This window comes from Neovison vison, chromosome 3 (assembly GCF_020171115.1).
Source record: "Neovison vison isolate M4711 chromosome 3, ASM_NN_V1, whole genome shotgun sequence".
Taxonomy (NCBI): domain Eukaryota; kingdom Metazoa; phylum Chordata; class Mammalia; order Carnivora; family Mustelidae; genus Neogale; species Neogale vison.
The window spans coordinates 203,463,221-203,729,688 of NC_058093.1; the positions used below are offsets into that span (position 1 = coordinate 203,463,221).

A 266,468-nucleotide genomic window follows, 5' to 3' on the forward strand; every position below is an offset into this window, starting at 1 on the left:
TGGGAAGGCAGCATCTGCACACCAAGCGGAGAGGCCCCAGGTCATGAGGAGGGGTTTAGGGCGCCCCCATGGAGGATGGGCGGCCCCAGCGCGTCCTGCTATGCAATGTTCCTGGTGACTGCTCTGTTACGGCCCTCCAGAGAGACCGGACCACGTGCACCCGCTCACGTGGCCTCCGTTCACACAGCCTCACCCGCATGCTCAACACGGGTCACCCACATGTATGGCCTTCGCCCGTGTGGCCTTGGGTCATGGGACCCCCAGCTCAGGGGGTGGCGTTGGTCCCTGTGGTGCCCACACACGTGGCCTTGGTCCACGTGGCACCGGCTCACGTGGCCTCCGTTGACACGGCCACCCTCACGTGTGGAGGACACATCACTTCTGAGTTCTGTGCGTGGGGGAGGCATTTGTCCTTCTCCAGGTTCAGCCATGGGGACCACGTCTTTGGCCCTGGACTGCCGGGCCTAGGGACCGAGTACCTCTCCCTGGCGTCCAGGTGTGGGGCTGAGCTCCTCCTCCCCAGGGTCCAGGCACGGGGATGGGCCGGGCCTGGTGGCTCACAGTCCCCATCGCCATGTTCTGCCATCTTCCTGGGACCTGGGGCCTCATCGCTCTGACAAGGCTCGTCTATCTGTCCGTGCTGATGGAACAGGCCGCTTCTCTCATCAGCATCCCGAGTCCCTGCAGCTGGGGAGGGTGGTGGGGCCTGAGGACAGGGCCGGGCACCAAGGCCAGCATCGCTAACACAGGGGACCACTGTCCCAGGTTCTTGCCAACTCTGGGGGACCTCCTGGGCTCTGTCGTAGGGATCGTGGGCCCAGAAGGTGATAGACTCTGCAATCCGGAAGGGATCCACCTGTGGGAGCTTTGAAGTTCTCTTCTGGGTGTGCTCTGCTGAGGGGAGTCCCTAAGGCCTGAGACTGAGGTTGAGGAAAGGCCCTGTCTCCATAGACTACAGTGCCCCCTGCAGCCCGAGACTGGCTCCCGGGGTGTGGACTGCACAAGGGCAGATGCAGGTCAGAGGAGCCCAGGATCTGGAGTAGGGCAGGGTTGGCCAACAAGACTGGGCAACAGGAGGCGGTTTCAGGGGTACTCGGCGTCCACCTTAACCCGCACAACAGGTCTGTTCTGCCCAGGGCAGCAGGACTGGGATCGCCCTGCCAGGTCAGGGCACACACCGGTATGGGGAGCAATGAGCGCGGAAGCCTGGCAGCTCCTGGGGCCCCCTGCGGGAATGCTGCATGGCCTGGGCAGGTGAAGGTTCCTTCTCAGAAAGACTGTGGGCGGGGGGCTCCCTCCTCCCTGGGCCCCGCGTAGGCGGGTGTGGCCCGCCCGGGACAGCCCCACGGGGAGGAAGCTGACCTGCAGAGGCAGGTGACCTGGGGCCCCACCAGGCCCGGCGGGAGGTGGGAACAGGGATTGTGCAGGGAGAGTCCAGGACCTTGAGCAGGGGAGCCTTGGCCGGGGAAGCCTGGGAACCCTCAGGCCCCCAGCTCAGAGATGGCTGCCCCTGAGCAAGTGCACACGGCCACATTTGAAGGAATTTCAGGATGGGCCACATTTGAAGGAATTTCAGGAGGGACGCCATCATCCCCGGGGGTGCCCCTGTGCGGGAGCGGGAGCTCCAGGCCAGAGAGAACTGTCCAGAAGAGGCGAGTACAGATGGGGGGTAGCACCCACAGGCAGCCCAGGCTGTCTGGGCTGGGGAGGGGGGAGGGGAGGAGGAAAGCGGGGTCTGAGGGCCCAGCTGACCCTGCACCGACCTCCCAGAGTCCCAGTTATTCCAGACCCCAGCGCCCGCCAGCATCCGGAGGGAGAAGGCACTGCCTGGCCCCAGCTTCCAGAGGCTGCTCCTGAATGTGGGGGCCTGAGTCCTCGACAGCCCCGGGGTTCCCTCTGGGGAGCAGTCTGAGCCCTAGAAGCCGCGAGGGAGGACAACTGGAGCCCTGGCCGCTCAGCAGGCAGCGGATCACAGTGGACTCCCTGCCGCCCCGAAACCTTCTCTGGGGGAGGAGCTCCGATGAGGCTCTGCGGCTGCGTCTGGAAGGGCGGAGGCCCACGTGCCGGCGCGCCCGCTTCCCCGCACAGGTGGGCGCGTGCCTAGCGCGCATGCGTGACCGCGCAGGTGCGGGGAGCCCGGGACTCCACAGAGGGCGAGCGCCAGGGAGGCTGGGGGAGGCGAGCGGCCGCCGGTCCGGGCCTCCGCTGATTCCCGGCCCCGGGCGAACAGTCCTGCGCCTGCTTGTCCCCCGGAGGTAAGGCTGGAGGAGCCCGGTCTGCCCTGGTCCCCGGGGCGGGGGCGGGGGCGGGGGTCGGGGGGGGGGCGGCCGGCGGGATGTGTCCCAGCAGCGACACCTAGGAGCCTGGACGCCGGGTCGCCCCGGAGCCCTCCGGGCAGGCAGCCAGTTGCAGGCGCACGGACTGCGCCGGCGCGAGCTGTCCCCCGACCAAGGGCTGGGGGTGCCCGTTTTATCCCGGAGGCCGCTGGGGTGAGCCCGGCGACCACGAATCCCCACGGGCTCCCAGGCCCTCGGCGGGCTGGCGCAGGGCTCCCTGGGCGAGCTCGGGTAGCCCGGGGCCTGGAGCCCAGGATCTGGTGCTGGCGGGGGGCGGGGGCGGGGGCCGCCTGGCGGGAGTGGCCTGGGGGGGTCGGTGGCATCGGCTGTTCCCGCACACAAAGGCGTGTGTCCCCCTGCAGGCAGAGTGGACGGGTCTGGAGGCCTCGCGAGGACGGACTCCGGCGGTGGCGACCTCGGCGGCGGCAGGAGAGGCCCCTGGAGCCTTGTTTGCGGCGGAAGCCCGGGCCTTGCGCACAGTGAGTGCACCTGGGCCGGACTGGCCCGTGGCGGGGGCTGCCTCCAGGGGAATTTCAGGGCTGGGCTCCCTCCACGGTGGACACAAGGCAGAGGGGCTGGAGACAGGCCAGGGCTCCCAGGACGGTGACGGGGTGAGTGCTGGGCCAGCGTGAGTCCCCCAGGTCAGGGGAGTCCGGGGCCTGGAACGGGTGGTAGCAGACCCGTGTGACCCCGCGTCTGCCCAAGTCCGAGCCCAAACCCATATAGACGCCCGTGTGTCCCCCTGAGGCCTGTGGGGTTTCGGGGCCGCGAATGCTCACAAATGGTCTGTGTCCTCCTGGCTTTCATATTATTGATATACTGAGCAGGTATCTCCCACGAACAATGGTTTTTAGTTTATCATTAAATAACACACCCAGTCTTGTGCTATATTATTGTGCGGGTGTGGGGAGAAGAAAGGAAAAAGCTCAGACATCGCAGAGGGGTGATTTTATTGGAATCAGAGTGCGACCTCCGCTAGCCGAGGTCTGACCTCCAGTGGCCAGAGTGAGATTTCGGTGATGTGGAGCTGGTGTCCGGGGAAGCTGGTGTCCCGGGGAGCCCAGGGCCTGGAACAGGGGCCATCGGGCGAGGTCGGGACAAGGAGCAGACCCATGTGCCCCCGCGTCTGCCCAAGTCCAAGCCCCAACCCACACAGATGCACGTGTGTCCCCCCGAGGTCTGTGGGGTTTCGGGGCTGGGAACGCTCCAACGATGGTCTGTGTCCTCCTGGCTTTTGTGGCTGCCGCCCTGTGCCTGATCCGCTTTTTTAGGATCGGATTCCAGCGTGGCCGCCCCGCAGCATAGTGCCAGTTTCGGTGCGGGACTCAGCCCTTCCACACACGGCCCCGTGCTCCTGAGGGGAGGTGCTCGCCTGATCCCCTGGTTCCCTCCCCACCCCCCACCCCTGCTGAGCACCCCTTCGCTCTGGCCGAGTCTGTTCTTGGTTGTCTCTCTTCTTCCTTCGCGTTTGTCCTGCAGCTCCGCAGGTGCGGGAGGGCCTGTGGCGTTCGTGTTTCTCTGACTGACTTCACTCCGCGCAACACCCTCTAGGTCCATCCACATTGTCACCGATGCCAAGACGCCCTCCTCTCTGGGGCTGGCACGTCCCCTCGCTCGTGCACACTGCGCCTCTGTCCGCTCGTCCATCTGTGGGCGCGCGGGCCGCATCCCTGTCCTGGCTGCTGCCGATAACGCGGCTGTAACAGGGCTGCGTGTGTCCCTTCGAGTTACCGATTCGTATCTTTGGGTCAATACCCGGCAGTGCAGTTGCCGGGTCGTAGGGTAGCTCTATTTTCAACTTTCTGAGGAACCTCCGTGCTGGTTTCCAGAGCGGCCGCAGCAGCGTGCATTCCCACCAGCAGTGGAGGAGGCTCCCCTTTCTCAGCGTCTTGCCAGCGTCCCTCGTTCCCTGTGTTGCTGGTTGTAGCCATGCTGACCGGCGTGCGGTGGGACCGGCTGTGCGGTGGGACCTCACTGTGGCTCTGATTTGTATTTCCTGATGGTGAGTGATGTTGAGATCCTCTCGTGAGTCTGGTGGCCAGCTGGATGTCTTCTCTGCGAAAGTGTCTGTTCATGTCTTCCGCCCATTTTTATACTAGATTATTTGTTTTGGGGTGTGTCAGCTCTTTATATGTTTTAGACACTGAGCCTTTGTCAGATCTGTCACTTGCAATATCTTCTCTCATTCCTTAGGTTGCCTTTTAGCTTCACTGACTGTTTCTTTTACTGTCCAGAAGTTTTTATTTTCATGGAATCCCAGTAGTTCATTTTGCTTTTGTTTCCCTAGCCTCGGGAGACTTATCTAGAAAGAAGCTGCTGCAGCCAGTGTGAAAGAAAATACTGCCTGTGTTCTCCTCTGGGATTTGGATGGCTTCCTGCCTCGCATTGTGGTCTTTTCATGCATCTTGAGTCTATTTTCGCGTGTGGTGTAAGGACATGGTCCAGTTTCATTCTTCTGCACGTGGCTGTCCCAGCACCATTTGTTGAAGAGACTGTCCCTTTTCCATTGGACGTTCTTTCCTGCTTCATCAGAGATTAGTTGACCACAGAGTTGAGGGTCCATTTTTCAGCTCTCTGTTCTGTTCCATGGATCTAGGTGTCTGTTTTTGTGCCAGGACCATACTGTCTTGATGATGACAGCTTTGTAATGGAGCTAGACATCTGGAATTGTGATGCTGCCAGGTTTGGTTTTCTTTTTCAACATTCCTTTGCCTATTCAAGGTCTTTCGTGGTTCCATACAAATATTAGGATTGCGCATTCTAGCTCTGTGGAAAATGCTGCTGGTATTTTGATAGGGTTTGCATTAAATGTATAAACAGTCTTGGGTACTAGAGACATTTGATCCATATTTGTTCTTCCAACTTAAGAGCATGGAAGGTCTTTCCACTTGGTTGTGTTCTCTTGAATTTCTTTCGTCAGTGTTTTATGGTTTTCACAGTACAGGTCTTTCAACTCTTTGGTTTAACTTACTCTTGGATATTTTGTTGTTTTTTGTGTGATTATAAATGGTGGTGTTTCTTAATTTATTTTCTGCTCCTTCGTTATTGGTCTATAGGAAAGCAACAGGTTTCTCCATATTGATTTTGTATCCTGCAGCTTCTCTGAACTCTTGTGTCAGTTCTAGTCACTTTTTGGTGGAGTCTAAGGTGTCCCCTTTCTGTCAAAGTCTGGACATAGCGTCTGTGATTGATGGTTAATGATCTAATCAGTGGCCATTGGTCTGCAAGCTCCTTGGGAGCCTCCCAGATGTGATGTGAACCTCCCAGAGGTGATGTGAACCTCCCAGAGGTGATGTGAACCTCCCAGATGTGATGTGAACCTCCCAGAGGTGATGTGAACCTCCCAGAGGTGATGTGAACTTACCAGAAGTGATGTGAGCCGGGCCTCTGCTCTGAGGACAGGGAGAGACCAAGGAAAGGGACAGGCCACTGCACATTGGTGGGCAGCAGTTTCAGAAGCAGGGGAACTCCCATCCATGGCTTGTCTTGGGCAGCAGCGAGAGGAGAAGACCCCCCACCGGCCTGCCCCTCTCAGACGCTTGTACCGAGGTCGTACCTGGGCTCACTCACGAGACTGTCCAGACGGTCTCAACGCCACGTCACTGTCTCATGGCCACGTCCTGGGAGCAGCCTCTGGGAGCGGGGACAGCAGGGGAAGCCCACGTTCCAACCACGGGGCAGAGGTGTGGAGCTTCTGAGTTGGGGTCACGGCAAGGGGTGGTCATGGCCTCTCCTTGACCTTTCCCGGCACCCACTTCTCGTGACGGCTCTTACTACCTCCCGTGAACCTCCGTTCTGCCGTGTCCCGAGGGGTCAGGAAGGGGTTTCCCGAGCCCGGAGGTGGCCCTATGGCAGCCGTCCCACTGTGCTGGAGGCAGAGGCCACAGCAACAACACCGGTGCAGACCACACAAAGCCCAGAATAAGACAAACGTTCCCCAGATGAGCAGCAACCTTCCCCACCAAGACGGCCATGATCCCAACCACTGATTTCTGAAGTCCCCGAGGCTGGACCAGGGTCGGACCGCTCAGGGCGCTCCCCGCGTCCACATGAGACCCGAGAAACGTGACACAGCAGCAGGCGTGTCAGGGACGAACACACCACGTTCTGCCTGGATCATGACACAGGTGCCTCCTTGTGAGGCAGCAGGTGTCCGAGGCCACCATGGTCTGGGGGACAGCTGTTCTCAGTGAAGACACACGGGAGTTCAGTAGGACAGACTGTTGGGCCATCGCTCAAGGCTCACGGGGTGAGTCCAGTCAGGGCCGCGAGGTCTGCAAACCGATGGAGGGAACGGAGTCCGCAGCCAGCTGGCCGCGCCGTCACAGCCGAGCGTGTCCACCCGGCCTTCAGGAGAGGGAGCTTGTCGGCTGCCGTTCCCACGGGGCCGGTTCTCTCCCGGGGCCCAGGGGAACCCCAGGGCACAGCGACCCAACCACCCACCTGGGAGCCACGACCAGAAGTTTGTGCCACAAAACCTGGATTCCCACGGGAGCCGCCCACTAAAGACCGGGGTGGTGAGACCAGTCCCTGCCAACCAGTGACTGTCCCTGCATGTGACAGGACGGCTGCAGTCCCCGTGGTGTTCGTCCCACGTTGCTGGTATAACTGGGCTGGTTTTGTTCAGAGTGACCTTTCTGTTCCCAGCATAGGGGTGACTGGGTGTGCAAATGCCCTTAACCCAGAGTAAGCCTCATACACCCTTCCAAGTCTGAGCATAGCCACCAGGACTCTGATGGAGTTCCTTCTAGAACCTTCCAGTGAGCGACTTGAGGGGCTGCCTTTAGGGTGTGTTTGACAGAAAAACAATGCCCATGGCCGGTGTTAGGGACAGGCTGTTGGTCATATCAGATGAACAGGGAGCTGTCCTCACTGAATGCCTTCCCCTCTCCCCCCTCTCCCTGGGGGGCGAGACCCTCCATCACCAGCCTGAGCGGCTCAAGGGCAGCTGCCCACATACCCAGCAGTAGGACTGGTTTCCTCGCTGGGCATGGGATGGGGCCCCCGTGGGAAGGTACGACCTCCGGGTGCCCGTGCTGCGACTGGACACCACAGGACCGGCAGAGGCTCAGGTCAGGCGGACAGACAGGAGGAGGAACTCTCATGGGGAGGTTGTCCCCTCCTATGGGAATGACCCTCGAAACCCGAACTCTAGAAGGAAGTGTGGCTGCATCTTTAGGGATCTGACCGCGCTGTGCACACCAACCATGTTGGCCCAGGAGGCAGCCCCGACAGGCGTGAGGGGGGACCGTGGTGGGAGATGGCGGGTCGGGACCCCCACCCGCTCCCTCTTTCCCCGGTACGTGTTCCATGCGGGTGTGGCGTGTGTCACAGGTCTGTGGGCCGCAGGATGGTGGGATCCCAGGGCAGACTGTGTAATTTCCCGTCACCTGGGGCTGGGAAGTGACTCGTGTACCCCAGCGGGACTCCCCAGTGCCAATTCCGGTCCCTCGCTCCTGTCCCGGGTATGTTGGGGCTCGCTGTCCTCAGCAGCAGAGCACGGTGACCCTCGGTGGGAGTCAGGGTGTCGACTGTGTCCTGCAACTTCCATGGGTTACAGACCCGGGAGCCTCAAAGGGGGTCCCGTCTGGCTTACAGGCCCCGGGCCCCACAGCTGAGCGTTCAGACGCATCCAAGCCCGGACAGGACTGCGGTCACCCGGCCAAGGTGGTTGGACCTGTGCGTGATGGGGTCTGCTGCCTCGTGTCCACTGTGCCTGTCTCCCAGCCCTGCTGCCGTGGGTCTAGGCGAGCGGATGCTGGTCGCACCCACGTCCCTGCCCACCCTCGCCCGGGATGGTCTTTGGGGTGTGCACCCCGAGACAGTGTGAGAAGGGGGGTCCCCATCCGTGGTCCTCAGCTGCCCTAGCGGTGGCTGCCTGGCTTGCACGGTGACAGGGAGCGCTGTGTCAGGCCAGCCGCAGGGTCCACACAAACCAAGGCACACTTAGAGCCCTGACCCCGAGGGAGGGGGCCGGGAGCATCCGTGTGCCGATCCCGCCCAGGGTGGGAACCTTGTGGAGGGGCCCGGATTCCGCTGGCCCCGGCTTGGGGCCTGCTGGGAACACACAGGATGTGGCGATACTGCCCTAGCCCCGTCACTGTGCTTGTCCCCAGGCCGCCTGCCGCTGTGGCTCTAGGCCACCCCATCTGTCCGTGCAGCCGATCTGCTGTCCCCCTGAAGAATGCACAGCCAGGGCTGAGCCTCAGTGGGGCGCCTGCTGCCGGATGGCCAGGAGTGCCCCAGCCTTCCCAGGCGGGATATGACAAGCAGTGACGACCACCTCCGGCTCCTGTCGATGGACTAAAATGTCCTTGCACATGTCCTGGCCCCACGAGGGCTTATCAGTGATGATTCTCCCTTCGGCTTCTTGTTGTCCAAACTGCAGGGTTCATCCCTCTAGACTAGTGGGCACCGGCCAGGGACACGAGTGACCAGCGCCCCAGGAGCCCCGGGTCTAGCCCGGGCTGAGCGGACCGTGGTGACCTGTTCCTGTTTCCATCCAGCTGGGGCCCTTCCTGGTGAGCGGTGACCGCCGTCCCGGTGCTGGCTCGCACGGACTACATCCATTTACAGGTGGAAGAAAGGGGCGCCCGGGTGGCTCCGTGGGTTGAGCCTCTGCCTTCGGCTCGGGTCATGATCTCAGGGTCCTGGGATCGAGCCCCGCATCAGGCTCTCTGCTTGGTGGGGAACCTGCTTCCCCCCCTTCTCTGCCTGCCTCTCTGCCTGTGATCTCTCTGTCAAATAAATAAAATCTTTAAAAAAAAAAAAAAAAAAAAGAACAGGGACACCTTCCTTGTCAGGTGCAGAGAGGACACATGGAAACGTAGCCCACAGCACCCATCTCCACCCTGTCGGGGTGCCTCGGGCTTCAGTCTCACGCCCCAGATTTCTATCCCAAGAACAAGGGATCCTATGTTAATAAAGCCCTACAGACATACTGGAACCTACAACACAGGCCATGCCTCAGAATTTAACACACGGGATTTCAGCCCTGATCTAGGTCCCTGGGTGGTGGTCAGTGTGACCATCTTTCTCTGTGCCGAACTTAAGACCTGTATCAAAAATGGGTCTGCAGGGGCACTTGCATCATTCAGGCAGTGAAGCGTCTGCCCAGGGTCCTGGATTCCAGCCCCGTATCGGGCTCCCTGCTCAATGGAATGGGCTTCTCCCCCTGCCTCTGCACGCCAGCCCCCTCTTTCTGCTCTCTCTCCCTCTGTCAAATAAAGAAATACATCTTAAAAAAAAATCCTGGGGAGCCTGGGTGGCTCAGTGGGTTAAGCCTCTGCCTTTGGGTCAGGTCATGGTCTCAGGACCCTGGGATCGAGCCCCGCTTCAGGCTCTCTTCTCAGCGGGAGTCTGCTTCCCCTCTCTCTGGCTGCCTCTCTGTCTACTTGTGATCTCTGTCAAATAAACAAATAAAATCTTTTTTAAAAAATCCCTATGAGGGGCACCTGGGTGGCTCAGTGGGTTAAAGCCTCTGCCTTCAGCTCAGGTCATGATCCCAGGGTCCTGGGATCGAGCCCCATATCGGGCTCTCTGCTAGGCAGGGAGCCTGCTTCCCTTCCTCTCTCTGCCTCTCTCTGCCTACTTGTGATCTCTCTCTGTCAAATAAATAAATAAAATCTTTAAAAAAAAATCCCTATGAAAATACCAGTAGAATTTTTCACAGACCTAGAACAATTAATAAGCCTAAAACGTGTGTGGAACCACGGAGACCCCCCCAGAGCCAAAGGGATCCTGAGAAGGAAGCACGAAGCTGGAGGCTTCACTGTCCCAGATCTCGACACACACCACAAAGCTGTGGTGATCGTCGCAGCACGGGGCTGGCACGGAAACAGACCCGGATCAGCGGAGCAGGACCGACAACCCCAAAAATACACCCGTGACTTTATGTCACTTTCTCTACGACAGGGGAGACAAGCATACGCAGTGGGGCGAAGGCAGTGTCTTCGATACATGGTCTGGGAGAAGGGCACAGCCACGTGCGAAAGACTGAAAGTGCAACACTGTCTCACGCTGTCCGCCGAAATAGGTCTTCAGTCCGCTGGAGTCGGAGTGTGAGCCCGACACCGCCCAACTCTCAGAGAAAACACGGCAGTAATTTCTTAGACACCAACCCCGGCACTATTTCTCAGAGACGTATCTTCAAACAAGGGAAACACGGAAAACTAAGCTCTCGGGACCGCACCAGGTAACAAGCTTCTGCCGAGGAAGGAAACCGTCGACAAAATGAAAGGACAGCCTGAGGAGATATTTGCAAATGACAGAGCCAGTAGAGGGCCAGGATCCCAAATACATACGGAACTTCTAAAACTCAACACCCAAAAACCAAGTAGTCCAATTTAAAAGTGGGCAGATGCCAGGAACAGACAGCTCCCCAGAGAAGACGCCCAGACGGCCAGCAACACCGGAGAAGACGGTCAGCATCGCTCAGCATCAGGAAATGTACATCAGAACCACAGTGGGGTCCCTACGCACCTGCCAGAGTGGCTGGTATCAAAAAGACAAGAAACAACCAATGCTGGAGAGAATGTGGAGAGAGCGGAGCCTCGTGTGCTGTCGCTGGGAATGCAAACCGGTGGAGACACTATGGAGGTTCCTCCAAAAAACAAAACACAATTACCGTGCGACCCAGAAGCTGTGCTGCCGGGTTCTTCCTGAAGAAAATGAAAACAGGAATTTGAGGAGATCCATGTCCCCCCGTGTTTATTACATTATGTACAATAAGCCAGTCATTGAAGCAGCCCACGTGTCCCCTGACAGAGGAGCTGAAGATGATGTGGGGCGTGTACACACACACACACACACACACACACACAATGGAGTATTACACGGTCTTAATGATGAACGAAATCTTGTCATTTGTTACAAGGTTGGAACTGGAAGGTGTTAACTGAAGGAAGTCAGAGAGGGAAAGACAAATGTCACATGACTCCACTTATTCTGGAATCAAACAAAAAACCAGAAACAAACTCGTGAATACAGACAGGAAACTTGTGGCAGCCAAAGGAGGGGGAATTGGAGGGACGGGAACACTAGGGGGAAGGGCTAAGAGGTACAAACGTCCAGTTACAAACAAGTCACAAGCATGAAAAGGACAGCAGAGGGACTAGAGCTGCCGATACTGTAGTGTCCCTTTTGTTGGCTGATGAGAACTACAGTTGCCATGGTGGGCACCAAGGAACGTACAGAACTGCGAATCACTACATTGCACACCCAAATGTGAGATAACATTGTAGGTCAACTACAACAAATAATTTTTAAATATTAAAAACTTGTTTTAATTTAAAAATTTAAAAAGAGACAATTTGTGAAAAGTTCCTCCAAAGCAAATTTAACAGAGTCTATACGACCAATCACTTCTCTTGCTGTGCTGACATAAATAATGAAGCAAAGTTTATTGAAACTTGATCTAATTTGCAAACAAACTAATCTCACTGTAGTTCATAGAAATGGGGGTAGTTGTTGAGAGAAAAATTATACTGCCACTGTAACTGTAGTACAGAATTTTGGGTGTTAGATTCTAGTTCTGTTGTTTCGAGGTTTTGATTTCTATCTGAGCAGCTCTGGATCCTGAATCCTTCCAGGCTCCTCCAATGTCACACTCCAACCCTCCAAACTAACATTTCCCATTTTCTTCCATCTTTCAGACTTGAAATCATGGGACACTGAAACTGCAAGGTCCTGAAGTCTCGCCAACTGACTATGAAGTGCTCGATGGAAACGTCAGAAAACCCACTTCATAGCTCACACGCGGACCATCTCCGAGCCTGTTGCCGTGTGGGCCGCTCGCAGGATCACCGGAGACATTCCAGCTGCAAAGCGAGAAAACTCTCCAACTGCCGCCGCCTGCCTTCCCTCCACCTGCAGACGCTCCAACCGACCCCGACGGCTAGAAATCCTCCCCACGGCCGCCCTCAGAGCTAGCTAAGAAGCCGGTGTATCGTTTGCTTCACTGTTTTTCTTTGTTTCCATAGAAATATCTCATATTTAATGCCTGGTCACGTGACAAATTGTGCTGCAAATTCCTCACAGATTTATGCTTGTCTAAAATGTACAAAAGCTGGGGCGCCTGGGTGGCTCAGTGGGTCAGGCTGCTGCCTTCAGGTCATGATCCTAGGGTCCTGAGATCGAGCCCCACATCAGGCTCCTTGCTCAGCAGGGAGCCTGCTTCTCTCTCTGCCTGCCACTTTGCCTGCTTGTGTGCGTTCTCTCTGTGGCAAATAAAATCTTAAAGTTTTTAAATGTACAAAAGCTGCCTGCCTTGGTCATTCTTTGTGTCTCAATTTCATCACTGGATCTCCATGTACATGCTATAAAACTCGTTTTTTCTCGTGTGAATCCTGTCAAGTTAACTCTTCAACCAGCCAGAAGAACCTTGAAAGAGAGAAAACGTTTTCCACCCCTGAACCAGTAGCCAAGGCTCCTAGGCATCACCCGACGAAGAGACCCCGCACGACCGCAGATCCCGCCAGCTGTGCCTCTGGGAGGAACACGCACGTGTATGTTGCTAAGGGCTCACATTTCATGGATGCCAGGGACCCCTGAAAGCCCACCGTGACACCTGGACTCTAGACACGTGCCCTGTTGCAGATGCCCGGCTTCCCAGCCCGCACACACAGCGCACAGCCTTTCAGCGGCTCCGGAGCACCTGGGACACCCAGGCCTGGAGAACACGGGCCAGTCCCCAGCCGCGCTGATCCCCCGGGAAGCACGGAGCCCACTCACATGTCTCACTGAGACAACAGCTTTAAAGTAGTGACATTAGGGGCACAGCATGGCTCAGTCAGGGAAGCATCTGCCTTTGCCTCAGGTCCTGATCCTGGGGTCCTGGGATTGAGCCCCACACTGGGCTCCCTGATGAGTGGGGAGTCTGCTTGTCCCTCTCCCTCCGCCCCTGCCTCCACTCATGCTCTCTCTCACTCTCTCCAATAAATAAATGCTTAAAGAAATAGAATTGGAAAACAACAATGACATCAGTTTCCATGTGGAGTGGCTGCCCGACGGTTGCCAGTGTTCCCCAGCCACCAGGGCTCCCGGTGTCCCCTCTAGGAGGATACCCAGGACAGCCTGTCTACACCCAGTCTTGCCATACCACGGCTAGGCTCGGTACTTTGCCCAGCTCAGGCTTCACGTCGATCATGCACAGAGTGTACGTTCAAGCTTGGAATTAGGATTCTTGTGCCCCCAAGAGCCCATTCCCTGGACCAGCTTCTCCGACACTCTCCCTGTACCTGTCACTGGCTACAATGACCAGTGTGGCCCAATACGAGCCCGATAATAAAACATCAGCAGCCGCATCACAAAACATTTTCCAAAAAGGGCTGTGAAAGGCAGGAGGAGAGCAGCAGGTAATGTCACAAAGATTACTCGGGGTGAGCTTTGGGGTGGTGTCTCAGGAGACATGGAGACCTCCTGAACACGGGCCAGAGCAAACTTAAAATGTGGGTAATTCGCAACCGACGAATATCACCGATCACTCGACTCAGCGGGTTTTAACCTACACTCAACGGAGCCCCTGAGGAGGACAGGCCGCCGTCATCCGCATCGGCTCACATCAGCACTGACAGGCACAGAGAAAAAGTGCTGGGGAGGAGCGTCAGCTCCAGAGGAGGAGGAGACCATGCCGGACGCACCAGGGGCACCAGGGCCCTCAGCACGAGGATTATTTCCCACCGCAGACCCTGGAAACACGAACTCACTGGAATTTACGCCCATGAAAGAACCAGAGCTACAACAGATGACGATGTGGGGCCAGAGTCATGGAGCACAGGGCTTCCACCAGACCCGGACAGAAGAGAATGGAATTGTAACAAACAGGAACAGGTCACCACAGTCCGCCCAGCCCAGGCTAGACCCCGGGCTGCTGGGGCGCTGGACACTCGTGTCCCTGGCCGGTGCCCACTAGTCTAGAGGGATGAACCCTGCAGTGTGGACAACAGGAAGCCGAGGGGAGAATCATCACTGATAAGCCCTCGTGGGGCCAGGACACGTGCAAGGACATTTCAGTCCGTCGGCAGGAGCTGGAGGTGGTCGTCACTGCTTATCATGTCCCACCTGGGAAGGCTGGGGCACTCCTGGCCATCCGGCAGCAGGCGCCCCACTGAGGCTCAGCCCTGGCTGTGCATTCTTCAGGGGGACAGCAGATCGGCTGCACGGACAGATGGGGTGGCCTAGAGCCACAGCGGCAGGCGGCCTGGGGACAAGCACAGTGACGGGGCTAGGGCAGTATCGCCACATCCTGTGTGTTCCCAGCAGGCCCCAAGCCGGGGCCAGCGGAATCCGGGCCCCTCCACAAGGTTCCCACCCTGGGCGGGATCGGCACACGGATGCTCCCGGCCCCCTCCCTCGGGGTCAGGGCTCTAAGTGTGCCTTGGTTTGTGTGGACCCTGCGGCTGGCCTGACACAGCGCTCCCTGTCACCGTGCAAGCCAGGCAGCCACCGCTAGGGCAGCTGAGGACCACGGATGGGGACCCCCCTTCTCACACTGTCTCGGGGTGCACACCCCAAAGACCATCCCGGGCGAGGGTGGGCAGGGACGTGGGTGCGACCAGCATCCGCTCGCCTAGACCCACGGCAGCAGGGCTGGGAGACAGGCACAGTGGACACGAGGCAGCAGACCCCATCACGCACAGGTCCAACCACCTTGGCCGGGTGACCGCAGTCCTGTCCGGGCTTGGATGCATCTGAACGCTCAGCTGTGGGGCCCGGGGCCTGTAAGCCAGACGGGACACCCTTTGAGGCTCCCGGGTCTGTAACCCATGGAAGTTGCAGGACACAGTCGACACCCTGACTCCCACCAAGGGTCACCGTGCTCTGCTGCTGAGGACAGCAAGCCCCAACATACCCGGGACAGGAGCGAGGGACCGGAATTGGCACTGGGGAGTCCCGCTGGGGTACACGAGTCACTTCCCAGCCCCAGGTGACGGGAAATTACACAGTCTGCCCTGGGATCCCACGATCCTGCGGCCCTCGGACCTGTGAAACACGCCACACCCGCATGGAACACACACCGGGGAAAGAGGGAGCGGGTGGGGGTCCCGACCCGCCATCTCCCACCACGGTCCCCCCTCACGCCTGTCGGGGCTGCCTCCTGGGCCAACATGGTTGGTGTGCACAGCGCGGTCAGATTCCTAAAGATGCGGCCACACTCCCTTCTAGAGTTCGGGTTTCGAGGGTCATTCCCATAGGAGGGGACAACCTCCCCATGAGAGTTCCTCCTCCTGTCTGTCCGCCTGACCTGAGCCTCTGCCGGTCCTGTGGTGTCCAGTCGCAGCACGGGCACCCGGAGGTCGTACCTTCCCATGGGGGCCGCATCCCGTGCCCAGCGAGGAAACCAGTCCTACTGCTCGGTATGTGGGCAGCTGCCCTCGAGCCGCTCAGGCTGGTGATGGAGGGTCTCGCCCCCCAGGGGCAAGGGGAAGGCATTCAGTGAGGACAGCTCCCTGTTCATCTGATATGACCAACAGCCTGTCCCTAACACCGGCCATGGGCATTGTTTTTCTGTCAAACACACCCTAAAGGCAGCCCCTCAAGTCGCTCACTGGAAGGTTCTAGAAGGAACTCCATCAGAGTCCTGGTGGCTATGCTCAGACTTGGAAGGGTGTATGAGGCTTACTCTGGGTTAAGGGCATTTGCACACCCAGTCACCCCTATGCTGGGAACAGAAAGGTCACTCTGAACAAAACCAGCCCAGTTATACCAGCAACGTGGGACGAACACCACGGGGACTGCAGCCGTCCTGTCACATGCAGGGACAGTCACTGGTTGGCAGGGACTGGTCTCACCACCCCGGTCTTTAGTGGGCGGCTCCCGTGGGAATCCAGGTTTTGTGGCACAAACTTCTGGTCGTGGCTCCCAGGTGGGTGGTTGGGTCGCTGTGCCCTGGGGTTCCCCTGGGCCCCGGGAGAGAACCGGCCCCGTGGGAACGGCAGCCGACAAGCTCCCTCTCCTGAAGGCCGGGTGGACACGCTCGGCTGTGACGGCGCGGCCAGCTGGCTGCGGACTCCGTTCCCTCCATCGGTTTGCAGACCTCGCGGCCCTGACTGGACTCACCCCGTGAGCCTTGAGCGATGGCCCAACAGTCTGTCCTACTGAACTCCCGTGTGTCTTCACTGAGAACAGCTGTCCCCCAGACCACGGTGGCCTCGGACACCTGCTGCCTCACAAGGAGGCACCTGTGTCATGATCCAGGCAGAACGTGGTGTGTTCGTCCCTGACGCGCCTGCTGCTGTGTCACGTTTCTCAGGTCTCACGTGGACGCGGGGAGTGCCCTGAGTGGTCCAACCCCGGCCCAGCCTCGGGGACTTCAGAAATCAGTGGTTGGGATCATGGCCGTCTTGGTGGGGAAGGTTGCTGCTCATCTGGGGAACGTTTGTCTTATTCTGGGCTTTGTGTGGTCTGCACCGGTGTCGTTGCTGTGGCCTCTGCCTCCAGCACTCGGGACAGCTGCCACAGGGCCACCTCTGGGCTCTAGAGACCCCTTCCTGACCCCTCAGGACACGGCAAAACGGAGGTTCACGGGAGGTAGTAAGAGCCGGCACGAGGGGTGGGTGCCGGGAAAGGTCAAGGAGAGGCCGTGACCACCACTTGCCGTGACCTGGACTCAGAGGCTCCACACCCCTGCCCTGTCCTTGGAATGTGCATTTCCTTTGCTATCCCCGCTCCCAGAGGCTGCTCCCAGGACGTGGCCATGAGACAGTGACGTGGCGTTGAGACCATCTGGACAGTCTCGTGACTGAGCCCAGGTACAACCTCGGTACAAGCTAAGAGGGGGCAGGCGGGTGGGGGAGTCTTCTCCTCTCACTGCTGCCCAGGACAAGCCATGGACAGGAGTTCCCCTGCTTCTGAAACTGCCGCCCACCGATGTGCAGTGGCCTGTCCCTTTCCTTGGTTTCTCCCTATCCTCAGAGCAGTGGCCCGGTTCACATCACATCTGGGAGGTTCATGTCACCTCTGAGAGGCTCCGAAGGAGCTTATTGACCAACGGCCACTGATTAAATCATTAACCATCAATCACAGACGGTATGTCCAGACTTTGACAAAAAGGGGACACATTAGACTCCACCAAAAAGTGACTAGAACTGACCAGGAATTCAGAAAAGCTGCAGGATACAAAATCAATATAGAGAAACCTGTTGCTTTCCTATAGACCAATAATGAAGGAGCAGAAAATGAAATTAAGAAACACACCATTGGGGTGCCTGGGTGGCTCAGTGGGTTAAGCCTCTGCCTTCGGCTCAGGTCATGATCTCAGGGTCCTGGGATCGAGCCTGCTTTCGCTGTCTCCCTGCCTGTCTCTCTGCTTACACGTGATCTCTGTCTGTCAAATAAATAAATAAAATCTTTAAAAAAAAAAAAAGAAACACCACCATTTTGTATAACACAAAAAGCAATAAAATGTCCACAAATAAGTTTAACCAAAGAGATGAAAGACCTGTACTGTGAAAACCATAAAACACTGATGAAAGAAACTCAAGACAACACAATCAAGTAGAAAAACTTACCAGGCTCATGAGTTAGAAGAAAAAATATTGTTAAAATGTCCTTCCTAGAGGTCTGTAACCTACAATGATAAAGAAAAAAAAAATAGATTGGCAGCACACCTATCACGGTCAGCTGGTGGGCCAGAAAGGACTGACATGACATATTCAGGGCCCTAAACAAATAAAATGAGGAGCTAAGAACTTTACCCAACTAGGCTGTCACTGAAAATAGAAGGAATGATAAAAAGTTTTCAGGGCAAAGAGAAACAAAAAGATTTTGATTACCAAGCATCCCTACAAGAAATATTGAAAAGGGTTCTGTAAGCAAAGAGAGAGCCCAAAAGTAACACAGACCAGAAAGGAGCAGGGACAATATATAGGAACAGTCACCTTCCAGGCAATACAATGGCACTAAATTCGTATCTTTTAAAAGTTACCCTGAATGTATATAGGCTAAATGCCCCAATCAAAAGACACAGCATATCAGAATGGATAAAAAAAGCAAGACCCATTGATATGCTGTCTGCAGGAGACTCATTTGAGACCCAAGACACCTCCAGATTTAAAGTGATATGTGGAAAATCATTTACCAGATTTTAAACCAAAGACTATTATTATTATTAAGAGATAAGGAAGGACACTATATCATAATGAAAGGGTCTGTCCAACAAGAAGATCTAACAATTGTAAATATTTATACTCCTAACATGGGAGCAGCCAGTTGTACAAGCCAGTTAATAATAAAAAAAAATAAAGAAACACATCAACAATAATACAATAATCGTAGGAGACTTTAATTCCACCCTCACCGAAATGGACAGATCATTTAAGCAAAGGATCAGCAAGGATATAAGGACTTTAAATGTCCCACTGGACCAGATGCACATCACAGATATATATAGAACATTCTATCCCAAAGCAACAGAATACACATTCTTCTCGAGGGCATATGGAACATTCTCCAGAATAGATCACATCCTGGGTCACAGATCACGCATCAACCAGTACCAAAAGATGGGATCATTCCCTGCATATTGTCAGACCACAATGAGGAACCCAATCACAAGAGGAAATTTGGAAAGAACCCAAATACATGGAGGCTAAAGAGCATCCTACTAAAGAATGAATGGGTCAACCAGGAAATTAAAGAAAAATTAACAAATTCATGAAAATGAAAAAGCTTTGAGACACAGCAAAGGCGGTCTTGAGAGGAAAATATATAGCGATACAAGCCTTTCTCAAGAACCAAGAAAGGTCTCAAGTACACAACCTAAGCCTACACCTAAAGGAGCTGGAGAAAGAACAGCAAAGAAAGCCTAAACCCATTAGGAGAAGATAAATAATTAAGATCAGAGCAGAAATCAATGAAATAGAAACCAACAGAGCAGTAGAACAGATCAACAAAACTAGGAACTGGTTCTTCAAAAGAATTAATAAGATTGATAAACTCCTGGCCAGACTTATCAAAAAGAAAAGAGAATGGATGCATTCCCAGAAACATAGAAATGATCAAAACTGAACCAAGAAGAAGTAGAAAATCTGAGCAGACCCAAAACCAGTAAGGAGATTAAAGCCGTCATCAAAAATCTCCCAACAAACAAGAGCCCAGGGCCAGGCGGCTTGGATTCTACCAAACATTTAAAGAATTAACACCTATTCTCCTGAAAATTTTCCAAAAAATAGACATTGAAGGAAAACTTCCAAAGTCATTTTATGAGGCCAGTTTTTATCCCCAAACCAGACAAAGACCCCATTAAAAGAATTACAGACCAATATCTCTGATGAACATGGATGCAAAACTTCTCAACAACATACTAGCCAACAGGATCCAACAGTACATTAAAAGCATTATTCACCATGACCAAGTGGGATTTATTCCTGGGCTGCAAGGTTGGTTTAGCGTCTGCAAATGAGTCAATGTGATACAATATATTAATAAAAGAAAGAACAAGAACCCTATGATACTCTAGATGCTAAAAAAGCATTTGACAAAGTACAGCATCCTTCCTTGATCAAAACTCTTCAAAGTGTAGGGATAGAGGGCACATACCTCAATATCATCAAAGCCATCTATGAAAACCCCATAGCAAATATCATTCTCAATGGGGAAAAACTGACAGCTTTTCCCCTAAGGTCAGGAACACGGCAGGGCTGTCCACTGTCACCACTGCTATTCAACATAGTACTAGAAGTCCCAGCCTCAGTAACAGACAACAAAAAGAAATTAAAGGCATCCAAATCAGCAAAGAAGAAGTCAAACCATCACTCTTTGCAGATGATATGATACTTTATGTGGAAAACCCAAAAGACTCCACTCCAAAACTGGTAGAACTCATACAGGAATTCAGTAAAGTGTCAGGATATAAAATCAATGCACAGAAATCAGTTGCATTTCTCTACACCAACAACAAGACAGAAGAAAGAGAAATTAAGGAGTCAATTCCATTTACAATTGCACCCAAAACCATAAGATACCTGTGAATAAATCCAGCCAAAGAGGCAAAGAATCTGTACTCAGAAAACTATAAAGTACTCATGAAAGACAGTGAGGAAGAAACAAAGAAATGGGAAAACATTCCATGCTCATGGATTGGAAGAACAAATATTGTGAAAATGTCTGTGCTACCTAGAGCAATCTACACATTCAGTGCAATCCCTACTTAATACCAATAATCTTTTTCACAGAACTGGAACAAATAATCCCAAAATTTGTATGGAATCAGAAAAGACTCCAAATAGCCAGAGGAATGTTGAAAAAGAAAACCAAAGTCGGCGGCATCACAAGTCCAGACTTCAAGCTCTACTACAAAGCTGTCATCATCAAGACAGCATGGTCCTGGCACAAAAACAGACACATAGATCCATGGAACAGAATAGAGAGCCCAGAAATGGACCCTCCACTCTGTGGTCAACTAATCTCCGACAAAGCAGGAATGAATATTCAATGGAAAAAGACAGTCTCTTCCACAAATGGTGCTGGGAAAATGGTGTTGGGACAGCCACGTGCAGAAGAATAAAACTGGACCATGTCCTTAACACCACACGTGAAAATAGACTCAAGATGCATGAAGAGACCACAATGTGAGACAGGAGCCTGGACGCCGGGTCGCCCCGGAGCCCTCCCGGCAGGCGGCCGGTTGCAGGCGCACGGACTGCGCCGGCGCAAGCTGTCCCCTGACCAAGGGCTAGGGGTGCCCGTTTTATCCCGGAGGCTGCTGGGGTGAGACCGGCGACCCCGAATCCCCACGGGCTCCCAGGCCCTCAGCGGGCTGGCGCGGAGCTCCCTGGGTGAGCTCGGGCACCCCGGGGCCTGGAGACCAGGATCTGGTGCTGGCGGGGGGCGGGGGCGGGGGCCGCCTGGTGGGAGTGGCCTGGGGGGGTCGGTGGCATCGGCTGTTCCCGCACACAAACGCATGTGTCCCCCTGCAGGCAGAGTGGACGGGTCTGGAGGCCTCGCGAGGACGGACTCCGGCGGTGGCGACCTCGGCGGCGGCAGGAGAGGCCCCGGAGCCTTGTTTGCGGCGGAAGCCCGGGCCTTGCGCACAGTGAGTGCACCTGAGTCGGACTGGCCCGTGGCCGGGGCTGCCTCCAGGGGAACTTCAGGACTGGGCTCCCTCCACGGTGGACACAAGGCAGAGGGGCTGGAGACGGCCCGGGCTCCCGGGACGGTGACGGGGTGAGTGCCGGGCAGGCGTGAGTCCCCCAGGTCAGGGGAGCCCGCGGCCTGGAACAGGGGCGGTCCGGCGAGGTCGGGACAAGGAGCAGACCCATGTGCCCCCGCGTCTGCCCAGGTACAAGCCCAAACCCACACAGACGCACGCGTGTCCCCCTGAGGTCTGTGGGGTTTCGGGGCTGGGAACGCTCTGACCATGGTCTGTGTCCTCCTGGCTCTTGTGGCTGCGGCGGTGTGCCTGATCCACTTTTTTTAGGTTCGGATTCCAGCATGGCCGCCCCACAACATGGTGCATTTCAGGCGTGCGGTGCCGGGACTCAGCCCTTCCACACACGGCCCCGTGCTCCTGGGGGGAGGTGCTCGCCTGATCCCCTGGTTCCCTCCCCACCCCCCACCCCTGCTGAGCACCCCTTCGCTCTGGCCGAGTCTGTTCTTGGTTGTCTCTCTTCTTCCTTCGCATTTGTCCTGCAGCTCCGCAGGCGCAGGAGGGCCTGTGGCGTTCGTCTTTCTCTGACTGACTTCACTCCGTGCAACACCCTCTAGGTCCATCCACATCGTCACCGATGCCAAGACGCCCTCGTCTCTGGGGCTGGCACGTCCCGTCGCTCGTGCACACTGCGCCTCTGTCCGCTCGTCCGTCTGCGGGCGCGCGGGCCGCGTCCCTGTCCTGGCTGCTGCCGATAACGCGGCTGTAGCAGGGCTGCTTGTGTCCCTTCGAGTTACCGATTCGTATCTTTGGGTCAATACCCGGCAGTGCACTTGCTGGGTCGTAGGGTAGCTCTAAGTTCAGCTTAAAAATATATATATATATTGTATTTATTTATTTGACAGAGACACAGCGAGAGAGGGAACACAAGCAGGGGGAGTGGGAGAGGGAAAAGCGGGTTTCCGGCAGATCGGGGAGGGATCTGTCTCTCCTGATGTCGGAGGGACTTGATCCGAGGACCCTGGGATCATGACCTGAGCTGAAGGCAGATGCTTAACGGCTGAGCCACCCAGGTGCCCTATTTTCACCTTTGTGAAGACCCTCCACGCTGTTTTCCAGAGTGCAAGCTGGTGCAGCCATTCCCACCAGCAGTGTGTGGGAGGTCCCCTTTCTCCACATCCTCGCCAACACCTGTTGTTTGCTGTGTTGTTGATTTTAGCCATTCCGACCGGACCAGCAGGAGATGGTACCTCATTGTGGTTCTGATTTGCATTTCCTGATGGTGAGCCACGTTGAGCAATTTCTCATGTGTCTATTGGCCAGCTGGAGATCTTCTCTGGAAAAGTGTCTATTCATGTCTTCCGCCCATTTTTTAAATGGATTATTTGCTTTTTTGGGGTGTTGAGTTGGATCAGTTCTTAGTGTATACTTTGGATAATAAGCTTCTATCGGATATGTCATTTGCAAATTTCCCACCAATTATGTATGTTGTCTGCTAGTTTTGCTGACTGTTTCTTTCTCTGTGCAGAAGCTTTTTATTTTGATGAGGTCCCAATAGTTCATCTTTGCTTTTGTTTCTCTCCCCTTTAGAGATGTGTCTTGAGAGAATTTGCTGTCGCAGTATAGAGGAGGGAACTGCCTGTGTTCTCCTCTAGGATTTTGATAGCTTCCTGTCTCACATTGTGGTCTCTTCATGCATCTTGAGTCGAGCCCCACCTTGGGTGCAGAGATTACATAACAATTAAAAAATAAAATATTTTTTATGGGGTGCCTGGGTGGCTCAGTGGGTTGAGGCCTCTGCCTTCGGCTTGGGTCATGGTCCCGGGGTCCTGGGATCAAGCCCCATGTCGGGCTCTCTGCTCAGCAGGGAGCCTGCTTCCTCCTCTCTCTCTCTGCTTGCCTCTCTCCCTACTTGTGATCTGTCTGTCAAATAGATAAATAAATAAATAAAATCTTTTTAAAAAATATTAAAAAAATAAAATCTTTTTTTAAAAAAGTGTCTGTCATAGAACAAATTCTTATGTTAGCAGTTTATCTACTTTTTCTCTTATGAGGGACATGTGGCCACATCAAAGAACTCTGTTGAATCCAAGGTCAAGAAAATAGCCTATTTTTTTTTTAAGATTTATTTTTTTGTTTTAGAGAGAGAGAGAGGAGGGGCAGAGGGAGAGAATCTCTAGCAGATTCCCTAGTGAGTGCAAAGCAAGAGGAATCTTGGGGGATCCTCCCACAATCACGAGATCATGACCTGAGCAGAAACTAAGAGTCAGGGCGCCTGGGTGGCTCAGTGGGTTAAGCCGCTGCCTTCGGCTCAGGTCATGATCTCAGGGTCCTGGGATCGAGTCCCTCATCGGGCTCTCAGCTCAGCAGGGAGCCTGCTTCCCTTCCTCTCTCTCTCTGCCTGCCTCTCTGCCTACTTGTGATTTCTCTCTGTCAAATAAAGAAAGAAAGAAAGAAAGAAACTAAGAGTCAGACACTCAATGGACTGGGCCACCCACGCACTATACCCTATTTTTCTTCTAAATGCTTTAGATCTTATGTTTTACATTCAGATCTGTTCCTTTTGGTTTTTTGTTTGTTTTGTTTTGTTTTTAAACTATGATTTGTGGCTTACCTGAGCTGTTCTTACTGGGATAGAAGCAAGGCTTTTCCTTTCTCTGCAAGGATCATCGTAGCTCAAGATAAGGAGGAGAAGGAGGGGGAAGGAGAAAGGGAGAGGAAGAGGAGGGAGGAGGGAGGGGAGGACGGAGAGGAGGAGGAAATGATTTTTCATGAAGCCCAGAAAAGAAGCCTAGTGTCAGCAGGTGTGGGTGATGGAGACTAGTCAGAAGATCGTCATCCGGGTGGCTAAGGTGCTGAGCTCTGGGAACAGCAAGCAGCCGCCGGTGCAGATGGGCTCGAATTAGCCAGGGCACCTGTTCCGAGAGATGCTCCCGGACCTGGGGCCAGAGCAGGAAGGACGGAAGGACGAGTGACCCAAGGAAGTGGGAGCCCCTCCAGGGCGACCTCAGCTCCCACCTGCTCCTGGCGGCCCCTTTTCAGTTTGGACCGACTGACCGACTGTCTCTACTTGCAAGGACAAGAGGCGTTTGTGCATGGGGAGGGGCTCCGCCTCGTGTCTTAAACGCTCCAGCTCTGGCTCTTTCCCTTCGCAGTGAGACTTGATCTCTGACTAGTCTCGCATCCTCAGGAAGGCAGCCTTGTACGTGACCCAAGCAGGTGCCACTACGCCACGGCTCCACATTGTTTTTCCCTTTGTTGTCTGAAAACAAAAATGGATGCGACAAAACACACCGGGTGAGTCAGCAGGTGTTTATTGGTGGGAAGGTTCTGGGAGCCGCAGTTTGTCCCCGGACACGTGCACCGTCAACCTCAGGAGCTCCCCGCTGGGAGAAGGGACAGATGCGTCGGCCGCCTCCAGGTCCTCACAGCCGGGAGAGAACAGCGTAGACTGGAGAGCCAAGCTCCCCTGTCACTGAAGGACCAAGTGAGAGAAAGTGCCACATGCACGGGGGGAGACAGGTGCCTCACAGCTCTCCGCCCCCCTCGGCCAACAGCTGGCCTGCGGCCAGGGCAGCCGTGGGAGCCCAGCAGGGAACACGTTTCTGTGAGCACCCGCTGTGCCCGGGGCTCCTCGAGGAGCCGATGGCACTGCACCTGGTGAGATGGGGTTACATGCTCAAGAATTTGGTCCTTACCTGGGAGACAGAGACCCCTTTACGATCAGAAAAAAGTTACCGATCCCAGCCTCAAGCCAGGTCCTGAATACCCACACCACACTGCACCCCGTGTTCTCTCCCCAACCCCCGAGCCCGACTCCAGTTGCTGTGGCCCCCACCCTTCTCCAAACTCCCACTCCCTGGTCTCCGGCACCCACCCCTCAGGCCTTCACGGTCTCTGACACCCCCACCTCCGTCCCCATCTCCGTCCCCCCATCTTCGTCTCCACGCCCACCACTCTGCCACCCCCACCCTGGTCTCCGTCTGTCCAGGTCCCGTGTGCGCCCCCCGCCACGACCCATCTGCAGGGCAGGGGCACAGGTCTTGTGCCCTAGGAGGCAGACCTCTGTCCTTGCGGTTTTAGGGTTACTATTCCGATATCACAAGGGTCCAAAAGGAGCGGAGGGAAGGAGAGCGCGGCTCCGGAGTCCTCCTCCCGTGGGCGGCCCTTCCTCAGTCCCACGGTTGTGAATCCTGGTGCTGCCCCCGCTCGGGGCTCACCCCGCAGCCCCGCATCTAACGGCCCTTCACCAGGCGCGCGACACCGGCTTCCCGCTGGGACCCTGACCGCGGGGTCCCGTCCTCCCCAGGACCTCTTTCCTTTCCGGTTAAGGAAAACGGACCCGAAGGCCGCCAGCGTCAGCCCCTCCCGGAAGGGGGCGCCCCGCGGGTGTGGAGATCCAGCCCCCCTCGCGGGCAGCCGGCCTCGGGCGCCGCGGGAAGCCCCTCCCAGGGGCGGGCGCTCACCAAGGGCAGGCACTGCGCCAGGAGGCCGCTCCGGCGGACGCAGCGGGGGCAGCCGACCTCGCTGAGCGTGATGCAGCACTGGCTCCGGCACTCCCTGTGGTGGCCGCAGCGGGCGCCGTTGGGCTGCGGACGCAGAGCGGGCTAGGCTCCGGCCCCCTGCCGCGCCCCCCGCCGCGCCCCCTGCCGCGCCCCGCCGCGCCCCTCACCCTGCGCCAAGGCGTGCACTGCAGGAAGATGCCCCGGGGCCTGCAGAACGTCTGCGAGCTGGCGCTGTTGGTGACGCAGCAGCGGCTGCGGCACTCGGCGTGGTCCGAGCACGCGTCCCTGTTGGGCTGCGGGGACACCGAGCGCCGGCGCTCCCCACCGGCCCCTCCCCCGCCGCCGGCGGCCCTGCCCGCCCCGCCCCTCGCGCCGCCCCCCTGCCCGCTCGCACCTTCCGCCAGGGCACGCACTGGAGGAAGAGGGTCTTGGCGGCGCAGAAGGCCTGCGGGTTCGGGCTGTTGGGGACGCAGCAGCGGCTCTGGCACTCGGAGTGGTCATTGCACGCTTCTCCCGTCCTCTGCAAAGCCGGGCACCGTCTCGCGGCCGCCCGCCAGGGCTTCCCCGTCTCCAAACACCCACCCCTTCTTTCTGCGTCCCTTCAGGTTTCCTGGAATATTCCAGACCTGGCGGGTTCGGTGGCCGATGGGGTGAGAGGGAGCCAGAGGACGGGGGAGGAAGGGAGCTGACGTCGTCCGTGCCTGTCGTGAGCCACGTGGACAGGAGGGTAAACCGAGGCACAGGCTCAGAGAGGGCAGGTGCCTCCTCGGGGGTCACAGAGTCCGCCCGGAGCTGTGGCCAGCGTCCCATCCACCCCCTGAAGGCCACCTGCTCCCCAGGACTTTGATCCAAGTTTTCAAACTTCAGGTCTCAAAATTCCTCTGCAAACTCAAAAACTTACTAAGGCGCCCAAAGCTGGTGTCAGTGTGGGTTCCTGCTAATGACTTTAGAAGTTTCACATGTTTATGCGGAAACCTATTTTAAAATAGGCTCCCTGTCCCATGTTAACATAAATAGCAACTTTTTATGAAAAATAGGTATATTTTCCAAACTAAAGGAAACACGCTGACTCCCGCCTACCTTCCGGAGGCCGGGGGCTGTTGGGTGTGAGATTCCCCCCCACCCCCGTCTCCCGGGAGACCCCAGCCGCGCCCCCGCCCCGGGGGAGGGAGGGGCAGGGCAGAGCCTCACACACAGCTAGTCGGAGCTGCTGAGTGCGGGGCGCCCCCCCAGCAGGGCCTGTGGACCAGAGCACAGGGCGGCTGATGCCTCCACGCTAGAGACTCGCTCCCTGGCGTTCACACACTGAGAACTTCTGCTTGGTTTGGTTTTGAAGATCTTAGTAAAACGGAAGCTTGGAAGGCACTTGGGGACCAGGGCCTGGAGCCCAGCGAGGTGGCTTTTCAGGTGAGAAGCGGCCAGATGGGGAAGCTCACTCCTGGCCTGGGGCACTGAGGTTGCTCCTGGGCCATGGCCCAGCGCCAGGCTCCAGGACCCAAGCTCCTCTGCCTCACGTGGGGCCCCGAAGCCCCGGCCTCCCGCGGGCTGCCCGCCATGCAGTGGGTGCTGTGGCCGTGGAGGGACTGGTGCCTTAGGGGGGTGAAGAGGCAGCGCAGGCACTCTCGCGTTGCCCACCCCTCCCAGCAGAGACGCTTTCTCGGCCCCCAACCCACCCCCACCGTGCTGCCATCTGGCCTGAATTTGGTGTTGGGGTCCTGGGCACCAGAATCAGCCATCCTGGGGGCTCCAGGGCTGGGGAGGAGGATGTGCTCCCAGGCACTCTCCTTTCCAGCTCCCAGACCAGACTTGTGGGGGCAGACACTGCAAGGAAGGAGCCGGGATTCCCAGAGAGCCCGCATGAGGCCGCGTCCACGGGCGCAGTGCCACGGGGTGTCTGCTGACCTTATTGAACAGGAACAAGCTCTTGGGCTTCCAGGCCATGCTCATGGGTAGCAGCGAGAGCAGCAGCAGCAGACGCCCAGCGCACGCCATTGGGCTTGTGGTTTGTGGACGCCCCAGATGGCCATCCCTGCCCCAACGGCACCCGCGTGGGCACCTGCTTCCTGCCCTCCATCCCAATCTTGCCTTTGCAAAGTAGAATTTTTTTAATTAATAACTAATAATTATTCTCTAGAGCAGCTTTAGGTTTCCAGAAAAATCGTGCATCAAGTACAGAGAGTTCCTCTACAGCCCAGCTTCCCCCGCCTGTCTTCTCTTATTAACCAGTGTGGGCAGCGTTGCCAGGGAGAGTCAGCCAATGGTGATACATTGTTACAACTACAGGCACAGCTTCCCCAAGGGGAAGCTGCTTGTGCTGGAAATTCTGGGGTTGGACATATGCCACCAGATTAGCACAACAGTGTTTCCACTGCCCTAAAACCCCTGGGCTCCAGGAGTTCCTCCTTGTCCAGGAAACCCTGGCAGACACAGATCTTTGAGGGGATCTTTTTTGGGCCTGTCCTTGTGCTTTTCCCCCAGTGTCCTGAGTTGGAACCCTACAAAGCAGCCCTTCCAGACCTGCTTCCTTCACTCCCTAAAACTCATTTAAGGTTCCTCCAAGTATCTCCTACAGCTTGATGGCAAATCTCTGTTTATCACTGAGTGGAAAATGAATTCTCAACACCCCTTTCTCTGGGGAACACTTGTGCCTCTCTGAGTTAAACAGGAGCCTCTCTGCTGCTAGAGAGCTCCCGTGGGTCCCTCACTGCTCAGCCCGTGCCCGTCCAGCTTCTGTCTCCCTGGGCCGGGCAGGACACCCGGGGCCCAGCCGTCCCTGTCCCCACGCTGGCGTGGAGCGCCTGCAGCAGCCGCGGGGCACAGGTGACTCTCCCGGCCTGGATCCAGGAGGGATGGCCAGGAGGTCCAGGTCAGCCTCGGATCTAGCCTGAGCTGCCACCACCCTAAAGGGGTTATTTGGCTCGCTATTCATAAAGCTGACAGCTTGGCCTCCAATTTTGCCCCTTTGCTCTTGGGGTGCCTCGGTGGCTCAATTTGTTGGGCATCTGCCTTCGGTTCAGGTCATGATCTCAGTGTTCTGGGATCGAGTCCTGTGTCAGGTTCCGGCTCAACAGGGAGTCTGCTACTCCCTCTGGCTCTGCCTGCCGCTGCCCCACTTGTGTTCTCTTGCTCTCTCTCAAATAAATACGTTCTTTTTTAAAAAATTAAATAATAAAGTAAACAATTCAGTGGTCTTTAGCACACTTTTAAAAAAGATTTATCTTAAAAATTTTATTTATTTGACAGAGATCAGAAGTAGGCAGAGAGGGGCACCTGGGTGGTGCAGGAAACAGCTGAAGCCTCTGCCTTCAGCTCGGGTCATGATCCCAGGGTCCTGGGATGGAGCCCCACTTCGGGCTCTTTGCTTGGCAGGGGGCCTGCTTCTCTTCCTCTCTCTCTGCCTGCCTCTCTGCCTACTTGTGATCTCTCTGTCAAATAAATAAATAAAATATTTTTTTAAAAAAGAAGAAGAAGAAGAAGTAGGCAGAGAGACAGTCCCCTGAGATCATGCCCAGGACCCTGAGATCATGACCTGAGACAAAGGCAGAGACTTAACCCACTGAGCCACCCAGGCGCCCCTAAAATATTTATTTTAGAGGGAGCGGCCACAGGAGCCCATGTGGGGGAAGGAGCAGAGGGAGAGAAACTCCCCAGCAGACCGCCCGCTGAGCTGGGCTCCATCTCACGACCCTAAGACCATGACCGGAGCCAAAACTAAGAGTTGGGCGCTCAACCGACTGAGCCCCCCAGGCACCCCGATCTAGTACGTCCTTAATGTTGTGCGACCATGTCCTGTATCTAGTTCCAGAATATTCCATCATCCATAGCACCACCCGGAGTCCATCAGTTCTTTCTGGTGTCTTCCAGAGGTCAGAGCCTCTGGGGAGCATTCTGACACCGAGGCCTCAAATTCCAACCCGGTGTGTCCCAAAGCTCCACGGGTGCAGGAGCCCCACAGGTGCAGGAGTAGGTGCCCCACCAACCCCAAACCTCTGGCCTCAGGCCTGTTTCCTGCTCACTCTCCCCACCTCCCACCCCGTCCATGTTCTAGAACCTCTCCTCGAATTTGTCTTCCTGCACCCTTGACAGTGCTCCCCTCAGGACGGCCGGCTCCCAACCCAGGGCCCACGAGCCTCAAACTCAGACCTGCCTTGAGTTCCCATCCCAGGTTCCCTCTATTCGCTGCAGGGCCTTGGGGGGACGCTGAGCGTTTCTGGGACCTTGTTTCCCCGTGTGTGAGGTGAAGGGTGGGCTCCCACCATCCCATTGGTGTCCCCTGAGCCTCTGGTTTCCGGGTGATTTGGGGAAGCCGTGCTCTTCTCACCTTTTGTTCCTTCCCGGGGTCACTTGTGCTGCAAAGCACGTGGAATCCTGTTTGCTAAGCTTCCCAGACCGTTCGGGTCCTGGGAACATTCCAGACTGCGAAACAAGTCCTCCCTGGGGGGCTGGTCTGGCCGGGCACCAGGAATTCAGAAGCACAGAATCCCCCCAGGGAGAAAGGCAGACGCACAGTGGCCTGTGTGCCTGGAGGGGACGCAGAGGGCCCAGTAGGCGAGCAGGATGGTGGAGGACAGCGGAGCAGCATGGGGCTGCCCCGGGACGCCTGGTTGGGGGCGGGCGGCCAGTCAGGAAGGTCATGAGGAGCCAGAGCCAGGCAGGGGTGCTGGGCAGGGAAGGGGCCTCAATGGCGCTTCCCTCCCACTCAGCAGGAGCGCGGACGCCGGTGTTTCCCCAGAGCACTGGCAGCGCGAGTCCTCTCAGCACCCGCTCAGCTTCACAGAAACACCCAGAAACGACCTGCTGCTAACGTGAAATGCAAGTCCCCCTGAGGGCGAACTCAGCAACAGGAGACATCTCGGAAACGCCAGGGGAGGCGGGCACCGCTCACCGTTTGCATCACAAAACTGCCAGTGGCGGGGGACTTGGCCAGAGTCTGCGTTTTGGCTTTCGTCCTCTTGTACTCACTTTCTCTGGGGCGGACCGGAGCTCACACAGCGGCACGGCTGGACCCTCTCACTCACAGGGGATCTCCTCTCCTACTGTAAGTATTGCAAGTACATAAAAGCTAAATTAGCAAACTGGTTTCAGAAGAGACATACACGGGGAGCCTGTCTGATCTGCGGTCGCCGGACCCTGCCAGCCTGGGAGGCAGAGCGCCGGAAAGCCGCACATGCCTCGCTCTTCTACTTTTTACCCCCCAAAAAGCACTTCACAGTCTGTTTCAGTGCGTGGTACTGGTGGTTACATATCTTCCCCTCCAGAGACGCAGCGGTGACGTCTGCACGGGGGTCCACCCGCTGGCGGACGGCGAGGTATGGGGGGAGGAGGGGGAGGGTCCCGCACGTTCCCAGCACAGTGCATGGCGGCCTTGAGCACGGCCTTCCAGGGCGCCCTCCGCACGGCTGCTCTGGGGCCACTGAAGCCGCCCACCCGGAGGCTCCTGCCACCACTTCGCAGACCCCCAGGTGCCCGAGGTCAGACCATACAGAAATAGCCCTTATGAGGTAGCCAAGTGTCTCCACGGTTCAAGGCCAGACCCACCTTTTTGGGCCAGACTGTCCATGAGAGAGGAACCCAGGCACCCAGACTGCAATGGCCAACTGCAGTCTGTCAGCTGGCCCTGGATGACCAGCCCTGGGCTGGCGATGGGGCTTCCCCAACTCAGGACCAGCCTGAGACGCCAACTGTGCCCCCCAACCACTCATGTGGGATGTCTACACCAGTCCCTAGGGCTTCACAACACATCAACACGGTGGGCGGGCTGACCACAGACATTGGTCCCTTGCCATCCTGGAAGGCTGGATGTTCAGACCCAGTTGTGGGCAGGGCCATCCCCTCCAAGGCCCCTCTCGTGGGGCGCAGACGCATGGGCTCCCTGAGCTGAGCTGAATCCTACTCTGCTGACCACGGCCCCAGTGTTTTCCGGGGGCTCCAGGCACAGTGGGAGGGGTGCAGGAGCCCATTCCGCCTCCTACCTGCTGGTCAAAGCTCTCAGATGCCCTGAAGCAAAAGTCCTGGAGAAATGACACCAATGATGGGTGGGATAAACATCTTTGAAGATAAACGTCAAATCCATAATCATTATGTGAATTCTGAAAGTCCTGCTTCCATATCCTATCAACTTACTTGCTGTAAGTATTGCAAGTACATAAAAGCTAAATTTGAATCACAACTTGAACATTTTATTTCATTATTTTTTTAAAGACTTCTATTTATTTATTTGCCAGAAAGAGACACAGCGAGAGAAGGAACACAAGCAGGGCAGTGGAAGAGGGAGAGGCAAACTCCCGGCCGAATAGAGAGTCCAATGTGGGGCTCGAACCCAGGACCCTGGATCATGACCTGAGCTGAAGGCAGAGGCTTAACGACGGAGCCACCCAGGTGCCCCACAACTTGAACTTTTAGAACGTCAAACTTGCTGTGTTCTTTTTGCTGCTTAAACAGAGGTAAAAACCTTATGGTCTCAGACCTTCTTGTGGGCCCTTGAGAAGTTCAGAGCCTGGCTTAGAAAACTGGGCCTGATGTGTCCAATCCATCCAACAATCCACACCCCACGGACACACTGTCCACACGGAGCAGCTCCAGCCCTCCGCCGTCCACAGAAGCCAAGAGGGGAGCAACCCCAGGGTGCAGGATGAAGGGTCCATCCATACAATGAAAAAGAATCCACCTGCAAAAGGAAGGGACTTCCGACACCGGCCGCCCATGGAAGGACGCAGAGGACCCAGTGCCGAGGGAAAGGGCCAGAACCAGAAGGACAAACATGGAGGAGGATCCCGGTTACCCGAGGCCCCAGAGCCGCCGGGCTCCGAGAGACGGAGTGGATGGTGGGCGCCAGGGGCTGGCTGGGGTCCGTGTTTAGTGGGGACAGAGCGTCAGTTTGGGAAGACGAGAGAGTCCCAGATCCGGATCGGGTGGCAGCTGACAACACTGTGAATGTGCTTAATACCCGCAAACTGCACCATTACAAAGACTATGATGGTAAAATGTTTACGTGAAGTGAAACTTACCACGGGAATCAAAGGCCACAGGTCCCCACCTCACCAGCCCTGGAGGAAGAGTAGTTCCTGAACTTGAAGAATTGGCATTTTTTTTTTCTTTTTTTCCGAAGATTCTATTTATTTATGTGACAGAGAGAGATCACAAGCAGGCAGAGAGGCAGGCAGAGGGGGAAGGGGAAGCAGGCTCCCCACTGCGCAGGGAGCCCGATGCAGGGCTCCATCCCAGGACCCCGAGATCATGACCCGAGTGGAAGGCAGAGGCTTGACCCTCTGAGCCACCCGGGCGCCCCTACAACCAGCATTCCTGACCCCCACTTCTGTTAAAATACTCCTTTATGGGGCGCCTGGATGGCTCAGTCAAGCGAACATCTGCCTTCAGCTCAGGTCATGATCTCAGGGTGCCAGGATCAAGTCTCACATCCGGCTCCCTGCTGGGCAGGGCATCTGCTCCTCCCTCTCCCTCTGCCCCTCCCCCACCGGTGCATGCTCTCTCTCCCTCAAATAAATAAATTCTTTTAAATATATATATATTCTTTTATTTTTTAAATAAACATTTATAGATTTTATTTATTTATTTGAGGGAGAGAGAGATCACAAGTAGGCAGAGAGGCAGGCAGAGAGAGAGGAAGAAGCAGGCTCCCCACTGAGCAGAGAGCCCCGTGAGGGACTCCATCCCAGGACCCCGGGATCTTGACCCGAGCTGAAGGCAGATGACTAACGACTGAGCCACCAGGCGCCCCTTTATATTCTTTTATAGAAGGAGTCTCTTTTCTTGGATGTTTGTTTATGGATGTCTCAGACCAGACATCTGTCCACAGGCTTTCCTTCCAACCCTAACATCAGGTGTGATGTTGTAGTATCTCAGTAGTATCTCTATAGTATCTCATTCTGGCAAGTAAAACTTGATGCAAACCTCACCAAAGAGTACGGATCCCATTATATTATTCCCAGAACCATGACTGCCATAAACCCCTTACGCGGGAGCCTTATCTTCCGTGTGGCTTTTGCTGTCTCTGAGCAAAGGCGGCGTGCCCCGGACCAGGACCACTCGGCACTCCTCCATGCAGAGGAGCAGGCCACAGGGGGAAATGCGCCAGACGGCACAGTCCTTGCAGAAAATATCTCCCAGGAAGTTGATAATTGCCCAAGCATTCCATGGTCCTGCCTTTTTATCCTAGGCCCTGACGGCTCCTCCGTGGAAAAGTGGGACCAGCCAAGCCATGATTCCAGAAAAGACTCTAACTGGCGAGGGAGAATCAGGAGGACGGAGGCCAAGAGAGCCCAGGGCAAAGTCAGGGCATCTCCTCTCCTACTGCGCCTGTCCCCCCCTTCCACCCCACGGGGAGACTTTCACCACTCTGCAGGAGAGACTGCATGTAAGCGGGCATGGCAGGGCCACACGGGAGTGGGAGCCAGCCAGGGATCCTGGCCAAGCCACCGCAGCAACCCCAGCTTCCCCTGCTCTCCCCACTTCCAATTCAGGACCAGCCATATCATGTCCCCCAACCAATCAGGTGGGATGCCCCCTCTCCCCTCAGGGAACCTCCACCACCTTCTCGACCTCCAGCATCTTGCCCTGTGGGTCTGCGGGTCCCACCTGGGGGCTGACTCCCAAGCCTGGATAAAGGGCCTGTGTGTCCTACTGGCTGGTGTGTGTGGGGGTCTTCATCTATTTCTGCAGACACCATTCATTCCATAACCGTTTGCGGACGTACTCACTGTCGACTAGCCGCCAGGCTCTGAGCCGCGAGGGCTGAACACTCCCTCCCCACCCCCCATCCAGCTGAGCGCCTAGTCTAGTTGACCCAAAGGTCATGTCAACCAACAGATGGTGCAGAAAGAGGCAGAGCGCTGCAGGGCGAGCTGGGGCTGCCGGAGCCAGGAAGGGGGGAGTGGGGCGAGCGGAGGTCGTGTGGGTGGGAGGCTCAGGCTGGAAAAGTGGGCACCGCAGCGGCTCCGGAGGGGCACTCTGGGCAGGGGCAGGGCTGGAGCAGGGACACACAGGGACTGGTGCTTACCACCCTCTCTCAGGCCCTGTGGGGGGGCAGCGCAGAGGAAGCGGTTTTCTCTCCATCCAAGTCCCCGCAGGGTCAGTCAGCCGGGCGTGCGCGGGCCGCACGTCCCTGGAGATGCAGGAGTGCACGGGGTCTGGGGGTCCGGGGGTCCAGACGCAGCAGCGGGGGGGGGGGGCTGTGATGCCATGGGGCTTCCATTAGGGGCGGTCGGCTTTCTAAACTCCGACTGTGATGTTTGCACAACCCTGTGAAGATACTAGAAACAGTGAGTGCCGCACTCCAAATGGGTAAATCGTTTGGCATGTAAATTTGATCTCCATAAAGCTGTTTAGAAAAGGAAATCTAGGGGCACCTGGGTGGCTCAGTAGGTTGAGGCCTCTGCCTTTGGCTCAGGTCACGATCTCAGGGTCCTGGGATCGAGCCCCATATTGGGCTCTCTGCTCAACAGGGAGCCTGCTTCCCCCTTTCTCTCTGCCGGCCTTTCTGCCTACTTGTGCTCTCTCTCTCTGTCAAATAAATTAAAAAAAAAAAAATTAAAAAAAAAAAAAGAAAAGGAAATCTATTCTTGCTTTTATTCTGAACTTTTAACTTGGTTGTTACATTGTTATACTTTTATTCTATTCTTGCCTAGAGTAGTATTTCCTGCTAACCAAAGTTTTAGAATTCAATTGAATAACAATTTTCTCACTTGTAAACTTTTTCACTTGAAAAACTATTAGGAAACTCAGTCCTCCTGACACTAATTTCTTTAACTTATTTAAAAATATTATGTGGGCGCCTGAGTGGCTCAGTCTTTAAGCGTCTGCCTTTGGCTCAGGTCATGATCCCAGGGTTCTGGGATCGGGCCGTGCACTGGGCTCCCTGCTCAGCAGAAAACCTGCTTCTCCCTGTCCCTCTGCCATTCCCCACCTTGCATGCATGCTCTCTCTCTCAAATAAATAACGTAATTAATAATAAATGTAAAGTCTTATGCAAATTATAAATGTTAATGGACACTGTGGCTGTCCTTACAAGGTCCGCAACTAGGGTCCCCAGGGTTTTTTCCCAGCCTGGGGAGTTTGCATTAAGTGTTTTTATTTTGTTTATTTTTTTCAGTAAACAGGTTTTTTTTTTCTTTCTTTCGTTCCTTCTTCTTTGCCCAACGTGGGGCTTGAACTTACGATCAAGAGTCACATGTTCTGGGCGCCTGGGTGGCTCAGTGGGTTAAGCCGCTGCCTTTGGCTCAGGTCATGATCTCAGGGTCCTGGGATCGAGTCCCGCATCGGGCTCTCTGCTCAGCAGGGAGCCTGCTTCCTCCTCTCTCTCTCTGCCTGCCTCTCTGCCTACTTGTAATCTCTCTCTGTCAAATAAATAAATAAAATCTTAAAAAAAAAAAAAAGAGTCACATGTTCTACCAACCAAGCCTGCCAGCAGCTCCCATTTGATTTCTTCATTTTCTTCCCAGCAGATTTCCGGACACCCCGCATGAACGTCCCGGTAAGCACTCGGAGTCTCCCAAACCCAGTCAAACAGACTCCACGTGGAATGCGTTCTAGTAACCGGAATCTTCCCAGGGGCCTGGCGCCCTCCTTTCGGCTCGCCCTACAGCCCTGATGACACAGGGCAGGCGACTCATCTCTAGAACGGAAATCAATACATCCTGGGACCAATGCGAGATTGTGTAACACCTTTTTCTTCCGAGAAAAGACGAGGAAGACCCACCGCATGCAGAAGACAAAATGCCCGAGCTTCTCCAGCGGCGAGGCGAGCCGCAGAGCCGAGATGCTCTTTCTGTCGGTCTGTCTGTCGGTCTGTCCTCATCACTGGAATTCAGCGGTTTCCCCCAGACTGTTCAGGCACCTCCCCCAAAAAGTCATTGTGCCTGGGACCCCACAAGCCACACCCACCTGCAGACACAAGCCTTTGCTCAAATCAGATCATTTTCTTCAGTTACTGATCACTTTGTGTCTTTCTTTCTGGAGCCCCGTGCCCCAGGCTCCCGACAGTCCTCTTGCTCTGGAGAACCCCCCTGGGTGCTCCACTGGGAGTCGGTGGTGCTCCCTCCACTTGGCCTCCTGGACGAGCTGTTCTCTTTCGGCTCACCTGCCTGAACCACGATGGGATGGAGAAGAGTCTGTAATCCTCTCTGCACACCGCTTTGCTCTGGCTGAAGCTGCTGGTCGGGGGGCAGATGTTGAGTGAGGACGTGTGCCCCTCCCGCTGGGTGGGATCAGGCAGGTCACTGCACCAGACACATGTAGTGACCAGCCCCCCCGGCCAGCAGTAAAGCCATGTCCCCTATGCTCCTGTAACCCATGGTGGACAGAGTGACCAGCTCCTCCCCTTCAAGGCATGGAGACCCTCTCTGCCAACTCCAGCAGCTTGGGCCCAGGGACAGGCCAACACCCCAGGGCAAGGTCTCTGTCATCCCCAGGCCACAGGCAATGGGGAGCAGTGGTCCATCCCATGCAGGACCCAGGCAGCACCACGACCCGCCCCCTGCACCCAGCCCCCAGCCTCACCCATCTGCTTTCCTCTCTGTGGACAGTCCCGTTTGGGAGACTGTGTATAAATGGGCTCATCCAACAGCTCTCTTCACGGACGAACTCCTTTCCCTTAGCGTAGTGTTTTCTAGGCTCAGCTATGCTGTAAAGCTGTAACGTATGAAACATAGAAGGTGCTTGTTTCCATTTCTTGTAGAATTCTATTCCATTGTATGGATAATACCACATTTTATTCATTCATTCATCAGTTGCTAGGCATTTAGGCTGCTTCCAGTCTTAGCCATTATGTATCATGCTATGCGTGTACATGTTTCTGTGTGGAAACATGTTTTCATTTCCTCCAGGTATTCCATCTAGAGGTGGAATTGTGGACCCTGAGGTAAGTCTAAGTTTAAACCCTTTGCTGCACAGCCCACATGGTTTTCCAAATTGGCTGCTACATTTTGACAGTCCCACAAACTGTAAGAAAGATGGGATTTTCCCACGTTCTTGCCAACATTCGTCCTGTCTTTTCTGGTGGGGTGAAGTGATAGCTTCCCTCTGACTGATGATACTGAGTTTCTCCATGTACTTACTGGCCGTTTGTGTCTCTTCTTTGGAAAAATCTCTATTTGGATACTTTGCTCATTTTTAAAATCGTTATTTGTCATCTTGTTATAAATTGTGATTTTTTTTTTTTTTTTTAGATACAAATCCTTATCACTTACGTGATTTGTAAATGTTTTCTCCCATTCTGGGGGTATCTTTCACTTTCTTGATGGCGTCCTTCGGAGCATAGAAGTTTTTGATTTTGGCGAAGTCCAGTCATCTTTTCCTTTTTTGCTTTTAACTTAGTTGTGATTTATAAGAATCCATTGCCGAATCCAAGGCCACAAATGTTTATTCCCATGTTTTCTTCTAAGAATTTTAAGATTTTGGGTTTGTTTGTTTAAGATTTTATTTATTTATTTGCCAGAGAGAGAGAAAGCGGCATGCACAAGCAGGGGCAGTGGCAGGCAGAGCAAGCAGGGGAGAAGGCTCCCGGCTGAGCAAGGAGGATCCCAGGACCCCAGGATCATGACCTGAGCTGAAGACAGGCACTTAACAGACTGAGCCACCCAGACGTCCCAAGGTTTTGGTTTTTACATATGGTCCTTGATGCATTTTGAGTTAGTTTCCATGTATGATGTGAGATACAGGGTCTAACTTCATTCTTTTGCATGTGGATGCCCAGTTTCCCAGGACCAGTTATTGAAAGACTACTCCTTCCCATTAAATTATTTTGGTACTTGTCAAAAGTCAATTATTTTTTCTATTTTACATATTTATGTTTTACTTCCTGGTTCTCAGTTCAATTCCTTAAATCTGCATTTCTAGCCTTACATTAGTAAGGGAGAATGGCATTGCTGGGTCCTACAGGAACTTGTCTTCATTACTATAGCTTTGTGGTAAGGTTTGACCTTGGAGAGTACGAGTCCTCCAATCTGGTCTTCTTTTTTCTTTATGCTTGAGTTTTATTTTTATTTTATTTTAATTTTTTATTTTTATCAACATACAATGTATTATTAGCCCCAGGGGTACAGGTCTGTGAATCATCAGGCTTACACCCTTCACAGCACTCACCCTAGCACATACCCTCCCCAGTGCCCATCAGCCAACCACCTTGCTCTTCTTCATCAAGATTATTTCAGCAGCTCTGGGTCCCTTGCACTGCCATAAGAATTTTAGGATCAGCTCATCCTTTTCTGCACCTGGGAATCCAGTAGGGATTGTGGTGAAGCTGTAGATACATTTGGATTTAGTAACAAAAGAAAAAAAATAGACAAACTGATTTCATTGAAATTAAAGACTTCTGTGCATCAAAGAACATTACCAAGACAGTGAAAAGATCACCTGCAATGGGGGAAAAACTTGCAAATTGTGTATCTGACAAGGGCCTGGTGTTCAGAATATATAGAGAATTGCTACAAACCAGCAACAAAAAGGCAAACTAATTCTAAAGTCGGCACAAAATTAAATAGACATTTAGCTGAACAAGTTATACCATTTCCCCACTAGAATGACCAGTAAATGAGCTGAAACTAGCAAATGTTGACGAGGATGTGCAGAGACTAGAACCCTCATACATGCTGACTCCCACAAAGGTGGTGCAGCTGCTCGGAAGACGGTACAGGGATTCCTCAAAAAGTAAAACACAGAAGTACCATGTGACCTGGAAACCCTATACACCCAAAGAATTTAAAATAGCTGTTCAAACGCGTACTTGGACACAAATGTTCCTAACAGCACGAGTTACAAGAGCCAAACAGTGGAAACACCCAAATGTCTGTGAAAGGATGAGCAGATAAATTGTGGGACAATCCCTCACTGGAATATTATTCTCCCATACAGAGGAATTAAGCACTGGTACGTGCTACCACCTGGATGGACCTTGGAGACATGCCCTGGGAAAGAAAGCAGACACAATGTGGACAATATTGTATGATTCCACTATACAAAATCTCCTAAAGAGACAAATCCACAGGGAGGAGGAAAACAGGGAGTTTACTTGGGGATGGTAAGAATGTTTCCACAGTAGGTAACAGTGGTTGCACAGTTAATTGAAATAGTTAATTAGGGGCGCCTAGGTGGCTCAGTGGGTTGAAGCCTTTGCCTTTGGCTCAGGTCATGATCCCAGAGTCCGCATGGGGCTCTGTGCTCAGCAGGGAGCCTGCTTCCCCCTCTCTCTCTGTCTGCCTCTCTGCCTCTTTGTGACCTCCGTCTGTCAAATAAATAAGTAAAATCTTTTTAAGAAATGGTTAATTAGATGCTAAGTGAACTTCACTTAAATAAAGTGTAAAAAATTTATCATTTTGTGACTATGATGTCTGGGATTTGCTCCCAAATTATGAAATGGGGTGAAGGTATAAAACATTTCAAGAAAAAGACAACTTTGGTTTGCAAAGATAACAGAAAAGAATTGGAAGTGGATAAAAGCAGAGCGGGCAGCCAAAGCGCACACGTGAGGACTGGACTCTGGAACCGAGGAGGGGGCTGGAGCTGAACGGCTCCTAGCGCATCCTAGATCCCGCAAAGGGGCTGTTCGGCAAAGCAAGGGCCCAACCCTGCCGGGCAGGGAAGGTGTTCTTGCTGAGCAGCGGGGACGCGGTGGGAGGGGGAGGGCGGGAATCCAGGCCTGCCTTCGGAAATCACCTCCTCCCACACCTTGAACTCACACCCTGTACACCGCGGTGTCAGTCACCTGCATCTCGACCAAGCTGGGGAAACTGTATCAAACACGGACGGCCCTTCACATTGGGCGCGCGCCGCCGTGACACGCGGCTGGAGACTCGAGGAGACGCCGGGGCCGAGCCGCCGCCTCCGCCGCCTCTCCACCGAGTCCCCCGAGGGCTCTGCGTCCTCCCCAGGGACGTGCGGGCCCCGGTGCGTCCTCGGGCCCTCGCCGAGCGCGGTGGGGTGCAGGCTGCCGGCTCGGCTCTGCCTGCTCCGGGCCCACCTGCCGGCACCTGCCAGGTGCGCCCCCGCGCGCTCCGAGCCTGGGCCCCGCCGGGGTGGGGTGGGGTAGGGCGGGGTGGGGCGGGGCGCCACAGGCCACGCCCCCAGGGCGGTGCCGCGGGGCTCCCCTGCCCGCGCCCCTAGCCCGCAGGGTGCGCGCCGTGCCGCGCCCCTGGCGGAGCTGCGGGACATGGAGGCCGCGGAGCCCAAGCCCCCAGCTGGGGCGGACGCGGCCCGGCGCCTGGCCCGCGGCTGCTGGTCGGCGTTCTGGGACTATGAGACGCCCAAGGTGATCGTGGTAAAGAACCGGCGCCTGGGCGTCGTGTACCGCGCGGTGCAGCTGCTCATCCTGCTCTACTTCGTGTGGTGGGTGCGGCTGGGCCGGGGGCGCGGGGGCGCCGGGGCCCGAAGCCGCGGGGAGCGGCGGGGGAGGGTCCCGGGTCGCCTCCAGAGCGGCGGTGCCCGTCTCGCAGGTACGTGTTCATCGTGCAGAAGAGCTACCAGGACAGCGAGACGGGCCCCGAGAGCTCCGTCATCACCAAGGTCAAGGGCATCACCTTCTCCGAACACAAAGTGTGGGACGTGGAGGAGTACGTGAAGCCCCCCGAGGTGCGCCTGCCCGCCCCGCACGCGCCCCCCGGGAAGGGGCGAGGGGTGCCTGCGTCGCCCGCCTCGGCCAACCGTCCCCTCTTTCTGAGCCCAGGGAGGCAGCGTGTTCAGCATCATCACCAGGATTGAGGTCACACCCTCCCAGACCCTCGGAACCTGCCCAGAGGTGAGGCCAGGTGGAGGGCAGAGCTGGGGCTGAGGGAGGGGAGCCGGCTGTGCCTGCCCCAGAAGCTGTGGGGATCCTCACCAAGCTGTCTCCTCCCTAGAGTATGAGGGTCAGCAACGCCACCTGTGACTCGGACGTGGACTGCGTGGCTGGGCAGCTGGACATGCTGGGAAACGGTCAGTGCACGTGGGACGGGGGTGGGATGGGTTGGCGCCCCTTGTACCCTGAGCACATATCTGCCCGCAGGCCTGCGGACTGGGCGCTGCGTACCCTACTACCAAGGCTCAGCCAAGACCTGCGAGGTGTCCGGCTGGTGCCCGGTGGAAGACGGGGCCTCTGTCAGGTGTGCACCCGGTGACCCCTCCTGCCCGAGGCCCAGCTGACAGCCCAGCACTACTCTATTCCACTCCTTTCTCTCCTCACTGAGCAGAGCCATGGCGTGCTGGGTGGGGGGCTGGGGTGGGAGACTAAACACATCCAGTCTGTGTCTCCTCAGCCAGTTTCTCGGCAAGATGGCCCCAAATTTCACCATCCTCATCAAGAACAGCATCCACTACCCTAAATTCCAGTTCTCCAAGTAAGAGCCACGAGGGTATGGTGACAATGGGCTGAGGATGGGCACTGCCTCCCGGGGGCGCGGGGTTTGTGGGTGCAGGGCACCTCCCATTGCTGGGCCCTGTCCGCAGGGGCAACATAGAGCACAGGAAGGACGGCTACCTGAAGCGCTGCACGTTCGATGAGGTCTCTGATCTCTACTGTCCCATCTTCAAGCTGGGCTTCATTGTGGAACGGGCAGGGGAGAACTTCACGGAGCTGGCTCATACGGTGAGGGGGGCAGCCGAGGCACAGTGGGGGGCCAGCTCTCCTTCCAGATGCTGACCCCTATTGCAGATGAAGGGTCTGCCCACTCCCTTTGCAGTCTTGGCCAGCCCTGGCCCTGTTCAAGCAGATGAAGGAGAAACGTGATCAGCCAACCCATCTGGGCATGCATGGCTCCTGCTAAATTATTGACTCCTGGTCACATAGCTGGCCACTGCTGTCCCCTCATGCTTCAGCAATGGGGCCCACCCAAGCACCCCAGCTCTCAGCCCTGAGCTGCCCCAGGTACCCCAAGATGAGCACCCCATATGCAGTCTCAGGGTAGGACCCCATGGCCCTCGAGGGTCCTCTGTGTACGCTCCCTGACACCCATCTCTGTGCCCACTTCTGGGCAGGGTGGCGTCATTGGGGTCATTATCAACTGGGACTGTGACCTGGACCTGTCAGCGTCAAAGTGCAACCCCAAGTACTCCTTCCGGAGGCTTGACCCCAAGCACGTCCCAGCCTCTTCTGGCTACAACTTCAGGTACCTTGGTCTTGGGATGCCTGGTTCCTCGTCTGCCCTGGCTGCGGTGGCTCGGAGATGACAGGGCAGGTGCTTGAAGATTTAGGGCCTCAGAGGTTGGTGGGGTCTTAGAGCGTCCCGTGTTGGGCGACGGGTGAGCACCCACCACCGTGCTCCTCAGAGTCATTCTTTCCCAGGTTCGCCAAATATTACAAGGTAAACGGCAGCGCCACCCGCACACTCATCAAGGCCTATGGGATCCGCATTGACGTCATCGTGCATGGACAGGTGAACCAGCCCGCTCTGCCTACTAGGGACTCGGGCAGGCCCCGGGACTGAGCTGGCACAGCCCCATCTCCCCTACCCTCCCTTAAGCCCCACTTGCCCCAGACCTCACAATCATCTAAGGCATACTCCCCTCCCAAGGCAGGGAAGTTCAGCCTGATTCCCACCATCATTAATCTGGCCACAGCACTGACCTCCATCGGGGTGGTAAGGAAATGCATGCTGGGTATGTGGGGGCTTGGTGGCAGGGTGGAGGGGGGCGTCTCTTGGGCCCTCACATGTGGGTCTCGGCCCAGGGCTCCTTCCTGTGTGACTGGATCTTGCTGACGTTTATGAACAAGAACAAGGTGTACAGCCATAAGAAATTCGACAAGGTGTGCACACCGAGACGCTTCCCTGGTAGCTGGCCTGTGACTCTGGCGCTTGTGTTGGGCCAGGCCCCTCCCCCACCCCATCCCTGCTCTGCAGACCCCTGCCAGGCTGGCCAAGCTCTGGCTGCCCCGTCCCCATGGCTTTGCCCCTCCTCCGCCCCATCCGAGCAGATGGCGGACCCTCCCCAGCAGACGGCGGGACCAGAGCTGTGCACCTCCGGACCTTCCCAGCAGAACTCCACACTCTCAGACCCCCGAGGTCTGGCCCAGCTCTGAGCCCACCACATACCTTCCATGATGCTGTGTCGAAGGCTCTGCCTGGCGGGGCCCTGAAGCCTGTGGTCCCAAGAGACCCAGGCCCTGCGCCCCCGGCAGCCCACGGAGACCTGCACACTGTGCCTGGGGGCCCTGCTCTCACACCTCAACACTGTGACTGGGAACCACAAGACCCCTGTGCAATGGGGCAGTGGGCCAACACCATGTGCCTGGCCCCCCGACTTCCCCAGGGCCAGGGTGGAGTGGGTCAAACTGCCTCTTTGTCCCCAGCTGACCTCTCTCCCAGGCTTCTCAGCCCTCCCCGCCCAGACCCTTTGCTTGCTTCGTAGCCAAGAAACCACACATCCAGAATCCAATAAACCTGTGAGCAGACCCTTGGGCCTTGTTTTTCAGGAAAAGTATCTTGAGGCCCTGAAGAGAAGCACTTAGGAGAGGGTCCTTGCGTGTGGGAACTGTGGGCGCCCTTGGTCCTGACTCCCCTCTAACCAGCCTGGGTGCAGAGTGCATGGGCGCATCTACCCCCACATCCAGCCAAGTCACGGTGACATCCGACCGTGGCGGGGTGGTGTGGGCAGAGGGAACCCAACTGCACTCAGCACCCACTCGGCAGTCAGCTTGCCTACCAGCTTTCTGAGGGTGGGCGTGTCACCCCAGACCCAGACCTCAAAATACAGGACACGATGGGGACTCTGGAGGTGGAGGGGAGTCAGGGAGTAGGTGATGAGAGTCCCACTAAGGAAAACACTGGTTCTTGCTCTAAATAACTGTGCAAGTGCCCCGGGACCCGCTTACAAGAGGGCTGCGGGAAGGGCAGGAATGAATGCTTCGAGGGGGACGGACAAGGCAGGGCCAGGTTGAGGGGACGCACAGGCCGGCAGCAGCGGATCTGGCTTGCAGATAATTGGTTAGCACGCCCGGAGATGCCACAGCGGTCATTACATTCAGCGACTCTGCCTGGTGCCTGTCTGGCCAAGGCCCCCCCTTGAGGGGCTGCCAGAACTTGGCTGGACAGTGGTTTCCCTAGCAACGGGGATGGCAAACAGGTCTGAGGCAGCACGGGCACGCTTCCCACAGATCACCTCGGCTGGGATTCCATCGCTCCCAAGGTCCAGTGAGAGCTCAGACCCCGCCCAGGCCCCCAGACCCCCAAGTCCAAGTGACACTGGCAGGTGGCCTGAGCCAGCCCTCCCACCTGCCCACATCCACCTGGGCCAGCAGTCACACACACCCGAGAAGCCCCCACCTAGCCCCGTCTGGACCCTTCTAATCCTCAGGGTAGGAGCCCAGTTCCCAGTGCCTGCAACATCCTGGGTCTGGCTTACTGACATTCAGCTCTAGTTTTGGAGAAACTGGCTTTTCGAGTTGGGGCTGGACTACAGCTCAAGGACCATGGCCAGGGGTTCAGGTTTCTCATTCTCAAGCAGGAGAGTCACCCTTGGGCCCTCAGCCGCCCCAAATGCCCCAGGCCCCAAGCTGGCCTCTGCAGGAGCCGCCCTGCTGCAGAAGGGGGGGCAGTGTGCAGGCCCTCCACCCCACCCCCACCCCGCGCTGGGGCTTCTCTGGCTCTGCTTCCAGGAAGCCTAGTTAGCCCCCTCCTCCCCCACCCAGCCCTAATTTGATTTAATCTCCATCTGGGGGCTGATGCAGGCTCTGTCCACCTTCCAGCCAGTATCGGGTTTCTCATGACCGTGGGGCCTAGACACACCCAAAGTGCAGTACCCAGGGGCCAACGCACTTGGCTGGACCCATGTCCACTGCTCCTCCTCCCATCCCTATACAGACGGAGACACCTTGTACGTGTACCCATAAAAACTTCAAGAAATGTAAAACTCAAAGAATAAAATGAAGTTCACAGTGTAATACTGAGAAGTTTGGCAAAAAGGATGAATTTAAGCCAGGCTCCAGAGCCCGCAGTGGCCCAGAGTTCCCCCGAGGCTGTCCATTTGGGGTCTGCGCATACGATTCAGCGAGCCTGCCTGTCGCCTCCCTGACTCGGCCGTTCCTTTTCTGCTTCCAGTCTCATTTAGTCAGAAGCCAAGTGTGGGGACGGTCCTCCGGGGCCACCGAGAGAGGAGTGGAAGCAGCAGCCCAGCGGTCTTCCCGAGGTCACTGGAAGGCAGGCCCCATAGCCTGGGGCTCTCCTTTGCCCAGCCCCACCTGTACAGAGCGCTGAGTGTTGGAGCTCACATCTGCGGCCTCGCTCAGCTCTGAACACGCCGGCAGCAAACGTCCAGTGTTGAGGAGGCCACAGCCCTGACCCAGCCACTCTGCTGCAGGCAGGTCAGGGCAGCAGGCCCAGGGCTGGCGTGCCCCGTTTGGCCTGGGGAAGTCGGGCAGGCACCAGGGTGATGGCGGAGCAGGACCACGCAACCCCAACAATGCTGCTGCGGCTGCTTTCTCCAATCTCCCAAGACGTGGACCCCTCAGAGCTTAAGGGAAAAACCTAAAATCTTGCACATGAAGAAATGATTTCCCCAAACCCGGGCCCTAAAGCGCGATGTGGAAGTCTGATAGATGGTGCGCACCGACCCTCCCCTGGGCCCTCAGGCTCCCTGCTTCTGTGGGACCCTCCTCATCGCACGGGCGCGTCGGAGTGCAGGAGCCCCACAGCCCAGATTCCAGTCTCACTGCTGCACACAAGGGGTCTGTTGTCACATGTGCCCCGGCCCCTGTAGACCCTACTGTGACCAGGAAGTCTCCAGGAACTCATTGTGTGTAAGACGCCCAGGTCCCCATGGGGTTCGGCACTGGGATTCCTGGGAACGGCCCAAATCCTGCTGGCATCGAGCTATCGGGCATGTTCTCTGCAGTAACAAGTGATCAAAATCTGGGGCCGCAAACTCCCACCAGGCGACCCGCAGGGACTCTGCCCAGACAGGAGACCACCCTGGACAGCAAAGGAAAGACAGGACAGCCGGGAGGCTGCTCAGTCAGCAAGATACAGTCCTAGGGCCCCGCCCTGCAAACACTGCTCAGGCCCAGAGTAGGCTGCCCTGACCACAGCGGGGGCCCAAGGAACCCAGAGGTGGCGACGCTTCTTGCTCCGGCTGGTTCAGGCCTCGCTGGGCCCCGTGACCTGCTCCCCGAAGCTCCCTGCGGCTGGTGTTCCTTGGTGCTCTGTCCTGGACATGGTCACAAGCTTGGGAGGTCAGGGCCGGAATGGGGACGCGGCTCGAGTCGCTACTGGCCCAGCTCAGGGTTCTTCTGTAGCAACCACTCCAGGGTCTCCATGAGGTATGACATGCCATAATGCTGGGCAATGTTCTGGAAGATTCCAATCTGCTCCATGAAGACCTGCAGAAACGAGCAGTCACAGTGAGGCCTGGCTGCAGAGCAGGTCCGGGCGCGTTGGTGGAGAAGCGGGTGTGGGCAGATGGGAAAGGCAGCAGGGTTGGCTGGCCGTGGGAGCCCCACCTTGGTGCGGATGGTGAGGGCGAAGGCCCCCGCGCAGCTGCAGTACACAGGCATGTTGGCCTCCTTCACGCCCCGGCACTTCGAGCAGATCTGCAACGAGGAGCAGCCCTGGTGAGGAGGCCCCCGGCCCAGGCCAGTCACCGTCAGCAGTGGCCAGTCGTTCGGCACATGCACTGGACAGGACCTCCCTGCCCTCCACAACCCTGGCCTTCACCTCAACCATGCATAAAACGCGAGACTTTGGGAGAGAGAGTATTTATCCAAATGTGACAGCTGCTTCCTAACCCCCTCAGTGTGCGCACTGCACCCTTGACTCTGCGTCCTGGGGGCTCCTCACCCCTGCTCCGTCCTCGGGTCTCCGCATTCCAGGACGCCCCCTCAGATCGCTGCTCAGATGTCCCCGGTCGGCGGGAATATCCCTCCATCCAACACTGAAAACTTCCCTGTTTCTTTCTCTTCCCCGTCCATTCTCCTTACACTCACCGTGACTTACACACGCTCATCTTGCTTACTGTCTATCCCCTCTTGCGACAACGAAAGGTCCATGGGGCCAGCCCTGCCCCTGTAGGAACCCCAGAGACGTATAAGAAGTCAAAAGGTCGCTGCCTGACCAGGGGGTGGTCACCTCAGAGGACCAGGTTGTGATTTGAGAAGTGTGCACAGCCGTAGCCTCTCCTGGGTGCAAACAGCTTATCCAGAAGGCCTCTTTTCCTCAGGGCCAGGCCCACTGCTCACCAGGTCCTGCAGAGTGAAGGCCATCAGCTTCTTCTGCAGAGCTTCCACCAGAGCCATCTCGATGACGGAGGTGTCGTAGGCAACCTGACAGTTGGAGCAGAGCCACTGCGGCAGTATAGCCCCGTCCTAGGCAGAGGAGGAGAGGGCCAGGTCACTTCTCTGTGCAGCCTTCTGCTCAGCCTTCCCCAGGGCCGGGGAGGGATCACATGGTACACGCAGGGGTGCTGTGGGCCCAGAGCACCGCCACCGCCAGGTGTGCTTACAAGGACACTGTTCTGGTACGTGGCAGCGAGGGCCTTTTACATCAGAACTCACATGGGCGCTTGTGGGGGGGTGCCAGAGCATCTCCCGTCCTGACCGATGGCAAGGACGCGGCCGCTGCCCACCTGAGAGAAGGAGGACTCCTTGCACAGGTCCAGGTCCCGGCAGAAGTTACAGCTGCGGCAGATGACCTCGGGGAGCACGTAGGAGCGGCAGGGGTCTCGGAACTGGGCCTCCTCCGAGAACTCGCCCACGTCCACGAGACGAAGCAGGTCTCGGTTCAGCTTGTTCACCTGGTTTGTGATGTTCGTGTCCAGAGACAGCACCTTCAGAGAAGGAGCCCGAGTCAGGGATGGCCCCCTGGGCCTCCCGGCTGTCAGGACTGGGAAAGCGTGCGGGGGACTCTTGGAGCTGCAGTTTCTCGGCACCCCCTTGCCCCTCCTTTTTCCTGCGGGGAGCTTCAGAGGAGGGGAGTTGCGGCAGCCACACCACTGGATCCTCAGTGTGGGGCCCTGCGTGCAGAGGCCCTGCCCCAATCCCAAGGCTCACGGTTTCTGTCAGCTCCAGGGGACTCTGGGGCACACTGACATGCCCTCCCATCCGCCTTACTGACTCCTTCCTCCTCACTGACTGTCATCCTAAACTGACGAGACTTCACGGTCTCACTCGCAGAGTGGGGGATTTCAAGCCCTGCTGCTGGGGGGGCTCCCACGCCTGCCTAGAGAAGCCTCTTCAGTCTCCCACTAGAGCTGATGCTGGGAAGCCTACAGACCACGGAGGAAGCATGTAAAGCCCTATCCTGGTAAGAGAGGAAAGGGCAGGACCGACATCTCTGGAGACCTCTCCCACATCACAAAACCAAAAACCACTTGGAAGACATTTTTGAGAGAACGAGCTATAGTCAAACTTGAAGCCCACCACCCTATCCGGCAAGACAAGTAGACTACAGCAAGGAGGTAAATTTGCAAGTGCGTACAACGAGGATCCATAACCTGTTAGGCTCAAAAAACCTACGGATTATAAAGTTCTGATGAAAAAATTGGATTGAATTAAAGAGAAAAAAATTGAAGAGATTTCACTAGTGAATTCCCAAACATTTAGGCAAGAATATTCTACGTAGTATCTTCTGGGAAACATAAAAGGGAAAACACATTAAAACTCATTTTATGAGGCTAACATCACCCTGAAACCAAAGACAGTAAAGAAAACAGCAGACCAACAGCCTTCACGTGCACTCAAAATCTCCAATAGAACACTAATAAACCGTACTCACTGATCCACACAAAGGAGAGCTCATCCTGACCAAGAGGGACTTACTGGTCAGGCGTGCTCTCTGCGGTAACTCCGGATCTCAGGAATGCAAGGCTGGATCAATATTTAAAAATCAGTGCCGTCGGGGCGCCTGGGTTGCTCAGTGAGTTAAAGCCTCTGCCTTCGGCTCAGGTCAATGATCTCAGGGTCCTGGGATCGAGGCCCGCATCGGGCTCTCTGCTTGGCAGGGAGCCTGCCTCTCCTCTCTCTGTGCCTGACTCTCTACCTACTTGTGATCTCTCTCTGTCAAACAAATAAATAAAAACCTTAAAAATAATAATAATAATAATAGCTTCCTGGGTGCCTGGGTGGCTCAGTGGGTTAAGCTGCTGCCTTCGGCTCCGGTCATGATCTCAGGGTCCTGGGATCGAGTCCCGCATTGGGCTCGCAGTGGGGAGTCTGCTTCCCTCTCTCTCTCTGCCTGTCTGTCTGCCTACTTGTGATCTCTGGCTGTCAAATAAATAAATAAAATCTTAAAAATAAATAATAGCTTCCTTTTCTTCAGTAAGCTATTTTTATCAGCATTATTATTATTTATTATTGAACTATAGCTGATCTACATAGGCACTTTTTAATGACCCAGATTTTATAGGTCTTTGCTAGAAGGAGATCTTGCTGAGTCCTTCTGAAACATACGTTCAGTTTTCTGTTGCAGAGGCTGGAGCTGAGGTGCTGAAGACAAGCGCCACACACCCATGGGGGCGCCCCCCCATGCGGTGAGAGCTCCCCCCGCTCGCTCGCCGGGCCCCCCGCTGCCGCCCTCTGCCCTCCTGCGGCACCCCCACCTGAGTCCCATGGGGAGTCTGCATTTATTTATCTGCAGTGTTTTTTTTTTTTTAAAGATTTTATTTATTTATTTGACAGAGAGAGATCACAAGTAGGCAGAGAGACAGACAGAAAGAGATGAGGAGAAGCAGGCTCCCCGCTGAGCAGAGAACCCGATGCGGGACTCGATCCCAGGCCCCTGGGATCATGACCTGAGCCGAAGGCAAAGGCTTAACCCACTGAGCCACTTAGGCGCCCTTATCTGCAGTCTTGATGCTGGTGCCCTTGAGAGGAAGGGGGATGACTGAGCCTGGGAGTGACCATAAACACACACCCAAAGCACGAACACCCTACCTCATGCCATCACTCTTCAAAAACACTAGCATCGGGACGCCTGGGTGGCTCAGTGGGTTGAGCTACTACCTTCGGCTCAGGTCGTGATCTCAGGGTCCTGGGATCAAGCCCCGCATCAGGCTCTCTGCTTGGCAGGGAGCCTGCTTCTTTCTCCCTCTCTCTGCCTGCCTCTCTGCCTACTTGTGATCTCTGTCTGTGTCAAGTAAATAAATAAAATCTTTTAAAAAAATGAAAATAAAAATAAAAATCAATGCCGTATCTAGACGGCCAACAGACACACAAGAAGACACGCAACATCACTCGTGATCAGGGAAATGTGAAGCGAAACCACAATGAGGGGCCATCTCACACCTGGCAGAACGGCTAAAATAAGAAACACAAGAAACAGCAGGTGTTGGGGAGGAGACAGAGAAAAGAGAGCCCTCGTGCACTGCTGGTGGGAATGCACGCTGGTGCAGCCACTGTGCAAACAGTGCGGAGGGTCCTCAGTGAGTTAGAAATAGAGCTGCCCTAAGATTCAGGACTTCTGCTACTGGGTATTTGCTTTAAAAAAAGAAAAGAAAAGAAAACACTAAAAAAACATAAAAGAAAAAGAAAACACTAATTGAAAAAGATCTGTGTACCCCTACATTTACTACGGCATCATCACTACATTTACCACGGCATCGTCACTACATTTACCACGGCGTCGTCACTACATTTATTACGGCATTATTTAGAGTCACCAATTACGGCAGCAGCCCAAGTGTCCCCTGAAAAGTGAATGCATAAAAAAGATGTGATAGAGGAGATAAGTCTGTATACAAATACTGTGTGTGTCTACACAGTAGCACTGAAGAAACGGAAACTGAAGTTTAAAGAGTCAGCACCATCACAACAGCACCAAACGACCTGAAAACCTTAGGTGCGAACGTGTGCGATATTTATATGCCAAAAACCCCACACACTGCTGGAGAAATGGAACATGACCCAGAGAAACAGGAAGATACAGGGGTTCACGAGCTAAGACTCTAAGCACTCAGATGTTAATCCTCCCTAAAATTATCTAGATGAAAATGACTCCAACCAACATTCTAAAAGGATTTTTTTCCTCTGGGTAGGGAACCGATAAACAAACATTATATGGAAAGCAAAGGAACTAGATGGACTAGCCAGAGCGATTTGGAAAAAAAAAATATAAAGTCGAAGCAGTCCCACTGTCTGGTTTCCAAGACTTACTGATAAAGTTACATAATTCAAGACGACATGGGTTAGAAAACAGTGAGGTGGATGGGGATCCAGAAGACCGTACGTGTACATGGACACGTAAGCTTTGACACGGACACCAAGACTATCCAACACAGAGAGGCCAGTCTTTTCAGATCAGTAGTACTGGGATCATTAGACACACTGACAGAGAAATACCAACCTCGGTCTAAAACATGCACCCTGCATAAAAATTAACTCAAGGGTAGCTCAGTCCGTGAAGCCTCCGACCCTTGCTTTTGGCCCAGGTCGTGATCTCATGGTTCGGGGGATCCGGCTGCTCCCTCTTACCCGCCCAAATCGGGCTCTGTGCTCTGCTTGAAGACCCTCCCTCTAACCCTCCGCCCACTCTTATATAGGACAGTAAGAGCTCACCCTATTAAAAAAATTCAATACACTAAGGGGTGTCTGGGTGGCTCAGTCAGTTAACCTTCCGACTCTTGATTTTGGCTCAGGTCATGATCTCAGGGTTGTGAAGTCCAGCCCCGTGTTCGGCTCCAGGCCCTGCTTAAGATTCTCTCTCTCTTCACCTCCCTCTGCCCCACCCCTCTAAGAAAAAAAAATTTCTTTTCAAAATTTTATTTATTTACTTAGAGAGAGTGAGTGAGAGAGCGCACAAGCCAGGAGAGGGGCAGAGAAGCAGACTTCCCGCTGAGCAGGAAGCTGATGCAGGACTCAATCCCAGGGCTCTGGGATCATGACCTAAGCTGAAGGCAGATGCTTAACCCACTGAGCTACCCAGGAGCCCGAGAAAAACAAATTTTTTTTTTTTTTTAAAGATTTTATTTATTTACTTGACAGAGATCACAAGTAGGCAGAGAGGCAGAGAGAGAGGAGGAAGCAGGCTCCCTGCTGAGCAGAAAGCCCAATGTGGGGCTCGATCCCAGGACCCTGGGATCAAGACCTGAGCCGAAAGCAGAGGCTTTAACCCACTGAGCCACCCAGGTGCCCCAAAAACAAATTTTTGATGAATTAAAGTTAAGATCCACTCACCGAAAAAATACTATTAGGAGAATTCTGAAAAAGTAAACCAACATCTGGAAAAAAATATATGAAGAACTCTTAAAACTAAAAAATAACGGGGCATCTGTGTGGCTCAGTCAGTTAAATGTCTCCTTTGGCTCAGGTCATGGTCCCAAGGTCCTGGGATCAAGTCCTGCATCAGGCTACCTGCTCAGCGGGGAGTCTGCTTCTCCCTCTCCCCCTACCTAGCCCTGCTCATATCCACCCCACCCCACTCTCAAATAATCTTTTGTTTACAAAAACCCTCAAAAATAAGAAACACGACCTCAAAAAAAAAACAAAAACAAACAAAACACCTCATTTTTAATAATGGGCAAAACATTTAGACATTTCACCAAAGACGTATGGACAAAAAACCACCATGTGAAAAAACACTCAGCATCATTAGTACTGGGGAAATCCAAATTTAAAAATGAGATACCACCACACACCTATCCGCAAAGCTCAACTTCTGAGAATGCCCAGGAGCTGGGAGGCACGTGGAGCAGCCGGCCTCTGTTCATAGGCCGCCGGCAGGAACGCAAACCGGACCGGCCGCTTGAGGAGTCCGCACTAGGACAAGACCCAGACAATCCCACTCCTCCATCTTTACCCCATAAAATGAAAGTTCCAATAAAATGAAACGTATGCTCACACAAAAACCTGTATGAGAATGAGAGAGCAGGGGCGCCTGGGTGGCTCAGTGGGTGAAGCGTCCGCCTCTGGCTCAGGCTGTGGTCCTGGGATTGAGTCCCATGCGGAGCTCCCCGCTCGCAAGGAAACTGCTCCTCCCTCTCCTCCCTGCTCTCTCTAGCTAGCTCGCTCTCAAATAAAATCTTTCAAGAACAAAGAAATGAATGTTTATAGCAACCCCAGTCTTTAAAAATCCAACAATAAAATCCCAGATGTACTTCAGCCACTGCAAGACCAACCCCGGCTCTTGCGCACGACAGGCCTCTCAGTCGCAGAGCGGGACAGAGAGCACCGGAACGGGCAGCAACGGGGAAGGAGCAAGGACCCCTTCCACCGAGTCAAAGAAGCCAGACAGAAAGGGACATGACCGTGCAGGGCCAGACGGGCGGATCCAAGTCAGGACAGGGCAGGCGTGGCTGACCCCCACGGTGCCTATTTGAACCGTCAGCAGCTTCAGCACTCTGTGGGCTCCCACAGCCACACCCCCCAGAGTGACTTGTGCGTGCCTGTCAGGAAGCACAGGGACACGGGACAGATGGAACAGACAGTTCAGTGCGTGCCAAGACAGGTGCCCTGTTCGCAGGATGGTAAAACGTTCTGCATTCCAACTGTGCTGGAGACGTGGCACTGTGAGTCTTTGCCAAAACTCATACGCCACATGGTGAGATCTCACTGTAGGGAAGTTATCCAGATGTTGAAAATTGTGCAGTCCACGACAGTGGCCAGACGGCATGCTAAGCTACTCCTTCGGCGGCGGCAGCAGTCACCTGAGCCCGGCCCCGAAAGGCAGTTTGCGGGAAGGTAACCTGACCCGCAGCAAAGCCTCTCTCCGGCAGAGGTGACGCCTGCGCAGGAGCCATCCGGTAATACAATCCCATGGCGGGCTCGGCCTGCCTTTCCCAGAGAGGCATGGAGCTGCCAGCAAGCTCTCCCCCACCGCCATGCACATCACGGCGTGTTCCGGCTCCCACCAGCCACCAGATCACGCATAACCACCATTTCACCACTCCACACGTGCCTCTCGCCAGCACCCCCAGATCCTCCTACCCCACGGCCTTTGCATGGACCTTCTCCCTGGGGTGCACCTGGCCAGGCCCTGCAAGTCAATGGGGTCTCACCACGGTCCCCATCTTCCTCACCGGCCCTGCCCCGTTCCTCTGAGCCCACCTACCCCTCATTGACGCACAGGCTCCTTGAGGATAGGGGTCTCTCCTGTCTAATCCCCTTCCCACCCCCAATGCCTCCCATAGCAGCTGCACAGAAGGGGCAGCAAGTGATGATGGAGTCACCTGAGTATGTCCTTCAGGCAACTCTGCCTCCCCTGCACACGAGCACATGCCCCCCCACCACGAAGTCGCCCTCCCACCCCCACCCTGCGCACATGGATGACCCCTCCCCACACAGATGACCCCCCACCCCCACCCCACACATGAGGCCGCTCTCCAGCCCCAGCCACCTCCCCACCCAGCCCTGCACACCATGACGACCCCGTGCCCTCAGAGCCACCTGTGCACGAGGTTGCCTCCCCACCACCACCCCATGCATGAAGTTGCCCTCTTGCCCCGCCCCATGGACCCCTTGGGCCCCAGCCCCACAGGTGGGGGTTGCAGCCTCACCTTGCACACATACTTGACGAACTCGAGCGCGGGGTTGTTGAGCAGCAGGTGGGAGCCCGGGAGCCGCGGGAACATGCTGGACAGCTCAACGGAGTTCCGTGAGCCCGTGACCTTCTTCTGAATCTTCTGAGTGATGCTGAAGAAGCTCTGCGTGAGCTCGTTGGCCACGTAGTCTTGAGAGAAGGTGATCATTCCTAGGAGGGCAGGGAGGCGGCTGTGTCCCCTGTGCTGCGACGGGGCGCAGAGGGCAGGAGTGGGGGGGCCCCAGGACCCCGGGACACGGCCGGGGCGTGCTCACCGGGCAGGGCGCCGGCCGCCGGGGCGTCCTGGGACAGCTGGCTGGGCCCCCGGCGTCTGAGGGGCGTGCTTCCCGGGGCGCTGCGCCGCAGCTCCTCCTTCATGCTGTGGTACACCGCCACGATGTACGCTGCGTGGAGAGCGCGGCCTTGGTCAGGCTGCTGTCGCGGCGGACCCTCACTGCCCCAGTGAACTCCCGCTGCCCTGGCGGACCCGCGCTCGGCTGGGGAGGCTGGAGAACTGCCTGCCACACACCCAGAGCCAGACCCCTGCATGCGCGCCCCTTCTGGACGGCGCCAGCAGCCGCCTCTGCTCCGGAGGGGAAGGGAAGACCTTGGGGCACACACAGACGCACAGCGGCAAGGCCGAGGCCGTGGGGCAAACAGGGCCTCTCTCGGGAGCCCTGCGGCCGGGGCGCGGCTGACCATCCGCACTGCCGGGGCACAGGTTCCCCCACGCACACCGGGGCCGCGGCCGGCGGGCGGCTCACCTGACACGATCATGAGGAAGTAGCTCTGGCACGAGGCTGCCTGCGGCAGGAACTGCACGATGTTCCAGTTGTTTTCCAGCTTGTCCTCCACGTCAGGCTCTGGTGCACTGTCCCCCTCCTCCTCTTCCGCCTCGGCCTCCTCTTCCTCCTCCTCCTCCTCCTCTCTGCCCTCTTCTGGGGACCCCCGCTGTGACGCAGCCCCAGCCCCAGCTGTGTCCTGGCCCCAGCAGCAGGAAGCCAGGTCATTCACCACCTGGCTCTCCCGACCCTTCTGTCCCATGAGGCTCACCCAGTCCCCCGCATCCCTGGGCCTGACAGGATTCCCGCAGGACAGCTCTGAGGAGGGGGTCCCCTAGGGCAGAAGCATGCCACCCAGGGTGACGGGGACTCTCACTTTGTTCCTCCAGATAATTCGCTTCAAGATTCTTCAACTCCCCCCCTCAGGGCAGGAAGATCACAAGCGGTGACCTCGGGTGGCTAGTTCTCTTGTGTGAATCCCAGATCTCCTGGGCCAGAGACCCCAGTCCACAAGGCACTACTACAGCTCTCTCCCACGTGACCGGATGCCCCTCTAGAGGGGGCCCTTCTCCCCAGCGTGTGCAGGCTGACGGCCCCCGCATCCCTAGAGCAGCAACCACTGCTACCTTCTGTCAGTCCAGCTATGATGTCTCCGCACACCTCCTGCCACAGGCCCTGCTTCCCCAGCCACACTCAGTCCGGAGGGCAGGCGGAACTCGTGCCCATCACACACCCGGCCAAGCACGGCCCCTCACCCGCACTTGCCGTCCTCCCCATCTACCTGCCGACAGACACCTGGCTTTACACGCCTGGGTGCCGCCCACACCCATCCCACTGGCCTATTCCCTCCACCTTCAAAACACTCCCAAGTCTGTCTCGCTGACTGCATCCTGCCCTTCTACAGCGCTGCCCACAACATGGCGCCCTCGTGGAAGTGAGGCCGACACGTCCCCGCTCAGAATCGCTCTATCACTAAAAGCCAAATCTCCAACTCGGTGTTTGGTCCCAAGTGGCCTGGTCCTAGCTGCTCTGTGCTGCACCTGTGGGGGCCGCCCCAGGCCTGCCCTGGTGTCACGGCTTTGCCTGACACTAGCCCCTGGCCTAGCTCTTCCAACCCAGGGTGCCTGTCCCCTCCTTACAGCTCCACAACCTTCCCATCTGAACCAGCCCCTGCCCCACGGCTGCTCTCAGCCCTTACCCTGCTTTGTGTTCATCTGAGTCTTTCCTGCGGCTGGGCTGTGTGTTCTCCACCTGCCTACCTGCTCCTCCCTTCTCCCCCAGGCCCCGCAGAAGCAGCGTGCTCTGTTGTATGCTGCTGCGAGATGCAGTCTGGGACCACACCAGGCCCTCCGCCCACAATCACCAAATGTGTGCAAAGGGACAAATACGGACCCGAGGCATTTCAGATGCCCAGCCTCAGTGCTCCAAGATGGTCGGGTCTTACCTGTCCGCAGTGAATACGAGGCAGAACGCTGCCTTTGATTCCACCGTAGTTGGAGGGATCCATCCAGAGAAGAAATTCCCAGGACCGGGAGAAAGAAATTGTCAGGGAATGGAAGAGCTCTTTGGAATGGATGCTAAAAAGGAGCAAAACAGAAACTGCTTCAGTGCAATCTATAGTTTCTCTCTTTTTCTCCACTTTCCTTTTCATTTTCATACACGCTTATCCTCCACCTGACAACGAACTTAAGGTGGATTCAGACCGTGTGACCCCTCACGCTTCTAGGGAACAGCACAAACACGCCGCTGATGAGACTTCTGCACCGAGCAGCAGGGACTGGCAGGAACTGGTGCTCGAGGGAGCAGAGACACGAGAGCTGCGGAAGACGCCGGGGCCTCCCCGGGCGAACCTGAAGCACACGGAGCAGAGCGTGCTGCACGTGTGTGTAAGACAACACGAAGCTGGGGCGAGGACGACCGAGTGCCGGCTGCCACCACTGTCTGAGAGCCATAAGTCACGAGGCACCGGGGCTGTGCTCGCAACAGTCCTGCCTCCATGAGGAGTAACGAGTGCTCGACTAAACACAGCTCTGACCCTGCCTCCAAATCTCCAGAAGTGCCTGGAAGGTTCGGTTTGTTTCCTAGTAACAAAGCTCTGGAGTATTCACAGAAGAAGGAAACACAAGAGCACCCAACAGACAGGGCGTCCGCACGGATTCGCAGAAGCTGGCGTCCAATCGCTGTCAGCAGCTCTGCCAAGGAGCAGAGAAACACGACATGGGATCGGGAGAAAAACCTACCCAGCGAACACAAATCAGAGCGGACACGAGTGTGACCAGAACAGGCCACATAAAAGGTTATTAAACCTGAGCTCAATGTAGTCACAGACTAGAACAAACACATGCTGCACAGGCCCTAGGAATGCGTAAGACCCCACAGGGCCTTTCGCCGCGAGAAGGCCGCGGGATGGGACCAGGGGCAGGCCAAACCCTGTGGGAGATGATGAGTGAGTCTAAGGACACGACGAAGGAAATTACCCAAAAAGAAATAGAGAAATTTTAAAAACTTTCAAAACAGATGCACCTGTAATTTTATACTAGCACAAATATCTTTCAAAAAAGAAAGTAAATTAAAGGCTTCTTGAGGCTGTGCCACGGTAGGAAGCATTCATTACGAACAGATCCGAGCTGCGAGCCCCGACAGGAACGTCCCTCAGCGGAAGCTAAACGTCTCAGAGAAGAACGGCGCTGCCAACACCTGTTGGTGACGTACTCCACGTAGGCCAGGGCGTCTTCAACCCGCCGCTTCTTCGTGCAGAGGATGATGCGGTTGAAGTTGGCGTAGACGACAGATGACCCCAAGCGCTTGAACTCCGCGATGAGCCTGCAGATGAAGGTTGGAACCACCGGTCACAGCCGCAGAGAAACCACGAGACCCCACGAGCAACACGCTGATTCCCGAACTAAAAAGCTATCCTAAATATGCTTGAAATCCAGAAGCAAAAGTGAATGAAGATTTCTGCAGGGCAAAACCCACCACGAACAAAACCACAGATAATCAAAGACAAGAGAAAACATACAACTTAGATCACACAAAAATGGCTAACTTTTATGTAGAAAGACCCCTAGAGATGAGGAAAAAGTCAACAGAACCATAGAGAAATGGAAAAAGGACCTGAAAAGAAAGTTCAGAACCATTTATAATGAGGACTGCAGGCGACGAGTATATCCCGATAGCACTTTCCCGCGTCAGTGGGCTGGGGACACGCGTCCCGTCACCACCAGAGTACGGTCAGCTGTACAACTGTCACCGGCCACCAGATCAGCATCTTCCTGGCTAGTCATAGACTATCGACCTTGCATCAGTTCTGCTTGCTGAAGGTCATTCTGCAGATTCATTCGCATGACCTTGGTACAAAGCCGTTCTTCTTGGTGCTCTCTAGCGGCCTGAGTCTGAGCGCCCATTAGGATGACACACACACATGTGGATCTCCAAGTTCCACTGGTAACGAGAGGTGCAGCACAGCACACACAAGGCATGACGACTTGTGCCAGAAGGAGACAGACAGGCCATGACGCACAGCACAGCTTGGAAGGACGCCGCACAGAGGGTGACGGCACTAAGCTCCCCAGGACCTTTACCACCCCGGCCTATCAGCCCAGAAATGAGCTCCAGATTGCAGCCGTGCTGGCTGAGCGCCTCTCTGGTTTGAGGGACGAAGGGCTCGGCCTGGCCGGGAGCGGGCCCGGCAACACTCACTGCAGAAAGAGCTTCTTCATCATGCTGTGGAGCGTGCGGTGCAGAGCCGGGTCGTGGAGCAGCGAGGACGGGGCCCGCAGCCAGCGGTAGAAGTGCATCACCTGGTTGTCAGCGTAGACGTTGCGGTACTGCGTGATCTCCTTCACCCAGCCCACCACCATGCTCTTCAGGATCCTGGAAGAAGGCGCAAATGTCCCCACGGTTGCCAGCACCAGCTCGCCCCATTCTGTCACCTTTGCCTCCTCCCTCCTCACTGTCCAAACTCACTGCCGGGCCCTCCTCTGCACCCTCAGGCCTCCCTCTGCACTCAGCGCCTACGGCAAGCTTCCCGGCACAGGAGGGAGGCCAGAGCACAGTGCCCTGAGGGCAGCAAAGCCCAGCAAACGGAGGAGAGAGCCGGGATCCATGTGGGGTTCTGGCTCTGCCGCCCACGGCGGAAAAAAGCCCCAGTGACAGTGTGTTAGCTTTTAGGTTTCCAAAACAAGGGCAGAGGATACAACAGGTTCTCATGTTTCTTCTGGACTCCAGACTCAGCTCTTCTGCTTAGGGAGAGGACGGGACAAAAACGGTCAAGGCGAGGCTCTCGGGGCCGCAGGCTCCCGGGTACCTGAAGGTGCTGGAGCAGAGCGCGGTCTCGTCGTAGCTGGCCAGGGCGCTGGCGGCCTGATTGCCAGTGATCATGTCCTCCAGGGAGGCCTGCTGCAGCACGTCGAAGCTGATGCCCACGCTGTCAGCCCCTTCCATGTCGTTAATGTGGTGGGACTGCAGGATGGTGTTGACGGCCAGGTTCTGCAGGTCCAGCTCCACGCACACTGCACACAGAGAAACCGCCCCCTGTGCATCCCCGCTCTGGAGCGGCAGCCCGGCCACAGCAAGTGCGGGCTCAGACAACGCACTGCTCCCCGTGGCAGCCAGGGCCGGCCGGCAAGACGGCCACCGAGCAGATGGCGGAGCCCACCCTCACTCGTCCCACAGCCACGGAAGCTCCCGCAGACTTCGTTCCCACACCGGTACAGCCAAGCGTGAAGAACCCACCGCTCGGCGTTCCCGCCACCACAGAATGGCAAGAAATGGCAGAAGCACCAGCAGGCAGGGACCCCGTGGGCCTCAAGCACCCACCCGTGGAGTAGCAGCCTGGGCAGTTGATCTCCACGCTGGCCTGGTCATCAAACTCCATGATGAGGCGATTGTCGTCGGCCTCCTTGCCACCCAGGTCAGGGCGTGACGTAGGGGACAGCCAGAGCAAGTGGCTGTGGCGCTGGAGGTGGCGGGCAAAGAAGAGGTCGGAGCCGAAGGTAGAGATGTCCTCAGGCAGATTACCAATGGGGATGTGGAAGTACCTGCATGGGGGGCATGGGGTCAGCCCCAGGAAGTGGACAAGCAAATGGGGAGAGGCCAGAGCACGAAAGCACAGAGAAAGCACCTGCGCTCCGCTCACCTGCTCATCTCGAAGGCCTGCGATAGACAGGTGTCCAGGTTGAGGTAGTGGCGGATCATGCGCCGGGCCCCAAGGCGCTGCCAGTCCAGGACGCCGTAGCTGATCCTATCGGCCACGTGGACAGGCACCAGCGGGAACTCCTCCAGGACGGGAACCTCACCAGCCAGCCTCTTCAGCTCCCAGTTGGACTGAACGGCGATGAGGGTGGGCCCACGGCGCTCCTCCTGGAAGTTGGGGAAGAAAGCGCCTGGGGGGAGGGTCCCAGGTTGGGGGAGGGGTGCGCACACACAGACCCAGCCGCGCTCACCTTGTAGGCCAGCAGGAAGCGCTGGATGGCCCTGCAGATGGTCTTCATGTCGGTTTCAGCCCGAACTTCGAAAGTGTGTTTGGGGGGAGGCAGGAGCTCGGGACCCACTTTCTCTACCATGAGGCTGTGCTCGGCTGAGTACAGAGCGCCGAGGCTGGGCATCTGGTTGCTTCGCACCTAGACCGACCGAGGCCACGTGAGGCCTCTCAGCAGGTGTGGGTGGCAGGGCCCCCTCCGCCACAGGCACGGGCGGCAAAGGCTTGACCTCCCCTTGCCAGGAACTTACGGTGTCCAACACGAACACAGACGCTCTGCGCTGGGAGGGCACGAACAAGCCGAAGAGGGCTTTGTGGCCCTGTGCGTGGTGGTACAGGAAGAGGTGGCGGATGCTGCCTGCAGGGAGGATGCGGCCGTCAGCCCGAGGCGCCCTGGGGGACGGGCCAGGCCGGGGCAGCCAGCACGCGTCATACCTGGCTCCAGGTAGCTGAACTGGGCCAGAGAGCGCATCTCCAAGTGCTCAAGAGCAAAGGTTTCGGCCTCCCAGCCTGACAGGTGCCTCACCAGCTGTTTATTGACCACACACACACAGCCCAGCTGCACTAGGGCCCGGAACAGTAACGGGACCTAGAAGGGGTGGGGCGGGGGGGGGCGGGAAACAGGCAGCGTGAGGGCCGCCGTGTGTCTTCGGCAGACGCGCTGCTGAAGTTCACGGTCTCGGAGGAGGCCCACGGTTGTGCTTGCTAGCCTGTGCATCCCACACGCGTCTGCCCCCTCCACCCCACCCAGCTGGACCCTTGCTCGGCTGAGCCGGGAGGACAGCCACCTGAGTCTCATACACGCCCTCAATGTCTGGGGCCGACAGCTCGGTGTTGATCTCGTTGATGTGCTCCTGGTACATGTCCTCGGGCACCGAGTACTCATAGAGGTTGTAGACCACATTGGAGCGCGGGAGAGCACGGCTGACCTGGTGACAACAGGGCGATGAGCTCACCACGCAGCTAACTGGTGCTGTCCGTTCCGACACGACACGCATCCTTGGAAAAGTGCCGCTGCCACTGAGTGAACCTGCTAGAGCCCATCTCTCCTCGTCAGGAAAACTGAAAGCTAGGGGGTGACTTCGAGCAGCAGCTGGGGCTCCTGAGCAGCTGAGGAGCTCTCCGACGGCAAGGGCCGCAGATGCACCTGGTTTACCGTCTTGCTGTCTTCTGGGTTTAACCTGAGAGGAACCACCTCCTCCTGATCAGAGCACTGGTCTGGGGGAGCCATAGAGTGTGGGGAAACCCTGCAGAGGGGAGCAGGAGATGGCACCAAACAGGAAACGATCCCCAGAAGATGTCCTCCTTCGAAGCTACCATGCCCACCAAATGCAAGGAAGCGACAGGAATTCCGGATCACCTGCTGTCTGCTGCCCTCGCTGGGTCCATACCCTGCTGACTCCTCCTCAGAGCCGAGCCGAGCCTCCTCCAGGAAGCCTCTGCAATCTAGTTCCCAGTCAAATACACACATCTCATCTCCTCAACTACACATCAGCTTGTGGGCGCCCAATCGAGAGATGACACGGACAGCCTCCATAAAGGAGCTCTGGGTGGAAGGAAGTCATGCGGCTGCCGTTCACAGGAAGCGTCCGCAACAGGCTGACGCGGGGCAGAACAGCCACCAGCGGTTACCGAGGGCCGAGGGAGGGGAGACGCAGCTATAGGTCTGGGAGTCTTCCGAGGGTCATAAAAACATTCAAGGCAGACTGTAGCAGAGGCTGCGTGACTGATACACACGAAAGCCACTGAAACGTACATTTTAAATGAGTGACTCATGCGGCACGTGAGGTCTATCCCAGCAAAGCTGTTTCCGTCAGAAGAGCCCCGGATCGGTGTCCACCTAGTCCCTCCCCTACGCCATGGATGTGAGACATAAGAGGAGGGCGCACCAGGACAGTACAGCAGCTCTGCTCATGGAGCAGTCCACAGACACTGTTCCGATTCTTACAGCAGCCCAAGAGGGTTCTTGGGAGACTGAGGCCCCAGCACACCTCGCTGATGGTCACCTAGCTCATTTGGCTGTATATCTGCGGAGCCCCTTCTTAATGGGGCCCCTCCATCAGGGTGGAGACCACGTGAGAGGCCGAGCGGGCAGCAGACCACCAACTCCTGCAGCCCCGTACCTTGCGATAGGAAGGCCCCTCCTCGGCTTTAGCCACCCGCTGGTTGACGTAGAACACGCGGGGGATGTTCAGCCTGATGCAGTACAAATCGCTGCCAATGACTGCCCACAGCCTGAACAGGCCCGCCTGGCTGGTTTCACTGATCTGAAAGGCAGGGAGCATGGAGCAGCGTGCGTCGCCTTATCGCAGGAAGCGCTCGCCAGCAAAGGCCCATCCTCTCCCTCCATGCCAGACCATCGGAGGAGCCCCAGGACCTTCCCACTGGCTGCGTTGCTGCCCTTGGAGGCAAACCACTCCCACCGATCACGGTCCACACCTGCACGATCTGCCACGGAAGGTCCAAGATGCTGCGGGCGGTCCTGCGCAAGAAGATCCCCAAGCCAGTGGCGGGCCTGTCCCGGATGGCCCCGGGCACAGGTTCGCCCTCCGCCACCTCCAGACGCCGCCTCTTCTTACGAGCCAGGCGCTGCCGGGCCTGCAGCTGCCACTTCTTCTTGTGGAAGCGGAGCCAGACCAGCCACTCTTCCTAGGACAGACGGTGCGACAGGTCAGGAAAAGGACAGAAGAAACCCAACCGAGGAGCATGCGGTAAAACAGAAACCACCCTCCTCGGCGACTATGTCACGTGGCTTCCAAGCTCGCGTTATCTCTTCTAGGGACTGGACAACCCCTGACCCCCTCAGAGATCAAGACCCATCCTGGGGTCCCCAAGCTGCTTAGCAGACTCCACAGGACACAGCGAGCCATAGCGCGGGCCCACCTGCTGTCCTTGCCCGCTCCTCCACCGGCCACTCCGGGCTCCGAAGCTTCCTACCTGGGTGGTTCCGAGGGCCGGGGGCTGCCCCAAGATTTCCTGCCAGGGCACCGTCAGCTCCAGGTCCTGTGACTCCTCCTGGCTCTCCCAGAGGACACGCTTCCTCTTAGTGGCAACAGGAACCGCCGAGTGTGGTGGCTTCACCAGACCAAAGTCCTCCATATCGGGAGCACCAAGGCTCTGCGTGCCTTGTGGAGCCTGTGCCGTGCCCACCTGCCAAGACCCAAAGGAGACTTAAAATGCCACGAACTCGGGGCACCTGGGTGGCTCAGTGGGTTAAGCCGCTGCCTTCGGCTCAGGTCATGATCTCGGGGTCCTGGGATCGAGTCCCGCATCGGGCTCTCTGCTCAGCGGGGAGCCTGCTTCCTCCTCCTTCTCTCTCTACCTGCCTCTCTGCCTACTTGTAATCTCTCTCTGTCAAATAAATAAATAAAATCTTTAAAAAAAAAAAAAATGCCACGATCTCTCAGATAATTCCACCTTGAGAATTATACTGTATGTCAACTGAACGGTGTCAACTGAACGGGATAAAACACTTGTACACCACAGTGTGCACCGACCAATCTACGTCCAATGTCAAAGAGTGAAGACAGAGGGGCGCCTGGGTGGCTCAGTGGTTAAGCCGCTGCCTTCGGCTCAGGTCATGATCTCAGGGTCCTGGGATGGAGCCCCGCATCGGGCTCTCTGCTCGGCGGGGAGCCTGCTTCCTCCTCTCTCTCTGCCTGCCTCTCTGCCTGCTTGTGATCTCTCTCTGTCAAATAAATAAATAAAATCTTTAAAAATAAATAAATAAACAAAGAGTGAAGACAGAACAGAACATCACTCAAGCATGACTACGAAGCAAACACATCTTTTCACATTGGCTCCAAGGCTCTCCCCTTTTTGTAAGAAATAAAATATTGTGAAGCACAGGTCCCTTCCGTCTCCCTCTGGCCCCCAGTTCCCAGCACAGCGCCTGTCACTCCCCCTACACTGTGTGCTTCCGCGGCACACCCTCAAACGCACACCTCCCGTAAGCTGCCGCGCTGGAGTCCCACGGCACACATCCCACGACAACCTGCTCTTCCCACGCATTAAAATCTCAAAAATTAAAAAATAAAAAAATAAATAAATAAAATCTCAAAAATAAAGTAAAATAAAATAAAGCCAGAAGATTCATCTAACTTGACAAAGATTTGTCCATTTCCTAAGTCTTTTCAAAGCCTAAGGTTTGGGATTTACTGTTTATTTCCCTCATTCCTGCTCTTCCTTCATAACTTCTGTCTTTCTCCCTCCGCAGCTCAGTATGCTGCTAAGACTCTTCAGTTGAAAGCTTATTCGATCTCCTACTTGTTTTTCTTTGCTAACATCTTTGCAAACAGACACCATGCATGTAAGTGTTCTTTCGCTGCATACCACAAATTTTGATAGGATCAGTACTTTCTTTTCTTTTCTTTTCTTTTTTTAAGATTTTATTTATTTGAAAGACAAAGATCACAAGTAAGCAGGGAGGCAGGCAGAGAGAGAGAAAGGGAAGCAGACTCCCTGCTTGAGCAGAAAGCCTGATGTGGGGCTTGATCCAAGGACTCTGGGATCATGACCTGAGCCAAAGGCAGAGGCTTTAACCCACTGCCTTTGGCTTGGGTCATGATCCCAGGGTCCTGGGATGGAGTCCCGCATCGGGCTCCCACCGTCCCCTGCTTGTGCTCCCTCTCTCGTGGTCTCTCTGACAAATAAATAGATAAAATCTTTAAAAATATTTTCAGCACTGGAGAATTTTCTTTTGGCTCTTCTGATTTTAGCTAAGCCCTTCATTACACCCTTCAGTATTTTTACGGTTTCTACAGGTTTTTATTTTCTGGTTTAGAAAACCAAAGTCTCTGGCACAGTGATTCACAGAGTGCCTGAGTTCAATTACCACCGTCACACAGAAGACAGTCCGTCTCCGTAATGGACGGCTCAGTGCATCCGATCCCAGAAGACCCCCCAGCGGAAAAATAGAGAGTCGAATGCCAGGCGCACCTTTTCACAAAGAAAAGAAACATCCGAGACCCGTGAATAGCAGCAGCAGGGCCCCCACCGTCCCGGGGCACTACCTGTCTCCTGCCTTCCAGGACGAAGAGCTCACTGATCTTCTTCTGCTTGCAGACATCGTTCTTCTCCAGAAGTTTCTTGTGCAGCCAGTCGGGGTGCTTGACGCGTGGTACTGGGTTCTTCACCTACACAGAGGGGCACGGATCACCCGTCCGACTGGCTAGCACAGGCCAGGCCCAGGGTTCCTGGGCCACGGAGCCCCTGGGGCCCTGTCTGTGCCGGTAGGCCTCACCTGCTGCAGAGCCGCAGGGATTGTGATGATCTTCTGGATGGCACTGCCCAGACGCTCGATGTAGTAGTCCCAGTCCAGGATCTGGGCGGCAGGAAGGGGACGGCGACAGGGTGTGAGAGAGGAGCAGCAGCAGCGCTGTGTTCACTCTACACCGAGCACTGAGCTGAACGCTTCCTGCGACCGCTTTACCCACCTCGGAATTCTGGGACGAAACGTACCCATTTCACAGAGAGGGAAACCCATTCCACAGAGCACTTAAATGACTCCCAGGATCCTAGACTTAGCAGGGCTGAGCCAGCCCAAGAACGCTGCACCTGGGTCCAGGCCCTCCCCGGCACTGAGCTTTCCTAAAGAGTAACAAGCTCCTCGCTCCTTACGTGTCAGGGGAGGAGGACACGACCAGAGACCGCAGACAGAACGCTGACCCGAGTCAGGGACGCTCTGCTGTTGGCACATCCTTCCAAACATCTCAGAGGAACAAAGTCGGTACTCACCGTCCGAATGTCGAAGTCTTGGAGGGAAGAGCTCTTGAGCCACTTCCGGAGGAAGTGCTTCCTCACCGTGGGCTCTGCCTGGAAGATGGCAAGCGGGATGGCCCTGGGTGAAGAGAGGCACAGAAGTCACCAACACCAGAATCTCGACTCCTGTCGCAGTGCTCGCCAACGTACACGCATTCCACATGGAAATAAGGGCCGAGAACCTCGTCTGTAACCGTGCTTTTACTGCAGGATGTCCCTTCGTATAAAGTACAGCTAATATGTGATGTTCATCAGGTGAGCTACACGATGCATCGCTGTGTTAAAATGTCATGGGCAAACACACACTCCCCCCACCAGGCACCATTTGGTCTGTGTGGTTTGGCCATGGTTTACAGATTACGTAAATCACATATTCACGTGTGTACACGCACTGAGACATTTCGAAGATGTCACTCATTGAGTGAGATACAGAAGACTCCTGCTCTCCCGAAAGAACGAGCCGGCTTCACATCACTACCAAGCAGCAGGGCAACCATCAACATCCTTTCACTGGAGGAAGTATTTGTGAACGTGAATATCAGGAACGTGAAGACACTTAGAAAGAACACTGCCAACTCCAGTGCACACACCACCTAGTCCTCTCCCCCCTCACACCCTGCCATTTTCTGTGACAGACCAGAAGGAGGAAGTCCCATGCAGCTCTCCTGACCATCCTCATATAGATGCACGAGATCCCTATTTGGGCGTTTACTGAGCCCACGCAGGCGTCTCTACTACTCCAGCCCGATACGTATCAGGAACGAGAAGAGCGGCGCCCGGGCTTGTCGGTGTGGTACAGGCGGGAGCGTCCTGCCGTGCAGGAGCAGCAGGCCGCTGCCGTCCTATCACTCCCACGCCTGCATCGCCTTTCACCGCATAAAACACGTGTGCCCGTCTTCTGACTGAAGGACACGAGGGCCTTCCCGACATCCGCTCTTAAACCCAAGGTGAACGCGGGGGCAGGGAGGCAGGGCACGTCCCCAAACGTGCTCCCCCGTGAGGGGAATCAGCACTGCTCTGCTCGGGCTCTGAAGTGACGGTCCCCCACGTGCCTGTCTACAGGCATGACAACTGCTATCGCCGCTCTTTCTTTCCAACCAGCAGACGCTTCTAAAACCCGCACTTCCTGATTGCGGTGAGGTTAAACGTTCTTCCGCGCACTGGCCATCATGCTCCTCACCTGCAAGCCGCCCGTTCTTACTGTTGCCTGCTTTTCCTGTCCTCTTTCTCTTACTGCTATAGAAGAATTCTTTACTTTACTCTGTACGTAATTTGTTTCATTTTTTTAAAAGATTTTTTCATTTATTTATTTGACAGAGAGAGAGGGAGAGCACAAGCAGGCGGAACAGCAGAGACAGAGGGAGGAGACTCCCCACCGACCAGGGAGCCCAATGTGGGGCTCGATCCTAGGACCCTGGGGTCATGACCTGAGCCGAAGGCAGACGCTTCACTGACTGAGCCCCCAGGTGCCCCATCCTGCCCTTTCCAAGGAAGCTCAGCTTGCTACGAAGGGACAGACATTCCACAACAGACTCGAGCTTCCGAGCCGAGCATCTGAGGCCTTAAGCTCAGGAACCCTCACCTCTCTGTGACGGGAGAGCCCTCGGGCTTCCGGGAGATGATGTAGCGGCAGCTCAGGCCCGCGTCCCTCACCATCTGGTCTCCCAGGAACTCAGCCAGGCGTCTGGCTGTGCTGATGGACGTGGACTTCTGCTCTCCATAGTCTTCCAGCTTCCGAGACATGGAGCGGTTCTCCGAGATCAGCTCGAACAGCTCAGAGTCGGGCATGTTAGCCGCCTGAAGAGAGGCAATGGGCACAACGTGGCGCAGAAGGCCAGCAGCGCTCCCCCAGGCTCACCGGCAACAGTCCTCCCAGTCACTTGGCTTTCTCCAGCCGTGCGACAGGGCTGCGTCACACCAGCAAACAGGAACGCTTACAAATCCAAACGCAAAACCCTAACTGCCATGTCATTAAACTACGTAGAGGACATTAAGAAATGTTTGAGATATTAGTACCAAAGCTGGAGAAAAAGGGAAAAGACGGAACTGGCGATTTTTCTCCTGAAAGTTAGAGAAAATCAGGGAAAGGAGGAGTGAGGAGAGAGACCACGCAAGCTGGAGAGCCACAGACCGAGTGCGGAGCCGAGGCATTCCTCAGCAATGAGAAGTCAGGGAGCAAACAGCCCTACGGGCTCCCACGCACATGCCCCTGACCTCGTGCCCCCGACATCCTGTAAGATTTGCTTGGCTCCTGTTTTGTGTGTTTTTCTCTCTTGGTGCTTACTCTCATGTGTGGGTCAACACTATAGAACAAGACAACACGCCAAGCTACCGCAGCCCACAGAGCCAAGGAAGGCAGAATAATGTTCCAGAATATTCCAGTATTCCTTAGACTCAGAAAGCCTCCTCTTAGCAAATACCACAATAGAGGAGGGAAGAGCACCCGTACAAAAGTGTTCGAGGAGACATTACAGCTGCGGAAACCACACACCTAACGGATACCCGACAGCAGCAGACAGTCCTGTGAGCTACGTAGTGCAAACACGACAAGATACAGGCCGAGCGGCAACAGCCAGAGAATGATGCTGTCCGTGAGAAGGCACTGCTGAAGGGAAGCCGGCACTGCTGTTTCAACCACGGAAACCCCACGCTCACTTACAGGGACTACAGGGATTGCGAGAAGCAAGGCTGCTGTGACCACTAGTACGCTGTCCTACAGCTGCTTTTACTACGCGGTTTGTTTTCTTCAAAGCCTTCCATCACTGGCCACGGGGGCTCCCACTGACAGGGACTCCGGGAGGCACCGGAGCCAGGGACATGAGGGCCATCTGCAGCCCAGGGAAGAGGAGGGTGGCCTTACCTTACTGTACAGCACGTCCAGCCAGTAATCGGCCACCTTGGCGACAGAGCTGTACACTTCCTCTAGCGTGCTGCCCTTGAGGAAGGCCTCGAACACCGAGGACTGGAAGATCTTAATTAGCTGCAGCTCCCCTCGGCGTTTGATCTCGAAGCCCTTTAGCTCAGCCAAGGAGCCGTCCTCATTGAAGACCGCATACCTGGAATCACGGGCAAGCACGGCAGTGAACGGGAGCCCGGGAGGCTGGTTGCGTGCCACTGGCCCTCCGTCCAACCCTCCCCTCTGGCCTCCGTCAGGTGGCAAATATCTCTCCACCCCAAGGCTCCTGCTTCTGACAGAATGACCAAAGGGCCTGCAACCTATGGAACCAGAATCTAGCAGGTGGGGAGCAGAGGGGGCAGTATTATATTTCCAAACTGAATCAAGAAGGTTAAAAAACTACTATTCCCATCTGGCCTCCTGGTCCACTTCCAAGATGGGTTAAGTCTTGTCCGTTCATTCTCTTCCCAAACACGAAGGCTACAGGATTCCTACCTCTTCTTCAGTTTCTTGCCTTCTTCCTTGGAGGCTGGAAGGATCATGGCAAGGTAGGGTCCGTCAACCTCAAAAAAGATGCTGTTCTCTGAGCGGGTGACATAGCTGAGTGAGGACGGCTCGGTCAGCTCCTGGTACTGGTCATTGGTGAAGCCTTCCTGCGAAGCGAGGGCAAGAGAGGGCTGCCTCACTCCCCACCATTCTGGAAATGACAGCTGCCCTCTGCGGACCGGCTGCACCAGCGAACGGGGGCTCTTCTGTACAACAGACACCGCTCAGCCAGAGAAAGAGGTTAAGTTCTGACACCCGTCAGGCAGGGATGAACCAGAACACATTCTGCTAAGTCTAGAAGCTTATACAGCTTGTTTCCATTCACAGAATATTCTGGAAAAGGCAGAATTATCACTGCAGAGAGAACAGACTGGGTGGCCAGAGTCTGGGGCTGACGATAAAGCAGCAGCTCTCGGGAACTGTTCTGTGCTGCTCTGTGGCAGTGGAAACACGACTCTGTGTGGGTCAAAACCCACAGAACTGCACTCCACAACGACTGAATTTCCAGCCAGGATGCTGGGCAATCCCAAGAGGGACCGCAGCCTGGAAGACACAAGCCCAGCTGCATTCTGTGCAGAATCCCGCCGACGGGCCGACTCGTCACTCTGGCAAACCCTGTCCCGACGGAGTAGTACAGACCGAAGACAGAAACACTACACACACACGCTGTGCTGTAGCCACAAGTTCACTGCACATGATGGCACAATCCCGAAGGCACTGTGCACACACACACTAGGGCCCAACGAATAAACACACCAGAGTGAGGGACAGGCTTCTCACCACAGGAAGACGTTACCAACAAGGAAAGGGGACTAGCCTGGGGCTGGACAGGTGAGCGTGGACTCACATTCTAGGTTTTAAAGCGCACACGTAGAGAAATCAATCCAGATGTGTGTGTGGGCAAGGAGGGTGTCAGGCATACACTTCCTCCTGGCTCAGCCACCACGAGAGCTAGAAGCACTAACACCCAGCAGCAAGGAGCATCTGTACCTGACCGTGGTTTCTAACACTCTCCCCAGTAAAAGGAACCTGGCTCCTTAGAGAAACGGTTAACTCCAGGGCTGGGACTGGGGAAACTCAAGATGAGGCTACAGCACCTTACAGGACCAAGAAGTATGAAAGTGTTTGCTAAAGAAAAAAAAAAGCCCCAAACCACAGAACAGAGGCATGCATCAAGAATACGTGGACAAAGGGCGCCTGGGTGGCTCAGTGGGTTAAGCCTCTGCCTTCGGCTCAGGTCATGATCTCAGGGTCCTGGTATTGAGTCCCGCATCGGCTCTCTGCTCAGCGGGGAGCCTGCTTCCCTCTCTCTCTCTCTGCCTGCCTCTCCATCTACTTGTGATTTCTCTCTGTCAAATGAATAAATAAAATCTAAAGAAAAAAAAAAAAAGAATGAATACGTGGGCAAACGTGAAGGAGCCCCCAGCAGCCAGAGGAAGAAGTGCAGACCAGAACCCAGCAGGACTCAACCAAGTGCGCCACTAAGCACGGGTAAGTGGTCAAGGGTGATGGTGCTTCCCTATAGAAGGATTCCAAGTAGTCCACGCACCAGGAATGTGGGAGAGCCACACAGAACCAGCAACAGACACTCAAACCAGGGAAGATCAGGGAGAGTCAGGACAGCTGCGTCCCCTCAGCGATCTCCCCAGCGTGCACGCGCGGCTCTGGTAGTTTGAGCACGAGCCAGACCGCCAGACCGCGCGACACCACCGCGGGGGTGTGGGCTGCAGGACCCCATGAGACGCTTCCGCAGCAGCAGGAAGGTGGTGGGGGAGTGGGCGGGACGGGGGAGGGGAGGCCAGCAGGGCAAATCCTGACGCTGTGCAGCAACAGGAGGAAACACAGGCCACACCACCTCTGGGAGGCCTCATTCTAACGACAGAAACAAGACACGAATCTGAAGGAGAGGCAGGCCAGGACTCCTTGAAGACAGGGAGCTGCCAGTCTGGAGGGGCCTGAGCAGACGGACTGGCACGTCGGCACGGGGCCCAGGCCCAGGCCCAGGAGATGCAGGAGACGCAAAGACTCCAGCTTGGTCATGGTGTGGTGTGAGCATGGACGCCTTAGCTGCGAGCCACAGCGTACACAAACCTCTGTAAGTCCGACACTACTTCAAAATAAAAAGCTACAAGCATTAGAGGAAGACTCACTCCAGCGTGAGCACGGCACTGTCTGTACGGACCCTCGGGCTCTAGGGAAGCTTGAACGGCACAAGCAGGACGGTCTCATGTTCAGAAGGGAACACACAAGCCTGAGAACCAATGCAGTCCCCCTCCCAATCCCCCTCAGAGTTGGGGGTGGTGCCAGGAATCCAGGCCCAGGAAAGCAGGCCCTCCCTGGAGACCCAGGCTCACCTTGACCATGATGTTTAACATGGCCCCAGGGTAGGAAATGGTCAGCTTGGGCTTTTTTACACTGGTCGTCTTGATGACAAAGTTTTCAGGGAAGCTGTTGGGCAGGACGCACCATATTCCATCTGTGTCCAGCTCCAAGGGCCTCCTTTGGAGAAACAGAGAAATAAGGCCACATGGAGACCGGACCATGGCCTTCACGTAGGGAGAACCCAGTGTGAAGGTCCTTCCTGGCCGTGGACCCAGGAAACACAGTGCCCACCTGCTCACTTCCCAAGCCGCCTGCCCGCCTTCCCCTCCAGGCTATCTGCTCCTGGCGGCTGACCCGAGTGCGGCACTCACCCAATCTGCTCGATCAGCTCCCGCGCCTGCGTGATGATGTTGGCTCCCGTGAAACAGACGATGCCTGCCATCTCCATGGAGTACCAGCGAGCCCTAAGAAAGACAGTCATAGCCTGGGGAACCGATGGGGCTCCCTGAAAGGGTCACTGGAGGATGTCAGGAGAAGGAAACCAAGAAGGGGACATCGAAGCAGGGCCGGAGAACCACTGAGGAACTGAACTCAGGACTAGGGACAGTCCTCTGCCCTCCTGGGCACAGGGCTGGGAGAGGCAGCAGACTGCCAGGGCAGCAGCTCCTTCATCACCAGCCCAGGTGGCCACACATGAGCCCTCTTCCATAGTCCCCTGCGCCATCTTATGCCCTTGCCATCTCCCAGACCCCACGCTCATCCTAACTCCTCAGGGAAAACACAAGCCCTCGGACGGCCTCGGCTTCCTACCAGGCATCTGCCTTATTGCCTCCAAACCAGGTCTCAGCGGAAGGCGTCAGGCGACCCGAAGCCGGACACTCCTGCCCCTAGGACTCCACTCTAGCCTGGCTTCCCACTCCTCCTTCTCTGCCATCAAAAAAACACACAATAGGGGCCCCTGAGTGGCTCAGTCAGTTAAATGTCCGATGCTTGGTTTTGGCTCAGGTCATGATCTCAGGATTGTGGGATCAAGGCCCACGTTGGGCTCCACGCTCAGCGGGAAGCTGGCTTGGGAATCTCTCTCTCTCCCTCCCTCTGCCCCTTCCCCTCCCTCCCACTGCACACACACGTGAGCACATGTACTCGCTCTCTGGAATAAATAAATAAATCTTAAAAAAAAAAAAAGTAACAATAAATAAAATGACTATCACTCAAACCTAATCCCCAGTGCCCCATGTTTCTCCTTCTCCCAAGTTGCCATGCTGACCCTCCCCACAGGGACCCCTCCCCACAGTGCCCAGGCCTACATAACCCACTCCCCCCAAGGCTCTCACCCACCATTCAGATCCCACCTCGTCCCATGTGCATCAGAAACAGTCGACCTTGGCTTTAAGGACCCCCCCACTAACACTAGGCCTTCCTGACTGCTCAGACAGCTTCACACCCTGTATCAGTCACGCGGTGTGGCCCGGGGGCTGCCCAGACCCTCTCCATGGCCTCCATCCCAGAAACCCACTGGAAACTGCCAAGTCACCGTGCGCAGCCCAGGACAGGGAGATGACGCGTCTGTGGCTGCCCCCTCCCCTCCCACCCCAACCCCTCCCCGGCCGCGCCGCGGGAGCGCACCCTCTGCGCATGACGTAGCCGTAGAAGGAGTTGAGGATGCACTTGTGCGCCAGCTGCAGAGAGTCGTACAGGACCTCCATGTTCCTGCAGCGCTTCACCTCGGCCGCGTCGCCCAGCTCCATGGCCGCGGAGAGCTTCTTTTTCCACACCTGGGGACCACACAGACACCGGTCACCTTCTCGGCTCTGCCAGCTCACGCTCCATGCAGTCAGTGGCCCAACGGTTTAACAGTTTGAAAATTTCAAATCTATAGAAAACTTCAAAATCCAATACAACGGAAGACCATAGCCATGGGCAGAGAAACCACTGCTGACTCTTGGCCCCATTTCCTTTTTTTTTTAAGATTTTTTATTTATTTATTTGACACATAGAGAGTGTGTAGGCAGAGAGGCAGGCAGAGAGAGAGAGTGGGGGGAAGCAGGCTCCCTGCTGAGCAGAGAGCCTGACGCGGGGCTTACTTAGTCCCTGGCCCCTGAGATCATGACCTAAGCTGAAGGCAGAAGCTTAACCCACTGAGCCACCCAGGCGCCCCTTGGCCACGTTTCCTTATTCTGTTCCCTGTACGGGCACAGCCAGCAGAAAGGCACAGACATCAGGACCCAGCCCCCATGGAGAGTCCAGCACACAATTCCTAGGAATAAAGACATTTTACACACCACAGGGCTATTACGGCCCCCGAGAAACCTAACAAGGGTGTGGGACCCACACATCCCTCCCAGGTCTGCCAAACCGGCAACCCAGCAGCCAGGCCAGAACCACACCCTGGGCTCCCAGGTGTCCCGACAAGCTGGTAACCCAGCACTGCCTGGTACAAGGCAGATGTCCTGAAAAGAGTTCTGGACACAAAGGAGCTTTTATTTCTTGTGAAATCAACAAGAAGACACGACAGCAACCCACTTGGACAACTCAGACTTGGGGCAACGTCAGCCTCCTGGGACGAAAGCCGGAAAGCAGCAATGAGCAAGAAAAACAAATGAACCCCAAGTCTGAGACCAGCAACAGAGGAAGGGGCGTTGCGCCACCCAAGAAGCCCAGGGGCTCCCATTATCATCCTGTTATTCAGTGCGACCCTGACTTAACGCCATGGACAAGCTGAGTTACAGGTCTTCTCCAACAGAACTCAGAAGCCGCTGACGAGAGAGCAAAGTGCACCAATAAAGACAACATCTCAGCATTACAACTGACTCACAAGCCTATTGACGGACCAACACCTGCTTATTGGATCCCCTAGCACGTGTTCGGAGAAGATAAACTTGATAAAGCGAACCAAAGACCTTACACTATTCTAAATGGTTGCAACGGAAATGTTGTCTTCGCCGTGATGGTCATTACACAGGATTTTGTCAAAATCCACAGAACCGCCACATGGAGGGTGACCAGCATGGATACTAGGGGCACCTGCCCTCGCCCCCGCCCAGGCTGCACATCTGCCCCTGCTCGCTAACGTGGATGCTGTCACAGTGGCCAAACAGCTGACGCTTTCCTTCCTGCTTGAGAACGTCTCACCTTCACCCCCCTGGCTGGTCAAACAGACAATAAACACCTGGAATGAGTGAAAGGCTCTCCAGATTTTGAATGAGAAGAGAAGCCACGGATCATGAATGCTGGGTCTGGGGGTGCCAGACCCCAGTCCCACCCAGGGCCAGCCCAGAGGGGCACATGGTGACACCCGGCCTTCACACCCACAGGCCGCACCTCCTGAGATGCTGAAGCCGGAAAGACACGGCTGGAGGACATCTGCCCCAGGACGTGGGGGAGATTACACGGGTGGATTTGCTCTCCCTGCTTCACTGCAATGGAGCAAGTCTTCACCAGCAGGAGCTGCAGGGTGGGTTTCGTGATGGGACTGGCTGTGCCGAGGCCGAGATGCCCCAGGATGAGGGGCCAGGCCTGTCTGTGTTAACCGGACTGAGGGTAACGGGAGCTACTCAAGAGGCCCCTAGTAAGAGCAACCGACAAAGAATCACAGAGGAGGCTGTAAATAGTCCACTCAACTCCCCATCCCATGCAGAACAACTGAGATATTCACTGAATGCCTACTGTGCAGCAGCTATTGTGTCAGCCTCCAAAGAACAAAGAATGAGACAGACGCACTCACCACACTCTGAGTCCCTGTCCCATGAGAGACACGTAACCACGGAACTTCAGTTACTTAACTGAAACAAAATGAGACGCTGCTGCAGCTCCTCCAAACACTGAAAATGGAATGCCCGTAAGACCCAGCAATGCCACGGGGCACACACTCTGAGGACCTGAAAGCAGGGACCTAAGGAGGTATTTGTACCTCTACATTCACAGCAGCCAAAATGTGGATGCGGCCTAGCACCGGGGCCGGCGAAGAATGAGCAGAATGTGGGGCGTACACGCAGCGGGCTACCGCTCAGCCTCAGAAGGAAGGGACTTCGGACCCCGGCCTCAGCATGGATAAAGCTTCGGGACTTGATGCTGAGGGCAATGAGCCGGTCATCGTCAGACGCTGCGTGATCCCACCTCCCAGGGGGCTATAGAGGTTAAACCCCGAGACAGAAAGTAGGACAGGGGGGTTACTGTTCCATGCGTGCAATGTTAGTCCTGTCAGATGAAGAGTTCTGGAGAGCGATGGGAAGGCCACACAGCTGTGGGAATGTCCCCAGTGCCGCAGAACTGGGTTGGGTTCTAGATTATGTCTATCTCACCACAAAAAAAAGAAAAAAAAACCCACCAGGGGCACCTCGGTGGCTCGGTGGGTTAAGCCACTGCCTTCGGCTCAGGTCATGATCCCAGGTCCTGGGATCAAGCCCCGCATTGGGCTCTCTGCTCTGCAGGGAGCCTGCATCTCCCTCTCTCTCTGCCTGCCTTTCTGCCTACTTGTGATCTCTGTCAAATAAATCAATAAAATCGTTTCAAAAAAAAGAAAGAAACCACCAAAAAAGGTAGTAACAGTAAAATGTGATAACAAGAGTCTATCCAAGCGGGGGCCTTACTGAGTCTGGGGGTGAAAGAAGGACTTTCAGAAGAAAGAACCCCATTCGCTCAAGTGTGAAACTACTGTTTGTTATGATCACTGAGGTGTGGCCGTGGAGCCTCCCAGAGCCTCCCGGATTAAGCCATCTAGAAATCCTAGAAACTGCGCTCCCAGCCCTCACGTCAGAGGCGGGAAACTAAAAGCCACATCGTGCAGCCGGTTTCTGCCCCAGCTGCTCACCAGCCCCAGCAGGGGGATGCAGCTTGGTCCCAGTAAAATTTTATTTATAAGAGGCCCGTCCAGCCATAGTGTGCTGACCTCTACTCTAAATAAATCCTTCGAAAGCAATCATTGGGAAAATTTTCGAGGCCTCAGCCTTCAGTCCTTCAAAGCAAGAACAAATGTGCTCTCATTACTTTGCACACGCAGGAGCACCCCAAAGATGGGAGCCCCACATCCTCGGTGGGGCGGTCACCACTGTCCAGACAGCACCAGCAAGGATTCTCATCTCAGAATCTAGACTCCGTTCGGACCTCGCAAAGGGCGGACTCACCTTGTGGAGACCCTTGAACTCATAGCGCCTGTCTCGGAAGGCACGCACCGTGTCCACGTAGAAGGAGTTCTCCCGCTGGCAGATGGTGGTGAGGCGCTCCTCCACCCGGGTCACGTGGATCTTCTTGTACGCCTTCCGGCAGTAATCTGAGCACCGGCGAGCGCAGGGGAGTGTGAGAGACTGCACAGTGGGTACCAGCCCTCCTGGGCAGAGCCTGAGAAAGCCAGGAAGCAACAGACGCCAACGAGCGCAGCTTTCTAGCATGGCACAAAGGAGCAGAGGCATCCAGAAGATGCATGCTGGTTTATCCTATTATGGGACAGCCCCAGGGTGACCGGGCTGAACTCCCCAAGAGCACAGGAAGGAGAGATCATCTTCTGAAGGAGAAATAAAGAAAGGCTGCAGGAAGAAGCGGTTCACAGTGATCCCTCCTAGTGCAACATCCAGTCTAACGGACCCCAGGCTGGGACGTCCCCGCACGGCCCAACAGAGGCCCACATCGGGGGAGGAGCCGTGTCCGGCAGCCGCTCACCTGCGAGCCTCCGCTTCTCATATTTGGCCTGCTCCTCGCGGGACAGCTCGTGAAAGGCCCGCGCTGGACCGTCTGCACTCAGGGGAGGGAACTTCTCTGACTCCAGCTGGTGCTGGATCCGATGGTACTCACTGCGGCTGGCTGGCACTGGGAGGGTGACAGAAGGGAGTCTGTGCCTGGGACCTGCGCGCCTGCTGGCCGCCCGGCCACCCTGCCGCTGCTCTGGGGCCACACTCACTGAACTCGCCCCTCCACTGCCAGGCCATCTTCCGCTGGCAGTCTGCTCCCGGCTTGTTGAAGTCACAGGCAGCGCAGGTGGCCTCGTCCACCACGGCAGAGGGCTGCGGCGGGACAAGAGGGGATCGGTTAGGGCCTGTGCAGAAAGAGCTTGACTCTGATGGGGGAATCGGTCTCACCTGCAGGCGGTTTGTCAGGATGATGTTGGGGTACATGGCCCCCACGTCCAGGTGATAGATAAGGGGACACTCTATTCTGTTTGGAACATCTTTCAGGGAGGTGAGCTTGGTCTTAATCTGATCACACACCTAGGAGAAAGGACAAAATAGTGACAGCCAAGATGAAAACTCTAGAGTGTTTGGACGGTCACAAAACGAGCACCATGGATCCCAGAAGGATGGCAGATGATGGTCACCAACACGTGGGGGTACAGGAGCCTTGTAAGACAGAGCCCTGAGGAAGACAGCATATCGGGGCGCAGCAGCCGCTACCCCGGGGGACCTGTTGGGGTGGGGAGCACTGTGGAAGACCATCTGCGACCTTGCACGACAGGGCCGCGTGCAGCAAGTGAGGGTCTGGGCTGGAGTATCAACAGCCCTCTTCCTGGGGGCCGTCTGCAGCTGCACGGTGAGGGCATGGTGCACCCCAGCCTCAGCAACAGATGACAAGACTCAAGAGATTAGCGGGGCTCTAGAAGAGGTCCCCACAGCCCAAGTGCTATGCTCTGAGCCCCCATGCTAGACGGTCTCCAGCATTACTCCACGGGCTGGTCCCTCCAGTCTATAGCCCAGGAGCCCTCCAGCCAAGGAACCACATGACAAGGGACCCCAGGCCAGAAACCGCATCAAAGTACTGATAGCACTGACAGGCCACCTGAGAGTCCCGGCTGAGCATAAGTTCATGTTCTAAACTGCAGAGCACGGAAGGAGTACCCCCGTGACCCCCATGACCGAGAGCAGACTCCGGAGGAGGAGGCCCCGAGAGACGAGAGAACACATCTCCTAGAGAAAACACGGAAAAACGAGCATGAATAAAAACACTGGAGACCAAAACTCTAAAACAAAAGAGACCAGTTAAAAAAAAAAAAAACAAGCAACACATCAGAAAAAAACCCCAACAGAGTATTCAGAAATGGAAATATGGTCCTAAAAGAAGTCACTGCAGGGGCGCCTGGGCAGCTCAGTGGGTTAAAGCCTCTGCCTTCGGCTCAGGTCATGATCCCAGGGTCCTGGGATCGAGCCCCGCATCGGGCTCTCTGCTCAGCAGGGAACCTGCTTCCTCCTCTCTCCCTGCCTGTCTCTCTGCCTACTTGTGATCTCTGTCAAATAAATAAATAAAATCTTCAAAAAAAAAAAAAAGAAGTCACTGCAATGATGTAAGGCTAACGCGAACTGGCTCCTGATGGGCACGTATTCTCATCCACTCCCCAAAATGTAACACGAGTTAAATCAGAGCACAGACAGGGACTTAACTGAAAAGTTCATTCTGCACAAAACATACACAACACCAAGGAACACAACCCCCAAATTTGAGAATGAGCATATCCACAAGTTAATCTAATAACTCAGCAAACCTCTGTGAAGGACCAGGTAACAAATACTTCAGGTTTTGTGGCGACACATTCTGTCACATGTTCTTGTGTGTGTGTATGTGTGCGTGCGTGTATACACAGCATCTTAAAAACCGTAAAAAGCGTTCTTGGGCTGCTGGCTGCATGGGTGTCGTGGGCCACAGTTTGCCCACTGCTGCTTTAGTCCGTCAGGAGTGAACGGAAACACAGCTAAACAAACACAAGACTAGCCAGGAGAGTAGCCCCCTTTTTTATGAAATATGTTAAATTCGATAGTCATATGAGAAAAATCACTCGAATGCAAAATTGCCCTTAGTATTAAAAAGCTCTTTAAAGCCCTCCAAAGGGGCACCTGGGTGGCTCAGTTGGTTAAGCAACTGCATTATCTGCAGTTGGTGGACGAAGCCACCTGCTTGGGGCACGAAACTGGAGTCCCAGGATTGAGTCCTGCATCGGACTCCCTGCTTGGCAGAAAGTCTGCTTCTCCCTCCAACCTCTCCCCTCCCATGCTCGCTTGCTCTCAAATAAATAAATAAAATCTTTAAAAAAAATAATAACAAAAATATAAAAATAAAACTAAAACCCTCCAAAGAAGCCAAGACAAAAAACACACCAGAAACTGTAAGAAGCCATGACTAAAAGGAGCATTACCTATTGTACAGAATAGGATGTACTAGAAGCATTAATACTTTCTGTTCCTAACTAAATTCTAGGCAAATGAATCATGAGAACAGTCCCTCCGTCTTCCATTCTGAAATGCTAATAGTGAGGGAGAAGGGAAGGAGGCAGAGTTCCCAGAGGACACGCTCCACACCACCATGACCCCAGCTGGAACCTCCCGTCAGCATCACGGGGACAGGATGGTCCCTTAGAAACAAAGTGATAAGACTGTTACCCTTTTCCTAAGGACCCCGGGCTGCCCTTTAGAACATTCTGGAGATAGCGCGTGAGCCACACTCCCCATCCTCCAGGAGCCCGGAGTCTGGAGGCCTCTGCTCAGCACACCTTGGTTTCATTCACATTGCCCCTTCTCCAACTTCAAAGTGGTGTCCGTTCCTTCTGAGGCGCTAACTCACTTCGGGTTTCGGGCCTGGATGCGCCTCACAGGTCGTCCTCTGAGAGCTCCCGAGGCATACGGCAGCCGGAGCGGACAACAGCTACACGGCACTTCCCAGCTGGCAGACGACGCAAACACATTCTCATCTGAATTCTGCCTAGTGAGTCTGTTACAAGATGTTTCTTGAAATCAATCCTAAAACTGGTAGAAACTCCAAACCACGAGTCACTCAACAAGCCACAATGCTGAGCAGGGCCAAACAGCCACGCCTGAGAAGGGCCCCGCCCGAAGACCGGGACCTGCAGGCCTGGGGCACACCGATGGTGGTGCTTTCTAGCCCTTATGTGACGGGAGTTACGTTTGCTGTGTTCTACTCTGTCCCTGTAGGAACGGACTCAGCACTTTGAAAGTGTCCTCAACAACAAAACATAAAAACCAATGGCTCCCCGCTGCCTACAAAGTAAAGTCCAAACGATCTGGGCTCCCGACCCAGCCCTGCCCCCTGGCCCAAACCCGCCCAGCACAATGTTCCAAGAATCAGGTCGCGAGCTCTTTGCCTCCTGGTGACACTCTCTTACCTCCCTGGGTTGGAGACCACTGGCGACCACCACACTGTCCTGTCCCTCCCCCAAGCAGACCAACACCTGTGTCCTCCCTCTCAGGGATCAAGTACCAGCACCCAGCAGGGACGCACCAAACACACTACAGAAAGAAGCCAGTCTCCAAGGCAGAGCACGTGATGACGGCTTCTCCCGGCCCCGTGGAGCGTTACCTCTTGGAAGTTGGTGACCTCCTCCATGGGCACCTTTTCCTCTTCCTCGATGGCATGACGCATGGTCTTCTCCACCCGCTGCAGCAGGAAGTCAAAGGCAGCAGGATTCTAGCACAAACGACCGAAAGGACACGAGTGAGACGGGAAATGCTGTCGCACCAACCAGTCTACCTCAGGCAGGATGGGACACCACAGGGAACACCCCAGAGTTCCCACAGCGCCTTCGTCAAGGGCAGGCCAAACAGAGGAGGTCTGATGAGGGGCCACAGAGGAGGAGAGCAGTCAGGGTTGACTGCAGCCCTCGCCACTTCTGGGTCCCACCAAGCATTCGGCAGGAAGAGCAGGGAGGGGCTCACCATCCTGAACCGGCAGGGGATGTCACTGCGAAACACGCCAGACTCGAGGGCCTCCACGTGGCCACCCACATAGGTCTCTGCGTCTAGCACGTGACCGTCATCCGTCAGCTTGTTGAACTCCTGCTCCTGCTTGTTGGGGAAGATGATGTTGGCGTGGAAGGCTTGCACCATCAATAAGGCCTCACACAGCGTCCCGGAGCCCTTCCGCAGCACCTACGGGGAGAACCAGGCTTCAGACCACAGCCGTATCCACACCAGCGGCTGGGCACCAGCGGCCTCGGGCAGCGTGCGGAGAACGGCTCACGGGGCCATGAGAGGCACTGACCTCGTCGGGCTCCATAGGGATAATGGTGCAGAGGGCGAATATAAAGGGATGGACGTACTTCATGTACAGGTAGTACGTGGCCACCGCGTCTGACACGGAGTACGTGGCCAGAGTCTGAGGAGAGAACATCAGAGAGTAAGAGCCACGAGGAGCCCCGCAGGCACCGCGGCAAGCACAAGGGGGCACAGTGAGGAGACACACGTGCCTGGGGCTGCTCGGTGGCCATTCGGCACATGTCCTCGGGGTCCAGCTCCACGGGGTCATAGCCCAGCTTGGCTTTGGCAGCCGCCTTGAGGTTGTGGCTGCCCACAGGAAGGTAACTGTCCCTCTTCACCCACCTGAGAACGAGAACGAGAGCAAAGTCAGAGAGGACTCGGAGACGAAGCCCAAGAGCCAGGAGGGGGGCAAAGCTGGACGCACTCCACACAGTCCTAACGGCGCCCCAAAGATCTCCTCTGAGACCCCACAGGGAGCAGACCCCCACGAAGCCTTTCACCCGGACCTGGTCAACCTCGCAGATGAGCCCACAAACGTGAGGAAAGGCGAGCGCTGTCCTTCAAGCCCCACGGCCTTCCCCTCCTCCCTGACGGAGAAAGACAAAGGTGAGCGGGTGGGAACCCGCACCCACCGCCTCCCTCCGGCCCTCCAGCTCGTCCTGCAGGTGCTTCTACTTTGCGCTGCTCTCCCCCTCCCTCAGACCCTATTTCTGAGCTCCTATTCTCTCCTTCCACGGTCCCTTCCACGTGGAAACTAGCACCCTGTGCCCCTCGCCCCGTGCCCGTCTCCATGTCTGCCCGTCAGCTCAGTCCCATGCCAACACAGTGTCCCTGGCAGCCACAGCCCCTCAGGACTGCGACTAGCCTCAGCTCCCTCAGCCTCTGCTCTCTTCACTCCTGCCACCTCCTCCCCAGAATGCCCCCTGTCACCTTGCAGTACTGCCACCTCCTCTGAGAGCCCCCACCTGTCCTTTTACCTCTGCCGCCCTGCCCCATGTGAAGGGGTTCCCAGGCCTGCTGCTACCTGGAAGCTGAGCCCTGCTCCCCCAGAGGCCCACCCCAAACCCTGTGCCTCATGTGCCCCTGCCCCCCATTCATGGATCTCCCAATCCACCCCTCTCCAATCCTGTCCTCATTACGACTCGGCCTACCCACTGCAACCCATGCACCATGACGCCAGGACTGCAGAGAAAACAGACCAAGTGTGTCAATGGCTCCCCAGAACTCACCTCCCCACAGGGTACAGGAGCCCCACAAGACCGCCTTTCTCTCCAGCCTTCCCTCTCAGCACTCGGAGCCCCCTTGAATGCCTCTCTCCAGGCTGAACACCCCTGGTGCAGCACCCCCACCTTTGTGGAGGGCTCCCACAGCACCAAGGCCTCACCCACCTGGCCTTTCTGCTCTGGCTTCCCCACCAGGTCTGACGCTAATGTGGTTGTTGGTAGAAGGAATAACGAGCCCATGTAAAAGACAGCACATCCCCAGACCCAGCCAGAGCCGCCCACCGTCCTGAAGGCAATGGGAGGGGGACAGGACCAGTACGTGCAAAAAGGAGCTCCGGACCCCCGTCCCAGAAAGCCCTCCTGCAGCAGCACAGTGAACTGCCAGGCCTACCTGAGACAGTCCATGTGGATGCACTGGGACGCCTTGTACTCCCCCTGGCTGTCCTTCTGGAACCCGATCTCCTGGTACATGTTCAGTCCGTGGACCGCTGCTCTGGCCTCCACAAACGGCCTAGGGATGAGGGCAGACAGACGGGCACGTGGGCAGTCATCCATTAGTTCCCTCAGAGACAGGAGACTGCCCCCAGCAGACCCCAAGCAGACCCAGGAACCCCCACACCCACTTCTCAAACAGTGCAAGGTGCTTCTCAGGCCACCAAGCAGGCCCTCCTACCCCTCCCTCCTCTCCCACTTTCCTCCCATCTCAGCCATTTTAACTGAGCACATTTACACCGCCGTGCAACACCCCCTCCCAAACACATTTTAGTGACCCACAAGCAAGACGTCACACTTACCAGTCAAAAAAGTCCCCGTTGTAGGTGACCATGATGGTGGGTTTGGTCTCCTGGACATGTTCAAACCATCTCTGGAGTAGGTGAACCTAAATCCAGTGATTCTCGGCTGTCAGAGGATTGCTGCTTCTCTGTGCCGTTACCTAACACCCCTCCTGAAGGTCAGGAGGCTGTCACCGTGTCATTCCCGCAGCCGCCCCTGCCTCCAGTGTGGATGGGGACCCCACTAAACACCCTGTGCGGGCGCCACCACGCTGGCTACGTGCGCGCCGAGTCTGCCTCCTCCTGTTTCGCCTCAGATACCAGCAGTTTCCCGAAGGACACCTCTTTTTTCCCTTGAAAGATTTTATTTTCACACAAAATAAAACAGAGAACTAGAGAGCGAACACAAATGGGGGAGACAGAGGGAGAGGGAGAAGCAGGCTCCCCACCTCACTGGGAGCCTGACGCAGGGCTCAACCCCCAGACCCTGGAATCATGATCTGAGCCGAAGGCAGACGCGTAACGACTGAGCCCCCCGGGTGACCCACCAAGGGCACCTCTTTACCTCATCGGGTTCATTGAAGACACAAAAAGGTCCCTCATACTCTGGCTTGGGGGTGAACTCGAAATCTTCCACATCTTCTGAAACGATCTCCCTGTTGGTGATGAGGTAGCCCTGGGAAGCGCGTGAGCCATCGGCACGAGTTAGGACACATAAAGCCAAAACACACCTCTTCACTCTGGGCCCAGAAGCTCCTGCTGCAGGAATCTGCAGCAACGGGAAGTCACCCCGGCTCCCCCAAGAAGAGCCCTGAGTGCCTCAAGCTTCTACTGGAAGGACCACGGCTTCTTTGTTCACTTTCCAGGACTCGACTCACTAATTTTTCACCCAAAATATACGAAGCAAAGGGGGATGCTGCTCTGATTTAGGGACTAGACAAGGTTCCTGCTCCTGTGAAACGTACATCCCGAAAGGTACCACTTACCTGACCATCAATCATATAGGAAATCATCATAATCTGGTCAGTCTCTGCATCGGGAAACTTGAGGGGCAGTTTGGTGGTCTCAATGTCAAATGCCAAAACCACAGGGTCCTGCAGGGACACAATGTCTCATTAAATTGGACAGGAAGCAAGCCAAGCTCTAGAGATCCCAAATGTCTTCCCAACACCTGCCACCTCCACCCCTGCCTCCTCCAGCTGCTAAAGGAGTCGAGCTGCCACAGGGAGAGGTTCCAGAAGAAGTGAGACCAGCATTCTGGGGTTGACTGAGCTGTATCAAGAATGCCACAATTCACTGGTGGTACAAAAACTTAAACACATACCAGTGGTTAGAGCATGAGAGGAAAATCCTAGGATTATAGAACACCTGAGTCTCGACGTGCGTGAAAATGCATGACCTTATTTTGACCTTTGTGACAACCCGGAGAGGGCTTCGTGGTACAGAGATGACATCTCTGTTTTGGATATGAGAAAAGAGCAATACAGAATTGCCAAAGAACACAGAGCCATCCCTGAATCAAGGCCTTCTGCTCGTGAATCCATTTTCAACCCACCACTTTGCTCTCAGCAGCCTAAAATGGAAGTCAGCACTTTCCCTCAAATGTTCAGATCCATGCCAGCTCAAACACGGACATCACATGGTGATACATAAGCACAGGGTGAAAATTATGCTTGGTCAGAAACAGGTGTCTGTGGGGCTCAGTCGTTAAGCGTCTGCCTTTGGCTCAGGTCCTGGTCCCAGGGTAACCGGGATGGAGCCCCGCATCGGGCTCCCTGTTCCACGAGAAGTCTGCTTCTTCCTCTCCCTCTCCCCCTGCTTGTGTTCCCTCTCTCACTGTGTCTCTCTCTGTTAAGTAAGTAAATAAAATCTTAAAAAAAAAAAAAAAAGAAAAAGACCAAAAAAAATTTTTATTTTCTCCATTTTTAAGAAAGTATCTAAGGGAAAAGAAGAAAACAAATCTCTGAATCAAATTCATCCTTCAGCACTGAATGAAATCTCTCCAGAAACAAGTGGAAAACCAGGACGGAGGAAATGCAAGCAGTACTCACGGGTCGTTCAACAAGGTCATCTCGTCGGGTGATTTCCACGGGAAAGGCACTTCCTCGGTATCTGACATCGTACCAGTGAGCCTGCGGGATGGGGAGCACGTTAAGAAAAAGCTCTGCATCTGTCCCGGGAGGTGTATCTGTATGTACAGTAAATCTGTATGGATTTATCCTTTCAGGGTCACTGCCCGACTGTCCGGCTGCCCAAAAGGCACGGCCCACTCACCACGTGGATCTTCAGGTCAATGGAGAGGCGGATGTGGTAGGGCACGTCATACTCTCGCATGTCTACAATGTTGTCCCACTGGTCGGTGACCTTCTTGGAGGCTTCCTCTTCATCAATAACCACACTGCTCCCTTGCAGGACACTGCAAAACAGAGAAGGCCAGCTTACTCAACTATACTCTGCTTGGGGGTAGAACAGAAGCGAAGACCACAGCCCACGTGGAGTAAACACAGAAGGTAAATCGAGGTGGCAGCGTGCCCGGACAGGCTCTTCTTAAGAGAATGACCTCGGATGACACCTTCCTATAAGCAGCACACCAGATAGGAAATTTCATGCACACTTGGGACATGTATTTCATAGGATATAAGATAAAAATTTTAAAAATTGGGGTGCCTGGGTGGCTCAGTGGGTTAAAGCCTCTGCCTTTGGCTCAGGTCTTGATCCCCGTATCCTGGAATCGAGTCCCGCATCGGGCTCTCTGCTCAGCAGGGAGCCTGCTTCCCTCTATCTCTCTCTCTGCCTGCCTCTCCGTCTACTTGTGATCTTTCTCTGTCAAATAAATAAATAAAATCTTTTTAAAAATAAGTAAATAAATAAAATACAACCCAGGAGACCACCTTTTATTGAACACAAATGCACCACGTAAGAAATTCTACCCAGGCTGGGACACCTGGGTGGCTTGGCTGAGGGTTCGCCTCTTGATTTTGGCTCAGGCGATGATCTCAAGATGGTGAGACTGATCCCCAGGCTGGGCCCTGTGTTGGGTGTGGAGTCTCCTTAGAATTCTCTCTCCTCTTCACCCTCTGTCCCTTCCCTCCCCTCACACTCTCTTGCTCTCTCTCCAAAGAATAAAATAGATAAATAAATATAAATAAACTAAAAATTTTTAAAAAGAAATTCTACCTAATTGCTTGCAAGTGTTTCTACAAAGAACAGAGCCAATCCTCAAGGTAACTTCGTTGCTATTTTTCCTGCTTCCCATCCATCTTGTCAACTTAGCAGGAATGGGCAACAGTCCTAAGGGCCGCTTGGCTGCCCTGCTTGCGAGAAGGCCCACCTGGAGAGCATGGCTGTGTAGGCGTCACTGGCGTGGCCCTGCTCCTGGTTCTTCTTCACAGCAGGGGAGATGTCCTTCCTCACTCTGACGAGATCCTCCACGGTGTTGAAGGACAGCTTAACGTAATTCCGCTTCAAACCGACCAAGTGATTTGGCTACAAAGTGTAAGATTGTGCTCATGAGTTCAAGAGGAAAAGGACTTTATTGGGTTAAGAAAATATATGTGCTGCCGAAGCGAGCACTTGGGTTAAGAAAATAAAAGGACAACAACTCAAAGGCTGAGCAGAAAAGTTGGCAAGTCCAAAGCATCTTGCCCAATTCTGCATGTGCACAACTAAACCACTAACATTCTCCAAGAGGACATATGGACAGTCACCAAACCCCATCATCCGTATACCACTCCACAGGTGCTAAACTTGACCTCTTCCCAGCTCTACCCCAGAGGCAGGACAGACCAGCCTCATTCACCCTGAAGCGTCCAGGTGATACTCACCAAGTCCAGGTCCTCCTTGGGAACAGTCTCTATTTTAGCAATTTTTCCCTGAAACTTCTTGGAGAGAAAAGATGAAACTTCTCGTTCACAACCCTAAATCGAGAACAGAATGAAAGGACTTCCTATCAGTAAGATCTATTGTCTTCCTCGCACGTTTCTCCAGAGCCCTCTCTACTTTCAGTCCTGAAATCCCCCCCATAAAATGAAGCACCGGCCGTGTGACCTGATTCTACGCAGCGGGCTTACCTTCCTGGTCGCAATGTAGAAATACGGCTTGTAGGGCAAGGCCACCTGTAAGAGCCACCAACCCATGTGGGGGTGATGAGAAAGAAGAAAGGAGAAAAGTGAGACCGGCTGTTTGCCGCTACACCCACAAGTCTCTTACAAGATGACACAGTCCAGAATCAGCAGCTGCACGGACGGCAAGGGCAGAGTCTGAGACACAAAACCACCCCTCTTTCAGTCCTTCCGAGCTGGTTCTCTTATGACATCTCAAAGGGTGACCCATGTGGCTCCAAGGGGCCCATGTCTCCAGAGGCTTCAGGCAGCTGCACACCAGAAGCCTCTCAACCCCTCTCCTCCTAGAACACCTGCCATTCTGGACCAGCTACATCTCATCACTGAGTGCGTCTTAGGTTCTTGGGGTTCAAGCCCTTACCTTAAATCTGCTCCCGTCGTCTTGAATAAAGTAGTAATCCACTGCACTGACTAAGCGTTTGTCTTCATCTAAAATCTCAGTCTACGAGAGAAATCAGTCAACACGGACACAAAGTCATCCTCGAGGCAGTACAAGAACCCTCTTGCTCCTACTCTTCGGGAACCTGAGCACAGAAACAAACTCCTTCTCCATCTGCACATAAACATTCCCCGTCCACTAGAGCCGCATCACAGCACCTGCCAAGCGAGGATTTCTCGCAATCTCTCCCTCATTCTTGAAAACTTTTTATGGGTTAACAGGGAACCCCTCAGCCTTGTTTGCCCAGTAGCCTCTTTACAGGCCGGTGATGCTGAAGAAGAAAGGAGGCAAGCTCCCCTCCATCCCACCACCACCTGCGCTGCCCACTCTTCCAAGGCCTAAGCCACGAGGAGGGCGCCGCTGCCCAGGGGCTTACAGGGTGCATGTTGATAAGCCAGCCTGTCTTCTCACTGGGCTCCTTGAGTCTCTCAAAGCCAAACCGCAAATCCATCTTATCCGTCCACTGGCTGCGCTCCAGGCGCTTAAGTGCTGAGACGGAGGAAGAGGGGCCATCGTCCCTGAATGAAAGGAGGAGGGAAATTCTGTCTTCACGGATCATGACTCTACTCCTGCAACCTCAGTGCACCCGGTGTAAGCACTCTGGATGCAACAGTCGATGCACCCCTGAAAAACCTCGTATCTGACAACACCGGTTCATCAAAGTAACAAGAGTCACTGGAAACATGACTGGAGCAGGAACCTCAAAACCGCTCAACTCTGTAACCAGAACACTAAGAAAACAAGCACGGAGGCTAGCCGCTGCTGCCTCAGGGGATACTAAAAACACATAGGGGCGCCTGGGTGGCTCAGTCAGCTCAGTGCCTGACTGATCTTGGCTCAGGTCATGATCTCAGGGTCATAAAACTGAGTCTCTCTCCCCCCTCCCTCTGTCCCCTTCCTGGGCATTTATCCCGGAAGAAAGAAAACTCTTTCATACGAAAACTCTTTCATACAAAAACTCATGTGTGGGGGCGCCTTGGGTGGCTCAGTGGGTTAAAGCCTCTGCGTTCGGCTCAGGTCATGGTCTCAGGGTCCTGGGATCGGGTCCCACATCGGGCTCCCTGCTCCGCTGGGAGCCTGCTTCCCTTCCTCTCTCTGCCTGCGTGTTATCTCTGTCAAATAAATAAATAAAATCTTAAAAAAAAAAAAAACCTCATGTGTGAACATTCATACCACTTCACTCATTATAGCCAAAACATGGAAACAACTGAAACATTACCTACGGATAAATAATAATTAACTTAGGGTATATCCATCCCACGGAAGACTACCCGTCAACAAAACAGAAGAAATTTATTGATTCATGCAGTAACTTGGATGGATCTCAAGGGAATTATGCTGAGTGGAAAAAGCCAACCTGACTTTTTACAATTTGACTTATAATCTGACTTCAGTAGAGTTCTTGAAATAAAATGAAAGGTGGAGGCTAGATTAGCGGCTGCTCTGGATGAGAAGAGGGAGGAATGAAGGCGGCTGCGGCTCTGAAAGGGTAGCATGAGGGGTCCTGGGGACAGAACTGTCCTGTATCTTGGCTGGGGTGGCCACAGACACACAACGTGCACAGAACTAAATACACTCACATACATAACCGCATGTCCATGCATCGCTCCAACAGCCATTTCCTGCTTGTGACCTAGTATTCTAGTGACCAAGACATTACCACTGGGGGAAACTGGCGGACGGGTGGATGGGATCTCTCAGTAATTTCCTTTTTTTTTTCTTTTTAAGATACTATTTATGTATTTGACAGAGCAGGAACAAGGGGAGCAGCAAGGAGAGAGGGAGAAGCAGACTCCCTCTGCGCAGGGAGCCTGGGCTCCGTCCCAAGACCCTGCGATCACGACCTGAGCTCAAGGCAGATGCTTAAGGGACTGAGCCACCCAGGCATGTCCTCTCTGTGTGATTTCTTCCAACGGCATGAGAATCTGCAATTAACTCCAAACAAAAAAGTTTCCTGAAAAATGAAAATAAATTCTCATTTAGTTTTAAAAGGACAGTTCTCCAGTGCATTATTGGTGTGTTTCCCGGGAAGGAAACGGACGTCTACCACACCAGACTTGCACGCATCTGGCAACAACGAAAACCGCAAAGCTGGCGGGCGGCGGGGGGCAAGAATTGTGATGACCGGTTCGGACCGGATTCTAGTTCTGCAACAAAACAAGCAGTGCTGAGTCCTGCGCGCAGGAGGAGCACCCGGGGAGCTCCGCGGGCGGCGCAAACACAGCAAACCGCGCCTGCAGGATTTGTTAGCGACCGACACGACCAGGAAAGCTCTACTTCTGCCGTCGACGAGGTGCGCGTCCGCGACCCACACACGATCCGAAAGAAACGACTCGACCCAGCGGCTCTGACCTGTGTCCATTCACCAAGCGCGTGCCCAGGACGCGCGCAGACGCCCGTCCCCGCCCCTGCCGCGCGCCCGCCTCGAAGACCCCCCGCCCCACACCGGGCCAGTCGCACTCACACACCTCCCAGTCACCGCGCAGCCCCCGGGGTCGGCCCCGCAGGTCGTCCTGGCGCAAGCCCACCGCCCAGTTCCCCCCAGCGCCCCCGCACGGCCCCGGGCCCGACCCCGCGCAAGCCGGGAGCGAGAGGAAGCGAGAGGCGCGCGCCGTGACAGCCGCGAGGCCGGTCTCCCCCGCGTCCCGGTCTGCAGGCACCGAGAGGCGGCTCGGTCACTCCGGCTTCCGCAGAGCCGTCCGCCCTCGGTGCGCCGAAAGCCCGGCGAGCGCAAGAGGACGGCGCCGCGGGGAGGCGGCTGTGGAGGACCCCGCCGCGGCCGCGCGCCAGGAGCTCCGCACAGGGCAGGCCCGCCCGCCGCCCCTCGCCGCCCCTCACCGGCTGGCCTCGCCGTCCGGGCCCGGTTCCGCGCGCCGCCGCCCGGTGTTCCTCAGAACCATCGCGCCGCGCCGGGCCGCTGCCGCCGCCGCCGCCGCTCTCCCGGAGAAATTTGGCGCGCTCCCACCAACTCTCGCGAGAGCGCGAAGCGCGAAGCGCCCGCCGCCCAATCGGAAGGCTCGCCGCGCCCCGCCCCGCCGAGCACCTATCGCCGCGGGCGCACAGGGGGCGGTGGCCGGATAGGGACTCGGGGAAAAGTGTGCGGACGCGCGCAAGGCGCACGGCGGGGTCTGCCCCGGGCCGCGATGCGGGCCGCGGCGGGGCGGGAAATGGGAGGCCGTCCCCGCGCCCGAGCCGACCCGAGACCCGGGCGGGGGCCAGGGCGGCCGCGGAGCCGGGGAGACGATGGCGCCGGCTGCGTCCAAGCTGCGGGCCCGGGAGGGGCTCGGGGCGCTGCCTCAGCTGGCGCTCGCCCAGTACCTGCGCCTCCTGCGCCTCTACCCGGTGCTCACCAAGGCGGTCACCAGGTCTGCGCGGAGCGGCCGCGGAGGGGGTCCTCGGGCGGGGGGCGGCCGGGAGCTCGGCCGGCCTCGGGGACGCAGCCCCGGAGACGCGCTGTCTGCGAAAGGCGAGACCCCGCGTGCCCCCCAAAGCCCTGCACTGGCCGGAGAGCTCCGCGTAGGCGTGTTTGTGCGTTTGGTTCTGACAGGTCATTGCCAGGGAGCCCGACCAAAGGAACGCACCGAACGAGGGTGTCAGGCCCCCTGCCCTGGAGGTCCTCTCCTAAAGGTGCGTGGGAGCGGGCCGCAGGTCCACGTCCGGCCCGCCCGCGCCCTTGGCACCTGCGCTCGTTCCGAGGTCAGAGGCGTTCAGGTCCGCGCCTCCAGCGGCACCTGCAGCCCGGGCGGGGTGGCAGGTGTTCGCATTCCTTGTCCTGCAGCTTTGCATTTGGGCGAAAGGTGACAAAAGCCGCCCCCCATCCGGGTCTGCTCGTTCGTTGCACCCTTTGATTTGGGATTTTAAACTTTATAAGAGACATTGCTCTCCTTCGTTAGCTTTAGTTAATTTTATAAGTTCGTCCCCTCCTATTAAATGCAGCCTTTCATAAACATGGACAGCATGCTTTCGGGGTGTCGAGTACCAGCAGCAAGTAAGTAGGTAGGCAAGGCCCCTACCCTCTGGGCTTTCTATTCTAGTGAGAAATAGACAAGAAGTACAGAGGTCTGAAGGAAGGGAATAGGCCGTGCAGGAAGGGAAAGGGAAAGCTCCCTGGCCAAAGGTACCCAGTGCAAAGGTCCTGAGGAAAGAACAAGCTAACAATGGAGCAGTGGAAAGTCTCTGTTGCTGCAAAAAATGAATAGTGAGGAAGGGACCAGATGAGGAGGAGGTAGCCAAGGATCATATGAAGGTCCTTAAAGACATACAAAGAATTTTGGATTTCTTAGCACACAGAGCTTATCAGAAGGGATTGGAGTAACTGGGCTCAACTCCACCTTTCTACTGAAATTTATGTTGCGGTGGTTGTAAGTTTACATGCGCTTGTAAGGAATAATACAGGGAGATCCCTTGTACACTTTGCCCAGTCTCCCCCACTGGTTACATTTTGTAACACTGCAGTGCAGCATCACACCCAGGACACTGGCATAGGTGCAGAGTGTGTGTGCGTGTGTGTGTGTGAGAGTGAAGTTCTACGTCTCCACTCTTTGATGTAGGGCTTGTACACTGGGGCTGCTTTAGAAGGGAGCCATCTCCCCCTGGTCCCACGCTGCTGTCAGCTCAGCCGTGCTGATTACATGCAGGAACGGCCACCCTCCTGCTGCTTGCTCCTGTTCTCTGATTACATTTCTGTCCACAGTGGCATTTTGTCAGCACTTGGGAACTTCCTGGCCCAGATGATTGAGAAGAAGCGGGAAAAAGAAAACTGCTCTCAAAAGCTAGATGTCAGTGGGCCTCTCAGATATGCCGTTTATGGGTGAGTTCCACCATGGGGCTGGTCTACCCAGTAGCAGACTAATTGGAACAAAGCAAGGGTACCAAGACCAAGTTTCTGAAATGATCTAATTTGGAGACATAATTTTTTTAAAGATTTTATTCATTTATTTGACAGACAGAGATCACAAGTAGACAGGGAGGCAGGCAGAGAGAGAGGAGGAAGCAGGCTTCCTGCAGAGCAGAGAGCCCGATGCAGGGCTCAATGCAGGGCTCGATCCCAGGACCCTGGGATCATGACCTGAGCTGAAGGCAGAGGCTTTAACCCACTGAACCACCCAGGTGCCCCATGGAGACATAATTTTTAAAATGCATTGAAATAGCATGGGAAAAAATCAGCACGCTGGATAACGTGAACTTGTGTTAGGGTGTTCGTTCTGAATTGCTCGAGGGGTGGGGGTGTGTGGCAGTTTTCACTGGGCTGAGAATCTGAGGGCAGATAATTCACCTAAAACTCAGTTAGCCTTCGACACAGAGACATGAAAGAGGAAAACAGATGCAAGTTTGGCCAGCTGCTTCCATTATTTTCAGTTTTAAGCATGCAGGAAATAAATACTTAGGCATCCTGAAAAGTGTCCAGTTTTTGAACCACTTGGAATTGCAAAGAGCACAGAGATTCAGGAGTTTTACCAGTCAAGTCTTCCCCTAGTTCTCTGGCCAATGGTAGTGTTGGTATAGATGGATTATTTTGAAGTCTTTTGCACCAAGAGTCATTTTGTCAATTTAAACTTCACAAATATCACTTTGTGCTTATAAGCATATTGGTTCTGGTCATCACAACGTTTCCATAATGCAGTTAAAGCCAATCGCCCTGGAGGGAAGGAATGCATCCAAACTCCCTGGGCGGCAGTACTCATTCACAGTTTCCATCTGCCAGACTTCAGTTCCCTCTTAAGGCCCCTGGCTAGCTCAGTCGGAGTCGGTACAGCATAGCTCTTGGTCTCGGGGTCCTGAGTTCAAGCCCCACCCCGAGTGGAGAGAGCCCCGAACAAAGAATAAATTAAAAGTCTGTTCCCTCTCATAAGGAGCCCTGCTCTGCACTACTTAACCTGTGGCAGGATGGGAAGCAACGACTGAGAACCACTTGTGTAAGGACTTCCAGTGTCAAAATTGGGCAGACCCGTAGGTCCCTGCCCATCTTTTTAGTGCTCATTCCTACAGAGCTACAGGTCTGTTGCACCAGTAGCCGCAGTGCCCGGGTTCAGTTCTGTCCCAGGTACCCTCCCTTTGGGAATGCAAAGCAGCAGTACTAACCACCCCACGCACAACGCCAGGACTCCCTCTTACTGACGGCCCAGGCGGGTTGGAGGAGAAGCTCTGACACCAAGGATGCATCCGCTTACTATCCCTGAGCACCCTGTCTGAGCCAGGCCACGTGCAGTGATTAGACAGGCACGGTTCTGTCCTGTGATGTTTGTCTCTGTCTGGCAGAGAGGGCACCATTTTTTTTTTAAAAGATTTTATTTATTTATTTGACAGATCACAAGCAGTCAGAGAGGCAGGCAGAGAGAGAGAAGGGAGGAAGCAGGCTCCCCGCTGAGCAGAGAGCCTGATGTGGGGCTCGATCCCAGGACCCTGGGATCATGACCTGTGCCAAAGGCAGAGGCTTTAACCCACTGAGCCACCCAGGCACCCCAAGAGGGCACCATTTGATGTAACAAAAGAGATCATGACACGTAGTGACACAGACTCTGAAGACAATGAAACAGGACCTGGGCTGGAGAGTGGCTGGGACAGTGGTGGGTTCTTGTCCAGAACAATCATGGACCAAGTCTCCCAGATGACAGTGTTGGAAAGGAGGTAGCCACATGGAAACTGATGGGAGATCCAAGGCAGGTCTATCAAAGACCAAAAAAAAAAAAAAAAAAAGAATGCTTGAAACAGAGTCAAAGAAAGCCCCTGTTTTTTAGAAGGACCGCACAGACCAGACCTGTGTGGTCAGTGATGGGCGACTCCAGGGAGGCGGGGTTTAGGACCTGGGATTTGGGGGTGAAGCTGGACCCAAGAAGGGCAAACCCAGAGAATGGCAGTCCTGCTCACCCCCACCATGGGGCCTCAGGTTCTTCTTCACAGGGCCCCTGAGTCACTTCTTCTACCTCTTCATGGAGCACTGGATCCCTTCCGAGGTCCCCTTGGCTGGGGTCAAGAGGCTCCTCCTGGACCGCCTCCTCTTTGCACCGGCCTTCCTGTTGTTGTTCTTCCTCATCATGAGCTTCCTGGAGGTTGGTCTCTGCCGTAGCTTTATTTGGCACAGCGGTCCTTTGCCTGGTGTCTGGGGGTGGAAATCGGAGGGTCCGTGACCTTCTCAGTACACTCCAGTGACTCCAGTGAAATCCCTCACTTCCCTTTATGAACGTCAGACACAAACTCCAGCTGCACTGGCAGCGTCTGTTGGTCCCCAGTAAGAAGTCACAAATCTCTCAGTATCCCGCATCATTTGTTCCAGATGGAAGAGCTTTTATGTGTCGTCACTGCCTCTATCTGCCCTCAGGCCTTGTCCCTGAAGGTGTCGATACAGAAGCACATCTACTCATCTGTCCTAAGGTTCTCTTCCTGAGTATTCTGAAAGGTGTATTTCCGTGTAGTTGGTGCCTTGGTAATCCCATACATTCTGTTTCATACAGACGTGATTCTGAGAAGGGGGTCGATGCAATTCATGAAACAAGTCCCAGACCCCCGACGGTATTACAGAACCCTGTGCTAACTCAGTGCCTAAACATCGGAAGTGCTCTGAGGAGGTTAACATGTCAGCATAGATTTAAAACATCACAGCCCACCACGTGAGCGGTGTGCTCTCCAGGCAGGTCTGTGGTTCTGCCCAGCCCAGTCCCTTCCTGGTTCACTAGCTCCTCCTACCCCGCCCCCCTTACCTTCTCCTGCAGGTTTTGTTGTAAAGCAGCATCTTGAGTTCTTGTTCCTGAGGCAAACACCCCTTGTGGTCTAAAGTGTTCCTGGGGGAGGCAGGAAAGATGCTTCCGCTTAACTGGTTAGTAGTAAGTCCCTGAGAGTAAAAAGAGGTGTTTATTCTTCCAAATATAAAAGGAATATATGTTCATTAAAAGACCAAAACCCTGAATGCATAGGTCATATGGGACCAAAGTATGTGAAGTACACAGCACATAAATGACATATGTGGGACCACATCGTACCACACAGACTACAGATGCTTCTGCATCTCCCATTTTTTTAAAAATTTGAATATAGTCGCACAATGGTATGTTAGTTTCAGCTCTACAGTGCGGTGACTCAGCTTCTCTGTCCACTGTGTCACCACACGACTCGAATGACAGTATCATGGGCTCTATTCCCTACGCTGTCCCAACGTCCAGCTTTTCTCTGATCATAGTTCCCACGTGTTGACTGCACGGCGTTCCCCCACATGCCTGTCCCTTTTGTGTAAGGATTCCTGTTTGGTTAAATCCTAGCATTGTCCAAAGAGGCTGTCCTTGCTTGTTCTCCTGCAAAGCTACAGGAGAGTACAAACAGCTGACGTTCGTTGACGGCGTCAACAAGCTCTGCAGTGAGTACTTTGTGCCATTTGAGCTGCAAGTCGAGGCCATTTTGCAGAAGCTCAGGCCCACGGCTTAAGATCCCATAATTTGCAAGCCCGTGAGTCCAGTCAGACCCAGGCTTTGTGACCCCAGAGTGCCCAACCCTCGAAGCTTTGTTTCCCCACATTCTTGATGACTGTGAATGTATTTTTCTTTTAAATAGTTTGCAATTTGCTACATAAAAATAATGTATACATACTTACTTATGAGGTTGAACATCTTTTTATGTTTAGTGTATTTCTTCTATGAACTGCTTATTTTCCGTCAGTGTTTGCTTTTTTCTCACTGATTGTATATTTGTATATATTAAAGAAATTTATAAAGTGCTTCTCGATATAGGAGTTTAAAAAGTTTATGTATCCAAATCTGTTATTTTTTTTTCCCTTTGTGGGCTTCCTTCAAGGAAGATACTGGGAATATTCTCCTTTACTTTCTTCTTTTATGATTTCATTATGTACCTTTTGACAAACACAAAGATAATAGAAATACTCTATACTTTTCTCTAGTATTCTTATTTTTTTGTTTATGTGTGGAAGATCTACTTTTGTCTTGTTTCTTTTCACTTCAATAGCGAATTGTCTTGTTACCGTTTACTGAACAGTCCCCTGTGCCCTGAAACATCCCCTTCATCACGCTCTCACTCCTGTACGTGCAGGCCGTCATCTGCACTCTGGTCTTTCACCAGATTCTATTAGTTTCCATTGTATGTCTTTCCCTTTTTAGCTTCTAATTACCATCATCTCACAGTATTTTTTTTTTTTTAATCTTCAGTGTTTTAGGCCTCTTCTGGCTATTCTTGGGCATTTATCCTCTCAGATGACATTTAGAATCAATTTATTGGGGTTCTTTTTTTTTTTAAAGATTTTATTTATTTATTTGAGAGAGAGACAGTGAGAGAGAGCATGAACGAGGAGAAGGTCAGAGAGAGAAGCAGGCTCCCCGTGGAGCTGGGAGCCCGATGTGGGACTCGATCCCGGGACTCCAGGATCATGACCTGAGCCGAAGGCAGTCGTCCAACCAACTGAGCCACTCAGGCGTCCCTGGGGTTCATTTTTTAAAAAAGCTTCAAGTTTTGCTTGAAAATGCATCCATTTTGGAGATTGTTTTGGGAAGAACTGACAGCCGAGGCATGAATGGCAGTTCTGGTGCCCTTGGGCAAGAGCACGAATCCCGGTTTCAGTCACCGGTATGGGTGAGGAAGGCCCACGAGGGCCGCGGACGCAGGGTACACAGGTGGGCTGCCTCACTGGTGCTGACTCCCCAGCCGGAGTGTTGGCTCCTTAGAGCTTCAGCGCTAAGCCGGCCCACAGGTGTGCTGTCTGCATAGCAATGGAACATAATCCAGTTTTAAAACCCATCGCGTTAGGGTTTGGGGCCCTCCAGACCTTGGCACCCCAGCTTCAGTTCTGAGCACTGTGGCAGTTGCTCACCATCCACATTCCCCTCCTTTCCAGGGGAAAGATGCAGCTGCGGTCGCTGTCCAAATAAGGAGACGCTTCTGGCCAGCGCTGCGTATGAACTGGCAAGTCTGGACCCCCGCGCAGTTTGTCAACGTCAACTATGTCCCTTTGCAGGTGAGGGCCAGCTGGCAGCATGCAGAACCAGAGGGGGCCTCACCTTCCACCAGCTTTGTTTTAGCTTGGAATGGCCAGGGGCTTTCTCTCTGCCCAGAAGCAGTAGCAGTTCTGGATTTGGGCAGATGAAGCAGGTGTCCACACCTCATCCATTGCACCCGGAAATGTTTCTGCAAAGCCCCCCAGTCCGGGAACACCTTGAGTTTTCCAAGCGTTCAGTATTGCCAGGGCCTGGCCTTGAAGGTCACAGTCGAAAGTGCACACAGGTGCCAAGCAGGATGTGCAGGGGAGGCAAGGGCAGCCTCATGTGCAGTGACGGCAGATGTGCTCGAGCCGCAGGCAGAGAGTGGGACCTGCCGTGGGGCAGTCTTTGGGGTGCCACGCAGATGGGATTCAGCACTTCTGGGCACCTGGGGGGTGCATTCTGAGGTGGCCTGCTGAAACTGCCCCATGCCCCCCTGCCCACTTCCTGCACTGAGCAAGATGGGAGCCTGGAGGGGATCAAAGCTGCAGGAACAGCTCACCAGGGCAAGGCTGAAGGATCCCGCCCTTGTGCACTGCCTTTACACACCAAAGACAGCTCTTGTGCGTCCAGCCCCAGGACGAGACCCAGGGCTGGAGATATGCTAGAGGGACTCAGCACATCTCTACACTCCTGGCCTGGGTTTTTTACAGCTTCAAAACAAGAATATACAACTGGATCCTAGGAATCCATGCTGGCTTCATGTGCTCCCGCCCTCCCATGAGGGTCACCCACAACAGCCTCTTGCCAAAAGAGCTTTGGTACCACCAAAACGCGGCAACATGTATGCCATGTTTCCCCAGAGAAGCCCTGAAAAGACACAGCACCTAGGGGTTTTTGGGAGGGCTGGTCATGTAGGCACCCTCTGCCTGGCGCTTATCAGAATTCCAGACTCCCAAGGAGAGCAAGTGCTCGCCTTGAGCCATGTTGTTTTAGCAAGCAGTCCAGGCCTAGGAGCCATTGTTAGCAGTTGGGGAAAGGTGGGGAACCCTCAGGAACTCTAAGTACCCAGGCTTCAAGCAAGACCAAGCCTCTCAAACAGGCCTTTCCAATGACTGCAACCTTAACTTTTTTTGCCCACCATTTAAGTAACCTACTCGTTTTCACCCCTACTCTAGAGGAGAGACCTGGGCAGAATTCCCTTGAGCAGCAGCTCCAATGGAAGGTTGGGAAGAGGGAGGGAGGTGCAGGCTGGGTGGTCGGTCACACACTCACACACACACATACGAGGTAGGCTTAAAGCAAAATGAGAAACAGTTTCACTGGTTTTGACAGTGATCTTACCAGTGACCTTCCCAAGAGCAGTTCCAGTGGCTCCTTGAGGGCTAAAGCCAGACGGCTGTGATTCGAGAAGTGGATGAAGCAGAAACCCTAAGTCTGCAAAATTCTCTAAGACGTCGGTGAAGAGGTGGGGAGAAATAATGATGGGAGAGGACTTCGAAGCTAGGCCAGACGCTACCCTAAAGAGGGGTTGTGGGATTCGGGCAGAAGCAGAGAGGTGCTTTAGATGGAAGCCCTTCTTTACGAAGACAGGAGAGAGGTGCCTATTCGCTGGGGACTCCCGTCTACACCAGCTTTCCTCTGGGAGGGGCAGAGGGCAGGGCAGGGCCAGATGGAGGGGAGAGGAGGTAGAAGGGTTTGAGGGGAGTAAAGACAGAGACTTGTAAAGAATGACAGAGGGAGCTAACCGGAGATCCTCATGTGCCTGGGCACAGGGCCACAGCAAAGCAGGGAGGATGTGGGTTTTCTGGGGAGTACAACTAAGGAGCCACAGGGTAAGGCCACAAAGGCTATGGGCCATGGACCCTAAGGTATACAGACAAGGAAGTAAAGACATGGAAAGGCAGAATGGCTGAGGACATGAAGGGATCTCTGGATGGGAGAGTGGGAGAGCCTGGAAAATGGGACCCTTCTGGGCAGCCCTGGGACAGAAAGCTGGGAGGCTGTGATCAGTTTCCATGTTAGGTGGTTGCAGGTGAGTGCTTAAGGGCCAGGGCAGTTTATTAAGCATTTACTGAGCACCTACTGTATGTCCCACTGCTCTAAACTCTGGGGATACTGTGACTAACAAGGTAGAACGTGGAGCTTTCATGGAGCTTGTACGTCAGGGAGGCTCACTGACTAAAGTAATTCAGGCGGGAGTACGTCCGCCAGAACATGGAAGCAGGGTCACGGCCTGGGCTGGCGGGGCGTCATCGACGGGCTGAGGGAAGCCACCACCAGATGTCCAGTCCTGGGGTGAGAAGCTGAGCCAGGAGCTGGTGCTCAGCGGACATGGGGCAGTCCTGTCTGCTTTCTCTGCCAGCCTGTAATGTCCCCAGGCACCGACTGTCCTACTCCCCCCTCTAGCACTGTGCTTTGTGCGAAGTGAAGCCTCAGTGGATGCGGCAGTGGGTGGACGGACGGACCAACAAATGAGCTTTGTCCTGGGGTGGACAGAGTAAATACAGGTAAATACAGTCAGGGCCTCACTGTGGCCTGTGTTCTCTTGGCAGTTCCGAGTGCTTTTTGCCAACCTGGTGTCTCTGTTCTGGTACATGTACCTGGCCTCTCTGGGGAAGTGAAGCTGACCCAAGCGAGCGCAGACACACTGCCCACATGCGTCTAGGGACCCACCTGCCTAGGGTGAGGGAGCAGAAGAGACAACCAGTCCAGACTTGATCTGACTCCCGATCATGTGACAGAAGACGGAGAAGCAGAAATCTTTTCATGTAAGAATCTTGTGCTTTAGAAAGGCAGAAACGATCTTCAGGTGATGCTGCCTTAGTCACAAAATACAGTAGTGCTGACTTCACTTGTCACCTTGAATCGAATTAGAATGACAATAAACTAAAATGCACCTTTTTCCTTGGTGATTGTAATTTTTCAGAACAATTGTGTCACTTTGGTAGAAATGGGGGGCCAAATAATGAATACTGTTTTTCTGAAAATAAATAAATAGAAAAAAAAAAAAGAAATGGGGGGCCAGAGAGCTGCCCTGACTTTTTTTTTCACTTTAAAAAAAATTGTGGTAAATACTCTAATACTATTGCTTGCCTACATGGAGACATTGGAAAGGGGCCCTTCTAGAGCAGGACGTCACCCTGACGTTCGGAGGCTCTGTGAGGAGCATATACCACTCTTGCCCCTGACTTTCTCTGCTCTTATTGCTCTTCCGTTAACCCTCCTCCTCACCTTTCCTCACACTCCGTATCCTGTCCTTCTCTCATGGATACCCATATGCTGTTTCTGTTTCCTCGGGGTTCATGGTTGTTTTTTGTTTTGTTTTACATTTGTTTTGCTTTATTTTTCCCAATCAGGATTTCCCCAAAAGTCTGCCGATTATACATCCGTCCTTTAAGAGTCGGAGTGACCAGGCAGTACTCTCACCGTGGACTGACCGAGCAGGGACCCGGTTTTGTCCAAGATCACCCATTTTCGGTACTGAGGCCTTTTCCTCTTAGAAATCCCCAGAGAGGAATTCTTTAATTTCTTGCCCAGGGGAAGGGTCGTGGTTAGAGTGGAGGGCTGTGTAAGTCTACTGGCCAGCATTCTTGCAGCTAACTGAAGGAAAGGGTTAGCGGTCCCGTTAGCACGCGAACTTCATCACGTCTGAGTAATCTCAGCTCCGCTACTGCACCATAGTCTCAGCCGTCCCGTGTCCAAGTCCAGAGTCCTTCTGGTTTAAATCCTCTGGAATGAAAGTCATCTTCCATGACGGAGGTGAGGTAGTCACCTGAAGATACAGGTGATGGAGCGGGTGTAGAGGACAGCCTCTTACAGGTTTTTCAATTGGTCCTTCTTTGTTCAACCCCACACCCTTCCTCAGAGGTGGGGCTACTGCGTGTAACTCCCAGATTTTTCCAAACTCATTAGACTAACTAAGCTGACTTCTTGGTTTCCTACAATGCTGGTAACTGATATTCCATCTTCTAAGATCTCAAATGACCTGATTTCCAGCTTTCTAAATTTGTCAACTGATCTTTTTGTTTCTCCTTATGGACTTGTCTTTTTTTTTTTCTTTCTCTTAAAATCTTTTTATGGGGCACCTGTGTGGCTCAGTCAGTTAAGTCTAACTCTTGATTTCAGCTTAGGTCTTTATCTTAGGGTCATTGAGTTCAAGCCCTGTGTTGGGCTCCATGCTAGGTGTGGAGCCTACTTGAAAAAAAAAATATTTTTACTATCATTTTAGTAAGCAACCTTCTGGAAGAAGCTGGCAAAAATGTATGGGTTCAAGACACCATGTTTAAACAGAGATAAGAGTACTTCTGTATAACAGATTCGTTCTCCAAAATCCAGAGAGATTTTTAAAAATATAAGTCACATCATGTCAACTCCTAACTTAAAAACCTACAAAGGTGACCCAGCAGTTCCATTTCTGGGTGTATACCCCCCAAAACTGAAAGGGACTTGAGGAGGTATTTGCAAACTTATGTTCATAGCATTATTCACAGTAGCCAAAAGGTGGAAGCAACCCAAGTGTCCACTGACGGATGAATGGATCAACAAAATGTGTTGTATCCATAAAATGGAATATTATTCAGCCTTAAAAATGAAATTCTGACATATACTACATGATGAACTTTGAGGACACTATATAAGTGAAATATGCCAGTCCCCAAAGAACAAATACTGTGTGATTCTACTTACATGAGGTCCCTAGAATTGTCAAATTCATACAGACCGAAAAGGGAATAGTGGATGCCAGAGGCTGGGGGAGGCACTAAGGGGGTCAGTGTTTAACAGGGACAGAGTCACTCTGGGAAGGTGAGAAGGTTCTAGAGATGGATGGTGGTGGTCATAGTTACACAACAGTGTGAATGTACTTACTGCCACAGAACTATGTGCTTAAAATTGGTTAGGATGGGGCGTCTGGGTGGCTCATTCAGTTAAGTGTCTGCTTTCAGGTCAGGTCATGATCCCAGGGTTCTCAGATGGAGCCCCGCGTCGGACTCCCTGCTCAGTGGGGAGCCTGCTTCTGCCTCTCCCTGTGACTGCTGCTCCTTTTGTGCTCTTTCTGTCTTAAAAAAACAAAATGAAAAAATGGTTAAGATAGTGGGGCAGCACCTGGCTGGCTCAGTCAGTAAAACGTGGGACCCTTCAACTCAGGGTTGTAAGTTCCAGTCCAACCTGGGGTGTAGAGAGTATTTATTTATTTATTTTAAAAGATTTTATTTATTTGACAGACAGATCACAAGTACGCAGAGAGGCAGGCAGAGAGAGGGGAGGAAGCAGGTTCCCCACTGAGCAGAGAGCCCGATGCGGGACTCGATCCCAGGACCCTGAGATCATGACCTGAGTGGAAGGCAGAGGCTTTAACCCACTGAGCCACCCAGGTGCCCCGAAAGTATTTAAAAATAAAAAAATTTAGGGGCGCCTGGGTGGCTCAGGACATGATCTCAGGGTCCTGGGATCCAGCCCCACATCGGGCTCTCTGCTCAGCGGGGAGCCTGCTTCCTCCTCTCTCTCTGCCTGCCTCTCTGCCTACCTGTGATCTGTCTGCCAAATACATAAATAAATAAATAAAATCTTTAAAAAATAAATAATAAACAAGTTAATTAATTAAATAATTTTTAAAACAAAGCAAAACAGTTAAAATAGTAAATTTTGTTATATGTAAAGGAACCCTGCGGAGGCTTCTCAGTTCACCTAAACTAGAACCCTACGTTCCACCCGCCGGCGCCCTCTCCCACCGCCAGCTTCTGCGCCTCTCGGTTGGGCCCTCCCCCAGCCTCCGTAAGGAGGGGTCCCACCGCGGCCCCGACCCCCCGTGATCTCACACACACGCACATATGCCCCCGGCAGGTCTCTCTCTCTCTCTCACACACACACACACGCGCGCGCGCGCGCGCCCCGCCCGCTCCTCCTCTGTCCCGGTCCCCGCCCCGGTCCCCGCCGGCTCCGAGGCTCCCGCTGTGCCCCGGAAGGTGGGTCCACACGGGCAGCGCCGGGCAAACGGGTGGCGCCGCGGCAACGCTCGCTGCTCGAAGCAGGCCTGACTTGCGCCGGGGCCCTCAGCACAGGACCCGGGAAAAGGTCTCGGAGCCGTCGCCCACAAAGCCTCTTCCACTTGGCTCCCGAAAACTCTCTGCTATCCGCCCGGGCGTCCCCAGTCCCCCGGGCTCCGGGGGCGGGACTTCCGACCCCGCACGTTCCGCAGGCCGGAAGCGGTACCTGAGGAATCGTGTCCCTCGCGGCGCGCCGTCCACTCGTGAGCGCCTGCGCAAGGCCGGCGCGGAACAGGCGGCATGGCGTTCCGACAGGCGCTGCAGCTGGCGGCCTGCGGCCTGGCCGGAGGCTCGGCAGCCGTGCTCTTCTCGGCGGTGGCGGTGGGGAAGCCCCGCGCGGGCGGGGACGCGGAGCCGCGCGTGGTCGAGGCGCCGGCGTGGGCGGGGTCCGCGCGCCCCGGGCCGGGCGTCTGGGACCCCAACTGGGACAGGTGCGGGGGACGCGGGGGGCGTCGGGCGCGCCGATCGTCGGTGGTGGGGACCTTCCCGCGCCCCTGCCATTCCGTTCGGTCCGATGTGGTCGGTTCTGCGGAGGGGCAGGCGGGGCGGGCTCGCGGGCGGATTTCTCTTCCGGGTGTGGCCGCGAGGCTGGCGGTGATCGGGGGCGCCCCCGATACCCCTTCGGAACCGCGGCCGCCTCGCCTGTCCCAGAGGGTCGTTTGGGGGAAGGAGGAGGCTGGTGCCTGGGACAGTGCCTGGCGCGCGGGGCGGTGCGAGGTGGTCGCTCTCAGGCGGGGACAGAGGGTCGGACTTGCGTGTAGGCGGTCAGCCTGGTCTCCCTCGCTTTCGGGAGCGCTGGGATTGGAGGAAGGCGCACCGATCCCGGCCCTGCCGGACCGGGAGAGACTAGGGGTGTGCGGGGGGGTGTGCGGCCGGAGGTGAGGGCTAGACCCTTAAAGGGACCGCTTCGCAGGGAAGGTGTGCAAGGACGTGGCTAGACTGCGTGAGGGGAACGGGAACCTCCGGGCCTCGCTCAGTGCGTGGCCGCAAGCCACATGTGCTTATTGAGCACTTGGGAAGTGGCACCTGGGATCAGGAAACCTGATGTTAATGGATTTAAATTTAAGAAACAAAACTGCGGATTTTTTAATATTGTTTATGTGTTGCAGTGATAGTATTGTTGATACGTTGGGTTAAATAAAGTGAGTTTTTGAAATTTCACCTGTTCCTTTCTAGTTTTTAAATATGGCTTCTTAGAAATTTTGAAGTCCATAGGTCGCTGGTATGTTTCTATTGGACAGCACTGCTCTGGAGTCTGGCAGTGGCCCTTGTGCGTTGGTTTGCTGGGTCCCAGCTCCTCCTTCCTACTTACTCTGAGTGAGGGGCGCAGAACTAGTATTCACGGGCAGCCTAGTTGTATCGGGAACTTCATAGGTATTCTTTGTTTTTGTTTTTAAGATTTTAATTAGTTATTTGACAGAGCAAGAGAGCACAAGCAGGGGAAACAGTAGAGGGAGAGGGAGAACCAGATTCCCCGCTGAGCATGGAGCCCCATGTGGGGCTCAATCCCAGGACCCCGGGATCGGGACCTGAACAGAAGGCAGACATGTAACCATCTGAGCCACCCAGGGACCCCTGGTATTCTTTGTTTAAAATCTTTAAAAAAAAAAATCGTGGGGCGCCTCAGTGGCTCAGTGGGTTAAAGCCTCTGCCTTCAGTTCAGGTCATGATCCCAGGACTGAGCCCCGCAATGGGCTTTCTGCTCAGCGGGGAATCTGCTTCCTCCTCTCTCTCTGCCTGCCTCTCTGCTGCTTGTGATCTCTGTCTGTCAAATAAATAAATAAAATCTTCTAAAAAAAATTCTTATGGTAGTTTTAGATTTACAGGAAAATTGGAAAGATGAGAGTTCTTACATACTCTACCCCTGATTTACTCTGCTACTAACATCTCATGATGCTAGTACAGTGTATTCTTCCAAATCGGTGAACTGATATCTGTATATTATTATTGATTGATATTCACACTTTTTTGAGATTTCTTCCATTTTCAGCTATTGTTTGTTGTCTCTTCCAGGATCCCACATGACAGTTAGTCATGTGTCCTCAGGCTTCTCTTGAGTGTGACAGTTTCTCAGACTTCCTTGTTTTGATGTCCTTGACATGTTGAGGAGTGGCACTCAGGAATTTTATAGTATGCCCCTCAATTAGGATTTGTCTGTTTTTCTCATGATTTGACCAGGGTCATACTCTCTTTTTCAAACAGTACAGTCTTCTAAATTTCCTCGGTTTTTGGTGTTTTTGTTTTAAGATTTTATTTATTTATTTGAGAGAGGAGAAGCAGACTCCCTGTGGAACTGGGAATCTGATTCGGGACTCGATCCTGGTACTCTGGGATCATGACCTGAGCCGAAGGCAGCCACCCAACCGACTGAGCCACCCAGGCACCCCGTTTTTTGTTTTTTGTTTTTTTTTAAAGGAAACATTCATTCTGAGATTAAAGGACGTAATTGAAGTAGCACTGGACTCTAGCTTTATTGGTTGAAGCCAACACACTGTATTTGCTCGCCAAGGCTAGGTTTACAAAGGGGGAGGTTGTCCGTGCTGGAAAGTTCCAGAGCCTTTTCGTGGAGAACCTCATCCAGTCTGGGCTCCTGTGTCTGTGCCCGTAGTGCCCTGGGCTCCAATGTGGCATTTCAGTCTGTGTTAGGACACCCAAGGCTTGCCCAGCAGGACCCTGAGTTGCCACTGTTCCCTTGAGGACACACTTTCCCTAGTTCTGCCCATCCCACAGACCGTTAGCTTTTATTAATTTCAGTTCTGGGAGCTACCAGACATGCCTGTCTTCATAAGATTTGGCCGTTTCTCAGCGTCGTGGCTGCTGGTGCCCCTTGCCCTCACCCCCCACCATCCCCTCAGCTCTTCAATCTTCCAGGAGTGCCGACCAATAGACTTTTCATGATAACTGAAATGTTCTCTTCCTTGCTGTCCAGTGTGGTCACCACTATCCCATGTGCTACTGAACCATTTCAGATGTGCTTAGTGTGACCAGGGAAATGGAGTCAGATTTTTAATTTTCATTATTTTGAATTTAAGTAGCCACATAGCCAGTGGCTGACATTGGACAGCACAGTTGCAGACTCTGCATCAGCGAGGCCGTACTGGCCTGTGGGTCCTCCCCCAGCCACCCCTTCCTGTCACCTGGTTTCATTTTCTGTGCATCACTCACCACCTAGCTGTTTTAATCAGTCTCCTCACTAGAACACAAGCTGCATGAGGGCTTCGCTTCTGTCTCATTCACCGTCTGCTCACCCAGAACAGGCCTGGCACTCCGCTGTTGGTAAATGAGATGTGGTCTGAGAGGACAGACTCTCCGGGACCAGCGGCAGGGAGCAGAGTGCGAAGGGCACAAGCGAAGTCATGTGCCTGCGCTTTCCCAAGATGCAAATACTGTCTTGTCAGAAATACGCAAGGCTGACTTGTGAGCAGGGATCACAGGGACATGCCTCTCCTATTTCAACATTAGGCGAGAACCACTGTCCCTGGTCAACCTGCGGAAGAGGAACCTGGACTCTGGAGAAGAAGAACTTGCGTCCAGGCTGGACCACTGCAAAGCCAAGGCCACACGACACATCTTCCTAATCAGGCACTCCCAGTACCATGTGGATGCCTCCCTGGAAAAGGACCGCACTCTGACGCCCCTGGGTACGTGCTGGGGCTCTCAAGCCCCAACTGACACCCGTCCTGGTGGTGCTGGGCCCCTTTGGACCTGGGTCAGGGGCTTGGCCGAGATTCAAGAATTGTCATTAACAATAGGTCATCTGCCCAACTGACATGAGACAGGCACTGGAAACATCCTCAACTTTCAAAAATAGGAGGTGGCGCTCACTGTCAGATCCGAAGCCCGGCGGAGGCGTTCCTTGCTCACGCCCTGCTGGTGGCACGCCATGTGCACCCCATTTTGCTTGACCTAACTTGTTGCCAAAGATCCTTCTGGTCAGCACTTGCAGATCTCCTTAAAGTCGGCTTCCTAATGGCACAGAGACCGAGCAGCAGGGGCTCCGGCGTCTTCCCGGGGGAAGTACTGCTCATCGCTGAGTCTTGCCGCCCGCGTGGCGCTGCTGGGCGTGCCCGTCGGCCGCAGTCTCTATGCCCGCGTGCAGGCATATCTTCCCCGGAGAGGAAGCGCAGGGTGGGCTGAGATAGAGTTTAAATTTGTAAAGATTTCTGTGTCGGACAGGATCTGACCCATCTGTGTCCGCACTGAAGAAATCCAGACGGTCTGAAGCATTTGGCAGCCTGTTGTGCAGCTTGCCGGGCGCCCCCAGCTGCCCTGGGTGCCGGTGCACATGTGAGCAGCGCAGCTGCGTCCACGGCGCTCCTGCATGCAGCCGGCACTGACTGGCCGAGCGCGTTGTCATCTAGATTCTATGATCTGTGGTTGAGAAAAAGGATTTGTGTTTGCAGGAATCCATACTTAGTGACGCAGAGGCTGTTGGCATCTCTGATAATGGCACAGCTGGTGGGTCAGTGGTGTGTTGCAACCCAGTCTTAGGACAAAATTGCATAAAAGGGGCATGAGGGACCCAGAAATAGTAACAGGACCCTCCCCAGACTTCAGTCGTCTTCAGCCTTGGTCACTGTTTTAACATTTCTTCTCTATGGGGCTGAACGTAACTGCGTCATTGATTTCACCTGTTGAATGCCTGCCCCTGCAGGAAGGCCCAAGCTCCAGGAGGGTCTGCCCACCTTGTACCCCAATCCTTATTTTTTTTTTTTAAAGATTTTATTGCTTGATTGATTGATTTGACAGAGATCACAAGTAGGCAGCGAGGCAGGCAGAGAGAGAGGAGGAAGCAGTGAGCCCGAGCAGAGAGCCCGATGCGGGGCTCGATCCCAGGATCCTGGGATCATGACCTGAGCCGAAGGCAGCGGCTTAACCCACTGAGCCACCCAGGCGCCCCTTGTAACCTAATCCTAATGGTACTTGTTAAGGACTGGAGTATTTGTGAAGTAAACAAAAGAGGGACTCCAGCAACATGTAATTCTCCGGTGTTTTTCCCCTTCAAGGTCGTGAACAGGCCGAACTAACTGGGCTCCGACTTGCAAGCCTGGGGTTGAAGTTTAATAAAATTGTCCATTCGTCCATGACCCGTGCGATAGAAACCACTGACATCATCAGCAAACACCTGCCAGGTGAGTGCCGGGCATCCCCGGGTCCCTGGGCAGCAGGACTGAGAACGGCAGAGGGCCCTGGGCAGCTTCTCCTGAAGGGGCATTGCTGAGTCCCTGCTTCTCCCACAGGTGTCTGCAAGGTCAGCACAGACCTGCTGAGAGAGGGTGCCCCCATCGAGCCCGACCCTCCCGTGTCCCACTGGAAGCCGGAGGCTGTGGTAAAAACCCCCCTCCCCCGGGGAGCATTCCCCACTGTGCCCCCTTGGCCTGCTTCCCCATCCCCTCCCACCCGTGGCCTGCGCGCTGCCTCCGTACTTAAGGTTCCTTCCCCTGCCCTCAGCAGTATTACGAAGACGGAGCCCGGATCGAGGCCGCCTTCCGGAACTACATCCACCGGGCAGACGCTAAGCAGCAGGAGGACAGTTACGAGATCTTCATCTGCCATGCCAACGTCATCCGCTACATCGTGTGCCGGTGAGGGTGACCGAGGGCTCCCTGCCCCACCTTCCCTCCCACCGGCCTGTGCACCCGCTCATCTGCCCAGGAGGCCCCCGTCAGCCTTCTGGCGAAACATCCGTTTGCAGTTTTTCACCACGATGCCTGTTTGGTGGAATAGCGCAGACGCAGCCCGCCAGTGCCAGCGCGGGCTGGGGTGTCCGAAGCCAGTGGCACAGTCCGGGTGACGCTCGCGTGGTCCCTTGGTCAAGGCCCTGGGCGCTGGACCTCAGCCACCGCACTGTCATGTGTCCCCCTCGGGGATTGGCCAGCGTCTGGGGAGATGGTGCAGATCCTCTCTCCCCCTAGTTCGTAGCAGCTGGATCTAGCCCGTCGGTGGGTCCTGCCGTGGCGGAGGGTGCTTGGCTAATGATGGCTTTGCGTTTGCCTCATCCTGTCCTCGGTCATTAATTGAGAGTCTTCTGTGCGAGCTCACTCTTACTCTCCACTCATTCGCCTACAGGAGCACGGACTGGCCGATCTGTGTTCGGCTCTGTGGGCTGTGGCCCATCACCATGCTGGTAACTTCGCTGCTCTGGCTCCTGGGCCCCGGAAGGAGGCTGCTGTGTCCTCTGGACTTGCCTCGCTTCCTGGCACTAATGCAGCTTCCAGAGCCCCCATGAGTGACCCTGGCCCCGAGTCGCAGACGCGGGCCGGCGGGCTGGGGCAGCCAGGCCCGCTGGGTGCTGCGTATCTGACCGAAGCTCAGTACAGAATTTGAAAGGACTGAGACCCCAGCCACCCTCTGGGTCCATTAGGAAGCATGTGTCGGGCATTTCAACAGCTGAGGGATGTCCCCTTCTTGTGTGACGTGTCTGTCCGTGGCAGGACAGGACACAGCCTGCTGGCTGGCCTGTGGCACTGTCCAAGTCCAGACTCAGGGCCCTGCTCACTATGCTTGACCCTTGGGCCTGTCGTCAGGGCTGGGGGCGGGGGGGCACATGCTTCCCCTCCAGGGTCATGTGTACAGCCTCTGGTGAGAAGCCCAGGATGTCCGAGGCAGGGCCCCGGGGTGCCAGGAGCCAGGCTTCTCAGGCGCTCACAGGGCTCCAGGCCAGGTGGAGTGGCTGCGGGGAAGAGGCGTGGGCCTCGGATGGGACGCCACACCCTCCAAATAAGCGCTCCCGGAAAGCCAACCTCAGAGCTCCTGCGCTGGGCGCACACTGTCCCGGTTTGCTGCTCTGGGCATTTTGCGTGTGGAAACACCATGTTATAACACACCCTGGGACAGGCTGACCTAAGGAGCCACTTGAAGGGACCCCAATGCCGAGAATACCAGAATTGTTTGGGGACTTGGAGTAGAGGTGACTTGTGTGCTGTAAAGGGCTAGAAGGAGCCAGAGAATCCCTGTCACTATACGTGAGGACGTTCTGGAAATGGTGAGGGAGAGAAGACTCTAAAAAGCAGCATGAAGGTAGTTGTTCCCGAGGTTGCAGCGTGAGCCGTGGGGATGCCCCTCGTCTGTGTGGACATTTAGGGCACAAAGATGTCTGATGACTTGGGGAAGCCGTAATGGTACTGGGCTTTTTGGCAAATACTGCACCTAGAATGTGCGTCTGAGAGCAAGGAAGGCTCTGGGGCCCCGTTCCTAGGAGAGTGGGTCAGGAGCGGGTCTGCTCTGTCACCGGCCCGGCTGCCCTGGCCCCTTTTGGTGACACTGGAAGTTCAACCCCATGCCCTTGGAAGAAGCTGGGGATTTCTGACTCACACTTGAGCTGGGTGGATCCCCTGACCCAAACGGGCTGGGCCGTTACCGTGCCCCTCATTTGGATGGGATGGTGTCCGCCCAGCAGCTCCTTTCCAAGAAACCCCTTGCTTGAAAACCTTACCTCCATGGGTCCCAGCCCCAAGAAAGTCTGCTCCAAGGTCTTAACAGGGGTTGGGGGCCGTTAGCGTTGTCCCAACCCCAGCCCATTTTGGTGGCAAAGCCCCCTGTTCTAGCATGTTCTTTCTCTTCCCAGGGCGCTGCAGTTCCCTCCAGAAGGCTGGCTCCGCCTGTCACTCAACAACGGCAGCATCACCCACCTGGTGGTCCGGCCAGATGGCCGAGTGGCGCTCAGGACCCTTGGGGACACGGGGTTCATGCCTCCAGACAAGATCTCCCGCTCCTGAGGGCTGCCTGGAGGCCCTGCTCTCCTCAGTCCCCCCCATGGCTCCCGTGGGTGTTGCCGAGGACACGGCTCCTTCCCCGTCTTCCCTGCACAGGCTGCTCGGTGGTCTCCCTGCACTTCTCCAGGAAGACGGTGAACAAGTACCTAAAATGTGGTGTTTTGGTCTGTCCTTCCAGCCCAGGATGGAAAAGGGAATTGTTATGAGCTGATCGGCCTGATTTCTCTCTGGGGGCTTTCTGCCTTGTCTGCCAGGATGAGGCTTCACTCCTGCTGTCTGTGGGAACCACCTCTGGTCCGCACGGGCGTCTTCGCTCGTGACCACACTTGGCCACGCGAGCCCCTCGAGGCTGCGAGGAGGAGGGGCTGCCAGCGCTTCCATTCGGAACTTGTCTACATTCTTCTCCTTTCTTGAGACCCTTTTATCACTTTAAATATTTGTCAACTAAAGATTCTCCTCATCTGGGTTCTTGCTTTGATAACCCGTTTCTCAGTCCAGACTCCGCACCTCTGGCACTGTCGGGCCTCTCCCAGCGCCCCACGGAGAGGGAGGTGGCTGGGTGGCGATCGATGGGACAGACAGCAGGGTGTCCTGTTCCAGTAAAACACTCGCCAGCTCCAACTTCGCCTCTGGCCATTCCTCCTTCATCCTTACGGATTAAACCATTTAGATGTGATGTGTCCATCCCAAATACTCTGTTAACTTAGCAGAAACTACAATTTCTATGAAGTGGTTGTGAACATTTTAGGCAGTCAGTGAAACTAATTGGGACATTTGATCCATTCCTCTGTAACTTTGGAGATAACTGCAAATAAAAGTTTTATTTTACTGATTTTTCAAAGTCGTGATTGTAAATATTTTCAAGAAAACAGGAAGCCATGCTGTGCACCAGACAGCAGCCCCAGAGCTGCTGGGATGGTTGCCGCTGCTGCAGCAGAAGGCTCTTTGCCCCGGTATTTTGTGATCTCAGGGTTGACGGCTTCGCGGGGCGTCTGCCCACCAGCAGCTGAGGCCCGGACCCAGGACAGTGAGCCAGAGAAATGGTTTTCCACAGGCACCCGCTATGCACTTTCTAGAAACCGTTTTGATAGGCCGGGCACTGTGCCAACTTCTCAAAACAGAAGTAACAGGCACTACACCTCTGACCTCAGGAGTGAAGGAGGCCCAGGAAAGCAAGGGCCACATGTCCCACCGAGCCTGAGACCTGGACCCTAGGACCCAAATGCCTGAAGGTGGAGGTGGCAGGTCCCCAACTCCCTTCCCTCAAGGGGTTTGCACAGTGGTCTCGCTCTACCACCTTCACATCTGCCTTTTTCTTTACTTTTTTTTTAGTTTGAGAGAAAACACAAAAGGGGTGAGGGGCAGAGGGAGAAGCAGACTCGCTGCTGAGCAGGGAGCCCGATCTGAAGGCAGAGGCTTGACGACTGAGCCACTTCAGATCTGCCTTTACAGCAGCATTTCACTTGATCCTGAGATGCAGGGCAGCATTTTGGAAACTGAAAGCGAGTCCACATGGGGGGATGCAGCCAAGGAGCAAGAGTGGGCGCTGACCTGGGTCACAGGGGCCCGATACCAAGACGGAAGCTCGTCTGAGGTGGGACAGATGACTGAAGACTTGTGTCAGCAACAGTATCCTAAGTTTGGCCAAAATGAAGCCTGCAAATCCGGAACCTGTGTAACATGAGGGAATCGGACCTGACAGTGGGAACAGAGCAGCCAGTTCCTATTTGGTTGTGCTATTTATTCCAAAATATTTTATTCTGAGACAGGAAAGGAACTAAGTGCTGTCTGCAAAACAGAAAATCCTTACAGGTTTTGTGCACAAATGCAAAACGTCAGTGTCCGACAAGAAAAGTGCATGCCTTGAAGAGCCCAGCAAGGAGACCCAACTCAGGGCCATGGCACAGTGAGCGATGACATCCCAAGTCACAGCCTGTCAAGGCGGTAATCCCAGACCACCGCTCCCTCTGAAAGCTGTGAAAGTTGCTGGAAACATCCCAGAATTAGTCAAGAGTATTTGTCTGTGGTCCCTGACGTTCGGGAGGAAGGTCTTCAGAAAGATGTGACTGCCAACTGGCTGGTGAGCTCGTGCGGCCTCCCATCCCTGGATGTGCACTCCCCTCAGCCGTCCCATCCCAGAGGCTGCTGCAAGGACACGGCCTTGAGATGGGGAGGTGGGGCTCAGCCAAGAAGGGCTTCCACATAAACTCTCCGGATTAGGAGGAGGGTGGATGCAGGCATCTATTCATCTGACACCCAAGATGAGCCTCCTAGGTAAAGTCTTCTGCTTACTAAACCTGCCACCTACCAAGCTGGAGTGGCCTGGCCCTTTCCTTAGTCCCTTTCTGCCCTCTGAACACAGGGACCAGGTTCAGCTCCAACCCGGGAGACTTCCAAAATGGCTGCAAACTGACACGTGCCCCATAAGGTGGGAACTTGTTCTATAACACCCTGGTGGTGGCTATCCCCAGTCAATGACCAGGGGACTTTCCTGCATCCCTTGTTCCTGGCACCGCAGCACCACCCCACTGTGGCAGAGGGGTCCCCATCACCTCTTTGGAACTAAAGTTACATGCCGGTTGTTAACATCACAGGAAAGGTTTTTCGTTTCCGACGGCAATTATGAAATTTGTACTAGCTTAATCAAAGTTCAAGTCTTTCAAGACCGTGTTACGTATAAAAGGGGCCGCAAAACAGCATTCACCACTATCGGATTAACGTACTGTTTCATTACAACACTACCTAAGATTTTACTAAAAATAGGACTTTGCCTAGCTGCCCACAAGAACAGTTTTTCTGAAAGCTTAGGATTACCACCACATGGTTTTAATAATAATTTATTTCATTAAGTAGTTTAAAAATGCATTAACTGGGGGGCGCCTGGGTGGCTCAGTGGGTTAAAGCCTCTGCCTTTGGCTCAGGTCATGATCTTGGGATCCTGGGATCGAGCCCCGCATTGGGCTCTCTGCTTGGCAGGGAGCCGGAGCCTGCTTCCTCCTCTCTCTGCCTACTTGTGATCTGTCAAATAAATAAATAAAATCTTAAAAAAAAAAAGGAATGTTTAAAAAAAAAAAAGTACATTAACTGGGGCCAGGACCACCTTATATAAACAAATGGACAAACAGGCAAAGATAACCTAAACCTTCAGAAAATAAGAACCACAGTCTGCAAAATTTGGACAGAAACACTTTTAATTTCCATCCTAATATTTACAACATATGCGTAACAGGATTTTACAGAAAACAGATCATTGCTGTGATGTACTATCTGTATTCTAATTTCTTTTGAGAACAAAGATGCCGTTTGTAAATGCCACTGACTTTCAGAATAGAATGTATTTTTCTGTGTTACGTCCAGATCATTACACAAGTGAAAACACCCTGTGTAACCACCTTTTAAGTTTTAAAATCCAAATCTTGATTCCAATATTCCTGACCTGTCTCTTGTTAGCAGATGAAAGAAATAAGCTTTTTGTTTTTTTTTTAAACATAAGTTCCAATTCAGAATTCTTATAAATAGCAACAACAAAATCTCACGCCTACTTAGTATCCCTGTATATTTGCATAAAGCAAGTTTCAGGAGAATAAAAAATGATTTACAAAAGGCACTGGATTTAGCAAAAATTGGTAGAGTTTTCCATTTTGGATCAAACACTGGAAATATTCACAGAGCACTCCCAGTGCGCGAGAGTCGTGTACACCGGAGAGAAGTAACTCAGGTGTGGAGTTTTGGGTATCAATCACGGCAGTGGTTCTAAGATGACCCCCATGCTCCAGGCAGACCCCCAGAAGGTCATGGCCACGGGGAAGTTAAAATAAATGGAGCGAGATTACTGACCGGGACTCAAATCTCTAGTTTCTATACTACAACGCAACACTCTTTCATGAAGGAAATCCAGTGGAAGTGAACCTGGAAATATGCAATAAATTTCAAACCCGGGGAACTTAAAGATCACTTTATTGGCACAACCCTGCAACGAAACCAGTGACTGGCAGCGCAGGTTCCTTAGAGCTGCTGCTTCGTCAAGTGCAGGGGCCACTCCCAGGACTCCCACGGACCAGAGAACTGATTCCCAGAGAAAAGCTGGTTTTATCTTCTGGTCACTAGTTTACATGTTTGCGATGAGTCAAACTTGCAAGTCGAAGTCATCTCCACGTTTGTTTGCCCCCAGACACGCACCTTATCAACTGGTCTAAGCCACTGGGACCAAGCGGCAGAACCAAAGATTTCTATCAGGAACGAAAAAGTCAGAGACCCTTCCCAGAAAAGGAAGATGGCACGAAATTCATCTGTGCTGTAAGAACGGGGGACTGGCAGCCCCGGCTCTGGCACTCACCCGGGCTTCTGGCACACACACGATGGGAATGGCGTCTTCCGCTTGCCCACGGTGAGCTCAAGTCCACACTGTTACACGCTGACGATTCTCAGAAAGTTTGTAACTGGATTTGCTTCTATCAACTTCTCCCCAAACCCCAGAAAACTAAATTTTATACAAAACATTTGCATTTTCTAAAAACCTTTTACTCTCAAAATGAGGACTAATAAATTAATCAGAATATATTCTTTTTGGTAAGTTTTAGCAATAAACACTTTACCCTTTTTCCTTTAAAAACAAAGAAGAGAACGAGCTGCCCAGCAGCTTGGAGCGGCCTTACAAGGCCGTGAGCTGTGCCAGGCGCGCCATTCTGCGGAGGTGGCTCCCATGCGCAGGGCTGTAGCGCCCAGGGCTGCCCAGGCCTGGGGAGTGGGATGCGGGCCCGGGCTTCCCAGGGCTTCTCCCGGGGCTGCAGCTGTGGGGACAACCGACATCCAGCTGCTGAGACTCCAACTTCCCTTTCAGCGCAGGACTTGGCCAACTGAGGAAACCAAGAAAGCGCTGTCAGCACCGACGGGTGATAAGGGCTCTGTCCCAAGCCCTGGGGGACCACCCGGCTCCAGAACGGGTGCTGCAAACCTCAGGACCATGAGCCCCGAAGATTCACAGAACCTATGACTTTCCACATGAGTCCCATGTGGCCCCGAACACAGCTCCCAGCTGCTTCCAACCTGCTCCCCCACCGGGTCAGCAGCATCCTCCGCTTCCCACCTAACCGCACACCCGTCTGCGCGGGGTCCGCCAGCCGCGCGGTGCCGTGTGTCAGCCTGGCCAAGCAGCGCTCCGAACGAAGCGCTACGTGAACATACTGAGTCACCAGCGGGCGGCCCGGAAGCCAGCTACCAGCGAGCCCGGTGTAATGCAGGTCACCCTGCAGGCCCACGGACCTCTGTCTGTCAGCAGGGGAGTAGCGCAGGACGGCACTCTTCCATCTGTGCACGGCCGGGTACTGCTGAGGGTCCACTTCTGTACACTCCAGAGCGGCCAAAACATCTCGATCCAGTTTTGACGGCTCCTCTCTACATGACAGAAAAAAAGGAAAGAAAAAGCAGAAACACTCGTGATTAAAAAGACTTTCAACACCACTACTCAAGAGCCTAGGACAGGAGCAGAGGGCGAGCAGAGAGCAAGCAGAGGCCAGGAGCTGCGGGTCCGTTCCTGCCACCAGCGGACCCAGCTGTTGGGGCCACAATGTGGGCTGTGCAGCGACAGAGGCCACACTGGCAGACAGAAGGCACTGTCCCACCGGGGGCATGATGGCCCCAATACTGAGTATCTCCACCTCCAGCGTCACCGACCAGAAGGCTGACCCAGAAGGCCTGTCCCCTGGGAGGCTGAGATTACCCCAGGATGGGCTTTCTTCCACCAAGAACCACCGAGTTCTTGGTACAGTTCCGGTTGTTCTGGAGAGAACCACTTCCCCGGGAGCAGAGCGAGGCGTGAGGCTGGGCTGGAAAGGAGAACACGCGCCCCACCAACCTGGACGACAGCAACACCGCACCAGGAGCTACACACTTGGGCAAGAGATGGGAGCCAGAAAAGCACGTCCGACCAGGTCGTGGGCAGAGAAAAGGTTTAAGAAAACTAGGACAGTGCCACGTGAGCTCACGTGCACTCCCACGGCCTGCCACAGCTGCCGGCATGCTCCCACATTCACTCCCACAGCCTCACGCCCATGCACAGCCCCCACTCGTACCCAAAAAGGAAGAGCCTCTCCACAGGCTCCTTCGTCGTGGGGACCCCTGCGGGCTCTGAGGACGTGGAACCGCAGTTCTGCTGAACCTCGGGCACAGGAGTGTCAGGACCCAGACGTATGTTAGCCATTTTGGCTGACATTTCGCTCTCTGTCCTGGTTTGATTCTCTGTGAGCGTGTCAGCAGCAGGCGGCTCTAACAAGTCATTCGCGGCATCCATTTGTGATGTGAAGCTCTTCCTGTTCCTAGTTTTTCCGTTTTTATTTGGTGTCTTGGAAACATTACTTCCCAGGTCTTGCAACTGCAGTTTATCAAACTCAACCGTCAAGCCGGAGACCGGCGAGATGAGCACTTCTCCAGCGCGTGGGACCTCTTGCCTCTTCCTGCCCGGGGTCCTGCTGCCGCTCAGGGGGCCACAGAACCCATTCTTGCTGCCGTGGGGACTGGTCAGGGTGGACGCTTCTATAAGGTTGGTCTCCTGCTCCAAGGGAAGGATGTCACACTTCGAGTCCCCAAAAGTGCTAACTGTGGGCTGGGTGTTATTTCGAGCCGTGTTCTGTCGATTTTTAATCTCCTCCAAGCTCAGGTCGTCATCTTCATCAAGAAACGCCCTCACAGAGATGGAATTGCTGCACTTCCGAGCACGGCCTACAAGGGAGAGAGCAGCTCCTCAGAGGCGTGGGTGACACAGTCCGCGAGGGATCACGCGGTGCAGCCGCAAATCCCCAAGACCAGCAGCCGACGGCCTCTCCTTCAGATCCACCTGCTCGGACTCCCAGAGAGAGCCTGCGCTGCCCCTTGGGAAAAGCCAAGCAAGACCCTGCACAGGTAAATGGCAGCATCCAGCCCCCCACCTTCAAAGGCAGGAAAATGAGGCGGCCAAGGTCAAGGGCGGGCAAGCGTGGGATGGGACAGTGGCTGGTCCCTCCTGCCTGACTTGCTAGGACACCAGGGGCCGAGAACACGAGCGGCTGACAGAAGTAGCAGGCGCCGGCTCTCCACACGGACATGCTTGCTGGGGTGCGGCCACAGGGCAGGGCCAGGTCCCGAGAACCCACAGACCGCTGTGTGTCCTTACCAAACGTAGAGGGGTTCTCCTGACAACAGGCCTCATTTTCTCCCAAGTCTTGTGGGGCCTTTTTGCCTGCCTCCTGGTGACGGAGATAGTCTTCTAGCTTTTGCAGACCCTCCTGGGAAGACAGATCAACAAAACAGCCCAGAAAGTCCCAGTATTCGACCCAGGGGTACCCCAGCTCACGAGCCAACTCCCTGCAAGAGTAAGACAACGCATCAGTCGGAAAACAGGGAACGGACCACACAAAAAACAGCCACACTGTGTCAGAAGGGCCAAGCAGTGCCTGGAGTCTCGGCTCTGACTCTGATCGTATCGTAAATGTGGGGTAAAACAGTACTTTGCGTTTTCTCAAGCACGGCCAGACTAATAAGCAGGTTTCGGACATGGGCCGCCACACTGAGCGCACTGAAGTCATGGCGAGAGAAAGGGGCCGCAGCCACCCCACGCGCACCACACGCTACAGAGGCAACAGGTCAGACATGAATCTTATCAACAGAATAGCCTTCCTGTTTCCTTAAAACAACTGTATAAAGTTGGAGAGCATTCTGGTTTTGTTTAGGCACAAAAGCTCAAGCTGGGAATCTAAAATTAAGTCTATATTTTGAGACAAAGTTTTAAAACAATTCAATGTAGCTTTAACACTGTTACATAGATTTCTGACTATGGAGAAAACACTTTTCATGGACTTTTACTAGCAGCTTCTGGCCACACCACCTCCTGTGTTTTATTTCCTGTTCTTTTGTCAAGGCGACACCCCCCGAGTGGCCATCATACAAAACGCTGCCATGAGTCTCTCTGCCTGGAGAGGGACTGCCAGCAGAACCTCTGCCACTAGTGTGCGACGTCTGGGGAGTCAGACCGCAGGGAAAAGGCTTTACACCCCCCTCTCCAACCCCATGAGCACTTCCCAGGTATGATTATTCTGCAGCTGGAACAGCTTTCTGTCCTTAGCCAACGCAGAAGCATGCAACATACAAAACGACACTGCCACTCAGCTCCGGCCCCTCCGTGCTAAAGCCAGCCAGTACCTTCCCACCCTCTCCATGCCTCTTTCTGGATCCGTCTTCCTGACATTGTGAAAGAAGCCTGCTTTCTCTCGAGGTGGCGTTTTCCAGAGCTTGCGAAAATCTTCTGCCTGAGGAGAAAATGTCCTGAGCTGTGCTATGCCCCCAAGTCACAGGAAGCACCAGCACCACAGAGCCCGCTGAGTGCCTCCCGGCACCCCTCCTTGTCCTCACACCCTGGGCAACGTGCCCTCCTGTGTGACAGCTGGACAGACCACAGGGCCACATTAGGACAGCAGCACCAAGGGGTCTGGCAAGGCTCCACAGCCTCCCTCTTAGGGGCCCAGGCTGGGCTGTGAGGGTCAGAGCTGCCACACTGAGAGCCTCAAGTCACTTTCCCATCACACAAGAGGAAAATGAGTGTTTACATTTTAAAGTCACTCAGAGTTTTATTTTACGCAACTGAATCTAACCTACCTGATAACACCTGTTCTTGGAGACACTTCCGTAACTGTAAGTAACTAGTTATTTACAATTATCAACACTGGCGCGCGGGTGGCACAGCTGGTGGAGCATCTGACTCTTGGTTTCAGCTCAGGTCATGGTCTCAAGGTTTGGGACCCAGGCCTGTGTCAGGCCTCGCGTTCAGTGGGGAGTCTGCTTGGGATTCTCCCTCTACCCTGCTCTCTTGCTCTCAAATAAATACATTTTTAAAAATAAAATAATTATTCTTTTTTTTTTTAATAAATACTTTTCTTTTTTTTTTTTTTAAAGATTTTATTTATTTGACAGACAGAAATCACAAGTAGGCAGAGAGGCAGGCAGAGAGAGAGAGAGGAGGAAGCAGGCTCCCTGCCGAGCAGAGAGCCCAACGTGGGACTCGATCCCAGGACCCTGGGATCATGACCTGAGCCAAAGGCAGCAGCTTAACCCACTGAGCCACCCAGGCGCCCCTAAAATAATTATTCTTAAATTTTAATACTGTAGGTCTCCTCTTATGTGTTTGTTTTAAGATTTTATTTTTGAGTTATCTCCACACCCACCGTGGGGCTCAAGCTCACAACCCTGAGACCGAGTCACATGTGCCACCAACCACACTGCCCAGGTGCCCCTTTAAAATCTCTAATGAGAAAGATGACACACAGCCTGGGAAACACCTCAGCCCTGAAGGTGAACTTCACAGTCGTCACACTGCGGCTTCCCAGTGACCACACACGCCCCCAAATCCGAGAGTGGACAGTCCAGCCCGACTGGCACGTGGCGCGAGAAGGGCCGTGACACGGCCAGAAGGGCCAGGCGATGACGGCGGCTGCCCAGGTAAACTAGGCTTCTCTGAAGCGTGGGCTCACCCCCACGTTCACGCCGGCTCACCAGCGACGGACAGGTCAAGGCACTCCTGTTCCTCCTGCAGATGTCCTCAAGCCCCGTCACCAGACACTGGGGTTCCACGAGCCCCGGTCCGGAATACCCAACACTCCTGGTGGGGAGAGCCAGGAGCTGGCTCCCAGAAGCTTCTACAGTAGCTCACCTTGGACGGGCTCAAGGGCCCCACAAAGGCTCGCAAGGTCAGAACAGGATCTCTGGGGCCGCCTCCCCCGTGGCCGATATGAGAGGTCTCGGTCGTCTGGTCTGAAGACCACAACTCCCCAATCACAGGAGACGATGTGTCCTCAGCTCTCAGGAGTGGCACGTAGTAGTGGCCTTGGAGGAGGAGACAGCCCAGGTAAGGTGTCTGCTTGGGCGTGGCCCCACGTCAGCGGCTGCATCACCATCACCGAGGAACACCAGGGGCTTTGCAAGCGATCAGTGATGAAGAGTGTGCAGAAGCTCCGAGCCAGAGCTTCTGGGCGAGAGGCCAGTTTCTGCCAGACCCACTGAACTAGCCCCATGTTCTTCCTCCCCTGGAGGACTGAAAGGCAGGCAGGGGAGCAGCAGACACTCCTCTTTAGTTCCACAAACTCTGTGTGTCAACAAGATTAGCAGACGCGGGGGCCCAAGAACCATGAAAGGAGAGACGGGCCATGGCGCAGAAGGCGGCACCCGGAAGGGCCGACAGGGTGCTGCTGACGAGCCGAGCCAACGCCAGACCAAAGGGCTCCTTCCACCCTCTGCCCTGGCGATGTGCAGGCTGCGTTCAGGGGGCGGGGACCAGAGGGACCCACCACGCGGGATCCCTGCAGAGATCACGGGGTGATGCCATGAGCACCAGTCTGACGACAGACAACCTGCCGTCTCCCAGAGACGGTCAAGGCTTCCAAGGAGGGATTGTATGACAACAAGTGGCGTGCGAGCTGGGGGTCCAGGAGCAAGAGATCACCCTAGGAAGGGCTGCCACCCTGAGAGCGGAGCTTGCTCCCGCCACGCAAGGCCAGGCTCACGCAGTCCAGGGCCTTCCCTCTGGCGGTCCTCCCCGTCCCCGCGCCTGGCCCCACCGTACCCTGTAAGTACTCTCTAATGCGCTCCTTCAGCTCCACAGACTTGTTTCTGCTTCTTTCACAAATCACCTGTTTTAAGAAGACACAGTATGTGAATAGTCTGTACCTTAATTTCTCACATTTTCCCCCAAAATAATTTTATAAAAGCAACTTTTAAAACGAACAAAGCAAGGACTGTGTCCTAATGCTGAAAGCCTCATGAAGCCCACAATCAGAAGACATGTGCTGAACAAAACGGTCTTTCTTCCAGAATGTTCTGTGACAGCTGAAGTGGTCAGGACGAGAACAAACTCTACGGATCAACTTTATTTGTCTTTCTTTGTGCTCAACTACACACTCCAGTTTTATGCCTGGAGAGGCACGATTGGTCAGGGTGGAGACAGGCCGACAGGCCACTAATGTTTAGCAGCAAGAGCTCCCCGGCCTGGGCCTGTCGGTGGCTGTTGTCTGGCTCTATTATAGCAGAATTCCTACTTAGCACGCCACTTGCTACTACAGCAGTGTCAACTTTCCCCCTTAAGAGAACTGTAGCAACAAGAACATTTTTGCTAGAATAAAAAACCAGTACCCTTCAAAAATGGAAGGAGCCACAAAATTGCCATCTCCTGCCAGCCTGTGAGAGAAAACAACTCTACTGCATCCTGTCAGCAGCGCAACTTATTTTTTTAAATGTGTAAACCGATTGTGACAAATGGCAAATGCTTTAGGAATACCCCTTAACAAGTGACAAATATATTGAAAAAACACACACTCATGCACACAAAAAGTTGAGTCAGACACATGAAAAAGAACAGTAATTTCTGAGTTGTTGAACGGTGAATTTTCTCTCTTTGCTTATGTGTACTCTGAAGTTCTACAGAACATAAGCACTACTTAGGAAGCCACAGCAACTACAAAGGTGGCGTTCACTACCAGCCTGGAGCCCTTACAGATTCCATCTCAAAGGGGTGCCTGGTCCAGGTCAGCAAGCCAATAACTCCAGCGCACGGGACAAGATCGCCCACCTAGCTCTTGTCAGGTCCACCTCCCCAACCCCCACCTCCCAGGCACAGATGTACCTCTCTCTGCCCTCTCTAGAGCACATTTTGCTCAACTGCCAGTATCAATCCTCACAAGACTTGTGTAGGTCAGGTGAGAACACCGGGGAGGGCTTAGGACAGCACCTGGTACGGAATGAGCTAAGCACATGTCAGCTGCTTTCAGTACCAGCAACCTCACCACGACCACCATCCTCCCCAGCTTCCCCACCACCACCTCCATCACCATCACCACGCTCACCACGACCACCACCACCACCATCACCACGCTCACCACGACCACCACACCACCATCACCACGCTCACCATCACGACCACCTCCACCACCATCACCACGCTCACCATCACAACCACACTGACCATCCTCACCACCACCTCCGTCACCTTCACATCACCACTTCCTCCTCCTCCTCCTTCATTCCCTGACTCCCTGGTCAACCGAGGTCCGCACAGAGAGAACCTGATAAAAAACCCATGAGCTGGGGCGCCTGGGTGGCTCAGTGGATTAAAGCCTCTGCCTTCGGCTCAGGTCATGGTCTCAGGGTCCTGGGATCGAGCCCCGCATCGGGCTCTCTGCTCGGTGGGGAGCCTGCTTCCTCCTCTCTCTCTGTCTGCCTCTCTGCCTACTTGTGATCTCTCTCTGTCAAATAAATAAATAAAATCTTTTAAAAAAAAACAACCCATGAGGTGCTGAGAACGAATGACCACCAGTTTCAGGAAAATAAAATGAGCAAACATGGGCAGTTTACTCCCACCTGATTCTACAGAACCGTCTTCTTCTTCACGGTGCGTCTTACTCAGTAATCATGGCTCTAAGGTGCGCCCACGAGGCAAACACGCTCACAGTCAGTACTGGGACTGTACAGTAGCTATGAACAAGACTACGAGTTCACATATTTTCATGCCTAACACTAGAGGAACAGCATTTCAATAGATACTTACGTCTTCAGGAGTTTTATCATACTTATTCCTTGGATTTTTTACAATCAAAGGGTGTGAAGAAAGCACGTTGACCACATCTGCATTCCCAAACTTACAAGCAAAGTGCAACGGCGTGTCATAACCCTGAGAAAGGTGCAGAGAAAGAATATTTCTTATTTAAAAATGTTTGTTTCATAAGGTTGTTTACGATAAAAATAGGTATTTAGCAGAACAAACAAAAACCCTCAAAATCCGAAGACCATAAAAAGACGCTGTTACTCCCTCTGAGGACTGACCGGCGCATCAGCACGTGCCCACGCTAAGCCAGGGCTTGAGGCCAGCCCGGCGCCCCAGTTACTGTTGCCAGTGGGGTGGGGACGGGGGGGCCCCAGGCCTAGGGGGAGTTTATAAATGAACAAGGGCAAGATACCTGCTCAGTAAACGTCGCTTTAACAATTCAGGGCCCAGTACAGTGTTATATAATTGATGCTCAAAAGATGAAATAAACAGGGGCACCTGTGACTCGTAATTTTCTGTTCAGAGGATGATCTCAGAGCTGTCAGACTGAGCCCACGTCAGACTCGGCGCTCAGCACAGAGTCTGCTGGAGTGTCTCTCTCCCTCTCTCTGCCCTTTCCCCACTTGTGCTGTTTCTAAATAAATAAAAATAATCTTAAAAAAAAAAAAAAAAAAAAAGGTGAGATAAACAAGTGGAGGCAACACCCAGAATAAAACAAAGTCTATGAACGCGGTCTGGACCCAAAGAAAACTCTCTCCAGCGGCTAATATCTAGTGAACGAAACTCTCCACTCCTGACCCCGGGATGCTTGTCAATGCTCTCACTTGCCCTTAGTGGCACCCCTCCCCAGATACCTTCAACTAAGGCCTTAAGATCTGTGCGCCTTGGTGTAACAGCATCCTGTGACCAAGAGCTACAGAGCAAATGACTTCTGGGTCCCCTCACTTGAATGACCACAGGCTCAAATGCAGCGCAGCCAAAACAGAAACCATTCACGTCTACCAGAGCGGGGACACGGCCACGCAGTCCACCTGTGATTACCAAGCACGGCAGATCCCAGCTCTGAAGTCCCTGGGAGGTGTCTCTGCCCTCCACATGCTACGTACGCCTGCCATCCACTTAGTTTCTCGTCCAGGCTGCCAAGACTCCTCATGGACCTTGCTTAAAGCACTCAAACTGCCAGCCTGTCCGTCCTCCTCTAGGTGACCCGACCAATCTTGTATGAGCAAGTAACCTCAAGGCAGCACCCAGCCCCTGCGCCACACCCTCTAGGACCATCTCATCATTCTCATCCACTGCCCCCGTGAACCTGGAAATATCTAGATGCCTGCCTACAGCAGCCCTAACTGCATCCCGCCTTTTTGTCCAGCTTGGCAAACCTTCTCAACTGAGGGCCAGAAACAGAACATTTAGAATGAGCATAGCTGTGTTCCAATAAAGCTTTATTTACAGAAACAGGCTGTCCTTTGCTAGATCTGCCCTGGCGCCTTCTCCAAGTTACGACTTTGCTTCACAGTGTACCTGAGACAACTCCAGGTCTGTGGCCCAAGCTCTAAAAGCCTGACCTCCCCTGCCAGGCCTGCGGCAGTGGGAAGACAATGGTCACTGCAGATCGGGGACAATGTTCTCACTCATTCAGAGCATCCAAAGGGACCTCAACACCACTGTTCCTTCCGGCCACGGCTCTTTTTCACGCCACAGAACGCCCATCTCTAACCTGCTTCCAAATGTGCACACCTGACCACAACCTCTCACCTCACCCTTGCCGGAAACTGCCGCTCCCGCACAGACAGCTGGGTCTGGGTTCTTTCAATGCCGCCGGCTAGCGCAGCCCTGCTTCTCACCGTGCTGGTCTGCGGTGCCCGTGACTTCTGACACGTTTGTGGCCAACAACTGAACTTACTCTGACTCTTTCTGAGTTATGGTCAAAGACGGCTTGTAACGTCCAGGAAGGTATTAAGTGGTCCCCATGCACGTGCATCTGCGCATTTTCTGTGAATACTGCACAGATGTCAGGGAAAACTGTGTTTCTCTCTCATATTTTCCAAATCACACTTCCTGACTGTACTAATCCAGTCAGGAACCCTTCCTGAGTCCGTTCACCCTTCGTTTTAACGGACATAGCTGATTTCGCTCCTTTGTCTTTACACTTACTGTTGCTTTCATATAATCATTGTTTCCTTTTACTTCCTTCTATAATTCTATCTTGGCCAAATTTATCTTATTTCCCCTTTTCTCTCCTGTTGATTTAAAAGTTATCTTGGGGGGCGCGCCTGGGTGGCTCTGTGGGTTGAGACCTCTGCCTTCGGCTCAGGTCATGATCTCAGGGTCCTGGGATCGAGCCCCGCATCGGGCTCTCTGCTCAGCGGGGAGCCTGCTTCCTCCTCTCTCTCTCTCTCTGCCTGCTTGTGATCTCTGTCAAATAAATAAATAAAGTCCTTAAAAAATTAAAAAAAAAAAAGCTATCCTTGTTGGGAGCCCACATGGCTCAGTCCTTAAGCGTCTGCCTTCAGCTCAGGTCATGATCCCGGGGTCCTGGGATCAAACCCCATATCGGGCTCCCTGCTCAGCAGGAAGCCTGCCTCTCCCTCTCCCACTCCCCCTGCTTGTGTTCCCTCTCTTGCTGTGTCTCTGTCAAATAAATAAATACGTAAGTTAGTCTTGCTTTGCAATTCTGGAGTTCAACGTGTCACATTCAACATGCTGTCATCAAACAGCGGTGCCCCACTCCAACATGCTTCTGCTACTCCCTCTCCTGCCAACCAGTTTTTCAAACTCCTAGGCTTGCTCAGAGCTTATAATCCTTGGCTCTAAGCTATCACTGGGTTCTGTCTTATAATACGTAAAATGTCTTATAAATACGTAAAATGCTTCTGTTTGAGGAATTTTTACGTAAGCGTGTACACCATTAAAAACCCTTTGTATAGGAAATATTCCTATTATTAAGTGAAAAAAAAAGGTAATATGTAGATACCTAGAATAAAAAGTACTAAAACCCCTTTAATTCTCTTTCTTTAAGTTCCGACACTGGCTCATCCTCCCATCAAAGCCCAGCTCAAGCTGCTCTGGAAGGTCAGGAGGGACCTGTCTTTGCACACAGCTGGGACTCCAGTTGCCCTGCCCCGTGGGGGGGTGGATGGGAGGGAAGGACTCTCATGTGTGACTGGATGTCACCCACCCCTTCCTAAGCTGGCCGAGCTCCGTTGCCGCGCACCTCCCGTCCACATGCCGCTGGACGCAGCGGACGCTCACTGGGGACAGCCGCGACGGGTGAGGACGTCGGTGGGGCCCGCTCACCGCTTTGTCCGGCGTGTTCAGGTACAGGTCCACAATGTAGCAGATGCGCTGCTGCAGCATGTGCGGCTCGTCGTCAGGGTACATGAGCCGCATAAACTCGGGGTTCTCCAGGGTCTCCAGAGTCAGCTGGCAGATTGAAGCCTGGTTCTCTTTGGCAGCGACATGCATGACGTTGTACCGACACCCTTCCTGAAAGAAAAGTGCGCGTTCTGAGCCTCGTTTCCGTCGGCCGCGGCTGGTCGACGCGAGAGCCCTTGGAGCAGGCTTACCTGCACGATGGTCGGATTGTCCCCGGAGCCGATCAGGTACCGGGGGTTACTCCAAGTCAGATCCGAAAAGAGGTCTTCTTCTCCCTTCTCCACAGCTTTTCGGAGTTTGGCGGTGAGATCTTGAGTACGGGGGGTTTTGTAACTGTTTGCTCGTTCTCTGTTGATAGTTTCTGACTCTGAGGAGTACATGGCATCTGTCATTAAGAGACAGAATTTAAGAACATTGAATTTCACAAACATTTTCTCATCGCCCACTGTGTGCTACACTGAGGGCAACAAAAATCTCTCCCACGGAAGCTTAAAACCTAGTTGGGAGTAACAAGAACGAACCAGTTCGCATGAAGAGCCGGGGGGCACACGTCCCAGCCAGCAACATGGCACAAACGTCACTACAGCACGAGCCTAAGCACAGAAGGACCCAACTGGACTCTAGCTGCACAAGGCTTTGTGAGGACAGATAACAGCACAGCAGCCGCACCCACACAAGAACTTCTGAGCACACAGAACGCGCCCACAGAGGCAGAGTGAGCCGAAGTGATTTTTGTTGTTGTTTGATTACAACCACCTGGGAGTGTCTGAGTCTCTGGAGGGGTGTCTGCACAGACTGCAAACTGTGCAAAATCACCCCGGTTCCCTCTAAGAGGCACCTGTGTCAGGCCAAGTTAGGATGAGGGGCCTATGTCCACAAGAAGGTGCCTTCCCTGGGAGTCCCAGGCGGCCTGGGAAACAGGACACCTGTGAGCTCCTGGAGGGGACAAGACGGATGCTAGGCGAAAGTCAGAGGCTGCTGGGATTCTGCACGGTGCTGACGGAAAAGGCCTCTCACAGACCCTGGTTTGCAGCCGGAGTGGGTAAGGTCAGATCTCGGACTAGACAGGTCCTGCAGGTGAGCTCGACTTCTGCAGACTGGGTCAGAGCAGGTCTGGGTCAGAGCAGGTGACCCAGCCCTGGAAGCAGGTGGAGCTTCAGCGGGGAAATGGCTGTCTCGACATCTAGCAAAGCCCAAGTCCCACAGGCAGCAAGGAGAGACGGAACAAAAGGAGCCCAACAAAAGGACCAACCGTGATCCTTCTGATGCTTCTCCCTTGGCCTTGCCAGCTTTAGGCACTGGAGCAGACACCTGGCCCGCTCAGTGCCCCGCTGCCTCTCTCCTCAGGGTCCTTCTCAGACCAGGCGACTGACCCATCCTCCACGGCCTTGGCCTTGGCTCTCTACTCCCATGAAAATCAGACTTCTCTCAAAGGAGAAAACCAGTTACAGTCCATGGGGAAGACAGCACAGAATACCTGGGCCCCAAGGACACCCAGAAATGAGCCGCCACATCACTTACCTTTCACTCCACCGCTGCTGAAGACCGAAGTTATTTTCACAGGAGAAAGGGGTGAAGAGGCTTTGCTTGGAGAAGGGAAATAATCACAAATTCCTCTAGCAAATTTCTCAGCATCTTCTCTACTCGAAAAAGCTTTAAATCGAGATCCTTTGATCATTTTGACAGCTTGCAATGCTTCCTTTCTATCTTCATAAACATGAATCCTTTCTGCATGGGAAAAGTAACAGGAAAATTAGGAGTAACCAGAGACACCGTCACTTAGTTCACACAGGAAGACCATGGGTTTCGTAATAAACAACTGTTATCCAGTTGTATGATTTTTCTCTCATATTAATATTTCAGATTTTTTTCTTAAAGATTTTTTTTAGGGGCACCTGGGTGGCTCAGTGGCCTAAACATCCGCCTTTCCATTTTTTCAATCTTTTATTTTCTCTTTTAAGATTTTATTTATTTGGGGCACCTGGGTGGCTCAGTGGGTTAAGCCACTGCCTTCGGCTCAGGTCATGATCTCAGGGTCCTGGGATCGAGCCCCGAGTCGGGCTCTCTGCTCAGCGGGGAGCCTGCTTCCTCCTCTCTCTCTGTCTGCCTCTCTGCCTGCTTGTGATCTCTGTCTGTCAAATAAATAAATAATTTTTAAAAAAAGATTTTATTTATTTGACAAAGAGAGAGCACAAGCAGAGGGAGAGGCAGGCAGAAGGAGAAGCAGACTCCCCGCTGAGCAGAGAACCTAATGCAGGGCTCGATCCCAGAACCTTGGGATCATGACCTAAGCCGAAGGTAGAGGCTTTAACCCACTGAGCCACCCAGGCACCCAAAGATTTTATTTTTAAGTAAGCTCTACACCCAACATGGGTTTCAAACTCACAAACCCGAGATCAAGAGTTGTACACTCCACTGACTTGAGGTAACTAGGTGCCCCAATATTTCAGATTTTTAATCTTGAAGAAAAAGTGCCTTAGCTAGTGAAAAAACATGATTAATAAGCTTGATCATATGTGTGGACATGTATACAAAAATACATTATTTTGTACACATTTAACTTTATATCTAAGGATACTATTTCATAATGAAAAATAAAATTCCTGAATTAATGCTCTAAATAAAAAAAATAATAAAAGCAAGTTAAAAATGATGACTATGGGGCGCCTGGGTGGCTCAGTGGGTTAAGCCACTGCCTTCGGCTCAGGTCATGATCTCAGGGTCCTGGGATCGAGTCCTGCATCGGGCTCTCTGCTCAGCAGGGAGCCTGCTTCCCTCTCTCTCTCTCTGCCTGCCTCTCCATCTACTTGTGATTTCTCTCTGTCAAATAAATAAATAAAATCTTTAAAATAAATAAATAAATAAATAAAGGGGCACCTGGTGGCTCAGTGGATTAAGCCTCTGCCTTCGGCTCAGGTCATGATCTTAGGGTCTTGGAACCAGGCCCCCATTGGGCTCTCTGCTCGGCGGGGAGCCTGCTTCTTTCTCCTCCTCCTCTGCCTGCCTCTCTGCCTACTTGTTATCTCTGCCTCTCAAATAAATAAATAAATAGAAATTGCATCATGACCATTTCTAGTGTCACTAAACCTTTAAAAAATTCTTATGGTTGAACAATATTCCATTCTACTCATGGTACATAATATGGCTAACAAATCTATTTGGGGTATCACCACAAATGACATCACCATAATGACAGTCTGTAATTTTTTTTAAAACATTTACCTTATTTGACATTATTTGACAGTCAGAGATCACAAGCAGGCAGAGAGACAGGCAGAGAGAGAGAGAGGAGGGGAAGTAGGCTCCCTGCTGAGCAGAGAGCCCGATGCGGGGCTTGATCCCAAGACTCTGAAATCATGACCTGAGCCGAAGGCAGAGGCTTTAACCCACTGAGCCAGCCAGGCGCCCCCCAGTCTGTAATTTTTTTTTTTTTTAAATTTTATTTATTTATTTGACAGAGAGAGATCACAAGTAGGCAGAGAGGCAGGCAGAGAGAGAGGAGGAAGCAGGCTCCCTGCTGAGCAGAGAGCCCGATGTGGGACTCGATCCCAGGACTCTGAGATCACGACCTGAGCGGAAGGCAGCGGCCCAACCCACGGAGCCACCCAGGCGCCCCAGTCTGTAATTTCTGACAGTCTAATCAACATTAGGCTTTCATTAATGCTTTCCAGTGCTAAATCTACTTTCATCTGATTGAAAATTGCAATTCTTTGGGGCATGGGGGGGATTCAGTCAGTTAAGTATGTGACTTTGACTCAAGTCGTGATATCAGGGTCCTGAGATACGGCCCTGCATCTAGCTCCCTGACCAGCAGAGAGCCTGCTTCTCCCCTTGTCTCTGCCCCAACCGCGGCTCACACTTGCTTGCACAGGCTCACTCATTCACACTCTCAAATAAACATTTGTTTTAAAAACTACAATTCTTTGATGCTGGAAACTACTTACAGCTGCACAAGCCATTTATATTAACATAAAATGTGTTCAGATTCTGTTGAATAAAAAAAAAAGGGGGGGGGACACCTGGGTGGCTCAGTCATTAAGTGTCTGCCTTTGGCTCAGGTCCTGATCCCAGGGTCCTGGGATAGAGCCCTGCATCAGGCTCCCTGCTCAGCGGGGAGCCTGCTTCTCGCTTTCCCACTCCCCCTGCTTGTGTTCCCTCTCTCATTCTCTCTGTCAAATGAGTAAATAAAATCTTCTAAAAAAAGGAGGGAAATAATCAAATGATAGCTAGCCAAAACCATTCATAAGGTGAAGCATGTCTTACAGAAACCAATTTTCTTCATTTTTAAAAATTCACATATACATTTATAAATAATTCACAGAGTTCTACCTAAAAACGCTAACAACGGTTCACTTGGGGTGGGTGAGATTATGGTGATTAAATTCTTTTCTTCTCTGGGGTTTGAGATTTTCACAACCCCCGGCCCCTGCTGCCCACAAACCACCTGCAGAAGAGACACCAGGTGCCCGTTACGCTACCATTTCTAGCTGGCATGTCCTCATACGCCGGGCACACCCCGTAGTACAGAGGCGGCTCCGCAGACGCCCTTGTCACAGCTTTGTGGCCGCTGACCCCAGTGGCAGCACTGAAGGGCACGGAACAGGTCTTAGATGTCACGACATCTTCCTCTGGAGGATTCAAGCCCACGCTGTAACCAAAATCTCTGTCTTCAGACAAGCCGACCTGCTCAGCCTGACTCTCTACAGCAGACTTCGACATCTTCTGTGCATCTTGGGTCAGAGCAGTGACACCTGAGGTGTTGCAGCCAGGAGGATGTGAAGGCAGCGTTCTTCCGCGCTCTAATAAAGCCTGAGCCAATTTTTTCTCAAAAATGAACCTTGTGGTCGAAGTAATGGGTCCACATTTCAATCCGGCTTTCACAATTTCTTCTCTAAGGTCATCAGGATTCAGGAGTTTCAGTCGCGCCAAGATGGCGTCCATTGTCATTTCGCCTGGGCCCAAGACAACAAAAATCAAGGTGATGGCTGTAAGTACATCTTTTCTTATTAAAAAAACAAAACAACACAGCAGTAGCAAAAAAGCTGGTTTCAGTTTCATTTCAATTTGGTGTTTCTCCAGATTTTTTTAGTCTATACACCCTCTAAGAGAACTTTCTGAAGTTTTTGGTTTCCAAATTGATAATAATCTAAACAAAATTAGAATAAGCAATTTCTGGATAAGGATGTTGGAACTGGTACTATTCCATGATACAATCACACTAATACTCTAGGAAAGTAAGCATACTGGGGAAACAGGCATGCTCACTTGTTGCTAAAGGATAATGTGGAACAAAATGAACGAAAAACCCCATTAAAATTCCAACTCCAGAAATATAGTCTACAGATATTTTGTACTTTATTCCATAAATAAAGGGGATCTATCCAGAGATTTAGTCAGGGGAGCCACAAAGATAACTCTTGGAGTCATTCTGCTAATACTAATAACAAGTAGCTAATGTTTACTGTTTTGGGTCTTTCCAAGAGCCTGGCTCTAGTATAAAGACACCGTGATTTTTCCGTGTGGCAGTTTATTACTATGCACCCCCATTTTACAGATGAAGAACCTCGATCACAGAGACACTAAGTAACTTATTCAAGTTACACAGCTACTCAGCAAGTGGGTTTGAGCTACAGCAAGAGCTTTAATCCATACCTTTGGAGAAAGAGTAGTTAAACCTGGGGATTACAGGTTTAAGCACGGTTTAAGCATGGTCAGCAACAACTGGGAAGAAGGTAAGAAATAAGGGGGCACAGACTAGTGCTATCGTAACAGGGCTGGAAACAAGGGCTCAGATTAGAAAAACTGGAGATCTTAAGGGTGGATGTATCAGATGCCACAGGGAGGGTTTTAAGGAACTGCAGTCAGTTTAGAATAACACCCAGATCTCCAGTCCAGACGCCTAGGAGTGACTCCTGAGACAGAATCCTAGACATGGACAGATGGAGACTTAGGCATTATAGCGTCAGAAACACCTTACGGCCACCAACTGGGCATTTCAATTTTCAAGTCCAAGCTTTACAAGTTCAGAGTGGGTAAAAGACCTGCAAGCCATGAGCATATGGACGGTGATTCTAATACCAATAATACACCAGGAATAACAAGGAATAAATACAAAGGATTAAACGACAGGAAAGAAAGAGAAACTCCTAAAAGGGATGAAGAAAGAATTACACAATGTATCAATGAAACCAAGGAATATACAGTTTTAAGAGGTACTGTCAGATGAAATGATGGAATATTCAAGATTAACTTTAAATTACTCTAGGGGTGGGATGCCTGGGTGGCTCAGCTGGTTAAGTGGCTGCCTTTGACTTTGGACATGATCTCAAGGTTCTGGGATGGAGTCCCACATCAGCCTTCTTGCTCAGCGGGGAGCCTGCTTCCCCCGCCTGCTTCTCCCTCTGCCTGCCACTACCCCTGCTTGTGCTCACTTTCTCTCCGATTTAAAAATAAAAATAATAAAGTATTTTTAAAATAAATAAATTACTCTAGGGATGCCTGGGAGGCTCAGTTGGTTAATGGTCTGACCTTTTTTTATAATATATATTTTTATTTATTTATTTGGCAGACAGAGATCACAGGTAGGCAGAAAAGCAGGAAGAGAGAGAGGAAGCAGGCTCCCTGCTGAGCAGAGAGCCTGATGCGGGACTTGATCCCAGGACCTTGGGATCATAACCTGAACTGATGGCAGAGGCTTTAACCCACTGAGCCACCCAGGTGCCCCGATGGTCTGACTTATTTATTTATTTATTTATTTATTATTTTTTAATGGTCTGGCTCTTGACCTCGGCTCAGGTTATGATCTTGGAGTTGTGAGATCGAGCCCCATGTGGGGGCTCTGTGGTCAGTGGGAGTCTGCCTGAGTTGCTCTCCCTCTAAAGTTAATAAATAAATCTTTTAAAAAATTAAAATAAGGGCGCCTGGGTGGCTCAGTGGGTTAGGCCGCTGCCTTCGGCTCAGGTCATGATCTCAGGGTCCTGGGATCGAGGCCCGCATCGGGCTCTCTGCTCAGCAGGGAACCTGCTTCCTCCTCTCTCTCTGCCTGCCTCTCTGCCTGCTTGTGATCTCTCTCTGTCAAATAAATAAATAAAATCTTAAAAAAAAAAAATTAAAATAAATTACTCTAGCAGGAGAACAAAAAGGAGGGCAGTGACAGATAAAATAAGATTCATAAAATATTAGTATCTATTGTAGCTAGATGATGACTACAAACCAGGAATTCATTATGTTACCCTATTTCTATGGATTTATTATTTATTTCTTTATTATTTATTTTAAGTAGGCTCCACACCCAGCATGGAATTCAACACGGGGCCTGAACGCAAGACCCTGAGACCAAGAGCCAGAGCTCAACCAACTGGGCCTTCCAGGTGCCCCTGTACACTTTTTTTTTTTTTTTTTACAAATTTTAATGTCACCTTCCCCCACCCAATTCCAAGGTTTCAAAAATGGCCGTTCCTTATTTGCAAAAGGGATATTAGCTTTTTATTTTATTATTTTTTTAAAGATTTTATTTATTTATTTGACAGATCACAAGTAGGCAGAGAAGCAGACAGAGAGAGAGGAGGAAGCAGGCTCCCCGCTGAGGAGAGCCCGATGCAGGGCTCAATCCCAGGACCCTGAGATCATGACCTGAGCCGAAGGCAGAGGCTTTAAACCCACCGAGCCACCCAGGCGCCCCAATATTAGCTTTTTAAACAATGAATGTACTGCACAGCCCCAAAAAGCTGCCAAAGAACTTGAAGGGGGTGGCCTACTGGCCCAGGACTCTATCCAGGAAGCGCACCTAAGCAGATTCCCGCAGCACCTGGAAACAGGAGCAATGGAGGTAGCTCAGGGACAGGAAACTGATGTAAAAGGCACAGGGTAGGGAGAAGCCACACGCAACGGGTCAGGACAAGGGGTGCGGATGCCCCGAATAAACAGGGGCCGCATCCGTTCCTCTGAGGGCAGTTTTCATACCGTTCCCATGTCTGTGTGCCGCCTCTACCTTTCTAACCTGGGTGAGTCTGAAGGGGGTTCTGTGCTTGCATTCGAGCCAGCACCAGGCAGAAGGAGCACGGCACGTCACAGCAGTAACCATGTGACCTTGGACACGTTGTGCAAACTCCAAGCCCGTTTCCTCACCTATAAAACGGACACAATAACAGCTCTACTTCTTAGGCGGCAATGAAAATTAGGTAAAATCATACCCGTCAAACCTGTGCTGCTGTGTTTGACACTGACAAATTACGCTTAACAGTCAGTTATCAACTAACACAGGCTTATTAATCTAGCACAACAGAGAATCCACTCAAAGTCAATCTGAATAAAAACAAAGACACAAAAAAAGTTTCAACACACTGTCATTAATATTAGGAATACAATATACAAAACTGGACAAAAGGAAAAATAAAGCAGAAACTAATGAGCTTGGGAAACTGTTGGGGGTGGAGGGTGGAAACTGACAAGAGGAACCATCCTGAGGGCCAGCCCAGGAGCGGGCAACACTGTGACTTCATATGTTCTGACTTTTAGGAACATGTTTGCTTCACATACTAAAAAATCGTTTTAAAAAAGATGAGGGAAGGCCCCCCAGTGGAATACAAACCAGAACAAATGAGCTCCACTGCACTGCAAGTTAGAAATGAACAGGTGGGAGAGACCTGACCTAGTAAATGAAAAGCACTATGTGGCCACGCATGCTACAGGCTGCACTGTGCAGCCACTCTCTAGCAACCAGCAGGCAGCCGGATGCAGAACGGCTGAGGAAAAGCCAGGATTTGGATTTGGGATTCCCTCGCCAGCAGAAGGGAGCTACAAGCAAGGGGAGGCGGAGGCCTGAACAAGGGTCAGCAAACCTCCGTAAAGGGCTGCAGACTGGGGCTGAAGCTCTCTCTGACACTCCCGACAGCCGTGGATCCAGTAAGACTCTACAGAAACAGGAGAGGCTGGATTTGGCTGACAGGATGCGGTTTGCTGCCCCACCGTCTAGAATCCCAAGTATCCGCCCAACCCTGACTGACTGAGCACAAAGATGACAATGTGGAAACCCAGTCGGGTGCGCACAGTGAATACGGGCCGCTTCCAGGCCGTCCTGCTTACAGTGCTGATGTAAGATACTAACGTCCGGGTCTGAGGGAACACTTCCCTGGATCTAACTTTTTATCTGGAAAAACCGATAAACTCAAGTTGAAAACCAGTATGGACGGTTCCTGGTGGCCCCACAGGTGACATCTTACACGCAGCAGCGCGTCAGGAAGCTGACAGGGCCAAGCTTTGCCACGGCCTGCATCACTCTGCTGTCTTTGCACGGAATCCCATGACTGTCTAAATTCATAATCAGGGGCGCTGGGTGGCTCAGTGGGTTAATCCTCTGCCTTCAGCTCAGGTCACAATCCCAGGGTTCTGGGCTCAAGCCCCCTCTCTTTCTGCCTGCCTCTCTGCCTACTTGTGATCTGTCTGTCAAATAAGTACATAAAATCTTTAAAAAAAATAATCTAAATGAATAAATAGATAATGACTTGACGGTTCCACCATATCGAAGATCTCCTGCCGCCTCTTACAGTCACACCAACCTCCGCCCCGTCCCCAAACCTTGACAAGCACTCATTTATTCTCTATCGCTGTAAATTTTCAAGAATGTTCATTATAAATGGAATCATACAATACACGTCTCACACTGGCTGTTTTCACTAGCATAATGCCCTAGAAACCAGCACCGCCTTCCTCTTCACCGCTGAGTAGCGCTCCAAGGTATGAATGTGCCACAGTCCCTTTAGCCATCCAGCCCTTGGGAGACATTTGGGCTGCTTCCAGTGTTTGGAAACTATAATTACAAGTACTCCCAAGTACTCACATATGGGTTTTTGCGTAGAAATAAGTTTTCATTTCTCTAACATAAATGCCCAGGAAAGCAGTGCACAGTTAACATTTTTGAGCAACTGCCAGACTGATTTCAGACTGGCTGAAGTTTTATTACTTCTACCAGCAGTAAATGAGACACCCAGTTTTCTCAGCATTTCCACCAGCATTTGTGGTATCTTTATTTTAGCCATTTTAACGGGTGTAGTATCTCATTTCCAGTTTGATTTGTATTTCACTATTGGATGGAAAAGTTGAGCTTCTTTTCACATGTGCATTTGTGTCATACTCTTTTTGCAATTTTTTAGAAATCTAAAATGACTTCAAAACAGAAAATTAAAAATTAAAAAGGATGGGGCACCTGGGTGGCTCAGTGGGTTAAGCCGCTGCCTTCGGCTCAGGTCATGATCTCAGGGTCCTGGGATCGGGTCCTGGGATCAAGTCCCGAATCGGGCTTTTTACTCAGCAGGGAGCCTGCTTCCCTTCCTCTTTCTCTGCCTGCCTCTCTGCCTACTTGTGATCTCTCTCTGTCAAATGGATAAATAAAATCTTTAAAAAAAAAAAATTAAAAAGGAAAGTTTTAGACCAAATAAACAAATAAATAAATAAAAAGACACTCCAGGAGCGCCTGGGGGGCTCAGTGGGTTAAATCTCTGCCTTCAGCTCAGGTCATGATCTCAGGGTCCTGGGATCGAGCCCCACATTGGGCTGCCTGCTCAGCGGGGAGCCTGCTTCCTCCTCTCTCTCTCTCTGCCTGCCTCTCTGCCTACCTGTGATCTCTGTCAAATAAATAAATGAAATCTTAAAAAAAAAAAAAAAAGATACTCCTGATGATTCACAGAACTGTACCCCTGGGGCAGATAACACATTATCTGTTAATAAAAATAATTTTTAAAAAAGACATCCCAAACCCTCATCTCTTAGTCCCACGCCCTAGTAGACACATTCAGCTTTAGCATCTGGGGAATCTGGCCTTGGTGTCCGACAGGTACGTGGTACAGGGCTGACTGTGCAGCCGGACAAATCGGCAGGCTATTTACTCAAGATGCCAGCTACAGGGGCGCCTGGGTGGTTCAGTCCTCTCAGCCTCTGCCTTCAGCTCAGGTCATGATCTCAGGGTCCCGGGATGCCCACTCGAATCTGGCTCCCTGCTCAGCATGGAGTCTGCTTCTCCTCTGCCTGCTGCTCCCTCTGCTTGTGCTCTCTGACAAGTAAATAAATTAAAGTAAGTAAATAAATAAAATCTCCAAAATAAAAAAATCCAGCTAAAACTGTCTTAAGGGGATGAGAGAAGGCAAAGCAAGCAGCAGCCAACGGGATGGGGGTCCGCGGGACCTGGGGTCCACAGGCCCGCCTTCCCAGCTGGTCTATGCCTCCCACCTGCGTTCTCAGCCAAGGCCGGGCCTTCCTGGGACGGTCCCCTCGGCTGCAAACCAGGACAAGAGAAAGAAGTCAGCCCTCCGGGCCCCGTTAGCCCGGACCCCCCACGGTGGGCGCTTCAGCTTCGCTGTCTGCTCGGAGAACCTCGCCCTCCTCTCAGAGTCGTGGAACCCAGACCCTGGCGCAGGAGAGCCAACCAAGCGGGAGAGGGTCCCGGAGGCCCGCGGGCGCGCAGCACCCGGAGAGCCCACTGCCGCGGCGCACGCAGGACCCCGAGGCCACAGGAGCCGAGCACCGGGGGCAGGACCTTGCAGAAGGACCCGCCTGGACCCAAGCACACCGACGCCGCGCAGACAAGCCGCCCCAGCTCCCAGCGCCCCCGTCCGAACGCTGAGGACGCCCGACTTTCACTCCAGGTCTTGTCCCGGAACCGATTCGGGCCGGCGACGGAGGGGGCCGAGGCCCGGGGAGGGGAAGGAAGGAGAGGGGCCCGGCGACGGGAGCGTAGGGGCCCGGGGCGGAGACCGGAGGGCGCTGAGGCCCGGGGAGGGGAGGGAGGGCAGGGGACCCCGAGAGGGGTGGGGGGCCCGGGGCGGCGACGGGAGGGCGCTGAGACCCGGGGAGGGGAGGGGGGACAGGGGGCCCCGGGAGGGGTGGGGGGCCCGGGGCGGCGACGGGAGGGGCGCGGGCCCACCGGCGCGCAGGCCTCACCTGGGTCTAAGGCCGAGTTCGTGGGCGCGCCGGGCGGCGGGGCTGCGAGTCCGCTCCGCCCCAGGCCCCGCGGCCGCTTCTCCAGCCGCCGCACCAGCCAGCGCACCGCGAGCAGCAGCACCGACGCGCCCAGCAGCTCCCAGACCAGCGGCGTCCACTCAGCCGCCCCCAACCGCGGCCACAGCATCGCCACCGCCCGGCCGCCGCCGCCGCCGCCGCCGTGGAGGAGGCCGCCCGCCCGAGGACCCCGCGGCCCGAGCTGCCAGCGCCACTGCCTGATGGCGCCGCACAACGCGGTGGCCGGTGCGGGGCCGAGACCAAAAGCGCGGGCCGGGGCGCTCGTCCCCGTGCCCGGTGGCCCGGCAAGGGAGCGCGTCCCGGGGCCCAGTCCCTGACGGCGCGGGGCGGTCGAGGGCGCCTTCAGGCAGTGGCGCGGGCAGCTCGGGTCGCGGGGTCTTGAGACGGGCGGCCCCGCGGCCGCGGCGCGCTGCAAACTGGGGCTCCCGGAACCCGCCGGCGAGAGGGGAGGGCCCGAGGGCGGGGTTCAAAGTCGGGTGGGGGTCTGGAGGGCGGGGTTCGGAGGGTGGCGGCCGGGGAGAGGCCGGGCGGCGGGGGGGTCCGGGAGTCCGGGGAGCGGACAGGGAGTCGGGGACAGGGTTCGGAGGCAAGGTACGAGGGTCTCGCGGAGATCTGGGGGGCGGGGGTCCGGAGAGCGCGGGCAGGGGAGAGGGGGGCTGTAGGAGTCTGGGGGGCGGGGCTCGGGGGGCAGGGTTCGGAGGCGGGGGTCCGGGGTCCAGAGGGCGCGGTGGGGGGCGCGGGCGGTATAGGGTCCGGGAGGCTGGGGAGCTGGGCCTGGGGGCAGGCAGGGGCTCTGCGGGCCGCCGGACGGTGCAGCTCAGAGCGCCCCAGCTCTGCCCGGCCCCAGTGGGAAGGGCTGCTCGCGGGGGCCTCCAGGCGAGAGTCGGGGTTTCGTTGGTTCTCCTGGACACCCTTTGGGACCGCGCGCTTTTAGAACAAGGTTCCGCAGCCTAAGCAAGCAGGAGGCTGGATAGCTGCGGCTGGTGCTCGGAGACGGTAACCGTGCAACTGGCCTCCCTCAGCTGCAGTCCTCGGGCGCGGAGGGCTTCAGGAAGGAGCAGGTGCGAGCAGCTGTACCGGAGGGGTCTGGTCTGGCTCCAGGCTGCGAGATCCCATTCCTCCCACTCGGACGCATTCCTACAAAGTAGCCGGGGGGTGGGGGGATGCAGGGGCCGAGGGAAGCACTCTATATGCTTGTCAGAACTCCTGGGCATAAAATGGGTCACTCATACATTTCTTTTAATGGGGGAAAAAAAACCCTGAAGAAATGTGACATCCTTGGTAAAAACATTTAATGGGGTAGTACTGACAGCGTGTTGGGCACAAAAGAAGAGTCAGTAAATTTGAAGGTGAGTGGAATGCAAATTAAAGCCACAACGAGGGTGCCTGGGTGGCTCAGTGGGTTAAGCCGCTGCCTTCGGCTCAGGTCATGATCTCAGGGTCCTGGGATCGAGTCCCGCATCGGGCTCTCTGCTCAGCAGGGAGCCTGCTTCCTCCTCTCTCTCTCTCTGCCTGCCTGTCTGCCTACTTGTGATCTCTCTCTGTCAAATAAATAATAAAAATTTTTTAAAAAAGCCACAACGAAACACTGCTTTTCACCCACCACAATTGTTAATTTTGGTGAGAATGTGGAGTAATTGCGGCATTCTCATAGAGTGCCAGCAGGAGTAAGGGGAGTTAAGCACTTTGGAGAACAGTGAGGCAGTTTCTCCCCAAGTTGGACCTTCGCTGCTCTGTGGCTCAGCAGTGCAGTCCTAGGTATGAAGGTGGACGTCCACACCATGTTTGTGGCAGTCCCAAACAGGAATTGCCCAGGCGCTTGGATAAACGCTAAACTGTGGAACTCTCACTTGAAATTCCTATGCTAGGGCACTTAGGTGGCTCGGTTGGGCAAGTGCCTTCGGCTCAGGTCATGATCCTGGAGACCAGGATGGAGTTCTGCATCAGGCTCCCAGCGCCATGCAGTCTGCTTCTCTCTTTGACCTTCTCCCCTCTTGTGCTCTCTTGCTCTCCAATAAATAAAAATCTTTTAAAAAATTCCTGTGGTGCATACTATATTCAGCAGTAGCACGGATTAATCAGAGAACCATACTAAGCTCAAGGACCGCTCCCCCCCCACAAAAGTGTGCGCTGTACAGTTCCATTTGTAAGAGTCTCAAGAACAGCCAAAGCTTGTGGTGACAGAAATCAGAGCAAGATCCAAAAAGAAAAAAAATCAGAGCAAGGGCCCCCTCGGAGTGGGGTGGTTAGCATGAGAAAACCGGTACCATGAAGGAAAGCTCCATGTTTTGCTTCCTTACACACTGGTGGATGGTTATCAGAACTCACCAGACACTGAAAATCTTTTAGTATAAATTTCGTGTATACTTAAAAAGGAAAGGGCACCTGGGTGGCTCAGTGGGTTAAAGCTTCTACTTTTCGGCTCGAGTCATGATCTCCGAGTCCTGGGATGGAGCCCTGCGGCTGGCTCTCTGCTCAGCAGGGAGCCTACTTCCCTTCTTTTCTACCTGCCTCTCTGCCTGCTTTTGATCTCTGTCAAATAAAATCTTTTAAAAAAATGTTACTTAAGAGATCAGGCATGAGGGGCGCCTGGGTGGCTCAGTGGTCAAGTGCCTGCCTTCGGCTCGGGTCATGATCTCAGGGTCCTGGGATTGAACCCCGCATCGGGCTCTCTGCTTGGCGGGGAGCCTGCTTCCCCCTCTCTCTCTGCCTGTTCTCTGTCAAATAAATAAAATCTTAAAAGAAAAAAAAGAGATCAGGTATGATGGGGCTAGGGCAGAGGAAGAGGGAGAGAGAATCCCAAGCCGACTCCACACAGGGCTGGACCTCACACAACCCTGAGATCATAAGCTGAGGTGAAATCAAGAGCCCAACACTCAACCGTCACCCAGGGCCCCGAGACTTTTACAGCTGTGTGTCATGGCATGGGCGAGAGCACCCGGCTCCAGGCCAGACGGCCTGGGCTACTGCCCTGTCTGCCCCCGACCTGCTGGGTAGCTTGGGGGGAGTTACTTAATTGCCCTGTGCTTCATTCTCCTCAGTGGTAAAATGGAGGGTGATCATCACCCCTCTCAGGGGCGTGGATTAACACACGCCAGTCCTTGCTACAGAGCCGCCATACGGTCAGGGCTTGGTAGCTGTTAGCTATTACTGCTTCCATTGTTCATGAGGCCTAAGTTATCCATCCATGCCTCCCCGAGGTAGCAGGGTCCTCTCCTATCATAGGGGTTTTGCGATAGTTACCACGAATCCCAATAGTCTGGAGAGGAGAGGCTGTGGGCAGCAGCAGGAATCCCCCACTTTTTTTTTTTTTTTAAAAGATTTTATTTATTTATTTATTTGTCAGAGACAGAGGGAGAGAGAGCGAGCGAGCACAGGCAGACAGAGAGGCAGGCAGAGGCAGAGGGAGAAGCAGGCTCCCTGCCGAGCAAGGAGCCCGATGTGGGACTCGATCCCAGGACTCTGGGATCATGACCTGAGCCGAAGGCAGCTGCTTAACCAACTGAGCCACCCAGGCGTCCCAGGAATCCTCCACTTTTTAATGACAGAAACTCGCAGCTGTCACTACATATGGCTGTCTAGCTAAAACTCACATCCTGTGTCCCAGGGACTACAGGGAGGCAACGGACCATGGTCTGCGGAATTGGCGAGCTGCACCCTTGAAATGAGGGAACAGAACATGCCTTCCAAGGGCTCTCCTGTCCCCGTGGGAACGGAAGACAGGAAGTTGGGGCCTGGAGCTGCTGTCCTGGGCCACAGGAGGAAGTCACAGATTATGAGATAGACAGCACCACGAAACTGCCACGATGGGTCCCGTTTCTACTCTTGGGCTGTTGTGTGAAAGAGAAACTTCCTTTGTTTAAGCCACTTAACTTTGGAGTCTCTTACAGCATCTTACCTGCCTAACCAGTATGTTGATACCAGGATCTTCTGGGACTCCAGGAAACAAGAGAAATCCTACGACGCAGGATCCTCCTCAGCACCATCTAACTCGGACTACGCTTAAAGTAAGAGTGGGATGATCATGGGGAAATAATTCTGATGTCAGGAAGCCAGTCCTGTTACTGACCACTATTTAGCGCTGAGCTATAAGTGAGAGAACTTGAGATGTAAATCCTTGGAGGTAGAAGTGGATTTCCAATGAATAAACTAGGAAGAACTGATTGTCTTTTCTGAGAGGAACAGGTTTGATCGAATTCCTACTGGTAGTCTAACTCCTATCCTAATCCCTAACTCCGTTTCCGATCCCAGATCATGGGAGGGCCAGGGATGGTACCCGTCAACGACTGAGTGAAAAAGTCTCGTTTTCACGTCGTGAGTATCCTTCAACAAGGGAAGGGAAAGCATGTGCAAGTCCAGCCACATATGATGTTACTTGTGGTGGGGGTCTAGCCAGGAAAACAGCCCATGCCAGGCAGTCTGCGAGTAACAAGGGACAGTCCCAGCGGGCAGCAGCTGGGACCCTTGGCAGAGGGCACAGCAGAGCCCAAAAGGAAGCCTTGCTGGCAAGGGAGCCAGGCAGTTACACTTGCAGTTTAGCAAAAACGTTATTCTACACAAGGCCGTCGCAATCTTTCTGAATTTCCAGAGGTCTTTAATAAAGGGCATTTATCCCTAGTTCGTAAATATGCTCTGTTTGATGTGTCCTGCCACCATTTCTACACCAAATTAGCAAGGAAGAAAATCCAACTGGTTATTTCTTTACATATGTCTCCAAAGTTGCTGACTTTAAGGCTCATCTGTTCAATGAAACTCAGTTGCTGAGTGGGATCCACAGTATTGTGCTCCAGCTCCTGATGCCCTCTAATCTCATAGGAGAAAAGGGACAACCCCGAAATAACTGTTTGCCTTAAGCTTAGTTCCCTATATGTGAACGTACACAGGGAAGGAGCGCTGTGGGTTGGGGATTAGGGAAGGTTTTACGAAGGAGATGAGCTAGGTATGCTTTCTACTTTTGGTCACATCCCTTGGGCACCATCAGCGAGGTGCCGGAGTCTCCTGGGAAAGCCCACACCCCTTCCGAGGTCCACGGACATGGGAGCTTCAGCTCTGCCCAGGAAGGGCGTTCGCACGTAGGAATCATCAAATGCCCCCAATCGGGCTTCTTCCCCCTGGAGCGCCCTCTCTCTGGTATCAAGCCTGACTGCCACATCTGTGAGTGAAGGCGAGGCAGGGGTGGCACTAGGAACAGGAAGGAGTCCAGATGCCCCAGCAGGGCACAGGGATCTCCTAAGCCTACTGGTCATGGTCTCCAGACGCTTGAGAGAACCAGGTTTACGTCTTGCTCCCGTTTGCCGCCACATGGCCATCCTCATGCTGTTGCCAGGGTGGGGCGTTGTGCAACCAAGGTCAGTGCTCTGGCCCAGAAGGGACACACCTGCAGGCCATCTCGCTGGCCCTAATGTGCCAAGCTTCCTGCCCCATGGCAGGCACCTTCCATCCCCCCTAGAAGGCAGCAGAGGAGGAGCATTTGGTGGAGAGCACCAGTGCTTACCACAGAACTCCAAATGTTGACTGGACTAAGTGGGACGGGTTGGTTTGGGCCAGACTCCAGACAATGCGACAGCCATACCGTGTGCTCAGAACTCAAGGGACGCCTGGGTGGCTCAGTTGGTTGGACGACTGCCTTCGGCTCAGGGCGTGATCCTGGAGTCCCGGGATCGAGTCCCGCATCAGGCTCCCAGCTCCATGGGGAGTCTGCTTCGCTCTCTGACCTTCTCCTCGCTCGTGCTCTCTCTCACTGTCTCTCTCTCTCAAATAAATAAATAAAATCTTTAAAAAAAAAAAAAAAAAAGAACTCAAGCCAACGTCCACCGCGGACGGGAGTGGAGGAGGCTATACAGGGCTGGCTCCGGAGCCAAGCCAGGCTCTCGGCAGATACGGAGAAAGGAGGGGGCACGAAACACACTCAGGAGCCGTGAGCACGGCTGACCCGGGTGAGGGACGAGGATGTTGAGGATGGCAAACCTGGAGGGTTCAGAAACCAGAGTGACTGTGTCGCTACCACGAAGAAGCCGGTCAGGGGAAAGTGCGGTTTTCTAGATGAAGGGGGGCCAGTCAGCTTTCAACACTCCGAGGTTTAGGTACTAGGAAAATCCCTTCCAAATACCCATCGAGTCTTCCCAAATGCACATTTAAAGCTCCCAGGCACCTGAGTGGCTCAGTCAGTTGAGTGTTTGACTCTTGATTTTGGCTCAGGCCAGGATATCAGAGTCCTGAGATCAAACCCCATGCCATCGCCAGGCTCTGTACTCGGGGCGGTCTGCCTGGGATTCTCTCTCTCCCTCCCCTCTGCTTTCTCTCCCAAATAAATGGATCTCTGGGACACCTCAGTGGCTCAGTCAGTGAAGCATCTGCTGTTGACTCAGGTCATTACCTCAGGGTCCTGGGATGGAGCCCTGCGACAGGCTTCCTGCTGAGCGGGGAGCCGGCTTACCCCTTCCCCCCTTGCCCCTCCCCCTGCTTGTGTACAAGTGTGCACTATCTCTGTCAAAGAAATCTTCGAAAATAGTAATAAAATCTTAAGAAAAAAATAAAGCTCACAAACAAAATGAGTGTCCTGTGAGATACCTTTAAGCTGGCTCCCATTCCCTGCTCCGTGGAGTTGCGACCCAGATTGTGTGAAAAGCTTGTGGATCATTTCCTCCAGCGGTTCCCAGGCCAGATGGAGGGCCCAGTGGATGAAAACCTTCAGGGGCTTCGCAGAGCCACTGCCCTCCCGCCGCAAGGCTGCCGTGACCCACACACTTACCACCCGGCCAGGAAGCTCGCAGTTGGAAAGGGACGTCATAGTGCTGTGCTGCTTCCCGAGCCCTTGACCGAGCCCTTGACCGGCTCAAGCTCCAGGAGTCAAGCTGGGATGCGAGAAGGGCCTGCCCCATACCAAACAGGCCCGACCCCCAAAAAAGGAAAGTGCCGCCCATCATTTTCAGGAAAAGACATCGCCAAAGTATGCTTGCTACCAGCATTTGCACCACTCGCGGGCAAGTGAGAGCACGCACAAAGGGCAAACCGGGGCTGCTGCTGCTGGTTTTAGACGCTGCTGATGACTGGGAATTCCTTCCCGTCTAGGAAAGGCTTGCAGGTTCTTCCAGCAGCTCGTGCCTATCCACCGAACCGGACAGGAGCGGCATCAACAATCCTGTTTAAATTTCTCACACAGTCTGCACAAGGTAGGACATGTCTGGCTGACCTGGTGATTTCTAAACACCAGGCTTCCCCTCAATGGGAAGACGTGGGTCCTTCCCTCAGCACAACATTCCCGCTGCACCTGCCACCCCCCGAGCCGGGACACGGCTGCTGCCGACCTGTGCCCAGCCCCTCATGACCACCCACTGCATGCCCACAGAGGGCACAGCAAGCCTCAAACGAAATCCATGCATTCATTCAGCGCTCGCAAAGGTTTAGCAACTTTACAGATGAAAGGAAAAGGTTTGGGGGCACAGAACCATTCCTCTCCTGATCACTGGAGAGAAAACCAAGATTGCAGCCTCCCCATTTCAGGGAGTCGGGGCGAGAAGGACGAGAAGGCAGTCAGATCCTGCCCTTAGGCTGTGCAGCGCCTGTGTCCCTGGCCCCTGGTTATGGAAGCGGCCCAGGAAAGAACTGCATAAAGCCTATCACAAAGCCACATTCTGTGATCACTAGTTTACTTCTTGGCTGTACAGTTTTGTCATGCTGGTCATTAATAGGAACACTTAACGGAAGACCTTCCATGTCCGGCTAACTCTTTTCTGATCAAAACGAGAATATGGGGGGCACTTGGGTGGCTCAGTGGGTTAAGCCTCTGCCTTTGGCTCAGGTCATGATCTCGGGGTCCTGGGACTGAGCCCCGCATTGGGCTCTCTGCTGGGCAGGGAGCCTGTTTCCTTCTCTCTCTGCCTGCCTCTCTGCCCACTCATGATCGCTGTCTGTTGAATAAATAAAATCTTAAAAAAAAAAAAAAAAAGAATATGGATGGAAGAGGGCGAACTGGGCCATGATGTGGAGGCTCAAAGAAGTACTTACGGTCCAGCTGCTGTCAGCCCTTACAGTCGTTGAGACCCAGCGGTGAAGGCAGCCCCCCATACAGGGACATGCTCAGGGACATGCCCGCAGGTCGGAGGGCACCTGCCCCTGGTCTCTTGGACTGCTCAGCAAAATTTCTCTCCTTCACACCCACCTGTGTGTGACAGCAGGTGCAGCGTGCGCTGGGGGAAGGGCACGGCGAACACACTCCCATTCTTCCACTGTGGTCAGAAGCAGCACAAGTTAGATTTCACACCCACCTGAATCTTTTAGCAGAACAGTAAAGTGCTCTTTTAAGACAAGCAGTTAAACAGTTTATAGCAACACGAAATAAAAGTTACTCCCAAATATGGCAAAATATATATATTAAAATAAGGCCCCCCAATGAAATATGAAAATCTTTAACAAAAAATAGTTTATTGCACAAAATTTAAGGAATTCCCCAGCACACTTAAATTTATAAAAAAAATCAACATGCTTTTTGAAGTTACAATTGTGCATGGTGACAACTTTCCCCTAACGGCCCCGACCTGAGGACTCCCTTTCATGAGAAAATTTTTAACAGAAATGAGTAAAAGCCATCCAGTTTTCTAGATCCTCTACAACATTACCCTCAAGGGTCCCATTACAGCCTGAGACCAGCAGATTTGCCTGGAACGTGTTTGAGTGAGGCTCAGGATGTCTCACACGTCACAGCGTTCTTGAGGAAGGCTCCAGGACATTTGCTTTCAGACACGCTGGTCCCTTTCACTACTAGAAATCTTTACACAGGACATTTCATTTCTATTTGAAAAGTTACTCACAGGAGTAGGAATAATGCCATGGCTTCTGTAGTAAGTATCCCTACACCAAGAAAAGTCTTCCAACGGAGAAAGAGTGTGATGAGAATCTCCCTAGCAGGTCTGTCTCATGACCTGGACCCAGGCCAGAGAAAGAGCCACTTTCACATCCTGTCAAATCGTTGCCTGTCATACCTTCCAAACAGTAGAACAAAACCATGTAAACCCATAAGATCCGTGGCATCTATCCAATGTGTTCCATGGAAAAGTCAGCGAGAACCACGTTGCAACAAGCCTTTTCTTGGAACGTAAGAGAAACAAGAAATGACATCACGAACCATCCAAACCAGCGTCCTCTGCAGTGAGGACACAGGACACAGTCGCCACACAGGACACGTCACACACACACACACGACGTAGCAGCAGCCTGTTCTTACAAACTCTCCAGACTGGACTACTGTTTTCCATGAGTAAATCCCAAATTCACACGTTCTGCCCACAAACAATTTCAAATGATCTTCACGCAGAACGTCGCCCAGGAGGCAGCAGCACTCATCAAGTCCCTCAGAGATTGAAAAGTAAGCCTCAACAAATCAGAAGCAGGGGATTTCAAAGTCCAGCTTCCTCTCTCAGGAGACCTGCTAAGGAACCCCTAAAGCCAGTGTCAGGGGCCCCTGCACGAAAGGGCCCCAGGTCCGGTGCTGCAGGCCACACAGGTGACATGACAGCGCGTGGGGACAGCCGGGGAAGTCAGACCAAAGGCAGGCTGGGTGTTGACAGAACGGTTAGATGGGGTGACGACACCGGCACAGGATGATGTCGGGAGAGCAGGGGGCACTGCTGCTGCGGGCCAGCACACGCCACACGCGCACAGGCCCCTGCACCCACCCATGCACAAGGCACCCGCCCACGCACAAGGCACACGCCCACACGCGCACAGGCACCTGCACCCGCCCACGCACAAGGCACACCCCCACACGCGCAAAGGTACCTGCACCTGCCCACGCACAAGGCACACTCCCACGCACGCACAGGCACCTGCACCCGCACCCGCCCATGCCCACACACGCACAAGGGACACACACCTGTCTACGCCCACATGTGTGCAGACACACCCACCCACCCACACACGAGGCACATGCACCCGCACACGCACCCACACGTGCACAGGCGCGCACCCACACACAGCAAGCAAATAAAACATGAGGGAAACGGGGTGAGGAACAGAAATCTGCTTTCACTTGAGGATTATTCAGAATCCGTTTGCCCTTTCCTAATGACAAATGCACAGTGACCAGCTCTCGCTGGAAGACCTCCAGTAGGCAGCAGTGGGAAAGGGGCTGCAGCGTGAGGCTGAGTGTCATGTCTTCGTTTGAAAATTAAAACTGAGGATGAAACACCCCAAATAAATAAGAATGTAAATTACAATTTTTCTTTTCTAATGGTACAAAACCAATTTTGTCAAAAACAATTTCCAACTTAAGATGAAAAATAGATGAAAATATATTTATAATGAAAAGTCTTCAAGTATTATTTCAAGATTAACCCTGTACAAGTGATATACATACTTCAGAAATTTCAATACTTGCTAGGGAATTTTTTTTAAACACTAAGCATCTTTGTGGTTAACGCTACTTTATCAATTAACCTTCTGATAGCATAAGAGAAGACAAACGGCTTGAAAATACCAAACCGTTTTCTCCACAGAGAGACATAAGAAGCAGGTCAACAGAAGCATATCTGGCCTAATCAGTACCACTTCCAACGTCATCCTAAGACCCGCAGCTCTGCACCAGGAGCCTCTCTTCTCTAACTCACAATGGTAACTATCAGCTTGGATTTCCTGGCCAACTTGGCCAGGGGACAAAGTTACAGCCCTCATGGGTCAGAGAGCAAGTAAATCTCCCAGGCTCAGGGAGCTGGCTTCCGAATCAGACTCTTACCTATAGGAGAGCTCAGGAGGCCTCTACCTGCCCCTGCTAGAAATCCCTCCAGATGAGAGGTTACAGGGCCTCTGAAGGCTGTCACCACGAGTTTGGCATGGCCCCAGATGACCACACAGGCCCCGATGGATGAATTTTCGTGTGGGCACAGTGGTGGGGGAGCTGGGGCAGGTGGGAGGGGCCTGGAGAAGACTTGCACCTGGCCTGGAGCCCTGCAGGAAGCCCTGGTCCTCTCTCCCCACCTCTCCTATGACCTCTCCCCAAACATCACCCATGTCAGGCCAGTGTGCGGTCACTGGTAACCTTGTGGCCACTAGGCCCGCCCAAGGGACAGCCAAGGGGAGTGAGGCTGGGCAGCGTCGATGGTCAGGTGGGGGTGTGCACTTAGGACAAGGTTCTCAAAAATAAAGTGAAACTGAAACAAAAAACCTTTCACTCCAAGAATATTTGGTTTTAGAAGGTACAGTAAATAAAATAATTATATATCTTAAAATATAATTTTCTGACCGACATCCCTAAATCCTACACGTACGTTACTTCCTGACAGCAGATTTTCAAAAGGCAATCGATAAAAAAACAATTCAGGTCATTCTTAAATAATATGGACATATTCTTTTTGAAGATTAGCTTATGATTTTCAGTATTTATATACACATCCTATGGTGAGATAACTATTGAAAGTAAAATAAAACCAAAGGTGCAAATCAAGTTTCATTTCTGCAGGGAGGTAAAGCTCTCACTGAATCAGGAAAGAGAGAAACGGGACCCAGTCATGCAGTGTTTCCACCAGTGGCCACTGGCGGGCATCAGCCCTCAGAGAGCAGCATCGAAGGTCACTCGCCAGAGGCCTTCTTCTGGAAGGAACCCTTCGGACACATTCAGAAACTCACTGAGATCTAAACTAGGTTGTTAGCATTTGGTCATTTCGTGGGGAAGCTAGCTGAGATCTGCGAATGACTATTTCTCCAATCCTTGGCTCCTGTTCAGTTCTTTTACTCCTGAAAAGGCAGATGCAAAATTTCAACTTCATCTCTTAGAAAACACAGAGCAAACAGTCAAATAAATAATATTGATCAATGAAAATTCCTTTGGGTAGTTACAAGCACTCGGAGCGGGGGTGCTCGGCGGTTGCTGTTCCCAGAGCCTGTCCGGAGCCCCTGCACTGACTGTGTTGCTCTGTATCTCCTCTGGGGTTGGCATCATCTCCCGAGAGAGCAGCGCTGGCGGCGGGGTCCCCCTGCGTCCAGGAGGACAGGGACTCGTGCACGGTGACGGCATGTGCCTCCATCTGGCGCTGCAGGCTGTCCATCTCCTGCCTGGGCAGATCGGGGAAGCAGAGGAAGGCAGGCCAGTCAAATGAGAGCCAGAAATGACGCTCTGACTTCCCCAAGGGGCAACGGGTCCTCTCCAACACAGATCCGAACGAGCATCTGCGGCACCCTCGGGGGGCGGACAGACCTGTCTATCTGGGAAGCAGCACCCATGCGGCCACACGACTTACGGGGCTCAGTATTTCTCTCTGCATGTGCGGAGGTCAGCACACACGGGCCTGCGCTCAGGGAGAGGGTGGGTTTGACAGCACTGAGGGCTGCGTGCACAAGGCCTCCACTCACAGGGTCAGAAAGATGTCCCCACAGGGCCACGCCCCGCCAACACTGGCCTCAGGCTGCTGGGAGCAAAACCTCCAGCTATGTGCAGGGCTCCTACGGGCCACCCAGCTCCAGGCAGGCCTCCCGTACGAGAGGGACCAAGGGCCTGAGTGATCGCACATAGCCCAGACCTGCCCAGCCTCTCTGGGGCTCGCAGGGCCGGCAACAGGATCCCCCCAAGTCGAACACGCCATCTACTTCCAGGGCCCAGGGAGGACACAGAGCGCGGCTCATACTTCAGCTGCTGAAGACAACTGTTGAGGTTCCTGAGCGGCTCCTTGCTCACGGCAGGCGGGGGCCTCAGCAGCTCCTCCAACAGCGAGGCGGGGACAGGGCAGTCGGGGATCTTGACTGGCGTCACGGGGCCGGAAGAGCTGGCCTCACCCTTCAGCTCCTTTCTCTGTTTTAAAAGCAGGCGGTTAGCCCTCTCGCTTGGAGGCCGACACCAACCACAGCCTCCCCGACGCGGCGCCCGACCCTCACAAGCGCAGCCCCGGGCTTCGGGAGTGCCGGCGGAGAGCTGAGCTCCTTCTGACGCCCCAGAGCGCGCTGGCTCACACCGCAACCCACAGCGCCGGCTGCTCGGGAGGACAGGCCGAGCTCACCGAGAACACCCCTGTGGGTACTGGGGGGCTTTCCACAGAGGACCACAGCCTTGACCCCGCATATCCCTAAAATTAAGCCAATTTTTCACTCCTACAACTCCCCTTTCTAGAACTTCAAACTCTTTCCACAGACAGGCCAACAGTGCTAAACAGACTCTGACTCTGAACAATCTCTTGGCACCGGGAGACCACCAACGTGGACCGAGCAGAGAAACCAATGCCAGGTGCATAGAGGGTCTGCGTGGGCTTCCCAGGGCCCCCAAGCCCACGCGGAAGCTGCTGGCCCCAGCCGGTACACCGACTAGCCCAGGGGCTCTTGCGAGCACCAGCAGATGAGCCTTCGTATGGCTTATAAGGCGTATTACAACAAAAATGATACCGGAATTCATAAAAAGCAGCAAAAGGCTCTGGGAAAAGGCACCAAAATAAAAGGGTTTGGCCTGTGGCCAAGCACAAGACCCTGGCATCATTTATTTCACACAGGAGCTGCTCCACACTGGCTAAACAGAACTTCAAGGCTGAGTGACCAGAGGGTTGCCAGCCACCTGCCCAGCAGGGGTGCCACAGGCCCAGGGAACCCCACGAGGGCACCAAGCCCGAGTACCGTCTTGGCCACACCGCGCCGCAGGTCCAGCCTGAGCTGCTGGTTCTGCTGGAGCAGAGTCTTCATGTTGTTCTTCAGCTCCGACACTTTAGCTTGAAGCACGAATTTCTCTTTCTGGGTTAGGGACAGATCTTCCCGTACCACCTCCAACTCAGCTTTGAGATTCTAAAGAAAGGGAAGTCACACGTTTTTAAAATTGAAGGATCTTACATGCGCTGCTAAGATCTGTGTATGTCCCAAGGGTAAGGGGCTGGAAACATAACGCTCACTTTTCTGTGATGCTGCACTTGGCGCCGCCACACCAGCCTACTTCCGCCCCACGGTCTGGGCTGGGCAGCACCCGCTACAGTCAGCCCTCAATGTTCTTACCCAAATTTCAAAGCCTCTGCTAAGGAACGAGCGATACTTTCGTGTCCACTGTCTACAGTGGACTCCAAGAGTCACCTGTTCCAACTCCAAGGTCAGCTATTGGAGTAAGTGTCACCGTTAGGAAGAAAGATATAAATCAATCCTGTCACGCCAGCCATGCACAAGTAGGAGTCCTGGCAAGAGTCTCTTCCTGATTCTTTACGCAAGCAGTCAAGCCCGCACATAGATCTCTTTGTGGAAAAGTGTATCACAGACTTGTGAACTTCCCACATGTGCTATCTCACTGCCTGGGCTTTGTCAGGTCCCAGTCCCGGTACACTTCACACAGCTCAGCCCAGGGCACACAGAGCGCTGGGGCTGGGCCTCCTTTAGTTGTGTGACCTGGCCTTCTTTCTGAAACGGGTAACGCCCGCAAAGCGGCTTGGTGGAAGTGCTTGGTTCCGGGGTAACTCACGTTATGCACTTAGCACCTTGTGAGGAACAGCCCCGGACTTTCTGCCCCAGGGCCTTTCCACAGCACGCACCTGCAGCAATTGCTGTATTCCATCCAGTTCCTTCTTACTCTGCTGTTCCGTCAACTCTAGCTGCTGCTTCAAGGACTGGATTTCTCTTTCCTTCTGATCCACCTCCCACTTGAGATTTTCCATCTAGAGGAGGGAGAAGGTCACATGACCAAAAGAATTTTGAAGTGGCTTTTTTACACTATAAATTGCTCTAACTACATCTCTGTGTATTGTTTAATATCATACTTAGAAAGAATAAATATCTCTTTCCGAGCAGACAAGGAGTGAGGGAACTGAATGCGTCAACAGTGGAGACTAGCTCTGTCAGTCCTGCTAACCGGAGGTGCAGAGCCTCCCCAGCAGGTCACCTCTTGGTTTCCTATAGGCTGTTCGTTCAGCTGCTCATCCAGCTGCTTCTGCAGGAGCTGGAGCTGGGTCCGGGCCTCCGCCAGCTCTGCCTGGAACTGTGCTATTTCCTGGGAATGTTTCCCCTCTTGAATCCTAGCATAAAAAACAAGGAGGCATGAAGTCACAACACCCCTACCCCCCTCAACACAAAGTGGTTCCCCACTACGGGTGACAGAAACTCACACGCTGTTCACTCTGGGCAGGGACCGTTCTAGGAGCTCTGGGTGCTCTGCTGTGACCGGGCATCAGAGACGCCCCGGGAAGGACATTTTGCCCATTTTACGGGTGACAATGGGAGAAAAGCCCCTGCATGTGCTCAACGCAAGGCCACCCTAAATGGAGGCTGCGGTGAACCTCAGTGGTGGCGCCCAGCCCTCGGGGCACCTGCCCCTCACATGAGGCTCTCTGTTCTTGGTGAAGAACAATCGGGTATGCAGTGGGGACACCCGCGTCCGGCCAGAAACTTCAGAGTTGAGCTGCAGGTTTCCTAAGACAGAGATTAGATACATTCTCCTTCTTAGATCTGCCTTCAGAGTGCACAGAGATTTGTCAGAACCTGGGTGACCTGCACGTGCGGGACGTCCTAACCGGAAGATGTGGCGGCCCTGCCCGCCCAACCCCCGCCAGCGGCACTCACTGGAGAGCGTCGGCCTGGGCCTGTAGCTTCTGCACCAGCTGCTCCTTGGCCTGCAGCTCCTTCTTCACCTCACTCAGCTCCAAGGTGGCGGCCTTGAAGTGGCGGCGGTTATGTCCTGCTTCCGCCTTGGCGGCGGCAACCTACAAGGACAAAAACTAGCGTCACCAAGGACCGGGCCCAGAAGCACACGGAGCACAGCAGCGTGCTGTCTTCGAGGAGAGCCACCGCCGGCCCCACCCACGCCCCGGCCGCCCCTGCCACCGTTTCTTCCAAAGCTTCTCAAACTCCCCGAGGACTGAAGCCCAACACACGCCTGGCACACAGGCAGGTGACATGGCCACCAGCGTCTGCCGAACCAACAAATAGTTTTGGTCGCCCTCCTCAAGGACATCCGTCTCGTTCTTGTTAAATCCAGTTGCGGTGGATGTTTCTGGGGAAGAACGCACCGTCCCCGCACCCCGAGGAGCCGTGCTGAAGCTACTCCTAACCGCGCCTGACACAGTCGCCTTCCCATGGCCGACTGCAGTTTCTCCCAAGGTTTCCGAGACCGGCAAATTCTCAGAGTATAACAAAATCTTCCAGTTTCCTTTCCAATAACTCAGTTCTCTTATCTAACAGCACAAGCAAGGACTTCATTTTTTCAAGTTTAATAAAGGGCGCCTTAGGGGGCTCACTCGGTGAAGCAACTGCCTTCAGCTCAGGTCATGATCCCAGGATCCTAGGATCGAGCCCCGCATCCAGCTCCCTGCCCAGCAGGGAGTCTGCTTCTCTCTCTGCCTGCCACTCCCCCTGCTTGTGCTCTCTCCGCCAAATAAATAAAATCTTTTTTAAAAAATTAAAAATATAAAAGTTAAATAAAAACACTTACGATATATGACAGTCAAATATAAATATAGAAAAAACTCTTACAAAAAGAAACAAAACTCCAACAAAAGATGTTAACAGTGGTTTATCACTAGATGCAAATTCAAGATGATCTTTAATCTTACTTTTTTCTCCTTTTTACTAGTATGTACTGTTTTTACAATCCAGATAATTATATGAAATCCACTTAGAGAGATAAATGGGGACTGTTCAGTTACTGCCCTTAAAAAAGGAAGCTCATGTCACATATCCATCCTTTTCCCCAACACTTTTATTTACAGATTTCCTAATTTCATCTTCATTAAAGGGAGAGTAAAATTAGTAAGTGAGCAAAAGATAGGAATTGGGGGAAAAGTAGGGAGGGTAGCTGACTCAGCTCAACTCCATGCAAGGAATAAAAACCAACCACAGGGGGAGGGATGGGGTGCCTGGTGAGGGACACTGGGAGGGCATGTGCTATGCTGAGTGCTGTGAATTGTGTAAGACTGATGAATCACAGACCTGTACCCCTGAAACAAATAATACATTATATGTTAATAAAATTAAAAAAAAAAAAACACAACTACAGGCAAGGCAAATGGGGTCTGTTCACAGTAACAGATTCTTCAAGAGCGAGCAAGCATGCATGCATGTGGGGAGGGGCAGGGGCAGAGAATCCCAAGCAGACTCCCTGCTGAGCACAGAGCCCGATGTGGGACTCAGTCCCAGAACCTGAGCCAAACTAAGCCAACCAGGCATCCCCCATAACAACATGTACTTAACAGATCTTAAAACTGTTCTCTCTTAAAAGAATATTCTACTGTTCCGCCCCAAAAAAGGAAGAACGTTTCTTCCATGGAGACATGGAGACACTTTTAAAGGATGTGACAAACACCTTGAGTGTGTGCACGCAGCAAACACATTCTAGCACTGGGTGTGGTACATAAACAATGAATCTTGGAACACTGAAGAAATAAAATTAAAAAACAAAAAACAAAAAACCCCAAATTGTGAACATCTCTCTGGTGCCAGGTGCTGGGGACATGAGGGTAAGCGAGTCCTGGCCCTCAAGCCATGATGGTGATGTTCTGCTGAGGAATCACGGCTATGCACTCGCTGAGGAACCCTAGGGGCTAAGGTCTGGCCCAGCCCACGGGGCAGCGAGGCAGGCCTCTCTCTGGAAGACTGACCTTACGCACTGGCGGGCACCTGAGCACGGGAAGGAGCCTGCCAGGAAACGGCGAAGGTGCACGCAACCTTCTTTCTCAACTGCTCTCTTAACACTAGCGGGGTCATCGCTCTGCAGTTTGCTTTTTTAACTCAAGATTATGTGTGAGGCACCGTCCTCCAGCAAGTATGTCTACAGGGCTCTGTGCATGCGTCTTGGGCCCATATGACTGCATCTGGGTTAATCCAAGTCTACTCTTCTAGGGACGGACATCAGAGCTCCCTCCAGCTGTCACTGTCACCAAGGCTGTGATGACACTGCTGTCGGAACATATCAGCAAAGATATTCGTACAATAAATTCCTAAAAGGGAAGTGAGGCATCAAGGGTATACACACGCAGTTTTCAGAAACACTGCATTGCCACAGGCTCTGAAGTTGCCGTTTAGAACCAGGGGGAAGCTAGCCATTCACCTGTTCCTTGAGGCTGTGCACTTTGGCCTTTTCTCGCTCCAACGCGGCCTGTAAGGTGTGGACGAGCTGCTTTGTCTGGCGGTCCTCCTCCTCTTTCCGCTGCAAGACGGCCTGCACCTACGGCACATCACCGGAGCGGTAAGGGAGGAAGGCCTGTGGGGCCCCAGTGCCCCGCGGGGAACCTGGCAGGACAGTGGCACACGACATCATCCTGCGTTACCTACAAAGGCACAAGGCGGCCAAGGAGAGAGAATTCCATCTCTGGAGAACATAAAGTCTGAGATGGCCGTTTTCAAGCACAGAGCAAAGAACCCAAAGGCTGCCTGTAATCGGGGCTTAGAAACACACACATCCCTGGTGAGGCAGGTAACGCAGATGCAGGAGGCCACCAGACATGGCAGGGGTGGGAACCAGTGCCAAATAAAAGTTCAAAAGCTCTCTGGTGGCTGGGTAATTTGAGACGGGCTGGATCTGGCTGCTGACTGCCCCGTGAAGATGGCCCTGAAGTGCCAGGCCTGCTTCCCCATCCTCAGAGAGGCCGCAAAGCCTGAGGAACGAGAACAGGGTCTGGAGAGAGCCCCCAGGTTCCATATCCCAGCGCTGAGTTACACAGGGAAGAGCCCGTCATAAACAGTGGGATCAGCTTGAGCAGGGAGGCCCCCAGGAAGCTAACGGATGGGGCACAGCGCGTCCACACCTCGTTAAGGGGGGCATTAGGGGCTCCCAGCCCTGCCCCACCCCGTGAGGCTCCAAACGTCACCAGATCCTCCCTGTTCCCTGTCTCTGCTTGTGGGTGGCAGAGACAACTGCATGAGGTGACGAGCACCAGACCCAGAGCCACCTGCCCTGCAGAAAGTCCCCCACCTCCGGCAAAGGGTCCGAGTACCTGGAGGTTCAGCTGAACCAGGTCTGCCTCCCTCTTGGCCAAAGCTGTTTCTAAGATGCTGTTGTGCTCCCGGAGAGCGGCGTTGGACTGCCCCAGGCCTGTAAGCTTTCCTCGCTCGTGCTCTAACTCAAGGGCCAACTTCTTATTCAGCTCCTCAAGGCGCTTTATCTTCCTCCTAAAGCCTCTGGATTCTTGAAGCTGAAACAGATCGAAGCCACTGTGAACCGACATGAGTTACCTGTTCTGGCTAAGGGAGCTAAGCTCCCCACACCAGGAACACCACACCTGTCTCCCCACACCAGGAACACGACACCTGTGCCAAAAAGCTCCAACAGACCACCCAGGACTGCAGCAGATACAGCACACTCCAGGTGCCAGCCCCCTAGCTTTCCCCCAGGGAGCCGGGGACCCTGGGGTGAGCCCTTGGTGACATCATCACCAACTGCCACATGTAGCATCACCTGAAGCCACAGCCTCTCTGGGCCCAAGAGTTACATGAAATTCTTTTAAAGAATAGGTTTTGTCAAAAAAACAAAAAAAGAAAAGAAAAAAAGAATAGGTTTTCCCATTATTTGCAACCAGAGAGTTCTTACTGGGCACATCTTAACCCTAACACTCTGACAACCCACTACCAAGGGGTGCTCGAGAGAGCAAGTGGGGAGCCTGGCAGTAAGGGACAGGGGTGAGAAGGACCCAGACAAGGGGTCAGACGGCACACGGAAGCACGGTGCGGAGGGTTCTGCCTCTCCAGAGCCGCACAGGAGCAGAGAGGCCCGTCCAGCTGTGCGGGGATGGAGCACGACCTACCTCGTCCTCCAGCTCCAGCACCTTCTCCCGGTACTCCTCCAGCTCCTGGCTGGTCAGAGCGATAATCTCCTGGAGCTCCTTCTCCAGCATTGTCTTGCTGTGGCCGACAGCCTGCAGCTCTGCCTCCAGAGCCTGGATCCTCTCCTACCAGGCAGGACAGGAAGGGGGATTTCGTTGTGGGCTTCCAGACAGCACGTGACAGGCACTCACGTCCCTCCCTGCAGGGCTGCCTTGCCGCACCCACCCCGTCAGCCTGCTGACCGCCTCACAGGCACCTCTCCCCGGACCTCCCTCCCCCGACAGCACCCAGTGACCCCACCACAGTGGGCGCACGTTAACAACTCACAAAATAATTCCTCCAGTTAAACGTTTTGAAAATACAGAAAAATTCTGACTTACAAACAAGAATGACAAATTACTCGCTGCGGCAAGTGAAGTGCACCAGGTGCGGCAGAAGTACGGGCCCACGTGCGTGCACACGCTCGCTGCTGCGGGCAGCCCTGTGTGTCTCCGCTCACAGCCATTCTTTATTTATTTTTTAAAGATTTTATTATTTATTTGAGGGAGAATGAGTGAGAGAGAGCATGAGAGAGGAGAAGGTCAGAGGGAGAAGCAGACTCCCCAAGAAGCTGGGAGCCCGATGCGGGACTCGATCCTGGAAGTCTGGGATCGTGACCTGAGACAAAGGCAGTTGCCCAACCAACTGAGCCACTCAGGTGCCCATCTCACAGCCATTCTGATCAAGGAGGATCTACTGCTTCCTCCATTTGGGCCTCGTTTTACTGAGGATCGGGGGGTGAGTGACTTGCCGAAGGCCCCATTTAACAAGTGGTGAGGCACAGACCAAGCCAGGACTCCAGCTCTGAGGCTGCTGTGTGGCGGCAGGGGGGGTGGGCAGGACACAACAGCAGGCCCCCGGAGGCATTTACAGTCTGTCTCTGACACTGGGGAAGGCAGAGAATCAAAAAACAAGCCAAGAAATATTTTTAGGTTGAAGGGAAATTGCAACTTCATAAATTTCCCTCCTCCCACTATTTTATAATTAGGTAAAAGAAGTACTAAATTTACCTAATTTGGTAAGAAAACAATGTGCTATATAGCTTCCCACTTTTAAATTCTTACGTAGAGAGGAAAAAAAAAAGACAAACTCCGTTTAGTAAGAAATACAATCACTAAACGTAAGTGATACGTTGGCTAGGAATAAACAAAAAGCAAAATAACAGAATCGGATAAAACTTGACACTGGCCGGGGTGCCTGGGTGGCTCAGTGGGTTAAGCCTCTGCCTGCGGCTCAGGTCGTGATCTCGGGGTCCTGGGATTGAGCCCCGCATCGGGCTCTCTACTCAGCGGGGAGCCTGCTTCCCTCTCTCTGCCTGCCTCTCTGCCTACTTGTGATCTCTCTCTGTCAAATAAATAAATAAAATCTTAAAAAAGAAAAAGATTATTTCCTTCTGAATCTTTCTTGGACTCTGCAAATACACCCCCCATACCCCCCCCCACCACGGGCACTCAGGAAATCCCTCCCCAGACACCAGGGCGGTGTGGAGAAGGACAGGAGTGGGCAGGGAGGCTGAGGGAGGAGGTGACGGTGTGCCCTGTGCAGGTGTGCAAGGGCTAACTGAGAGAATGTGCGGGCGGCGCTCAAGCCCTTGGTCACGCTGCTAGCACGCGACACTTTACAGAGATGTGGCCGACACGCTAAGCTCTGCCCCGGGTCTCCAATCTTTCTCCAGGTCTTCAGAATGTGAACGTTTGTAACATGTCGAGTCCCCAGTACTGAGTCCGCACACCTGGCACCCCAGCCGGGAGCAGATGGTTACCCACGTGCAGAGGGAGGTCGTTGCTGCTGCTGGCCACCTGCACTCTCAGCTGGCTCAGTTCTGCCTCTGCCGACTCCTTTGCTGCGAGGGCCTCCTGCAGGCGGCGGCTGAGGATGCCTACCGCGTTCTCGTAGGCCTTGTGCTTGGTCTTCATCTCCTTCTGAGCGCTGCTCAGGTCTGAGCCCAGCCGCTTCATCCTCTGCTTCTGCTCCGTGATGGCCCTGGGGTGCGGCAGGCAGGACAGAGGAGGAGTCTGAACTCACTCCTGACAGGACGCCTTGGCGCCGGCACCAAGGAAAGGCTGGTCCTCACCCGCCCCCTGTCCCACCCTGGCTAGCTACTGCTCCCCCCAGACCCAATCCCCCAGACGGGGCCAGTGGCAACTGCCCCCCCAGAGCCTAGCACTGCACCTCCTTCCATCCTGCTCCCCTCTCAGAGCCGCTCCAGTGACCTCATGGAAAACAGAGAACGCTTCTGTCCTCACAGACACACATTCCCAGTGCTCGGAGCAGCAGTAATAAACCCAACAGTGCAGCTCACAGGTAACCTCCCGTGATGAAAGTAAGGTCGTGCAGGACACAAGATGCCACAAGGCATTAAAGGCCCCAAAAAGCTATTGGAGTGCACACACGCAGCAGGAGGGATACACACACATCAGCCCTGCTGCGGGATCGGGGACGGGCACGGGCTGCCACGTGCACCTGTAGTGGAACACACACACACACACACAGGGCTGTGCCTGTGAACCACGGGCAGCCTCCCATGCAGGGCAGGGTCCGCCCTCCAGCCTTAGCTTTGCAATCTGACTTCCCCGGCTGTCTACAAGTGGATCCTGTGTTGCCTCTCCTCGGCAAGGGCTCCACTGACAGCGTGTTCGGGGTCCCCCAGCCCTCAGCTGCTGCGTGTCCCCAACAGGGCTCGAGGCCGCCCGCACCCACCCTTTCCGCCCCCACGCGGCTCGGGCCCACGTACTTGGTGGCTTCTTGCTGCAGCTCTTCGATCTGCTTCTTGAGCACCGCATTGGCCTCTGTAAGAGCTACCATTTGCTCTTTATCAAACTGCAAAGACTTCCGAGAAAGGGGAGAAAAGACAAAGTGAGCAGAGCAAAGCCCTCCCCTGCAGCCTGCTTCCCAGGACCAGGCTCTCGTGGCTCAGTGTTGCTGGTCCATGGCCACCCTCAAGCACAAAGGTTCTGAAGGACCCTGACAGAGGTCCGCTCTCTGTATAAGTGTTCACTTTAGAGCTGTCCAGAGTGCTGCAGGGAATGCCCAGGTCAGCCTCTGTCTGCGGCTCCGCCCGCAGTCCCCGAGGGACCAGCCCTCCCTGAGCCCCCCAGGGCCCCTCCCAGCGCCTGCTGGAATGAACTATCAATGGCTGACGGCCTCCAGCCCCGTGCTGTCTCCAGTGAGGAACCTGTCTGTCTGCCTGTCCTTCCAGGACGGGAATTCCAGGAAGGACTTGTTCCAGGCTGTCCTGCCCTCTACCCTGCACGACAGACCCCGAGGCACATCTGGCCGAACCCTGAAGTCAGTGCGTCCCACCTGCAAGCGCGTCTCCATCTCGTCGCGCTCCCTCTGTGCCGACTGGAGATGCCCTTCGAGGTCGGCCATCTGCTGGTGGATGTGGGACATCTCCTTCTGCAAGCGCACGTGTTCCACCTCCACGGACTTCTTCTCCCCTTGAAGCTTAATTAACTCCTGCCTCAGCTCCTTCAGCTCCGAGTCAAGCCTCTTCTTCGTGGCCTTCAGCTCACCGATGAGCTGGTCTTTGGAGGTGGCGTCGCGCCGATAGGCCTCCACCATCACCTGCCCGACAAGACAGAGCTGACGCGCAGCCTCCTTCAGTGGAAGGGCTCGCTGCTGGTGCACGGCATGCCGTGTCTTGCACTACGGACAACGCATTTCACCAGCTCCAGGACATCATTAGCTGAGGCACAGCTTCAGCTCACGCATCTGAGCACGTCAGAGAGATGCGCACAGGGTCACCTGGCGGCCTCCCCTTCCCTGGGGCCCAGGCAAGTGCTCCCACTCAGCCACACTGCCACGCTTCCGCTGGGTCCTCCCCCTGCTGGCGTCCCAGCAACAAACTCCAGAACCACGTCTAACTGTCCCTCAGGTCGGCCTTCCTCAAGATGCTGGTGCGAGCCACACTTGGCATTCATTCCTCCAACGGCCGCATGGGCTCCGCTCCCATGTGCCGGGAGCCCCCGCCCTCTACCCGGGCCAGGACCTACTGCAGCTACAGCAGGGTGTCGTTTCTCAGAGACGCGCTAACAGGAAAGTCAGTCCATGTCGTAGCCCAGCTCATGCCCTCTGAGAGGACGGAGGACCAAGACCAAGATCCACACCATAGATGCCAACCCTACTCTGAAGCCGTCCCGACTGGAGACCGTAAAATGGGAGGGGTGAGAGCGCAGCTAAAAACAAACCTGCGGGGGTCTAACATTGCTTCCCACTTGACCAGTTTTGTTCTAGAGAAATGATTAAACCACACGGCATTTTTTGTCACATACTTGCTGTGCGTAAGAAAAACCAATACGTTTTTACCTTTTGTTGAAGAAACTGCTCCTTTATCTTCTGTGTCTGTTTCTTCAGGGTGGCAGCCTCCTGCTGTAACTGCTCCACCTGCAAAGGACACGCGCACGGCCGTCACTGAGGCCGCTCTGCTCCTGGGGAGGCCGGTGCCCGCTCCCGGCTGTCTCAGTCCACAGCGAGCCCACCAGCGAGCACACGGCAACACAGGCAAGACTGCAGTGTGACAGAGTCCCAAACCCCGCGTCTCCGCACTTTTCAGGGGTCAGAGCTGGGATCCCTCTTACTGAGCCAACAGTAAGAGCAAATTCAGCCTCAACCTGAAGGTCCCCGCAATCCCCCAAACTACGCCCCCACTGCTTCTTGACGTGCCCTCACGTCTTGTCTGAGAAGTGACAGGGCCCAGGGCAGTGCTGGCAGAGGAAACACAGGCTCCCTGGACTTTACATCCCAGAGGGAAACCCGCCACCAATCTCCTCAACCTCGATGCTCAAGGAGGGTGATCTAGGGACGCCTGGGTGGCGCAGTTGGTTAAACGACTGCCTCCGGCTCAGGGCGTGATCCTGGAGTCCCGGGATCGAGTCCCACATCGGGCTCCCAGCTCCATGGGGAGTCTGCTTCTCCCTCTGACCTTCTCCTCGCTCATGCTCTCTCTCACTGTCTCTCTCTCTCAAATAAATAAAATAAAAAAATCTTAAAAAAAAAAAAAAAAAAAGGAGGGTGATCTAAAGGCGAACTGTTTCTGCCGCGATACCGCTGCCCGCATTGCTGCACCTTCCTCATGCTGTTTGTTAACGTTTGCCTACATCAGGTCACGTCATGCTGTTAGCGTAACAGCTCCCAGGAGTGGCGTGCTAGCTCATGTGCATATGTGCCTGGACCCTTTGCGTCTCCCGCCCTCACCCGTGGACACACGACACCCTGCCACATGTCCAGGGGGCTCCACTATGGGCACGCAGCAGGGAAAATCCAAACACTCCACGCAACTTTATCCACGTCTGAGTTCCACATCATCTGTGGACAGAAACTGGGGTTTCTTGGTGGATTTCTTTTTCTTTCTTTTTTACGATTTTACTTATTTATTTGACAGAGAGAGAGAGATCACAAGCAGGCAGAGAGGCAGGCAGAGAGACGGGGAAGCAGGCTCCCCGCCGAGCAGAGTCCGATGTGGGGCTCCATCAGGACCCTGGGATCATGACCTGAGCTGAAGACATAGGCTTAACCTACTGAGCCACCCAGGCACCCCTTTCTTTCTTTCTGAAATTTATTTAAGACTTGTTCAAGAGCAAGAGACAGAGAGCGCATGTGCGCTTGAAGTCCGGGGAGGGTGGAGGGACACGCAGACTCCATGTTGAGTGTGGAGCTCAATCCCATGACCCTGAGATCAGGACAGGAGCCAAAGTCAAGAGTGACTTAACTGACTAAGCCCCTTAGGTGCCCTTCGGCAGATTACTTTCACCGCACCGAACATGACACGGTTTCCCAGCCCTCAGCATCTACATACCCAGCAGCTGGTGGGAAGCACACGCCTGCTAGCATGAGTCCCCTGGCCACCCAAGCCCTGGGCCCTGCGCTAGAAGCGTTCTTACATGTTTACAAAACAAGGTGCTCCAACAAAGGAGCCAGCAGCCAGCACTGGTCCTGCCATGTGACCCCGACTCATCACAGAATGGCAGCAAAGCACATTACCTGGCTGGACTTCACGGCTAAGTCTTGCCTCAACTGCTCTAAAACCTGCGAGGTCTCCTCGGTGCCCTCCTCCAAGCGCTTGGCTCCTCTGTCCAGTTCCTCCCTGCCACTCCTGGCCGCCTGCAGAGCCACCTCTAAAACAATCTTCTCATTTTGCAGGAAGCGGATGGTGTCGTCCCTGGAGGCGGCCTCCCCCTGCAGCTCCTCCAGCTGGGCGTGCAGCTCGTCGTAGCGCATCTGCAGGTCGCCGAGGGACTGCTCCCGGGCCTGCAGCGTCTCCTGTGTTGCGGTGAGCTGCCTCAGCAGGTCGAGGTGCTCCTGCTGTAACACCGAAAGCTGCTGGTCTCGCTGCTGCAAAGTCAGATTCACCTGGAAAATAGGAACTCGATTCACAAGGACTGCCATGCAACGAAAACCCTGCCCCTGCTCCAAGAGTGTGTTCAGGACGCTTTGGGGTCAATGTTCCATATGGAATGTTCCAGGGTGGAAGACCACCGGAGTCAACCACCCGGCCAGGTATGCAGCAACAGCCGGACTGCTGAGGAGACGTGGTAACGGATTCAGCAGGCACTGGCCCCAATGCGGGCAGTGAGGCCAGGGACAGGCCATGTGCAGCACCGGGGCAGCCACTCGAGGCACGGAGGGCGCTTGCCTGCTCCAACTGCTGCTCCAGGGACGCCGCCGAGGCCGCCACCTTCTGCAGCTGCTCCTTCTCGTCCTCGAACTCCTCCAGCCTCCGCTGTAGGTCCTCCTCCACCATCGTCTTTGCCTCCTGAATCTGCACGAAGGCAGCTTCCTGGTCCAACATGTCGGCCTGAGCACAAAAAACAGTGTTTTTTAAAAAAAACAACAACACTATCAGGATAACCCGACAACCACAGCAGACTAAGTGGGAAAACCTCATTCACCTCACTGTCCCTTTGACCCACACAGTGAGGAGCCAAGGGGCAGAGAGGCCCAAGGCTGGTGACCTCCTGCTGCCCAAGAGAGAGGCCACCTCACCCACTTCCTGGCCAATGATTCCCTCTGCTGACATCCGGGCCGGCCGCGTCAAAGTGAGCACAAGACCAGCTTGAAGAAATGGGATAAAAGGGGTGCCTGGGTGGCTCAGTGGATCAAAGCCTCTGCCTTTGGTTCAGGTCACGATCCCGGGGTCCTTGGATCGAGACCCGTATCGGGCGCTCTGTTCAGTGGGGAGCCTGCTTCCCCCTCTCTCTCTGCCTACTTGTGATCTCTGTCTATTAAGTAAAGAAATAAAATCTTTAAATAAAATACATCTCCTCACCAAAAAAAAAAGAAAGAATAGAAATGGGGGCGCCTGGGTGGCTCAGTGGGTTAAGCCGCTGCCTTCGGCTCAGGTCATGATCTCAGAGTCCTGGGATCGAGGCCCACATCGGGCTCTCTGCTCAGCAGGGAGCCTGCTTCCTCCTCTCTCTCTGCCTGCTTGTGATCTCTCTCTGTCAAATAAATAAATAAAATCTTTTAAAAAAAAAAAAAAAAAAAGAATAGAAATGGGATAAAGTGATGAGCGACCCCTCCCTGCCTCTAAGGCGAGGACAGACTGCAGAGAATCCCTGTGTTGGGGAAGGGATACTGGGAACATTTTTTTTTTTTAAGATTTTATTTATTTGACAGAGAGAACAAGTGAGAGAGGGAACACAAGGAGGGGAAAGGGGAAAGGGAAAAGCAGGCTTCTTGCCTAGCAGGCAGCCCAATGTGGGGCTCGATCCCAGGACCATGGGATCATGACCTGAGCCGCCCAGCCTCCCCTACTGGGAACACTCTTACTCAGTTGGTGAAACCACAGGAGGGCTGTGAGACAAACATGGCATTCCTTACGGTGTGATTATGTAGACAAGACCCAACACCTAGATGTATTTCTTAGGGAAAAACATCAGTTTATAATTTAAAGTTCTTTCAGTTCTTTGGTGCTGAGCCCCTGTAGCAGATGCCTGCTGTGCCGCAATGATCCCTTGTCACCCTTGTCCCCCGTGAGGACACGGGTGTGTGCAGAGAGGTGGGAGACAGAGGAGGAGCCACAGTCCCAGGACACCGTCTTTCCACATCCTTGGCACACAACTGCCAGGCCACATGCTGCCCAGATGTTGTGCACCGTTCCTGACAAGCCTGTCGAGTACGCCTTATCACCCTCATTTCATAGAACAAGGGAACAAGGCTCAGAGAAGGTAAGACACCATATGGGGTCCCAGAGCTGAGGAGACCAGTCAAAGCTGCTGCGCCCACCACTCCAGGCACAATCTGTGGAGGCAGCCGGTCCTGTCCTAACTCAGGCGTGTGGCTGCGAGGGTTAAAGAGAACACAAGCAGAGAGCAGAGACAAGAAATTACTTGTTCCTATGAGGCCTTCTGAGATCCAACATGCTGAACTGTTTCCCCCCCCCGCCAGCCGGCCCCAGCCCCTGCCCAAGTGCAAGGCCAACGTGGGAGAGCGGAAGACAAGTCAGCACCAGCAGCTCAGATCAGAGAGACACAGGAGCTTCCCGTGAATGTGAGGGTCAGAGTCCCCAACCTGAAATCACTGCTACTTGTCCTAAAGATTATCTTAAAAGACACTTGAATGTAAGCATACATAATGTCAGTGTTGATGTACGTGTGTTTGTCAACTTGAACCTTGACCAGCGTGAAAACAAAGCCCCAACCCCAGACGCCCCAGACGAATACCAACAGGCCGAGGTCCCAGGACGCACAGCCCTCACCTCGATGCCCTGCAGCTGGACAGCAATGCGCTCCTTCTCCTTGATGGACCTCTGCTGCGTTTCCGTCAGCTGCTGCGACAGGGACACGTTCTCAAGTTTCAGGTGCTCCAGGAGGCCTGCTTGGGTCATCTGTCCAACCTTCAAAGAAAAAATCCACGAGGTAGAAAGTGGCCAGATTTCACGCTCAAGTGCAGACTGGGCTATCCCTGAGGCCAAGAGGGGGAGGGTCCCTACCCAGCGATGGCCCCTGGGGGAACCTGTTCCCCAGGACCCCACCACACATGGCTTACGGCCCACCCTCCTGTCACTCACCCTGACACCTGGACCACCTGGGCTGCTGTGCCTAAGAGGGGCAGGCCGGCAGTCCTGAGGTCAGGGGTCAATCCCCCCAAGGCTATGCACTCTGTTTCAAGACCTACATGAACATGAACGTTCTCAGTGAAGGTATATGTGTTAGCCCAGGGCTGAGGGGCCTCATCTGGTTACAGGGACAGCAGGGATTGGAATCTGCCCCAAAAATGACCTGACCAAGGGGTGCCTAGTGGCTCAGTGGGTTAAAGCCTCTGCCTTCAGTTCAGGTCGTGATCCCAGGGTCCTGGGACCAAGCCCTGCATTGGGCTCTCTGCTCTGCGGGGAGACTGCTTCCCTCTCTCTCTGCCTACTTGTCATCTTCTCTGTCAACTAAATAAATAAAATCTTAAAAAAAAAAAATGACCTAATCAACTAGGACCAGATACATCTCATGCCCTGCCCTCTCAGTGCCTGTCTGAGATACTGGCCAGGCTGACCCTGGCCATTCCCAGGAAGCAAGCTGGCCCAGGATGACCCCTGGCTGTCACACAGTCAGGCCTCCCCTGACCCACCGTCTCTCACACAGAAGGCATCCAGCGCAGCATGCCAGTCCTGAGAGGGGGCTCAGGAAAGAGAAGCCCTGAGGGAACACGGGTCTGTGACTGGATTTTCCTGCATATTACTTGCAGATCTAATGTGGACACTTCTTGACTTGTGAGATGCAGATGTGACCAGAAGTTGTGGATGTTGGGGTCTAAGTGAAAGCTACCCAGAGCAGAGGAGGAGGCACCACTTGCTGGGACTGTGTTCTAAGGCAATGAAAGAGAAAAGACCACCCTGCTCTGTCCTGCCTCTTGAATGTGCCTGGCAACATTTCTATGTCAGCAGGAGAGGAGGAAATGCCTTCACCTTCCTAACCAGGAATGCTGACCCTGGGTTCCCAAGGTATCTGAGAAAACGCAGTCTTGGCTCTTAGACTCCATTGCCTGGGGCCCTCTCTCCACTTCTGTCTTATGTCAAGACACATAAATGTAGCTGCTTTAAATACGCCTTTAAATATGCATTTATGCCTTGTATAAATGACTGTCACTTCAAGCTTGCATTAACTTGCACAGTGATTTCCATGTACGTTGTAAGTAGAATAAATGCTTATCCGTATGGTCCTTTGGCTTAAAATATATGGAACACAAATTTAAGAATATTTCTATTTCATGTATTCATAGACTTTAGATTTTCTGTGTGTGTGTTTTTTTTTAAGAGCATTTGGTGGAGTTAGTAATTTATATCTTCTACTTAATAAATAAGTGTGGGGTTTTTTTGTTTTTTTTTAAAGATCTGTGCCAGGGATTCATTTTTTTTTTTTTTTTAAGATTTTTATTAATTGTTTGACACAGAGAGATCACAAGTAGGCAGAGAGGCAGGCAGAGAGAGGAGGAAGCAGGCTCCCTGCTAAGCAGGGAGCCCGATGCGGGGCTCGATCCCAGGACCCTGAGATCATGACCTGAGTCGAAGGCAGAGGCTTTAACTCACTGATCCACCCAGGTGCCCCCTTAATAAATAAGTTTAAACTAACCTCTAATATTTATCTGAAGAAAAGACAAAAGAAAGGGAGAGAGAACAAAACCTGCAGCTGAATTCAGAAAAGGACAGAGGCTGACCAAGCACCATTCGTCATTCTCACGATCTAATCAGTCTAAAGCACCAAGACGGGGAGCAAAGTGTGTCTCAGGCACTTGTCTGCCATCCCGAGCGCCTCTGGAGCACAGTGGGCCCAGAGGGAGAGGCCTCAAGGAAAAGTGCAGGACCCAGTGTTACTACTCCACGGCCTGGATGGTCACCCGTTCCCCGACTCCTCGTGCAGACTCAGAGGCTGACACGCCTGTACCCCAACAAAACAGAGAGAAACATTCTGAGTACTCATGTGGGACAGACCTGGTGTCCAAGCAGCTGGAGCCAGTGACACTCCAACCAGGAGGTGACATGTGCTGTGCTCTGTGCATGTCAGCAATGATGCAGGAGGGCAGTGACCAGGACATAGGAGCTGGTGTGCGAGTCCTGAGACCAGGCAGACACCGGGCTGAGCTGGATTCAAACAATGGCAGCCCCCCTCCTCTGGGGGGGGACTCATCACAGCTTCGGGAACAGGAATTCCAGAGAGGGGACTCAAGAGTTAAAAATGTGCAAGTAGGGCGCCTGGGTGGCTCAGTGGGTTAAGCCTTCAGCTCAGGTCATGATCTCAGGGTCCTGGGATCGAGTTCCGCATCGAGCTCTCTGCTCAGCAGGGAGCCTGCTTCCTCCTCTCTCTCTCTCTCTGCCTGACTCTATGCTTACTTGTAATCTCTCTCTGTCAAATAAATAAATAAAATCTTTAAAAAAAAAAATGTGCAAGTAGAAGCTGAAAGACTCCTGGGATCGGAAGGTCATGGAGGGAGGCTGTCCCGCAGGATGGGGTGTAGGCTGGATGAGCGGGCAACAGAGTTCTCAAAAATGTATCCATAAGGACGCCTGGGTGGCTCAGTGGGTTAAGCCTCTGCCTTTGGCTCGGATCATGATCTCAGGGTCCTGGGATCCAGCCCCACATTGGGCTCTCAGCTCATCGGGGAGCCAGCTTCCCCCTCTCTCTCTGCCTACTTGTGATCTCTTTCTCTCTTTCTCTGTGTCAAATAAAATCTTTAAAAAAAACCCCAACAAACCCAGAAAGACCAACCTGTTACATTAAAAAAAAAAAAAAAAGAAAGAAAGAAAGAAAGAAAAATGTATCCATAAAATCTAAAAACAGAAAGACTTTTTAATTGAGGAAAAAGGCAACTGTTGTACACGAGACACGTCAGGGGCCATACCTGGATGTGAGCCATCTCCCCCTGCAGTCTGACCCGGGCCTCCTGGGCCAGGGCGAGCTGCTGCTGGTACCACTCCCGGACGTGCTGCAGAGAGGCGATCTCGGCCTGGGACGCCTTCAACTTGCTGCTCAGAGCCACGCGCTCCCCTTGCACCTGCTGGAGCTGGCTCTGCAGGGCCGCCATCTGCTGCCGCAAGTCATGCACTGGAAGCAAGCAGAGCAGCTCAGGGGCCTGCTGCACACAGGAGAGCCTGCAGCTCCGCACAGACACACCGAGCAGAGCCAGGCGCTTGGCAGAGTGAGAAACACAGCTGACTCTCTCCACGCTGCCATCGTGGGTGCTGAACCGTGGCTCCCCAGCGGGAAACGGGTCAGCTGATCAATACACAACCTTGTTTCGTGTGTGTGTACGTGGTAAAGGCGCCTTGTTTACTCTGTACTGTTGACTCACCAGCACTGAACTCACAGCCACTGAACTCAGGCCTGAACGATGCTCACCTAACACACGTGTTTTCTCCACGAAACACATCACAGACTCCTTGCACTAAGAGCACACAACAGTGTCTGGAGTTCATTTTAAATTGTAAAACCACCCTAAAAGGTACAAAGATGCAAAGGAGGTGATGCTAAACCGTACGAGGGCACCTGCTCAGCTGGGAGGGAGCGTGCTGGGCAGCTGGCACCTTGCACAGAGCACCCCTGCTTTTGAGTGACTGAGCGCAGTACTGCTCTGGAGGGCTACAGCCACTCTGAGAGAGCCGGGGGATTCACAGTTAGGGATCCATGGATACTAAGGGTCAACTGTGTGTCCACAAAGCCACTGCGGGTGCTAGGAATCTGGTCTTCAAAGGCCTGATGGCACCTGGGTCAATAAAGGCATCGTGCTGCTAATTCCACTAAAACCCAATGGTGTGCTGATATGGCCAACTCTTAACACTGACAAGGGCGGGAGGGGAGGAAAGGAGGAGACGGGAAGGCACAATAACCCAAAGCACACTACAAACAAAATCGGTCAAACACTCGAAAATTAAAATTATACCCAACATTTAAGAAAACACTCACCATTCAAAAGACTACTCCCAGAACTTAAAAAACAAACAAAAATGAGAGTTTAAGAGGATCCATGATCCCTTATCAGACATCCCTGGGGCCAAATGCGTTTCAGAGATCAGAGTGGGGCGTTTTGGAAAGGCAGCCCCGGTCCAGCCGCAGCAGCCATGCCCTCGGCTCCGCGCGTGGGAGTGCCTGCCGGCCAGCTCTGTTGCCCAGTGGGCTCTGGTCAGGGCAGGCCTTGCAAGCCAGACTTAAAAGGTCCCCTTTGGGGGCGCCTGGGTGGCTCAGTGGGTTAAAGCCTCTGCCTTCGGCTCAGGTTATGATCCCAGGATCCTGGGATCGAGCCCCACATCGGGCTCTCTGCTCTGCAGGGAGCCTGCTTCCTTCTCTCTCTCTCTCTGACTGCCTCTCTGCATACTTGTGATCTCTGTCAAATAAATAAATAAAATCTTAAAAAAAAAAAGTCCCCTTTGCTGCATGTGCAAAAATATGCAGAATTCGGTGCACTCAACCAAAAACAGTATTTACTTTAGAGAAGTGTGCAGCCTGTACATAAATCAGCAGGACTACAACACCTCTCAGTGGATAGTGGAACAGGTCAGTCCCCAGAGCAGAGTTGCCGAACCCGCCCGCAGTCGGACCACAGTCTGTGGGAAGCCTCTGAGAGGGTTAAGGAGCAGAACCGCCACAGGCCAGGCCGGGAGCGCTCACCTGTGCTGTCCCTACTGAGGATGTGTCTCTGCATCTCCTCCACTTTGGCCGTGAGTCTCTGGTACTGCTCCTCCGCCACCTGCAGATCACTGTTGGACGACGCCAGGCTGGCATTCTTGGCTTCCAGCAAGTTCTGCAGGTCGGTCATTGCTCGCTCCAGGTCCCAGCAAGACTGCTTCAAGGTGTCCACCTCTGAGCTGAGTGAGTCCTGCCGCTGCTGGCTGCTGTGGCTGTGCTCCACCTGCGCCTGCAGCCTCGTGCTCAGCGCGGCAAGCTGTGCCTGCAGCTCTGCCTTCTCTTTAAGTGCCTGCAAAGACCCCCCAGCCGGAAACGGACTCTCAAAAAATGAGCCACTTCCACCCTGTGCAGTAAGAGGGCCGCCAGGATGAACGAGCAAGACATAGAGGGGAAAGGCCGTGATTCCTAAGCTTTCAGCTGCTCTACCATGATGGCTCTCCCCAAAGAACGCAGGTTCTTCAAACAGGCCGAAGGGGCGGAAGGGGCAACCACACAGTCTGCTCACTTTCTGCACAGGAGTGTCCCAACTACGCAGGCACCTGCTCGTCCACAAGGATGTTGGAAAACACAATTGTTCAGAAAACAAGTGCACTGGCGTGCACATGCATACACACAAAGAAAAATGACCGGGAGTGCTGAGGGAACCCACGACACCAAGTGCAACATGCCTGCAGGTAAAGACTACCTCCCACTACACAAGAAGGGCTCCGAGGGGCTCTAGCCAGGGCCGCGGGGCACAAAGCACAGGAGGAACCACAGGGACGCTGTGCGTAGGATAAAGCAAGAGGTAAGAGGGAAGGTGGGGCCTTGACAAGCCATAGGCCCCGGGGCAGCAGAGAACGTCCAAGAGACAACAAGGGAAGGGCAGAGGCCCCATCTGCCATTGGCATCTCCTGCCTACCTGAAAATGAGTCTATCGGGGTGTGGACAGGAATTCCAAAATGCAAAGATGGGCACACAAATGCACATCAACACACACGAGAAGAAACCAACATCGGAAAGACAAATATCAAATTCAACAAAGAGAAGAACAAATACCCAAGAAAATCGAGTTATCTGAGCAAAACAGGGAGAGTTTGCAGGAAGAATTTGGATTTTTACAGAAAAGCCACAAAGGATCACACCTGTCACAATTCACACAACTGAAGAGCAAATCAGTGTCCCAGGAGGAAAAGAAGGCACAGCACAGTAAAAGCAAACAAAGGTTCCGACATCGTTCGTGGGCTTGAACGTGCAGATGAAGCAAGAGTGCACTGGTGAGGCGATACTCCAAAAGAGGGACAGACTGCCAGTCACGGGCCGCCAAAATTCACCTTCATTCCCAGCAAGCACCTCCCCCATCGACACAGGTCTCCGTAGGGAGGGCTCAGTCTGTGTCCCAGGCCCATGTCACGCAAAACACCACATCAGGCATGAGAGGCGCATCTGGCAGAGCCGCACCCTGCGCCCCATACTCGAGCACACACGCGGCCACACCACCACCTCTGAGCCCACGTGTGCCCCTGTAAGTAGCTCTCCACCCCGAACCGAGAGGGCTGGACGCTACTGAGCAGATTCACTGTCCGTGGGAAAACTGAAAATTAAGGGATGGAAACAAAGAGAAAACAGCAAAATTCAGGAAAAGGCAGCAAAAAGGCAGAAGCCATAGCAAGGAGAATTAAAGGGACAAAGACAACAATTTCACCATGCCAGGGAAGTGAAATCCGCCACAGGACTGTTAGGTCAGGGTTCGGACAGGGATCCAGGGGAAACTGAGGCACACAGCCGGAGAAGGCACTTCTTGCTGAGGCTGACAAAGCACGCAGACAAAGGGGGAGGACACAGAAGCCCTGGGTGCAGCTTCGAGACATGCGCACAACCGCGCACAACCGCCGGGCGTCACACACCCCTCCCAGAGCCGTAGCACACCAGCCCGCCGAGCGCGCCTGTTACCTGACTGGCCTCTGCAGACAGCGCCTCCAGCTGCCCTTCGAGCCTCATCTTGTCTTTAAGGGCCTGCAGCATGGCGTCGTGGGTCTCGGTGGCAGAGCTCTCCAGGGACACGCTGCGGAACGAGGGCACAGAGCATCAGGCGCCTGACGTTGCACGGCGCCTCACACCACTCCTCCTCCCCCCAGGTTTTTTTCAGTAAGTTACAAGATCTGAGGGAAGCACTAGTGCCCTTACAGATGCTACCAACACACACCCCCACGGAGCTGGAACACCCCGCTGAAATGGCAGCTGGGGAGGCACTGGGCAGTCTCGGAGACGCATCTGCACAAACGCTGGAAGACATCATATCTTGACAACGGAAACGCTACTGACCTATTCCGTCTCTTACAAGGCAACAGAGCTGTGTGGAAGTGAAATGAGGGCGACGAGGCACGTAACCAGGAGGGCAGAGCAGCGCTGTCCGGCAGCTACGGCAGCGGAGGGGCAGTCTGCCGGCGGCACCCACCTGCTGGAGATGCTGTCTGTCCGACTCCGCGTCTCCCCACTGACCTCCTGTCCCCGGTCTTGGTGCTGGGCGGCTGCGGCCTGGAGGACATCCGTGATGGAGGGGAACTGGCCCAGCGCACCAGCGGCCATCTCTTGGCCATTGACCACATAGGCGTCTTCTCGAGTGCCCACGGTGGTCACCAGAAGCCCGCACGTACCGCGGGTCGAGACGCTGCTGTGGGAGGAGCTGTCGCTCTCATTCCCGTCGGCCTCAGACGTGTTGTCACCCCTCAGGGACGCGTTCTCCAGGTGGTCCTCGGCCTCAGGACACAAACTAACCTCGGACACCACGGATGTCACACTGCTGCGGTTCTGCTTCAGAGAGCCCCTGGCACAGTCTGCAGCAGGCACGTCTCCGCCAGAACTCCCAGTACCTGCGTCTTCAGTTTTGTAATCAGCCAGAGACCGAATTCTGCTTGACTTGGAACTTTTCTTCCCCTTAGGATGTGTCAGGAGCCCTAAGCTGCCCACCTTTGGGCCTCGAGGGACACTGGTGCGCAGGAAGGAATACTCCTTTGTCAGGGCCACAGCACTGGCCCGGGGCAAGGCCTCTGGGTTCAGCATGAGTTCCGGGTCGAGTGTGCTAGACAGTCTCGTTCTAGCCGCAGGCTGACTGGACTGAGAAAGAAAAGTATAGAGACGATGTTGAAAAGCGACAAGCCGTGTTCGAATTCTGCTGGCCAGGAAGGCTGCACCGAGCACACTCCCTGTGCAAACCCTCAGCACACCAGCTCCACACCTAGTCACAGGTCCCCGCACACACCTCTCGTAACTATGACTTGGCATCGTCTTAAAATTTCTGCCAGACCAAGTCCCTCCCCATGACCTGCTATTAGGAGACTGTCCTAAAGACCTCCTGCACTCACTTTTCTCAACAGACCTGCAATGTTCAAGTTGTTATTACTATTTTTTTAATATTTTATTTATTTATTTGACAGACAGAGATCACAAGTAGGCAGAGAGGCAGGCAGAGAGAGAGAGAGGAGGAAGCAGGCTTCCCGCTGAGCAGAGAGCCTGATGCGGGGCTCTCAGGACCCAGGACCCTGGGATCATGACCTGAGCCGAAGGCAGAGGCTTTAACCCTCTGAGTCACCCAGGCGCCCCCGTTATTACTATTTTTTAAAGATTTTGCTTATTCAGTTGTCAGAGAGACAGAGGAAGAGGGAGGGAGAGCAAGCAAGCACACGAAAGCAGGGGGAGTGGCAGGCACAGGGAGAAGCGGGCTCCCCGCCGAGCAGGGAGCCCAATGTGGGACTCGATCCCAGGGCCCTGGGATCATGACCTGAGCGGAAAGCAGACAACTGACCTACTGAACCACCCAGGCATCCCTCAAGTTATTATGATTTTTTAAGTAAGATTCATTCCCTGTGTGGAGCCCAATCAGGGCTCAAACTCATGACCCTGAGATCATGACTTGAGCTGAGATCAAGAGTCAGATGCTCAACCAACTGAACCACCAGGCGCCCCAAAAATGTTCAAGTTAGGAAAAGCCCTGCTGGGATGTGTGGGGGGCTCAGTCATTAAGCGTCTGCCTTCAGTGCAGGTCATGATCCCCAGGTCCTGGGATCGAGTCCTGCATCGGGCCAGTGGGAAGTTTGCTTCTCCCTCTGCCTCTGCCCCGTTCCAGCTCATGCTCTCTCTTGCCAACTCTCAAATAACTAAATAAAAATCTTTAAAAAAGCCAACCCTGGGGCGCCTGAGTGGCTCAGTGGGTTAAGCCACTGCCTTCGGCTCAAGTCATGATCTCGGGGTCCTGGGATCGAGTCCCGCATCGGGTTCTCTGCTCGGCAGGGAACCTGCTTCCCTCTCTCTCTCTCTGCCTGCCTCTCTGCCTCCTTGTAATCTCTGCCTGTCAAATAAAATAAATAAAATCTTTAAAAAAAAAAAAAAAGCCAACCCTGCTGAGTGACAACCACCTTAGCTTTATAATTATTTAGGGATAACAAGCTGCTCCCGTTTATTCATACCAGCTTGCACATTTCTCAACAAAGGAAGAGATATAGGATTCATCTAAATTCTAAACTATTTTTTTTTAGAGATTTTATGTATTTATTTGTCAGAGACAGAAGGAGCACCAGCAGGGCGGGCAGCAGGCAGAGGGAGAGGGAGAAGCGGACTCCCTGCTGAGCAGGGAGCCTGACGTCAGACTCAACCCCAGGACCCCGAGATCATGACCCGAGCTGAAGGCAGACACTTAACTGACTGAGCTACCCAGGCGCCCCAATTCTAAACCACTCCTATTGCCATTTTAACTTAATTCTTAAATACTTTATTATTTTATTGTTAAAACTATTATCTTTTCCCACTAATTTTATAACTAGTCATGTTAGCATAACTATTAATTTTTCATATTTGTCTCAAACTGACAATTTTCTGAATCATTAATTTAATAATTTTAGAATAGTTTAATAAACTCTAATTTTTTCAGCTGATCCTCTAGTTTTCCAAGGCATTACCTACAAATAGTAACATTTTTTCCTCTTTTTCAGTATTTGTATCTCCCACTTCTTTTTCTTTTTTTTTTTTTAAAGATTTTTTATTTATTTATTTGACAGAGAAAGATGACAAGCAGGCAGAGAGGCAGGCAGAGAGAGAGGAGGAAGCAGGCTCCCCGCTGAGCAGAGCCCAATGCGGGGCTCGATCCCAGAACCCTGGGATCATGACCTGAGCCTAAGGCAGCGGCTTAACCCACTGAGCCACCCAGGCACCACTCCCACTTCTTTTTCTTCTATTTATTATGTCAACTACAACTTCCCAGAGGGCCTTGAAAGGAGTCGGAGGTTGATCGCAGACACTGTTCCTTGTTGCTATTTCGTAAAGATTTTATTTAAGAGAGACAGAGCATGCGTGAGCAAGAGGAGGGGCAGAGAGTGTAGAGGGAGGGAAGAGAGAGAATCTCCAGCTGACTCTGTGCTGAGTGTGGAGCCTGATGTGGGACTTCATCTCACCATCCGGAGATCCCAACCTGAGCTGAAACCAGGACTTGGACACGCAACTGAATGAGCCACCCCGGGCGCCACCTCCAGACGCCTTTTCAAAATGACTTTCTCTTACAGAGAAACAGCCAATCCGATGCTTATGCCAGCAAGTCTGTGCAATCACGACAGGCAAGGGGACCAGGTGGGGAAAGGGAAACATCTCAAAATGATCCTGGGATGTGACGGGAAGAATAAATGAGCAAAAAGAGCTGGAAAAGGGTCAGGGTGCAGGGCAATGGATATGGTGGCCAGTCCCAATACTAACACAGCCTGTAAAGCCGCAGTAATCTGATCCACTGAGAACTGAAAAGTGCAAGACAGGCGGATGGCACCGAATGCAGCCCAGAAATCCATCTGCGTACAGCGGGGTTTGCCAACGGTCGGGGAGCCGCGCAACAAGGAGGCACTGGAACTGCTGAGGGAACGAGCAACGTGAGAGCTGTGCCACTGCCCGCGCAGGGGTGAGTCCCCGCCTCTTGACCGCATGCAACGCATGTTAAAGAAACACATTTAAAGGTACTTTTTAGGAGCACTTGGGTGGCTCAGATGGTTAAGTGCCTGCCTTTGGCTCAGGTCATGATCCCAGGGCTGTGGGATCGAGCCCCACATCGGGCTCCCTGCTTGGTGGGGAGCCTGCTTCTCCCTCTCCTTCTCCTGCTCCCCTGCTGTGGTCTCTCGCTCTCTCTGTCAAATAAATAAATAGGGGCGCCTGGGTGGCTCAGTGGGTTAAGCCGCTGCCTTCGGCTCTGGTCATGATCTCAGGGTCCTGGGATCGAGTCCTGCATCAGGCTCTCTGCTCAGCAGGGAGCCTGCTTCCCTCTCTCTCTCTCTGCCTGCCTCTCCATCTACTTGTGATTTCTCTCTGTCAAATAAATAAATATAATCTTTAAAAATAATAATAATAAAATTAAATAAATAAATAAAATATTAAATAAATAATAAAAATATTTTTATACTACCTTATACTTTTTTTTTTTTAAGATTTTATTTATTTATTTGAGAGAGAGACAGTGAGAGAGAGCATGAACGAGGAGAAGGTCAGAGAGAGAAGCAGGCTCCCCGTGGAGCTGGGAGCCCGATGCAGGACTCGATCCCGGGACTCCGGGATCATGACCTGAGCTGAAGGCAGTCGTCCAACCAACTGAGCCACCCAGGCGTCCCACCTTATACTTTTTTAATAAGAAAACACTGGTGAACTAACTTATATTCCTCCAATGGGAAGATCCTTTTGAAATATGACATAAGCCCTGAAAGAAGTAACAGCCAAGACAGAAAATCTTGACTACAAATATTTAAAACGGATGTGCAATGAAAAATATGCCAGGGAAGTAGTTAGAAGATATTGTCAAACAGGGAAAAAATTTTGCAATAAAGATGAGAAAGGGGTAATTTCCTGTATATAGCACCTACGTTAACAAAAAGAGAACCAACAGAAAAATAAGCAAAGACTGACAGACACACAAACACAGGGCGTCTGGATGGGTCCGTCAGCTGAGCGTCCAGCTTGTGGTTTCGGCTCAGATGGTGATCTCAGGGTCGTGGGATCCAGCGCCACTTCAGGCTGCGGGCTTGGCGGGGACGCTGCCAGAGAGTCTCTCTCTCCCCCTCCCCACTAAAATAGATGAATAAATCTTCAAAAAAAAGACAAAACCCACTAACACATAAAAAGCACAAACTGCTAGGAGACACTTGTTGTCACCTGTCAGAAACGAAATCCAATTTTTGTTCCTTCAATGCTCACAAGCACATCACACTAGCAGTCCCACTGCTGCCGGCTGGAGTATCAACCAGTCCGGCCATCCAGATTGCAGAGCATCAAGCTAACAAACACATAAAACCTTTACCCAATAATCTGACATTCAAGGCTTTGTCCACAAAAGTATACCAAGGCACAAAACATTCACTGCAGCACTGTTTGCAATTTCAAAAATTTAGAAACAACCAGCGATGCCTGGGTAGCTCAGTGAGTTAAGTGTCCACCTTCAGCTTGGGTCATGACCTGGGGGTCCCAGGATGAAGTCCCGCATCGGGCTCCCTGCTCCGCAGGGAGTCTGCTTCTCCCTCTCCCTGTGGCCCGCTTTCCCGCTCCTGCATGCACTCGCTGTCTCTCATAGATAAAATCTGTTTAAAAAATACAAACATGGGCGCCTGGGGGGCTCAGTGGGTTAAAGTCTCTGCCTTCGGCTCAGGTCGTGATCCCGGAATCCTGGGATGGAGCCCTGCATCGGGCTCTCTGCTCAGCGGGGAGCCTGCTTCCCCCCACCCCTCTCTCTGCCTGCCTGTAATCTCTGTCAAATAAATAAATAAATAAAAGCTTTTTTAAAAAATTAATAAAATAAAATAAAAATAAAAAATACAAAAACTAAGAAACAACCAAAATTTGATCAAGGGAGGTTCTAATGAAATGCTGGCACACACGCTGCTGTGAGGTGACTGTGCTCAGGACACGGGGAGGGGCGCAGGCAGCGTGAAGACCCAACCCTGCCAAGGTGTAACGATGTTCCCAAAGACTGTCAACAACACAGAACTCTTACCGTCTGTGGCATGTGAGTATGGGGTCTGAGCTACGTTCCCAGGTAAGGGAAATAGTCCTAAAGAAATTCCCCCTTCTGGGGGTGCCTGGGTGGCTCAGTAGGTTAAAGCCTCTGCCTCTGGCTCAGGTCATGATCCCAGGGTCCTGGGATCGAGCCCCACGTCGGGCTCTCTGCTCTGCAGGGAGCCTGCTTCCTCCCCATCTCTCTCTCTGCCTGCCTCTCTGACTGCTTGTGATTTCTTTCTCTCTGTCAAATAAATAAAATCTTCAAAAAAAAAAGAAAAAGAAAGAAATACCCTTCTGCTCCTAGTTTAGTAGTTTGTACTTGTTTTGTATATTTTGACTTTTATCGAACAACTACCTTTTCAGCGCCTGTTGGTCTGGTCCTAAGCCCCTTCACTTGGACGTACCACCACAATGAGTTCTGGCAGATTCTCCCATTCTGAACTTGCCTGTCCTTAGGAAAACCTCCCTCGGCAGTCCCACACTCGTCCCCATGCTGGCAGGGGCGTGGACTGGTCACGCGCCGCCCGAGAGCACAGCAGCGGGGAGCACGGCCCGGCCTGCGGACAGCGGGCTCAGACCCCCAGCTCAGACCCCCACGCAGCCCGCCGTTCTGCCCTGAGCGTCAGTGACGGCCCCTCCTCGCACGGCCGAGGAGGACTAAAGGAGGGAGACTGTGCTCTGCGCCCAGGACAGCGCCCCTGCACGCTGCACTCCACCTCCGCTGGCCCTGCCCTGAGGCTCCCTGGAGCAGGCCAGGCGGTGGTCCTCACACCAGCATCTTGCCTCCTACCTGCCTTCTTCAGGGCAGGAGATGCTGAGCACGTGGGGACTGACCGTTGGTCAGGACAGCATGTGACAAACGCAACGCCCGTTTCCATCACTTGAAGAGACGTTATCTTACTGAGGAAACTATCTTCCACTGAAGATCTTATTTACTGAAGGACATACCTTCCATTTCAACTATTAGTTAAGTGTGTGTATTATATTATTTTTAAAGATGGGAAATGATGCTAAATTTCACATTTGGAAGCTTACATTGAACTCCTGAAACATGAATCGCCCAACGCTGGACGAGCCAGGCAGGCCTCCGGGAGGCAGAGTGAGGACAGCGCCTAGCGGCGCGCACAGGCCTGGCCCCCAACACCAGTCCTCACGCGACTCTCCCTTCAGCACTGCGAGACCGCTGACAAGCTCCTCCCCCATCTGAGCCTCAGGCTCCTCTTCCGTAGGGAACCGGACACAAGGCCGGGCACGAAATGATCACTCGCCACTATCCCTGGGACTTCTGCTGGGCCGGCCGGACCAACCCTGAAAGCCCCTGACCAGGCAGAAGAGCCCGGTGGCGGCTCCTTCAGCTCCCTCACGTTGGCTTTGGAGCAACGTCACAGCCCCCTCCTGGGAACACAAAGAGCCTAGCGGGGTCATGCCACCACTGAATCACTCATTGAAAGCATGTTTAAATATTTTAACTTTGAATCCCCTTAATTGGAAATTCTCAAGTACAGAAAAGTTAAACAAAGTATGAAACGAACACCCAAACCCGTTTGCCTAGAGTCACTTGATACGATTTTAAAGACTGCTTTTGGGGCACAGGGGTGGCTCAGTGGGTTGAGCCTGTGCCTTCGGCTCAGGTCATGATCTTAGGGTCCTGGGATTGAGCCCCACATTGGGCTCTCTGCTCAGCGGGGAGCCTGCTTCCCCCTCTCTCTGCCTACTTGTGATATGTCAAATAAACAAATAAAATCTTTAAAAAATAAAGTTAAAAAATAAAAATTAAAAAATAAAAAATAAAATAAAATAATAAAAGACTGTTTTCATTAGCACGCCAACAGAAGTTTCATTACCTGAACAGAACTGATTTTAGTACCTAGTCATCAAATCCACATGACACGACACAGACTCTAACACTGGACAGACCACCGGTCAGCAGACACCGCACATGAAATAAACAGCTGAAACCTAGCACTGACTGCTCCTTCCAAGCAGGGAGAAAAATCACACCCAAGTGCTTGCAGTCTCTGCTTTTCAAATGGCAGACACAGGAATCAAATATGCGTGATCCAAGGGAAGGCAGGAGCCCCAGAGGGTGGGAAATGCAGAGAGGAAGGGTCTTGCCAGAGAAGCACAAGCAGCCATCCCAGCACAGAGAAACCACTGACGGGTCCTAGAAACCATGGCGAATTTCCGTTTTCCGCACACGCAGCTGCCCATCAGCTCGCTGGAGACAGGGGGACTCACTCTTTCCTGCTGGCGTTTCACCCTGTACTGTTTGAGCTGTTCTTCCAGCCGCTTCCGAGCCTGAAGTCGGACCTGCTCCTCCTTCTCCAGGGGCAGGGAAGCCTCTGTTGAACCTGCAGTGAGGAAATGACCATTTATTTTTATTTTTTTTAAAGGTTTTATTTATGTATTTGACAGACAGAGATCTTAAGTAGGCAGAGAGAGAGAAAGAGGGGGAAGCAGGCTCCCCGCTGAGCAGAGAGCCCGATGCAGGGCTCGAACCCAGGACCCTGGGACCAAGACCTGAGCCGAAGGCAAAGGCTTTAACCCACTGAGCCACCCAGGCGCCCCAGGAAATGACCATTTAAAAACTCATAAAGCACCAGGGCACAGAGCACAAAACAGCAGCTTGGCTCTTCTGCGTTCAATTACCAATTAACTATGATTTTGCTTCAAACAATGCCTCACCTTTTAGGTTGAAGAGACAACCGTGAGCCCGGGACCGCCGTGGCCGAACCCACTGGCAAAGCACGGGGTCCGTGCGCACGCCACCAGCCCGCCACTCCCCACAGGCACTCAGCTGGAAAACGGACCCGGCTCCCCCATGACTTGTAGCCAAAGAAGAACTAAGTCTCAAGCCAGAGCCGGGGCCGAGCGTTCCGAGGCCCAGGGACCCTCAGCCCGCACACAGCTCCAACCGTGCTCGGGATGTTGCCTAGGAGCATGTGGACAGTTGTGTCCACAGAACTGTACTGAGGGATAATCTGAGCATGTGGTCAAGGGACCCCAAACATGCCTTCTCCACACAGTCACATCTGCAGACACAATCTGACCCACAACTCATTTAAATTCCTGTGGCAAGTCATGTTACAGTCAAGTTTTGCAAAATCGAAGGTACTCACACAAGCAGTGCTCAGATGTTACTTCCTAAGGAAACATTGAACTGTTCAGTGTCCCACTCAGGACTCACCTCAAAGTGAAGGCCAAGCAGGCGTCCCTGCGAGGCCTGGGACTGGTTACCTTGGTTTCCTGATAGAGGTGACTCCAGTCCACGGGCCAGGCTCAAGGGCAGAAGGGGAAATGACAACTTTTTGGCCAAAAAAAGAATTTACAAGGGCACCTAGGTGGCTCAGTTGGTTAAGTGACTATCTTCAGCTCAGGTCATTATCCTGGAGTTCCAGGATCGAGTCCCCTATCAGGCTCCCTGCTCTGCACGGAATCTGCTTCTCCCTCAGACCCTCACCTCTCTCATGCTCTCTCTCTCAAATAAGTAAGATCTTAAAGAAAAAAAAGCAAAAAACAAAAACCCTAAAAACAGAATTAAGAATATCTCAGAACCCAAATCTTTCGTTTTGGGTAATAAAAGAGCTGAGGAGTGAGCAAAAGGTGCGAAAGCCATAGGCATCTTTCACACTCAACAGCCCTGCACCTAGCACTGCCATGGGCACAGGCAGGGTCGGCTACCACACCGAAGAGAGCACAAAAGTGTCCTAATTTCACCACTTTACAGAGAGCGCCACCTTTAGGTGTGGATTCTGAAAAGATAAGCAGCTGTTGTTGTTGTTGTTGTTGTTTTTAATATTTTATTTATTTATTTGACAGAGATCCCAAGCAGGCAGAGAGGCAGGCAGAGAGAGAGAGAGAGGAGGACCAGGCTCTCCGCAGAGCAGAGAGCCCGACTCAGGGCTCGATCCCAGGACCCTGAGATCATGACCTGAGCTGAAGGCAGAGGCTTTAACCCACTGAGCCACCCGGGTGCCCGCAGCTGTTGTTTTAAAAAGACCCCTAAAACCAAGGCGCCTGGGGGGCTCAGTGGGTTGGGCCTCTGCCCTCAGCTCAGGTCATGATCTCAGGGTCCTAGGACTGAGCCCCGCATCGAGCTCTCTGCTCAGCGGGAAGCCAGCTTCTCCCCCCCCGCACCCCGCATGCTGCTCTGCCTACTTGTGATCTCTGTCAAATAAATAAATAAAATCTTTAAAAAAAATCCCTAGAACCTCAGGGCACCTGGTGGCTCACTTAAGCATCTCGCTCTGGTTTCGACTCAGGTCCCAATCTCAGTGTGATGAGGTCAAGCTCCGGGTCAGACTCCACGCTCAGCAGGGCGTCTGATGGAGTCTCTCTCTCTCTCTCTCCCCGCCCCGTCCCTCCCCAGACTTGCAAGCACACCCCCCACCCAAAATAAATTAAAATCTTAAATAATAATAATCTCTAAAACCTGAGCAATTGCTAAGAACTTCACTAAGCGCTCACCAAGCCATTACTAATGTACGTGTTTATCACTGAAAAGGTCTAGTAGTTCTCACAGGGCAAAGGGGTCCACATGGCAAAAACCTAGGAGTCTACAGACTCATGCGGGGAGCCCAACTGAGCAGAGTCAGGGCTGGGTAAACACTCGCCAGGAGGGGCAGCTGGTGGCCGCGGGATGCCAGTATGTGGGCACTTGGGCTTAGGATTCACAGATCCTTACAAATCAAGAATCCAGAGTTTTCTAATGACAGCTCTGGACTTCAATGTTGACAGTTAAAAAGCTATTTTATTTTTTTAAAGTAACCTGTACACCCAGTGCAGGGCTCAAAGTCACAAACCCGAGATCAAGAGTCGCACACTCTACCAACTGAGCCAGCCAGGCGCCTCTAGGTTTACAGAAATTTTAAAAACACATTGTGGCCCTAGTAAAATAAAGCCTGTGAAGAAAAGGGCAAATAATCCAAAAGAAAAATGGGCCAAACAAATCAATTCACAGAAAAGAATGACCAACGGCGAAGAGGCAGAAGACGCCCTAACGATCAGGGAAGTGTGAGCTCCAAACTGAGGGGCCACAGAAGCATCGTGGCACAGCCAACAGGCTGGCAAAACCAGAAACGCACGTGCCAGGGGGAGCCCATGCCTCTCAGGGTCATCAGTGGCATGGCGATGGGACTGCGCATGACAGAAAAAAAGATGCCACTGCTTCCAACCAACAGTTCTGCTTCTGGGACACAGCCCACAGAAATCAAAGCGCCAGCACCGCTGGGCAAGGGCGCCAGGCGCTCTCCGCAGCATCAGTCATGACGGGTGACCGCACAGGCACAGAGCCCACCCGGCCACTCCAGGGGCTCCCGGCCAACCTTCCCAGAATGAATCTGCAGTTGCACCCAACAGTGTGGGGGCAAACTCCACGTGGTAACACTGACCAGGAAATACAGGCTATGACAACCTAATCCCTTCTCAAAACACAGTGACTGAAACCTGGCCGTCTGCAGGGGTATAAAGGATCATGGGAGAATGTGACTTGCAGGCCGGGGAGGGGCGTGAGAGGTAAAAAACACCATGTGTGGCATCATCCCATTATGTAAGATCGTGTGTGTCTGTGTATGATAAACGTGCTGGAAAAAGGCCTGGAGGCTTCTGGGGCTCATGGGCTGCAAGTTCGTGACTGTTCACCCCTGGGTCCCCGCGCTGATTAAATAATTCAGTAAAGAAAGCTGTCAAGGTTTATCTCCCTCCTGACTGCTTGCTCACCACCACCGTAACAAAAGACGTGCCGCACAGACCTGGAGCAGCGTCCCCAGTGCCGACCACAAAGAAGTATACCTTCTCTCTAAGAGGGAGCCACTTGCTCAACGCACAACCCACCACAGTGAAAAAACAGTGATGACAGAGGGACAAGCAGTAAGCTGGCCAGGGCACGTGCCTCTGAAGGGTGGTGAGTCACAAGGGATGCGGAAGGAGGGTTGAGGAGAGCAGGGAAGAGCCCGGCGGGAACAGATGCTTACACAGTTGCGTTTCTTGCATAGGAAGACTGAGTCTGAGAGACTGCAAAGCTTCTTTTCTAACACTGCCCTCAGCACTAGTCCCCTGAGACTTCCTTAGGTTGTCATGGAAACCAGCCACACCTGGAGAGGCATCGGGACCCCCTGGGCTTGTAGGGGGACCGAGAGATGACAAGGAGTCTGGGAACGGTGGCGTCGGCCCATTCTGACAGATGTCGCCTTTGCCAGGTACATCCAGGCCTCCTCCTCCATCTGAAGCTCTGGTACCTGGAAAAGAGGGCGGGCTGGTCATCATGGTTTTAACCACCAGATCAAGGTGTTTTACAGATGCATGGCTAACACAGAACAGAAGGGACTGCAGATGCAGGGGCGTGAGTTGTCGCCGCGTCCCATGAAACTGTCACTCTGGGAGGAGAGCAGGCCTCGCTCTCCTGTTAGCGGGCGGTATCGGACGAGCGGCTGGATGGCTCACTGTGGCATCGAGCCTGTGGGATTTAAGTAGTAGTGGTTCCTTTTCACTTAAACAAGACCAATGAGAAATCCCATGAAAGTCTTGTTTTAAAAATAGCAAAAGGAAGTAAATGCTAAAAACACAGCTGACAACGTTCCTAACGGGTGCTGGAGACAGCACGCTAACCAGAACTGCAGCCGCACACACACACCGGGCCAGTTCCAAAGCTGTTTTCAAAGCATAAGCGTATCCTCCAAAATGGGAGATCTAAGGTAAGGTTACACGAACTGATCCAAACAACTGTGGCAAGGAGTCGGGAGTCTGTGCCTCTGTCTGATGAACGCGTGCTAGACGAAAACCCAGGTTTAACCAGTGATGACGACCGAGTTTCACCCACTAACATCACTACACACAGATCGGTCAGACACTACATGAAATCTCTTGCCTTGTCAAAAGGAAAAAGAGACTTCTCACAATTAAATCATTTTTACCTTCCCTGTCCCCTCACCCCAGTCAGGGAGCCAGCCGGCGGTCAAGAACCAAGATGGCACCTAGAGGGAGGAAGGGAGGGTCTGGGGGCCTCTGGGTGTGGTTCCAGAGGTTCCCGAAGGCAGCAAGGTCTGAGCCTCCCACAGGGACCCACATCACTCGGATTCCTGGATGTACCCAGGATGCATCCAGGAAGCTGCCCTTTGCCCAAGCAAATTCAAAATAGGTTTCCGACATTCGTAAGTTTCAACCAATGCAGCGAGCGACTCACCGTCCTGCTTTCCTGGAAGGAAGAACAATACAAACGGGACACCACAGACTCAACGCAGAGGAGCCTGGACCACAGCTCTGACCCCACCGTCTGCTCTTACACAAACATCCCTTCGGCTGCATGCTGGGTGAAGGGAAGGGGAGCCTGCATTTCAATTACGAGGTAATCAGGTCAATACCACTTTCTGATAGGCTTACAGATCTGGGAGAGTCTCTACCTCTTCCTGTTCATATGACAAAATAATGTTTTGAGCATTATATTGTACTTCTAAAAAAATCTAAAAGAAGGGCCAAAAAACATTATATATATACATTCTCAAACACGAGCCAAGCTGTGGATAAGCAAGTAACAAAGATAACGAGACAAAGAGAAAATACGGCTACCACCACTTCCCACTGCGTCTTAGTACTTGGGCTTTAGGCACCATTGCTTGCAGTATTACAACCATCCTAAGGCGCACGCACCGTTCATCTTCCATTCACACAAGCCGTGGAACGAGATAAGTGAGAGCCCCCGCTGGGTGTGCCGTCTCGGCGGCGGGTCTGAGAGCGGGCTCCCTACACATCCTGCCGTCGAATCCCCGGTCTTGGGCCCTTGCTGTTACCGGCCCTGAAGGACCGGTAGTCAACAAAACCATTTCAGGTGCCTGAACATCATTTGCCAGAACAGAATGCAATCTCTGCTAGCAAACCAGAACATACAGACCAAGCACCTTGCCCCGACCCTCCTAAGGGGCATAAGAAGCAAGTGAGCCATGCTCCCCGCAGTTCTGACGCATGGATGACCCATCAGCTAACACACAATGTGGTCCAGTAATCCCTAGAGCGCTCCTGGACCATTTCTGGATCCCAGTTAGTAAAACTCGGGCAACCGCACGACAGGAGAGGCAGGCCGCTAGGCAGGGAACAACGGGTCAGTGAAAGCCCACAGAAGGCCACCGGAGCAGAGCGGGGCAGCCCCTACCCTGTGTGACATGTACGGTACTTGATTTAAAGTTGCCATCGACTCAGAAAAAACACTCAACGGACTAGTAAAAACACACTCTAAACATAAAGTTCATTATGCTCTTAAACACCACAGTCTTGTTCCAAAACGTAAGAGGCTCCATGTCCTCCTCTTTTAAGGCAAAATGTCACAGCAGAGTACCCGGCGACTTACACTGGGCTTCATCCCGCTGGTCAGCCGGCGCCAGCGAGCCTGGGAGCTTGGGGAGGGCCTCCGGGGCAGCTGCGGTGCCGGCACCAGAGCCAGCCGGCATCCTGTCCATGGTCAGAACGGCACAGGCTGGGCGGAGTCTCAGGGGCTGCACGGGAGCTGCTGGCAGGTTTGGTTTCGGCCATTAGCAGCGGCCAAAAGCTTCTGGGAAGAACCACACTAAGCTTTCCATTCCGGGGAGATCTAAAGTCTCATAAGTGGCTTGAACTCAAACCAAGTAATCTCATGGTACCTGATAGGAAGGACAAAAGAAAAGAATTAGGAAGCTTCATTCGTCAGATTTTTTTTTTTAAAGATTTTATTTATTTATTTGACAGAGAGAAATCACAAGTAGATGGAGAGGCAGGCAGAGAGAGAGAGGGGAAGCAGGCTCCCTGCTGAGCAGGGAGCCCGATGCGGGATTCGATCCCAGGACCCTGAGATCATGACCTGAGCCGAAGGCAGCGGCTTAACCCACTGAGCCACCCAGGCGCCCCCATTCGTCAGATTTGAGTAATAATTTCAAGACTACCATTTGGCTCCCAACTCACACCTATAAAATAAACACAGACCTATTCATTCAGCAGACAACCCTTGAGTACCTACAATATACCAGGTTTTGAGGATACAATGCTGAATGTGGGCTGTTCCAGAAGGTGCTTAATGCCTGTGCTGGTGCCGGCTACAGGCCATCCTGCCCAGATGGGGCTGTAACCGGACCTGTAGGCACCGCAGGGAGCCTCCTAGCAGAGGCAGGGCTTAGGAGGCTGAGGAACTGAGTTATTCATTAAAATATAAGTAATTTGGTTTAAACAGCCACCTGTGACCAGTGACCCCTGTACTGGACACACAGGGCTCCAAGGGCAAGCTCCCCTTCCAGGAGCCTGACCTCATGGTGGAAGACGCAAGTGCACGGAACATGGAAACTGTACACCGTGTTGGGGAAGCACAGGGAGATGATGACACGTGGAAAGGTATCCACCTGGGAATCGGGGTCCAGAGAAGGCATCTTACAGCAGTTGACCAGTCTCGTCTTTCACTTCTCTCAGGATCAGCTTTTGGCCCATCCTGATAGGCTAAATTTAAGGGAAGAAACCTTCACCCCGTTTGGCAACTGGTCACCGTTTTGGAAGTGAACCAAGGCTATTCATAACCTACTCCTGATCATCGGGTAAGGTCCGACCCACCATTTGTGCTGCAGAGATGTTGGCATTTACTCCCCTTAAATAAGTTTCACCCCATCCTATTCTGTGTTCCACAAGTTTCAGGACAAAAGTTTACATGCCTCCCTTCTCTAGCTTACCAATCCCATACAGACTTGTCAGGGAAGAGCCTGAGCAGCCGCCACAGAGGGACGGGGGCTGACGCTGACGCCACCACAGGAAAGGTGGGTGTGCCTCTTTCTCCACAATCCCCTTGCCGTACCCCTTGACCAGGCAGCCTCTGGTGGTTGACATAACCTGGCCTACCCACGATCAAGTGACTAGTGATGGCAGTGTCCCCCGTGCAAACCCAGGAGTGCCTGGCTTGAGCTCTAATCACCTGCACGTTCCACTCTGCTGCCTGGCACCGTACAGGCCAAAGACGCTGTGGCTCAGAACCAGTGCTGGTACGAACATGAAAAGGTTACACGTACCACCAAGTGTAGAACCAGCACTAAGCGTTGTACTAGAAAGAACCAAGACAGACTGCGTGACAGCAAGGATGACGACAATCCAAGCAGCTAACTGAAAAGCTGGGTGCCGGTGTGGTTCACCGCATATCCCTTACGCAAGTGTCTGAAGACCGAAAAAATACTGGATCACAGAAACGAAGGGAGTTACTGGGGCTGACCAGGACGGATCCTATCTGCAAGGAGCTCTCTATCTTGTTTTTGTCTCCACAATAATCAGTAATCTCTTTCATCCGAAAAGCCTTTCTGGGGTCGGGGAGAGGGGTGGATGGACAAACAGGCTCTTGGAGGCTCCACACCTGTCCCCGCACATCTCACAGGGCTGTCCAAAAATCACTGTTGCACAGGGTCCCAGCTCCACGGAAAACCACTTGGCTGCTGTAGAAGGCTGATCCCACGGAGATGCCACAAAGCAAGACAAGGCACACAAGCACAGGGACAGCCAGGCTAGTCCCACATCACTGGCCACTTGCAGAACAGGAAGCAACCAACACAGTGGAATGTGGAATCAACGGTCACTGCACAGGGCACACAGTTCGTGCTGCTCACCCTGACGCATTCCTTAACAAAAGAAAATGTTTGCATTTTGCTTTCCAGCGTCTTTTTTTCTGTCCTGTGGAGGCAGGGGCGAAGGTGCGTCAGTCACCTTTCCCTATGATGCCTCAAAAGGTAACAATGGCAGACTGAGTGCTTTTCGGGCAGAAGCCAGTCCCTCTCGCATGGACGCCTCTCCCCGCTTGACCACCCGGTCAACTTCCCAAGGACCCCTCCATGTCTGCCACTCGGTGCTGCTCTCAAGCCTCTCCTGGCCTCAGGGGAAGCACCCGGCCCACTCTGCTCTGCTGTGGCCATCTCCCCCCACCCCCGTGCACAGCGCACCGCAAATGCGTGCGTGCCCCACTCCTCCACCCCTCTGCAGGAACCTCGGAGGCAGAAGCCCGCGCTCCAGGTCTGCCCCACTCCTCGAACAGCCCTCCTCCGAGCTATGCTGGGTGCAGGCTCCCGACTTTGGTCTTTGGCCCTGCCAAGTTCCAGCCCTTCCCAACGAAGTTAGCGGCTCCACAACAAAACAGTGTTTGCCTCCCAAACACCAACACTGCCTTTTCAAACACGGAGGAACTCTATTCTGACTAAAAAAAACCTGGAAGCTAAGGTTCCAGTGAGAGACAGAGAACATCCCTGGGAGTTCCCAATGGGCAGAGCAGCACGTAATGACCACATCCCCAACAAGCAATGTCGCCTGGGCAAGAAGGAAGAGCAGGCGGCTAGACTTCACTCGGGCCAGAGACAGATCACGCCAACCGGACAAGGGAAGGGCCAGGGCGGACGAGGGGCCGCGGAGGAGCACGCGCCCCCGAGGCCGGCAGTGACAACACTCGACCCCGACACTGTCCAGGGAAGAGGAACTCTGGCTGAGACGCTCAAGCTCCACCAAACCTGGAGACGGATGCGTCAGGCCGCTGGGCACAGCGCTGTCCCATGCCCCACCCGTCTACTTCCCTCTATGGGGATCTCCTGAGAAGCAAGAAACCTGCTGAACGCCAGAGAGCCTACCGCGTCAGAGCTGGGTGGCGCAGCCCTCCAGAGAGGAGACCCTGGCACTGGGACACGTCCAGTAACTCCCAAAGATGCCTCCTGCTCGCGGGCCGCGCCTCCCGCAGCCGCACAACCGACACCACTGCCTGCTCAGCGCAGCCTCTGGTGAGGGGGCACCTCCCTTCCGGTAATAAGCTGGCCTTCTCTGTCCTGTCCCGGGGGGACCTGACTCACTGCGGCTCAGTCGTCAGGGTCTCATTCCCTCAGTGCTGACGAGCCAGGCAAGGAGAAGGTCAGACTGCTGGGAGCACAGCACAAGGAAGCTGCTGTTAGTGACAGGCATTCCAGTCCCTGGTTTAAAAAAACAATTAAAACAATTAAAGGATCAGTCTTCTCACAGAAGCATTTTTTTAAAAAGACTTTATTTATCTATTTGACAGACAGAGATTACAGGCAGGCAGAGAGGCGGGGGGTGGGGTGCGGGGGGGAGCAGGCTCCAGGCCGGGCAGGGAGCCCAATGGGGGGCTCGATCCCAGGACCCTGCGATCACGACCTGAGCCAAAGGCAGAGGCTTTAACCCTCTGAGGCCCCCAGGCGCCCCTCAGCAGCACACCTGCTTTCTGCTGTGTTTCCCAGGGGAAGAGACGGAACAAAACGACGACTTATACAGTGTTCGTGACTCTGAATTCACGCCATCGGACATCGAGGGACGTCACACCGAGAAAACCGGCGCAGGCAAGTGTGTGTGGCTTCCAGCTTCCCCCGCACAGTGAGTTCCACATCCCCATGAACATCCTCGTACCCCGCCTTAAGCTGCTTCCACTGGCATTACAAACACCAGGGCAGAGCTCCAACAGGACTTCCTTAAGAAGATAACATCCAGGGGCGCCAGGGTGGGCCAGTGGGTCAAGCCTCTGCCTTCAGCTCGGGTCATGATCTCAGGGTCCTGGGATGGAGCCCCGCGTCCTCCTGGGATGGAACCCCGCGTCTGGCTCCCTGCTCAGCGGAGGGCCTGCCACCACCACCACCGCCCCTCCCGCCTGCCTCTCTGCCTGCTTGTGCTCTCTCTGTCAAATAAAAAGAACATCTAGCTGAGGCCACACCAGTAAGCACAGGTAAGCAGCCACAGCCGTGCTGCGGTGAGGGTGAGCTCCCGGCGGTCCCGACTCCTCGGCCTCACGGAAAGGCCCTGGCAGACGTCCTACCGCTCTCAGCCTGTCTCCTCAGCAATGCGATGACGAGAAAAGAACACAAACTTTTGCCAAGATTAAATGCAACACGGCGCAGCCGGCCCCACAGGCTCAGCGAACGGCCCCTGCTCCTCCTGGGGCGGCGCAGAACCCCCGGGTCGGCGGGTCGAAGCTGACCGGGAAAGCCGGGGAAGACACTCTGCGCACACTCTGCGCGCTCCGGACGCGCACGGCTGGAGGCCGCCGGCCGAATGCCCCACCAAACCGCACAACAACAACAAACAAAACCAAAACCGCCACGTCCGAATCCAAGTCCCGTCGAACGCCGATCCCGGCGGGGGAGCGGAACCTCTCGCTGCAGAGACGCTGGACGGGGAAAGGACGCGGAGTGTTCCACAGGCGGGGTCACCTGTGACCCGCAGCCCGCGCCCGGCCGTGCAGCCCCCTTCTCAGGCCGGCCCCCTCCCTCGGGTCGGCCCGCTGCGGCTCCCCCTGCCCACACACTCTGGCCCGCAGCCGCGCCCACCGCGGCGCCCCGCACTAGGACGCATCTCCGCGCCCACCGCCCCACTAAAGGGAGCTCGGGTCGACCCGCACGCGCAGCGCCCGCCACACCAGCACCGGCAGGTGCCCGGCGACGGCAGGCCGCGCTGCCCCCTGCTCCGTCCCGGGGCCCGAGCCTGGCCGCGACCCCTCGGCAAGGACCCCGCGCGGCGCGCCTAAGCCGGCCGCAGTGGAGGCGCAGGGCGGGGCGGTCAGCCGCGGGCGCGCAGTAGCCGACGGCCCGCTAGCCCCGACCGCGGGTCCCGCCGGAGCAACTCGTGCAGCAGGACAAGAGCCCGCGGCCAGGCGCCGCCCGACGCCGCGAGCCACCGCGGGAGCCGGGGCGCCTCTGACCGCCACCGCGCAGCGCCGCGCACTCCGCGCTCGGGAAGGGCGCGCCGGGCGGGCTTCAGGAAGCCGGGGCCGGGCCCCGAGGCTGCCAACGACGAGCTGCGGGACCGACGCGGGCCGTCGCCGCTGCGGGGGGAGCCGCGGCCGGCCCTCCGCGCCCGCCCAGGCCCCGGCGCCCCTCGCCCGCCGCCCGGCCTCCGCCCCGACCGCGCCGCGGCTCCCCCCGGCGGCCCCGCGCTTCCGCAGGCCGGGCCCCCGGCCCGGGCGCCTGCCCGCGACCCTCACCCGGGCACTGTGGAAGCTTCGGCGGCCGCCGGCCGCGCTGCCCCAGCGGAGACGTGGCCGCGCGAGGGGCGGGGCGCGGCGCGGCGACGGGCTAGGCCCCCCCGGAAACAAGCTGTGCGCGCAGCCTCCGTTCCGGATGACAGACCGTCCTCTTCTGCAGGCCAGCAGCCGCCCTCGGGCCGGGCTGCGCCGGCCGCACGGTGGGACTCGAGAGCCCACTCACAGATGGCGCGAGGGAGGCTTCAGAATGGGAGCTTGAGGGTCTCTCCTCTACGGAAATGCAACTTCGGGACTTGCAGAACCAACTCCGGCAGGAAGCTAAACCAGTGAACTTCCGGCGGAAGTGGCGTGACCAGGGCTCGGGTCCCCGCCCCGCCCCGCCCCATCTGTCAGGCTGTGGGCGGGGTCCGCCTCGCTCCGCCCCGGCCCCGTTGCGGGGCGTGGCTAGGAGGCGCCGGCAGGGGTTGGGGGCGGCCGGCGGAGTCTGTGCCGCTCCGGGGCGGGGTGGCGGGAGCCTTGTCTCTGCGGCGCCTCGAACCCGGAATCCCCCGCCTCCCACCCCGCGACTTACTTATCTTAAGGCGCCAATGCCAAGTTGGCTCCGGCTGGGGGCCGTGGCCGTGTCTTACCTTTTCAAAAATAAAAACAATTGCATTGCTGGCACCGGCCCGGAGGTGCGCGTGAAGGGTGTCCTTTGTCTACGGGTATGAAATTGAGTCGGCCCCGTTTGTGGGAAAAACTGCCCTTCCTGCATTAGCGTGCTTTTGCACAGTTGTCCAGGATCAGCGGGCTGCTTGTGGGGTGTGTCTGCTCCGGCCCCTGATGGCCTCGGCCACCTGTCCCTCTGCCCACAGGGCGGCCTCCAGCACCTGAGCGGAACATCAAGCCCGGGGACTGCGGAGGGCATTTCTCCCACTTGGCTCTTTCTCAGGATTGTTCCAGGTATTTAGGGACCCATGCTCTCCCATATAAATTTCAGAATAAACTTGTTTTTGTCTGTAAAAATCCTTCCTGAGATTTTGATGGAATTGCATTGAACGTTTTTAAAGTTTGGTTTCCACGCATTCATTGTTAGTATATAGAAATGTGATTAAATGCTGTGAGTTGCTCTTGTATCCTGAGAACTTGCTAAACTCACTTATTAGTTATAGGAGGTTTTCTTCTTATAAATTCTTTGGAATCTTCTACATAGGCCATCGTGTCATGTGCAAACAAAAAAATTTAACTCAAAATGAACATGGACTTAAGTGCAGAAATGTGTAAAACTATAAAACTCTTACAAGAAAACAGGAAAAATTTCAGGACTGAAGGCTTGGTTAAGTGTTCTTGGACACGCCACAAAAGAATAAACTTAATAAATTGAAGTTCGCCAAAATTAAAAACATTTGTTTTGAGGGGCACCTCCGGGGGCTCAGTCATTAACCCTCTGCTTTCCGCTCAGGTCACAGTCCCAGGGTCCTGGGATCAAGCCCAGCATTGGGCTCCCTGCTCGGCAGGAAGCCCGTTTCTCCCTCTCCCTCTCCCTTTCCCCATGCTTGTGTTCCCTTTCTTTTTTTATTTTTTTTAATATTTTTTATTTATTTATTTGACAGAGAAAGATCACAAATAGGCAGAGAGGCAGGCAGAGAGAGAGAGGAGGAAGCAGGCTCCCCGTCAAGCAGAGAGCCCGATGCGGGGCTCGATCCCAAGACCCTGAGATCATGACCCGAGCCGAAGGCAGCGGCTTAACCCACTGAGCCACCCAGGCGCCCTTGTGTTCCCTTTCTTGCTCTCCCTGTCAAATAAATAAAATCCTTAGAATTTTTTTTGGTTGATTTGAGAAAGATTCCACTAAGACAAGGAAAAGACAAGCTGCAGTTAGTTACAAAATATATTGCAAACCTGGTACCCAGAAAGACAGGCCAACATATGAAGCATTTCACCAAAAAGGATATGCAGATGGCAAACAAGCTTGTGAAAGATTTCAACACCACTGGCTACTATAAAAATAAAAATCAGCACTGCCTCGAGCTCTTACTACACACACCTATTGGAGCAGCTAAAACAAACAGTAGCAACACCAAATGCTAGCAATGAGGTGGAGAAACTAGATTTCTCATACATTACTGGTGAGACTATAAAATGGCACGCCCACTCTGTTTGAAATTTGGCGATTTCTGTAAATTAAACGTATACTTGATTGTACGACCCAGGAATTGTCCTCCTGGATATTTATCTGAGAGGGAAATGAGACTTAGATCCACACAAAAACCTGGACACTATTTTTCGCCACATTATTTGTAATAGCTCAAAACTGGAAACAACTGGAATCTGACCAACCCCACAACAGAGGATCGGTTAAACCAACTGGGGAGCACCCACTTCCCGGGTCTCTCTTCAGCAGTAAAAAAGGACTATTGATAAGCGGGACAACTTAGATGAATCTCCAAGGCATTATGCTGAGGCGGGAAAATCCCAGAAGGATACTGTGTCACGTGCTTTCACTTACATAACATTTGTGAAGTGATACGATTATAGAGTCAGAAAGCAGATTAGTGGTTGCCAAGGAATGGTGGGGGGCTGGCTAAAGTGGGGCAGGAACCCCAAAGGGAGCTGTACACACTTTGGACTAACGTGACTAACTGGAGCTACGCAGGTGCAACCAGTGTGGGACACGGGGGAACAAATTACGAGTAAAACATGACAGATGACACTAAACATAAAAACAAATGAGCCTAGATATAAACGGCATATCCACGCAGGGAAAAAATGCTAATTAAGTAAACCTTTTTTTTTTTTTAATTTTATTTATTTATTTGACAGAGAGAAATCACAAATAGATGGAGAGGCAGGCAGAGAGAGAGAGGGAAGCAGGCTCCCCGCTGAGCAGAGAGGCCGATGCGGGACTCCATCCCAGGACCCTGAGATCATGACCTGAGGCGAAGGCAGCGGCTTAACCCACTGAGCCACCCAGGCGCCCCAAGTAAAACTTTTAAGTTTATCAAGGTATTATTTACATTCAATTTGCCCTTTTAATGTGTACAATTCAATTTTTTTTTAATTTTTTTTTCAAGATTTTATTTATTTATTTGACAGAGAGAGATCACAGCGAGAGGCAGTGAGGCAGGTAGACAGAGAGAGGAGGGAAGCAGGCTCCCTGCTGAGCAGAGAGCCCGATGCGGGACTCGATCCCAGGACCCTGAGATCATGACCTGAGCCGAAGGCAGCGGCTTAACCCACTGAGCCACCCAGGCGCCCCTGTACAATTCAATTTTTAAACTTGCAGTTACATTTATATTTTAGCAAATAAAACTGGATTTACTTCAATGCAGTAATAAAACATTTCCATAACCCCCAAGTGCCCCTCTAGTCCATATGCACACAGTCCCCAACACCCCTCCCCTGACAACCACTAACTCACCTTCTGTCTCTATGGATGGGTCCATTCTGGACATTCCATATAAAAAGAATCACGTCATACGTGACATATTGTGACTGCCTTCTGTTTTATGTAGCATTAGTCTTCGAGATTGACTTGATCATTTTCAGCACGTATCAGAACTTTCCTTTTACAGATGAGTAATACTGCCCTGCCTAGATACACCACATCTTGTAACCCATCCGTTGGCGGACACATTCCAGTGCCTTGCATGTGCCAGTCAATGTTCCAAGTGTAGGGCTTAGCTGGGGACCAGGAGACAAGATCCCTCCTCCAGTCCAGCTCTGTTTGTGTGGGGAAGACCAGCCCTCCGGGCGTCATTCATGCAAAGGAAACTGTGTCAGTGGGAGGGGTTACCAATTATGTCAGTCGTTCCCTGGGTCTTCACTGCGGCCTACTGTACTCCAAGCACTCTTCTAGACACGACACAGCCCCTGCAGTCACAGGTGCTTACATCCTCTCGGACCACCGGACAGCACACGGAAGCACAAGACAAGAGGTGATGAGCTGGGAAAAGAGCAGGGTAAGGAAACAGGGTGCGGAGGGTGCTGCGATTTAGGGAGGCCCTTGGATGAGTGAGCGAGCGCATGAGTAAAGTAGGGAGCTGTGCAGGTCACTGAGGGAAGCGTCTCAGGCAAGGGAAGAACAAGGAGAGTCCCGTTTTCAAAGAGTTCCTTGAAGTTACAGCTGAGCGAAGCTTGTCTGACAAAGAGGCGGGCCGAGAAGGGTCTGGGGAAGAGCTTTACTGGAAAGGAATCAGCACACTCAGGGGGAGGGGCTCTGCGATGAGGGGCAAGCTGCAAGGGGTCTGCCAGGGCGGTGGGAAGCCACTGATGAATTCCAGGCTCATCCCCTTCAAAGGAGACAAACATACACGAACAAAAAAATGAGGGCACCTGGGTGGCTCAGTCAGCTAAACTTCTGCCTTCAGCTCAGGTCATGATCCTGGGGTCCTGGGATTGAGTCCCCATTGAGCTCCCTGCTCAGCAGGCAGTCTGCTTCTCTCTCTGCCCCTCCCCTCTGCTCCTGCTCAGTTGCTCTCAAAAAAATAAAATCTTAAAAAGAAAAAAAGAGGGGCGCCTGGTGGCTCAGTGGGTTAAAGCCTCTGCCTTCGGCTCAGGTCATGATCCGAGGGTCCTGGGATCGAGCCCAGCATCGGGCTCTCTGCTCAGTGGGGAGCCTGCTTCCCCCTCTCTGCCTGCCTCTCTGCCTACTTGTGATCTGTCACATAAATAAATAAGATCTTAAAAAAGGAAAAATAAAAAAAGGGAGAGTGTGTGAGGCTTAACAGAGAGGCAGAAAGGAGCTGTCTGCCATGCGTTGGGGAGGGTCCTGCCAAGTGATCCCTAAACGGAGCCTTTGCATCCAGCCTCGCACTCAAGCAGCAGCCGACTAGTCTGCTGGCGATCATGAGATGCGTGCCGGGCCCGAGGTTTGGGCTGAGCACACAGCAAACAAGGCAAGAAGATCCTGCTCTGGGTCATGGAGGGGAGACAAGCAGTAAGCAAGTGTTTACTTTCCCATAATGACAGGCACAGGAAGAAAACCAAACCGGCGAACACTACATGGCTGGCTGGAGGATGGTGTGAGGGGAGTGTCCCCTCTGAGGAGGGGATCTGAACTGAGCCCTGAGTGACGGGAAGACAGGACCATCTGGTGCTCTGCGGCCACCGTGCCCCTGAGAAGGCCCAGCGGAGGAGGGCCCTGAAGATGGGGTGGGCAGAAGAGGAGCTTCTGGGGGAGGGGCAGGGCCACCCAGTCGTAGGCCTTCGTGGGCCACGACACTTACTCGTTGCTATGTGACAAGCCCCCCAAAACACGGTGGCTTCAAACTGTATGAGTTCCCATAGTTACATTGGTTGGGGGCAGTCGTGTGCTGGTGTTTAACAAACTTCTCTCCAGAATAAATAAGAACGACCCTGATTTGTAGCATTTCTCAATTTCCATGGTGTGACTCCTCCCAGCAGGGCACAACTCAAGCACGAACTTGAGGTACACAAACGGGGTGGGGGGCAGGGGTGCGCACCATCACAGAGCACCTACATCACACAGACACATCGATGCAGAGAGCCAGGAGGGCGCACGTGATGGGCAGGTGGAGTGAATTCGTTAGAAGAGAGGAGTCCTGAGTGCTTACCACCTTGGCTTCTGAAGTGACTTAGGAATTCCAAATTTTCATGATTTTTAAATGGCTGTCCTCAAATTACTGGGTCGCAACACTCCTGAGACCAGGACTGTCTCCTGGGAGCTGGCAAGGCAGCTCCTCTGTGGGTCACAGGGCTCACGGCAAGGCTGGTTCATCTTCAGAAGTGGGTCTCCCGGGGCGCCTGGGTGGCTCAGTGGGTTAAGCCGCTGCCTTCGGCTCAGGTCATGATCTCAGGGTCCTGGGATCGAGTCCCGCATCGGGCTCTCTGCTCGGCAGGGAGCCTGCTTCCTCCTCTCTCTCTCTGCCTGCCTCTCTGCCTACTTGTGGTCTCTCTCTGTCAAATAAATAAATAAAATCTTAAAAATAAAAAAAAAGAAGTGGGTCTCCCTCAGGTCCCTCCGATTAGCTGGGACAGTGGCTGAGCGTGGGAGGGAACGCACATATGCCTGTGTCCTGAGAGACAGGACGGAGTGACTGTGGCCTGACTGGGCTGCACTCCATGTGCATCAAGGTCATTGGAATTAATTCTGCAGGGAGCTGTGACTCTCCCCCCAAGTGTGTCTGGGCTCCTCCATGTCCCTGCCCCACATGGCAGCTGGCATCTCCAAGAGGAGTACCTGAGACCCGCCGGGCACTCCCTCCAGGCCGCTGCCAGCACAGTCCCCTTGCGGGTCAGGCCTCCGCAGGGTGAGGGTCTAGCAGGCTGACTGGCCTGCCGGGTTTAAGCCCCAGAGCTGCTGCTCAGCAGCCCGTCTGCATTCCTGATGACAACCCGTGACACTCCCCTTCCTCCTGCCTGAGGGGGCCCACCTGCCCGAGGGAGCGCTGACAGCCCAGGTGGTGGCAGGACCCTCTGGTCTGGCCCACCAGTGATCAGGTCAGAGATGTTTCCTTTCGAAGCAGTGGGCAAGTTCACCGATTTCTGCTTGATGGAGGCTGAGGCCATACACAAAGGGAGGCAAGGGTTCCAGCACGGCATCCTGCATCCAGCCACACCTGAAGATCTGCGCCGGGCTTTCTAAATCCCATCCGTCTCCCATTCATTTCCTCCTTCAGGCCCGAGGCCGGCTTCCGGCTGCCCCGTCCACCACAGCCACCCTGATTCAGAGCTGGGCTTCTCTGGGCCTCCTCTCTGCAGGCTGCGTGACGACCCCTCCTCCTCCGTCACCGTCTGGCCGCTTCCCTGCGGCAGAAGCCGCCCACACCTCTCTGCTGCTCTCCCATCCGGGCCTGTGACTGACCCTGTCAGCGCTGCGGGATCAGACTAGTTGCTGGATTCCGGCTGCGGCCAGTGAGGGTCCTTCACGGATGCGCGGCTCTTCTCACAGCTCAGACCCTCAGGCCGGGAGGGGGCACCTTGGATGTGGGCGTGAGCAGAGCAGGGCCCTCCTTTGAGGGGCGCATCAGAGCCCAAGAGGGACCAGGGCCTGGGGCTGGGCGGGGCGAGGCTGAGGGAGGAGGAGCCGGCAGGAAGCAGGCAGGCACTGAGGCCCGGCTGGGCCCGTGCCAGGGCTGGTCCCAAGTACCTGCAGACAAGTACACGGAGTCCTGAGCTGACCCTTCACACCCAGGCAGCCTGTGCCACCGACACACACACACACACACACACACACACACACACACACACACCACTCCAGCACACACACACACCCCAGCCCAACTGCGGCCTGGCTGCTAGGCGGGTGGGAGGGAGCAGGAAGTCATGAAAACATCCTGAGTGCACCGTGAAACAGCGCAGGGAACAACCGCCAGGCCCGGGGCTCCTCCCGTGTGCTCTAGAACAGGGCGGGGAGCCTGCCGTCTAACGTGACGCGTGTCCGTCCTTCACGGAGGATCCAGGGCGGCCCGAGGGAAGTCACACGTTCTAACCCAGGCTTAAAAAGCTGGGATATCTCGAGAGCTACATCTTCGTTCTTACTTTGTTGGGAGGGAAGGGAGTGATGAGGCCGGGCCCTAAGATGGGAGGGCAGGCTTCCCTCCCGCACAGGCTGAGCGCAGGGCTCAGACACAAAGCCACAGCTTCAACCTGCAGCCAAGAGCCCGACACCTGGGGCTGGTGGAGCCGTGAGACCCTGCGCCCTTTCCCTTCCACCGAATCTCTGGGGCGGGGCTGGTCTGAGAGCAGGGCTACGGGCTGGACCGTCGGGCGCTCACCAGCGCCACCTGCAGCCCACCATGACAGGAAGGAGCACATGGCAGCCAACAGGTGAACCAGCAACCAGCGTAGGAGAGAAACAGACACGGCTTGTTTATTAGAGCGCAGGGAGGAGCAGGCCTCTTCCACAAACACAGCGCTGCTTCTGAGTCCGTATCAAGAGCAAGACAACAGTTGAAAATCCTATTCCTGAGAAGAAGCAAAAAGTTACAATTTTGCAAACAAAAATAACAGATGATTTCAACAAAAGATAAAAAACGTATTTTTTTTTTTAACAAAGAACAAAATTTCAAGTATTATTCCAGATGACATGGCAAACCCAATGCAGATCAGATCTAGTGGAAGCAAAGGCTTCTCGTACTTTCGGGGGAGGGGCTGCTCCAGGTGGCCGGGCCCCAGCGGGGCCCACCCAGCCTGTGGGAAGAAAGTGGGGCAGCTGGCGGGGGCTGCAGTGCCAACAGAGCGACAAGCAGGTGCCAGGGCCCGGCTCCACGGCAGGCTCATGGTGGCAGCACCCACTTCTGTTCTCTTAGGACAGGGCCCCACGCTTGACGCTGGGTGTCTAGGGTTAGCAGTTCTGGACATCTTATTTTTTCTTTTTCTAATAAACAGAAACATATGTTTATTCTTTCAAATACCCTACTATCCCAATTTTAGTCAATTTGTAAATTATAAATTACATTACTTGTGCTACCATTTGTGATAAATCTCACTAGAAGATAAGCACCAAATCTAGTACAAAGAGGCCTCAGCAGCCGTGGCCGAACCCGCAGCGGGGTGTCCCGCAGGCTGTAAACTTTTGCTCCCTTTCCTTTCAACAACAAACTTTCCTTTTCCCCCCACGAAAGCTTTCTTGAAGAGCGAGGTCTGTTGGAACCATAGTTTTGGGAAAGGTACAGAGAGCAAACCTGAACGTCATCGTCTCAATGGGAGGGGACAGCGACAGCGGTGCTTCCGCCAGAAGTGCTCCAGGCACCGGAGCTCAGAGGAGGGGTGGGTCGTGCCCCAGGCCTCCCAGGCCACTGGAGCAGGTTGGGGGGTCTCGCTAAGAAGGTCTCACTCCACGTGAGTCATCACACTACAGTGCCGGACGCAGAGACCCCCAGCATCCCCTGGGGACTGTAAAATGCCCTTAAAATGTCTGTAGCCAGTATTTTCTGAAACGCTGTCATTGACCTCCAGTACCCCCAAGCCACCTTGGTGCCTCCTAGATGCTCAGTTCTTGAACCTTGTCTGTTCACAGATGTGATTGAATTTCCTGCAGGGAGAAAAGAGTGAAATTACCACAAAGTATTCACAAAAGCGGATCCTGAGCTCATATGCTGGGAGAACCTGATGAGAAACTGACCGCATATAGGGTGCTCGCGGTGACATATTTTTAGTACCATCAAAGAAATTAACCCCTATGCCACCTTCTTTAAGTTTTAGAAGTCAGACATTTTTAGGTCATTTTCTTAGAGAAGAACTCAAACTCTAAGCCTCCTCAGTGTCCCCACGGACACATGGTGGTCCACCAGGGACCACCCTGCAGGACCAACAGACTTGCTGGCTGGCCTAGAGCACCATTACCTCCCTTCATGACGGGCAGGACAGTCCCAGGGGAAGACAGGGGTGCCTTTGCTTTCCTCACCAATGTTTTCACTAAGAAAGACAAGTTGCTTGTGAAATTCCCTTCCCTGTACCAAAACAGTCTGCTACACGCTATGCTCAAATACAAAACAAGGGTTTCATTCCACAGCATCAGTCTCCAAGGGAGCCTTTACTTGGGCCCTTGTCCCCGGCACTAAAGGCATATTCTCAGTGACTTTGACTTAAACCATGAATGACTAGGGATTCTCGTGGCCTCCTCCGACATCAGTCCGTGAGACTGACTGAGAGCATCACCTCACCTACACCTCCAGACAACCCCATGTGGCAAGGCGGATGTCTCCGTGAGCGGGAAATGCCCGTTGAGTCACTGGGTTAGAGCCATCACAGACACCTCTCAAGGCACCAAAGACAGAGCAGGGCGCCGACCCCAGCCACCAACTGAGAAAGCGCTAACTGGTGCGTCAGCGGGGACAGACGGCTGTGTTCTGCGGAACACGGAAACAATAGCACTGTTTTGTATACCACATGACTATAGACAAATAAAATGGCAAAATTAGCCCACTTACAAGTAAATAATTAACTAGTTCACGGACATCCTTACAAGCTGAGCTGAGCTATCAACTTGGCCAAAACTTTTAAAAGAAAAAAAAATTCAGCTTCCTGTTAGGGAAACAGGGGTGTGCCTTTCTGTAGGAGGACCACGTGGGCACCCCTTCCCGGCCCCGAGGACCCGTGCGGGGCAGCGCGGTCTCACTCACATTGCGTGGTGGGCCTTCACCTGAGTGCGGCAGTTGCGGCCCCAGTAGCAGTCAGGACGGGACGTTACAGCCGCTAGGAAGAGGAAACAGGACGTTATCCGTGATGCACACCACACTCGCAAGCTCAGCTGCATGAATTTATGACCCCAGGAGACAAACAGCAGCAGAAAAGCCATGGCATCTGTCATGCTTTGTAACTAGTGTCCTTGGCCTGTTGCAAGATTTCAGGGGGAAAAAAAACAAAACAAAAAAACCATCCCAATTTAGAAAATAAGACTACGGGGGCGCCTGGTGGCTCAGTGGGTTGAGCTTCTGCCTTTGGCTCAGGTCATGATCTCGAGGTCCTGGGATCAAGCCCCGCATCAGGCTCTCTGCTCAGCAGGGAGCCTGCTTTCCCCCTCCCCCGCTGCCTGTCTCTCTGCCTACTTGTGTGCTCTCTCTCTCTCTCTGTCAAATAAACAAATAAAATCTTAAAAAGGAAAAAAAGGAAAGAAAACTACTACAGTTGTTTTCAGGTTGCTTTTGTGAATTTTGTTTTGGAAGCCCGCGTCCTGGCAGACAGGCCCAGAGCCTGAGCTGACCACCCCCAGAGAGGACGGCCCAGAAAGAGGCATGGCCCCCACGCAGCCTATCTGCCCATTTTTGTCCCTGCTGAGGCAGATAGCTACTAAGAACATGGAGCCAAGGCCCAAACGGGGTACCCATCACATGAAGGAACGCAGAAGCCAATCTAGGCAGAACTGAGCTGGGGCTGAGGAGGCTTCCTTTGCTTACCGGGCAACTCGGAAGCAGGAATGTTCTGCCGATACTGGTAGGTTAGCTCTCGGAAGCTCCGCAGGCCACAGCAGTAACACAGCACGGTGTTCCCCGTGATTCTGTAATCTGCAAGGGACACAGCCTCAGGTGGGCAGGCCAGTCAGCACGCAGCGTCAGCACGACATCAAAGGCCTGGGACACCCGGCCCTGATCCACACGGGAGGGGGCGGGCAGGGCGGCAGAGACGATGGGGCAGATGTTCAGAAAACCAGAACAAAAACAACTCATTTCCTCACAGCAAAGTAATTCCACTGGATAAAAAAAATCAAGTATCTTAAAAATTTTTTAAAGTACTGAAAGGAATGAGTATTATTTTTCTCTTGACTTATTCCTAATTATGTCACAAAAACCAAACAGCACACAGGAAAGGACTTGTAAATCTGACTGCCTGCAACTTAAACAGAAAATGGAAACACATACCCTGAAAGGAAAAGACTCACCGATGAGTGGAAAACACATGCGCGACACAAATGACAACCTGTTGCTCCTTCATATAATAAAGGTACCCTACCAACCCAGACCCCCAAATCCAGACAGCCTACTATGGGCCAAGGTCAAAGACAGTTAGTGAACCATGAAACAGAAAGATCATCCATTCTGTTAGTGCTCCAACGTGGGCGGACAAAACGACGATTCGCCCAGTTTGCCTGTTCTGTATTTCCAAGACCCGAAAGGCAGATGCAGAGCAGCCGGGCTCGAGAAGATGCTGGCCTTCACACCTGGCAGAGTCCCAACTGTGCACAGTGCCGTGCAACAAGCCTTCCTACCTATCCCAGCCCGACGGTTTCTCGAGCCTGCCAGAGCGCATGCTCCCCCAGCAGCTGCAGTGCTGGTTCCGAGAGCAGACAGGAGAAAATCCCTTAATATCCTCTACTTGTGAATCGGTATCGGTTTTTGTTTTTTGTTTTTGTTTTTGTTTTTTTCCCTAAAAATAAGGCTGGTGTTTAATTGCTCTTACCCTCAAGGGATTTTCATTGAGGTATGGAAGCTCTCCTTCTACCATCTCAAGAGCCATGATACCCAGAGACCGTATGTCCACTTTAGGGCCAAAAGCTTTCCGTGTAACCACCTCTGGTGCCATCCAGTATGGCGTTCCAACCATGGTACTTCTCTTGCTCTGCTCAGGGGTGATCTGGGCACAGAACCCAAAGTCGGTAAGTTTAACAGATCCTTCCATCCCCAAAAGCACGTTGTCACTTTTGATGTCTCTGTGGATCACTTGATTAGCATGTAAACAGGCCACAGGACAGCACGGTGGCAGGCCTTCACTTACGAGGACGGTGTGCACGCGCAGGCAGGGGCCCGGCCGTCCACGCATCGTCACTGTGTGCTCAGCTGCTGGGACTCCCCGTGATGGTTACGTTACCCTTCCTGCCTCCCTCTGTCACTCACACATCTCTGAGAACCATGTCACCCTTACAGCAGTCCTTAAGGAGCTAATGGAGTTCAGGCCCTGTTCAGATGATTGGTCTGGGCAGCCACGGGGCTGCTGCAGAGAACACCCGAGATGCTCGTGAGACTGTGTCCACAAGACAGGAACTGTGTAGAAGCAAAGACAGGAACTGTGTAGAAGCATCCCCAACAACTTCTAAAGTCTTTCATGATAATGTGTGTCTCAGAAAAAAAGGCCATCTGGGGCACCTGGGTAGCTCAGTCGGTTGAGCGTCCGACTGTCGGGTTCCACTCAGGTCTCAAGTCATGATCTCAGGGTTGTCAGATCGAGCTCCACATGGGGCTCTGCACTGAGAGGAGTCTAGTCTGCTTGAGATTCCTTCCCCTCCTCCTTCTTCCTTTGTCTTTACTCCTCCCTGCACACATACACCCCACCCTCAAATAAAGTAGTAAAATCTTAAAAAAAAAAGAAATAGGCATTTGCTGATTTGCTGCAGCCCCCTCCCTCACTGACAAAAATCCCATTTCACAGTGTACTGGGTGTCCTGCGACACGGGGCGAGCCCACGTCAAGTTCGCAACACACCAAGTGAGTGGCCAAGGAGGAGCCCGAAGATCTGGGAAGCACCAGCCCCAGGATCCCCACGCTGACAAAAGGTACGGCCCGTCTCCATAGCTGGGCCCGCCCTTCCCCACGGCAGAGAAACCCTAGAATACCTCCTGCAGGCTCAGACCTAATTCTACACGCAGAAAACCTATGGTATCAGCGCCTTTCTGTCGGCCTCCGTCAGGCGGGGGAGGGCAAGGCTGTGCCTGTGGGAAGGCAGCTGCGTGGGAGCCCCGGGCTCAGCCTGGCCGGCGTTACTGCTTTTCAAGGAGGCCAAGCCAGCGCCTCTGGAGAGAGGAAAGCAAGTGCGACTTTGCTTACCGGACAGTAAAAACGCTCCCCTCTGCAGAGCCACCAGACTTTCCGTCAACATGTTCTTCCACGTCAAACCCCTGGTTGCCAGGTAATTCTGTGATGGGGAAGAAGAGAAACCTCAGCCACTAGCTTGGAAGAGGAAACACTAAAGTGACAAGGCAAACACCTCATAAAAGGCCCTTGAAGCTGGGTAAAGCCATAGCCCGGGGAAGCTTGGCACGGCAGGGATTTGCGTCGGGCAACTGGGGCAGGGGGGGTTCTGCTTCCAAGGCCGCAGGGCACCCGGGACAGCCTGAGGGCCGGGCTGCCCAAGCCTGGCTCGGTGACACACTCGCCACCTAGTTCCCAAGGGGTCTCGTCTGAGGTGCTCCGTCAGAGCCTTGAAAGGAGGGCTAGCTTCAGAAGCCTGGACGTGGGCACGGCCACATTCCCTCTAAAATTATGCCAAGACAGTCCTCACATAGCAGTGGTGGGACACCCCACTCTGGCCAAAGCAGCCCTAGGGCAGCAACAGGCCCATGACCAGGTAAGGACGCGTGCAGGGTTTGGATCTACACTCTGTCGTGCAGACACACGGCTGCTGGGCTCTGTCTATGCGAGCGCACGGCTCACGGCCACGAACAGAGCGCAGCATGCAGAGGAGCCCGCCACGCAGGGGAGAGGCCGCACGGCCTGTGCACGCAGCACTGCACGTAAATGGGACGAAGCTGGGACTCTTGGCAAGGGACTGATGTGCACATCAGACCCTGAACTTTTTCTTCTTCTTTTTTTTTTTTTAAAGATTTTATTTATTTATTTGACAGAGAGAAATCACAAGTAGACGGAGAGGCAGGCAGAGAGGGAGAGAGGGAAGCAGGCTCCCCGCTGAGCAGAGAGCCCGATGCGGGACTCGATCCCAGGACCCTGAGATCATGACCTGAGCCGAAGGCAGCGGCTTAACCCACTGAGCCACCCAGGCACCCTGACCCTGAACTTCTAAGAGCTGGGCCAGCTTCTAAAGCATGGCAAGGAAAACGTCAGAAAGGAGGAAACTGGAGACAGGCCCTGGTTCCACCGGGGGGCCGGCCCACTCCCCACCCAGACTCCGAAGCTCTGTGCCTGGGGCAGGCACTGGAGCGAGTCCTGCGGATTCGTGGCATAATGGGCATGAAGGAAATACCTCCTTTTTGGAAAATGGGAAAACACAGGAAAACACCCACACGGTGTACTCAGCAGCAGTACCAGGAAGAGCCATTAGCGGAGCTGCACACCTCAGGGGGCCTCACTTGGCCTGAGTCCCCCCACGCCTGTCTGGGAGGTCCGTCCGTTACCTTGAGGACATCCGACTCGTAGTGGTTGTTGCTCAGAACCCCGTCCAGACACCTGTCGCCCAGGTCTAGCTCTGCCAAACAGGGGGAAGCAAAGTCACCCATCTTACAGACGCTCTATGAAAGCACCATTCACTGACACTAAGATAACCCCATTTCCTTTCTTACAGAGTCTAGAAGAATAAAAAGTTCCATGATAAAATAGTTTTAAAAAGAGAACAGGCAAAATGACTTCCATTCCACTCCTTCCTAAAACGGATGGCCCTCTCCGCCTCCTGAGCACCTGGTCTGGCACAGCAAAGACTCAAGGCCACGGCCAGACTGGGCGTCTTTAGTGGAGCTGTTCGCGCATAAGGACACCCTCCTGACTGAGCTCATATCCCTGTACCTCTCTGTTACTGCATGGTTCTGAGCTAGAACAGAGTGACACTTCCAAACGTCAGACATATGCAGTATGTCAGGACAAAGTAGGGTCACTCGCGGCAGCCTCCCACAACACGGGCCACACCACCCCGTCACCGCCCTCAAAGGCACCGAGAAAATATGCAAAGGCACAGAACTCAGCCAAAGACCCGGCATTACCGCAGAACGGGGCCAGGCAGCCAAGGCAGCCGGCCCGGGCACAGCCCCAGTACAGGTGGCAGAAAGGCTGCAGGCACACAGCACCTGTGGACACAGCACAGCCGCTAGTCAGGCCATTTCAGTGAAGAATAAATCCAAATAACCGTTAAATAAATGACACACTCAATTTTGACAGCAATAAAATAAAATAAAAGCAACTGCAAATAAAAGCATGGCTTTTCACCTATTTTACTTAAAAGTGACACATTATAGGGGTGCCTGGGTGACTCAGTTTGTTGGGAGTCTGACTCTTGATTTTGGCCCAGGTCAAGATCTCAGGGTCATGAGATCAAGCGAGTCAGGGTCCCTGCTCAGCAGGCAGTCTGAGAGAGAGAGAGAGAGATCACAAGTAGACAGAGAGGCAGTCAGAGAAAGAGAGAGAGAGAGAGAGAGAAGCAGGGTCCCTGCTGAGCAGAGAGAGCCCAATGCGGAACTTGATCCCAGGACCCTGAGATCGTGACCTGAGCCAAAGGCAGCGGCTTAACCCGCTGAGCCACCCAGGCACCCCACGCACTCCTTAAAATAAATAAATAAAAGGGGTGCCTGGGTGGCTCAGTGTGTTGAGCCTCTGCCTTCAGCTCAGGTCATAATCTCAGGGTCCCAGGATCGAGTCCCCCATGGGGGTCCTTGCTCAGCAGGAAGCCTGCTCCTCTGCCTGCCTGCCACTCCCCCTGCTTGTGAACACATGTGTGTCCTCTTTCTGACAAATACGTAAAATCTTCTAAAAAATAAAATAAATAAAATCTTCTTTAAAAAAGTGACATATTAGAGAAATGTTACGGTCCTGATGTGGGGACAAACCAGATGAAACTTGGTTTATGACGGGGTAGGCTATCAACTAATGGAAAAAGATGGCTATTCGATAGGATTGCACAGACAGCCGATTCTGCAGATGAGAACACACAGCCACGTCTTTACACCATGCGCAGCAGTCAACACCGTTCTGAAACCTGAGCCTAGAGGGATCCCAAGAGGGGCTCCGTGGTGGGGAAGTTGCTTAGGCAGGCAGTACACATGCACACCCTTACTCACACTGCTGGGGGGCGATGCGGGGGTCCTGCTCGCGCTCTGCCCTCCGGTCAGGCATGGGCTGGAAGCAGCAGGTGCATATGGCATGGCTTCCTTGCAGGGCACACACATAATCCTGGGCTGCGGAACAGACAGAATATCCGGGCGGCACATACCAGGACACAGGCAGAAAGAACAGGTTAGACCCCCATCCAGGGGAGTGTATGGAAAGCACACAAGGAACTCAGCCACAAGAAAACCCAGGGAGAACTCTGACCTGTTTTCTTAAATAGCCAAATGACAGCCTACCATCGGAAAGGAGCCTTTTAAAAAACAGAACAAAAAATAAGCACAGCAACCTCTCGGCTCAGTGGCTGCAGCAACATTTCCAAGCTCACTTGAAGGTTTCTAACATTTCCTCAGGCTATAAAGCCCATGCGATAAAACAATAAAGTGAGTTCTGTGTCTTCCAACAAGTGACAGGCCTGGTGGGCATGAGTGGCCAACCCCACCCTGGGAGCTGTGTCCATACAGCCCAGCCCCCGGACACTCCTGGCCACACGGGAGGCGCCACCTGTGCACACACATCTGCTACAGACGCCGTCCCTCCGGGGAACTTCCATCTGCAGTCTGAAAACGACAGAGCCCACCCGAGGGATGGCAGAGTCGGGAGGCGACCAGGCGCTGCACTGCCTGTGCTTGTCCGCAGGGCCTACAGGAACCCACGGAGAGCGCCGCGGCATGGCGTCATGGCACACAGCTGTGAACACAGCTCTGGGTCACAATCCTGGGTCACTGGCCTTTTGACAAGGCTCGAAGAAACTGGGCCCTGTGGGACCATGAACTACAGAATGGCCAGGGCCACAAACATAGATTCCACCTGTCCACTGTCCCTTTCTTGATGGCATCTGGCCCAAATGTCAGGTTCAGGACTAAACCCCCAGGACTGCCCAGGAGCAGAGGACCACGAGAAAAGTTAACTCTCTGGTTTCTCAGCCCAAAACAGACCCGGAGAAGCAACCGGTTACGAGAGGTGGCAGGGCCATGGAGGCAGTGACAGGAGTCAGGCAGAAAGGGGAGAGGAGCCCGCAGACAGCTGGATCCTGGGTGGTCGCAGCAGGATGACAGCATGGAAGGTGGCATCTCACCTGTCGTGACACTGGTGGACGTGGAGGGCGCGTCCCCGGGCGCCGGTGCCGCCCCTGGCTCGCTGCCAGGCCCTGGGCAGGGGAGGGCCCGGCCCGCCTGCCGCCGGAACTCGGGACACTGTCTGCATACGATGTATGGCTGGCTGCAAGGGGGGCACACGAAGGCCACGCGCACCTGAGTGCAGAGAAGCAGGAGGCTCCTGCTCTCAAGTGTGTGGGGATGGTGGCCACGCCCCCAGCCCCATGACAAGACCAGAGCCAGAAGCCAAGCCTGGAGGCGTCCTTTCTGCCCACCATCCCAGCCGCCACCGCCCAGTGTGTGAAGGGGAAGGACAGCCTGTCCCCGCTAGGCACCCAGTCAGTGCTCACCCAGAAAAGCAGGGGAAGCTCTCTGTCCCTCGCCACCCTCAGCCCCCTTGGCGGCTCCTGACACATGGAGACAGGCCTGCCCGGGCCGTGTTTCGGCACCGCATCCCCCAGAGCGCGGCCGCTCAGTCCCCACAAGGGGTGGGGCGCGCGCTCACAGGCCTGATGCTGGGCGAGCCGGAGCCACGTCCAGAGGCAGCCCCAGCTTGCCCAGCGCGCTCAGCACGTCCACCCCAGCGCCTGGGAAAGTGCGTCAGTCAGAGCCCGCGTTGTGCCCAGCTGAATGCTGCTGTCCTCTAGGGCCTTCCCGCCCAGCCAGCAGCAGCCCTGCCCCGCCTCGCTTTATGCCCTTCCACTGAGCTTCCTAAAAACACAGATGGTAAAAAAGAATCCACAGGAAACAGGCACAGACTCTTCCCTCATCTCGGAGAGCGCCTTCCTGAGTCTGCCTCCGACAGCAAGAGCCAGAGAGGGAAGAAGCCATGAGACCTTTCTAGAAAACCCCCAGCGAAAATGCTCAACCTCATTTCGGAATGAGATGGCACTCATCTCGGGCGATGCCAAGTGCAGGCAGGGTCTCCCAACACCCCTTGACAAACCTCCCAGAGGCCATCGCTAGGAACTTCCTGACGGGCACAAGATGACACAGGTGCCAGTCCAGCAGGGCACCCTGGGTCAGGCTCTCCGACCTGACTACTCCAGTGCCATCCCTGACTTCTGTCAACTAATGCACACGTGGACGAAACTGTAACCGCAGTGTGCACCGCAGCACAGCCTCTCCATGAGAATACTAGAAAGCCGACAAAACCACGTGTACGGCACAATCCCATCTTCGTACAAGCATTTCTAAGTACACCGTGTTTTATTTACAGAAGGAGCTTGTGTGGCCACCTCTACGAGTGGCCACAAGGACACACCATAATATGTTCACGCTAAAGTGATTTTTGATTCCTTCTGTTGGCCTGAACATTATTTGCTAAATTTTACAAAAAGAAACAAAGGATAGTAGATTTGGGAGGTTTGACTTTTGTCTCAGTCTGACGGCCTCCACCCGAAACTCAGACGGCGGACTTCTGAGTCAGCTAACACCAGGTCTCGAGGGATCGCATCCCCTCAGCCAGGTGGCCACGGACTCTCCACGATACCATCCCGACCAACGCGGACCATGCAGCTCCCAGTGCGGGACCCGACACTCCCTGCACGAGCTGCGGAGTACATGGGCACATGTGGGACAAAGAACGTGTTACATCGTGACGTCGTTGTAGCCAGAACCCAAGCACCTGACGACAGGGCGTGGGCTCTGGGGCTCTTCATCTTAGAAGAGTCGGCAGTCAAGCCATTCACTGCCAATGACATCTCAGTAAAGCTAGGAGGAAATACGGATAAACAGCAGCAAAAAATAAATGTTGTGTGCGAACCTGAGAGGGAGGGGGCACCGGAGGAGGCAGGGTGGCAAGTACCCACCCCAGTCACCCAAAGGAGTGGCTGTCCTTGGCTGGTGCCCACCCCATCCTTGCTATGCTCAAAGCAGCCAAGGTCACTGGCTGATGTCGCCCACGAGAAGCGAGGCCAGACTGCGCAGCAGCCGGGCTGCTGGAGGCGGAACCCGACCCAGACTCCCGCGCTGCCTGCCCAGCTCCCTGCCGCACTCGGAGCCAGGCAGAGGCTCACCTCACGTCGGAGGACTCGCTGTCCACGTCGGACAGCTCCAGCAGGTCCTCTGAGCTGCCCTCCTCGTCGGAGAACGACCTCCTGACTTTGGGCTGCAGCATGTCTTGCGTGATCTTGTTCCTGGCAGCCATGCTCCGCACGTCTTCTTCGCTGCGACTCTTGTCTGGAGGGAAAGGACGTGGCTCTACCGGCTGAGGGGCCCCGGAGAGACCCCCGCAGCGGCCAGAAGCTGGGCGGGCTCCCCACTTGCCTGGGTGCTGGAGAAGATAGGCCTCCACCAGGTTGTTCAGGATGTGGTTTTTACAGATCCTCTCGACGGGACAGCGGCACGTGGGACACAAGGTGGAGCGCTCCATCCAGCCCGAGTAGCAGGCCGCACAGAAGGTGTGCATACAGGGCTGCAGGCTGAGGGCACAAGGACAGGTCTTCAGACGCCCCCGCATCACCCGCCGCTAGAGCATCTGTCTGCCAGGCCACAGCAGCCGCCCAGATGCCAGGGCACGTGGGGCATGGCCTGCCTGGAGCAGGAGAAGCAGGGACCCCAGTTCACGCTGCCCCTCCCCAGAGGAGGATGTGCCTTGCTCAGGCTGAGGGTTTGTTAACAAACAGAAAAATGCGATTACCCCCGACCCACCGAGCTCACTTGACTCAGCAGAGCCTAGAGCCCTTGCTTCTCGGGCTGTAACACACACCACATTTGGGGCCCCGCACTGGCCGCAACCGCAGCCCAGCTGTTGGGTGGGGAAGGCCACCGGGGGATCCGGCTCCCCTGGCAGAATGGTGCTCGACCTCAACTACTTTCACCTGGTCCTTGGGAATTCAGAGAAACCAGAAGCGACAATCTATGCTCCAGCAGGGACAGGAGAGCAGGCTGTGACTTGAGGCATACGAGGAACAGGGACACTGAGTATGGAAAAGGCTTGCATTTCAGTGGAAATTGTAAGGGCTTTCACCCTTCAGTTCCCCAAAGAAGCAAGGAGGGGGCTCTCTCCAGTGGCTCCTGGGACCCACCTTCCGGGGCATTGCCCCTGGATTAACTACGACATTCCCTTAAGGCTCGGTCCAGTTCTCCTGTTTTGTGTCTGTGGAGCAACACAGGCTACTGGGGTTATCTACTGGGAGCTGTGCCCACCTGTGCCCACCGAGGCCATTGCCACTGCAGCCTCGTGAGCTCTTCCACAGCCTCGGGTATGGGCACCGGGCTCTGGGCAGGCTGCCCACATAGGTCAAATGACAGCGACGTCCGCAGCATCGAACCCGCCCTGAACCAGAGGCTGGCTACCCCGTGGCCGCTCCTCCCGGCTGCGGTGGCCCCGCACACCTCCCCGCGGGGCGCGTACCTCACGCAGTCGTGCAGCAGGTCCTGGCAGATGATGCACGTGAGCGTCTCCTCCATCTTGTCTGGTTTCATGGCCTCGGACCGGACACTGCCCAGGGCGGCATGGGTGTCTCTACACTGGTCTGCGGCCAGCAACTGCAGGGTCACGTCAGGGCCCCCATCTGCGAGAGAAAGGGGTGCATTCTGACCACCGCAGCCAAGCGGGGAAGCAGCAGACGCTGGCTCTTCTAGGTTCACGAACACCTCAACATACGGACGGAAGACATAGCTCCTGCCAGTGTTTGTGTTTCTTTTCTTTTCTTTTTTAAAGATTTTATTTACTTATTTGACAGAGAGAGAGAGAGATCACAAGTAGGCAGAGAGGCAGGCAGAGAGAGAGGGGGGAAGCAGGCTCCCCACTGAGCAGAGAGCCCGATGCGGGGCTCGATCCCAGGACACTGGGATCATGACCCAAGCCGAAGGCAGAGGCTTAACCCACTGAGCCACCCAGGCGCCCCCGGTGTTTGTATTTCAAAGGGTGTTCTGAAGGGGGCCGAAAAACAGCTTCAAATTCCAATACACTTAAGTGTCGTAAGAAACTTAAACGTAATCACACAAAAAGGGGCACTTGGGATATAGGCTTAAAGGCCATTTGTCACTCGGGATTTGTATGTAATGTCATTTTTGTTTAAACAAAAAACGTGACTTGTGTACACACTGGAAAGTACGCGCTCTGATGTGACCAGGAGCTGTGAATATTCTTTTCTGTTCTGCTATTCCACAGTGCTCGTGCGTTGCTAATCACAGCTTAATTTTTATTTTTAATTAAAGAAATACTTGCACACAATTTACAAAGTCAAACATTTACAAGAAACCAGAAGCAGGAGCCCTCTGCCATGGTCCAACCTCCACTGAGTTAACGACTTTAGTGTTTTTAGCTACTTTTGCTGGTACAGACCTTCGTATTTTTAAACTATATAATACCATGCCTGGGTTCGATTTTTTTTTAAGATTTATTTGGTTGGGGGAGATGGGGGTGTAGGGGCAGAGGGAAGAAGCAGACACCCCGCTGAACAAGAAGCCTGACTGGGACTAGATCCTAGGACCCTGGGATCATGGGATCATGATCCGAGTCGAAGGCAGACACTTCACTAAGTCACTCAGGTACCCCCAAAAGTGGCCTCATTTTTATACTGGATTATTATTTTACGCACTGTTGATGATTTTTTCCACACCCCCCCAAGCCAGTCAATTCAATTTTCCACCCAATATGCAAAATATTCTAGTCTCCCCGCCCAAGGTCCTCTCCCTCCCCGAGCCCCCGGTCTCACGGCTCCCGTGCTCAGGCGGTCTCAAGCCTGCAGTGTGGCCATTGTCCCACTACACATTCCCAAAATTTTTTATAGTCTTTTTAACTTTGTCTTTTTAAGAGCAGATTTTTCTCTAAATCACCTTTACGAAAAGGTTAAGGCTATCGCTTAAAGGCAACAATTTTTTAAAGTTCATTTACTTTTTAGTAAGCTCTACACCCAACGTGGGGCTGGAATCCGTAACTCCAAGATCGAGAGTCACAGGCTCCCCCGAATGAGCCAGCCAGGCTCCTCCAAAGGCCACATATTCTTAAAAAATGATTGTCAGGGGCACCTGGGTGGCTCAGTGGGTTAAAGCCTCTGCCTTCGGCTCAGGTCATGGTCCCAGGGTCCTGGGATCGAGCCCCACATCGGGCTCTCTGCTCAGCAGGGAGCCTGCTTCCCTCTCTCTCTCTGCCTGCCTCTCTGCCTACTTGTGATCTCTCTCTCTCTGTCAAATAAATAAATAAAATCTTAAAAAAAAAAAAAATGATTGTCAAATGTGGACAGAACGGCAACTCAGAACACACTGCTTCCGAACCACGAGCATAACCTGACAGTAAACACAGTGCAATCCAATGATGACAAAAGAAAGAAAAGGTTCAGATTTCCATTCCAAAAAGCTGAGGCACCACAGGTGTCTGCCTGAGACATATCCTCAAACTTCTGGAAAATGGGAGGCCCCACCGGAAGCAGCTCGAACAGTCCCGCTGGGACCCCAGCACTCCCACAAGGGCCAAGACACACAGAACCCCGAGACTCTGACCTCCTTTCATTCTCTTCCTGCTGGGCTCCAAATCCTCCTGATCCCGGGGTTCTGACAGAGAAGAGGAAGCTCCCTCTCTGTCTGGGAGAGCTGAAGGAAAGGTAGGGATTTCATCACCGGCCACAGATGGACCACACTCTTTCGGGGAAACGCCTGCATCTCCGGAGCCTGTGAAGAGGACAAACAAGAGAGGTTCTGATTCATCTGCCCTGGAAGGAGAGAGCATGGCAGGTAAAGCATCACGGGTTCAAGTCAGGCCTAGGTAATCCAAGATGCTACATTCTCAGTGACACACACTCACTAGAAATACGGAGCCGCGCCTGTGCCTGCTGCTGTGCTGGATGGACCTGGAGCGAGCAGCGTGCTCACGTGGAAACAAAAGCAGACGTGTTTGTGGTTGGGATCGGCTGGAACGTTTTGTCTCACACAGGGCCAATCCACACGCGAAGTAACACCGAACACTCACCGTGCCGTAACTCATGTTAGCGCAGCTACACACCGTCCTCTCAGAAGAGGGATACACTCTGGATGGCAGGGACACAAAGGCCAGACAGAGCAGAGGGACGGTGCGGCGAGAAAGGAAGGGAGCAGGAGTACCTCCCAGGGCAGTACTGATCTGCGCAAGCCAGAAGCACTGATTGAAAAGAGCCAGCAGAAGGGTAAGGAGACTTTCTAATAACCTTCACCTGGATAAAGACCTGGTTTATAATACCATCCGCTACAATATAGGCGTAGTCGGTAATATTCAAGTGATTAGTGCTGTTACTTTGAAAAAGAATGAAACTGCCCTATAGCCGCCAAAGGAAAAGGTTAAAACTGTTGAGGGAGCAAATGAGCTTTACACGGAGGGAAGAGAAGAGACGGCGTCAAGGCCCGGCTCCTGGCTCTGGTTCTCACTCCCACTACGGGAAGAGGGCTGAGCTCCGCCAAGCTTCTCCCTCCAAATGCACACCATGATGGCGGTGTCTCTCCAAGAGACCCACGGGGAGGGTGAACTCAAAACCTGTAAGAGCACCGGGCACCCAGCGCACACTCAGCAGGCTGCGAACCTTATCAATATGTACACACTCAGACACACAGGAAGATGCCCCCAGCTTCACACAACTGGCGCTAAGCTTTCCATCTGAACACTCTGCTTACAGCAAAATTTTTTATGATTTTTTTTAATCGTATAATATACAAATGCACTGCCCTTTTGCCCTTTCATGGTAAAATTAACAGTTGTATGTGCACACGCGCGTGCACACATACACACACATCACATTTTCTTCGTTTCCAGGTCCTGGCCTCTGTGAACGCTGCTGCAGGAACAAGGATGTGCAGGCGCCTCCTGCAGACCGTGATTTCACTTCCCCGCATATACGCCCCGAAGCGAGGCTACTGCTCAGACACAGTTCTCTTTTACACTGTCTGAGGAGCCTCGGCCCTGGTTTCCAGAGCGGCCACAGCAGCCCGCTCTCCCACTGACACCACAGGAAGCTCCCCTTGCTCCAAGTCCTCAAGAACGCTTGTCATCCCTTGTCTTTTTGACGCTGGCCATTCTAGGAGGTGTGAGGTGATACCGCATTGCGGTTTCCTTGAATGAAATTAGAACATTATAAAAATAAACTATCAGGGGCGTCTGGGTGGCTCAGTGGGTTAAGCCGCTGCCTTCGGCTCAGGTCATGATCTCAGGGTCCTGGGATCGAATCCCGCATCGGGCTCTCTGCACAGCAGGGAGCCTGCTTCCCTCTCTCTCTCTGCCAAATAAATAAATAAATAAAATCTTTTAATAAATAAATAAATAAATAAACTATCAAATCCCAACCACTCATATTATACACCGCATTAAGTATATAGATGGAATAGAAAAAATTCCTATTGGTAAAGCAGGTTTTCTTTATAGGTCAGAGCTATTCTGTGCTTCAATTCTGAAAAACTATTCCAGTAACCACAAAACACACAGCTTAGGACCGGAGACAAAGCACGTGTTTACACAGGCCAACAGCTGGAGAGCAGCACTCAATCCAGAATGCCCACAGCCTTCCATCTTATTGGTGCTCATATGCAACACTCCCCGGGGTACACTCAAGGTCAGTGAATGTCACTTCTACTCTTCCTGGGGCGGCCCTCACAAGGGGAAGCCCTTGGGTGGGTGGAACCAGCAGCGGGGCAGCCCGTGACCGAACCGTGTCGTGCCTCTGTGGTTTAAGGAACCCAGGGGATACTCTAAAGGGCACGCGAGCCGACAGAACCTGGAGAACTTCAACCATCTGGGCAATTTTTAAGTATCTGGCATGTTTTTATCTAGGTAGTGTGATTGCCTTTTCTTTTACTCAGGAGTTTGAGGTATGAGTCAAAGGCGTCTGAGAAGCTGGGACTCAAGTTCAGCAGTACCAGGAGACAGGCTGGAGGGCCTCTTATGGTCATGAGTCTGGTTTCTGCTGCTGGTTATCTCCTGGAGGTGGTGGGTGAGACTCAGATACAGGGCTCACCAGCCACTACCGTTGTGTAAGCAAGCATGTCTGGTAAGTATCGCGAAGTCCTTTATGGACGCGCCAAAGTCCCCGTAACACGAGGGTGTTGGTGCTCAGCCGGGTGCGACCGACCCGGGGAGAAAGCATGGTGTGCTGTGTGAGCCCGCTGCTGCTGGGGACTCGGCTGGGCAGCGGAGGCTCTGGGTAAGGACGGCGGAGAGAGCTACAAAGCCTTAATGAGGGCAGCCGGTAGGAGAGTGGCGCTCCCTACGCTAAAAAGAGCAACTGTACTGGCAAGTGAAAACCAAGTTCGCAAAAATGGAAACAAGTTCAAATAATGTGGGAGAAATAAGGCTTCTGGTCTCAAGGAAGCATACAGAGTCCCTGCATTTACTGCCTCTCCTTCCCCAAATCCCACCAGAACAGATGCTAAAATAAGGACCACCTTGGAGAACAGCTAGGTTGGCCAAGGAGATGGAGGGGACGGAGGAGACGGAGGAGACGGAGGAGACGGAGGGGACGGAGGGGACAGAGGGGACAGAGGGGACGGAGGGGACGGAGGAGACGGAGGAGACGGAGGAGACGGAGGAGATGGAGGAGACAGAGGAGACCTCTGGGGACAAGTCCTTTGCTGCTGAGCCCGCAATCGAGTTCTTTTCAGAAAGACCTTGCTGGTTCCTGCCTCTGAATGTGTCTGCGACAGCTGGAACTTGGTCTTCTTGCAAGCAGAAGAGAAAAAGACAAAGAGCTGACAGGCCACGAACAGGAAGTGCCCGGTGACATCATGAGCTGGTGAGCCAGGGCGAGGCTGCGAGTCTCCAGACTCTGTTCTGGGAACCATGTCTTCTACTATTCACAGCCAAACACACCCTCGCCGAGATTTAAGGCGGTCTCTGTGCACTACAATGTTTAGAGTAAGAGAGGGAGGGGTCCCTGGGGGGCTTAGCCGGTTAATTGTCTGCTTTCGGCTCAAGTCATGATCTCGTGGTCCTGGGATCGAGGCCCCCCCTACCGTGGCTCCCTGCTCAGTGGGGAGCCTGCCTTTCCCTCTGCCCCCTCCCCCATGGCTTGTACTCACTTGCTCTCTCTCAAATAAATTAAATCTTAAAAAACCAGAATAAAAAAAGCATTCTAGGGATAAATTTGAGTTCCCAAAACAAGGTGAAGAAGGCTTACTTCACTGAAGAACATCAAAGAGCTTAATGACCAGGGTGAACCACCACTGTCCTGGGTACTGTAAAAATGTCAATTCTCCCCAATCAAAAAAATCTCAAAAAGACTTTTTTTCTTTTTTTTAAACTTAAGATAAACCTAAAGAGAATCTGGAAAAAAATACAGAAGAACAGCTAAGAAAGTGAACTAAAACATTAACGTATTTAGGGGTGCCTGGGGGGCTCAGCTGTTGAGCCTCTGCCTTTGGCTCAGGTCAGGACTCCGGGATCCTGGGATCAAGCCCCACATTGAGCTCCCTGCTCAGTGAGGAATCAGCTTCTCCCCAACCTGCCCCCCGCTTGTGCTGGCTCTCGCTCTCAAATAAATAAAATCTTTTAAAACAATTAACATATATAGTACGATCCAAGTCACAGAACATATATATGTATACACTCTACACCCTAACAGTTATCTACAAAGAAATGTTCAAGTCCCATGGCCCCCAGGGAGTCTGAATCTTCTCTAGTGACCAGGGAGGAAGGTAAAGACCAGTACATGTAAAACTGGTTTTAAATGACATGTTATTCCAGGAGCACCTGGGTGGCTCAGTTGGTAAAGCATCTGCCTTCAGCTCAGGTCACCATCCTGGAGGCCTGGGATCAAGTCCCGAGTTGGACTCTCCACTCGGCGGAGAGTCTGCTTCTCCCTCTGCCTCTCCCCCGGCTCGTGTGTGTTTGTGCACTCTCTCTCAAATAAATAAATAAAATATTTAAAAAATAAATAAGTAAATTATATGTTCCTCTGGGTGAGCTTTGGAAACATTATGCTCGGTGAAAGCAGCAGACACGAAAGGCCACAGACTGCATGACTCCACTTGTATGAAACATCCATAAGAGGCAAGTCCAGACAGAAAGCAGATTAGTTGGGGGAGGGGCAGTGACTGTTGGTGCGTGTGGGGTCTCCTTTTGGGGTGACAAAAACGTTCTGGAATGATACAGTGGTGTGAACGCACAACACAATGAATGTAGTAAAAACCACAGACGTGTACACTTGAGCCGGGTGACTGTTACGGCCTGTGAATTATATCCCTGCACAAGGACAAGACATACCATGCTACTGCACGGCCCGACTCTCCGCATTTCTACCGCAGATGGAACATGACACCGTCCACTCCGGCAGCAATCTTGCTGCTGACAGCCTAACGCCCGATGCCGCCTCTGGCTTCCCCAGTGGCTTCTATGTCTGTCTCCGTCCATAATAACACGGGTCATAATCAGTGACCAAAGAGGCATGCAGCGACCGCCCTGAGATTCCCCTCTCACCAGAGCTGGAGGAAGGTGCTCGCCCTGCAGAGACGGGCTCCATGGAAGAGGTAGAAGCCGTGGGGAAGAGGTCTGATGTCGACGTCGATGGCTGTGGTTCCTCAAAGCACGCCTGAGTCGTGGGCGATGACGGCAGGACCTGGGGGTCATCACCTAGCCCTGCACCTGAGGTATCTTTGGTCACGTGGAACACATTCTCTTTATTAGCTTCTGCAAACACGAAAGAACAGAAAGAGCATACGGTCAGGGTTCAGGGGGAGCACCACGGCTTCAGCCAAGACGTTCCAGCAGATGAAAAGGCTTTCCTAGTAAGAACCAACAGCCCTTACTACGCACCTGCGTTGTTACAGCCTCACTTACCAAAGGAGTCTTGCGTGACGCCTTGCTTCTCACTTAAAGATTCATAGAGGTATGCCACATCTAAAAGGAAATCGGCAATCAGAACGGAGTCCCCAGGACCATCAGGAACCGCATACCCCTTTCGGTTCCTTTTTGTCACGTCGGTCCCTCGGTCCTTGCTGAAGATGTTGACTTACCAGCCGGTAACAACATTAACCAGTTCAAGAGATTTCAAAACAAGTGACCCAAGATAACGTAACCTACTTTAAAATAAATAAGGCTAGGAATAAAAGGTCTGCAGGCAGGAGGCAGACTAGGGGAGGCAGAGCGATGAGCAGGGGGTGAACCTGTGCTTTGCTTGTCGCTTCAAACCACCAGCAGGAGCAGACACAGGACCTGCCACGTGGCCAGGGGCTGGTTTTGACGACGTGGAAGACAACCTGAGAATATCTGCCTCCCTCTTGCAGTTCGTGGTAACCTTTGAAAGACTCCCTCTCAACTCTCCTTGACCTGTATCATTCCTCCCCAAACAAATACTCAGATCTGGAAAAGCCCGAATGGGATCCAGTCCGATGTCTGCTGTCTCCTATAAGGTCTTCAAAAGCAGATGACCTCTGGCCTCCAGCTCCTATTCTAGGTCTGACTCCCTACAACTCAGGTTTCCTCCGCTATGTCACCCGGCCCACCCCAGCTCACTTCCCCTGGCTCTGCTGAGATGCATGGCTGTGGCCAGGGTGGGATTTCGGAAGAATGGCTCGGGCTCAGACTGCAGGGTCAACACTCCCATTCTCAACAGACATGACTCATGCCGAGAGTCTATAGCAACAGCAGAGAAAATGTAGCTAACACTTCATTCCTAAGGGAAACAGCTGCTTCAGCACACTTCCTTTCAAGGACGCTTCCCAGTGGCAGCAGGACCTCCCCGCCACGAACCACCCCTGTGTCCACCCTGTCCAGTCCCTCTCTCTTACTGTGTTCTGGCTCATTCTTTCTGTACACCAAGTAGATAACATCTCCCGTCTGCAAAGGGCAGGTCTGCTTCTTAACAACCTTCAGCTTGTTAATCACTGTTCCATTGGTGCTGCAGAGACAACGAAATTGCAATTTAGCCTACTTAAAATAACTCCGGAGTGAAAATTTTCTTTCTCTTCCACCACTAGGGAATCAAATTAGTATCACTGCTTTGAAAATGATAAAACACTCCTAAGCACAACGTAAATATTTAAGGAGCCATATATGCTAGTGCCACACCGCAGTTCTCCCGAGGAAAAGCTTGCCTGCTACCCCTCATTGACAGCCAAACTAGTCACCAATCTCACCGACGTGTCTGCTTTTCCCCACGCCACATTCTCCCCCATCTGCCTCCTGGTGGAGCCCTGGAATTCTTCCAGCAGCTCTGATTTCCAGCTTCTCTCCCACTTCTGCACTCCGCTCTGCCCACAGATCCACCCCTTCCTCCAGGAGTTTCAACCAGGTCAGCTCATTCTAGTCAGCACTGACGCCTCTTAAGAGATGGGTTCCAGGGAGCCTGGGTGGCTCAGTGGGTTAAAGCCTCTGCCTCAGGTCATGATCTCAAGGTCCTGGGATCAAGCCCCGCATCAGGCTCTCTGCTCAGTGGGGAGCCTGCTTCCTCCTCTTTCTTTCTCTGCCTGCCTCTCTGCCTACTTGTGATCTGTCGGTCAAATAAATAAATGAAATCTTTGGAAAAAAAAAAGAGAGAGACGGGTTCTAACGAGCGCCTGGGTGGCTCAGACAGTTAAACGTCCTGCTCTTTGATCTCGGCTCAGGTCTTTTCTTTTCTTTTTAATATTTTATTTATTCATATGAGAGAGAGAGACAGAGCAGAAGCCGAGGGGCAGGCAGAGGGAGAGGAAGAAACGGACTCCCCGCTGAGCTGGAAGCCCGACTGGGGCTCAATCCCAGAACCCTGGGATCATGACTGGAGCCGAAGGCAGACACTTAACCATCTGAGCCACCCAGGCACGCCTTGGCTCAGGTCTTGATCGTGAGTTCAAGCCCCACACTGGGCCCCACACTGGGCCCCACACTGGGAGTGGGGCCTACTTAAAAAAAAGAGAAAGACAGGTTTGCAGCAGAAGCAAATCAGTGCCGACTATGGGCTGGAGGTGGCGTGGTCCCTCAGTTGGCAGGTCACTCCGGTCGACCAGGGAGCACAGGCAGAAGAGGGACAGGCTGCCAAGGGGACAGACAGGAGTCTAAGTCAGCCGCGACAGGACGGAACAGCACTTCCCTGAGGGAGTCCTGAGTAGAAACCTGATGGAAAGTCGTGACCGGACGAAGCACGCGCCGCAGCATGGGAACGTGCAGGACAAGAACACAGCGCGGCGAGCGGACTGACCCGACCACAGGCGCTCAGACCACCCGAGCTTGACTCTGTGGCTTCACTCCTAAGGCCTCCAGGGATGAAAAGCCTTATTTTCACATCTGAGCGGATGCCCACTACTTTACTATTCTGTAAAGGGCCACAAAGTAAATATTCCCACAGTCTCTGTCCCAACCACTCCGCTCTGCCTGTCACAGGGAAGCGGCCAGTGCCCCACCGCGGCTTCACTTCCAGCAGCTGGTGGTGCTCCCCAGTACAGCTCGGTCTCTGCCGCTGGGAGTCTCCCCACAATCCATTCTCACGCCCTTTCTAACCAAAAAAGTCTGACTTTACTCTTCTGCTTAAACCCCAATCACTTCTCCCTGCTCTCAGGCTAAAGTCCAGACTCAGCGTGGACACCAGGGCTTTCCCACTCCGGTCCACTGCCCAGCTCTGCACCGGCCACTCACTCTGCGTGCACAGGACCTGCTTGTGCCCCGGGCCTCTGCACCTGCACCTCCTCCGGCTGGGAACACCCTCTCCCCTCCAGCCATCGCAGCCAGGGAACACGGCGGCGTCTGGAAAATGCAGGAAAAGGATTCTCTCCTAGCACCCCCAGAAGGAGCCAGCCCTGCCGACACCTTGATTTTAGTCCAATGAGACCTGACTTCGACTCTGTATCTTCGACACTATGAGATCGCAGCTCTGTGAAAGCCAGTAAATTTGCAGCGAGTTGTTACAAAACTGTCCCATGGCCAGTCCCAGAGAGCCCCGCCCTGCCGCGGGACAGCTCCAGAAGCCGCGCTATGCTGCTCTCCATCAGGCTAAGAAATAAAGAACTCAATCTGCTACCTAGTAGAAGAGGGGAAAGGAGCACCATTTCTGCCTAATAAACGAATTCCTAGTCTTCTACCCTACAACTGTAACCGCCAATCTCCTAACACTTGACCTTTACAACAATAAGAATTGGTCTGGTGGAAAAGGCACACTGTCAACACGCTGCTGAAGGCCACCTGCCACTTTGCCCCTCGCACCAGGCTGAAAGCACATTCTGACACCGCTTTCCTTCCTACACATGTGCCCCAAGCAAATAATCAGACATGAATGCAAAGAGTTCTGGAAGACAATAACTGCAGTGTCATTTATAATAAGAAAAAGTAAAAAATAATAACTCTCCATCAGTAAAGGAGCTGACGGATAATTACATAATCACAGTGAAGGCGGCGAGATGGGTCCGGGTGCACTGACGTAAGTGCCCCATAAATGAAAGTGAAAAAGGAGACATAATGTATCTAGCAAAATACAAAATAAATACATTAATACAAAATAAATACGTATTTCTAATAGGTAAGTGGGATTTGGGAAAGCTTTCCACTTTTATGTACTATTTATGTTGTATACAATTTTTCTTTTCTTTTTTTTTTTTTAAATTTATTTATTTGACAGGCAGAGATCACAAATATGCAGAGAGGCAGGCAGAGAGAGAGAGCGAAGAGAAGCAAGCTTCCCGATGAGCAGAGAGCCCAATGCGGGGCTCAATCCCAGGATCCTGGGATCATGACCTGAGCCGAAGGCAGAGGCTTTAACCCACTGAGCCACCCAGGCGTCCCAATTTTTTATTTTCTTGACTTGGAGGAAAGTCTAACTTGAATAGGTTATCGCTGCCTTTTAAATCTTTCTTTCAGGGCGCCTGGGTGGCTCAGTGGGTTAAGCCGCTGCCTTCGGCTCAGGTCATGATCTCAGGGTCCTGGGTTCGAGTCCCGCATCGGGCTCTCTGCTCAGCAGGGAGCCTGCTTCCTCCTCTCTCTCTCTGCCTGCCTCTCTGCCTACCTGTGATCTCTCTCTGTCAAATAAATAAATAAAATCTTTTAAAAAAAATAAAAATAAATCTTTCTTTCAGAAATAATATTTTTGCTTTAATTTGAATACATTCAAGAAGGGTCACAGACACCGAAGTGTTATTGGAAACAGGAAAATACATTTTCTAAGAATTTGACAGCCTACCAAACTACTATGTCATAGAAAACAAGCCCTTGTTTCTTCTCTGTAGTCAATGGATTCCAGAGGAAACAGAAGTCCAGAACAAATGGCACTGGGCTGTTTCAGTCGGAAGAATGTGGGCCTCTTGATCTCAGGGCTTTGAGTTTGTGCCCCATGATGGATGTGGAGATTACATAAAAACAAAAACAAGAAATCCTTTTAAGAAAAGTTCAGAAGGAGCTTACCTGGTATCTTCCAGTGACACCTGACCAGATTTTTCATCCACTATGATTTTACAGTGATCTCCGGAGACCAGTTTATTGCCGGGGAACGAAAGGTCACAACCTAAAACAGAGAAAGGATACACACTGGATATGACCATGGGGACCGTGCATAATACTACCCTTTGCTTATCAGAGCATGTGCTTGAAAATCAGGACCCATGTTGTATGCACCATAGGAGACAACACCTAATAAAGCAAGAAAGGAAGCAATTTTTTTGAGATTTACTTATTTTTTAAAAAAATTTTTTTATTTTGAGAGAGTGGGGTAAGGGGGAGAGGGAGAGAGTGTTTCAAGCAGACTCACCGCTGAGCTCAGAGACTGATGCAGGGCTCGATCCCAGAACCGAGATCATGAGCTGAGTCAAAATTAAGAGTTGGATGCTTGGGCGCCTGGGTGACTCAGTGGGTTAAAGCCTCTGGCTGCGGCTCTGGTCATGATCTCAGGGTCCGGGGATTGAGTCCCACATCAGGCTCTCTGCTCTGTAGAGCAGAGAGCCTGCTTCCTCCTCCTCTCTCTCTCTCTGCCTGTCTCTCTGCCTACTTGTGATCTGTCTGTCAAATAAATAAATAAAATCTTTAAAAAAAAAAAAAAAAGAGTTGGATGCTTAACTGACTGAGCCACCCAGATGCCCCGACAAGAAGCAATTTTTGAAAAAGCATTTAAGGATTAATTCAAAGCAAAGGGAGAGGGACTATGTCTTGAACCTTTCTGACTCCCCATTACCTAAAGGATACCCACCCCATCAACAGTTCTGGCTACACACCAAGAGCTTCTTGGTGACAATTTCACAATATGCACATCTATGCAGCCGGCATGATAAAAAAGAAGTTTAAAACTAAGGGTCTTAGTTAAGTAACTCTTCAATATCTTCACTTACTCCTTAATTTCTCAGTGTAATCTAAGGCTTCATAAATCATCACAAAACTGAAACAATAATCAAGAGTCACAGAAAATGGGACTGAGCAAATTACAGACAGAGGTACATGTTTGAGAAAATTTAACACAGAAGGGGGAATGCATCCATAGCTGAACATGATCATTATACCCTCATTAAATGCAAGGGAGATATCATCAAATATTTTGTTCTCTCCTTAAACCAAAGGAATAAAATCTTTCAAGAACTTTTTACTATTGAATCACTAATGTGCTTATAATAAGTTTATGCGATAGCTACTAAGGCTTATAGCTTTACTTTTAATAACCAAACATGGTGGGGGGGGCTCCTGGGTGGCTCAGTGGGTTAAGCCTCTGCCTTCAGTTCCAGTCATGATCTGAGGGCCCTGGGATCGAACCCACATCGGGCTCTCTGCCTACTTATGAACTCTCTATCAAATAAATAAATAACATCTTTAAAGAAAAAGAACCAAACATGGGAAGCAATACACGTGTCCATCAGCCAGTGAATTAAAAAAAACAAACTGTGGTACACCCAAACACTGGAAGACTACACAGCACCAAAAAGATACACATTACGGGGGCGCCTGGGCGCTTGATCGGTTAAGTGAACAACTCATGGTACCAGTCAGGTCTTGATCTCAGGGTTGTGAGTTCAAGACCTGTGTTGGACTTCAATCTGGGTGTGGAGCCTAGACAAAGGGAAGGAAAGGAATTACTGAAACACACAACAGCCTGAAATGGGTTATGTCAAAGGACAGAAGCCATACACAGACGGTGGTGGAACACTTAGATCCAAGATTCTGGAAAAGGCAGAATGACAGGGATAGAAATTAGATGGATAGTGGCCAGAGCTGGGCTTGAGAGCAGGTGGCTGATCCAAAGGACCACTAGGAAACTTTCTAGGGTGATGGAAATGTTCTGCCTCTTAACAGCAGTGGTGATTCCATTTCTCAAAACTCACCGGGCGCCTGGAAGGGGTGAATTTTACCGTGTGTGAACTGTTATCTCCATGAACCCGAAGCATTAGACATCTTATTCCACATTATACATTAGGGGAAGTGCTACATTTACCCAAGGCACATTTCAGCTGCGCTCACCATCTTCCCAGCACATGGAGTCTAACCAGCAGGACAGTGTGCCCGCTGCCCCCGACCCAGGACTAGTCACCATGCCACTGGGATGGGTTTTTAACAAGCTTCTCTACACCAGAACATAGCATTCTAACGTAGATCCAAGATACTCTGCGCTAAGTTCTATTCTTGGCATTTGCCCCGCTTATCATTCAGTGGGTTCAATTCCTCGGGAGGCTGGCTGGCCCACACTTCGGCCACGCCCCCAGCACAGAAGCTCTTGGAAGGTGAGGTCTTCCATCTCCCTTCCCACACACACCAACTCAGCTCTCTCTTTCTCCTGGAAATAATGCCTTACATAGACCACGCGTGTTGTTTTAAAAGAAATGTAATCAAGCCCTACAATTCTTACGTACTGTGTATTTCCCAAAATTCCTCTTAAAGGTCTGAACCCCAGTGTGACTGCAGGCAGGGCTTGGGAGGAGGGAATCAAGGTTAAATGAGACCACTGGGAGGGGCCCTAATCTGATAGGGCTGGTGCCCTTAGGAGAGGAGGAAGACACACCAAAACTTTGTCTCGCAGGAGAAGGCTAGCAAGGCAGCTGTCTGCAATCCAGAAGAGGCCTCTCACCAAGAAACAAATCGACTAGCACCTTAATCTTGGACTTCTCAGACTTAAGAACTGTGAAAAACAAACGTCTATTGCTTAAGCTTCCCGGTCTGTGGCATTTTGTTACAACAGCCTGACAGGCTAACACAGCAACTTCTGCTTCCCATGGAGAGATTAATACATTCACCAAAAGGAATTCTCCAGGGAAGATTTACCCAACAGCCTGTTTTTGCTCCTTGTATTAACATGCAAAATGATGTTACAATAATGTGTTACAATAACAATGGCTAACATTAAGAGCTAACTCTCAGCCAGGCTCCTTTTAAGGATTTCGCAGTAAGACCCGCATTACTCTTCAGTGAAGTAGGTACAAAGGTACGGAAAGTGAAGTCCTTAGCCCAAAGCAAGTTATGAGGCAGCGCCAGGTTGAAAACACGGGGCTTCTGCTCTTCACCAAATTCCTATTACATAAATTAAAGACAATTAATGCATTTTTCAGAAGTTTCTAATGGCAGGTAAAAACATTCAAAGTTGTTAAAAAAAAAAACTTAACTTGATACTGAGATTTAAGACTACCAAACCAAACCACCCAACCAACCAAAAAACAAAAACAGGTGCAGGTACATCATAAATGGTAAAATAACCCAAAAAATTGTGTTTTACTTTATTATCCTTATTTTTTTATCATAGTACTTAGCCTTTTTTTAAATTCCAGTATAGTTAACATATAAAAAATACTTGTTTTTAAATAATATTTTTCCACATTCTTTCTTTTTTAAAATATAAAGTCACAAACAGAACAACAGACTCTTACACATAAAGAACGGATGGTAGGCGGGGGCAGGGGAGGGTTGGGGGAAGAGTGAATTAGGTGAACAGAATTCCAGTCTACTTCTCATTATGAGCACTGAGTGATGGACAGAACTGCTGAATCCCTGTATCACACAGCTGAAACTAAAGAGTGTACATTAATTAGGCTGGACTTAAAAAACTAAAAATATATATATAGAGAGAGAGAATCAGAGTGATGATGTATTAACTTTCAGACAAACTACACTTTTTTGCTGACTTGACCAGCACACTTCTCTCCCTGCAGGGAAGATACCAAGCGGGTCCAAGAGCCAGATGGGCTCTTAGGAGTTTCGAGGCAGCTGAGCCTGGAGGGTGACACAGTTTGTCTCACCAAGCTACGGGACTTTGATTGTGCCCTGTACTTCCAACCTAGAGGTGAGCAGCTCAATTCTAAGAGCAGGGGCTTGAGATCTTTTCAGTCGTAGCCACCAGGGCACCCGGGGCCCAGCTGCTCAGCATCTGTCTTCGGCTGGGGTCCTGATCACAGTGTCCTAGGATGGAGCCCTGCATCGGGCTCCCTGCTCTAGGGGAGCCTACTTCCCCGCTTGTGCTCCCTCTCTCGATGTCTGTCAGATAAATAAAATCTTAAGAAATAAATAAAAATAAACGTAGCCGCCTACTGCTACAAATCTCCCCCTGCGCACTGCTTCCGCGGCAGCCATCAACCGGGGCCTACCATACCCCCGTGCGCATTCATCTCCAGGGATTTTGCCATTCGCTTGGGACTTCGGTGATCCACTGGCGGGTTAAGAGGGTGCTGCTTAGTTTCCACCCTGGATTCTCCAGGGCTCCTTCTCTTACTGGCTTCAATGTCCCCCCACCAGAGCGGAACTGCTCTCTGTAGTCATGAACCCGACGACCCTGCGTTCTAGGGGTCCGTGGCCTCACAGTGCCTGCTTCCTGAAGTTATAACGACGATTCGGTATCTGCGGGAAACACTCAGCAGGGACCGGGCCCACAGTGAGCGACGCGCCGCGGCTCTGACACTGGAGCCTAGTCCTCTGGGAAAACTGGAGAGCGCAGCGGGCCCCGCCCAGGGCCCTTCGGCGGCCTGGGGTGCCTCCTGGCCCGGCCCTGGCCTCCCAGGCCCCCGGCCCAGCCCCCAGCCCTCCTCGCCGGCTGCGGTCCCCCAGCCCTCCGTCCCCCGTCCCGGACCCCAGCGCTCGGCCCCCGACCCTGGTCCCCCGGCCCCCGCCCTCATCCGCGCGCCCCGGCGTCCGGCCCGCACCTCTCCTCCGCCCGATGGTCCACTCCCGTTTCCTCAGCAGGACGTGCGGCTCGCCCTCTCCGGCGCCCAAGCGGAGGAGCCTCCCCCACGGCTGCTGCTGCGGCGGCTGCTCGCCTTCCCCGGGCTGCTCCATCGGATTCACATCTGACGAGACCCGGAAACGCCGGGTGAGGCTCTCGGACCGCGGAGGCAGCGACTGCGGCCCGCCGCTCCGCCCCGCGGCCCTCCCGGCCTCGGCGCCCACGCCACGCCGCCGCCGCCGCCGCCGCCGCGGGCCGGACGCTCGCCCCCTCCGGTGCGGCCGCCTCCCTCCCGCCGACCCGCCGCAGCCCCGCGCCGTCCGCTTACCCCCCGCCCCGCGCCGAACCCGGAACCGGCCGCGCAGCCGCCGCCGCCGCCGCCGCCCCCTCCGCTGTCAACAGACATCGCGGATCCCTCAGCTGATCCGCTGGGCGGGGCCAGCAGCGGCCGTGCCCTGCAATTGGCTGGCGGCGGCGCCCACCGAGCGCGGCGGCTAGAGCGGAACGCCGAGAGGCCAGCGAGAGTAGGCGTGTAGGGGCCGTCGGAGTGTGCGCAGACGGCTGGCAGCCGGTCTGGACGCCATTTTTGGTGATGGCCGGGACGACTTCGTCTGCGGAGCTCTCGGCCGTCGGCGCCATGCTAAGTCGGGGCAAAAGAGATGGAGTTACTTGGGGGTTGGGCGTCCGAAATAAATCCTCCAAACCGTGTTGGAAGTGCAGACGGCTCCGGGGTGCTCGAAGCCGGGAAGACGGCGAGATAAGTGCGATAAACCGGCACTTCCGGACGTCGACTACCACCCGCCGGGAAGCCAAGGCCGGGCGGTCGGGTAAAGCGCCGGGAGCGCTGGGCGAGCGAGAGCCCCCGCGTCGACGGGCGGCCGCGTCGCGCTGGTCTCTGCGGCTCCGTGGTCGGCCGGGCTGCGCGCGGGGCTCTCCGGGGGCGGCGGCGGAGCAGGCACGCGGCCGGCCGTGCGTCCTTGGGAAGGAGCGCCGCGTCTGGGGTCGGTGCGTGAGCGCCTTCGTGTCGTCGGCCTCGCATGGCTGTCCGCATTCCCGTTGTCACGGACGCCCCGGATAGTCCCCGGGGAGGTCGTCTCCGCCGCCGTCCCGTGCAGCGCCGAGGGCTCACCGGGGCCTCGCCGCGCCGGGTCTGCAGGCGGGCCTGCCAAAGGCCGGGGCCAGGCCTCCTGGGCGACAGGTGTCGGGACCGCGGGGACGGACGAGGTCGGGCCGACGGCACCCGGCCACGTAGCCTTAGCACAGCGCCTGTCTCCGGCTGCCGCAGATTCCAGACGCAGGAGAGGCCGGAATTTAAAATTCCTCCTACGAGATTTGGTGTCGGGACGCCTGGGTGGCTGAGTCGGTTAAGCGTCTACCTGGGGCTCGGGTCCTGATGCGGGAGTGCTGGGATCCAGCCCCATCGGGCTCGCGGTCCGCAGGGAACCGGCTTCTCCCTCTGCTCCTCCCCGCCCAACTCGTGCGTGCGCGCTCGCTAGTAAACAAAATCTTGGACAAAAAATTGGTTTAGATGGAAAACCAGCAAGACGCAGCACTCTGTTGGACTCTGGGTGCTGGAAAGAGCGTTTACCTGGCTGAGCTGGCCTTTCGTTCCAGAGCACAGCCGTTCCCGCCGCAGCAGCAGCGAAACGCCGCCGCTTTCCTCCAAGAACAGCCACTCCGCCGAGCAGGGGAGCTCCCCGCTCTTGCCAAGTAGATTCTTGACTCTGATCCCAAGAGAACACATCTACTTTGGGTTATGTCACCACGAGTTACTAATTCCTTCAAATGAGGTAGTGTGATCCTGCGCAGAACGCAGTAAAGTCAATAATGGTTGGTCATTACTTGTAATTCTGGTTTGAGAATGTAATCCAGGAAGATGAAGAGGATTTTCATCTTAACGTTACTTACATCATCGAAGAAAGTATTTTTTTTTTTTTTAGGATCTTATTTATTTATTTGACAGAAAGATCACGAGTAGGCAGAGAGTGAGTAGGCAGAGAGTCAGGCGGGAGAGAGAGGGGGAAGCAGGCTCCCTGCTGAGCAGAGAGCCCGATCCAGGGTTTGATCAGGCACCCCTATCGAAGAAAGTCTTACTGAATATATTTCTTTGCTTCACTGAATATATACAAGTAAGTAAAAAAAAGTATTCACCATTCAAAAATAAAACTTAGTGGTATCGGAGCACCTGGGTGGCTCAGTCATTAAGCATCTGCCTTTGGCACAGTTCATGATCCCACAGTCCTGGGATCAAGCCCCATATGGGGCTCACCACTCTGGGGAAAGCCTGCTTCTCCCTCTCCCACTCCCCCTGCTTGTGTTCCCTCTCTCACTGTGTCTTTCTGTCAAATAAAATCTTAAAAAAAAAAAATAGTGGCTTCGGAATCTATCCACCAATGGATGGGACCTTTCCGCAGGAAAGACGGGTGGACTGTTTCACAGAGCCAGGAGCAACACGGACATGTCAGCTAATACCTGGAGAGGGCAAAATGTTCTCAAACCCTGCTGATCCCCAGAGTACTTGCCTCAGGACAGCATAACATCATCCAGGCAGGACCTTATTTTAAATACTACGTAAAGTAAAAGTTTCTTGTTACCTGAACATACTTCAACTTTCAACTGCTAAAATGTTGAGACCAGACTAAAAAACTTGTCATAATAATACAACGTAATTGCAGTTTGGAAACACGTACAATGTTACAGGAAAATGCATCCAGAAAGGTCCAATCTGGAAAATCATGGATATTCCTCAACCTTGCAGACTTGGTCATGAGACAGCAAGCTTCCTCTACCCCATGGCATCCAACCCAAAAAGCAGGGCCACTGGGGGTGGAGTGATAGGCCGGTGACTGAAAGTAAGCTCAGCTTCCAGAAGCAAATGTGCTGCTGCTGAAAAGCACGCTCAAAAAATAAAGCCACAGAACCCATGCAGATCAGAGCAGGGACTGAGGTCTGAAATAAAAAGATGGGAGATGAGGGGCTCCTGGGTGGCTCAGTGGGTTAAAGCCTCTGCCTTCAGCTCAGGTCACGATCCCAGGGTGCTGGGATGGAGCCCCTCGGGCTCTCAGCTCAGCAGGGAACCTGCTTCCCCCCTCTCTCTGCCTGCTTCTCTGCCCACTTGTGATCTGTCTCTCAAATAATAAAATCTTTAAAAAAAAAAAATACGGGAGGTGAGAAAGACTTTCCCAGTTTCTTTCATGCTCTGTGCTGACCCTTCATCTGAAGGAATCAACCATGGGGTAGTGGGAGAATGAAAAGTGTGTGTAAAACCACAGGAACAGAAGACCCTTTTTTGCCTGGAGACAAAAATACTTCACTGAGAATGAGTTCTGAATTTCAGTTAAATGTGCCCTGGTGTTAATCTGGCTAACCAGGACTTCAGGTTCCTTCTTGACGAGTTGTAAAATAAATGCAAGTGTTTGGGGGTGTAAAACGATATTTTACTTACCCCATGGCTCAAAGACAGGTCCTTTAATATGACTGGACGCGTAGACTTGCTAATGTCTATGTCAGCATTTTTTAAAATATTTTATTTATTTATTTGACAGAGAGAGAGAGATCACAAGTAGGTAGAGAGGCAGGCAGAAAGAGAGGGGGAAAGCAGGCTCCCTGCTGAGCAGAGAGCCCGATGCGGGGCTCGATCCCAGGACCCCGAGATCATAACCCGAGTGGAAGGCAGAGGCTTAACCCACTGAGCCACCCAGGTGCCCCCTATGTCAGCATTTTTAAGAAAAAGTGCAGTCAGAGCAACGTGGAGAGGTAAATGTTACACCAAAAAGGCACTCAGTGGAGTTAAAATTTACTACTGCTTTTGGACATTATGTAAACTTCATTTTCAAAGAAAAACATTTTCTGAGTTCAAATATTCATTTGATTAGAAAATTTTAGAAACTAATGAATTAGGGAAAAAAAAAACAGAAAAATTACCTGACCTCCGATGGATAAGAATTCTCCTGCAATAGTCTCCCTCTAGCTTCAAGGACACTTGAGAGACTCTGCTTTTTGCATTTTTCAATCTAACATTGGATCACGAGCCTTTTCCGTGTTCTGAAATGTCTGTGAAACTCACGTCTTAGGAGCCGCTTACTCTCGCACTGGAAGAATGTACAGTAAGTTAATGATTCCCTCTCTGGACGTGCCTGGCTGGCTGAAACGGTAGAGCCTGCAACTCTTGGTGTCGGGGTTGTGAGTTCAGCCCTGCACTGGGTGTAAAGATCACTTAAAAATGGAAAAAAAAAAAAAGGATGTATTATTTTAAAAAATCCCTTACTGTGTGGCATTTAGGATGTTGCCAAATTGTCGACATTATAAATGCAGTTTAATCAAAATTCTTGTATGAGGTCTTTGAGTGCATGCTGGGTTAAGTCTTCCGGACTTTTAGTAAAGCACCTGCCAAGTACTTAGTATTTGGCTTTTGCAAGAAAATGCTTTTTAGGTGGCTCAGTGGGTTGAGCCTCTGCCTTCTGCTCCGGTCGCTATCTCAGGATTCTGGGATCGATCCCACAACAGGCTCCCTGCTTGGTGGGAACCTGCTTCTCCCTTTCCCCCTGCCCCTAGCTCCCCGCCTCCGTGCTCTCGCTCTCTTGATCTCTGTCTCAAATAAATAATCTTTGTTTTTTAAAGAGAGAGCATAAGTGAGGAGAAGGTCAGAGGGAGAAGCAGACTCCCCGTGGAGTAGGAAGCCCAAGGCGGGCCTCAGTCCTGGGACTCCAGGATCGTGACCTGAGCTGAAGGCAGTTGCTTAACCAACTGAGCCACCCAGTTGCCCTAAATAAATAATCTTTTTTTTTTTAAATATTTTATTTATTTATTTGACAGAGAGAAATCACAAGTAGATGGAGAGGCAGGCAGAGAGAGAGAGAGAGGGAAGCAGGCTCCCTGCTGAGCAGAGAGCCCAATGCGGGACTCGATCCCAGGACCCTGAGATCATGACCCGAGCCGAAGGCAGCGGCTTAACCCACTGAGCCACCCAGGCGCCCCATAAATAATCTTAAAAAAAAAAAATTGATGTTTCTCATTGAGATTCTACAGTTGTTTTGTGCAGAGTTCTTTGCCTAAAAAGATGAAACTAGAGGCTGCCGACTCTTGGTTTTGGCTCAGGTCACGTCTTATGGGTGGTGGGATGGAGCCCCAGTTGGGCTCAGGGGAGAGTCGGCTTGAAGATTCTTTCCCTCGGGGCGCCTGGGTGGCTCAGTGGATTAAGCCGCTGCCGTCGGCTCAGGTCATGATCTCAGTGTCCTGGGATCGAGCCCCGCATCGGGCTCTTTGCTTGGCGGGAGCCTGCTTCTCTCTCTCTCTCTCTCTCTGCCTGACTCTCCGCCTGCTTGTGATCTCTCTCTCTGTCAAATAAATAAATAAAATCTTTAAAAAAAAATTAAAAAGGGGCGCCTGGGTGGCTCAGTGGGTTAAGCCGCTGCCTTCGGCTCAGGTCATGATCTCAGGGTCCTGGGATCGAGTCCCGCATCAGGCTCTCTGCTCAGCAGGGAGCCTGTTTCCCTCTCTCTCTCTCTGCCTGCCTCTCCATCTACTTGTGATTTCTCTCTGTCAAATAAATAAATAAAATATTTAAAAAAAAAATTAAAAAAAAAAAAGATTCTTTCCCTCTGCCCCTCCCCCTGCTCACACACACACTCTCTCTCTCTCTCTCAAATAAGTCTTTTAAAATAAATAAAAAAGATGAAACTAAATTATTTTACATGGTTAGTTTCAGTTTCAAGCACTAATTTGTATTCATGTTAGTAATCTAAGAGGAAACATGACTATAAAATTTCCTGCTTTTATTTTTTTTTAAAGATTTTATCTATGTATTTGACAGAGACACCGTGAGAGAGGGAACACAAGCAGGAGCATGGGAGAAAGATAGGCAGGCTTCCTGCCAAGCAGGGAACCTGATGCAGGGGCTCCATCCCAGCACCCTGGGATCATGACTTGGGCCGAAGGCAGACATACAACAATTGAGCCGCCCAAGTGCCCCCAAATTCCTGCTGCTTTATGACTCACAGCATGCTTACAGCTTAGTTGAATATGGTCATATCTGGAATAACTTAAAAGTGACAAGTGAAATAATTTCCAGGACGGCAGCTATGGTGACGGGATTCCATGAAAGTTCTTAGAGCAATCATAAAGAGATACGGGTCCCATGCTCGTCACTGGTCATTACTGCACAGCGCACAACTGTGGATGCTGGTGTCAGTAGTGAGCTACCATCTAGACTGCATTGGATGGGGCCAATGAAACTGTCCTCTGGCAACGAATGAATGACGGTCCAATAAAAAATACTGCGGAATGAAAACTAAGACACAGAAGCCATAATTATTTTGAAGGCTTAAAAGGGAGAATTTAAAATTCACTCAAGTTTAAGGCTTCCAAAGTGAGAGGTGACAGAGGGCACCTGGGTGGCTCAGTGGGTTAAAAGCCTCTGCCTTTGGCTCTCACCATGATCCCAGGGTCCTGGGATCAAGCCCCACATCGGGCTCTCTGCTCAGCGGGGAACCTGCTTCCTCCTCTCTACCTGCCTCTCTGCCTACTTATGATCTCTGTCTGTCAAGTATATAAATAAAATCTTTTAAAAAAAAATGAGAGGTGACAGAGAAAATACACTTTCCCTCCTAAGGGAAAATTTTCGGAAAGAATCTAGCAGAAGGAAAGAAATTGGAGGTAAAGGCAGAGAGGAAAGACATTTATCACAGACAACTCCGCATTTATACTCAGGTGTTTTCACACCTCACAAATAAATTTACAAAATCACAAGCCATCAACACCAGACATTATATATATGTGCCAACACTAGACATTTGATTTCACCTCTGTGCGTCATCCCTGCTAAGGAATTAATTCATTTGATTTGAAAAAACAAATATGGCTCCCACAAAAGATATGCTACATAAGTGATTCTCAGGAACATGTGAACTAGCATCGTGGTTCCATAAGGAAATACTCTGGAGGGCAGGACAGTGGACAAGGGTTAGGTCTTTCTACAAAGCCTGTGAGTGTCGAGAGGCAAAGCCATGGATACGCGTCAAGGGGGTACAAAGCAGTGGAAACCAGGGGCCACACAAAGGAAGCTCCACCGAACACACTCAGGCTGCTGAGATTCCTTCCGGGTGCTCCTGAAAGCTGCGCTGCCCCAGAAGGGGAAGGTGAGGCTTGGCCTGAGGCTGGGCTTGTGGATGCTTGATACGGCCTTGAGCAAGGTGGGAATTGCCAGACAGGTTAACTCACCCTAATAATCACAGATGAGGTAGGAGAGCTGCCCCATTCTGTAGATAATGTAGCCTACATCCAAGGAAACGTGGGTGACAGAGAGAGAGCACAAGCAGTGCGTGAGGCAAAGGGAGAAGTAGACTGCATTGAGGAGGGAGCCCGATGTGGGGCTCGATGCCCGGACCCTGGAATCATGACCCGAGTGGAAGGCAGACGCTTAACCAACTGAGCCACCCGGGTACCCTGAGTGTTCCTATTTAAAGCTTAACAAGAAATCTCCTTATTCTGCAGAGACACCTCTTGTACCTGCACACTCATCTTCCCTAGAATGCCACTGCCGTCTTAACTACTGAACATAGTATGCTCTCTCTAACCAGTTCAATGAAAATAAGCTTTCCAGCAGCCAATTTCCCAAATACACCAAGTTTCAACATTCACCAGCATTGCTGATTTACCAAAAATTTATTACTATCAATAACAGATTTTCATTGTTAAGTATATTCAATTAAAAAATAAAACAAAAAACAAGAAGTAAATTTGTATAGGATTTACTTTTCATTTTAGAGAGAGTGAGAGCGTGCATGGGGGTGGGGGTTGCCGCAGAAGGAGAAAGAATGTCAAGCCCACTCCCTCCTAAGCGCAGGAGGCAGCCTCCACCTCATGGCCCTGAGATTGTGACCTGAGCTGAAACGGAGTCAGACACCTAACACACTAAGCCCCCCAGGCTAAAGAGTGGATTTTAAAGTAATTCATACTTGGATAGGACTTTTTCAAACATTGGCGATAGCCAGAAAGTTTTAGTTAAACAGATTCTATTTTGTTTTAATGGAACAATTAAAAAGATTGTTTGTTGACTATTGGGGCGGGGGTTGGTCTTCTGGTGGAAAAAAAATATATATATATATATATATATATATTTTTTTTTAAAGATTTTATTTATTTATTTGACAGACAGAGATCACAAGTAGCCAGAGAGGCAGGCAGAGAGAGGGAGGAAGCAGGCTCCCTGCCAAGCAGAGAACCCGATGCGGGGCTCAATCCCAGGACCCTGAGATCATGACCTGAGCCAAAGGCAGAGGCTTAACCCACTGAGTCACCCAGGCACCCCTTAGTGAATATGTTTTTGAAAAATGTATACTTTGTCATTAGTAACCCAAATCTAATTATAAACTGAGGTGGACAATGAGAAGAGTCAAAAAAGTAACCAAATTCAGGAAAACAATCTGTTGAAAGAGCAGAATTGGGAAAACAACTGGGAAGCTACTTACTGTTGATGAAGTTCTAGAATCTAGGTGAGGTTCGGTGGGCTGAGGTCCGGAGCCGATGACCAAGAAAGAATTCTTGAGACATCTTTGGTGCAAAATGGTGGTTTATTAAAGCACGGGGACAGGACCCATGGGCAGGAAGAGCTGCTGCCCCGAGTTGTGAGGGCAGGCATGTTATATACCTTGCGGTTGGGGGGAGGTGGTGAAGGGATGGGAGGTTTCAACAGAGTTTTCACATGTTAAGGAGGGCCTACAAGGTGCGGGTGGGGGGGGGAGTCCTTGCCCTTATGGCTTGATCAATGTCGTTTTTAGGTCAGGCATTAACATCAAGATAGTTGGGAGATTCTTAGTGGGGTATTATGACCCTGCTATCATTTACATTCCCTTCTACCTCAGTCTCCTCCAGTTTATGGTGGGGAGGGGGACGTTAGGGCTTCAGGAAATGAGAGTTATTTGCCTCTGGAAATTTGTGCTATTGGTAAGGTACCCTCCCTGTTTAGATCTCTAGGACATCTGTAGAGCAAGGGAGATTCCTGTTCTGCAGGATTGCGATCCCTGCAAGTTAACTATTTATCGTTTTATGGCAGTCAGGGGTGCCTGAGGAATGCTACACATATGGAGGGGAGTGGGTGAAGAGGGGGTGCAAGGCGCCAGCTTTTGCTCTGTCCTCAGCCAGCCTCCTGCTCCCTCATCACTATGACAGAGAGTGGATATTGCTGCGAATATGCAATAGTTAAGAAAGTGCGGGACTCTGAGTGACCGGCGACTCTGAGGGGTGTCAGGGTTTACAGGCGAGATAAACACAAGGCAAGATTTATTAAAGGCACTCTCTGGCGAAGTTTTGGGGCTCAGGAGAAGGGGAGCCAGGAAAGTCACGCCGGGAGGAGGTGGGCATTCTCAGGTGAGGTTCCCCGGCTCGGGAAGGGGGAGTTGGGGAAGTTCGAGCTGGGAGGGAGTCGGCGGGGTCTTTTATCAGGCCAAGACAGGGCATGGGTTTACATACATGGTAAGGTATTTGGTGATGGGAGGGTATGGGGGAGTCCTGATGCTCCTGTTTCCTGCATAGGTATTGGGTTACCTATGGAGACGTGACCTGGGCATACATCCTTTTGGCCGGAGAGTCAAGGGTTAGGGAATGGGGGAGTGGCCTGGAAGATGGCAGCCCGGCGGTCATTTCTGTTGTTCCTCCTGTATTCCCAGAGCCGCCAACGCAGCAAGGGGGACAGACTACAAGAAACAGGGGATTCTGAGTGACAGGCGACACAGGGGGGACAGACTACAAGAAGGCAGGGGACTCTGGTGAGGGGCGACACTGAGGGAGGCAAGACCGAGGCAACACTGCGTTCAGATGAGAGCTGGATGTCATGGCAACATAGACCCCTAGAGGGAAGCCAGGGAGAACCGGGTTTGGATATAGGGACTTGGAGTGCAGAGAGGTTCGTCTGTACTGATGTACACGCTTTACACTTAATTTAAACTAGTCTACTCTTTTATGAAAGCCACTTTAAAGACGTACACCTGCCCGGAACCCGCCCTGCTGAGGGAGAAGAGCGCATTCATCCTTCAAGAAACACAAATGCTGAAGACTAAGGATGAAGTAACCCACAGTGATAGGCCCCCAATAATGGGTCCATGATCAAAGGAGCGAGACTGATACAAAGCGAAGGTCAAGCAAAGCTTTATTACGGGCCAAGCATCAAGAATCAAACCAACCCGGTGGTCGGACTGTCTCTTACAAAGAGGCGACCACTCCCAGCCTCACAGACTAACTTATAGAGGTGGTTGAGCCTGGCCACACAGAGGTGGCCTATGAGATTGCAACGCACAGAGTAAACTGCACAGTTATGCTAGGTCACACATGGGCGGCCAATGGATTTCCATTTACCCTAGTAGATATTTGAACTGGTCTAGCACCTTGGTCAGAATTGGCATAAGGCTGGGCCCACTCTCCTTGGTAGTTTGGTCTCCTTGGAGACAGTATGTGCGCCCCACTGATTGGAGGTCTCCACCTGGCCTGACCCACCCTTGTATCTGGGCTTTGCTCCCTGGGACTGGTTTCTTGGACTTGCTTTTAAGGAAGTTCCTGAGGGGGGTGGTCAATCGATGTTTACTGCATAAACAACAGAAGGGCTCCCTCTGGCTAAGCAGGCCCTTACGCACAGAAAATTTTGGAAATAAGTACATCCAACAACTGTACTTAAACAGTGTACGATTGTGTCCCATGCCCTCTAGAAATAATCTGCTCAATTTGCTGCCCTGGAGAGACTGTACTTTTTAAATTGTAAGCGAGTCAAAATAAAATAAAAATATAGATTAGATCTTACATATTTTAAACTCGGAGGCATAGGTATTTGAGTTACAACCTGAGGAAAATGGGGCAAACCCCACATAATCACACGGAAAACAAAGGCAACCACACAACTGCCCCAGCTGGAGCTGGCGCGGGTTCCACCGGGAACTCGCGAATCCGGGAAACCCGCCTGCGGCCAAGCAGCCCTAGCGAGCCAGGGAGGGCGAGGACCCCGCGCAGGGCGGGAGGGGCGCGCGCCGGGGGCCAGGGACCTGCGTGGGACTCGGGTGCAGGGGACAGCCCTGAACGCCCCCGGCGGGAAGAGCGGGTCCCGGGCTGCCCCACCCGCCCTGGCGGGCTCACGACTCGCACACGCGGCCCGGCTGCCCCCCGGCCCCGCTCCGGGTCCCGACGGCGGGAGCCCCCCGCGAAGTTCGCCGGAGGCCGGCATCTCCCCGCAGCTCCGCGCACCCGCTGGGCCCGCCGCAGCCAGCACCCCCGGGGCGCGCTCGGGCCTCTGCGCCCCGGACGCGGGACTGCGGGAGCCGCTCCGCCACCGACCGCGGGAAGCAGCCCGCACGCGACCGCCGCGACCTCTCCGCCCTGCGGCCGGGGCGACCGGGAGCCGCCGTTACTGGGCGGGGTGCGGCCTCCCAGCCACGCGCAGGCCGGGACTGGGCCAGCGGGGCGGGGCGCGGCCGCAGGGCAATGCCGCGGGCTGTCACCGAGTGAGCTCCGGGGTCTGAGTGACCGACCGGCTCGGGATGCGCGCCCGGAGCCGCTGGCTGAGCGGTTACGAGGGGTAAAAAGCGTTTTCTGTAAACCAGATTTAAAATCTGTTTTGCTGGGGCGTCTGGGTGGCTCAGTCGGTGAAGCGCCAACTTCGGCTCGGGGCACGGTCCTGGGGTCCTGGGGTCCTGGGATCCAGCAGGGACCCTGCTCGGCCCATCTGCTGGAATCACTGTGGTGTCTGTCCTTAAGTCCGGAGCTAGAAGCCTCGGAGGGGAGGGGAGGCCTATGCGAAAGCCACAGAGCCACAGGGGCAGTCTGGGCTGGCGGCCTGAGGGACCTAACGCAGAGGGAGGGCCGGTGTGCAGGTGACCAGGGAGCCCCGGCCATTCCCCGCAGGGCCCCCTGATTGCCTCCTGATTTCTGGCCCCAACCCTCCCCTCCAGGAAAAACAACTGTCCTACTTACATGCTGGCCCTGAGGGGCTCAGGGCTGGGCCAGGCCAAGCCTCTCTCTCAGCCAGATGCCAAGTGGGAGAGGCCACCGGCAGGCAAGGCTGGTCAGGCCGCCACTCGCACACCGTAGGGCTCCACTATGGCGCATCTGAGAACACCCGACAGGGCGGGAAACATGAGAAATAGAGGATGGTAACACAAACAGCCTTTTGTACAACAGGTTCATGGCAGAGAGAAAGCAATTTAATTCAGAACAAAGTGACTTTGGCTCTTACTCTGGAAGTAAGTGCAAAGCATGTCTGATGTAGCAGTAACCTGCCACCGTGCACACTGGATCAGCAGGACAGGGCATGTGTGCCTCTCTGCACACGCGCACACGCACACACACACCTGCATCCCAGGCCAACCGGGGAGTCCTGCTCACCCCGGCTCCCTGGGCTCATCGGCGGAGAGTGTGTCTTCGGAAAGCCACTCGGCTTCTCTGGAACGTTTGGATCCGAGGGCACTTTCTCCCTCAGGTCATAGCCTTCTACCTCACAGATGTTCCCATCTACCTCTGTAACTTGACCTGAGATGAAGAACAACAAGGAGACGGCATCAGTGATGACTAAATCCGCGTGGACAATCCAGGGGAACAAAACTGGTAAAATCAGCTTGGATATAATAATATAACCTTTGATTTTTAATAATCACATTTAATAGCACCAGTTAATACAATTGTTAAGTTTTAAATTTTAGTGTCTATTTTAATATATAACATATATAAAATCTATTATAAATATAGATTTTAAAAATATTTTCTTTATTTGACACAGAGAGAGAGAGAGCACAAGCAGGCAGAGAGGCAGGCAGAGGGAGAGAGAGAGCAGGCTTCCCATCAAGCAAGGAGCCCGATGTGGGACTCGATCTCAGGACCCTGGGATCATGACCCAAGCAGAAGGTAGCCGCTTAACCAACTGCGCCACCCAGCCATCCCTATTATAAATATAAATTTTAAGGTGATTTTAATATAAATAGGATTATATCCTAAGCCGATTTTAGAATAATCCTGCTATAGCTCAAATTGCAGAACTGGGCAAATGGAATAAAAACATGAATATAGGGGCGCCTGGGTGGCTCAGTGGGTTAGAGCCTCTGCCTTCAGCTGGGGTCATGATCCCAGGGTCCAGGGATCGAGCCTCGCATCAGGCTCTCTGCTCGGCGGGGAGCCTGCTTCCTCCTCTCTCTCTGCCTGCCTTTCTGCCTACTTGTGATCTCTCTGTCTGTCAAATAAATAAATAAAATATTTTTTAAAAAACCACGAATGGGGATGCCTGGGTGGCTCAGTTGGTTGAGCAGCTGCCTTCGGCTCAGGTCATGATCCCAGCGTCCTGGAATCAAGTCCCACATCGGGCTCCTTGCTCGGCAGGGAGCCTGCTTCTCCCTCTGCCTCTGCCTGCCTCTCTGTCTGCCTGTGCTCGCTCTCTCTCCCTCTCTCTCTGACAAATAAATAAATAAAAATCTTTAAAAACAAAAACAAACCATGAATGTAAATCACACATTTAGGGTGTGATGCAAACCTCTGAATTTCATCAACATTCAAGAAAGGCTTTTGGCATTTTCAAGACACATTATTTACAAATTAAACTTAAGGTTGGCCTATTTAAAAGCAAGATAATACCTTGTGCACTGCAAGATTTCTTGTACTTTAAATAGAGATTTCTTTTTTTTTCTTTTTTTTAAAGATTTTATTTATTTATTTGACAGGCAGAGAGACAGGCAGAGAGGCAGGCAGAGAGAGAGGAGGAAGCAGGCTCCCTGCTGAGCAGAGAGCCCGATGTGGGGCTCGATCCCAGGACCCTGGGATCATGACCTGAGCTGAAGACAGTGGCTTTAACCCACTGAGCCACCCAGGCGCCCCTAAATAGAGATTTCTTTTACAAACAATAAGATACCTCGACTTCTTTTTTTTTTAAGAACTTTTTAAGGTTTTATTTATTCATTTAACAGAGAGGGAGCGTACAAGCAGGGAGAGCAGCAGGCAGAGTGGGAGGGAGGAGCAGGCTCTCTGCTGAGTCAGGAGCCAGATGTGGGGCTCGATCCCAGAACCCTGGGATCATGACCTGAGCCAAAAGCAGAGGCTTAACAAACTGAGCCACCCAGGCGTCCCAGGTACCTCCACTTCTAAAGTCTCATCTGTATGGGGCGCCTGGGTGGCTCAGTGGGTTAAGCCGCTGCCTTTGGCTCAGGTCATGATCTCGGGGTCCTGGGATCGAGTCCCGCGTCGGGCTCTCTGCTCAGCAGGGAGCCTGCTTCCTCCTCTCTCTCTCTCTACCTGCCTCTCTGCCTACTTGTGATCTCTCTCTGTCAAATAAATAAATAAAAGCTTTAAAAAAAAAAATAAAGTCTCATCTGTAGAAGATGTCTGAATCAAATTATCCCAAAAATCCTAATTCCCCTAGCAAGTCTCTGCATGTAACCCTACACGGTTGTTGTTTATTTTTTTAATAGAGTTTCTTCTAACTATTTGCAAGTTACTTTAGGAAAACATTAAAAGATTGACACAGAGAACAGGATTACAGGATCTCTTAGCATATTAATCTAAAATACAGGTTCTGGCGCTTCTTCTTCCTGCCTTGTCTTCGGTGTTTTTGTTCGTAGAGCGGCCAATAGCAAGATGTCTTCAGGAAATGCCAAAATTGGGCATCCTGCCCCCAACTTCAAAGCCATGGCTGTTATGCCAGATGGCCAGTTCAAAGACCTCAGCCTATCTGACTACAAAGGAAAATATGTTGTGTTCTTCTTTTACCCTCTTGACTTCACCTTTGTGTGTCCCATGGAGATCATTGCTTTCAGTGACGGGCAGAAGAATTTAAGAAACTCAACTGTCAAGTGATTGGTGCTTCTGTGGATTCTCATTTCTGTCACCTGGCATGGATCAACACACCCAAGAAACAAGGAGGACTGGGACCCATGAACATTCCCTTGGTATCAGACCCCAAGCGTACCATTGCTCAGGACTATGGAATCTTAAAGGCTGATGAAGGCATCTCGTTCAGGGGCCTCTTTATCATTGATGATAAAGGCATCCTTAGGCAGATCACTGTAAATTACCTACCTGTTGGCCGCTCTGTGGATGAGACTCTGCGACTGGTTCAGGCCTTCCAGTTTACCGACAAGCATGGAGAAGTGTGCCCAGCTGGCTGGAAGCCTGGCAGTGATACCATCAAGCCTGACGTCCAGAAGAGCAAAGAGTATTTCTCTAAGCAGAAGTGAGCGCCGGGCCATTTTAGGGCTGGGCTGTAGTGGGTGGCCATGAAAACAAAATCTCTTTTGTACTATTGTTATGCTTAAAACACAAGACTTTAGATGTGGTATGGGATGGGACAGGCCTTTCCTGCAGGGGTTGGGGAGTCTAGCCTTTCTTCTCTGGAGAGAATGGCCTGAACTGTGTTACAGGGCAGGCCAACTGTGATGTACAGTAGTAGGGCAACACTTTTGATCTTCTGTTGTTTCTATTAAACTTGAACTGAGAAAAAAAAAATAAAATACAGGTTCTTAGCTCTATTATATTTGACCTATGTACAACTAACCTGTATAGAAATCCCACTGAAAAATAACAGGAGGAGATGCTTTGTGGGTCTTTTATTTTTACGAACCTTATTTCCCACACATTCAGATGAAGAGCAGTGCTATCCAGAGCTTCTCTGTTGCTCACTCCGTCGCATGCTCACGTGTCTTCTTGCCTTTGTGCGTCTAACGTGAATAGCAGTTCTGTGTATAAACTGGGCACTCAGAGGAGGCAGGAGCTTTTACTGGAAAATTCTGGCTTCTATTATTGAAGACAGAGCACGGTAAGAGTTCTCAAACTCATTTACGTGTGCCAAAAAGTATCTGGCAATATAAGTTATACTACTTGTTAAATAAGAAATACATCATTTGGCCCAGCGTAACTTCTACCGTCATGGTACAAACGATACCCACTGTGCAGCACTGTTCACAGACGCCGTGCCATAAACATGACATACACCATGCTCACAGATTATTTTCACAAGTGCTACAAGAATATATAAATGTGGGACGCCTGGGTGGCTCAGTTGGTTAAGCAGCTGCCTTTGGCTCAGGTCATGATCCCAGTGTCCTGGGATCGAGTCCCACATCGGGCTCCTTGCTCGGCAGGGAGCCTGCTTCTCCCTCTGCCTCTGTCTGCCTGTGCTTGTGCTCTCTCTCCCTCTCTCTCTAACAAATAAATAAATAAGATCTTTAAAAAAAAAAAGAATATATAAATTTATAACATGTAGCCATACTCAGGAACGTAAGCCTATATCCCTCTGAAGCAACAGGCTTTTTACTTGGCTGTCGTCATTGCCAACATACATATACACACAGATACGTATCTTTTTCTTTTTTCATTTAAAAAAAATGTTTTTCAGTGTTCCAAAATTCAACGTTTATGCACCACACCCAGTGCTCCATGCAACATGTGTCCTTCAAAATACCCACCACCAGGCTCACCCAACCCCCCACAAACCCTCAGTTTGTTTTTCAGAGTCCTCAGTCTCTCATGGTTTGTCTCCCCCTCCACTTTCTCCCAGTTCACTTCTCTTCTCCATCTCCCAATGTCTTTGGTGTTATTCCTTATGCTTCACAAGTAAGTGAAACCATATGATAATTGACTCTCTCTGCTTGACTTATTTCACTCAGTATCATCTCTTCCAGTCCCGTCCATGTTGCTACAAAAGTTGGGTATTCATCCTTTCTGATGGAGGCTTAATACTCCATAGTGTATATGGACCACATCTTCCTTATCCATTCATCCGTTGAAGGGCATCTTGGTTCTTTCCAGTTTGCTGACTGTGGCCACTGCTGCCATGAACATTGGGGTACAGGTGGCCCTTCTTTTCACTACAGCTACAGATACGTATCTTTAAAGTTTCATATGCTTATTATTTAAAATTGAATAATCTTTTCCTTAAAAGATCCAATATCAGAGTTGGAAATTGATTATTTTAAACATTTCTTTTTTTTAAAAGATTTTATTTATTTTATTTATTTGACAGAGAGAGATCACAGTAGGCAGAGAGGCAGGCAGAGAGAGAGGGGGAAGCAGGCTCCCTGCCGAGCAGAAAGCCTGATGCGAGGCTCAATCCCTGGACCCTGGGATCATGACCCCAGCCGAAGGCAGAGGCTCTAACCCACTGAGCCACCCAGGCGCCTCTATTTTAAACATTTCTATGGACAAATTTTTCTATCTTCTTTTATTTATTTATTTAGTTTTTTAAAGATTTTTATTTATTTGACAGACAGATCACAAATAGGCAGAGAGAGAGAGGAGGAGGAGGCAGGCTCCCTGCTGAGCAGAGAGCCCGATGTGAGGCTCGATCCCAGGACCCTGGGATCATGACCCAAGCCAAAGGCAGAGGCTTTAACCACTGCGCCACCCAGGCGCCCCTATTTATTTATTTTTAAAGGTTTTATTTGTTTATTTGACAGAGATCACAAGTAGGCAGAGAGGCAGGCAGAGAGAGAGAAAGAGAGAGAGAGAGAGAGGAGGAAGCAGGCTCCCTGCTGAGCAGAGAGCCCGATGCGGGGCTTGATCCCAGGATCCTAGGATCATGACCTGAGCTGAAGGCAGAGGCTTTAACCCACTGAGCCCCCCAGGCGCCCCTCTATCTTCTTTTAAATCATTTTTTTGGTCCTCAGTATGAGTAACTTGATTTACAGTGAGACTAGACTATTTGCTGAGCGCTTTTCTCTCCAGTCTTTGCTGCGTTCACTGCACACACAGGCTCACTCTCCTGCTTGGGCTTTGTGATGTTTAAGGAAGTAGAACTTCGGGCGCCTGGGGGGTCCAGTCAGTGAAGCGTCTGCCTTTGGCTCAGGTCATGATCCCAGTCCTGGTATCCAGTCCTGCATTGGGCTCCCTGCTCCTCGTGGAGCCTGCTTCTCCCTCCACCCCTCCCCGCTGCTTGTGCTCTCTCTCATGCCAGGAAATGGATAAAATCTTTTAAAAAGGGAGGGAAAGTAGAATTTCCTGCCAATAATTTTCCTATATACTCACAGCTTCAGAGAATTTCTATAATTGCGTTCTAGGATGTAGAGAGGAGTACAATTACTTCCTTAAAAGTTTCTCATGGCCACTCTGTTTCTTTCTTTCTTTTATTTTTTTTTTAAAGATTTATTTATTTACCTGACAGACAGAGATCACAAGTAGGCAGAGAAGCAGGCAGAGAGAAAGGAAGGGAAGCAGGCCCCCTGCTGAGCAGAGAGCCCGATGTGGGACTCGATCCCAGGACCCTGAGATCATGACCTGAGCTGAAGGCAGCGGCTTAACCCACTGAGCCACCCAGGCACCCCTTCTTTCTTTCTTTTAAAGAGTTTTATTTATTTGTTAGATTGAGAGAGACAGAGAGGGAGAGAGCGCAAGCGAGCACGAGCAGGGGCAGGAGAGGCAGAGGAAGAAGCAGGCTCCCCACGGGGCAAGGAGCCTGATGCAGGACCCCGGGATCATGACCTGAGCCCAAGGCAGATGCTTAACCGAATGAGCCCCCCAGGCACCCCATGTCCACTCTGTTTCTAGGGTTTCTGTCCTGTGTGAGTTCTCTGATGTATGAGGAGGTGTGACTTCTGGGAGAAGGCTTTCCCACACTCGCCACAACCATAGGGCTTCTCTCCTGTGTGAGTTCGCTGATGTATGAGCAGCTGTGACTTCCAAATAAATGCTTTCCCGCACTCGCTGCATCCGTAGGGCTTTTCTCCTGAATGAGTCTTCTGATGTCGAAGCAGCAGTGATTTCCCACTGAAGGCTCTCCCGCACCCACTGCACCCGTAGGGCTTCTCTCCTGAATGGATTCTCTGATGCTTACGGAGACCTGACTTCTCCCTGAAGGCTTTCCCACACTCACTGCATTTGTTGGGCTTTTCGTCTATATGGGTTCTCTTGTGAGTGGTAAGTTGTGATTTCCCACTGAAGGCTTTCCCACATTCACGACAGGCATAGGGCTTCTCTCCCGTGTGACTTCGCTGATGAATGACAAGCTGTGAGGTCTGAGAGAACACTTTGCTACACTCGCTGCATCCGTACGATTTCTCTCCCGTGTGAGTTCTCTGGTGTGTGATGAGGAGTGACTTTCTAGTGAAGGCCTTCCCACACTCACATCCATAACGTTTTTCTCCTGTGTGAACTGTCTGGTGTGTAACGCGGTGTGACTTCTGGGAAAAGGCTTTGCCACAGTCACTGCATTTGAATGGTTTCTCTCCTGTGTGTGTTCTCTGATGGACGATGAGCCCTGACTTCCTGCTGATGACTTTTCCACATTCCTGACGTTCATAGTGTTTTACTCCAACAGGAGTTTTTTCACGTGCGATATGGAGAAAGGATTTCTCATATCCACTGACCTTAACAGCTTTCTTTCTTCCACTGTTTCCAGTCTGAGTAAATAAATCTAGTGAATATTTCAAATGTTTTCCAGTTGAGACACGCTTATTGGATTTTTGTTTTAAAGGGGCAAGGTTCATGCTAGACTGAAATATTTTTCCACCTGCATTCATTTCACGAACTTGTTCCAATTTTTTAATCCTGTCTTGAATTTCTTGGTGCCATGCTTTGTAATCATCAACTTTCCAGTATTCTAGAAAAGAATTAAACACATTTAGTGAATTCTTCAATAACTGTGAACCAGATGAACCCGAACCACAGAAATAATCATGCACACTGGTACATGTTTGGGAATTAAAATTAAATAAAGTGCTTTCATGGAAACTGAGGTAGAAAACTGATAATAGATAAGGAGAAGAAAAAAATGGACTAAACAGGTTGTTAAGAGCCATGATAGAGGGGCGCCTGGGTGGCTCAGTGGGTTAAGCCGCTGCCTTCAGCTCAGGTCATGATCTCAGGGTCCTGGGATCGAGTCCCACATCGGGCTGTCTGCTCAGCAGGGAGCCTGCTTCTCTCTCTCTCTGCCTGCCTCTCCATCTACTTGTGATATCTCTCTGTCAAATAAATAAAAAAACAAAAATCTTTAAAAAAATAAAAAAATAATTAAAAAAAAAAAAAAAAAAGAGCCATGATAGAATAATCTGTTCCAGGCAAAGGGTTTCATCTGCACACACACTCAACCCTAAGAGAAGGCAATAAAAAGTTGCACTAGAAGCAAGGGAATGAGGACACCGAAGTTATTTCTTTGGTTACAGGCCCAGGAGGAGTAAACCATCATGGAAGAAATGAAGGCGAGACTAGAGGAAATGACTGTGGGGGAACAACAGTAATCTGAGGCATTTACAATGAAAGGGGAAAGAAAATATGTGGGAATTAGAACAGTGAGAGGGGAAAAAATCACAATGAATCTGTGTCCAAGAGAAAAGAAAAGGGATCTGTAGTGAGTGTGAACCTTTAATTAATAAATGCAATAAATAAATAAATAAAAACGGAGTAAGCCTCCCCTACTCCAACTAAACATAAACAAGTAAAAAACATTCATAGCAGATAAACAAGCATAGCAAGTAAGCCTAGACCAATGTGTGTATAGTGATAAGACTAATGTGTGTGCAGTGATAAAGATGAACGTAGAGCAATAAGCTGCAAATATTTTGACCAGTGAAATGATATTGCAAAAATGTTGCAAAAACATGTTTTCGTGTTTGTGTGTGTTTTGATGTATAAGCATGAGAAAAACAAGTGATGTAATATGTTTATGAAGGAGACTTAGCACAGTACATAAAAAGAGGCATCAGGTTGGACTGAGCGAAGCGAGTTCCCTGTCGGGAGAACATCATCGCCGGTATTACCGACGCCCCAACAGTCTTCATTGCCAACCACTTGCTGGTTCCCAGTCTCAACTTCTGCGGTGACCTCTCTGTCTAGATTGTGAGGCGACGTCTCCTTATCGTGACAACTTGACGAGCTGCCAAACTGCGACGATTGTGGTGCGGACCTCATCCCAATAAAAATAAAGTGAGTTACATCGCATCCGTCTCTCTCTCTTGCTCCCTTTCTTTCATTTATGTTGCGACCCCCTGGCGGGACGTAGGGGTTTTGCTCGCATCAGGATCTATCAGCAGGATAAGGTCTCTGGTGTGGAGAGGAAAATGAACGAACAAAGTCCAACAGGAGAAAGAGGGGTTGAGCTCCTTAGGACAAACCAGAGAGGCAGCGCTCACTCTAAAATCAGAGCCAAGGACAGATGACCTATCCTCACATGATAAGCGATGGAAATGATCTCTGCCTATCTGAGAAGCTCATCTCAATGGCTCTGGGTCACTTCCAAAGGGTCAGTGACCTCGAGAATTCTCTAAACAACATTGCGCAGGTGCCCACCCCTCACCGTCTTCACCGTTCACTTCCAGCTGGAATTTAACTCCACCGCCTCCCAGGGTCCTCGCCTGCAAAGCTCGGACTCGGGATGTACCCGGGGCTGCTCCTGCTCCGGCCTGAAGGTCACATCTGGTCTGATGAGCTGAAACCCTGTGTATGGAAAAATCACACAGGACTTGGGCCCAATTTCCTGGGCTCGGGCTTCTGAAGAATAAGTAAATGCTTAGCTCCAGAAGCTGTGAAAGACGTCGTTCACTTGGGATGTGCCTGGACAGACACTCTGGAGACGAAAAAGGGCTAAGAATTTTTGAATTCTTAGACTAAAGCCCTATGTCATGACACACTTCAAAGTTCCCGTTTTTCAGTCAACAAAAGGGAAAGCCAGCTGACGGGGCCGAGTCCACACCGGATGTGTCCTTACCCAGGGACACAAGGCTGCTCAAGTTCTCCAGCATCACACTTCGGTACAGAGCCTTCTGCGTGGAGTCCAGCAGCCGCCACTCCTCCCACGTGAAGTCCACAGCCACGTCCTCGAACGACGGCGGGCTCTGGAAGAGCTCCTAGTAAAGCTGAACCAGTGGGTTTCCGATGGTGAAACCATGATGCAAAGATCCCAGGGCAGGAGCCACAAGCAGCCTTCGGGATAGCTGTTCTCCTTCTGTCTGCGAACCTCAGCTGTACGAGGGGTGCAAACGCACCCGCTCCCCATCACAAATTGTAACCTTGCCCTTTGCCCTTCCACCTCTCTTACATCTAGAGTCAGTCCCGTGATACGTGAGGGCAACGGCTTCAGGAAGTGTGCGGGGCCACCTGGGGGAAGCTGCTACTTTTCTGCTAAGAGAGGGACACACTGATACACCCTCTGCTCTCTGCTATTCTTCCTGCTTTTATTTTTTACAATTTTTTGAAAAGAATTATTTATTTTAGGGCAAGAGGGAGCAGGAGGAGGGGCGGGGGGAGGTGGAGGGAGTCTTAAGCAGATTCTGTGAATCCTGATGTGGGGCCTGATCTGTGACGCTGAGATCATGACCGGAGTGGAAACTAAGAGCTGGACACTTAACCAGCTGCGCCACCCAGGCCTCCCTCTCCCTGCTCTTGGGTAGACGTTGTACTGGAGCCGCAGTAGCCACCCTGAGCCGTGAGGTGGCATGTGCGACACAGAAAGCCAACTGGCAGAGTACGACAGAGCAGAAGCCCAGAAAACCCCATAGTTTTTCATGGCACCCCTCATGCGCCGTGCCAGCCCAGGGCTGTCTGCTTCTATGTCCGAGCAGGAGAAACTTCAGAGGCCTTATTATTATTATTTTTTTAAGATCTTTATTGATTTATTTGACAGAGGCAGAGACACAGTGAGAGAGGGAACACAAGCAGTGGAAGGCTTCCAGCTGAGCAGGGAGCCCGACCCGGGAGACGATCTCAGGACCCTGGGATCATGACCCACGCCGAAGGCCGACGCTTAACTGACAGCCACACAAGTGCCCCTTCAGTGGCCTTATTATTAGAGCTACTATTTATAAATGAAGTCATCTCCAAATGATACATTTATTTGATCATTTTTTTTTAAAGATTTTATTTATTTATTTGCGAGAGAGAGACAGTGAGAGAGAGCATGAGCGAGGAGAAGGTCAGAGAGCGAAGCAGACTCCCCATGGAGCTGGGAGCCCGATGTGGGACTCGATCCCGGGACTCCAGGATCACGCCCTGAGCCGAAGGCAGTCGTCCAACCAACTGCGCCACCCAGGCGTCCCTATTTGATCATTTTTTAAAAAGATTTTTATTTATTTGACAGAGATAGAGAGACATATCACAAGTAGGCAGAGAGGCAGGCAGAGAGAGAGGGGGAAGCAGGCCCCCCACTGAGTAGGGAGCCTGATGCGGGACTCGATCCCAGGACCCTGGGATCATGACCTGAGCCAAAGGTAGAGGCTTAATCCAGTGAGCCACCCAGGTGCCCCTAAACAATTAAATCTTAAAAAAGAAAACAGTACTTAGAAAAAAGTCTATCAGTTCTTTAAAATGTTAAATATAGTTACCACAGGAACTAGCAGTTCATTCCTAGGTATGTACCTAAGAATAGAGAACATACACACCAATGTTGGCAGTAGTAGTATCCACAGCAGCCAAAATAGCAAACAGCCATTTGGTCTAGCAAATGAATTACTGATAAACAAAACTGCCCCAGTCACACAACAGAATATTACTCCACAACAAAAGACAATAAAGTATTAATTCATGGCCCATCTTAAACGTAGGCTACATGAAAGAAGCCAGTCACAAAAGACCCCTTCACGTGTGATCCTGTGGATATGAGATGCGCAGAATGGGCAAACCCAGGAGCTGGGGCCTGGGGCTGGGGCGGGGGCCCTGGGGGTTACCTGCTATGGAGATGGAGACGGGTTTCCTTTTAGGAGGATGAAAATGTCCTTTTCACATTTTTTTGAGATTTTATTTAGTTATTTCACAGAAAGAGAGAGAGAGAGAGAAGGCACAAGCAGGGCTAACAGCAGGCAGAAGGAAAGGGAGAAGCAGACTCCCCGCTGAGCAGGGAGCCGGAAGCGGAATTAGATCCCAGGGTTCTGGGATCATGACTTGAGCTGAAGGCAGAGCCATCAGGCGCCCCTGGAGGATGAAAATATGCTAAATTTAGATTGTGGCTGAACAATTAGATGGTTGCAGAAGCCTCTAAACTACTGAAAAACGACCACCACCACCAAACAATTGTTCACTTAAAATGGGCGAATTGTATGGAACCACAATTGAGGAAATAAATAAATTACTCACCTGGGACTTGGTCATTTTCTGCTGCTCTCGGGCAAACTGTAGGTTCTGTGTATCTTCTGGATTCTTATCTTGATGCTCAAATTAAAGGTCTCGGGTCAGGATTCTCTTCACCCAGGACTCTTGCTCCAGAGACTTCTTGATCTCAAACAAGCCAATTAGTCCACGGAAACTAGAATCTATAGAGTCGGGTAACAAACTCTCTCTAGTTGATGCAAATACCCCTCTCTTATTGGAAACTCATTTAACCTGCCTTTAAAGCTCAGAGTGGGTTTTCTATAGACTGTACACAGACCTCACAAGGACTCAAAACGGGGGGCATGCAGAAGGAACCCCAGCCCTTAGCAGCAGCATTCCCCCAAGCACTCGTTCTCTCTTGAAATGGGGAAGGGAAAGAGACCGCGCGTGTGTGTAACATAGAGCCCCCAGAAAATAAGAACGTCACGTTCACTTTTAAGTAAAGGCATAAAGGAGAGAGGAAACTGAATTCAGCAGCTGATGAAACAAAAGAGTAGTTCAGCAGAGCTTCTCCTCAAAATACAAGTCGTTCATTGGAAGCTGATGATGTTCTCGAGAATTCTACAGTAGTTAACTGTAGTGAGTATACCCCTTTAATAAATGAATGTAATAAATAAATGAGTGAATGAAGAAATAAGTAACATGCAGTTTCCAACCAAACAAAAACATTCATAGCTGATAAACAAGCATAGCGAGTAAGCCTAGACCAATGTGTGTATAGTGATAATGATGAAGTTCTCGAACCTAGGTGAGGTTCAGTGGGGTGAGGTTCGGAGCCGACGGCTAAAGAAAGAATTCTTAAGACGTCTCTGGTGCAAAAAGGTGGTTTATTAGAGCACGGGGACAGGACCCGTGGGCAGGCAGAGATGCGGCTGCCGCGAGCCTGTGAGGAGTGTCTGGTTATATACACAGGAGTTGGGTAGGTGAGGACAAAGGGGTGTTCAGAAGGGCTATTGGGGTAAAAGAAGACTGTCAGGATATTGAAGTCCTGGTTACTATCAAGCCAAGGCCACTTTCCCTCTAATGAGGCACTAACATAAAGACAGTTGGGAGTCTCCTGGTGGAATGTTACATTCCTGCTATCAAGCGTCCTTGTTAGTGAGATTTAGGTTTTAAAAGAAATTTAACTTTATTTACTTTTCCTTCTACCTCCGTCTCCTTCGGTTTTTTTATGGAGGGGAGGGTGACGTTAGGGCTTGAGGAACTGAGTTATGTGTCTTAACTTCTTTGTTGTAAATCTCAAGGACATTTGTAAACCAAGAGAGACTCCTGCCTTGCAGGACTGTGATCTCTGCAAGATAACCATTTGCTCTTCCTTGGGGCAGTCAGGGGTGCCTGTGAAATGTCACACATACTACCAAGGGGAGTGGGTGGAGAGGGGGTGCAAGGTGCCAGCCCCTGCTCCGTTCTCAGCCAGCCTCCTACTCCCTCATCAATAAGACTAATGTGTGTGCAGTGATAAAGATGAACATAGAGCAATAAGTTATAAATATTTTGAGTCATACAGAATATTGCAAAAACATGTTTACGATGTGCGTGTGTGTTTTGATGTATAAGCATGAGAAAAACAAGTGATGTAATGTGTTTAAGAAGGAGACTTAGCACAGTATATAAAGAGGCATCGGGTTGGACTGAGGTGAAGCGAGTTCCCTGTTGGGAGAACATCATTGCGGGTGTTGCCGACGCCCCGACAGTCTCGTTGCCGACCACTCGCTGGTTCTCAGTCGTAACTTCTGCGGTGACCTCTATGTCTAGATTCTGAGGCAACATCTCCTTCATCGTGACAACTTGACGAGCTGCCAAACCGCGATGATTGTGGTGCAGACCTCGTCCCAATAAAGATCAAGTGAGTTACATCTTACAAATCTCTCTTCATTCTTATAAGCCGCGACCTCCTGGCGGGACGCAGGGGCTTGCTCGCGAGCGACATTAACCCACGTAAATACCTCAGAACCATGACTGGCACATAAACACTGAGTAAAGGCTAGTTAGTGCTCTTAGGATCACGTGACGTGATTACAGGGAAATCAGAAAATTCTTACCAATAACAATTCTTACCAATAACGCCACTACTTCAAAGGTACGTCTCTCATAGGTGGTGGGAACCGCGCTGATATTACAAAGATGGGATCTGAAGTCTTACATTTTTATTTTTATTTATTTTTTAAAAAAGATTTTATTTATTTGACAGAGAGAAATCACAAGTAGATGGAGAGGCAGGCAGAGAAAAAGAGGGAAGCAGGCTCCCCGCTGAGCAGAGAGCCCGATGCGGGACTCGAACCCAGGACCCTGAGATCATGACCCGAGCCGAAGGCAGCGGCTTAACCCACTGAGCCACCCAGGCGCCCCTAAAGTCTTATATTTTTAAACTGCCTTTGAGGCTACACAGTAAACCCACTTGCAGACCCACAACTGTGAGCACAGACTTAGTTATACCGTACTGGTTGCCCAGTCAGCTCTCAACCAACATCCAATATGCCGGCATCCCCAGTCTTCCATCACCAGCCCCCAGGGCCGCGCAGTCATGAGCCCCGGAGACCTCCTGGCAGCTCCACAGCCCTTCCTCGCCGGCTGCACCCGTCTTGCTCTGGCGAGCTCTGCGAGTCCCGTAGCTCAGACACAGTTGGGCCATCACCAACTCCCACAACCGGGTGGCTTACACCGTCAAGTGTCTCGCTCACCCTCACACTTAGTAACCCCCACAGGCCTCCTGATGACCAGGGAGTCGCCCCACAAAATGTCTCCCCAGTCGCCCAAACCTACTCTGTCCCCAGTCAACCCCAGGGCCCCCCAGTTACAGCCAAAGGTCAACCAGTGTCTGACTTCCAGCCCCAAGCTACCAAATCATTCACCCCACAGTCCCGCGGTCCCTATTCTCTTTGGTGTCTACGGCAAGCTCGACGTGACCCGGGACTGGAACTCAGGACCCTAAGATGCAGTCCCGGCCCTACCCACTGGGCCGGCCAGGCACCCAAGGGCTCTTGTCATGCGGACACCGGGCCTCCCCAACCACTCAATCATTCCCCGTTCTCCCCCACCAGACACCCTAATCCTGATTCCCGGGGAGCCCTGGGGCTCCCCGCTCCCGCAATCCCTGAGGCCAACGGACATCCCACAGTCACTTCCTCCCGAGCCCGAGGCTGGCGACACACACTGCACCTCCCAGACCCCCGGCCTCCAAGCCGCTCCCCGCGGAGGCTCAGTGACAAGTTATGGAGAAGATCCCCCTCCGGAACGTCCCCCACTCGGAGCGCTGTCGCGGGCCCCAGCAACCCCCTAGTCGGTGGCCGCGGACACTCCACCTCGCGGTCCCGCCGAGCCGCACGTCCCCTTGCCCGGCAGCAACCCCACCCGGCACCCAGGTTCGGCGCCTCACGGCCGCCGGGTCACTGCGGGCACCCCGAGTCCACATCGCCCGCACCTGCAGAGCAGCCAGCCTGCGGGCCCCCGGCGCTCCCCGCGCAGACCCCGCCACGCCGCCCTGCAGGCGCGCGACCGCCCTCCGCAACTGCACTCCTCGGAACACCCCTTCCGCTGGCCCCTCTCCCGCCAGTCCTCAGCCCTAGGGGCCCGGCTCCTAAACGGACCCCGTCCCCGACCCCCGACCCCCGGCTCCCGCGGCCGCTCTCCACGCGGCAAGACCCGCGGCGCGCTGCGTCCGCCGCCCGCGCCCCGCAGTCCTCCGCCCCTCGGCATCTCCGATGCCAACGGACCGCCCCACATTGCACCGGCCCCGAACGCTGTCCCCACGAGGCCGCGGGGACACCGAGGCCCCCCCCCGCCCCGCCCCCTCCCGCTGGGGCCCGGGCGCCGAGAGCCTCACCGCGGACCGCGGAAGGGGGCGCGCAGACCTCCATTTCCAGGGTGCCTCTCGCCCCAGAACTACATCTCCCAGAGGGCTCTGCGGCGGGCCTCGCCGCCAGCCCCGTTGGCTTTTCGAGTCCGGGGTGCGCGCCTCCGAACGAATGCTGGAGCTTCTCCCACCGGAAGCTCTCAGCTAGGCAGAAGCACGAGCTTTAACCCCGCACTCGGGTCCTGAACACATCAGGGGTCTGGGGTGGGGGCGGAGGGCATTAAGACAGTTATGAACCTGGGGCACCTGCCCAGCTCCGCGGGTGAGCCCGACCCCCTGGATCTCTGGGTTGTGAGTTTAGGCCCCATGTCCGGGGTAGAGATCACTTAAAAAGAAAACAAAAGGACAGGAAAGGGATCCAAGGACAACTGCGTCTCCTGCGGGCAGAGCACCGGACAAGGAGGTTGGTCTGCGCCCCCAGCCGCAGGGCCGGACGCTGGCAGTCTGTTTAGTGGGGATTCCCAGTGGGGGACATCTGACCCGGAATGCGCACACCCCACCTCCACGCTCCTCACAGGTTGTGCTGGGGGTAGAGCGGACTGCCTGTGTTCTACTCACTTAGGCTTCAAGGGATTAGGGGAGTCTCCGGTGTAGTCTGCAAGAACGCAGGCCCCAGACCCCAGCCAGGCGGACCGAGGGCCAGGCAGACCACTGGCCGCGGGGTGAATCGGGAGGTGCTTTTCTCCGTACGTTTCAGGTGTGTGTGGACGGTAAGCGTGTTGGAAGCTGGCCAGAGCTCAGACTTGGTTTGGGATACCCAGCGAAGAGAAGCTGGAGTTCACGGTCACCAATGATCACGCTCACACGTACTGATTCGTTGAACCGTTTACTCAGTAAACGTAGAGGTACAGAGACTTTCTTTTCCCATACAGCACACAGAAGTGTGGGCAATAGGTGTGAGCTAGCACAGCTCCCTTGGGCGCCCCTGCTCTCTAGGGGTACCAGTCAGTGGAGACCGCGCCAGCAGCGCACAGACACAAGGGACAGCAGCCCCACCTTCTTCGTCAGTTGTCTGCCCCATCCTTGTACAGGAAGCAGGGCTGGCCCAGATCTCAGGTGTCCTCCCCCCACATTCTGCTCTGTGCAAACTCACACCAGAGAGAAGTATGTACACTCGCTCACCCACACAGGGCTGGCCTGTGACACCACGGTTTGGAGATACACCCACCCTGCCAGCTGATGGCTACAGGGGTAGCAATGCCATGGTTTACATGCCCCCCTAACATAGCAGTGAATCTGCTTCCCCGTCTTCCCGTGAAGCTGAGCCTGATGTGTTAATAAATTTTAATGACAGGAATGAGAGCAAGGCTTTAAATGAGAACCTCAAACTACAAATGTCACTTCGTTTGCATTCTTCTTTCACCTTACCTGTGACTGCTTCTGTAGCTACACTCTCCTTGCTGGGCATTTCTGATGACGCAGGTGTTGTAAAATACCTAAGCTTAGTGATTTCGGTATTCAATACAGTTGGTGGTCTCTGGTTTACTTCATCTTCATGTTCTCAAAGTAACAATCTCTACGACGAGACGTCAAGTCTGCCTGGCTACAAGGAGCAACAGGTCATCTCAAGTGCCCAGACCCCATGAAGGAAATAAACAATGACCGGACAGCATCACCAGATCCACACATGCGGGACCGTGTAACTTAGTTATCGGTCATGCTCGTGAGCTGGTCACGTGATGTTACACGGCCTGCTTCTCAGCTGCAGACACGCATCACAAGATCAAGTTTCTACGCTGAGAGTGAGCGTGGCCTTTCCCTTCACTAAGTGACAAATACAGGGGGCCCGGGGAGAGCTGTACTGGTAGAAACCATTTTGCTGTCACACAGAGAGTACACAGTCCTGTTACAGAGAAGCCGTTACAGGTAACTGTCACAGTGCTGTGTTCCAAACATGTCCACACCTTGAAACATTGATTTCATTGGCTAGGTAATTCCTTAACGACAGGACCAGAGAAATACACAAGTTTATTGGCACAGGCTACATTGTGAATGGCGTCTTTCGGGGTTACACAAAACGGAAGACCTGCATGAAAAGCTCAAAATGCATACCAAAACGTAAACGCACCCGGAGAGAAAATGCAGCTGTGTAGCCTGAGGGCAATCATTTCCCTTCAAAAGGCGCCTGGGGAACCAAGAGAAGAGGGCCAGGTGAGAGAGGGTGAAGAAAGGTGAACTTCCTAAGAGCTATCTGTCAAGTGACAATGGACGGGGCTGCCGCGTCCAGGCTCGAAGGCAGCCCACTTCAACCTGACTCTGACTTCCCTAGACTGTCGTGCTGGTGGTGGGCACTGGTGTGGAGCCTTTAGAGACCCTCTGTGGCAATTCTTACTGGCATGGAAATCTTGTCCATGGGTTACAGATTACATGAATTATACAGAGAAGCAGCAGAATATGGACTGCGGGTATGCCCAGCAGTGCTTCTGAAGGAGACACTGGGATCTGGGAGGCAGCATTCCTTCCCGCCTCACTCAAACCCGGTTATCCCTTTTTCTTGTCCATACGTATTGAACACAAACGCCAACGTGTTTCTGTAAATTGCTTGGCTAATCCAGAGGTAGCATAAGACTTCGTAAGAGTTTTGGCTTCTATTGCTGAAGAAGGGTTAGTAATAAGTGCAAGACCACTGCACACGCAGCAGACGACAATCTGTGCAGCCATGGACATTTGCAGCAAAACAAAACACAAAACACAAAACACTTTGTTACTTGTTATAATTTCTGTGGAATGGTTTAAAAAAAAGAGAGAGAAAACACTGACATTTCGTGTGGGGAATCTTGACAGATGTCAGTCTGTGCCCTGTGAGGCACACGCACCAGTAACTGGCACTCAAAATGCTGTTAAGTGCTCAACCTTAACATGGCACAGAAAACAAGTGGTGCGCTCCAAATTTTAACTCAAGCACATTTAACTGAGCGACTATTTACAGATCACGAGTTCAGAAGTAAGGACGCCAGCCAGGGATGGTGAGGCACGTGAAGGGCAAGGAGAAGGAGGAGGGAGCTGAGAAGGGAGAGTCTACAGTCCCAAAGGAGGGCTGCCCCACAGGAGCCAGGCCATACAGCAACAGACTCTGCCAAAACCAAGGTCCAGGAAAGGGAGGCGGTGGGGGGAATGCATGGTCCCTAGGAACCCTAGAGGGACAGCCCCTGGGATGCAGAGCAGAGAGAGGAGGACTGGGAAGCACCGGCACACATGCCAGTCCGTCACACGGGCCACTCGTGCGCAGCTGCTATGGATCCGAGTCACCCTGAGCCCTGAGGAAGCAGGCTTTGGACTCGGAGGATGTAATCAACCCAACTACTTTGGAAAGTTCATCCAAAGTGTTGTTTTTGTCATATACTTCTACAGAGATCATAACCCACGACAGACTGTCAGTATTTGGCTTTAAATAATGGATTACCTTTTTAGAACATTTTAAAATGAGAAAAAAAATCTATTATATTTACCACACATTCAGCATTCCCAGAACTCTTCGTTTCTTCCTGTAGATCCACACTTCCAGCCAGCATTCCTTTCCTGCGGCCCCCAGGCTTACTTAAATTTTCCTGGAGGAAAGCCTACAGCTAATAAATTCTCTGATTTTGTTCTCCTGAAAAAGCCTCTTCTTTTGCTTTCATTTCTGAGAGGTCTTCTTGATGGGTAACAAACACCAGGGTGCGGGGGCTTTATTTTTCCCTCAGTAATCCGAAGTCGTCACTGGCTCCACCGCCCGCAGCCGGAGCAGCACCTGCCACGAGCTGCCATTCTCGGCTCTGCGAGCGCGCCCAGTCTGTCCTGAGGCGCTTTGTAACCATTCTTCTTCCATCTATGATGTCCGTCAGGGTTTTTGTGTGTCTTGTTTGGGGTTCTCTGAACTCCTTGAATACGTGAAGTGACACTTCTCATCCCATGGGTAACAATTTCAGCTGGCACTTACTCAGCTCCCTTGTTCCTTCCCTTCCCCCCCCACCCCGGGACCCCACTCCCACTACAACGGACCCATCCTCTCTTCTCCCAGGCTTTCTTCCTCTGTACATCAGTTGGACAGTTTTTTTTTTTTAAAGATTTATTTATTTATTTGACAGACAGAGACATAAGTAGGCAGAGAGGCAGGCAGAGAGAGAGGAGGAAGCAGGCTCCCAGCTGAGCAGAGAGCCCGATGCAGGACTCGATCCCAGGACCCTGAGATCATGACCTGAGCTGAAGACAGCGGCTTAACCCACTGAGCCACCAAGGCGCCCCTGGACAGTTTTTTTATTCTTACTTAAATTCATCGATTTTTCTTCTTCTGTGTCTCATCTGTTCTTTATTCCATCCAGAGTTGGGTTTTTTGGTTATTGGTGTGGGTTTTTTTGTTTGTTTGGTTTTTGTTTTTAATTTTCAGATTACCACTGTTTTCATCCTGAGGAGTTCCACTTGGGGGTTTGAAAATACACCTTCCACTTCAGGTCTTATCACGTTCATGTTTTCCTCTAATTCATAAAAGCTAGTCAAACACCCTTATCCAATGCCAACTGCTTCAGTCTCTTCTATGTCTCTTCTACGGGCTCATTTTTGGCCTGGCTACAAGTCGTATTCTCATAGTTTCTTCGCGTGTCAGGAAGTTTCTGGATGCCAGACATTGTGTCCAGAGCAGCTCTGAATCTAGGGTTAGTTCCTTCACAAGATCATAGTCTGCTGGGAATCCTACCTGATGCCGCACGTGTTCAGAGCTGTTTCCACTCCCGCTGGCAGGAACTTTACTCCCAGC

The 266,468-nt window shown here is 53.2% G+C and overlaps 8 protein-coding genes, 1 long non-coding RNA gene and 1 pseudogene across 21 annotated transcripts; 5 read left to right on the forward strand and 5 right to left on the reverse strand.

Annotated features, from left to right (window-relative positions):
- Positions 1–24,740: 24,740 nt before the first annotated feature.
- Positions 24,741–27,920, reverse strand: LRCOL1 (leucine rich colipase like 1). The gene is made up of 5 exons (XM_044244406.1): positions 27,831–27,920; positions 26,323–26,448; positions 26,096–26,221; positions 25,890–26,012; positions 24,741–24,898 (listed from the first exon to the last, which is right to left on the reverse strand). The coding sequence occupies exons 1-5, from the start codon at positions 27,918–27,920 to the stop codon at positions 24,896–24,898; spliced, it is 468 nt and encodes a 155-aa protein (XP_044100341.1). The 3' UTR covers positions 24,741–24,895.
- A 13,168-nt stretch (positions 27,921–41,088) lies between these two features.
- P2RX2 (purinergic receptor P2X 2) lies at positions 41,089–44,228 on the forward strand. 5 transcript variants are annotated; one of them, XM_044241033.1, is made up of 12 exons: positions 41,089–41,264; positions 41,372–41,507; positions 41,602–41,673; positions 41,774–41,849; positions 41,920–42,016; positions 42,170–42,250; positions 42,360–42,498; positions 42,888–43,018; positions 43,195–43,285; positions 43,424–43,489; positions 43,579–43,656; positions 43,825–44,228. In XM_044241033.1, exons 1-12 carry the CDS (start codon positions 41,089–41,091, stop codon positions 43,927–43,929), a joined length of 1,248 nt encoding a protein of 415 aa, XP_044096968.1. In that variant the 3' UTR covers positions 43,930–44,228. The 5 variants fall into 5 exon arrangements, with proteins under 5 accessions (XP_044096968.1, XP_044096965.1, XP_044096966.1 ...); XM_044241030.1 differs by having other exon boundaries at positions 43,579–44,228; XM_044241031.1 differs by lacking the exon at positions 41,602–41,673 and having other exon boundaries at positions 43,579–44,228.
- Positions 44,229–45,769: 1,541 nt separating this feature from the next.
- POLE (DNA polymerase epsilon, catalytic subunit) lies at positions 45,770–92,577 on the reverse strand. 3 transcript variants are annotated; one of them, XM_044243585.1, is made up of 49 exons: positions 92,496–92,577; positions 90,034–90,175; positions 89,580–89,660; positions 89,168–89,212; positions 88,922–89,014; positions 88,429–88,583; positions 87,372–87,513; positions 87,149–87,229; positions 86,084–86,191; positions 85,663–85,773; positions 85,119–85,204; positions 84,716–84,835; positions 83,311–83,443; positions 83,106–83,219; positions 82,781–82,993; positions 82,425–82,532; positions 79,205–79,333; positions 79,027–79,129; positions 78,789–78,935; positions 78,257–78,402; positions 74,760–74,908; positions 73,505–73,597; positions 73,166–73,310; positions 70,761–70,918; positions 70,230–70,425; positions 68,952–69,166; positions 67,346–67,448; positions 66,852–66,932; positions 66,622–66,744; positions 64,547–64,759; positions 64,049–64,258; positions 63,733–63,876; positions 62,398–62,538; positions 62,045–62,198; positions 61,861–61,967; positions 61,575–61,751; positions 61,268–61,491; positions 60,949–61,169; positions 60,437–60,641; positions 59,830–60,003; positions 58,843–58,953; positions 57,575–57,707; positions 56,113–56,329; positions 55,624–55,752; positions 55,326–55,519; positions 48,465–48,665; positions 48,079–48,204; positions 47,344–47,433; positions 45,770–47,223 (listed from the first exon to the last, which is right to left on the reverse strand). In XM_044243585.1, the coding sequence occupies exons 1-49, from the start codon at positions 92,555–92,557 to the stop codon at positions 47,110–47,112; spliced, it is 6,867 nt and encodes a 2,288-aa protein (XP_044099520.1). In that variant the 5' UTR covers positions 92,558–92,577; the 3' UTR covers positions 45,770–47,109. The 3 variants fall into 3 exon arrangements, with proteins under 3 accessions (XP_044099520.1, XP_044099521.1, XP_044099519.1); XM_044243586.1 differs by having other exon boundaries at positions 56,113–56,299; positions 58,828–58,953; XM_044243584.1 differs by having other exon boundaries at positions 58,828–58,953.
- Positions 92,578–92,899: 322 nt separating this feature from the next.
- On the forward strand, positions 92,900–102,475 carry PXMP2 (peroxisomal membrane protein 2). The gene is made up of 5 exons (XM_044243587.1): positions 92,900–93,022; positions 94,351–94,467; positions 96,544–96,706; positions 99,490–99,609; positions 102,127–102,475. The coding sequence occupies exons 1-5, from the start codon at positions 92,901–92,903 to the stop codon at positions 102,193–102,195; spliced, it is 591 nt and encodes a 196-aa protein (XP_044099522.1). The 5' UTR covers position 92,900; the 3' UTR covers positions 102,196–102,475.
- A 3,376-nt stretch (positions 102,476–105,851) lies between these two features.
- PGAM5 (PGAM family member 5, mitochondrial serine/threonine protein phosphatase) lies at positions 105,852–114,165 on the forward strand. 2 transcript variants are annotated; one of them, XM_044243589.1, is made up of 6 exons: positions 105,852–106,049; positions 109,081–109,259; positions 110,625–110,750; positions 110,859–110,947; positions 111,070–111,203; positions 113,186–114,165. In XM_044243589.1, the coding sequence occupies exons 1-6, from the start codon at positions 105,859–105,861 to the stop codon at positions 113,334–113,336; spliced, it is 870 nt and encodes a 289-aa protein (XP_044099524.1). In that variant the 5' UTR covers positions 105,852–105,858; the 3' UTR covers positions 113,337–114,165. The 2 variants fall into 2 exon arrangements, with proteins under 2 accessions (XP_044099524.1, XP_044099525.1); XM_044243590.1 differs by having other exon boundaries at positions 111,073–111,203.
- A 2,341-nt stretch (positions 114,166–116,506) lies between these two features.
- ANKLE2 (ankyrin repeat and LEM domain containing 2) lies at positions 116,507–141,388 on the reverse strand. 2 transcript variants are annotated; one of them, XM_044243591.1, is made up of 13 exons: positions 141,202–141,388; positions 133,746–134,219; positions 130,789–130,995; positions 129,459–129,652; positions 129,190–129,378; positions 125,896–126,018; positions 123,919–123,985; positions 123,010–123,182; positions 121,506–121,612; positions 120,481–120,671; positions 119,405–120,050; positions 118,596–118,727; positions 116,507–118,189 (listed from the first exon to the last, which is right to left on the reverse strand). In XM_044243591.1, exons 1-13 carry the CDS (start codon positions 141,386–141,388, stop codon positions 117,985–117,987), a joined length of 2,895 nt encoding a protein of 964 aa, XP_044099526.1. In that variant the 3' UTR covers positions 116,507–117,984. The 2 variants fall into 2 exon arrangements, with proteins under 2 accessions (XP_044099526.1, XP_044099527.1); XM_044243592.1 differs by lacking the exon at positions 141,202–141,388 and adding an exon at positions 140,491–140,582 and having other exon boundaries at positions 129,459–129,634.
- A 432-nt stretch (positions 141,389–141,820) lies between these two features.
- Positions 141,821–145,442, forward strand: LOC122901991. The gene is made up of 2 exons (XR_006383723.1): positions 141,821–141,870; positions 144,887–145,442. It is a non-coding gene; the product is annotated as an uncharacterized LOC122901991 (long non-coding RNA).
- Positions 145,443–149,686: 4,244 nt separating this feature from the next.
- Positions 149,687–196,642, reverse strand: GOLGA3 (golgin A3). 5 transcript variants are annotated; one of them, XM_044243597.1, is made up of 25 exons: positions 196,573–196,642; positions 194,438–194,554; positions 190,960–191,248; positions 188,714–188,857; positions 184,860–184,972; positions 177,064–177,722; positions 176,559–176,670; positions 174,609–174,915; positions 172,846–173,048; positions 169,715–169,852; positions 167,651–167,812; positions 166,999–167,367; positions 165,325–165,402; positions 164,320–164,583; positions 163,751–163,845; positions 162,783–162,999; positions 160,959–161,102; positions 160,152–160,349; positions 159,266–159,382; positions 156,784–156,923; positions 156,107–156,239; positions 155,760–155,882; positions 154,867–155,031; positions 153,894–154,057; positions 149,687–153,324 (listed from the first exon to the last, which is right to left on the reverse strand). In XM_044243597.1, the coding sequence occupies exons 3-25, from the start codon at positions 191,066–191,068 to the stop codon at positions 153,105–153,107; spliced, it is 4,374 nt and encodes a 1,457-aa protein (XP_044099532.1). In that variant the 5' UTR covers positions 191,069–191,248; positions 194,438–194,554; positions 196,573–196,642; the 3' UTR covers positions 149,687–153,104. The 5 variants fall into 5 exon arrangements, with proteins under 5 accessions (XP_044099532.1, XP_044099528.1, XP_044099529.1 ...); XM_044243593.1 differs by having other exon boundaries at positions 188,594–188,857; XM_044243594.1 differs by lacking the exon at positions 196,573–196,642 and adding an exon at positions 194,817–194,973 and having other exon boundaries at positions 188,594–188,857.
- A 7,718-nt stretch (positions 196,643–204,360) lies between these two features.
- Positions 204,361–234,028, reverse strand: CHFR (checkpoint with forkhead and ring finger domains). The gene is made up of 17 exons (XM_044243601.1): positions 233,837–234,028; positions 229,140–229,239; positions 225,563–225,672; positions 224,613–224,672; positions 224,253–224,462; positions 219,323–219,490; positions 217,230–217,389; positions 216,140–216,294; positions 215,890–216,052; positions 213,853–213,995; positions 212,729–212,845; positions 211,658–211,741; positions 211,079–211,149; positions 209,775–209,862; positions 207,414–207,521; positions 206,640–206,712; positions 204,361–205,549 (listed from the first exon to the last, which is right to left on the reverse strand). Exons 1-17 carry the CDS (start codon positions 233,967–233,969, stop codon positions 205,507–205,509), a joined length of 1,986 nt encoding a protein of 661 aa, XP_044099536.1. The 5' UTR covers positions 233,970–234,028; the 3' UTR covers positions 204,361–205,506.
- Positions 234,029–248,419: 14,391 nt separating this feature from the next.
- Positions 248,420–249,130, forward strand: LOC122903117 (annotated as a pseudogene).
- Positions 249,131–266,468: the final 17,338 nt, after the last annotated feature.

Excerpts from the sequence above, each read along its gene's own strand:
- ANKLE2 (XM_044243591.1), bottom strand. The coding sequence starts at position 141,388 with ATGCTGTGGCCGCGGTTGGGGGCGGCTGAGTGGACGCCGCTGGTCTGG. Across the intron at positions 123,183-123,918 it reads CATTAGAGAGTACTTACAGG|GCCACTACTACGTGCCACTC; the intron begins GTACGGTGGGGC and ends TCCTCCTCCAAG. Across the intron at positions 118,190-118,595 it reads TCCCCTGCTGACAGACAGAG|TTGGCCAAGTCCTGCGCTGA; the intron begins GTCCGTGGGCCT and ends TGGTTTCCTCAG.
- GOLGA3 (XM_044243595.1), bottom strand. The coding sequence starts at position 191,068 with ATGGACAGGATGCCGGCTGGCTCTGGTGCCGGCACCGCAGCTGCCCCG. Across the intron at positions 184,973-188,593 it reads TATGCAAGAAACGCAACTGT|GTTCAACAGAGGCTTCCCTG; the intron begins GTAAGCATCTGT and ends TCCTCACTGCAG. Across the intron at positions 164,584-165,324 it reads AGCAGTTTCTTCAACAAAAG|GTGATGGTGGAGGCCTATCG; the intron begins GTAAAAACGTAT and ends CTTGTCGGGCAG.
- PGAM5 (XM_044243589.1), top strand. The coding sequence starts at position 105,859 with ATGGCGTTCCGACAGGCGCTGCAGCTGGCGGCCTGCGGCCTGGCCGGA. Across the intron at positions 106,050-109,080 it reads TGGGACCCCAACTGGGACAG|GCGAGAACCACTGTCCCTGG; the intron begins GTGCGGGGGACG and ends TTTCAACATTAG. Across the intron at positions 110,948-111,069 it reads ACTGGAAGCCGGAGGCTGTG|CAGTATTACGAAGACGGAGC; the intron begins GTAAAAACCCCC and ends CCCTGCCCTCAG.
- CHFR (XM_044243601.1), bottom strand. The coding sequence starts at position 233,969 with ATGGAGCAGCCCGGGGAAGGCGAGCAGCCGCCGCAGCAGCAGCCGTGG. Across the intron at positions 212,846-213,852 it reads GTCCACCAGTGTCACGACAG|CCCAGGATTATGTGTGTGCC; the intron begins GTGAGATGCCAC and ends TCTGTTCCGCAG. Across the intron at positions 209,863-211,078 it reads ACGAGTCGGATGTCCTCAAG|AATTACCTGGCAACCAGGGG; the intron begins GTAACGGACGGA and ends TCCCCATCACAG.
- P2RX2 (XM_044241030.1), top strand. The coding sequence starts at position 41,089 with ATGGAGGCCGCGGAGCCCAAGCCCCCAGCTGGGGCGGACGCGGCCCGG. Across the intron at positions 41,674-41,773 it reads CCCTCGGAACCTGCCCAGAG|AGTATGAGGGTCAGCAACGC; the intron begins GTGAGGCCAGGT and ends TCTCCTCCCTAG. Across the intron at positions 42,499-42,887 it reads TCACGGAGCTGGCTCATACG|GGTGGCGTCATTGGGGTCAT; the intron begins GTGAGGGGGGCA and ends ACTTCTGGGCAG.
- POLE (XM_044243584.1), bottom strand. The coding sequence starts at position 92,557 with ATGGTTCTGAGGAACACCGGGCGGCGGCGCGCGGAACCGGGCCCGGAC. Across the intron at positions 63,877-64,048 it reads TTCCGTGGCAGATCGTGCAG|ATCAGTGAAACCAGCCAGGC; the intron begins GTGTGGACCGTG and ends CCTGCCTTTCAG. Across the intron at positions 61,170-61,267 it reads CAGGCCTTCGAGATGAGCAG|GTACTTCCACATCCCCATTG; the intron begins GTGAGCGGAGCG and ends CCCCCCATGCAG.
- PXMP2 (XM_044243587.1), top strand. The coding sequence starts at position 92,901 with ATGGCGCCGGCTGCGTCCAAGCTGCGGGCCCGGGAGGGGCTCGGGGCG. Across the intron at positions 94,468-96,543 it reads CTCAGATATGCCGTTTATGG|GTTCTTCTTCACAGGGCCCC; the intron begins GTGAGTTCCACC and ends ATGGGGCCTCAG. Across the intron at positions 99,610-102,126 it reads TCAACTATGTCCCTTTGCAG|TTCCGAGTGCTTTTTGCCAA; the intron begins GTGAGGGCCAGC and ends TTCTCTTGGCAG.
- LRCOL1 (XM_044244406.1), bottom strand. The coding sequence starts at position 27,920 with ATGGCGTGCGCTGGGCGTCTGCTGCTGCTGCTCTCGCTGCTACCCATG. Across the intron at positions 26,449-27,830 it reads GCTTGTTCCTGTTCAATAAG|AGGACGGGAGAAGCGTGCAA; the intron begins GTCAGCAGACAC and ends CCGGCTTTGCAG. Across the intron at positions 26,222-26,322 it reads AGTGCGTGCCCTGGCGGAAG|CCCAACAGGGACGCGTGCTC; the intron begins GTGCGAGCGGGC and ends GTGTCCCCGCAG.